This window comes from Giraffa tippelskirchi, chromosome 11 (genome assembly GCF_054371585.1).
Source record: "Giraffa tippelskirchi isolate mGirTip1 chromosome 11, T2T-mGirTip1v1.2.pri, whole genome shotgun sequence".
Lineage (NCBI taxonomy): Eukaryota > Metazoa > Chordata > Mammalia > Artiodactyla > Giraffidae > Giraffa > Giraffa tippelskirchi.
Window position 1 is genome coordinate 62,553,636 of NC_137285.1, and position 288,358 is coordinate 62,841,993.

At 42.4% G+C, this 288,358-nt stretch overlaps 3 protein-coding genes and 1 long non-coding RNA gene across 26 annotated transcripts; 2 read left to right on the forward strand and 2 right to left on the reverse strand.

The window, feature by feature from the left end:
* Positions 1 to 25,331: 25,331 nt before the first annotated feature.
* TIGD4 (tigger transposable element derived 4) lies at positions 25,332 to 40,191 on the reverse strand. Of its 14 annotated transcripts, none has more exons than XM_081543652.1 (5): positions 37,951 to 38,217; positions 29,993 to 30,083; positions 28,408 to 29,766; positions 27,569 to 27,620; positions 25,332 to 25,484 (listed from the first exon to the last, which is right to left on the reverse strand). In XM_081543652.1, exons 3-4 carry the CDS (start codon positions 29,290 to 29,292, stop codon positions 27,585 to 27,587), a joined length of 921 nt encoding a protein of 306 aa, XP_081399778.1. In that variant the 5' UTR covers positions 29,293 to 29,766; positions 29,993 to 30,083; positions 37,951 to 38,217; the 3' UTR covers positions 25,332 to 25,484; positions 27,569 to 27,584. The 14 variants fall into 14 exon arrangements, 10 of the variants coding, with proteins under 10 accessions (XP_081399778.1, XP_081399776.1, XP_081399779.1 ...); XM_081543650.1 differs by having other exon boundaries at positions 27,871 to 29,766; XM_081543653.1 differs by having other exon boundaries at positions 28,408 to 29,825.
* On the forward strand, positions 38,419 to 174,220 carry ARFIP1 (ARF interacting protein 1). Of its 10 annotated transcripts, XM_081543660.1 has the most exons (12): positions 38,419 to 38,675; positions 58,773 to 58,852; positions 70,028 to 70,132; positions 71,515 to 71,592; positions 71,940 to 72,116; positions 89,414 to 89,515; positions 110,387 to 110,495; positions 120,243 to 120,355; positions 125,954 to 126,175; positions 132,607 to 132,764; positions 144,472 to 144,646; positions 172,352 to 174,220. In XM_081543660.1, exons 6-12 carry the CDS (start codon positions 89,423 to 89,425, stop codon positions 172,505 to 172,507), a joined length of 1,026 nt encoding a protein of 341 aa, XP_081399786.1. In that variant the 5' UTR covers positions 38,419 to 38,675; positions 58,773 to 58,852; positions 70,028 to 70,132; positions 71,515 to 71,592; positions 71,940 to 72,116; positions 89,414 to 89,422; the 3' UTR covers positions 172,508 to 174,220. The 10 variants fall into 10 exon arrangements, with proteins under 10 accessions (XP_081399786.1, XP_081399780.1, XP_081399784.1 ...); XM_081543654.1 differs by lacking the exons at positions 70,028 to 70,132; positions 71,515 to 71,592; positions 71,940 to 72,116 and adding an exon at positions 117,852 to 117,947; XM_081543658.1 differs by lacking the exons at positions 70,028 to 70,132; positions 71,515 to 71,592; positions 71,940 to 72,116.
* Positions 174,221 to 192,237: 18,017 nt separating this feature from the next.
* FHDC1 (FH2 domain containing 1) lies at positions 192,238 to 229,920 on the forward strand. Its single transcript, XM_081543665.1, has 12 exons — positions 192,238 to 192,324; positions 198,019 to 198,631; positions 208,345 to 208,406; positions 209,065 to 209,167; positions 215,080 to 215,165; positions 215,253 to 215,353; positions 217,645 to 217,715; positions 217,821 to 217,928; positions 219,663 to 219,733; positions 221,786 to 221,903; positions 225,360 to 225,524; positions 227,524 to 229,920. Exons 2-12 carry the CDS (start codon positions 198,155 to 198,157, stop codon positions 229,564 to 229,566), a joined length of 3,405 nt encoding a protein of 1,134 aa, XP_081399791.1. The 5' UTR covers positions 192,238 to 192,324; positions 198,019 to 198,154; the 3' UTR covers positions 229,567 to 229,920.
* Positions 223,501 to 228,806, reverse strand: LOC145526888 (uncharacterized). Its single transcript, XR_014069278.1, has 4 exons — positions 228,594 to 228,806; positions 227,518 to 227,652; positions 225,328 to 226,845; positions 223,501 to 224,399 (listed from the first exon to the last, which is right to left on the reverse strand). It is a non-coding gene; the product is annotated as an uncharacterized LOC145526888 (long non-coding RNA).
* Positions 229,921 to 288,358: the final 58,438 nt, after the last annotated feature.

A 288,358-nucleotide genomic window follows, 5' to 3' on the forward strand; every position in this document is an offset into this window, starting at 1 on the left:
TAAATGTGAGGAAGAGAAACAATAGCTTCCTAATTTCCAAATACTGTGTCCCATGGGGAAGAAGAGTTTATATTAAGGGAATAGTAGGTCGAAGTAGCATTATTTCCTGGTCATAGTAGGGTGAGACCCAGAACTTTTGAGAGATTTAAACTTAAACCCTGAGCCTTCAACTGGCTAGGGTAAGCCTCAGTTTTATCATCTGTAATAATGGCACCAACACATTCCCTGTCTAGGATTATCATGAGGATGCCCTCTGTTTGTTTCACTGTTGTGTCCTGATGCCTAGAACAGTACCTGGCACATGGTAGGTGTTCAATAAATAGTGGTTAAATGAATGAAATGAAACGACAACTATGAAACTTTCTATATAACAGCATTTGACTCTTTGAAGATGCATTACTTTTTTCCTGGAAAGATGAATCAACTGAATGGAGACAGAGAATGTTTTTGGAGAGGAAGTAGAATGAGACAATAATAACAGGTAACCCTTACATACTGATACACCAGATACTATTCTACAAGTTCATGTGCCTGCATGCTAAGTCGCTTCAGTCGTGTCCAACTCTGTGCATCCTATAGACTGTAGCCTGCAGGGCTCCTCTGTCCATGGGATTGCCATGCCCTCCTCCAGAGGATCTTCCTGACCCAGGGATCAAACCTGCATCTCTTGCATCTCTTACATTGGAAGGCAGATTCTTTACCATTAGTACCACCTGGGAAGCCCTTATCTGTTCACACATATTATTAAATAATACTGTGCTCTTAGGAATGCCTTGGTTTTTCCAACTCTAAAGCGGAAATAGTAAAAGCACTGACCTCTTATGACCTCATAGCCTTGCCGTGAGAGCAAAGTCAGTTAACCCATATACAGTTCTTAGAACAATTCCTCATACACAGTAAGTCCTCAATATATTTTAACTCTGGTTAGGTTATAAAATCATTACTCCATGTCTTACCAACGTGCTGTTTTGAGATAGGGTCAAAGTAGGCAGTGGGAGCATTTACCAGAGGACATAAGATATAAGCTGGGCCTTTACTCAGAAAGGGTGGGCAGAGTGGGGTGGGACGGGTGTTCCAGGAGGAAGCAGGATATAGGGGACAGAGTTAGTCATCTTTTAAAATGTCTGCCTCCCAGCCTGACCATTTACTAGTTTTTCCATATGTAACAGCAGGACACTGTCTGCCTCACAGGTTTATTGCTGTTCAGATGTCATACGGGATACTGCTACTGCTACTGCTAAGTCGCTTCAGTCATGTCCGACCCTGTGCGACCCCATAGACGGCAGCCCACCAGGCTCCGCCGTCCCTGGGATTTTCCAGGCAAGAGTACTGGAGTGGGGTGCCATTGCCTTCTCCCATACGGGATAAGGAACATAAAATTCTGAGCACAGTGTCAGCACATTGGAAGCCTCCAACATAGGTAGCTTGTGTTACTACTGCTGGGCAGAAACAGAAGTTTGTGAGACCATGAGGAAGCTCGCCACTTCCATCTAGGAACTGATCTAGCACTGGCTCCCTAGATCCTATCATTAACTTGGTGATTTTTTTTCACCTACATAAGACCTGTTATTAGCACAAACCTGGTTTAAGTAGAGCCTTAAATTTTAATGGTTTGGAACTGGGGGGTGGAGAGTGGAATCTGATTTTGACTAGACTACTTAGAACAACTTTCATTCTTAAATTGGTTAAGGTTAAAGTTACTGAGAAACTGAATCACTAGCAAGTAAACCCAACAGTAACTGAAGTGGGGCAGGCAGTGGCGAGGGGAGGCGGGGGTTGCTCTTTCATCCCCGCCTTGTATGCAGGCAGCCTCATGCTCCCTGTAAGTCACTTTGCTGCTGGGGCAGGAAGGAGTAACACGAGCCAGATGCCTTTCCAGCCACTCCTTAACATACTTGATATGAACTTCAAGCTCCCAAAATAATTTACCGACCTCAGCATTCTTCTGGACTCGGGTTTTCCTTACTTGATCTTTCAGCCAACCTTACCCTCAGATTTATTATAGAAGCACAAGCTTAGGTCCCCTCTAACTTTTTCTTTCATATCTAGGGCAGGAATTGCTGTTTTGATCATTGTTTGGTTTCCTTGTGAAGATTCCATGCACATATGGAATGGAAGGGCATTTTCTTCTTGGAGCTTTATTGCACCCAAGGGTAGCTTCTTGTAGATTTATCCACAACCTGTACAAAGTCCCAGTGGCTTCATGGACCTGTCTTCTACAGTCTACATTTGGAGATACTGTAAATGTACACTCTTTCTTTCTTATATATAGCACGTGCGTGCATGCATGCTAAGTCACTTCAGTCGTGTCCAACTCTGTGCGACCCTATGGACTGTAGCCCACCAGGCTCCTTTGTCCATGGGATTCTCCAGGCAAGACTGAAGTGGGTTGCCATGCCCTCCTCCAAGGGATCTTCCGGACCCAAGGATCAAACTCGCGTCTCTTATGTCTCCTGCATTGGCAAGTGGGTTCTTTATCACTAATGCCACCTGGGAAGCCCTATATACAGCACAGAAAATATCAAATTAAAAATCTCTGCATTCTTCCAGCCTGGCTTTAATGCCCTGTATTTCACCTGTCTAGGCCTAGGACCCTCTGCAGGAAAGCTTCCTGCCTAAAGCAGCTCACACCAAGCTCTTCTCTGTACTTCAGGAATTCTTGTGCTGTGTTGACTTGAAACTGAGCATACAACGGCTTTTATTATCCAGTATGTTTATTCTGTCTCCTCAACCAGATGGCAAAATCCAAGGTAGGGATGAGGTCTTCAACGACTCTTTATCCCCTCTCACTACCTAACGCAATGCTTTGGCAGAATAGGCTCTAGAAATATCTTACTCCAATGTGACAGTCCTCCTTTCAGTTCAGAAATAACTCAACTTATAATGATTCTATGATTGAATCGTTATTTTCTCTGCTCTGAAAAGAGAAAATATGTCATTCTGAAGAAGTTAGCTTGGGGTCTTAGGGTTCAATTTTTAAACCTTATGTTTTGGATGCTTCACCAGATGATAATATCACCATGTGTCAAAATGAGCACTTCCTGGAGACAGAGATTCAGCCAGGGACTAATTCTGGACTCTGTGTTCAGCTGCTAGAGAGCCACGGCCTCAGACAGTCCTATTTATTAGTTGGATTTGGCAAGGGGAGTTAATTCCTTTTTAAAATACACAAGTAAGCTATTAAAAATAACATCCAAAGAAGAAAATTAAAAATAATGTTCAAAAGACCAAATTGCTTAACTCAAATACAAGTTTAGAAAAACAATTCTACTAAAATTTCTTTAAGTATTTAGTAACATTGCAGTGTTTGACAAAGAAAAGTCAGAGGTGGGATGTTGTCTCAGCCTCCTCAGAGACAGAGGGTTTGTTTTTTTCTTTTTTTAACATGCTGCGTAGCTTTGAATAACAAAAACTTTATATATGGTACTGAAACCTGAAGCAAATTTTATATGCACGCCCTTTTGCTGGAGAAAATCCAAAGCTTTATTTGGATTCTTAGAAGACACTATTAATTAGAAGAGATTTAAAAACTACAGGTAACCTTCCTACATATTACTCTGAGTTTAATAGGAGAGGTGTAGACACTTCCAAATTACCTTTATTCCAAGTACATTTCAAATGTCAATGCATTTTTTACTTTTTTTAAAGTAAACCAAAAAGAAAACAAAGCCCAAAATTCTATAGATTTACAATCTTAAAATTAAAAAGAAAAAAAAAAGAAAGCCCCAGAGGTAGTATTTATCCAAAGTCTAAGCTTTTATAAGGATCCCCTGGGCCTATGGAACTTGACTAGGATTTCTAGAGTTCCTCTCCAGAGCTTTGAACATCTGCATTCCTCATAGCAGTTGGCCACTTAGTCATTAAAAAGTGTTAGCTTTTTAGTTTGCCTGATTAAAAATGTAGCATCATCTCCCTCAGGTCCCACAAAACCCACTAGAAGTACTTAACAGGTTTCCCACACAGTGAAACCATTCTCTGGGCAGTTAATTAGGAGCTGGGCCTTTCCTAGACTCAGATGCTTTTGAAAAAAGTGAGTGAAAGTCGCTCAGTCGTGTCCGACTCTTTGCGACCCCATGGGCTATACAGCCCATGGAATTCTCCAGGCCAGAATACTGGAAGGGGGAGCCATTCCCTTCTCCAGGAGATCTTCCCGACTCAGGGATCAAATCTGGTCTCCCGAATTGCAGGCAGATTCTTTACCAGCTGAGCCACCAGGGAAGCTTTCAATGCAGGAGACTTGGGTTTGATCCCTGGATTGGGAAGATCCCCTGGAGGAGGCATGGCAACTCACTTCAGGATTCTTGCCTAGAGAATCCCCATGGTCGGAGGAGCCTGGTGGGCTCCACTCCCTGGGGTTGCAAAGAGTCGGCCACAACTGAGCGACTAAGCACAACACAGCACAGATGTTTTTGAGCTGATCAGCAAAGTGTGTCTTTCCCACACATTATTGAAAGTTAAAAAAAAAAAAAAAGGTTGCCTGAGCTTGTGGAGAAGATCCTTAAAGATATAAATCAAAAGAGTCATCTTCTAACCAGGGGCGTTAAGTAAGATAGTTTTTAAGAAATCTGGCTTCTAGATAATGAAACAGGGTCGAGGTGGAGCACTATGAGAAGAAAAACTTATTTTCAGTGAATAATTTTAAAGATGCCTGCTCTTGTCAATGTGCTCGTCACAAAGCAGTGAGTGACACTCCAGCTGGGAAGTGTGGACACACAAGTGACAACAGAATTTGTTGGCAGCAATTTGTTGCCAACAGAGAATGGCAAATAGTCCTAAAAATATATATTCTGTCTTTTATGTTAAGGATATCTGCAGAATATGATTAAAACACCAAAGACTCAAGATAAAAAAATTAGAGAATAAATCCTATCTGTTGTGTTTTCCATGTCCTAAAATATACTTTTATTCTGCACCTTCTTGAGCCCCAGTCTGTGATACAGACAAACACCCCTTGTTACTATGTGTGTGTGTGTGTTAGTCGCTCAATCACGTCCTACTCTTTGTGACCCCATGGGGTGTAGCCCACCAGGCTCCTCTGTCCATGTGATTTTTCAGGCAAGAGTATCGGAGTGCCTTGCCATTTCCTTCTCCAGGGGATCTTCCTCACCCAGGGATTGAACCTGGGTCTCCTGCATTGCAGGCAGACTCTTTACCATCTGAGCCACCAGGGAAGTTATACTAGATAAGGAAAAAAGAGAGAGAGAGAAATCATTTATTAGACGCTTATTTGTTTTTAAACATTTATTTTGCCTTTTGTCATGTTTTTTCCCTCCTCAAGTGTTTTCAAATCCTCCTTTTGAGGCTTAAACTTTAAAAAACATGGCTTTCAGATGGACTATCTACTTCTTTTCCAATAGTATTGAGGATGTTTTATTCCAAGGAGAATGTTTATTCCCAATAAGAGCATTGGCCTAACATAATTCAAGCTGTCTCTGAAAATCACATCTTGAAACAGAAAATTAGGAGAACCCTGGTTATTATTCTACCTGTGCTTCCTAATTACACACAGTAGTCATAATATTTACAGAGAAGTGGCAGGAAGGGAATCAAGAATGTTAATAGGAGGCTGATGAAATCTATTTTGCTTTGTAAAGATGTATGTCTTGCAGCATGACCTTATCTATTTGCTCCATAGACATGCTTTTTTCTTCCAGGTTTATCTTAGTATAAAGGAAATGATTTCACCACCCTGGGAGGGTGCGTTGGGAGGAGAGGGGACAGTTTACAGGGATCTTAAATGAGCTCTGTTTAGGTCCTATTTCAGGAAAGGGAAGAGCTCTCTTCCTCACCCGCTGCTATCTCAGAAGTGTCCAAGGTTCATCCACCCTTCTCTTGGGCAGTTGAAAGTGAGGCTGCTCGCGTGGGAAAGTGGGTAACATCTGCCAAGGTCTTGGGGCTGAGACTGGATCATGTTTTCAAGGTGGTGTCAACTGAAAAAATATTCACAACTTAAAAGTTGAGAATAATGTTTTATTCAGTGGAAATTTTGGACACTTCAAGCCCAAGAGACAGCATCTCAAGTGACTCTGAGAGAACTGCTCCAAGGAGGTGAGGGGAGGAGCCAGGTTGTATAGAAGGTTTGCAACAAAGGGCGGGGAGTCTGAACATCTGAACAATAATAACAATATTATTGCTAATTAAAGAAAACCAGGTAACCCAAGTTAAGGAATTTAGCACTTTCCTATGTATGGGAAGATGCAGGAGTGGGGGTTCATTGAAATCGTTCCTTTCTTATGCACCTCAGCTATAAGCCAGTATCTTGTGTTTTTACATCCTGAGCTTTCTCTCCTCAGGGCTCACCATAGGGAGTGGCTGTAGTCTGATGGCTACTAGATGGCAGGTATTTTTCTCCCTCCTGAGTTCCAGTAGGGCTCACTGGCTCACATAAGAGGGCTGCAATCCGTAATGACTGTGACATCCTTGTTTACTGATTCGGCAGGAAATATTCCATTTATCAGTTTCCTGTCTTGGCCCAAAATTCAGCCAATATTTGGGAGACATATCATGACCAATTTTTGTCCCACAGTGTTGGGAGGCTCATCTCAGAGCAAGCAAAATTTCATATTGATGTGCCATTCCAGGTGCTAATTTTTGGATTAGGACCAATGATAGATAATAAAAGATTCTATGAACCCCGTCTTACTATTCAAGAAATGTTTTCCCTTGTTGCATCTTCCCACATCTAGAGTTGCACTATTACAATCACTGATTGCATACAGAACTATATATCTGATCAACTGCTTCAAGTCATCTAGTCATCATTATTGTTGTTGGAGGCCTAAACAATCTTATAAAATAGACAAGATATAAGTAATATAGCTAGTAACATTGACAAAGTCATAGTGTAGCAGAAACACAAAGCATAAACAATTTGGAAACAAAGAACAAATTAAAACAATGATTAGTACAACTAGTTGTAATCCAATTGCAATAAACCATCAAGTCCACAGGAGAGCCAGTTAGAGAAGCCAAATTCTGGCAGGATCAGGTAGAGAGAAAAAGATAAATGCTTTATCTTGGTTTACAAAGGTATACTTTACCAATTTGTGTTCACAGTATAAGAGAAAAGTTTTATTGGAAAACAAAGATCCAATCTAGTATATTTTCCAAAGTCATAAAGTTGTAAATTATATTCATCAGTTCATTCAGTCTCATGTAATTGACTCCTATGTCTACATGAAGTAATCAGATTTTTTAAAACTAATTTTGTCATTTGTCACCCAGTTCAGTGGTATTATCTACAGGCTATCAGAAACTTATACTTGTTTCAAAAGTTCTTTCTATGAGTTTTCTTGAAAATCTTCATTTTGTAAAAGCAATGTAAAACTATGATTGTCTATAAAGGACAGAACTTAAAATAGCATGGGTGATGATGTAATTAGCAAGAAACTTGCAAACAACATTTTAGGATTATAACTAGAATTACGACTAATAACATTATATCAGGACATATCAGATGTTAGAGATTCCATTTACATTTTCGAATATTTATATTAATGACATTTATCCATGCATTACAACCTAAAGTTCACCTCCATTTGATAATATTTCTGAATTTAAAATCCCAAATAAATGTAGGTTAGCATTCCTCTCTGAGATGTCTCAGAGATGTTTCTTTGAAGCATCCAGAGTCAGCTGGAGGCTAAAAAAGTTTTACTTAGATTTTGTTTAAAAAAATCAATAAGTTTTAAAATGCAAGAGGATCATAAGTCAGTGAAACAATACTTTTTCATTTAACCAAAGTGACAAAACGATTAAAAGAAAACAAACAGAGATCACCTGAGGACACAGAAACTCACACCATCTGTTATCAAAAAGGGGCACTTCTAACAGAGAGTGAAATCAACTTTCTGTCTTGCATTATTAGCTTACTTAACAAAATTTATTTAGTTCACTTCAATCTAAATTTAATTATGTGATTGTGGTTTTCATTCTGTCTGCCCTCTGATGGAGAAGGATAAGAGGCTTATGGAAGCTTCCTGATGGGAGAGACTGACTGAAGGGGAAACTGGGTCTTGTTCTGATGGGTGGGCCATACTCAGTAAATCTTTAATACAATTTTCTGTTGATGGGTGGAGCTGTGTTCCCTCCCCGCTATTTCAGTTCAGTCGCTCAGTCATGTCCAACTCTGCAACCCCATCGACCGCAGCACGCCAGGTCTCCCTGTCCATCAACAACTTCTGGAGTTTACCCAAATTCATGTCCATTGAGTCGGTGATGCCATCCAATCATCTTATCCTCTGTCTTCCCCTTCTCCTCTCGCCCTCTACCCTTCCAGCATCAAGGTCTTTTCATATGAGTCAGTTCTTCACATCAGGTGGCCAAAGTATTGGAGTTTCAGCTTCAACATCAGTCCTTCCAATGAACACCCAGGACTAATCTCCTGTAGGATGGACTGGTTGGATCTCCTCGCAGTCCAAGGGACTTTCAAGAGTCTTCTCCAACACCACAGTTCAAAAGCATCAATTCTTTGGCGCTCAGCTTTCTTTATAGTCCAACTCTCACATCCCTACATGACTACTGAAAAAACCATAGCCTTGACTAGACGGACCTTCGTTGGCAAAGTAACATCTCTGCTTTTTAATATGCTGTCAACTTTCCTTCCAAGATGCAAACATCTTTTAATTTCATGGCTTCAGTCACCATCTGCAGTGATTTTGGAGCCCCCCAAAATAACATCTGCCACTGTTTCCCCATCTATTTGCCATGAAGTGATGGGAGTGGATGCCATCTTAGTTTTCCTGATGTTGAGCTTTAAGCCAACTTTTTCACTCTCCTCTTTCACTCTGGGGTCAAACTATGGTGGAGGTAATGAAGATAATGGCGACCTCCTTCAAAAGATCCCATGCACGTACTGCTACACTCAGTGCCCCCAATCCTGCAGCAGGCCACCACCAACCCACGCCTCCGCTGGAAACTCCTGGACACTCCCGGGCAAGTCTGGGTCAGTCTCTTTCTCCTTTCTCCTGGGTCCTGGTGCACACAAGGTTCTGTTTGTGTCCTCCAAGAGTCTATTCCCCAGTCCTGTGTAAGTTCTGGCAGCTCAATGGTGGGGTTAATGGTGACCTCCTCCAAGAGGTCTTATGCTATACCCAGGTCTGCTGCACTCAGAGCCCCTGTCCCTGTGGTAGTCCACTGCTGACCCGTACCACCACAGGAGATTCTCAAACACAGTTCTGTCTCAGTCTCTGTGGGGTCCCTGGGTCCTGGTGCATGTATGGTTTGTTTGAGCCCTCTGAGTGTCTCTGGCAGGAATGGGGTTTGATTCTAAATGCGAATTCGCCCCTCCTACTGTCTTGCTGGGGCTACTCCTTTGCCTTTGGCCATGGGGTATCTTCTCACAGCCACTCCAGCACCACGCAACTGCCGCTCCAGCACTTACATTTTGCTGGGGTTTCTCTGACCTTGGACGTGGGGTAGCTCCTCATGGCCTCTCCAGTGAAACGCCCCACTGCTCCTGACCACAGCCTGGACCACAGCCTTGTCTAACTCAGTGAAACTATGAGACATGCCATGTATAGCCACCCAAGATGGACAGGTCATGGTGGAGAGTTCTGACAAACTGTGGTCCATTGGAGAAGGGACTGGCAAACCGCTTCAGTATTCTTGCTTTGAGAGCTCCATGAACAGTATGAAAAGGCAAAAAGATAGGACACTGAAAGATGAACTCCCCAGGTCGGTAGGTGCCCAATATGCTACTGGAGATCAGTGGAGAAATAACTCCAGAAAGAATGATGGGATGGAGCCAAAGCAAAAACAATACCCAGCTGTGGATATGACTGGTGACAGATGCAAAGTCTGATGCTGTAAAGAGCAACACTGCATAGGAACTTGAAATGTAAGGTCCATGAATCAAGGCAAATTAGAAGTGGTCAAACAGGAGATGGCAAGAGTGAACGTCGACATTTTAGGAATCAACAAACTAAAATGGACTGGAATGGGTGAATTTAACTCAGATGACCATCATATCTCCTACTGTGAGCAAGAATTGCTTAGAAGAAATGGAGTAGCCATCATAGCCAACAAAAGTCTGAAATGCAGTACTTGGATGCAATCTCAAAAACGACAGAATGATCTCGGTTCGTTTCCAAGGCAAACCATTCAATATCATGGTAATCCAAGTCTATACCCTGACCAGCAATGATGAAGAAGCTGAAGTTGAATGGTTCTATGAAGACCTACAAGACCTGCTAGAACTAACACCCCAAAAAGATGTCCTTTTCATTATAGGGGACTGGAATGCAAAAGTAGGAAGTCAAGAAACACCTGGAGTAACAGGCAAATTTGGCCTTGGAGTACAGAATGAAGTAGGGCAAAGGCTAATAGAATTTTGCCAAGAGAACTCACTGGTCATAGAAAACATCCTCTTCCAACAACACAAGAGAAGACTCTACACATGGACATCACCAGATGGTCAATCCTGAAATCAGATTGATTATATTTTTTGCAGACAAAGATGGAGAAGCTCTACAGAGTCAGCAAAAACAAGACCGGGAGCTGACAGTGGCTCAGATCATGAACTCCTTCTTGCCAAATTCAGACTTAAACTGAAGAAAGTAGGGAAAACCACTAGACCATTCATGTATGACCTAAATCAAACCCCTTACGATCATACAGTGGAAGTGAGAAATAAATTGAAGGGATTCGATCTGATAGACAGAGTGCCTGAAGAACTATGGTCAGAGGTTTATGACATTGTAAAGAAGACAGGGATCAAGGTCATCCCCAAGAAAAAGAAATGCAAAAAGGCAAAATGGTTGTCTGAGGAGGCCTTACAAATAGCTATGAAAAGACAAGAAGCAAAAAACAAAGCAGGAAAGGAAAGATATACCCATTTGAATGCAGAATTCCAAAGAAAAGCAAGGAGTGATAAGAAAGCCTTTCTCAGTGATCAATGCAAAGAAATAGAGGAAAACAATAGAATAGGAGAGACTAGAGATCTCTTCAAGAAAATTAGACATACCAAGGGAACATTTCATGCAAATATGGGCACAATAAAGGACAGAAATGGTATGGACCTAACAGAAGCAGAAGATGTTAAGAAGAGGTAGCAAGAATACACAGAAGAACTATTCAAAAAGGATCTTCATGACCCAGATAATCAGGATGGTGTGATCACTCACCTAGAGCCAGACATCCTGAAATACGAAGTCAAGTGGGCCTTAGGAAGCATCACTACGAACAAAGCTAGAGGAGGTGAAGGAATTCCAGTTGAGCTATTTCAAATCCTAAAAGATGATGCTATGAAAGTGCTGCACTCAATATGCCAGCAAATCTGGAAAACTCAGCAGTGGCCACAGGACTGGAAAAGGTCAGTTTTCATTCTAATCCCAAAGAAAGGCAATGCCAAAGAATGTTCAAACTACCACACAATTGCACTTATCTCACACGGTAGCAAAGTAATGCTCAAAATTCTTCAAGCCAGGCTTCAACAGTACATGAACCGTGAACTTCCAGATGTTCAAGCTAGATTTAGAAAAGTCAGAGGAACCAGAGATCAAATTGCCAACATCCGTTGGATTATCAAAAAAGAAAGAGAGTTCCAGAAAAACATCCATTTCTGCTTTATTGACTATGCCAAAGCCTTTGACTGTGTGGATCACCACAAACTGTGGAAAAGTCTTAAAGAGATGGGAATACCAGACCACCTGATCAGCCTCTTGAGAAACCTGTATGTAGGTCAGGAAGCGACAGTTAGAACTGGACATGGAACAATGGACTGATTCCAAATCGAGAAAGGATTACGTCAAGGCTGTATATTGTCACCCTGCTTATTTAACTTATATGCAGAGTACATCATGAGAAACACTGGGCTGGAGGAAGCATAAGCTGGAATCAAGATTGCCGGGAGAAATATCAATACCCTCAGATATGCAGATGACACCACCTTTATGGCAGAAATTGAAGACTAAAGAGCCTCTTGATGAAAGTGAAAGAGGAGAGTGAAAAAGTTGGCTTAAAGCTCAACATTCAGAAAACTAAGGTAATGGCATCTGGTCCCATCACTTCATGGCAAATAGATGGGGAAACAGCAGAAACAGTGGCAGATCTTATTTTTGGGGGCTCCAAAATCACTGCAGATGGTGACTGCAGCCATGAAATTAAAAGACGCTTACTCCTTGGAAGAAAAGTTATAACCAACCTAGACAGCATATTAAAAAGCAGAGACATTACTTTGCCAATGAAGGTCCGTCTAGTCAAGGCTATGGTTTTTCTAGTAATCATGTATGGATGTGAGAGTTGGACTATAAAGAAAGTGAGCATGGAAGAATTGATGCTTTTGAATTGTGGTGTTGGAGAAGCCTCCTGAGAGTCCCTTGGACTGCAAGGAGATCCAACCAGTCCATCCTAAAGGAGAACAGTCTTGAGTGTTCATTGGAAGGACTGATGCTGAAGCTGAAACTCCCATTCTTTGCCCACCTGATGCAAAGAACTGACTCATTGGAAAAAACCCTGATGCTGGGAAAGATTGAAGGCAGGAGGAGAAGGGGACGACAGAGGATGAGATGGTTGGATGGCATCACGGACTCAAAGGACATGAGTTTGAGTAAACTCTGGGAGTTGGTGATGGACAGGGAGGCCTGGTATGTTGCCATTCATGGGGTCCCAAAGAGTCAGACACGACTGAGTGACTTACTGAACTGACTGAAATTTAATTAATCCTAACTATGCAGAAAACTTTTTTGTTTCCCAGAAGGTTACTTTTCACAATCTCTCATCACTTTCTGTATCTAGTCTGTCTCTCACTTTCCATCCAAATAAAAGCAACAAGTTCAAAATATAATTTCCTTTCTTTTATCTTCCTTACTGAAAACACACATTCTACTTTCTTACTATACACTGAAATGTTACTGTATTATTCCTAGTAGCTTTAATTACATGTTTAAATTATTAATAGAATCCTCTACTCTTAAAAACCTTAATTTCTAGTGAAAGCTAAGAAGTAAGCAGTTATGAACTATCTTTTACATTGACATTTTATAGACTGGTGAGCATAAATACCAGTGATAATTTCTAAAAATATCTGTTTTCTTATAGTGAACATCTCAGGGTGACACCAAATATTTTACTAGCAATTCTATATACCTTCAGTTTCTCTGTTTAGTAATTGATGTCACACTGTCTTGTTTTATTGGAACTTATCTAGCGAGTTAATAAACTTTCATCACTTAAATTAGCACAACTCTAGAACTCTGTTATCAAGTATCTGTAGAGATCCCTTTTAAATAAACATTTCTAAAACATATTTTTAAAACAACCCAAAGCTCTTATTTCATCTACATTTACTTTCAGGTTTCATCATATCAAGTTATTTTCCTTGCAAAAGATATAATAAGGTGTTATTTATTAAATGTAGTTTACAATAAAGTATTATACTTAATCCTGATGACTCTTAACGACATGTCTGAGATGGCTGGATGGCATCACTGACTTGATGGACATGAGTTTGGTTAAGCTCCGGGAGTTGGGTGTGCTGCGATTCATGAGGTCACAAAGAGTCGGACACAACTGAGCGGCTGAGCTGAACTGAATGACATGTCTAGGCCTTCCCTCATGGCTCAGTTGGTAAAGAATCTGCCTGCAATGCAGGAGACCTGGGTTCAATCCCTGGATCGGGAAGATCCCCTGGAGAAAGAAATGGCAACCCACTCCAGTATTCTTGCCTGGAGAATTCTATGGGCAGAGGAGCCTAGCGGACTACAGTCTACGGGGTCGCAAGAGTTGGACACGACTTAGTGACTAAACCAACAGCACCAATGACATGTCTATATTAATTAGATCAACAAACTTAAATATTAATATCAGATATCAACTTAGTATGACTATTTCCCAGTTCACATGAACCTGAAAGTCATTTTGGTCACTTTCTTTAAATGCAGCACTTTTTGCTAAAATTAAATAGAGCTTTTCATAAATTCAATTTTGATAGTACTCTTTAGAGGTAGGGATATCTCATATGTATAATGTATACATAGACATAAACAGGAAACTAAAGATCTCATGGTTTCACCTGAAAGCTTAGAACCAAGTATTACAATATAAGATTGTGTTAGTTGCTCGGTCGTGTCTGACTCTTTGCAACCCCATGGACTATAGTCCACCAGGCTCCTCTGTCCATGGAATTCTCCTGAGAAGAATACTGGGGTGGGTAGCCATTCCTTCTCCAGGGGATCTTCCTCACCCAGGGATCAAAGCTGAGTCTCCTGAATACCCAGCAGATTCTTTACGACAAGAGCCACTAGGGAATCCCCACAATATAAGATTACTAGTTTACAAAGAACAGTTGAAATACATTTGCTTTGCTTGCTCAGATGACTAACACTATTTATAAGGTTTGGCTGAGGGATCATTCCCAGCAGTTTGAATTCTAAAACCGCCACTTGCCCCCCATTCCTTGGTTTCAGGTCCTGCCTGATTGAGCTAATTATGCTCAGTCTTCCTTGTAGCCTGTATTTACATTTCTGGTTTTTAGAGATTTGCCAGAGAAAGATAGTTGTTTTAGTTCTCCGAAGAACAGATCTGTCACCTAAAGGATCCTAAAAGATTTGATCAGTGACAAGATTTCTAACTATTTTATGAGTTAAATGTTCTAGAATTTGAGAGTTTAATATATCATGCCTTCAAAGGTTTATTCAAGGCATTCAGCAAAGACCTTCTCTCTGAGTCTGCAAATTAAACCCAAGGCAAAATCAACTATTTTTCCTTTTATTAACCCGATTCAAGGGCTAATGCTGAATTGGTTCCTAATTTCTACCTACTTGTATGGCTCAGGCAACCCTCTGAATTGCCTTCAGTACACTCAGTTAATATTTCCTGAGGCACAGATCTATATGTGTTTTATAAAGGCATGCAGGGGAAGCATGCCTTAGTGAAACATGCTTGTCTCACAATATAATTGAACAGAAGAGATACAGCCATCTTATAAAGCCCATTTAAATATACCAATTTTATATATTTTCATCTCAAGTCGTGTCTGACTGTCTGTGACCCCAAGGACTATACAGTCCATGGAATTCTCCAGGCCAGAATACTGGAGTGGGTAGGCTTTGCCTTCTCCAGGGGGTCTTCCCAACCCAGGAATCGAACCGGAATCTCCCGCATTGCAGGCGTATTCTTTACCAGCTGAACCACAAGGGAATCCCAAGAATACTGGAATGGGTAGCCTATCCCTTCTTCAGTGGATCTTCCTGACCCAGGAATTGAATCAGAATCTCTTGCATTGCATGTGGATTCTTTACCAACTGCGCTATCAGGGAGGCCCAATTTTATATACTTTCACCTCAATTCTGTCAACTTTATACCTTTAGAGTTTTCATTAGGATTTAATCCACAAGCTTTGATATTACAGGAGGATGTGTGGGGCTTTTTGTTTGTTTGTTTTTTCATTTCCTGTCCATTTTATCTATTTGTATTTAAAAGGCTCTGGGATCCACAGAATGAGGTTGAGAGGAGGAAGTCAAGCACATTGGCCTAACTGTTGCCCAAATAATTGCTGATTAGGTTATCTCTAATTTTTCTAGTCTCTTAAATATAACTTAAAACTGGAGTAAATATAACAGATTGGTTTGATTTTTAATGTTGGGGACCAGTTGGGGGTCAGTTTAGGCACATTTAACTTGAGCTACAGTCCATGGGGTCACTAAGAGTCGGACATGACTGAGCGACTTCCCTTTCACTTTTCACTTTCATGCACTGGAGAAGGAAATGGCAACCCACTCCAATGTGCTTGCCTGGAGAATCCCCGGGACGGTGGAGCCTGATGGGCTGCCGTCTATGGGGTCACACAGAGTCGGACACGACTGAAGTGACTTAGCAGTAGCAGCAGCAGCAACTTGAGCTAGTATGGTAATATCAAATCTTGTTTGAATGAATAAATGTCCATTTGGTTTATCCCATTTTAAATAAACATCTGGCTTCTTTGCATTGATCACTGAGGAAGTCTTTCTCATCTCTCCTTGCTATTCTTTGGAACTCTGAATTCAAATGGGTATATCTTTCCTTTTCTCCTTTGCCTTTCACTTCTCTTCTTTCCACAGCCATTTGTAAGGTCTCCTCAGACAACGATTTTGCCTTTTTGCATTTCTTTTTCTTGGGGATGGTCTTGATCACTGCCTCCTGTACAATGTCAGGAACCTCTGACCATAGTTCTTCAGGCACTCTATCAGATCTAATCCCTTGAATCTATTTATCCCTTCTACTGTATAATTGTAAAGGATTTGATTTAGGTCATACCTGAATGGTCTAGTGGTTTTCCCTACTTTCTTCAATTTAAGTCTGAATTTGGCAATAAGGAGTTCATGATCTGAGCCACAGTCAGCTCTTGGTCTTGTTTTTGCTGACTATATAGAGCTCCTCCATCTTTGGCTGCCAAGAATATAATCAATCTGATTTCAGTGTTGACCATCTGGTGATGTCCATGTGTAGAGTCTTCTCTTGTGTTGTTGGAAGAGGGTGTTTTCTATGATCAGTGAGTTCTCTTGGCAAAACTCTATTAGCTTTTGCCCTACTTCATTTTGTACTCCAAGGCCAAATTTTCCTGTTACTCCAGGTATCTCTTGACTTCCTACTTTTGTACTCCAGGCCGTATGATGAAAAGGACATCTTTTTTGGGTGTTAATTCTAGAAGGTCTTGTAGGTCATCATAGAACTGTTCAACTTCAGCTTCTTCAGCATTACTGGTTGGGGCATAGAATTGGATTACTGCGATATCGAATCTTTTGCCTTGGAAACAGAGATCATTCTGTCATTTTTGAGATTGCACCCAAGTACTGCATTTCGGACACTTCTGTTGACTCAGAGGCATAGAGAAATGCAAGTTTCCCTCTAGAAGGCCTTTGTTTAAAGTTTTACCACGCCAGCTTGTTTTTTTAACCTTAATTTAACTTAACTGTGTACACAATAGAAGAGCCCCCTCATTTTTCAGGCTTGATTTCTTTTAACTTCCAATTAAGCAAATACTTGTAATTTTTGTACATATATTTACCCAGTTGGGGTATTAGCTGTGCTGTGCTTAGTCACTCAGTCATGCCCGACTCTATGTGACCCCATGGGCTGTAGACTGCCCAGACTCCTCTGTCCATGGGGTGGGTTGCCATGCCCTCCTCCAGGGGATCTTCCCAACCCAGGGATCAAACCCAGGTCTCCCACGTTGCAATCAGATTCTTTACCATCTGAGCCACCAGGGAAGCCCTGTGGTGTTAGCTGGAGGCTGGCAATCTGTTGTTCTTTTTTCTTTTATTTTCAAACCTTTATTTCCCACTGTGAAGTCAGTTTGTCAAAATAATATTGCTAGTGACAATTGTGTGCAGTGGGCCCAGTGTGGGGCCTGAGAGTTTAACTTCTCTGGTTTTGCCCCAGAGTTGTGTCAGCCTCCTCTTACGTGTCTCAGGCGATTCCAGTGCTGTTACGACTTCCACAGGTGCTCATGTCGCAGAATGGCTGATTATTATGTGAGCCCCTGGCTGAGCCGGCTGATTAAGTGAATGAGTTTCCTTACAGGGATAACTGCAAAGCGTGAGGTCTTTCCTCCACCACTCCTGCCTATTTTCCAGTCATCTGAGAAAGACGTTGCCAGCCAGGAGGAGAGACTCCCTTGTCCAGAGCTCAGAGGCTCTCATAAGATTTCAGTTTTATTACTCTATTAAGGTAACCAAGTCTAGGAAAAATGACAGCCAATCATCCCCAAGAACTCAGTTTCACCTTACTCAGTGTTTGAGCCGAGTCTTCCCAGTCTGTAAACTGAGGATAACCCCTCAATATCCAAACTGAGTCTTCCCAGTGCCTTTTTCACTGAGAAAACCTGCTAGAGCAAAGTCTTCCCAATGCCTTTCACTGAGTTTAACCTGCTCAGCCACCTATACCGAGCAAAATCTTCCCAGTCCTTCAACTGAGGATAATCCAGTTCCTTCTGCTTGAAATCAAGTTTCAAGGATAATTTCTTCCCCACTGAATAAAACTTAGGATCTTCAACCAATACGGGAGATCCTAGAACCAGGAGACACTCATTCAAATTCATCTGGACTCCCTGAGGGGGCCTCTGCTGGTATCAAGACTCTGGATCCTTGTAGAGTTCAGGCAGAGGAGAGGAATACGCTCTGGTCCCTTTGTGGTTGCCCTAACTGTTTACTTAAAAAATATCCACAACCTAAAAGTTGAGAGTTATGTTTTATTCAGTGGGAATTTTTATCACTTCAAGCCCAGGAGACAGCATCTCAAGTGACCCTGAGAGAACCGTTCCAAAGAGGTGAGGGGAGGAGCCAGTTTATTTAGAAATTTTGCAACTAATAGCAGAGAGTCTGAACATCAAGAGATTATTGTTAAAGAAAACCAGATAACGCAGGTTAAGGAATTTAGTGCTTACGGGAAGATGTGAGAGTGTGGGTTCACTGAAATCATTCCTTTCATATGCACCTCAGCTAGCTGGGGCCAGTATTCTGTGTTTTCACATCCTCAGAGCTCACCACAGAGAGTGTCTATGGTCTGATGGCTACTAGCTGGCAGGTATTCTCCCTCCTGATTTCCCTTAGGGCTCACTGGCTCACATAAGAGGGCTGTGATTGGTAATGACTGTGACATCCTTGCTTCCTACATTAATGGTAGGGAATATTCCATTTCTCAGCGGTCACCAGAAAAGTACTGGCTGCTGTCAAAAGAAGATTCCGCAGGAAGCCATGGGGGAGGGGGGTGCTGATGCCCCTCCCTGGCTGGGGCAATAGACACTGCCCACCCCTGGGGCGCTGGGCCACCTGCAGAGCCAACTCAGCAGAGTTCCTTGACCTTCAAATAACGTCGCTCTCAATGACCTCGGCTATAATTTCCCTCATTCCTGTGTGGCTCTCCGGGCCTTTGTTTTCTCCCCACACCTGGAGGAAACCTTTTTTCATCTTGAGAGGAAACTTCACTTTCCTCAAACTCTCTCTTCTCTTACATGGTTCGGGCTTTGGAAAACAAAGATGAGACAACTTCTCCATTTACTCTTTTTTTTTTTAATAAGAGAGTGAATGCTTACCCAGGCCTGACTGGCAGGCTTGGCCTCTACCTGCCTCATGCCACTTTTCCTCACCTGAGATGCTTTCTTCTGGTTCTTTAACCTACTCAGGCTCCTTCCCTCCCAGAGCCCGTGCCCAGAACATCTCCTTTCATCTCCTTTGCCTCACCGACATTTATTTATTAGTCAAACCTCAGGTCTCAGCTGACACTTCCTTCTTGACCTTGAGATTAGGTCAGTTTCCCATATTATATGATTTTATAGAAGCAGGTACTACTCCTGCAGAGTTTTTAGCATGGTTGTAATTTTATATTTTGTGTGTCATTATTGACTACAGTCTGCTAGTTCCATAATGGCAAGGATATTTTTCACTCTCACCATTACATCCTCAGGGCCTCACATAAAGAGTGTGACAGATTCTTGTGGAATAAACAGCTGTTTTTTTTCTTTGGGAGTCACTAGGCTTGAATTGAGTCTATTTGGAAAACTCTCTGAGAAACAAAATAAATTAGGCAATATCAATCTGGACTTCCTAGGATTTTGCATAATTTCTCTAACAGAATAATTGAACATGGCGGATAATGATCAAATGTCGGGGGAAAAAAATGACAAAGTCTAAGTCCAAGTGGCTGTTGTGAAAGGTTATTAGCCTTGTAATAGACTTAAACTGTACAACTACAATTCAGGAACGCAAAAACATACTTTTTTTTACAAAATTAAACTTTTCTTGTCCACAAGCCCTCATTCTCATTAAGTAGCAGAAAAACAACAATCTTTCCCGTTAAATATTAACTTTCTTCTAGTTTAAAATTTAATTTAATTTTAAAATTACTCAGACATTGTAGGGTTTAAACTGTTCGGCATGACCTCTCAATGAGGGTACAAGAATTTATTATAAATAGAAAAAGCATTACAAAAGAGTAAACTAGTCAGCAGAGGGTAATAACTCGCCCTTTAAGAAAGTTAGATTAGACCCTTGCCTCTCCTACACACAGGATAAATCCAAATATGAAAACAAAGCTTGTAAGCTACTAGAAAAAAATCCAGAGGACTATTTCATGGTCTTAAAGTAGGGACGAGAAAAATAAAATACGTAGTATAAATTTTAAAAAACACAAGAAATTGTGATTTCAATTTTAATAATAAAATGATCTGACTAGAAAACATACTTGAATTAATAAGAAATCTTGATGATGTGTCTGGTATAGTCAAAAATCATTCATGAGTCTCTATACTAGCAGTAAAGCTTCCCTGGTGGCTCAGGGGTAAAGAATCTGCCTGCCAATGCAGAAGAAGTGGGTTCAATCTCTGGGTCAAGAAGATCCCCGGGAGAAGGAAATGGCAACATACTCCAGTACTCTTGCCTGAGAAATCCCATGGACCGTGGAGCCTGGTGGACTATAGTCCATGGGATTGCAAAGAGTTGGACAGGACTTAGTGACCAAACAATAACACAATAGCAGTAATCAGAAAATTAAAAAGGAAACTATTACGTTCATAGTAGCAATCAAACTATAAAATATTTAGGAATAAATTAAGAAAATAAAGGATATATATGGTAATCTGAAGCCAACAGTATATTATATAAATTGGTAGATATTTATATATACTTCCCTATACTTTTAAATTAAAAATTAGAGTATATCAAATTAGTGATTACTCTCTTGTGATATTGCATATGACTCTTCTTTTACCAAGCTTATTGTTGGCTGACTTTATAACAATTAAAATAGTTGCAGTGCATAGGTCTGAGTCTTTTTTGTTATTATTTGCTTTATTTTGCTTTCTTAATTTTTGGTAACTAATTTGCTTGATTTAATTTAACTTGGTAATTGACTGTTCATTGCACAAACAGTATGAGATTCTCCTAGATATTTAGAGTGTAGGGGTGGGGCAAATATCTCTCTGCAAACCACTCCAAGTGTTAAGAGATGTGATTCTGAATCTTTTTTTGGAAGTGGTTGCTCAGTGGGGCAGGTAGTAACATGAAAATGACTTTTATCTCCATGCTGAGTTATCTATTTTGCAATATGGAAAATAAGGTGTGGCATCAGCCAGCAACACTGGTGTGACTTTGCATTAACAACGGGGGAGTTTAGTGGCATTCGAAGAGGAAGTTAGAGGAAAACAAAACAAAACCTGGTCTTTATGCCTAACACAGGAAACAAAACGATCTGTAACATCACTGAGTTACCCAACTGAGCAAGTATTAATCATAACAACAACCTGCTTATATTTAATAGGTACTCTTGGAAAGATATAATGAGATTAAACAGTAGTCCTTTAAAAAGCAAAACATGATCTTGTTGGGATTTGATGACTCAGAAAAAAATAAGTAAAAGTGGAATGAAATAGGGCTCTTATTCTTTTGATTTTTCTCCCTGACACATTGGCCAAGAGTTCTCCGATCAAGGAAGCTGATTTCTTTGGACTTATATTGGGCTGATGTTCAAAGATGAACATGTATTATAATTTATAGTACATTAAACCAGTAAGTCTAGTTTTTCACCAATTCAATACTATGTATAGTTTCTGTTTTACTTGGCAAGGAATTTCCTAGCCTTGTGGTGACAGTAAGATGCTCAACAAGAAGAATCGGAAGATTTTAGTTCCAGAATTTGCAATTTAGAAAATATTCACTTCAGTTCATGCAAGCAAATTTGCAAATACACACAGTAAAAGAAATTTTTTAAAAGTTTAGATGTTGATATTTCATCAATGTAAACATATTTAATCAATTCTCTTAAAAACATTCAGATAGCTTTCAGTCGTTTGCTTTAAGTTATTATAGGACTGCAATCTGCTATCTGCATTCTGAAACATGAAAAGCTCTGAAAACCTTTTTGTAGCCTTGTGATGGTAAAAACTGACTGACATGAACTTATTTGGCAATAAAAACTATGAAGCTACTAAGCTATTTATAATCTTTACACATCTGACTTGAAGTGACTATGTTTCATTGCAAAATTATTAATGTTTGGTTGTGGGATGCCACCCTAGCATTCCCAGGGGTGTTGCATAATATGAAGTATATGCATCTACTGTCTTTTTCAAACCTGAGAAATTCTGAAACATCTTTGCCTCCACGGCTTTGGACATGGGACTAGGGCCCCGTATGGCAAGTGTGCTCAGTCGCTCAGTTGTGTCCAGCTCTTTGTGAACCATGGACGGTAGCCCACAAAGCTCTGCTGTCCATGGAATTTTCCAGCTAAGAATACTGGAGCGGGTTGCCATTCCCTTCTTCAGGGGATCTTCCTGACCCAAGGATCGAACCCACGGCTCCTGCATCTCCTGCAATGGCAGGCGAATTCTTTACCATTGAGCCACCTGGGAAGCCCATGCCCCTATATAAACACTGCAACAAATATTCTTGTTTTCTCTGTTTTGTTAGGATAAATTTTTTATCATGTACAACATATTTCTAAGTCAGGTTTTCTATGTTTAAATCTTCATTTTGTTATTTGTTAGCTGTTGTTGTTTAGTCACTAAGTAGTGTATGACTCTTTTGCGACCCCATGGACTGTAGCCTACCAGGCTCCTTAGTCCATGGGATTTCCTGTAACTGTATCTATACTTAAATTTTCTCATTGGTAAAATGGGAATGATAAAAATTGGAATTATTCTGAGGATTGAGTGAGGTAACTTACGTGAAACACTGAGAACAGTTTGGTAATTAGTAAGCATTTAATACATGTCAGCTATAATTATAGTAACAGTGTATCAATTTTTATTTCCGACAGCAGTGCATCCATTTTTCTATGCTGTCTCTATTTAGTATTATCATTCTTCATAATCTTTCTAACGTACTAAACCTTCCCCACAAAGCTATCTCATTTTGCTTGTATTTCTTTGATTTCTAGTGATGTTGAAAATATTTTCATACCCAAGTGTTTTCTTGAGTGTCATATTTTTGAAAAGATCTTCTCTATTAAAAGATTTACCTTTTCCCCCCTAGTGTTTACAAGTTTCTGTCCTTTCTCTCCATTTTTTTCTGTGTCCTTTCTTTTTCCTTTCCTCTTACCCTTCCTTTCTTCCCTTTTTTGCTTTCCTTCCAAGTCTTTAATCCTTCTAGGATTCATTTTGAATATGACTTTAAAAAATCCTATTCTCTTAGCCAGTTGCCTCAATATCAGTTACTGAATAACCCATCTTTTTCACCACTGAATAAAAACCATTTTTATCATATGCAAATTCTTTGTTTTTTTCTAGATATCATATGTCATTCTTTTGATTGACCTATCAACTCTCTTGCCAACATCATATCGCTTAAACTTCTGGTATACATCAAATACTACCTATTTCTATTTTTCAAGAATTTCTTAGATATTGAAACATTTTTATTTTCCCAAATACAAATCAGAATTTTTTTTCAAAATTTTCAAACAATATTTTGCAAAATTTTCAACAAACCTGCAATGGGATTTTGTTTGAAATTAACTTGGAGGAAATAGGCATATTTCAATATTGAGTCTTCCCATTTGTTCAAGGACATGAAATACGTCCCCATCTCTTCTTAAAGTTTCATAAGCTTTAAAGTCTTTGCTAATAGCTACTGCTAATTAATAAGTTCTGAAATATGCATATCCTTTCAGTTTATAGCAAATCGAAAACAAAGCTGATTAATATGTGAAAAGTTAACCCTTGAACAATGTGGGGGTTGGGGCACTGACCCTCCAGGATATTGAGAACATGTGTATAACTACAGTGTGCCCTTTGTATACACACATTCAACCAACAGAGGATCAGTGTAGTACATATTTAGCAAAAGGAATCCGCATCTAAGTGGACCCTTGCCATTCAAACCTGTGTTTTTCAAGGGTCAACTGTACTTTCGTCAGTATGGGGTAGCTGGATGACTGAGAATTCATATGTTAAAGCCCTAACTCTCCAGTGTGATGGTACTTGGAGATGGGGCTTTGAGAACATAATCAGGGTTAGCTGAGGTCATGAAGATGGGCTCCTCACCGTGGCCCAGTGCTCTTCCAAGGAGAGACGCCAGAGGGCTAGCACTTTCTCTCTCTCCCTGTACTGACAAAGCAGAGGTCACAGGAGCACCAGGAACAGGATGCCTGTCTGCAGCCCAGGACGAAATTCCTCACCATAAACTGAGCAGCTGGCACCCTGATTTCAAGGCTTCTGGCCTCTAGAACCGTGAGAAAATAAATTTCTGTTGTTTAAGCCACCCAGTCAGTGGTATTTTGTTATGGCAGATTACAATAGTAGTGTGTTTATTAGTCTTTCCCCAGACTCTGGGTTATCCTCAGATACACAGTCCAAGGAAACAGTACAATACAATCAGCTAATGTGGTGATACAACAGGCTAGTTAGAAAGCTACTTCGCAAGGAGTGCTTATTTTATTGAATTGCTTTCCATGAGGATCAATTTTTTAAAAAAATGAAGCTTTCTAAGTCACCTTATTCCCTCACTCAAAACAGAAATAATTTTTTTATTTCTACAGATAAATGGCATATTTCTAGAAATGGTGATTGTCCTATTTCACTGCACAGAAGAAATTTCAATGAGAAAATTCTCATCGGTGTTTAGCGCCCACGATATTAATACTTGGGCATATCTGGGGGCAGTAACCTGGAAGCACCTTTCAGTCATTCGCTGTGGTTGTGGAACACTTTCAAGTTTGCTGAAAGCATTCACATGCAAATTTTCCTTTCATCTACAAAATAAATTCAAATGAAGTTTCACTCTCATTTTATGAATGTAGGAAACTGAGATTCAGAGAAATGAAACGTCTTTTGCAAGACAGCGTAGGACTATGACTAGATTTAATATATCGGGTGACTGAAATGTTTTCTGAGAACTTAATTGTATGTGTGGCCCCCAGCCTAGGCCTTTCTCTCAAGAGATCTCCTGGCAACTAGGGTAACTGCCTGCACTCAGCCTGCAAAATCTTTAGTGCTGACAAAGATGCAACCCACCGCTGGACTCTGAAACTCTGAGCAGAAGTGTGGTGCTATCTTCCTTGGGGGCAAACTTCTGTCTGCCAGTTTCTAAGGGGCCCCTGCTGGAAGAGGGACTGAAAAGGCTTCTTTTAAAATCTGAGGCATCTCTGTTGCATTTCCTCTGACTCTTCCTCTCCTACTTTACTTCCCCTTCCAATTATTCTGCTTTGTATACGTGAAAAGGGAGGTTTAACATTTGATCTTAGGTCCAAATAAGAAGCCAGGCAAGTAGCATAAAACCCAACAGGCCTTGATTTACTCATTGTCCTTTTTTATCCTGAACCAAACCCCTCATTGATGGAGTGAAACAGTGTCCCAAATTCAACGTAAGATTTGTTGCTTGATGAAGCAGAAACAGGCAAAAACACTGCTGAAACAACAGGAATTTGTAAGGAAGAATAACGTCACATTTAATTGAAAAACCAATGAATTGTAAATCAAGTTCTTCTTTGAAAAGACAAGTGACATTTAGTCCCAACTCTGTACTGACTGTTTCTGTGTGTGTGTTGGTCGTTCAGTTGTGTCCGACTCTTTGCAACTGTACATAGGGAAGAGAGATCAGGAGTGAGGCAGGCAGTAGTGACTGTCTTGGGCAAAGTGACTTTTTTGTTTTGTTCTGAAAATGATCTAAATCTACTTATCTTGTAATACATGGAACTGTGTACACCATCAACAATTTTAAGTTTATCTTTGAATTTAAATCTCAGGCACCTTTTCCTTAGTCTTCATAGGAGCCTTGTCTTATTTTATCACCTTGAGATTTATTATGCCCAGAAGTAAAAAATGGATGATGTCATATAGAGGAAATGAGTAGGTTCTTTCAACACTTTGGGAATATTAAAGCTGTTTTTAAATATTTTCATTAGAACTCCATCGAACCTCTGTGTTAAAATGGTACAGAGTACCAAATCAGAAAGTCCTGGTATTTCATTAGCAACAATGTTCTTAGGAGAGAGGTATGAATACAGCTACTGCAAAGACTCAGGTTATTCTCTGAAATACTTTTGACCTCAGAACCCTCAGTTCAAGGGGAAAAAAACATAGAATTTTGTTTTATAGAGTACAGCAAAGAAATATTGTGGCATATAGTTAGCAGAACACAGGACTAGGTGATGGAGAACTATTGCACTTTAGTTTTCGTCCTGAGATTTTAACCAAATCACCGTTCCAGGTTTTAATTTCCTCATCTGTAAAACTGGAAATAATAATTCTTATGTGATAAAATATCTGGAATGATTAAATAAAATATTTGATATCCAAATGGTATGAAGTGGAGAAAAAAGTTATTGAGGGCTCAGTATTGACCGGGTACGTTACTTACAAGTTGGGGCTCTTAAGAGAGGTCAAGGTCCACGATTTAGGTCCATGATTCCATCACATTAAAATTTTAAATCAAGTCATTAATAAAAATGTTTTTAATTAAACATAAACAATCTATGTTTTACTCTAAAAGAAACTTTAATATTAATACATTTTTCAGGCTTAACAACTACTAAATCTCAAATGCAAAGTAAGTCAACAGTGGAAAATAAAAATACTTTCTATAAATAGTCACTTCCAAATGTGTCTTGTGTTGGCAGACTAATAATTCAAAATAAAAATCATCTATATAATGTTTTTACTTTTTTCAAAATACTTTTCAAAGGGAACACTAAATTAGATGTAATAACTTAAATGTATTTAAAATTTAACAACAAAAAATTCAGATACATTGTTATATTTTTCTACTGGTTAAAAACTATTTTATGGAATATAAGTAATTTCATACAATATTTTAAAACATTCTGAATACAAAACTTTCTCAAACAGAAAGTTAATCCAAAATGTTACCCACTGAAGTTGAAACAAAACAAAACAAAACATCAAAATACACTGACAGAACAATCAGTTTGTCCTGAAAATAAAATTCAGTAAAATAAAAAAATCCAATATTATAGATAAAAAGTTTCAGCTCTTAAAATCAGAAAACTAAGAATTACATATTTTCTTTTTTAGTAACTGCATATGTTTCTTCATGTTTTTAAGAGTAATCTTATTAAAATATAAAAAGAGTTTAATACATATTTTAATGTACTTTTCTGTTAAACACACACACATATACATACAAATATTTAGGAAGAATCCATTTCATCTTCTGGTTATAGATGATTTAAGAAAACCTGATAAGGTCATAGTCTTTCATTTGACCTTATACAGAAATAATTTGAAAGTTAGATGCATATTTTTAATCATTTGGGTATATAATTGGGTCAGATTTTTTTCAGTAATTTTTCATAATTTTTATTAGCATGATTAGCTAGTCATGAGAAAAATAATTTAAAATTAGCACTTGATACTTCAGAGTCTAGTTAGTATATGTTTATAAAAATAAATATCTAACCAACAGATACATGTTTTGGTTCTTAGACGAGGTAGAAAAATTAAAATATCTTACAACATGATCTGAACTTGAAAAAAATAGAAAATAGCAATCACCAGTTCAACCTGTGTGAATCAAATAGTTGTGGAGTTCTTTTTGTTTTTGACATATATGCCATATATTTCAAATATAAGGCCTGTGAAATTTATTTTCTGCTCCCCCAAATCTTACTAAATTGAAATTCATGTTTTTCATTTACTTACTCATCATTTAATCTACCTAGGGAACTGTACTCTGCAGACAGACCAAAGACATCTGCAATTAAACCAAAAATTATGTTAGGCATTTTTTAGGTTTAAGAGGTATTTTCCCTTTACATACCTTAAATATTAATAGTAAAATACATTATAAAAAGCTCTATTATCTTCAGATGTTGTACAATAATTAATTACTTAGATGATAAAGAGTTAATAAAAATTTCAAGGTCTGCTAAAGAATTATGAAGCTTATCATTCATATCTTGACTTCTAAGAAAAGTTTTCAGAGTATCTAAAGCAGTTATTGCCTCATTTTTTGATGGTAAAGGGAGTTCGCTTTCCAAGGATCCACCATCCTCCTCCTCGTCAGAAGTATAAACTCCAGTTTCACCTGATTCACTTTCTTTGGGGCATACAGCATCAGAGCTTGCTGCCACCTCACAAGTCTCTAAGTCATCATCCAGGGCAGCATATTCTTCTACAGATAAGCCTTCAGGAAATTCCACTCCTGCTGCCTGGGCGTCGGCAACCAAATCAAGACCAGTGTCTATCTCTGCATTTGCCTCCTCACTTTCTCCCCTTTGAGATTTGAATCCTGCCTCTTCATAGCTCTTAACAATAGTCTCTGGGGTGACAGCCCTCCAACAGAGATGCAGTGTATCAACTGCATCTAGAAGGGAAAAGGTAAATTCTTTGCTGCCTTCAACAGAGCTCAGAAATTTCTTAATAAGACAGTGTCGATATTTGATTTTAAGGCTTCTAATAACACCTTGTTTCATAGCTATAAATTTGGAAGATAAACATGATGGAAAGAATGCTAATTCAATGGACTTCAGGTTTTTTACCTCTGGGTGTGCAGGAGAAGATTCAATAAAAATCACCACTCTTCTTTGCTGAGCTTGAAATCTCTCATCCAGCTTCTGCATCCACTGTTCAAATACATCGGCCGTCATCCATGCCATTTTGTTAGCTTCATAATACACAGGCAATGATTTTATGCCTTTGAAGCAATGCGGATTTCTGTTTTTTCCAATGAGAAGCAGAGGAAGTTTCTCTGAGCCGTCCATGTTTGTCCCAACCACCAGAGTTATTCTGTCTTTGCATAACTTGCCAATTGAACAGGTTTCTCCTTTAAATGCAAAGGTATTTGTAGGCAACATTCGATAAAGCAGCCCAGTCTCTTTTACATTAAAAACATTTTTAGGATGATAATCATTTAAATAATAAGGAAGTATGTTTTGGTGCCAGACAGCCGAAGGGTCTACTGGTACACCTGTAGCTTCTACAGGTTGAGCCCTGAATACTAGCCCATACCTGGATTTAAAACGATCCAGCCAACCATTGCTGCACTTAAAATCATTATGTCCCAGTTTCTGGGCAAAATCATTAGCTTTTAGCCTCAGCATTGGACCATTGACCGGCACGTTCAGACACTGAGCGATCCGATACCACCTCATTAGTGCCTCTTCCAGGTCTGTGTAAAAAGCAGTTCTCAGTCTTTTTCTCTTTGGATCAAATCTCAGTGATTCAAAGGCTTCCAGAACTTTGTCTTTATTCTTCATAATAGAAGACAACGAATTTTTCTTTATTCCATATTCAGCTGCAATCTCTGCTTTTTTCTTACCGCTTTCTACTGCATTGATGATGTCGATCTTTTCTTCAATGGATAGACTTTTCTTTTTCTTCACAGTTACAGGCAGGGTTGAGGCATCCACAGGAGCTTCTGCCATCTCACCCTGTGCTTATGTAGAGATGTCGTCTCTCTCTGGGTCTGTTTCTTTAGGAAAATTTACTTTCCAGTATGATACAAATTGCTTTCTATGCCAGTGAATATATTAAAAGTTGGTCAGTGTCTCATAGTCTTATTTCTGCGGAAATGGATGAATAAATACATTTCTTCAAAGGATCTGAATAAGAAAAATATTATCTGCAGCTAGACTATTTTAGAGGAGAAACCTTCTCCCCAGGACCTTGTGCAGTTCAGTTTATTCGGAGTTCCAGAAGTCAAGCTAAAATAGAAATCTCATTATGTCAAACCTGTCCAGTCCTGCTGATGTATTTTTGGAACTTCAATCCTTTAAGATGATCCATTTTATCCATGCGCGCATTCAACCTCCTCTTAATTCTCCACAGAAGGCCTCAGAGATAAGAAGAAAAGCATTCAGAAATTTCATGCAAAACGTCAGTCGCTAATTTCCAAGTCTCTGTAGGGTGGAGGAGAAAATGGTAGAACCCTTCTAAGACTCGACAATATCCTCTGTCACTTGAAACGTTTTTTAAAAAAAAAAAAAAAAGAGGAATTTTAACGATGACATGTCAACTTAACATCAAAAAAATTATACTAATTTATTATGCTTTTAATAATAATGAAAAGAATGGGAACATGTTTCTAAAAATACAGTAACTGAAGCTTCCAGAAGAAATGCTTACCTCCCAAATGGTGTCTCTGTGGAAAGCTCTCGAGCTCCACTCTGACCCCTTGAGTTCTTACTTGCCTTTGAATGCTTTGTAATATATACTTCTGGAATAAATCAGACAAATTTAATCTGTTTTAAAAATGTGGGCTTACCAAAATTAAAGAACTAAAAATGATGCTGGGTAGATCTTTGGCGGCTATTTTTCCCATGAAGTCACAGGCTGCCCCTCTGGCTCCTCTAAAAGAAAAACATAGTCAGACAGTGGTCACAAGGTCCAACTTTTAATAGCACATGGGAGACAGTGTCTCCTTTATAGGAGTCTGGTAGAAAATGTTCCACTAAAAATCCAATCAACTGATTCTATTACAAATTTTAAAAACTGAAATCTTATTCTAGTTGCTTAAAAATCTAGTAACTTTTTGTCACTTTGACACATTGGCCGGATGCACAGAGGCCAGAAATACTTGACAAAACACATGGGAATAAACAAATTACTGAGAAGATATAATGCAGAAAAAAACAAAAGGAGAGAGATCATGGTCTTAATCTCTCAGGACCTCTACTTGTTTATCTGTAAAATAAAGGGCTTATCACAGTGTGAGGAGATGGGCCTTGCTGCCAGACACACCTGAATTGGCAAGTGACTCTGCCATTTAGTACTTAAGGCGATCCTGGGTAGTTCACTTAAGCATTTGAAGCCTTGGCCCCCTTTTTTGTAAAATAAACTACAGCATGTACCTCATGGAGTAATGGCACATTCAGTGAGATCCAGTGAGAGCATGTAAAGCACTTAGCACAGTATTTAGCACCTTACAAAGTATTCAATAAATATTTGATGACTTCATCATCATTTTGTGGCTCAGCCGGTAAAGAATCCACCTGCAGTGCGGGAGACCTGGGTTCAATCCCTGGGTTAGGAAGATCCACTAGAGAAGGAATAGGCTACCCACTCTAGTATTCTGGCCCGGAGAATTCCATGGACTGTATAATCCATGGGGTTGCAAAGAGTTGGACACGACTGAGTGACTTTCACTTTCATCCTCATTATCTTCCCTCTACTGTGTCTATCTGCTGTGTCAATCTATAAAATTCTGAGATTTCATGAAATCCTACTTCAAATGATAGCAAGAATCCCACCTTAAATATATACTGAGAGTAGAACTCTTCTTAAGCCAAATAGTGCAGTGAGAATGGTCACCCTACATGGGCTGGCCCCTGCCTTCCGGGTAGCATCTCCCCCACTAGAATCCACAGGCTTTGGGCCTCCTGCAGGCCAAGGAAACAAGCTAATCTGATGAACGGGTGGGGGTGGAGGGGTTACTTCCTTCCATGTGAGAGGGTAGATACTGCATTCCTCTAGTTTTTCTCTCTGTCCTTGGAGGTTTCAAGATAACACATGCATTTTTTTTTTTTTTGCACAAAACTTTATCAAAATTCCTCTGCCTTTGTTGTCCAAATCAAAGAAATAATTTTTACTATAGGAAACAAAACCAGTGAAAGAATCTTTTTTGTTGTTGGCTGTTATTGCAAAAAAGAACTTAATAATAATTATGAGAGCCTAGGGTGTTAATTTCCAAACTGCTTTACTTCCTGTATTCCAAACAACTCAGGGGAAAGATAAAACTGGATTTCAAAGCTCATACAGTTATAACATGGTTGAATGCAGTTCAGAATCCAGGCTTTCCAAGGTCAAATCCACCATTCTTTTTACACATGGCATGGCTCTTCTAACAGTTACACGTTCTATGCCCTAAGCATCAAGCTAACATAGAATTTCCAATGCCTTTCCAAACCTATCCCCCTCCACATACACCCCAAAAGGCAGTATAAGGTTTCCACAGGAGAACAGCCATTATGAATTCTGGGGACATAAACAGAAACCATACCCCATATTCAATTTTAGGATGAGCTGATCTTTTAAGTAAATAAGATTTGACCATTCAACTGAAAAAATTCTTATATATGGAACCTACCTGCCTATTTTTCTATGATATCCTAAAAATATACCATTATTTCAGAATAAAAAATTAAAAGTGTCTTCCTCTTATTAGGAAGGATACCAACCTTCAGAAATTTACGTAGCAAGAACCAATTTTTTAAGAAAAGTCAAAATCAAGCAAAACTACTCTCTAAGAGTAAAAGGGAATCTCTTCCTTCTGTTTGGTTGTTTTTCTTTTCTTTCTTTCTTCCTCTTCTTTCCTTCCATTTTATTTCATTTGTCAGGTATAAACTCTATCATCTCAAACAATAAGGACTACAGAAAAAGTGACTTGAATTTTCTCCCATACCCCATCCCAAATAAAGCAATATAATACACACAATCAGAGATGATTATCTTGATCAAATTGAAAATAGTGATACTTTTTTTAGGAAGATAGTAGGATTTTTTCCTGAGAGTTAACAGTATATATTTCCTTCTAAAACAGTTATCAAAGTTACAGTTTTCCATGGTAAGATGCAATACATCTTTATTCCTGAAACAACCAAATTTCCAACGCCAAATCAGACGAGCTAGGCTTTTTCCCTAGCAAAGTTAGGCAATACTGCCTAATCAATGAAGCTGAATTCATTGAGAATGGGAATTTTCTATTTTCCCACAGTACGGCGCTGGGTTTTTTGTTTTTTGCAGGGAATGATGGAAGCAGCTAATATTTCTTAGAAGTAATCATTCTCTCAATCATGTTACTCCTTGAAGATGGGCATGAATTTGAGCAAACTCCGGGAGACAGTGGAGGAAAGAGGAATTTGGTGTCCTGTAGCCCATGGTGTCTCGAAGTGTCAGACACTACTTAGCGACTGAACAAAACAACAACCCCTTGAAGATATTACAGTAGAGAAATGCTGTACTACTTATTAGTAGTTAGGAACTACTTTCTCTGTAACAACAGTAAAGCTAACTAAAGACCAAGACTAGGCAACTCACTAAAATAGACTTACCAACTGAACTCCAAATAAAGGAAACAATTGTCCATTCTACTAGTAGTAAGAGAAATGTAAATCTTCCTTCAAAACAGGAGCTACCTTTTTGTTTTTGCTTACCAAAGCAGCAGTATCTAGGGTTTGCCAGGATGCAGTAACATACATTGCTAGGAGGCACATAAATTGGTACAAAGCTTACTTGAGGGCAAATTAGTAATATAATATGAAAACTTTAAAAATGTGCATAACTTTTTATCCAGCAAGTCCATACCCACCATTTTATTCCCCCATCTCCCTCAAAATTACAGATGTAAAAATAATCTATCTTACAAATATATTCATTTTCTATTGCTGTGTAACAAACTAACAGACATTTAGTGGCTTAAAACAATATCCATTTATTATCTCACAGAACTAGCCAGAAGTCCAGGTGGGCTTAACTGAGTCCTCTGCTTAGTGTCTTAGAGGGCTGAAATCAAGATGCCAGTCAGGCTGGTCTCTATCTAGAAGCTGGGGGAGAATTTGCTTCCAAGTTCATTCAGGTTATTTGTGGGCTTTCCTGATAGCTCAGTTGGTAAAGGATCTGCCTGCAATGCAGGAGACCTTGGTTTGATTCCTGGGTCGGGAAGATCTGCTGGAGAAGGGATAGGCTACCCACTCTAGTATTCTTGGGCTTCCCTTGTGGCTCAGCTGTAAAAGAATTTAGACTTCTGTGGTTGTAGGACGGAGGTCCCTGGTTTTTTGTTGACTGTGAGCAGGGATTACCCTTAGCTCTTGGAGGCCCCTCTCAGGTACTGGCCTAGGGTCCTCTTTATTTCAGCAACAGAGAACCTTTCTCATGTCAAATCTCTCTCAAGCTTCAAATCTCTCTAATTTCCTCTGCTGCCACCAGCTAGAAAAAACTCTATGCTTTTAAAAGGTTCATGTAACCCAACTAAACTTAAAGGCTTTGGGACTGCAAAGGAAAACATCGACAAAATGAAAAGACAGCTTACTTGTAAATGATATGACCAAGAAGGGGGTAATATTCAAACTATATAAATAGCCTATACAACTCAATATCAAAAACCAAACAACCCAATTAAAAATAGGCAGAAGATCTGATTAGACATTTTTCCAAAGAAGATACATAGATAGCCAACAGGCATATGAAATGATGCTCAACATCATAATCTTGAGGAAAATGCAAATCAAAACCACAACAGGATATCACCTCCTACCTGTCAGAAAGGCTATCATCAAAAACAATAACAAATGTTGGCAACAATGTGGAGACAAGGAAACCTTTGTACACTGTCGGCAGAAGTGTAAATTGGTGCAACAATATGGAAAACAGTATGGAGGTTCTTCAAAAAACTAGAAAGAAACTACCATATGATCCAGCAATTCAGTGCTGTATATATATATATATATATATATATGAAGAAAACAAAAACATTAATTTGAAAAGATACACACATCCCACTGTTAATAACAGCATCACTTACAATAGCCAGGATATGGAAGCAACCTAAGTCTCTATCAACAGGTGAATGGATAAAGATGTCGTATAAATACATAATAGAATATTGCTCAGCCACAAAAAAGAATGACATTTTGCCATTTGCAAAACTGTAGATGGACCTAGAGGGTATTATGCTTTGTGAAATAAGTCAGGGAAAGACAAACACTCTGTTATCACTTTCATGTAGAATCTAAAACAAAGGAACGTATATAACAAAGCAGAGACTGACTCACAGATACAGAGAACAAACTAGCGATTACCAGTGAGGAGAAGGGAAGGAGGAGGGCAAGACAGGTGTGTGGGATTAAGAGATACAAACTACTATGTATAAAATGAATAAGCAACAAGGATATATGGTATAGCACAGGAAAATGTAGCTATTATTTTGTAATAACTTTAAATGGAGTATAATCTATAGAAATACTGAATCACTATTTTGTGCATTTGAAACTAATATAATATTGCAAATCAACAATACTTCAATAAAATAAATAAAATATAAGACTCATGCTGTCGGTTTAGGACTAGCCAGATTAACTTCCTTTTGAGTAGCTCAAAGTCAATGAGTAGTTACTTCAATTACATCTGCAAAATTCCTCTTGCATATAATACAACATAATCATAGAATGATATCTTATCATGTTTGCAGAGGAAGGAATTATACAAGGTGAAAGTCATTGGAATTCATCTTAGAATTATACCACACAAGACTATTTCCTACATGGTTGTTTTATAATTATAGAGAAAACTTAAAGTAATCCAAACCTGTAACAAAAAGGATTAGATAAATAACTTAAGGAATATCTATATTTTAAAATACTATTGAGCCCCTGAAGGAGAATATTTAATGATATGAGGGAAATTTCATAATATATCAATATTAAGTGGGAAAAGCAAAATACAAAATTGCATGCCAACAAATACAACCTATACTGCAAGTTCCATGAGGACAGAGGCTCATGGCTATTCCTACAGTGCTTAGTGCCCAGCTACCTGTAGGTTCCCAATTACAATTTGTTAAATAAATGAAGAAAAAATATTTGCATAAGATATTGACCAAAATGTTGATGCTAACTGTAGACAATGGAATTATAAGTTTTTTCCTTTGTAATTAAAACAATTTCTACTTTATGTTCTACCCATTCTACTTTTCATGGGCTTATTTAAATATTGCATTAATCAGCGCCCGTTAATAAAGGGTTTCCTTTCAGAGCACTACACTGTGCAATCAGGAACTAAATACATCTTCAGGAAAAGGAAGCTGTTGATAAAGAGGGATGAAATGACTGTGAGCGACACTGTCAGAATTCCTCCAGAAAAGACCTGAGGTTGCACCTTCTTCTCTCTTTTGAGGAAATAACATTGATGAGCGGAATATAGCACTCAACATCTAAAGCAAAGAGAAAAGATTATGCCCATTGAATTCACTTGTAAAGGGAAAACAACAGTATCCTTGAACCCATTGCCTGCTTTTCTTCCTGGTCAATAAAAAAAAAATAGGCTGCTATGGTTCCCCTATAAGCCAAGCGAATAAATGGTACCTGATTTTTCTAAAGCTGAATAATAGCCAATAGCAGTGCAAAGGTAAGTGACTAGATAAGCCCCCTGTCATAAGCATATATGGCAGACAGCTATTCCCTTCTTGTTATACTTCTCCAAACACAATGCCAATTAAAAGAAAAATAGTAATCTTCTATTCTTCCCAAGGAGAATGGGCAGGAAGAATTCCCCGAGCTGTAGGGGAACAGGGAGAGAGAAAGAGAGGGAGAGGGAGGGAGGGAAGCAAAGAGTGAGAGAGAATCTCCATCTAAGCAGGATTAGGTTTAAAATAGTCTTTTGAGTCAGCATGAAAAAATTTCCCCAAACCCAGGAATAATAGCTACTACTTCCTTTTTTCCCAAGGAAAGTGCATAGACTTTCACTGTTTTCCATCACCAGCTGAAGTAATTTCCATTGTATCCTTCAGGCCTTCCTACTTTCTCATTTCCCTGAGGGTAGCAAAAATCATAGGAGGATTAATCCTGTGTATAGCCTTGCACAGCATAACACTATGTATTAATATAAGGACTAACTGCACACTACCAGGATCACACTGGACCAGAGAGTACCTAAAATGATTCACAGCACCCTCACCAAGTAGAAGTTAGCATTAGTTCCAACCACATCCAGCAGCTGCCAAGAAAACGATCCAGCTAAGGACAAATAACTAAACCAGGTGTCTACCTTTTTAATATCAGAAATACTTTTGAGCCTAACGGTCTAATAGATAACTTGAGTTAAATGTCCTCAAACTTAAGAGACAGCTAGCAGGAATCCTTACAGCCCCAGCCAGCCCAAACAGTTAAGTACATATCCTTCTAGCACCACTGAGCACTGTCACCCACCTCTTCCTAGACATCCTTCTGAAACTCTAATCCTTGTACTTGCTACTAAGTTCCATTCTGTTCTTATGTAATAAAAGCAGTAATTATTCTAGATGGGGATCCTTCTCTTATAATTGAGAAGAGTAACAGGAATGCTTTGAAGCAGAAAATCCACAGTAAGCTGTAGAACTAAAGCTAAATGAACGAATATAATATTCATCCATTTCCCCTGGAGGAGGGCACGACAACCCACTCCAGTATTCTTGAATGGAGAATCCCCCTGGAGGAGGAACCTGGCGGGCTACAGTCCATAGGATAGTAAAGGGTCGGACACGACTGAAGCGATTCAACATGCAACCACAGATTTATGTTTTGGGATTTCATTACGGCTTTTGTCAGAGAAGGCGTCCTGGAAATCTCAGACAATAAATATTGGTATTTACTTTTGAAACATTTGTGGTGTATGGGATAGGTATTTGCACAGGGATGTATGGTTCACTATGCTGAAACTCCCTACAAATCCGGAGAGGCAGAATTCTGCCTTCGGGCACTTAGCCATTAAAAATGTCTTGTCAGCTAATGTGCCAAGGCAGGTGAGAAGTATGGTCTAGAGGGGTAGATTCCACGGAGTGCGCTGTTACTTTCGGCATTTCTGCAAGTGACAGGGCTGTCAAAGTAAAAGCAGTCTAGAACCTGGAAGGGAGGCTAGCGCGGCTGGATCACCGGTACGTACTGTAGGCAAATGAGCTTCAGGTGTCTAGAACCACTGCCGAGCGGTACAGAGCGGGGACGGGGAGAAGAGCCGAAGTGCAGGTTGGGGCCTTCACTTAGGAAACTACCACGGGATCCGAGAGGACTGTTCGGGGGTTTCTGTAGACAGGGCAGTGATCTATTCAGTAATGGGGCAAGCAAAGAAAGCAGAAATCGGCCATCTGAGTAAAGAGGAGCCGGAGAGAAAAGTACCACGGATCCACTCTCTGCGAGCAAGCAGGGCAGAAAGTGACCACCAAGACAGAGCAAGTCATAACTCAGGGATGCCGGACAGAGCAGCCTGGTCTTCCAGAAGTGGGTGGGCGTGAGTGGACAGCGCAGGGCATTGGGGAAGAGGTGAGGCACCCGCATCCCGTCTGCTCCCTAAACCTCGCATTCCCTCCACCCTCTCAACGCCCGCGGGGTTGGAATAACCTTCTGCGCGCTCTCCGGCAGCTGAGAAAGAAGCTTTGGCTCTCCTGGGATTGAGAGGCGCCCTCCCGCCACCGGCTCACCATCTGTTGGGGGAAAGCCTAACGCGTGAGGCTGGGCTGTGTGAGTGAGAAAGTTATGCTAAGGGCTCCTGGACCTCCGACCACTCAAGACCAGGCCCGCGCGCCCGGGGGCAAGCTCGAGCAGGGGCATCTGGACCCGGGCTCACGCCCCTCTAGCATCTGGCCGCAGCCAGAAAATTACCCGGGCAACGGCGCCGGCGGAGTCCCGGATGTGGTTGCTAGGGCCGCAGTGGGCGGGGCGGGGGGCGGGGCCCGCCCCCTGGAGAGGGGACCTCGCGGGAGGTGCGCTGGCACCATCGAGACGTGGCTGGGCTGGCCAGATTGAGGGAGAGAGAGGCCGTCCAGGGCCGCGGACAACGCTACTTCCGGTCCCCTCACTTCCGGCTCCGCTGCTCCGGGTGCAGGAGCTGTAGGCCGCCGGTGGAGAGGCTGCCGGTCCGAGTGTCCTCGGACGTTGGTCAGTGTGCGGCTGTGACAGTTGCAGTTGCTCCCCGCCCCGGAGAAGCCTAGGTGCCTGGCGGAAGGGGAAGAAGGAAAAGGCCCAGGCCGCGTTTCCGCTCACTTCTGGCCAGGGCTGAGGCGACTTCAGGGAGCAGAGGCAGGGATAATCCTCGACGTGAGCGCTGCCGGCTTCGCTGCAGACAGGTGAGGGCGGAGCTGGCGGGCCGGGAAAGAGGCGGGGGAGGGCGGCTTGGAGGTGGTTGCCCGGCCGGACACGTTGCCTCTGGGGTTCGCTGTTCCGTACTTTCACAGGGCACTTCTGTCCTTAGACTGTGTGTGCCATCTCTCTCTACCCAGGTACTCGGCCTTGGATTTCTACCCCTTCGTCCCTCTTGTCACCCTGAGTGTGCCCCCGAAACAGCCGGGCGAAGAGGTAGGGCCGGCCCTCCCAGGGCGGCACCCTCCCGGTTGTGAATGCATTGAGTGGGGAAAGGGATTGCAGGATCCGGGTCTTTCCGACCGAGTCTCCGAGTGGGCCACCCTCAGGTTTGGTGTCCAGCCTGTATTGCTGATCTTCTTTCCCTGCATCCGCCACTTCCTCTCTCCCGCAGTGATAGTCCCTACTAGAGGTTCCTCAGGCTGTGGTGCAGGGAGGAGCCTTGCCTAGGAAATGTCCCAAGCCTGGCTGTGCTGGCGAGGACGTGCGAGGAATGCTGGAGTTTGGGAAGGAAGTTGTGCTGTCGTCTCGTCCGTTCCTCTTTGCCAAGTTACTACTGTTTACGTGTCTAGAAAAAGAAAAGAGGTTTTTCTGTTGTTGTTGTTCGTTTTGTTTTTTTAAGAACAGTTTCTAGACGCTTTTCCCTTTTACTTTACTTTATTGTTACTTCCTTTGTGTTCTTCTTATCCGCCCTCTTGAGCCCTTTGATCTCAAAAAGTTTGTAGTTTCCACTTCCTGCGCATCCTTTTAACCACCCTCCTTTTAGGATTTCTGTCCCCCTCCCTTCCTTTTCTCCTATATTAAAGCATGTCATTTCTCTAAGTCGGTTCTTAAGGAGGAAAAAGATGGAAGATCTGAAGGACTTTTGTTAAACTTGTGCTTTCACCTGCAAATGTGACAGGTGTGTGTGTGTTCCCATTTGCTGTTTAATTAACCTCACTGGTGTGGGAATGTGGACGAGAATTGGTTATGTTAAATCCTTCCTGCTAAGGCTGCAGGGGTTGGCTGTTGCTGCTCTTTCGATTTGAAGACAACAGATTTACACGTCAGTACGCTATTAATCCCACTTTTGTTTTTCCTGGTTCAACCCTCCCTCCCAGCCACCAGGTCTAACACTCATTAGCTGAGAAATCAGAAAATATTTCTAATCTTATTTTATTTTTTGGATTAAAATCTCTGCCTCAGTTACTTTCCTTCTTTTTCAAATTGATAAATTAGTTTGCCTAAATCCTGGGGTCATGCCTTAGGGAGTCCGTGGTCTGTGACTTTCAGGGGACTTCCTCATCCCCACCCCTGAAATTATGGGCAAACTTTTTGTTTCAGTGCATTTTCTCCCCTCTGAAGAAAATTCTTAAATGAGATATATAACCTCCAGTAGATGAAAAACCACTCCTTAGGCAGTGTCTTCTTGAAGTTAATGAAAACCTTTTTTTTTTTTTTGTGGAGCTTTTTTTTTCTTTTCAAACTCTACATAGCTAGTTTGGGCACCGTGGAGAGTAGAATGCAGAGATTCTAGCTTTATAGTGATGAAATCTCTAGGTACTTCAGAATTTCAGTGTTTCTAAATTCCTTCCTAGACCTAGAGAAGGAAGTAAGGCTGCCTACTTATTTAGTTCCTGATTTGTGGTTTTGAGGTTTGTTTTTAGGGATAGCTCTTTGTGGCCAATGTTGTAGAGATCCAGTGGATTTATAAATTGATATGTTAATGATTATTGAATACATATTAAATATCACCAACCCACTGGGTACAGCTCAGAGTAAAAGTTTAAACTTTTACTGTACTTTGTTTTCATTTTCATACTTTTCACTTAAGGTATCTGCTTTGGGCTTCGGCCTATTTAGAAAGGACAAAGCACGTTTCAGTGGTGTGGTCCCTAAGTCTTTGGCATGCTGCTGCTCATCTTGACATCTCCTTTCTCTCCATATTACCTCTAATTAAGAATTTAATGATAGTTCTCTTTTGTGAATAAGTTCGTATCCTTCCCAACTTAATGTAAGTTTAGAGTGCATATTGAAATTTGCTGATTTGATGAAGTGTTTGTTGATCGAGGGTTGACGTTCTAAAATGACACCTATTTTATAGAATGTTTGAACTTGAAGAGAACTATACAGCTCATCATAGTCCATACAGAATGACCAGTGTGTTCTGCTCAAAAGTTAATTTTCCCTCTATCTAGCATCCTTACTTTGAGGGCGACAGAAAACATAACTTTATGAAAAAATCAATCATGCTAAATTCGTTTCCTTCTAAGGTAATGAGGAAGCCAGAACATTGATATCTGACACCATTTGTTTGCTTACTGTGTGCCAGGCATTATGCTAAGTACTTTATGTGATTATCTCATCTCATCTCATCCTCACAGCAACCTTATAACTTGGCTAAAATTTTCATTTTTGTAGATTAAGAGGGGCTTCTCAAGTGGTGCAGTGGTAAATAATACACCCGCCAGTGCAGGAGATGCAATAGACACAGGTTCAATCCTGAGGTTGAGAAGATACCCTGGAAGAGCGCATGACAACCCACACCAGTATTTCTGCCTGGAGAATTACATGGATAGAGGAGCCTGGCGGGCTACAGTCCACGGGGTTGCAAAGAGTCAGACACGACTGAGTGAGCAGGCACACACAGATAAAGAAATTGGAACTAAATGATTAACTGAAGCTAATCTCAGAATTACACTGGTGGAGCCAGGATTGAACCTGGGTTATCTGAATCCAGACAATGAGCTGCTGAATCCAGACAACTACTACTCCAGATTGCTTCTACCATATTTTCTTTACATCTTTTTTGGTACGAGTTGGAGGTATCTCACCTGATTTTCTCTCAGACATTAAGTAAAGAAGGTCTCTTCCTTTATTAATTTTCATATCACCTGTTTTCATATCATATCAAAAAGTATGACAAAAAGAAATGAATTTGGAGGAGGCCTATGGAGTGTTATTTGATAGTTTTCTTACGGGGTAGATATAAATCTGTGTGTGTGTGTGAGATGACAAAGAGGAGTGGAAAATGTGAAAATAAAGGCTTTAAGTAATAGACTTAGCATTGTAAGAGTCTGGAGGTATAAATATATTCCAGAATGGTGAATTTGGGATGGCATAGAATAAATTCAGGATGGAGTAAGTAAATTTAATAGGGAATTTAAGAGGATATGGTTATGGATGAAAAACGAATGATATATGTGCAGACCAGAAAGAGTAGTTCCACAAAATATGGATGATGATGACTTAGGGACTATAGCGGTCTAAAAGTCAGATATTCACCAGCATTAGTTCTAGAAAGTATGAAAAAAAAAGACTATAAAACAAAGGAACTTGGAAATAATCTTGTTCTCTTTAGTGTCTCCTAACTTTAGCCAGTCATGGAAGCCACTAAATAGCTCTTACAAATCCTCAGCTGTCCTTTACAAAAGTACACATTTTCGTTTTCTCTTTCCTTCGTGACTTTATCTTTCATCTTTCCTCCATTACTTCTAAACTTTTGCCTTAAAATAGTTATAGGCAGATATTACTGGAAATTACTCAAATGTTTTGTGAAAATTTGGTAGCATCTTTGCCATATTGTCACCTGAGAGTTTTTGTTTCATATTTTGTGTATCTGTGTGGCATTGGACTCGCAGCTCCTTGATGTTCAGGCTTGATTCTTTTGATCCTTTGGGAGAACTGTGACACTGCTGTCTTTGAAGCAGAATCGTGAGAATGACAGAGTTGGTGATGAGACCTAAATCATCTAGAGGAAGGAAGCTGCCAGCTCCAACCTTCTGCCAACATGAGATAGTGTGTTAGAGCAAGGTTTCCAAACTTTTCTGCATCATGGCACACATAAAATGATTATTTGTATGGCTGGCTCCCTGGCTCCCTAAAAGCTGAGGGGGCCAGGGAGTTGGGGGGTCAATATTTCAGCACATCCATAATCATTCTTGGCACATTGGTTGGAAAAGCTTTGTCCAAGAGAAGGGGAATATGGTATTCTGATAAAGTACTTTGCAAAGTACCTAATAAGGGATGGGTCAGGAATTCACATCCCAGGTAGAAAGAGTCCCTGGGGGTTAAGCCGGGGGAATGTAACCTCTAGGATGGCTCGGTTTTGTTTCAGAGCTCTACATTAAGTGTTTAGGATGGCACCAGGATATAGGAGGCCATAATAGAGGTCATTCATTGAGTGCTGCTCTGGCTAGGCGTTATGCTTTATAGATGCTTTATATGGTCTAGGTATTCTTATTTTCTGTTAAATAAAGGAACAGGTGTAGAAACCAGCAGAAGTAATTAGTCCGACTAATTAAAGGAGACTCACCAAGTTACTTAAAAGCTTGTACTCTTTCACTGTAGTGACTAAATGATTTTGTGACATTGTGGTTTCTAGTTTAAGTGTGAGACATTGGTGGCAGAGGGTGATGGTGGTGAAAGGGAGATAAGCAAGAGGACTATTAAAGTGTTTATTTTTGGCAGCCTTGAAGTGGAGTTCTAGAGATGATGGCTTTTTCATAGGATTTCCAAAGTGTTGGGGATGGGGATGGGGTTGGAGAAGAGAAATGTGATAAAACTCAGAGAGAGTAACTTGAGCCATTGGTGCTCCTTTTAACAAAAGGGCCAAAAATGTAGATCCTCTTCATATTTGACTAAATGTAAATTGTAGATTATTTCTTAAAGGTACGTTTATAGATTATTTTGTTTTTCTGTATTTCCTCATTTTTCTGTACAGTGTAGTATTTACTTGTAAAGTTAAGCATATTTTCAGCATTACAACTAAGATATATTCTTGAAATTAAAATAATAAGCAAATGGAATGAAAGCTTCTACTTCTTTAATCCCTCTATCCCTCACACCTGCTGTCAGTTAATTCACAAAGTAGATGATGGGGATTAGATGAAATTCATGAGAAAGCTCTAAACTGCCGCTGTCTGACAGAGTAGCCACCTGCCACATGTGGCTGTTTAAATCAGTTAAAATTAGTTAAATTAGATAAAATAGGATGGGTAGTGGCCACTTTATTGCCCAACACAGGTGTTGAATATTTCCAAAGACGTTGGCCAGCCCTGCTAAAACTTTAAAATACTGTATGGTTGGTGACATAATAAATATACCATTGAAATAAGATTTTTTTAAATCTCTGTTTCACATGCTGTGTAGTTTTTGTTTTAGCTGATGAAATATTACTGCCATGTTTTTTCTCAGCTTTTTGTTTTAACTAAATCCAGATGGTCAGAGTCTAATATTTTCCTTGGATGTTTGGGGATTACAGTTAGCTGCTTTTCTAGGATAAAGATGTCAGCTTTCCTAAGGATGTGAGTGTTTTCTATCTCCTCTGAGCTCTAGATCTGTATATCTTACTTTAAGTTGGCATCTCTCTGGAATATATTAAAGATCTCTCATATACAAGGTCTGAAACTAAACGGATCTCTCCCTCACTCCCAACCCCCCGCCCCAGTATGTTTTTTCCGCTTTGTTTTTTATTTTAGTGAATGACTCCATTATCTTTCCAGTTGGAAAGATAAAAATGAAGATAAAAATCCAGGAAAGTAGGAGTGATCCTTATTCACTCCCTCTCCCTGATATGTCCAGTCTGTCAACACGTTTTTATTAGTGTTACTTTCTAAATATCTCTTAAATCGGTCTAGTGTTTACCATTTCCACTACCACCACTTTACTTTGTTACCGTAATCTTGCCTGAAATTTCTACAGTAGCCTTCTTGTTTACCCACTTCTCTTTCAGATCATCTCTAATCCATTATCCATCCTAAAGGCACAGTGATTTATTTTGAAACACACATCTGAATGTCAACTCCTCCGTCCTCCCTCCCAATATTTTTATAGCTTCACATTGCTTTTTGGATAAAAACAAAACTCCTTAACAGGGCTTAGCCCTCCAGCCCTAACCCTTCGGTGCACCCGTGCTGGCCATCATCGGCCCTTTGCACTCGTCTTGCTCCTTGCATGACATGGCTTTGGCACACTCTTTTCTCCCTAACTAGACCACTCTTTCTTTACTTTCGTTTTACTTGTTGGTGTCTAAATATCCTTCACATCTCAACTGAAGTTTTACTTCTTTAGGACATAATCTAACCTCCCCGATGACACAGTAACCGTACATTGACCACAGTTGCAGTTTACATTTATATGTGTGATCATATGGTTGCCTTTCTTTTCCACTCTCTCCCATTTCCATGCAGACAGGGACCACATCTCATTTTTTTTGGCTCATTGACTCCCACGGACCTATCTCAGTTCCTGACACCTAAATATTGACTGAATTTCCAAGTTGATAGTATGAAAGGTTTCAGTTCATAGAGTTTTGCAATATAGGATTTTAAATATAAATATTTATAAATATAACAGTTAAATTGCCAGTTATATTGTTTTTCCCAAGTGCATGAAAATAAATTATTTTAATAGCATAAGTTTGTATTAATATTAACGAAACAATACGTATTCGATAATAAGAATACTATAGCACAATATTCTTTGATTATTTTATAATAAACTCTTATTTTAGAACAACAGTTATTGTAGAAATAGTGTACAGATTCCTGTGTACACTATTCCCAGTTTCCCACATGATTAACATATTACATTAGTATGGCACATTTGTCGCAGTTCATGCACCAGTACTTATACATTATTAGCTAGCGTATGGGGAGATTGCCTCAGTTTCCCCCAACGTACTTTTCCTGTCCCAGGATTCCATCCTGGGGTAAATCTACAGCTTGGTTGTCGTGTGTCCTCTGTTAACAGTCTCTTGCGAGGACTCTCACTTGACGACAGGTTGATGGTTCTGAGGATATCAGGTCAGCTGATTGTGTGCTGTGTGCGAGCTTAGTCGCGTCCATCGTGTCCGACGCTGCGACCCCGTGGACCATGGCCTGCCAGCCTCCACTGTCCATGGGATTCCCCAGGCAGGAATACAGGAGCAGGTGATTGTAGATTGTCCCTCAACTGGGGTTTGTGTGATTCTTTTCTCATTATTCAACTGGGTAATGTGTCTTGGGGAGGAAGACCACTGAGGTAAAATGCAGTTCTTGTATCAAGAGTAGATACTCTCAATCTGCCTTACCATTGTGGATGTTAACTTTGATCACCTGGCTTTTGACAGTGTCAAGTCTGTACATTGTAAAGTTACCCCCCGCTTAGTATATTGTACTTTTTAGAAGAAAGTCACTGAAACGCACTCTTAATGTGTGGGGTATTATGCTCTACCTCCTTAACAGTGGTATGTACATAAATTTGGGGGGATTTTTCTGCAAAGAAGATTTGCCTCTCTTCTCATGTTTATTTATTCAGTCATTTATTTACACCAGTATTGATTGACTCTTGAGTATTTTATACTTTGCATAAAATCCAGTATTACTTTATATGGTAATATAGTATATAATCCAGTATTTATTAATTTTGTTGCTCATATTGTTCCCACTTTGGCCTTTGGAAGCATTTTCAGTTGGTTCTTATATTCTTTTGAGATTTTTGTTGTTGTTCTGTTCTGGTGGGGTTTTTTAAAAAAGCACTTTCTTACTTTCTAGCAGTGCAGGATGCTCCAGGCTCGTGTATATATCCTGCCCCAGTCCTAGAATCAGCCATTTCTCCAAGGAGCTCCAGTGCCCTTTATTGGAGAATAGTATTAGAAACCAAGATCTGGGCACTATGTATGGTCACTGTTGCTAGGGTTGCTTCTAAGAAATACACACTAACTCATGTAAATACACATACCAATAAATATCTATTTCTATATAGCTATCTGTATCTGTGTTACTAAGCTGTATTCTTAGATTATTTACTCTGAGCTTTGAAAAAATTACCTGTTAATATTGAAGGGTTTATTTTATATGGTTTTGGAAATTAATAACAGAACTAAAGGAACTCTCCAATTCTCTTGGTTCACTTCACTGCTAATGTTCTGGACCTTAGCTAGCCATCTGTGAAGAATGAGGCCACAATACATTGAATAATTTAGAGTTTATTTACAACTAGTTTTCTTTTCAGGGAGTAATTTAACTTTGAGAGTCTTATCGTTTGACTTCTCATTAGTTTCTCAGTAACACAATCTGAATGGGGCAAATAAAAAGACTTCTCCAACTTGGTTAGAAGTTGGTGATGATGAGGATGAAAATAGTTGAATATCTGTTATGTTGATTTTTAAATTGTTTCTCATTACTATGTATATATTGAGAATTAACTATATTTTGTCAAGAGTTTTCTACTATTGAATTATCTAGACTGATGTGTTTATCTTAATGAGCAACATGAACTGAATTTATTACTACCTAAAAGGACTAAGAATGTCTAACAATATAGCTTTTACAGATACCAGATAGTTGTTGACATAAAGACAGCAGTATAACGTAAATGATTTTTTTTATCTTATTTGATTATTCTACTTATGAAAGAAAGTGTAATATACTTTGAACATATTGTATGGTAAACCACTTTCAGTTCAACATCATTTGCATTGACTATTGGGAAAAGGATTTTCCCCCTAGGTTAAGGAAGCTATCGTCATAAAAAAAAAAATTATACACTATTTTAGATCGTTTTGACTAAGAAAACTAATTTTTTAGCTTTATAATTTTTTTATTGTAAACCAGTCAGTGCAACTTGAAGATTAATATTGAATTATGAAATAAAAACAAATCTTAACCATTCTCTTCTTATTTATCCACGAACAAGAAAAGATAGACATATTTCAATAGATTCTATCTAGAGCAAAAGAAATAGAGGCACTGTCTTTTAATCAGTAGCCAGTCTCTGAAATCAGTGATATACTCTGTCTAGAGAAGTTAAAGGAAGTTCAGACCAAAGCAAGCCCAGGTTTTGCTACTTATTGCGAAGAGTCAGACACGACCAAGCGACTTCACTTTCACTTTTCACTTTCATGCACTGGAGAAGGAAATGGCAACCCACTCCAATATGCTTGCCTGGAGAACCCCAGAGACGAAGGAGCCTGGTGGGCTGCCATCTATGGGGTCGCACAGAGTCGGACACGACTGAAGCGACTTAGCAGCAGCAGCAGCAGCCCTCAATTTTCTGTTATCTACCTCACTAGCATTGTCCTTGAGTTCCAGCAGCACTCCTTCATAATTATGCATAGTACTTCTGCAGCTTTTTTACTAATGTACCCTAGGAAGAATAACTCTTCAGATAGTTCTTTGGAGACTCATATTTCATCATAAAAATTCAAGAAGTTTCTTAGATGGCTTGTATGTGTTTTATTCAAGTGAATTTTGTTTTAGATTCTATAATAGCATACTTATTCTCATTCCAAAAATGTAAATTCTCATTCCACTATGCTGTTCTATGTCTATCCTGTTTATGTCTGCCGTGTTTATATTTGCTTTCCTGTGTCTTGAGCATACCTTTTCAGATGCCCTGTGATATGTGAGTACCTTAATTTGAAATGTTCATGTTGTAATTTCTGGTCAACTTTCTTTCCTTAGTATTATGCTTCTGAATCTTTAACTCCTCAGCATCATGGCGGTTGTAAATGCAGTTTTTTCTTTTCTGGGATCCATGGAGTCTTGTGTATCTTTTATCCTCCAGGGTGCTGGCAAATCTCTGACTTCCTGCCCCCTCTTTCCTGGGTCCTGAGAAAGATCCTGAATGCACTTAACAGTTGTAGGATATTGAATTCTCCCTCATTAAACTCTCCTGAATTGGGACAGGTCCTTTACCCCTGAGCCATCAGGAAAGCCCAGATATAGAATAGACCTGGTCTATTCGGTTTGTAGAAAACAAAATGTGATTGTGATAATAAATTAAAAGCAACTCCAAACAGTGGGATGAAGTATAAACTTTATGTAACATTTATTGTAACATTAATTATGCATTTTTACAGATGCTAATTAGTAATTCACTTTATAAGTCATTGGTTCTTACACTCATTAGTTAATGAATACTTCTGGCCGATTTATAGAAGTAGAGCCCCAGAGATGACAAGATATTTTTGGCCTCCAGTATAAACCAGGCTGTGAAGCTTCAATGTTGATGGTAGTTTTGAAATAATGATTTATCATTTTATTTTGAAAATCACTGTTAAAGATAACTTTAAGTTCATGTAAAGATCAGAAAACATATATCTTAAATAGCACATATTGCAAGTCACTTCCCCCCCATGATCGTAAGTTTTATTTTTTTTTCCAACTTTTTTGAGATATGATTGACATAAAGCACTGTTTAAGCTTAAGGTATACAGCATAATGATTTGATTTACACGCATCGTGAAGTGATTGTCACAGTAACCTTAGTGAATGTCATTATTTTTAAATCTTGTCATTCCCAGTGTTGCTAGTTATTAAAGTTATGAACAAATGAATTTCTAAAAAATGTGAAGGTTGGAACATTTAAATCATATAAATGAAACACAGACTTAGTACCTGTTTCTGTAATTCTCAGAAATTTGATTCCCCCTTTCCCTATCTGCCAGGAGTTATTTTTTTTTTTATACTTAGCAGTTTACTATATCTTAATAATAAAGGATATGCTAAAGGACACAGATAGACAGCCAGATGAAGTGATACATTGGACAAGCTCTGGAATGATTCTGAGAATAGGAGCTTCTGTCCCTGTGAGTTAGGGTGTTCCATGATTCCAGGACATAGATGTGCTCACCACAATATTTCTCCAAACCGCATAGTTCAGGGATTTTTGTGGAGACTTCCTCACCAAGCTGTTTTCAGTTAGTAACTCGGTCTCTATCTCCTCTCGCCTCTGAAAGTTCCACACTTCTAACCGTGGCATGGTCGTTCTGGTAACCGGCCCCCATTCTGAAGCTATCATGTGGCCTTCGAGCTGGGTAATGATGATACATTTTCCTATTTGGTGCTCCTGGTTAATACACGGGAGCAGATGGTAACTCGTGAAAGGAGCAGACAGCAAAAATGAACTCCCCTAACTTTCTTCTGTTTTCCATTCCATGCGTCACTATTTCTGTGGGTTCCTTCCTTTCACTCTTCCCTCTGTGGAAGAGATTTCCTCCTTCTCTCTGAGGGTAATTCCTCTAACTTTGCTCAGACTTCTTTACTGTTCTTAAAAGACTTTTATTTTGATCTGATTTTAGACTTGCAAAAATAGTAGTTTCCTTATACTTCTTACCTCCTTCCCCTAATGCTCACATAACCATAACATAATTATCAAGAATAGGAAACTAACATTGGTATATTATTATTAACTAAACTACAGACGTTGTTAGAATTTCACCAAATTTTCAACTGACTGTCCTTTTTCTGTTTCAGGATCCTGACTAGGAACCCACACTGAAATTAGTCATTTCTCCGAAGTCTCTTTCAATGTGCACATTTCTCACACTTCCCTAGTCTTTCATGACCCTGTCAGTTTTGAAAAGTACTGGTCAAGTATCTTCTAGAGTGTTCCTCAGTTTGATTTGTCCAACGTTTTCTCATCATTAGACTGAACTTACGCATTTTGGGGACGAATACGGCAAAAATGAAGTCCTTCTCAGTGCAGCATCTTAGGGTTACGCTGTTGGTGTGTCTCACTGCTGGTGATTACCTAATCACTCGGTTACGAGAGATCTGCTGAGTTTCTTCACTGTGAACTCTGAGTTCCTGCATTTACTGTCATTCTTTTTTCAGTTGAGTATGTTATGGGAGATACTTGCAGATTATGTAAATTCTGTTTCTCCTCAGACTTTTGCCCTTGTATTTTAACATCCGTCTGCAACACTTACTACTGTGATGTTTGCCTGGTGGGGTTTCTGGTTTTCTCTTTGCTATGCTTGTTAATTGAAATTCTCGTTGAGGAATTGTCACTTTACCCCATTTATATTTGATAATTTTTTTATATCAGTGTGGACTCATTAATATTTGTTTTATTATGGGAGTTCAAATCTAGTACTATCATCATTTGCTTTGTTGCTCAAGATGTCCCAGCGGTGGCCATTAGGAACTCCTTCAGGTTGGGTCCTGTCTTCTTTTGGCAAGTCCCCTTCTTTCATTGAATTTTTTCTTATTTTTGACACCAGAAAATGTCCCAGGCTCATCTTGTATTTTCCTTACCCCAGTGTTAGAATCGTCCGCTTTTGCTTAAGAATGGCAGTTCCTTTTATTGGAAAACAGTGTTTAGGGACGAAGATTTGAGTACCAGATATCCTCATTATTACTGGGTATCACTGCTTCTAGGTCCTCTCAGGGGACAAAGTTAGGAGACCAGTACATACATGCATATGTGTGTGTATAACATACATACACACATACATATACGTATGTTAAAAACAATACTGGTAACTATTTCCAGTCCAATACAACAGTGCTTATTTAGCATTTCTCCTTTCCTTTTAATTTTTTCTCCAACAGTGAGAAACTTAAGTTTTTAGTACCTACATTCTAGACATATTTGTTCTGTTCTGTTACACACATAAAGTAGTTTAAGAATTATTAACCTATACCCCTGTGAGAAATACTGTATCAATAGGATTTGTATTTAATCCTCTTTGTCTCTAGCCTCATAGTGTCCAGTCAGGATATGCTTTTCTCCTGCCTTTCCTTTCTCTCCACCCCTATTCTTCCCCTCCCCTTGCTTCGCTTTCTTCTCCTCCTCCTCCCTTTGCCCATCCTCATTTCCCCTTTCTGTTTCCTGGGTTATTCTTTTTTAATACAGGTAGTTTCATTTGTTATGATTTTATGCCATTTGAATTCCTCTCAAAATTACTATGGTTCTAAGAGTCAGAATGATTTAAAACTAAGTATTCAAAGAAGTGTCCCTGGATCCTTGTTCCTGCTGCCTTGCTCCCATTCCCTAGTTTTTCCCACTCCTTTCCCACCTATTCCCTGTAGGTAACCTACCTCCTTCCTTTCTGGTTTATTGTATTTTTGTTCCAGTGAACAGAAGCATGTATTTTCATGTATCCTTTCTGTTCTTACATTGAGACAGCATATCTGTAGGTACTTTTGAACTTTGCTTTTTTGACTTAGCACTGTGTCTTGGAAATTACTGCATATCACAGAGATCTTCATGTTTTTCAACAGTTGTACAGTATTCCGTTGTCTGGATGTGTCATAGTTTAGTCAATCACTTTCCTATATGTAGACATTTAGGTACCTTTTCCCCAATACTTTACGTTTATGAAGAATGTGGCAGTGTGTATGTAGTTTTATATTGCTGGTGTTGTATTCCCAGGATGTATTCCTAGAAATGGATTGCTGGGTTCAAAAGTGCGTGTGTGATTTTGTTGCTGCTGCTGCTGCTAAGTCGCTTCAGTCATGTCCGACTCTGTGTGACCCCATAGACAGTAGCCCGCCAGGCTCCCCCATCCCTGGAATTCTCCAGGCAAGAACACTGGAGTGGGGTGCCATTTCCTTCTCCAATGCATGAAAGTGAAAAGTGAAAGTGAAGTCGCTCAGTCATGTTTGACTCTTCGCGACCCCATGGACTGCAGCCTACCAGGCTCCTCTGTCCATGGGGTTTTCCAGGCAAGAGTACTGGAGTGGGTTGCCATTGCCTTCTCCAGTGATTTTGTTAGGCATTACCAAAGTTCCCTCCAGAATGAATGTACAAATTTGCATTTCCATCAGCAGTGTATATGACTGCCTGTTTCCTTACATCCTCAGTAACATAATGTTTTGTTATTTAAAAAATTTTGCCTATCTAATAGATGAGAAATGGTATTTCAGTGTTGCTTTAACCTGAATTTCTCTAACATGAGTGAATTTGATCATTTTTTATATTTTAGAGGCTGTTTTAATCTTTTTCTGTGAATTGTCTGTTCACGTTTTTTTCCTGCTTTCTGGTTTTTTGTTTTCTTCCTCTTTGTTTTTAAGAGTTCTTTATGTTAGGACTGTTAACCTGTTGTAGCATATGTTATAAGTATTTCCCTAGTTTTTCAGTTGTCTTTTGTCTTTTTAACGCTTATGTTATTCAGTTTTAAAATTTTTATTTAGTCAAATTTATCAATTTTTAAAATTGTCTCTAGATTCTTAGAATTAGAAATTTTACAGCTCATGTATGTTTTCTTTTAGCAATTTGAGTTTTCATTTTTTATATCTAGATTCCTAATTCATTTGGAGTTTATTCTTGTGTGTGGTGTGAGATATGGATCTAATTTTATATTTTTCCAAATGGCTACCTAATTTCCTTGTATTATTTATTGGGAAGTCCATTTGTAATTAAGTGATTTAAGATGTCACCTTTATTATATATTAAATTTTTGTTATATATGGTCTTACTTGGCTTTTTATTCTGGTCTCTTTGTTTATTCTTGTGCTCCTGCCATACTGCTTTAATTATAGATGCTTTATGGTATATTTTAATGTCTGACAAAATTAGTCCTCTTGTGATTTTCCTTTTTCATTGTTTTCCTGGCTATTATTGCATGTTTGATTTTTCCATATCAACTGTAGTGTAATTTGTCTAACTGTATAATTTAACTTGTTATATGTTTTTCTTGTATTGCATTGAATTTGTAAATTAAGTAAGGAAGAAATGACTTCTTTTAATATCATCATGGGCTTCCCTGGTAGCTCAGTGATAAAGAATCTGCCTGCAATGCTGGAGATGTGGGATCAATCCCTGGGTCAGGAAGATTCCCTGGAGAAGGACATGGCAACCCACTCCAGTATTCTTGCTGGGAAAATCCCGTGGACAGAGGAGCCTGGAGGGCTGCAGTCCATGGGGTCACAAAAACTTGGACACAGCTGAAGCGACCTAGCATGCATGCACATATAACAGCATCGTAGCTAAGAATACGATATGTCTTTCTGTTTGCTCAGTCTGTAGGGTCTTATCAGTTATGTATAAACATTTATTGCATATAAACTTTATACATTGTTTAATTTATTCCTAAGTTATTTAATCTTCTTTGTTGTTATTGTAAATAGGATTTTTCCCTGCCATTATGTCCTCTGATTATTACTTTTCAATATTATTTCAAAAATTGTTATCTGTTTTATATATAGTAGTGTGTATATGTTAACCCCAAACTCCTTTTGTATGTTAATTTTATATCCTACTTTTTCACTAAATTCTTCTATTTTTTACTTAGTTTTAGCATTGATTTTTTTGGAGTTTTTCGGGTATACTATATGATCTGCAAACAGAAATGTTTACTTCTTTACCTATTATTCTTATAATTGATTTTTCTTATCTCCTTGAGTTGGCTAATACCTGTAGTTCATTGTTGAATAGTAGCAGAGATAGTGGGTTTTTGCATTGTTCCTATTCTTAATGGAAATGCCTCTGTTATTTATTAAATAAGGCAGTGGTTGTACAATTAAAGCCTGTATTGTGTTGAAGATGTCTCCCTTAATTCCTTCTTCCTTGATTATTGAGTTGTGAATGGGTGTTGAATTCTGTTAGTAGATTTCTCATCTGTGTAGAAAACCATGTTTTTCAGCTTAGATTAATGAATATATTATATATTAAAAGATTTCTCGTAATTGAACAGTCTTGCATTCCTGGGATAAATCCCACTTGTTCGTGTTGTATTATTTTCTTAATGTGGTACTGTATTCCATTGGCAAGCAGTAAAATTGTTTAGAGAAGGAAATGGCAACCCACTCTGGTATTCTTGCCTGGGCAATCCCGTGGACAGAGGAGACTGGAGGGCTACAGTCCAGGGGTCACAAAGAGTGACTGAGCATGCACCAAAATTGGTCCCTCCATTGGATCCCATGAGTTTTTTGTTTCCCTGTTTCTCTGCATTGTAGCACCTGAAGTAGTGTTCTGGGCTTGTCTGTCTGTCTCCTTGATTAGATTCAGAGTATATTCACCCTTGGTATCTGTGGGGCATTGGTTCTTTTACACTCTCAGATAAGAAGGCCCTTGTATAAAGTGGTATAGTATTTGCATCTAACTTATACACATACTCCCATATACATTAAATGATCTCTAAATTACCTATAATATGTTGTTATTATTCAGTTGCTAAGTCATGTCTGACTCTTTGTGACCCCATGAACTGTAGAATGCCAGGCTTCTAATATGTATATAATATGTACACGTTTGTAGTATATCATTTTAGTTCAGTTCAGTCACTCAGTCATGTCCAACTCTTTGTGACCCCATGAACCACAGCACGCCAGGCCTCCCTGTCCATCACCAGCTCCCGGAGTCCACCCAAACCCATGTCCATTGAGTCAGTGATGCCATCCAACCATCTTCTCCACTGTTGTCCCCTTCTCTTCCTGCCCTCAATCTTTCCCAGCATCAGGGTCTTTTCCAATGGGTCAGCTCTTCGCATGAGGTGGCCAAAGTATTGGAGTTTCAGCTTCAACATCAGTCCTTCCAGTGAACACCCAGGACTGATCTTTAGGATGGACTGGTTGGATCTCCTTGCAGTCCAAAGGACTCTCAAGAGTCTTCTCCAACACCACAGTTCAAAACCATCAATTCTTTGGCGCTCAGCTTTCTTTATAGTCCAACTCTCACATCCGTACATGACCACTGGAAAAACCATAGCCTTGACTAGACGGACCTTTGTTGACAAAGTATTCTTGCCTTGAGAACCCCATGAACAGTATGAAAAGGCAAAAAGATAAGACAGTGAAAGATGAACTCCCCAGGTCGGTAGGTGCCCCATATGCTATTGGAGATCAGTAGAGAAATAACTCCAGAAAGAATGAAGGGATGGAGCCAAAGCAAAAACAACACCCAGTTGTGGATGGAACTGGTGATAGAACCAAGGTGCGATGCTGTAAAGAGCAATATTGCATAGGAACCTGGAATGTTAGGTCCATGAATCAAGGCAAATTGGAAGTGGTCAAACAGGAGATGACAAGAGTGAACATCGACATTCTAGAAATCAGCGAGCTAAGATGGACTAGAATGGGTGAATTTAACTCAGATGACCATTATATCTACTACTGTGGGCAGGAATCCCTTAGAAGAAATGGAGTAGCCATCATGGTCAACAAAAGAGTCCGAAATGCAGTACTTGGATGCAATCTCAAAAACGACAGAATGATCTCTGTTCGTTTCCAAGGCAAACCATTCAATATCACAGTAATCCACGTCTATGCCCCGACCAGTTGAAGAGGCTGAAGTTGAACAGTTCTGTGAAGACCTACAAGACCTTCTAGAATTAACACCCAAAAAAGATGTCCTTTTCATTATAGGGGACTGGAATGCGAAAGTAGGAAGTCAAGAAACACCTGTAGTAACAGGCACATTTGGCCTTGGGAGTACAGAATGAAGCAGGGCAAAGGCTAATAGAGCTCTGCCAAGAGAACACACTGGTCATAGCAAACACCCTCTTCCAACGACACAAGAGAAGAATCAACACATGGACATCACCAGATGGTTGACACCAAAATCAGATTGTAGTATATAATGTAATGCAAATGTAAATGCTATATAAATAGTTGCTCAGTTCAGTCGCTCAGTCGTGTCCGACTCTTTGTGACCCAATGAATTGCAGCACGCCAGTCCTCTCTGTCCATCACCAACTCCCGGAGTCCACCCAAACCCATGTCCATCGAGTCGGTGATGCCATCCAACCATCTCATCCTCTGTCGTCCCCTTCTCCTCCCGCCCCCAATCCTACCCAGCATTAGGATCTTTTCCAATGAGTCAACCCTTCGCATGAGGTGGCCAAAGTATTGGAGTTTCAGCTTCAACATCAGACCTTCCAATGAACACCCAGGATTGATCTCTTTTAGGATGGATTGATTGGATCTCCTTGCAGTCCAAGGGACTCTCAAGAGTCTTCTCCAACACCACAGTTCAAAAGCATCAATTCTTCGGTGCTCAGCTTTCTTCACCGTCCAACTCTCACATCCATACATGACCACTGGAAAAACCATAGCCTTGACTAGACGGACTTTTGTTGGCAAAGTAATGTCTCTGCTTTTAAATATGCTATCTAGGTTGGCCATAACCTTCCTTCCAAGGAGTAAGCATCTTTGAATTTCATGGCTGCAGTCACCATCAGCAGTGATTTTGGAGCCCCCCAAAAATAAAGTCTGACACTGTTTCCACTGTTTTCCCATCTATTTCCCATGAAGTGATGGGACCAGATGCCATGATCTTAGTTTTCTGAATGTTGAGCTTGGCAAATTCAGGTTTCGCTTTTTGGAAATTTCCGAAGAGTTTTTTTTTTCTTTTTTTTAATATTTTCAATCTTTGAACCTGCAGATATAGAGGACTGACTACTCTTTTAGCTTGAATTAGATTTTACTTTTCTATCTCCTTATTGTTGTTGTTCAGTAACTAGGTCGTATCCGACTGTTTGAGACTCCATGAACTGCAGCACATCAGGCTTCCATGTCCTTCACTATCTCCTGAAGTTTGTTCAAAGTCATGTCCATTGAGTCAGTGATGCCATCCATCCATCTTGTCCTCTGTTGCCCCCTTCTTCTCTTGCCCTCCATCTTTCCCAGCATCAGGGTCTTTTCCAGTGAGTCAGCTCTTCACGTCAGGTGGCCAAAGTCTTGGAGCTTCAGCATCAGTCCTTCCAATGAATATTCACAACTGATTTCCTTTAGGATTGACTGGTTTGATCTCCTTGCTGTCCAGGGGACTCTCAAGAGTCTTCTCCAGCACTACGGTTTGAAAGCATTAATTCTTCAGTGCTCAGACTTCTTTATGGTCCAGCTCTTATATCCATATATGACTACTGGAAAAACCATAGCCTTGACTATGTGGACCTTTGTCAGCAAAGTGGTGTCTCTGCTTTTTAATATGCTGTCTAACTTTGTCATGGCTTTTCTTCCAGGGAGCAAGCATCTTTTAATTTCATGGCTGCAGTTACCATCTGCAGTGATTTTGGAGCCCAAGAAGATAAAGTCTATCACTGTTTCCATTGTTTCCCCATCTATTTGCCATGAAGTGATGGGACCGGATGCCATGATCTTTAGTTGAGTTTTAAGCTGGCTTTTTCACTCTCCTCTTTCACCTTCATCAAGAGGTTTTTTAGTTCCTCTTTACTTTCTGCCATGAGTGGTGTCCTCTGCATAGCTGAGGTTATTGATATTTCTCCCAGCAATCCTGATTCCAACTTGTGCTTCATCCAGCCCAGTATTTCACAGGATGTACTCTGCATATAAGTTAAATAAGCAGGGTGACCATATATAGCCTTGTACTCCTTTCCCAATTTTGAACTAGTCCATTGTTCCATGTCCAGTTTTGACTGTTACTTCTTGACCTGCAGACAGGTTTCTCAGGAGACAGATGAGGTGGTCTGGTATTCCCATCTCTTTAAGAATTTTCCACAGTTTGTTGTGATCCACACAGTCAAAGGCTTTAGTGTAGTCAATGAGGCAGAAGTAGATGTTTTCTCTGGAATTCTCTTGCTTTCTCTCACTAACTGGTGTTGGAAATTGATCTCTGGTTCCTCTGCCTTTTCTAAATCCACCTTGTACATCTGGAATTTCTCAGTTCACATACTCCTGAAGCCTAGCTTGAAGGATTTTGAGCATAATCTTGCTAGCATATGAAATGAGGGTGATTGTATGGTAGTTTGAACATTCTTTGGCATTGCCTTTTTTTGAGATTGGAATTAAAAGTGATTTTTTTCTAGGCCTGTGGCCACTGCTGAATTTTAATTCTTTATTTGTAGTTGGCATTCTCTAATGTTGTTGAATAAGTTAGAAGTAGAAATAGCCTCTTGAAGTTGTTTTGAATGAAATCTGATTTTATTTTATTTTATTTTTTTTGAAATCTGATTTTAGTGTTTGATTTTGACAATGAGCAGTTACATTTGTTACAGAATTAAAGAGCACTGGCCAGGGAACTGGAACATGTCTGAGTTCTAATCTGAAACTTTGATTTTATGTAGGCCATAAGTAAATAATATTTTGGCTTCATCTTTGGATATCTTGACATCTTTGGATGTCAGTTTTTTCATCTGTCAAATCAAGTGGACACTCTGATCTTTTGACTTGTTTTATATCTAAAAGGATTAAATGAAAGTCATTGAAGTATGTATTTTTATGTTTTGCATAAAAACTTTTCCTCAATTTTTGTTTTTAGAATCACTTACCTGTTACAATCAATAGATACTCATATGATTGTAGATAGTTTTGCAAAACAAATTCTGACTGCAAATAAATAATTTATGTTGTGGAATGTTTGTAAGAATATCGGTGAAGTGATACAGCTCTTTTAACTAAATTATTTAATGTGTGCTTAACACATTTTACTTTTAGGTATGTCTGACTGCAGCAATGATACTTCAACTCTTGGTACATGTAAACCAGCCACAGAAGAAGTCAAGTCTAGTTCTGAGGTGATTGGGTGATATTTATATTGTTTTTTAAAGTCAGCCCATATCAATCAAATTTAGACTGTCCAAACTGAGTTAGTTTATCTAACCATGTGCCATTCTTAATAAACTCTTCTACACATATAGACACAGGAAAGGCATGGGAAGAAAGAGAGCCATTTCTTCATAATTGTAAGTCAATTATCATTTGCCTCTGGGCATATGAAATTTTACAATATACCTGTCCCATAAAAATGAAATGAGTCAAGTCAAACTATAGTTTTAAATTTAAATATGCAGCGAAGTTTCTGTTGAAGTAATAGTAAGTAATTGGTTCACATTTGTGCTCATCTGATCCTGTATTGTCTCTAGTTAATTATCCATCAGAATCTCAGTGTAATGTTTAAAAAAATACTGCGTCTGGACTTTACCTCATACTCACTAAATCTGAGTCTGTAGTGCTAGATACTGGGCTATGTGTATGTTTTTGTGTGTTTTTTTTTTTTTTTTTGAAATTCTACACATGATTTTATTATATGTCACCTCAAAACCACTGTTCTAGCTCATTAGAATACAGAGATATTAAGAAATTAATCTTATGTGGAATTCACGTAATCAGATACTTCTTTGAACATCTAATCCTAGTAACAGCTGTCAAATTTATAGTGATTAAAGATTTACAGAATAGCACTTTCATATTTTTCCACCTTGCCCCTTTGACTGATTTGATATAATCCAGTTAGGTAAGAAGAACAGCCATTATTTCCCTCATTTATTTGTTGAACATATTTTAACTTTCAGAGAGGCAGTAGCTGACTTCAGATAACGGGCAAGTCTGGAGCATAACATGGGTTCTTCCGACTCCAGTTGCAGTGTTAAAAAATCAGTTTGCTGTCTGTGTAGGTGGCAGTGCTAGGCATAATGTTTTGTCATCATCCCAAGACATTGAGTCTGTGTGACAAGCTTTAATGTAGGATTTAGAGGTAGATAATTTACTTTTAGCCCAAAAGTCAAAGATGAGCTCTGGTTGGCAGAATATGTATTATCTGTGAGGGATTCGGAATTCTTTGTGATTTAAAATAGTTTGGCTGTTTACCATTTGTCAAAGCAGTGTTGTAGTTATATTTAGTTCTGCTAACCTAGAGAATTATGTATACCGTATTTGTCTTAATTCGTGTTTTTTATTTTTTACGATCATATCTCTGAATCTGTACTGTTGAGGGATAATCAGAAGTTTGACACCTGTGAACTACAGGAAGGATCGGCAGCCCAGCCAATGATGGGGCTTATAATTGTAAATGAAACTATTCTTTTTGTGGTTTACCACTGTGAGTTTCAACTACTTGAATGTCACCCGGATAGATACTAAACCAGAAATTTCCTGCTTAGTAGAGAATTAAACCTGGATGACAGTGATCTGAAGGAATCCACTGCCAAGTAATTGTTCAAATTTGTGTGTAAATTCATATTAGGCATTCTCTGTATTTTTAGCCATACCCAGGGAATATTGTACTTAAAGAACAAAAAAGAAAAACCAGGTGTGTGAGTATAATCTGAATTTATACCCAAATTTAAAAGGTTTGTATGAGTTTATTGCAGTTAACCAAAATTGTATTTAGGAATATTTTGTGACTTTGAAATTGCTCATTTATTAGAATTCTACTAACTTAAATATTCTTTTTTCAATATCCTTGATGAAAACATTTTAGGGCACAAATTTGCTTATAAGAATTCTTCTTTTAATGTATTATAACTCTATATGTATTTTGGCCATTAACTCTTAAATGTTCTATGCGTCAGACTTTTCAGTAATTCAGAATAATCATAGCAGAGCTTGGCACATAAACTGCTGGTCAGTTTGATGAATGAATTAATCCTCACTCTACTAGTAAACGATACATGGATACTAGTTTCTTAGAAATAGAAGATGATGACCGGAATTATAGTTTTCATTTCTTTAAAAGCAAAACAAAACAGCAAAAACTCTCAACGTTTTGAACTGAGCCAAACTCATCAACCCTGAATAATAAGAGACTTCAGGTCCATTTAGGTTCTGTATGACATCACTGTGTGGATCACAACAAACCGGAAAACAAACTGGCGACCAAGACCTGGAAGTCTTAACATCGATGATTAGGAAAGTGCTGTGATTTGAACATAAAGAAATGAGTAAATTTAAGAAACCTAATAGGGAAAAATTATATGAAGACAGAAGCAAGGAAGTTGGGAAAACAGGTGTATTTTTGCCATCAACAAAAAAAGAAAGCGAAATAGTTGTATTAGGTATTTATTAGTATATTTTAGGATTTTTGCATGACTTCTTTTCTGTCTACCCTTTGATATAGTAACAGTAATGCATATACTTAATTCTAATACCCAAAAAATATATATACAAATATTTTCATTCCTTCTTTATGTAAGTAACTCAGAGGTCTAAAAGTGAATTTGTTCAGATCCTGCACACAAGCTGCATGTTATTAGGGGAAATTTTAAAATAAATAAGTAAAATAAAGTGTAGAATAATAGTGCCTTTGGAGTGGTTCACATGAAGAATTCGGAGAAGGCAATGGCATCCCACTCCAGTACTCTTGCCTGGAAAATCCCATGGACAGAGGAGCCTGGTAGGCTACAGTCCATGGGGTCGCTAATCGGATACGACTGAGTGACTTCACTTTCACTTTTCCCTTTCATGCACTGGAGAAGGAAATGGCAACCCACTCCAGTATTCTTGCCTGGAGAATCCCAGGGACAGTGGAGCCTGGTGGGCTGCCGTCTATGGGGTCGCACAGAGTCAGACACGACTGAAGCGACTTAGCAGCAGCAGTTGGAGAAGACTCTTCAGAGTCCCTTGGACTTCAAGAAGATCCAACCAGTCCATCCTAAAGGAAATCAGTCCTGAATATTCATTGGAAGGACTGATGCTGAAGCTGAAACTTTGGCCACCTGATGTGAAGAGCTGACTCACTGGAAAAGACCTTGATGCTGGGAAAGACTGAAGGCAGAAGGATAAGGGGACGACAGAGGATGAGATGGTTGGATGACATCACTGACTCAATGGACATGAGTTCAAGCAAGCTCCAGAAGTTGGTGAAGGACAGGGAATTCTGGTATGCTGCAGTCCACAGGGTCGCAAAGAGTCAGACACGACTGAGCAACTGGACTGAACTGAAATTATGATGTAAAGTAATCTTTACTGCTATAAAGCAGGATAAGAGGCTAAAGAATGATGAGTGCTAATTTACATGAGTTGGTCAGGAAAGGCCCTTTCTGGGTGAGCAAATAGCTCAGTGAGTTGAGGGAGGGGCATGTGAAAATCTGGGAGTAAGAACCTTCCATAAAGAGGAAACAGCAAGAGCAAAAATAAGATTGGTATGTTTGAGGAATAGTGGTGAGGACTCTGGCTGGAACTGAGGGTCAGTGAGAAGAGTGGAAGGAAATGCAGTAGCTAGCTGCTAAGATTTGCTTGGCCCAAAAATGAGAATGACTGACAGAAGATTAGAAGCTTGGGAGATCTGAAATGCAGGATTCAAGTAGCAAGTGATTGGAAAATATAAGACAAATAGGTGTTGATACTAGTAGGTTAAAACATTTGTTAAGAAAAATTTGCAGCATATGAAATAAAAGTGAAGTAGTAAGTGAACTCCCATAGACTCATCATCCAGATTCAATCATTATTTCGACTTCACCACAGTTGCTTTATCCATTCTTATCTAGGATCATCTCCCTTTTAAAAACCATGAAATTGACAATGACAAGATAGAATAAAGGAAAAAAGAAAGAACTTGGCCAAGACAATAACATTTGTAACCTTATTTCAACTCTGTCTTGATACTGGTCTATTTTAGAGAAATGTAGTCAGGGTACCGCTAGTGACAAAGTTAGGAGTAGCTGGGCTGGTAAATGCTGGTGTTGATGGAACAGCTCCAGGATTTGTCCTGTTGGTCCTTAGCTAAAATCAGTGCGCTAGAATTACAGCATCTTTATATAATGTTTTTAATTTTCTAAGCTATTTCACATTTGATTCTTTTAATAGCTGTATGAACTACAGGTGAGGTTAAGAATCTTGTTTTATAAAAGAGGAAATTGAGACCTAGGGAAGTACAAGTGACTTCTGTACAGTTATGAAAAGAGGCAGAGCCAGTCCTTAAATCTGTGTCTCCTGATATGTTGATTAGTTCTCTTGAGATATCATGGGTGGGCTTATTCAGCTAATGCTCTTGAACCATGTTAAATTAACTTTGCCATAAATACACTAACCATGTTTTAAAGGTCATATTTTTACTGATTCACATGGAAATTTCAAAGACTGTTTGAATTATGATTTTAATAGAATTGCTTTCTCTTTTTGTAGGCAAAAAAAGAATCGAATTTCATCTGACACAGAAGGCATTTGTGCTTTTTGGTTTTAGAACAGAATATGGTCTCTGTTGACATGCATAATTAGTTCACTAAGCACTTCGACCTTCTTTGTCTGAAGCCATAACTAGAACAATTGGAGTTGAATATTTGTGACTTCTTTTTCTTTTTTTCCACACTGCTTACTTTATTCATTGCTGTTTTGTTTAGGTTTGACTGAGATTAAGAAGTTAGTCTTTTAAATTAGAAGAAAATGTAACTACTCGATAGCAGAACAAAATACCTACAGATCATTAGAAATATTTCGCACTGCTGTTATAATGAATTTTCAAATAACACTTAAAAATGGTAGATATAAGAAACAGTTGAAAAGCTTGAAACTTATTATTGTACTTTATTTTTACCTGCTCAGTGGCAAGTTAGATTAAACAACAATGTTAAATATATGTATTTTAGAAGAAGTAATGTCTTATATTGTTCCAGAAGCCTGACTAAGGCTAAGACAAGTTCTTTTATATCCTTTCTAGAAAGTTTCTCTCTTGTTTCTAATAAGCATTTTAGAAATTAGATTTTACTCTTCTTAATGTTTAACATCAAGAAACTTATTTCCAGTATGCCTTCTGTTACACTATTAAGATAGACTTTTAGTCTTTGGGTGAATTTTTGTTCTTGTTGCATCTCTGATTTTTCTGTGAAGTTTTCCATCATCATAAATTGTTGTTGTTTAGTTGCTAAGTTGTGTCCAGCTCTTTTCAACCCTATGAACTGTAGCTCCCCGAAGCTCCTCTGTCCTTGGGACTTCCTAGGCAAGAATACCATAGTGGGTTGCCATTTCCTTCTCCAGGGATCCCGGTGTAGGAATCAAACCCACGTGTCCCGCTTGTCAGGCAGATTCTTGACCACTGAGCCACCTGGGAAGCCGTTTGTTACAGTTTTTGCTCCCCTGTTTTTCCATCATGTTTGTGTGGTTATTTTGTTTGCTTTGCCTTATTCCTCACTTGGCGCTCTCCTTTGGTCTTGTTTTGTGTTTTAGTTTTGTTTCTAATTGGTTGATACCGTTTTTGGTTTTCTTTGCTCCGTGAGTCAGTCTCTTGTACTTGGTTTTCTTTGGTCTGTTTTGCTTTCACTTGTGTGTGTGTGTGTTCCTTTGTTTTTGTTTTCTATTTGTCTGATTTGGCTTTTAACATTTGTCTGCATTTAATTTTTTGTTTCTTGATTGCTGGTGTGGTATTTTTGGAGGTTTTTTGTTGTTGTTTTGGGGGAGCTTTTTTCGTGTGTATGTTTTTGTTTGTTAGCTTGCTTGTTTTAATCCCCTTATTGCCATAACAAATGGCTTGTGGAATCTTGGTTCCCTGACCAGAAGTTGGGCCTGAGTTGCTGTAGTGGGAGTACTGAATCCAGGACACTAGGCCTCCAGAGAACTCCTGCCCCCAGGGAGTATCAATCAGTGAGCACTCCTACGAAGACCGCCACCTGAATCCAAGACCCAGCACCACCCAACTGCCTGCAGCACCCAGCGCTGAACGCCTCACCCAAACAACAAGCAAAATAAGAATATAAACCCAGTCATCAGCGGGCAGGCTGCCCACAGACACCCCAGAGCATATCACCTCACACAGCCTTGCCCATCAGAGGGAGAAAACTCACCTCCTCCTCAATAGTCATAAATGCTGATTGTCAAAGTGTAAGGCCTTTTACAATGTTGATCTCAAGGCATATTTTCAGGAATAGAAAACGTAAATCGTGTAAGCAAAAATTACATGAGCTTTTTCTTTTGGTTTTGGTCTTCGGCAGCTCCAGAAAAGACTATATAGCCTGGGTGTTGAATTTATAGGAAGAAGAGTTATTGCACCAACCACGTGGGTACAGATGAAGTGAGCAGGCAGGCGTTCAGTTGGCCAGGGTGGAGACGGCTGGGGGAGAATGGAGTCTGAGAGGTGCCTGGCAGTGGGTGGGGGTCAGACTCGGGCGGTTTTTGTTTGTGTTGTTTTAATGTATTGATCTCTGGCTGTGCTGGGTCTTGGTTGCTGTGAGGGCTTCTTCTGGCTGTGGGGAGCAGGGGCTGCTAGCTCTCTCGCTGTGATGCATGGACTCCTCACTGCGCTGGCTTCTCTTGTCGCGGAGCACGGGCTCCAGGGCGCATGGGTGCTGCCAGCTGAGGCTGGCGGGCTCGGTGATTGTGGCTCTCGGGCTCTAGAGCTTGGCCTCGGGAGTTGGGATGTGCAGGCTCAGTGGTTTCACAGCATTGGAGTCTTCCCAGATCAGGGGCAGAGCCCAGGTCTCCTGCACTGGCGGATTCTTAACCAAGTGCGCTACTAGGGAAGCCCCATCAGCAGTTTTTGAGCCATGTTATAACTAGTGTGGTGTTGAGAAAGTTTGCTGCAGTGATGGATAGTGTTAAGGGGTTCACCAAAGGAGGGCATGGGGGAGTTATTCTCCCCTAGTGCGGTTGGACTTATGCTATGAAATGCATTACCTTTATGACATTAAAGTTGTATTTTTTTAAATTATAGTATAGTTGATTCACAATGCTGTGTTAGTTTCTGGTGTGCAGCAAAATGATTCAGTTATATGTATACACACACACACTCTTTTTCATATTTTTTTCCAAAATGGCTTATTGGTGGTAGTGGTTTAGTCGCTAAGTCGTATCCAACTCTTGAGATCCCATGGACTGTAGCCTGCCAGGCTCCTCCATCCCTGGGATTCTCCAGGTGAGACTACTGGAGAGGGTTGCCTTTATTATGTGATACTAAATACTGTTCCCTGTACAGTTGTCCTATACAGTAGGACTTTGTTGTTTATTTGATATATAGTAGTTTGTATCTGATAATTACAAACTGCGGATTTACCCCTCTCCCATCCCCTTTCCCCTTTGATAACCATAAGTTTGTTTTCTGTGTCTGTGTACACAGCAGTATCCCACTGTATGTACACACACACACACACACACACACACACACACGTTGTCTTTATCCATTCATCTGTTGTACACACACACACACACACACGTTGTCTTTATCCATTCATCTGTTGATGGACATTTAGGTTGCTTCCATGTCTTGGCTGTTGTAAGTAGTGCTGCTGTGAGCATTTGGGATGCATGTATCTTTTTGAATTATAGTTTTCTCCAGATATGTGCCCAGGAGTGGGGTTGCTGGATCATATGGCAATTCTGTTTCTAGTTTTTGAAGTAATCTGTTGCTGGTGATAAAGAACCCGCCTGCCAGTGCAGGGTCGGAGAAGGCGATGGCACCCCACTCTAGTACTCTTGCCTGGAAAGTCCCATGGATGGAGGAGCCTGGTAGGCTGCAGTCCATGGGGTCGTGAAGAGTCGGACACGACTGAGCGACTTCACTTTCACTTTTCACTTTTATGCATTGGAGAAGGAAATGGCAACCCACTCTGGTGTTCTTGCCTGGAGAATCCCAGGGGCGGGGGAGCCTGGTGGGCTGCCGTCTCTGGGGTTGCACAGAGTCGGACACTACTGAAGCGACTTAGCAGCAGCAGCAGCCAGTGCAGGAGACGTAAGAGACAGAGACGCAGGTTTGATCCTTGGGTTAGGAAGATCCCCTGGAGGAGGGCGTGACAGAGGAGCCTGACAGGTTACAATCCGTAGGGCCGCAGAGTCAAGACGTGACTGAAGCAACTTAGCATACACACACTCATACTGTTTTCCATAGTGGATGCACCAACTTACAGTCCCACCAGCAGTATAGGAGGGTTCTCTTTTCTCCATACCCTCTCTGGCACTTGTTTGTATACTTTTTGGTGGTGGCCATTCTGACTGGTGTGAGATGGTACCTTGTAGTTTTGATGTGCATTTCTCTAGTAATTAACAATGTTTAGCATCTTTTCATGTGCCTGTTAGCCATCGGTATGTCTTCTTTGGAAAAATGTCTATTTAAGTGTCTCCCCATTTTTCGATTGGATTGTTTGTTTGGTTATTGAGTGGTATGAGCAGTTTGTATAGTTTGGAGATTAAGCCCTTATCAGTCACATCATTTGCCAATATTTTCTCCCAGTTCATAGGTTGTCTTTTCCTTTTGTTTATGGTTTCTCTTGCTGTGTGAAAGCTTATTTCGATTAGGTCCCATTTGTTTATTTTTGCTTTTGTTTCTTTTGCCTTGGGAGACTGACCTAAAAAATCGTCTGTACAATTTATGGCAGAAGATGTTTTGCCTGTGTTTTCTTCTAGGAGTTTCATGGTGTCATGTTTTATATTTTAAGTCTTTAAGCCAGGGGTCCCAGCTTCTGGACTGCAGACCAGTACCTCTTGTCAGATCAGTGTCATTAGATTAGAAATAAAGTGCACAGTAAATTGGAGAAGGCAATGGCACCCCACTCCAGTACTCTTGCCAGGACAATCCCATGGATGGAGGAGCCTGGTAGGCTGCAGTCCATGGGGTCTCTAAGAGTCGGACACGACTGAAGCGACTTAGCAGCAGCAGCACAATAAATATAATGCACTTGAATCATCCTCAAACCATCCTCCTCACGCCTGGTCCATGGAAAAATTGTCTTCCATGAAGTTAGTCCCTGGTGCCAAAAAGGTTGGGGACCACTGCTTTAAGCCGTTTTGAGTTTATTTTTGTGTATGGTGTGAGGATGTGTTTTAACTTCATTGATTTACATGAGGCTGTCCAGCTTTCCCAGGAACATTTGCTGAAGAGACTGTCTTTTCCCCGTTGTGTATTTTTGCCTCATTTGTTAGAGATTAATTGACTGTAGGTGTATGGGTTTGTTTCTGGGCTCTTTGTTCTGTTCCATTGATCCATATATCTGTTTTTTCCCCCCAATACCACACTGTTTCGATTACTGTGACTTTGTAGTATTGTCTGAAGTCTGGAAAGGTTATGCCTCCAGCTTTGTTTATTTCCTTAGTATTGCTCTGGCAATTCTGGTTCAATATAATTTTAGGATTATTTGTTCTACTTCTGTGAAAGATGTCATGGGTAATTTGATAAAGTGAGTATGTATTAGACCAATAAGTTCTGCTATTATAAGCAGTATGTAGCATCAGGCTATATACAGGGTTTTTCAGCCTTAGCAATAGGACATATTTGGCTATAAGGTTTTTTTATTGTGGGACATTATCCTGTACATCGTAGGACCTCTAGCAACATTCCTACCCTGTATCTTCAAGATGCCAGTAGCAAAAATGTCTCTGGCGGTGGTGGTGATGGGTGCTAAAATTGACCCCAGTTAATAACTATGGAGTTACCAGGATCAGTAATAACATCCATATTTTCTGGCAGCTGATGCTATTTGCAATAGCAGGCTTAGTCCGTATCTTGAAGCTCCTGATTCCCAGATATCCTAGTTTAATTCTGCAGCCTCCCACAACTAGGAGTAGGAAGTCCTAGATGCAGCTATCTCTGGGGCTCTGGTATTAGCAAAAGGCAGCACTAATGATATAGTTGGAAGCTGATGCTTCAGTCTTCAGTTGTTGAAAGAGAAGGGTCAGATTAAGACAAATGCTACTCTAACTGTGTAAGATGATACGGAAATAGAGAAAACAGCAGTACAAGTGGTCAACAATACGTTGAAAACAGTACGTTTGACTCATAAATATCTGAAAGTATATATATTGGCTGGCATGACCCATTGATGTGTTTCAGTTGCCTTTGAGAGACTATATAATGTTGAGGTTAAAAATAAGGCCTCTTGAAGCCAGTGTGCCAGATTTGAATTCCGTTTCATCACTTGGTAGCTGCATGTCATTGAGCAGATTTCTTAATCTGTTTTCTTACCTGTAAAACAGCTATAATGATGGTACCTAAGTTTGAGAGTTTTGTGGGTTTTGAAGGAGATAATGCACATCAAGTAATTAGAATTAAATCAGTTGATATGTGAAAAAACACATAGAACAGTACCTGACACATAGTAAGTACTCATTGTTTTTATTGTAGGGCTCCATATGCAAGAGGATACATTATTTAAATTATTTAAATCCTTTAACCATCCCAGTCCTCAGTTTCCTTATCTGTTAAATTGGGAAAATCTTATCTCCCTCACGGGCTTCCCTTGTGGCTCAGACAGTTAAGAATCCACCTGCAATGCAGGAGACCTGGGTTCAATCCCTGGGTCAGGAAGACCTCCTGGAGAAGGAAATGGCTACTGACTGACCCCATTATTCTTGCCTGGAGAATCCCATGAACAGAGGCCTAGAGGACTACAGTCCATGGGGTCGCAAAGAGTCGGTCACGACTGAGTGACTAGCATTAAACTTCACAGGGCAGTTGTAAACGTTAAAGGAAATATTTCAGGTAATATGCTTATTAGCATGGCACCTGGCATAGATTGAATAAAGGTCAGCATTCAGTTATTACTGGCAAATTAGGGAACCATGAAACTATCAAACAGGTTTCATAGGTAATTCATTCACTAACATTCTGAAAGGTTTCTAGAGCATTTCATAGTTATCACTGATATTCAGAAGCACTCACAGAGATATCATAAGACTTTTTCCCGTTTATCCACTTCTTGTAGTTCAGCTGTCAGTGTCTTACGTTACAAGCAGATGAAACCAATTCCAGGTCACTTACATAGAAAAGACATTTACTAAGAGGATGTGAGGTAACTTAAAAGAAAGTTGGAAAACCAGAATCCAGGTTCCATATCTGGGAGTACGCCTCAAATCCCGATTCAGCAGTTTCAGTGCGGGCGCTGTGCGGCCATGGCTTAGCCCCAGGCTTAGCAGCGGGCACTGCCAGGACTCTGGGCACCAGCTATGGTAGCTGGGCCGCCCCCACGCTGTGGCAGTTTGGTCTCCCCGCAGTTACTGCTGCCCCACAGTGAGTCTTTATCATTCCTCTTGTTCTCACTAGTTTCTGATTTCAGGTCTGGGGCTGCTGCTGCTGCTGCTAAGTCGCTTTAGTCGTGTCCGACTCTGTGCGACCCCATAGACGACAGCCCACAGGCTCCTTCGTCCCTGGGATTCTCCAGGCAAGAATATTGGAGTGGGTTGCCATTTCCTTCTCCAGTGCCTGAAAGTGAAAAGTGAAAGTGAAGTCGCTCAGTCGTGTCTGACTCTTCCCGACCCCATGGGCTGTGGCAAGTGCCTTCATAGAAACCAGGTCACATGGCGGTTCCCCCAGAGCTTGGGAAACAAATGATAACAGTGTAACTTATAGAACTTATTATATGCCAGATGCTTTTCTCAGGACTTTAGATATATTTCATTGTATCCTTACAACAACTAAGGTAGGTACTAGTATCATTTTACTGATGAGGAAAGAGAATTTTAGGAACTTTGGGACTTTTAAGAAGTTTACATACTATGTGGAGGAGCAGGGATTGAATGCAAGTAATCTGGCTGCAGATATTTGCTTGCTTCTCAGGTATTTTGAGCTTTTGTATAAGAAGAAGCAGGTTCTGCCTTTCCCCAGCCTTGTGTGGAGGCCTTCCCCAACGTTGGAAGGGGACTGTGGCTGGGGAGCCTGAAGAATGAGATAGAGACTCGATACTTGGCTGAAGTCTGACTTGGCAAACCAGTCATTGCCTCTGTTGCTGTTTTACTCCAGGATGAGGCACACTGAATCTGAGCATCAGAGGGATTTTTTTTTTTTTTTTTTAGTGCTCTGCCATTTTTTTATTCACTTAGAGGAGAATACTTGTGGGATTTCAGACTCTGGATCAAATAGGGAATATGTGTCTATAAATAACACTTAGGATTCTGCGACATTTTTATAGTGAGAGGGTATTGGCCTAGTCTATTTTTGTCAGGAAGACCAGTTTTGGAAAATTGGTAAACTTTATTTGCTGCTGGGTTGTAGAGCCGCAAGTCAGTCCTTCCTTGTAGGTGGGCACTATGTTCAGGACCATATGCCTGCCGCCACCAGACTGGTGTCTCCCTAGGGGTGGATTTGGGGCTTTCAAGGAAAGCAGGTCCTCTGCCATTAGAGATGGTAGAATGGAGTTTCACCCTTAAAAAAGCTGACTTGATTGAGGTAAATTTTGCATGTGATAAAATGTTCATTTAAAATGTACAGTTCAATGAGTTTTGACAAGTATATAAATTTGGGAAACCCTCACCCCAGTCAAGATACAGACAAAGTTCTAGTGGCCTATGCAGTCAGCCCTCCTGTGTCCGCCCTTCTCCCCGGGCACGGGGCACGGGCTGGTCTGTCAGGAAAAACTCGCTCCATCTGCTCAGTGCTTCAGCCGTGTCCCACTCTCGGTGACACTATGCACTGGAGCCCTCCAGGCTCCGCCGTCCATGGGAGTTTCCAGGCAGAAACACTGGAGTGCGTTGCCTTTTTCTTCTCCAGGGGATCTTCCCAGCCCCAAGATTGAACCCCCATCTCTTGTATCTCCTACGCTGGCAGGTGGATTCTTTACCACTGGGCCACCTGGGAAGCCCTTCTTCATCTACAAAAAGGAGAATTTTGTGTTCTATAGTTCTGGTATGTATTCTTCTTATGTCTGGATTTTTGGCTCAGAATATTGAGATTAAACAACAGCTATAGTATACATCAGTAATTCACTTCTTTTTATTGCTAAGGAACATTCCATTAGAAGTATAAACTATAATTTGTTTATCCATTAACCTGTTGATGGACATTTTTTTCTTCTCATGTTGGGCTCTTATAAGTAAGCCTGCTGTGAATATGCATATACAAGTCTCTTTGGGACGTTTGTTTTTATTTTTCTGGTAAATGCTTAGGTGTAGAATGACCGAGTTATATGATCAAGTGTATGTTTAATTTCATAAGAAATTGCTAAGTGAAGTGGTTTTTTACATTTCCTCCAGCAGTGTATTGGAGAAGGAAATGGCAACCCACTCCAGTATTCTTGCCTGGAGAATCCCATGGACAGAGGAGCCTGGCAGACCACAGTCCGTGGGGTTGCAAGGAGTCGAACACAACTTAGCAACTAAACCACCAGCGGTGTATGCAAGTTCCAGTTACTACTCTTTAACCAATACTTGGTACTGTCAGCCTTTCTGAACTTCAGCTGTTGTATTGGGTGTATGCTTGTGTCTTCATGTGGCTTTAAATTGCATTTCATAGATGATTAGTGATGTTAAACATCTTACTGTTTATTTCTTTAGTGAGGTGCCTGTTAAAGTTTTGTCCTTATTTTATTTGGGTTGTTTGTCTTCTTATTGAATTTTATTTATTTAAATAAGACTTATTTATATATTTTAAATGGGGCTTCCCTTATGGCTCAGTGGTAGAGAATCTGCCTGCCAATGCAGGAGACTCAGGTTCAATCCCTGGGTTGGGAAGATCTCCTGAAGAAGGAAATGGCAACCCACTCCAGTATTCTTGCCTGGGAAATCCTGTGAACGGAGGAGCCTGGTGGGCTACAGTCCATGGGGTTGCAAAAGAATCCAACATGACTGAGTGACTAAACTACAGTTTATTTTGAATACTAGTCGTTTGTCAGATACATATCTTACATCTGTTTTCTCCCTATCTGTAGCTCGTCTTTCCATCTTTTAAATGGTGTCATTTTGAAAAGAAGTTTTTAATTTTGATGAAGTCCAGATTATCAGTGTTTCTCTTATTGATTATGTTTTCCGTTTCGTAAGAAAATATTTGCCTACTCCAAAAGTCATTGTGAGGTCTACTAGTAAACCCATCAAAGGCATTCTTCATTTCTGTTATAAGTGATTTTTATCTCTAGCATTTCTTTTTGGTTCTTTCTTAGTATTTATACATCTCTATTTATATTGTCCAGCTCTTCACGCATGCTGTCTACTGTATCCATTAAGCCATCTGAGCCACCAGGGAAGCCCATATTACTCATAGTTGTTTTAAATTCCTGGTCTGGTAATTCCAGCATCTGTGCCATTCCTGATTGTGATGTTTGCTTTGTGACTTCAGATTGTGTTTTTTGCCTTTTGTAGACCTTGTAATTCTTACTTGATGTATTAGGTAAAAGGACCTGCTGTAAATGTGGGCATAAAGTGTAGGAGGAGGGGAGCATTATGTATCCTGTGATTAGGTGTCAGTCCTTTGGTGAGCCTGTGCCTCTGGATTGTGAAATTCTCCAGTGTGTCTCAGTCTTTCTCTCCTCTCCTTAGCTGGCTCGGGATAGCGAGAATGTGCTGGGTGCGGCTCTTTCCCTCTCAGCTGTTAGGTGCTGGTCATACCCGAGCAGGCTGGGTTCTGGTTTCTCCAGAGGGTAAGCCTTGTTAAGAATAGAGTACTTAGGGACCTCCCTGGTGGTGCAGTGGATGAGAATTCTCCTGCCAGTGCACGTTGCACAGGTTCAGTCCCCGGTCTGGGAAGGTTCCACATGCTGTGTGGAGCAGCTAAGCCTGTGTGCCACAACTGCTGAAGCCTGCTTGCCCTAGAGCCCGTGCTCCAGAAAAGAGAAGCCACTGCAGTGAGAAGCCTGCACACCACACGAAGAGTAGCCCCCACTTTCTGCAGCCAGAGAGAGCCCTCAGGTACCAACGAAGACCCAGCACAGCCAAAAAAAAAGAATGGACTGCTGAGTGTATTTCATAGTGGTTACAGTTCCCACCACTTGCTGGAAGGATGAGGAAGTTTTTCTGTGATATTTACTGGGGTAACCTGGTCCCGCTCTTGAAAGCAACAGTGAATATTGTGGGGCCCTGCTTATGACTGGGTTCCTCTGGAGTCTTTAACTCTCAAGAGTTCTCCACTCTGAGCCTCCGGCAACTCATTGATTACAGTTCAGATTTTCCTACCACACCACTGGTTACTGAGCTGGTTCCCACTGGTTTTTGCTTTAGTAAGCCATGACTCTTCGGATTTGCCTCTCTCCAGTTTGGAGAGTCCTCCCCTCTTTTATGAATCCAAGAAGACTTGTTGATTTTTTAGTGTGTTCAGCGTACTTCTTAGAATGAGACGGTGATTTCCAAGCTCATTACATGCAGAAACAAAAGCAGAAGTCCCCACCCCAAGATAACTACTGTTCTGCCTACCATCATCATACCTTATTGGTTTTCTTTTTGAATTGAATCATATAGTAGATACTCTATATCTGCTAGCCACCAGGCTTCGGTGGCTCAACAGAGTCTGTAACAATTTTTTCTGTTTTTAATAGCAGTAGTTCTATTTTATTGCTGTGTAGTGTAGTGTTCCATTGTTTGATTATGCTACAGTTTCTTTATCTGTTCTACTGATGGACATTTGAGTTGTTTCCAGTTTTAAGCTATATTATGGCTAAAGCTGCTGTGAATAGTCTTGTACTTGTTTTATGATGGACAGATGCACTATGTTTCCCGGGTATGTTTCCTAGGAGTAGAATTTCTGGGTTCTAGAATAGACATATGTTTAATAGTATTGCCAGAAAGTTTTCAAAGTGATCTTACCAAATTTTACTTGCACCAGCAATGCATGAGAATCTACATACTTGCTAACGCTTAATTGTGTCACTCTTTCTAAATTTGGCCATTCTAATGGGTGTTAGTAGTATCTGATCTGTGGTTTTAATCTGCATGACAAATTAAACTGAGTGACAGGGCTTCTTCAAGAGAAGACTCTACACATGGACATCACCGGATGGCCAACACCAAAATCAGATTGATTATATTCTTTGCAGACAAAGATGGAGAAGCTCTATATAGTCAGCAAAAACTAAGACCGGGAGCTGACTGTGGCTCAGATCATGAACTCCTTATTGCCAAATTCAGACTTAGATTGAAGAAAGTAGGGAAAACCACTAAGCCATTCAGATATGACCTAAATCAATTCCTTATGATTATACAGTAGAAGTGAGAAATAGATTTAAGGGACTAGATCTGATAGAGTGCCTGATGAACTATGGACGGAGGTTCATGACATTGTACAGGAGACAGGGATCAAGACCATCCCCAAGAAAAAGAAATGCAAAAAAGCAAAATGGCTGTCTGAGGAGGCCTTACAAATAGCTGTGAAAAGAGAAGTGAAAAGCAAAGGAGAAAAGGAAAGATACACCAGTTTGAATGCAGAGTTCCAAAGAATAGCAAGGAGAGATAAGAAAGCCTTCCTCAGCGATGAATGCAAAGAAATAGAGGAAAACAACAGAATGGGAAAGACTAGAGATCTCTTCAAGAAAGTTAGAGATACCAAGGGAACATTTCATGCAAAGATGAGCTCAATAAAGAACAGATATGGTATGGACCTGACAGAAGCAGAAGATATTAAGAAGAGGTGGCAAGAATACACAGAAGAACTGTACGAAAAAGATCTTCATGACCCAGTTAATCATGATGGTGTGATCACTCACCTAGAGCCAGACATCCTGGAATGTGAAGTCAAGTGGGCCTTAGAAAGCATCACTACAAACAAAGCTAGTGGAGGTGATGGAATTCCAGTTGACCTATTTCAAATCCTAAAAGATGATGCTGGGAAAGTGCTGCACTCAATATGTCAGCAAATTTGGAAAACTCAGTAGTGGCCACAGAACTGGAAAAGGTCTTCCAATCCCAAAGAAAGGAAATGCCAAAGAATGCTCAAACTACCGCACAGTTGCACTCATCTCACACGCTAGTAAAGTAATGCTCAAAATTCTCCAAGCCAGGCTTCAGCAATACGTGAACCGTGAGCTTCCAGATGTTCAAGCTGGTTTTAGAAAAGGCAGAGGAACCAGAGATCACATTGTCAACATCTGCTGGATCATCGAAAAAGCAAGAGAATTTCAGAAAAATATCTTTTTCTGCTTATTGACTATGCCAAAGCCTTTGACTGTGTGGATCACAATAAACTGGAAAATTCTTAGAGATGGGAATACCAGACCACCTGACCTGCTTCTTGAGAAACCTGTATCCAGGTCAGGAAGCAACAGTTAGAACTGGACATGGAACAACAGACTGGTTCCAAATAGGAAAAGAAGTACATCAAGGCTGTATATTGTCACCCTGCTTATTTAACTTATATGCAGAGTACATCATGAGAAACACTGGGCTGGCAGAAGCACAAGCTGGAATCAAGATTGCTGGGAGAAATATCAGTAACCTCAGATATGCAGATGATACCACCCTTATGGCAGAAAGTGAAGAAGAACTAAAGAGCCTCTTGATGAAAGGGAAAGAAGAGAGTGAAAAAGTTGGCTTAAAGCTCAGCATTCAGAAAACTAAGATCATGGCATCTGGTCCCATCACTTCATGGGAAATAGATGGGTAAACAGTGTAAACAGTGGCAGACTTTATTTTTCTGGGCTCCAAAATCACAGCTGATGGTGATTGCAGCCATGAAATTAAAAGACGCTTACTCTTTGGAAGGAAAGTTATGGCCAACCTAGACAGCATATTAAAAAACAGAGACATTACTTTGCTGACAAAGGTCCATCTAGTCAAGGCTATGGTTTTTCCAGTAGTCATGTATGGATGTGAGAGTTGGACTATAAAGAAAGCTGAGCACCGAAAAATTGATGCTTTTGAACTGTGGTGTTGGAGAAGACTCTTGAGAGTCCCTTGGACTGCAAGGAGATCGAACCAGTCCATCCTAAAGGAGATCAGTCCTGGGTGTTCATTGGAAGGACTGATGTTGAAGCTGAAACTCCAATACTTTGACCACCTGATGCGAAGAGCTGACTCTTTGGAAAAGACCTTGTTGCTGGGAAATATTGAAGGCAGGAGGAGAAGGGGACGACAGAGGATGAAATGGTTGGATGGCATCACCGACTCAATGGACATGAGTTTTGGTGCGCTCCGGGAGTTGTTGATGGACAGGGAGGCCTGGCGTGCTGCAGCTCATGAGGTTGCAGAGTTGGACGTGATTGAGTGACTGAACCGAACTGACAGGGCTGTCCCGGTGACTCAGATGGTAAAGAATCGGCCTGAAATGCGGAAGACCCGGGTTCTTTTCCTGGTTCAGAAACATCTACTGGAGAAAGGAATTGCTACCCACTCCACTATTCTTGCATGGAGAGTTCCGTGGACAGAGGGGCCTGGTGGGCTACAGTCCACGGGGTCACAAAAAGTCAGACACAAATGCCTTGTAGATCTTTCCTAATACTGAGGTTTTATGTTTGCTTAAAGAGTCTAGTACATGCTTATAGCAGTAGTTCTCATTAGCTACACTTTGGAATCACCTGGTGAACCTTTAAAACTTAAAGTTCCCCAGGTAATTCTAGGATACAGAGAGGGTTGAAAATCATTGGCATTTATGAATGAAACATTCTGTGCCTCTCAGGACTTTGCTGTACCGTTTGGTGAGTGACATGTTCGTCTTTCTCATTGCCCAAGCCAAAAATTGGGTAGGGAGCAGGGAGAAGGCCTGGGTTACCCTACATTTCTCCCCTACTCTGATCCCCCACAATCTAGTCACTCTGTAAGGCTCTTACTTGACCTACTAAAGAATTCTCAAAAAAGAATTCACCTTTTTCTATTCCCACAGCCTTACTGTAGATCTTTATTATTTCTTACTCACACTGAAAAATGCTTCCTAAATGGTTTTTCTGCTTCTATTCTTTCCTTCTTTCCCTTCAGTCTAACTTCCTATCAGGCTGTTCTCTAAAATAAATTGATCAGAATTTTCTAATTCTTTCTCCGTACTTCTTTTAGGAGAAGTTCACAGTTCTTGGTCTGGCATTTATAAAGTCCATCATGATAGTCTCCTACGTACTTTTCTAGCCTCCTTGTCATTTTTATTTTTAAAACCTAATTTTGATAAAATTTTATACAGAAAAATTAAACTCTTTACCCAGATTCACCATTGTTTTGTCCCGTTTACTTCAACATTTTCTCTTTAAATACAGTTTATTCTCTTTTGAATCATTTGAGAGTGGTTTGCAGACATTATGTCTATTTGTTCCTAAGAACAAGGACTTTCTCTTATATAATATTAGTACTTTTATCAAAATTAGAAAATTATTAAGGAAATTGATACAGTACTATTATTTAATCCACAGTTGTTCCAATAATATCCTTTACAGCTATTTTTTTCCTGTTTTGTGATCCAGTCTATAATATATATTGTATTTAGCTGTCTTTTCTCTTGTCTGCTTTTATCTGCAACAGTTCATCTACTTTTGTTTTTCATGAGCTTAAGCTTTATCAAGTATAGGAGCCAGGTTTTCTACTATCTACCATCTATTTCCATGACTTTTGGTCTTTATTATTTCCTTCCTCCATCTTACTTATAGTTTTGTTTGCTCGTTTTCTACTTCTTAAGGTGCAATCTTAGATTGTTGGTTTAAGATCTTCTACTCAGATGTAAGCATTTAAAGCTATAAATTTCTCTCAGCATTGCTTCTTTAGGTGCATCCCACAAATACTGCTGTGTTGCGTTTTCATTTTCTTTCTTTTTTTGTTCCTCCCCCTCCCGTGCATTTTCATTTTCATTCAGTTAAAAAATATTTTCTTTCTCTTGTGATTTCTTCTTTTTCACATTAATGTTTTAGATATGTTGTTTAGTTTCCAAATTTGGGGGAGGCCCCTGCATATATTGTGTGAGTTGATTGTAATTAAATTCCTCTATGGTCATAGAACATTCGTTATGATTTCAGTCTTTTAAAATTTATTGAGTTGTGTTTTATGGCCTGAAATATCTGTTTTGCTGAACACAGCATGTTCATGTGAAAATAATATATATTCTGCCATTATTATTTCCTATTCTATAAGTATCAGAGTGGTTGATGGTGTTCAGATCTTCTGTGTTTATGCTGGTTTTCTTTGTCTAGTTCTGTCAGTTGCTATAAGAGTGATGGTAAAGTCTCCAAAGTTATGACCAACCTAGACAGCATATTAAAAAGCAGAGACATTACTTTGCCTAAAAAGGTCCGTCTAGTCAAGGCCATGGTTTTTCCAGTGGTCATGTATGGATGTGAGACTTGGACTATAAAGAAAGCTGAGTGCCGAAGAATTGATGCTTTTGAACTGTGGTGTTGGAGAAGACTCTTGAGATTCCCTTGGACTGCAAGGAGATCGAACCAGTCCATCCTAAAGGAGATCAGTCCTGAGTGTTCATTGGAAGGACTGATGTTGAAGCTGAAACTCCAATATTTTGGCTGCCTGATGCGAAGAGCTGACTCATTTGAAAAGACCCTGATGCTGGGAAAGCTTGAGGGCAGGAGGAGGGGACGACAGAGGATGAGATGGCTGGATGGCATCACTGACACAATGCACATGAGTTTGGGTAAACTCCGGGAGTTGGTGATGGACAGGGAGGCCTGGCGTGCTGCGGTTCATGGGGTTGCAAAGAGTCGGACACGACTGAGCGCCTGAACTGAACTGAACTGAAGGTCTCCAACTATGATTGTGGAGTTCTGTTTCTCCTTTTAATTCTGTCAATGTTTGTTTCATTTATTTTGAAGCTCTGTTATTGGAACCAACGAAAACACTTGTGATTGTTTTGTATTCCTAATGAATTGATCATTTTATCATTGTGAAATATCAGAGTGATACTACCCTCTTTATCTCTGGTAATACTTTTTAAAAAAACTATTTTATCAGATATTATTAATAATAAAACTGTGCCAACTTTCTTATGCCTACTGTTTGTATGGTGTATCTTTGTACATCTATTTATTTTCAATCTATACTATTTATACCTTTGTCTTTAAAGTGCATCTCTTGTAGATAGAATATAGTAGGATCATTAAAAATATGTGTGTGTATACCTGTGTTCGGGGAATCCCTGGTGGTCCAGCGACTAGAGCTCTGTGCTTTCACGGCCAGCAGTCTGGGTTCAGTGTCGGTCAGGGAACTAAGATCCTGCAAGCCACATGACAGGACTTGTGGTAACGATTATAGTAGCTATATTAAACTTTTCATATTTCACTTACAATTAGTTATGTACTGCTTTTCTATTAAAACAGAAATTTCATAACCTTTTAGGTCTGTATTTCCCTTTTGTTGTTCAGTCGTTGAGTCACGCGACTCCATGGACTGCAGCACGCCAGGCTTCCCTGTCCCTCAGCATCTCCCAAAGTTTGCCCAAGTTCATTTCCATTGAATCGATGATGCCATCCAACCATCTTATCCTCTGTCGCCCTCTTCTCCTTCTGCCTTCAGTCTTTCCCAGCATCATGGTCTTTTCCAATGAGTCAGTATTTCCCTTACCTCCCCTCTTGTTCTTTGATATACTTGTTTTATATATGTTACATCTGGATACATTGTAAACCACAGAAATGATGTTATCAACATTTGCTTTAAGCAGTTATATGGTTTATAGAGAAATTGAGATGAATAGGTAAAAACAAAATGGTTTTTGCATTTACCCAGGTAATTACCATTTCATTTCCTTCTCATTCTTTTCTGAACGTTCATTTTTTTCTGTCTGGTTTTATTTCTCCTCAGCAGGAGAATTTCCTTTAGCATTTTGTATAGTTCAGGTCTGCTGGTGATGAATTTGCTTAGTTTTATTTGAAAATACCCTTAGCACCCTCTGTAATTCCTAGTATTCTCCATGGATGTGGAGCTCTAGGTGGGCTGTGGAGCTCTAGGTGGGCAGCAGTCTTTTTACCAGGGCTCTGCTCTCTTCTGCCGTTTACAGCGTTTGATGAGAAACCACCCATTTGTTGGATTTTTGTTTCTGATAGTAATATTTTTTTTTCTCTTGCTACTTTTGAGGTTACCTCTTTATCTTTAAATGGTTTGACTGTGATGTACTTTGTGTTTACTCTGCATGTTGTTCATTAAATATCTTGCATCTGTAAATTTTTGCCTTTCATCAGATTTGGAAAAAATTGGGCCATTAGTTCTCCAAATACTCTTTCTGTACCCTTTTCTTCTAGCATTTTACCTACACATAAGTTGGAATATTTAACATTGTCTTATGGTTCCATGAAGCTTTCCTTTCAGTCTTTGTTTTTGCTCTACTCTCTACCTGGGCTAGGTCCATCTAGTGATTTTTTCTTTGAAAAATTGTGGTTTTCAATTCTATAATAGAATCTATTTGCTTCATTTTTACTGTGCTGAGAGAATTCCTATTTTTTTCACTGAGATTTATGATTCACTGGAAATGTTTCACTTATTTGCAGGTACTGTAGCTTCGTTTAAATCCATATCAGTTCCAATCTCTGCTTCATATCAGAGCCAGACTAAATTATTTTTCTTTTCTCCTGGGAATCCCATGTCATTTTCTTGGTTCATTATATATCTGGTAATTTTGGGTTGTATCCTGAACATTTTGAACATTGAGATGCGAAGATTGGAGATTCTCTTCTTTTCCAGTGAGTATTACGTCCTTTGTTTTGGTTGCTAATTTTCTTGGCTGGATTTGGATTACAAACTCAGTTTCTTGTCTGTGCAGGTACATTGAGGGGTTAGAGATGTGAGTGGACTGTTTGGGAATCCCTTCTCTGGACCTTTCCTTTTCAGTATTACCCCCTTTCTTTTACTTTTGTCAGCTTAACTTTTCCCCAACTGAAAAGGACTGGTTTTCCACTGGATGCCCTGGCAGCTACTGGGTGCACGGCATGGATAGGATTTAGTTTTTGTCTACAAGCCAAAAAGATGGAAACTTCCTCGCATAGCTCCCTGTCTCCCCTTCTCCAAGCAAGCATGTACTCTCCACTAGAGTGCTTCTCTTTGCTCCCCACAGCCTTCAAATAGTGGCTTTTTAAATTGTGCTCAGCTTTTGCAGTTGTTTCCTGTGCAGGGCTGGGGAGGTTTAGTATAGTTCCAGAAACAAAAACTGCCTTCTTTTTCACCTGTCCTTGGAAGCTGCCTGTTGTGGTTTTTTCTCCTACCCCGCTTGCCATCTCTTGTAAGTTTCCTTTGCTAGTTCCTCCCATGTCCAGATATTGACGTGTCCGAGAACTCAGTCTGCAAAGCTCCCTCTTCTATCTGCACTGACTTTCTAGATCAAAACTCAAGCCAAATCCGTGCATGTGTGCTCACTCACTCAGTCGTCTGACTCTTCGTGACCATACGGACTGTAGCCCGCCCAGTTCCTCTGTCCGTGGGATTCCCCAGGCAAGAACACTGGAGTGGGTGGCCATTTCCTCCTTCAAGGGATCTTCCCAACCCAGGGATCAAACCCGCGTCTCCTGTGGCTCCTGCATTGGCAGGCAGATTCTCTACCACTGAGCCACGTGGGAGGCCCAAATCCATGCCTAGTCATTTACGTATTTTCTTTGGCTGCTTTGGTCCACAACGTCAGAGTTGACAGCAGAGTTGAGTAGTTTGTAGGCTCACAAAAGCCTATAGTATTTGTCATTTGACCCTATAGAAAATTCTCACTGACCCCTGATCTAGGTAATCTTATGCAGTCCAAGAATTTAAATGCCAGGTATAACACCAGTGACTTATAAATTTCTTATCCCCAGCTTCAAGCTTTCTTCTGGACTTCAAGCTCATATACCCAAAAGCCTAGTACCCTTATCTATACAAACCCTAATATATCCTAATCTGAATTCTAGCTGTTTTTTCTACCTTGTGCTCCAGCCTGAGTCTTGCCTAGTTCTGTTAACAGCAATTCACTTTAACAGCTGCTCAGGCCAGAAACCTTTGTAGCTGTCCTTGACCTCTCTTTTCCCATCTCTCACATCTGTCTGTAAGGAATTCCAGGTTGTTCTACCTTCAGAATATGTCTAGAATCTAACCACTTCTTACCTCCTCAGCCACTGTCACCCTACTCCAAGCTGCCATTATCTCTTGCCTAGATTATTCCATAAAATTATTCTCCCTGCTTCTGCCTTTTGCTCACGTATAGTTTAGTGCACCGCAGCAGGAAAAGAGTGATCCTTAAATGTAAGTCAGATCATTTCACTCTTAAGTTCAAAACCCTTCAGTGGTTTCTCATTTCACTAAGAATAAAATCCAGAATTCTTGCTATTGTCTTTGAAGCTTCGCGTGTTCTTGCTGCCCTTTGGACATTTTTGTGTTCTCCCCTGGCCCTCAAACTGTTTCCTGTTTCTCGAGAAGCTGAGCCTGTTCCCACCTCCTTCTCTTTGTGTTTCCTATTTCCTCTGCTGGGATTCTGTACTTCAGGTATCTTAATGACTCACTCCCTCACTTTACTCATGTCTTACAAAAATATGATGCCTCTTTTAAGTTTTTCCCTGACCACCTTATTTAAAACAGCACATTCACAAACAAATGTGCTTATACATGTGCCCATTGGCATTTAGGACTGCACAATGCGTGTATTTCTTTGTTTGTTTTCCCCAACTAGGCTGTAAGCTCTTTGAGGGTAGGAGTTTGCTCTGTGTGGTTCACCACTGTCCTAAGTATCTGACCTCCCGCCCAGCACTTTAGAGAGCTCAGGAAATCGGTTGGGTCAATGACTGTATGAATGAACCATCACCATTCTAGCTAAATTGCTTTACTTGGAATAGATTAGATTCTGTTCTGCTCCTATCATTCTTTCTATTTAGACTCTCTCCTTTACTGTGTCCCCATCTGTCATCCTACAAGATTCAGCTGAAGTATCCACCTCTGATTAAGTTTTCCCTCTGAGTGCTTACTGTATTAAGTGTTTCCCTCAGGTGCTCACAACACTGTATTGTAATTACTTTTTGGCAGTACTTCTAGTTCTTAGAACCTAAGGTCTGATTTCTGTTTCTGTTTTATCCCATGTATATTGCATAGAAGATAGCAAGTACCTGTTGAATCACCAGCTGTTATTAGGAGGGAGAAAGTAAGAGCATATCTTATAATTTTTGGAAGAGTGATAATTATTTAGATAACAAAATCTTAGTCTTTCTGGTTGGATTAGAGATCAAGTATCTAGTTAGTGTCTGTGGTGGTTTAGTCACTCAGTCGTATCTGACTCTTACAACCCTATGGACTGTAGTCCACCAGGCTCCTCTGTCCATGGGATTCTCTAGGCAAGAATACTGGAGTGGGTTGCCACTTCCTTCTCCAGGGGATCTTCCCAACCCAGGGATCAAACCCAGGTCTCCTGCATTGCAGGCAGATTCTTTACCAACTGAGCTATGAGGTTAGTATCTGTGTATCTCTTATTTGCAAGAAGTAGAAACTTAACTCCAGTAGCCTCAGATAATCTGGATATATTGTAAGGATGCAGTGGCAGTGCGGAGAAGGCAATGGCACCCCACTCCAGTACTCTTGCCTGGGAAACCCCATGGACAGAGGAGCCTGGTAGGCTGCAGCCCATGGGGTCGCGGAGAGTCGGACACGACTGAGCGACTTCACTTTCACTTTTCACTGTCATGCACTGGAGGAGGAAATGGCAACCCACTCCAGTATTCTTGCCTGGAGAATCCCAGGGACGAGGGAGCCTGGAGGGCTGCCGTCTATGGGGTCGCACAGAGTCGGACACGACTGACGCGACTAAGCAGCAGCAGCAGCAGCAGCAGTGGCAGTGAAGAAAATAGGGATCTCAAAAGTATCCAAGATGCTGAGACCCCTCAGTGGAAAAGGGAAAGGTCTCTTTAACAAATGGTGCTGGGAAAACTGAATATCAACGTGCAAGCTGGACCCTGTCTTACACCATACACAAAATCAGCCCCCAAATGTATCAGAGACCTAAGTGTAAGACCTGTAACTGTAAAACTGAGAAGAAAAGCTTATGATAGTCGATTTGGCAAACATTTCCTGAACACGACACCAAAAGCACTGGCAAAAAAAAGAAAAATAGACAAATTGAACTACATCGAAACTAAAACCTTCTTATACATCAAATAATTTTTATACATCAAAATGTATAAAAAATCAACAGAGTAAAAAGGTAGCCTACAGAATTGAGAGAAAATATTTACAAATTATACATCTTTTGAGGTTAATATCCAGAACATGTAAAAAAACTCCTAGAAGTCAACAAGTAAAACACAAATAACCCAATTAAAATATGGACTAAAGACTTGAATAGACATTTCTTCAAAGATGATACATAAACCACCAACAAACATATGAAAAAGTGTTCAACATCACTAATCAGTAGGGAAATGCAAATCAGAACCACAATGAGATGCCTCTTCACACTTGTTAGGATGGTTACTATTTTAAAAATGTAAATAACAATTATTGGTGAGGATGTGAAGAAATTGGAGCCTTTGTGCACTGTTGTTAGGAATATAAAATGGTGAAAACGTTATGGAAAATAGTATAGTGTTTCCTAAAAAAATTAAAAATAAACTTGTTACCAGAAGAGTTTGGTCTGGCTGCTTGCGATTGAAAAGCCAATAAACAGGCTAGGTTGGTGAAACGGGAAGTTTGCTTTCATTCAGATGCTGGCAACTGGCTGGGGGGAAAGAAATCTGTCCAAAGGCTGACCGCCCCCTGCTGGCAGTCAGTGGGGCAGGAGCTCTTACAGACAGAAGTGAGGGGAGGGGGACTACATGCAGAAACAACACAGTCATCCCTGACGCTCACCTTCAGATTGGTCATCAGTGGTCTGACCAGTGTCATCTTGATTGTTTGAGGTACAGTTAGTCTTCAGTTCCAAGGTCCATTTGCTCTCATTTCTTTGAGGCCAGTTCTCAGAATTGTGGCAGCTTATGTCGTGAGTACAGTCTGGTCATCATATAGCTAGCTTCTTTCACCTGGGATTTCAGTATCTATAAGACAGCTCACACGATATGGCTCAGGATATCATCTGTAGTCCTTGAGAAGGAACTAAGAGTCCTTGACTATGCTTAATGACTACATTATTATTATTTTTCTCCTTTGACTGTTTTCCTTTGTTTCTGCATTTCTTGTTTCTCTGATTAAGCTTATTCTTCAACTAAAGTTTTCCACAGACAAAAGGCAGGCAAAGGACATGGGACAGAGGGGCAAGGACCATAGGGTCTTGCTGTTTCTGAATTACCATGTGGTCTAGCAGTTCTACTTTGGGGTATGTTTCCAAAAGAATGGAAAGCAAGATCTTGAAGAGATACATCCACACCCATGTTCATAGCAGCAATAGCAGCACTATTCATAATAGCCAAGAAATGGAAGCAACCTAAATGTCCCATCAGTGAACTGAATAAATGTGGTATATACATGCAGTGGACATCAACTTGAGCAAACTCTGGGAGATAGATGGTGGAGGACAGGGAAGCCTGGCGTGCTGCAGTCCACGGGGCTGCAAAGAGTCAAACATGACTTAGCAACTTAACAGTATATGCAGCAGATTATTATTCAACCTTAAAAAGAAAGGAAATTTTGACAGATGTCCAATATGGATGAATTTTGAGGACATCATGTAAAGAAGTAAGCCAGTCACAAAAAGTCAAATACTATATGACTGCATTGATAGGAGGTATCTAGAGCAATCAAGCTTATAGACACAGAAAGGAGAATGACGCTTACCAGGAGCGGGAGGGGAGTTGGAGGAGGATAGAAATAGAGTCATTGTTTAATGGGTATAAAGTTTCAGTTCTGCAACGTGAAAAAATTCTGGAGACTGATGACACAGCAGTGTAAATATATGTAACCCTACTGAACTATACATTTAGAAATGGTTAAAAGGGTAAATTTTATGTTATGTGTTTTTTACCACAATAAAAAAGAATATAAAAGCAAGGTTTATTGTGATTATAAGATCATAATTTAGAAACAGAAGATCTAGACACAGATAAGACTTTGTCAGCAAACTTTGACAAGTTTGCTAACAGTTGTCAAGTAGAGTTTGTGAATTTTTAAGCTGTGACTTTTCATCAGTATAATTCTACTCTTTGCTCTTACTGAGCTTTCATTTGTCTTTCCAGTACCCTAGTTGGTTGATTCACTCAGTATCCTCAGTTCAGACCTTCAGAAAGAGTTTGATTGGCTCAGGAAATTCCTCTTTTCTGTATTGGCAGTAATTTTCTAACCAGGCCCTATTGTCATACCTGTGAATTGCAAGGCCTCGTGTCCAGGATTCTTCTTTGGCTCAATCGGTGGCCACCTCTTAATTGGGGACTGTGAAAGAGGCAGTTTCTCTTAGTGGAGATCAGTGAACGTCCGTAAATACATGCATTCAGTTCAGTTCAGTCGCTCCATAGTGCCCGACTCTTTGTGACCCCATGGACTGCAGCACGCCAGGCTTCATACATGCATAAAGGTAGCCAGATATAATTTAAATAAGACATTTCAAATTCTTTTAAAGTAGATACAACTTTAGAATAATAATAAGGAAGGTACAATGGATGCTATGATGAGGGACTCAGTTACCTGCTTTAGGACCAGGGCCCTCCTTCTAGGAGAGGTGCCTGCTGAGGGCTCATGCTGAATATCTCCAGCAATTGCCTCTGTGAAAGAGAGCTGCATTGTCCACAGTTACACCCCTATCTAGCGGATAGCTTGCATCTAATAATCGGGTATGGATGTGGGGGCTCAAAGGCCTGGTCCCTTTGCCTTAATCTGAAGCACCCTGAAGAGCCTCAGCTTCAGTGCTCTGTGGAGGACGGGCCCCGCCCTGTAACGTGACAGCGCTGTGGCTCTGCCGAGTGGTGCTGCCCTCGCTCACGTCAGTGGAGGACTCGACAGCAGCATCCTGCATTCGGAGACGTCCCCAGAATCCAGTCTAAAGCAGAGGAATGTTTTGTTTTCCCGCCTTCAACTTTTTGAAATCTTCTCTCTGGAATTTCTTTTTTTCAGTTTTCAAGGCTTACATGAGATGTTCAGTTTATTAATTCTATCACTAGTTTTGAGCATGTGGTATGATAGACTCTGAAATATGGCGTTTTTTAAGCCAGTATTTTTTATAAGATACTTTAAGAATGCAAGGAAATAACTTAAGTTTTCTGAGAAATGTTTTAAGTGATATTAATAAGATTTGACATTATTATAAAAGTTCTTTTTTCATTGGCTTAACCAATTAGGATTTCAGTATGACATTTTAGTCTTTTATTAAAACTGTCACCAAGTAATTAAAGTACACTGATTTTTAGGTACTTGATAATTCACTTTTTTTTTGGTTTTGCTACTTCAGACGTTTCCCGTTAGTTTGTCTTCCTGCAGTGATATTCATAAGAAGTAACAAACATATGGCTCCATGCTCCATGGGTGGGACAAAGAAGTGAGTGTGGAGTTTAAGTGTATAATGATCATTCTAACATCTTCATAACTGTGAGTCAGACTTCTGATGTAACTCATATCCTTTTTATTCAGTAAACATCTGTTAAGAATCTCTTGCTTGTCAGACCCTGGGCCAATCTGATGATACAGCAATGGCTCTGACTATCTCTGTCCTCAGGCACCTGACTGTACTAAAAGGGAATATATCAGTTTGCTTAGATATGTATTATGTTGCCCTGGGAGTACAAATATATAGAGATAGCCTATTCAGTTTTGTGTCAGACATTAGAAACATTATTATGTATTAATATAAAATTTGTCATGGTAAAGAAAGAGGTTTATATAAGGAGTAGAAGTGAAGTGTAATTAATCTAAAAGAGGATCTGTTGAAAGGAGAACATTTCTAGAGCTGCCAAGAAATAGAAATCTGGCCTAGGAAGACCCTAGGATTTGTGTAATCTATACCTATTCCAAGAGTTTTGAGGATCCTCAAGAAAAAGGGACAGATACTTAACTGTCCTAGATGTTTCCTGAAGAGTCCAGTCAGTCTCCCACACTAAATCAGTGGTTCTTTTCCCTAGAGCAGTGACTGCCTTACTTGTTTTCTATATTCCGTAGAATCTAGTAGAGTGCCTTGCACATAACAAGTTTCCCCAAGTGTTGGTTAAATTTCTCTGTCTGTGCTAGTGTACTAAGTCGCTTCAGTTGTGTCTGACTCTTTGTGACCCTATGGGCGGTAGCCCACCAGGCTCCTCTGTCGATGGGATTCTCCAGACAAGAATACTGGAGTGGGTTGCCATCCCCTTCTCCAGGGGATCTTCCCGACCCAGGGATCGAACCGTGTCTTACCTTTAGCGCCACCTGGGAAGCCCTTTTAAAATTTGTCTATACCAGTGTTTTTCAAAGTGTGGTCTGTAGATCCAAGAATCTTTCAGGGAGTCTGTAAGGTTAAAACTATTTTCAGTAATGTGTGTTAGTCACTCAGTCATGTCTGACACTTTGCAACCCCGTGGACAATAGTCTGGCAGGCTCCTCTGTCCATGGAATTCTCTAGGCAATAATAGAAGGATCTACTCCAGGGGATCATCCTGAGCCAGGGATCGAATTCAGGTGTCCCACACTGCAAGCACACTCTTTACCCTCTGAGCTTCCAGGGAAGCCCATTTTCAGTAATACTATGACATTATTTTCATTTAAAAAAATTTTTGTGTCATTTGCCCCCAGGCACCTACAAGAAGATCAAGAAATCTAAGTTGAATGCAGTTTTAAAAGCCAGATGTGTTTTTATTATATTGGTATCATATTTATTATATAAGGATTAGGTAGGCTATAATGGTGGCTTTTATGTGCTATAAACATGAATATAGTCTTTTGAATATTTGCCTTTTATGATTTGGTGTTACCTATGACTATTTCTTTCCTCACTTTTTTAGGAGTCTACCATGGCTCAAGAATCTCCAAAAAATTCGGCAGCAGAAATTCCAGTGACTAGTAATGGGGAAGTTGATGACTCTCATGAGCATGGCTTTAATAGGGTAAGAACACTTCTGTCTCTCAATACAGAGAATCATGATAAGCCCTTAAGTGCTGAGATGAAAGTAACTGAGTTTATTCATAGTATAGGAATATGTTCTTAGATTGACTATATTCTGGAATCTGATGTTATTATAGAGGGATGACTAGGTGGGTCATGTTAGTAATTTGTCCAGAACAAGCTTCTGGCCAGTAAAGCATTTAGGCTTTGATGTTACTATCTGTAATTTTATTGTATAATCAGAGCAAGAGTGTATGTAATGATTTTGGCATATAACTTTATTAAAAAACTACTTCATTCTACTTGTGATAAGAAAAAATATTAACTATAGATTATCTTTTAAAACGTTGGTCTCTTTTCTTAGTATATAATTCCTATGTAGGTGCCTCTTCATTTTGCTGTTTACTTTCTAGAGTGACATATTTGACTCAGTGGAAAATGAAACTTGAGATCTGTTTAATGTTGATCTGCCTCTCATTTGAAATCGAAATTTATGCATTTAAATGGAAACACCATGGGTTTAGAGATAATGTGGGTTCAAATTTCAGCTATGCCTTTCCTAGCAATGTAACCTTGGGCAGATATTTACTTATTCTAATCTCTCTAAATGAGAATTTTATTTTTATGGTGATGTTAATATTAAATGAGATTAAGATAAGTAATATGCCTAATATAGTCCTAGAAATGATAGTGATGTTAGTTATTTCTGGAGATATTTCCATTAAACATTCCTTTTTGACACGTGTGTGTCAAACACTTGACACATGTGTACAATGTTACATAACTTTAAAAATACAGTTTTCATATTCTTGAAAAAGTAATGGTTGAAAGATACTTGAATTATTTTACAGCTTAAATTGGACTCTTTTACTTCATATGTTTGAGAATAAAGTATTTTAGTTTAACAGAAGATAATATTTTTAATTTTTAAAAATATTTATTTTTGGCTGCATTGGGTCTCCACTGCAGCACGTGGGCTTCCCTCTGTTGTGATGCGTGGGCTCAGTAGTTGTGGCGTGGGGCTCAGTAGTTGCAGCACACAGGCTCTCTAGTTGGGGTACAAGGTCACAGTTGCCCCATAGCATGATGGGTCTTAGTTCCCCAACCAGGAATTGAACTCACGTCTCCTGCATCGGAAGACAGATTCTTAACCACTGGGCCACCAGGGGAAGCCCCAGAAGGTGGTATTTCAGATCATAATTTCTCTTTCCCAGCATTATTAACATTTGGGGCCAGAAAGATTCCTTTGCAGAGGGTTGGCCTGTGCGTGGCTAGCAGCATCCCTGAGCTCTTCCTCGTGGGTGCCAGGAGCGCCTCTGGTAGTTGACAAGCACAGATGTACCCAGACACTGCAAGCATCAGGGGTAGGGGGAAACTTGCCTCTAGTTGAGAACCACTTTTTAGGCAGATCATTTTAATGGACCTTTGGAAAATTCCATTCTATTTCACTTATTTTTGGCTCAAGTCATTTAGAAGAAACAGATGTGTCTTCAAGCTTGGGATGTGTTTTTAATTGCAAGTGTTTTAACTTGGTTTATAAGGACCCATGGGCCAATGCAGAGTGACTGACAGAATTTGTATGCCTGAGACACCTGAAACTCACACAGCGTTGTAAATCAGCTGTGTGTGCGCCCAGTCACTCAGTTGTGTCCGACTCTTCGCAACCCCATGGTTGCCAGGCTTCTCTGTCTGTAGTATTTCCTAGGCAAGAACACTGGAATGGGCATTTCCAGGGGATCTTCCCGACCCAGCGATCAAACCGTCATCTTTTGTGTATCCTGCCTTGGCAGGTGGAAATTCTGAACACTCAGAGGAAATTTTCACTTCAGATTCTACTCTTTCTGGTATTTGAAAACACTGAGGTATACTTGCATATTAAGGAAACTCAAGTTACCATCATTAGACACTCTACCAATAGCTTTATAAACTTCTGTTAATTTAAATAACTCATTATACCAGGATTTTAGTTAATGATTGCTTTGTCTTATATTTGGTAACAGCTCCTTTTTGCGAATTTATTCTGCAGATATTTATTAAGTGTATGTTGTATACCAGGTGCTAGGGATGACAGTGCCTGGTTCACAACAAAATAACAGAAATGCCTGCCACCAGAGTTGATATTCTTACACACAGTCTAATGAAACTTTTTATCTAAGAAAAATGTGATACATACAAAACGCTGCGTTGTTTTGAAGATTCACCTGCCATCTTTAGCTTGGGGTGTTTTGTTTTGTTTGTTTTTTTAGCTATGGCTTTTAGATAGTAAAAAGCCCAGATGTTGAGTGTACAGCTCAGCGGAACCACCACCCACATCAAGATGTAGAGCATCCCCAGGGCTTTTCCCAGCCCCCTTGCCCTCTTCTAGGCGGTGCATCCCCCCTTAGAGTAACCCCTGCTGTCATCATTCTGTGCTCTTGCTTGTGACTCCCGAACTGCATGTAAGTGGATTGGACTATGTGAACTCTTTTCTGACTGGCTTTCACCCAGCATTATATCTGTAATATTGTAGCTGTTGCTTTGGCAATGTTTAATTCTTCTTTTTCCCGGGAGAAGGAAGTGGCAACCCCCTCCAGTACCCTTGCCTGGAAAGTCCCATGGACAGAGGAGTCTGGCGGGCCATGGTCCACGGTTTGCAAGAGTGGGACACAACGGCGACTAAACCGCCACCAATTCTTTTTCATTGTAATACGGTTTCTCATTGTGTTAATACACCAGTGTGTGTTAATAGGCCATAATTTGTTTATCCATTCAGTTTGTTTGTTTGTTTTGTTTTTAAAATTTATTTTTTGCTTTTTCTTTTATTTATTTTTGTCTCTGGGTTTTTTTGTTTGTTTTTTTAAAACTGTATTTATTTTTTAATTGAAGGATAATTGCTTTACAGTTTGTTGTTCGTTCTGCCAAACATGAGCGTGAATCAGCCATAGGAGACGCCTAGGTTGTCTCCAGTCTGCCCCGATGACGAATAAAGGAGCTGTGGCCATTCTTGTATAGGTCTTTGGTGTAATGATCACCTGTTTCTGTTGGGTATTTACCCTGGAGTGGAATTGCAGGTCACGGGTACGTGACGTTTGGTTTTGGTAGATTTTGTCAACTAGTTTGCCGAATGATCAAATTAGTTGACAATCCTGCCAGCGGTGAATAAGTGTTCTAGTTGTTCCACATCATTACCAGTTGAGCATATTTTCAGATTCTTATTGACCATTTGAATATTATCTTTTATGAAGTACCTTTTCAAGTCCTTTGCTCATTTTTCGGTTAAGTGTATGCCTTTTTCTAATTCATTTGTAGCAGTTCTTTATATGTGCTGGGTATAGTCATTTGTTTGTGTGTATTGCAGATGTTTATCTCCAGTCTGTAACTAGCTTTTGTACTATATTAATGGTATCTTTAGATGACCAAAGGCTAATTTTAATGAAGTCCAGTTTATTAGTGTTTCTCTCTCTTTAGTGGTTTTTGTGACCCTTGTATCTTTGCCTATCCCCATATCATGAAGACACTCTATCTTCTAAAAGTTTTTCTGTTTTACTTCTTACACATAGGTCTATGATCTGTCTTGAATTATGTGTATGGCATGATGTAGAAGTCAAGGTTCATTTTTTTCCCATGTGCATATCATGTGATATGCATCGTTTATTGAAAAAAAATTATTTCTCCACACAGGGGCCTTTGCTGTTAATCAAGTGATCATATATGTGTAGCTATATTACTTGGCTAACTGTGTTATTTCTTGGTCTTTTTGTCTATCCTTACAGTAATACCACACTGTCTTACCCACTTATTAGAGTAATTAAGTCTGAAATAAATAGTAGCTTCAACCTTGGTACCTGGTAATTCCTCTAGCTTCATTCTTCTTTAGGGTTACTTTGTACCTTAAACTATTCATGAGTCTTTAGTTAAGTACCTTAATTTGCCTTTGATTACACTGAAAAGTTTTTTTTAATCCTTTCAGATTTTAACTTTAGAGTCTTTTTAGAGTGAAGTGAATTAACTCATATATCTGTGTAAGTTCTTTGCTTACATAGTCAAAGCCAGTTAACTTGCTGCTTTTATAAGTTAACTTCTTACTTAATGTCTAATTCTCTTTTTAGAGATTCCCCTATAATGTTATTTCATTTTCTATTGAGGGATAGAGAAGGAAAAAAAGGAAATGTTGTCCTAGAAGTCTCCTTTTAATAGATATGAACTTTTACCAGTAGGCAAAGTTCTTCCCTCATAGCTCAGTTGGTAAAGAATCCACCTGCAGTGCAGGAGACCCCAGTTCGACTCCTGGGTCAGGAAGATCCACTGGAGAAGGGAAAGGCTACCCACTCCAGTATTCTGGCCTGGAGAATTCCATGGACTGCATAGTCCATGGGATCGTAAAGAGTCGGATGCGACTGAGCGACTTTCACTTTCACTTCACTTACCAGTAGGCAAGATTCCTTGGAAGCAATAATTAAGTCAACCAGTACACCCCACTTTATCTCTGTAAAGAAGTTCAACATCATAAAGCTTGTTTCTCTTTGTACCTGCTCTTATGAAAGAAAAAATATATCATGAGAGTTTCTTACATATTTAATATTTTAAAATAAAAATTACCTCTGATCACTTTTACTATGAGTGAAAACAGTATTTCAATAGCATCTTTTGACTCTTTTAAATAAATTACACTCAAGATCTGTTAGGCATATATTTACTGACATTTTGGCACACTCCCTTATTTTCCTGAGCAATAAAAGGGAAATTGTATCAATATTTAACGTCAAATTCGTGTTTCTGTTTTCCAATAGATAAAAGTTCATAGAGAAAGTAAGTATGTATAACATATTAAATATTGCTTAGCATTATATAGACTAGAAAAGAGATTGTATGAAAAACTACCTCATAACTAGAGTTTTCTAGTTTTAAAAGCATGTTTTACTAATATACATCTTTTATACATACTTGATGTCTAAAATTACATAACTCACAACATTGTAAATAAACTATCCTTCAATTTTAAAAATTGATAAAAATGAAATAAATCATATAATGGCTTTTATTTAATGCATATTACACTTTAAAAAGTGTAAAGTCTTATAAAAAATTATGTATATATATATGATATGAATGTGTTAGTTGCTCAGTTGTGTCCGACTCCATGACCCCGTGGGCTGTAGCCTGCCAGGCTCCTCTGTCCATGGAATTCTCCAGGCAAGAGTGGGTAGCCATTCCCTCCTCCGGGGCTTTTCCCGACCCAGGGATCGAATCTGGGTCTTCTGAATTGCAGGCAGATTCTTTACCATCTGAGCCAAAAATTAAGATGATGGTTTATTAAGTTGTCATAACTTGGCTGGCCAGTTGGTGTCACTGTGACCCAGGCAGTGAGAGTGTAAATGCTTCTGTTCTTTCTGTGTCTTATTGCCACTGTTTCATTTTTCATTTGATTTCCCTTCTTAGTCTCCTACTATGAGAGGCCCTGGTGGACTTTACCTCAACATTCACGTTGAAATAGAGGATATAATGGGAGAATTTGCCCTAGAAATTCCCTGGTAGCAGCTTAACATTTGTTAATGTTTCGAGGTTTCTTACTTGTCTTAGAGGGGCAACAGCTATGTGAAGAGAGAATAGGATAATAATCTTAGTATTATTGCAGTTCTTTACAGCAAAACTATTTTTGCTTCTAAATAAAAAGCAGCTGGTATTTTTTAAAGAGTAGTGTAAAGTTTAATCTCTGAAGAATACAAATTATTCTTTTACTTAAAAGCTACATGTTATTTATAATTTATTCTGTTATATTGTTGTTGTTCAGTCACCCAGTCGTGTCCGACTCTTTGTGACCCCATGGACTGCAGCACACCAGGCCTCCCTCTCCCTCACCATCTCCTGAAGTTTGCCCAAGTTCATGTCCATTGCATCGGTGATGCCATCCAGCCATCTCATCCTCTGACGCCCTCTTCTCCTTCTGCCCTCCATCTTTCCCAGCATCAGGGACTTTTCCAATGAGTCAGCTGTTTGTATCAGATGACCAAAATACTGGAGCTTCAGCTTCAGCATCAGTCCTATGCTGGTCAAAATATTAGGTTAGAAATGTGCAATTTGTACCATGAGTTTAAAGAAGCAAATATTAGCTCCTTGTGAGTTAAATTGAAACTTCTTGTGAATTAAGTTATATTTGGCAGATTTAGAAAAATTACCTTAGCTAAAATAAAAGTTTTCCTCTGGTAGGCCCAAAACTAAAATTCCTAATTTAGCTTTTTACACCTATGGACCTTGTCTCTAGAAAAACGCACATATATACAAAACTGCCAAATCTTGTGTTCAATTTCAAGGAGTTTAGGATCACTTGAATTCTGCCTATGGATCATTGGGTTCCCTAGGTCTTAAATATTCCTGGTCTACAAGTTTTGAGTTAAATCACAGAATGTTAATTCAGTAGAAGTACCTCGAAGATCCCTGGATCTCACTGCTTTAGTTTACAACTGAGGAAAAGGGGCCCTGGGGTTATGATGGAGTTGCCTGCATTGACTAGCTATACCGAAAACTTACGTGATTGGCTGTAAGTACAGTGTCACCGGGAATGTTCACTCATTACCTTGTCTCCAGGGCCTGGCAGCAGTGCTGCATGTAATTGAGAATCGGGCCTTCATTAGATGTTTGGTGAATGAATGAACAAATATTAGAATGAGAAGTAGAAACACAGTTCCAGGAGACCGTGGAACAACAGGAAGGAGTATACTTTCAGACTGGACTCACCCTGCGTCCTTAAGTTTCCAGCATGCATCATGGTCATTGTTGTTGCTGCTGCTGGAAATTTTATTGTTTTGAAAGTTTTTATTGTTATTTTTCTTTTACTCTTTTTGTTGTTGTTGTTTTGTTAAGTTGTTTCTCCATTCCCCTGTACGTATCAGTTTGGATAATATACTTTAGCAGTGTAAAGACTTGAGAAACAATAGAAAAATAGGAATTATAAGAGCCTGTTTTGAACATATTTCCTCCCCTCACCTTAATAATGTAACTGTCCATTTATGTATCTGCTTTTCCCAAGAGCTTGCAATTACATTTAGGACAGAGATAGTATATGCACACTGTACAGCTTATGGATCACAGTAATTTTTCAGTAAAAGATTGAATTTTAGTTTGACTTAAATTTAACATATTTTCTACCTCAGTCATCCTACCCTGGAGTTTGAATAGCATGTGATGAATGTTTCTGCATTATCTGAAAAATTTAGTAGCTCAGTCACATTAGATAAGGGCTTTTCCCTAAGGCCGATTTTTACCAGATGTATATCTTGGACACTTTTAAAGGTATGACAAATGTTTTTCAAGGATTGTTTAATCCTTGCAAATACAGATTCATTTTAATATTTGCTTTTTAAAGTATAGAATATATTCTTAGTACTGTTACCACAAATTAAATTTTAAAATGTGTTTATTATATATACATCTATTAAATTAACTCTGGATTTGTATTCCTGTTTGGGAAATAGAAAATTGTGAATAAACATAATTTTTAATGAAAGGCTGAAGCCCTGTGTATCTTAATTATAATTTTTAGATTGTGCCTTTATAAACAAATGCTATCATGGACAACTTTCACTATCTAGGAGAAATAGTTTTGAATGTAGTTACATGAAAATATTTCCACAGTAATAGTTTTTGAATGAATTTGGAATTTTCTTGATGCAAATTGGTACATGATTTCATTCTTATCAAACTTCAGTACTACTTAGAATCAAGACCATAGTCTGGATGCAGGGGTTCAGGTGGGACCAATAGAATAGACAGTAAACTGTCAGAAGATAGTGATGCTTAAGTTCTTGTTAAAAGTTTGTTGAGTGACTGAGAGGAAGGTGGGGGAAGGAGAGAGAAGTGAGATTGAGATTGTGTGTGCATATATGTGTGTGTGTGTGTTGATAAAATGGGGCAAGCAGGCAAGCCAGGAGATTTGCTGTCTGGATCACATGGAATAACAGATATGGGAGGAGACTATGGTCATAAAATAAGTTGTTAGGTTTAAAATTCCAAAAGTGTTGCTTCCTGAGCAATGACAAGTTTCAAAGAGTGGCCCCGGGAGTTCCAGTTGCATAAGTAGAACTGGGCGTGAAAGATGAAAGGCATTGTATCTGAGACTTAAGTGTGGGTTTGGGTGTATTGTATTAGTTGAGTATATTTTTTTATCTGCCACTACACTTTTTTTGGCCCCTTGTCTAACCACAAATCACCAAATCTGAATCAAACTACCTACCTTAGGCTTCCTACAAGCATACTGAGGGGAAAAAAATTATACATCTTTACAGACTGTTATTACTACAGCCCATCATTCTACATCAATGTGGGTAGACGGGCTCATGCAGTAGACTATTTCAAGTATTTCACAATTTATATTTTAAAAAAAAGCAACATACTACATGCTGTACCATTAGTAGAATGTTTTTGATGAGCTATGAAAACTCAGCTTAGACGCCGTATATATCTCTTTGGAAGGAATTGCAGACTGAACATAGAATCATTCCCTGAAAGTGTGCCCAATATAGCATGCAAAACATTGGGAACACCTAGGGTAATAGTAGGAGCTGTGGACAGAACAGAAAACCTGAGTGTGTCAGCGCCCTGGACTGGCTGGAAAGAAGATAAGTGACGGAGTGGAGGGGTTTGGGCCACCACAGGGCAGTGAGGGCTGGAGTCAGCTGCACGAGGACAGCAAGCGGTGCCCTGTAGCCGAGTCCCTCGGAACGCAGACAGAGGGTTCCCCGCAGCAGAGCCAGCTGGCTTACTTGTTTGAAATCCTGACTCCTGGGCTCCACACCCCAACTTAACAAGAATTACAGCAGGCAGCTAAGAAGAACTGCGTTTTTAGTAGTTTTCTCAGATGATTCTTACCCAAGCTAAAGTTTGAGAACTGGTAGTTGACAGTGGAGAGCTGAGAAAATGCTGACCCTCCCTCTGCCCGCTTGATGAACAGAATGTTGGAGAATAATCCGCTTTGACCCAGTGTAATTGTCAGAGAGGACACCGTGAGGAGGTTAAGGACGTTGTAGTATGTTTGCAGCCGAATTGGCAATGTGGACGTGTGTTGAACAACAGTTTGCTTCTGGAAGATACTCCTTATAACTAGCTGTTAAAACAACAAAAGGGGATTTTAAATTACCAGAGCTCATAGAATATTTAACACAAAATTTTCAATCTGTTTCTTTTGAAATTATATAAATGCTATGGAAGGTTTTATCCATTTTGGAGAATGAGATAAGGTGTGTAAATTGAGAAAATTAAATGAAGTATTTGTGTTATGTATCTGCTAAATGCTATTAATGCCAAAAAGGAATAAGATAGATGGTCTTAGGGAGCTTGCTGTCTTCAGGAAGAGAGAATATAGGCAAATAATGTTGATGCCGTGCGAGAGGTGATGTTCTTAGCCTGGTATAGCATGGTGTGCGAGAAAGGGGTATGAATGACTAAGGAATTGCTCTCCAAGCCAAATCTAAAGGATGAACTAACCAGACGAAGAAGGATAAAGAATAGTCTATCAGTAGGAGTCCCATCAGTAGGACACCGTAGAATTGAAAATTCACTATTGTTGGAGTAGGGAATATGGGGGCAGAGGTGTGAGAAATGCAGCTGAAGAGGTAAGTAGGGATAAGGTTCTGTAAAACCTCAGAATGACGTGGAGGTTCTGGCTTTACCTAAAAGTGCAGGAGTTCAGACTTTACCTAAAATGATGTAAAAACTTGAAGGGCCTCGTGGCATTTGCATTTTAGAAAGTTGTTTCTGTCTCCCGTTCAGGGAATCAGTTTCAAGGCTGACAAGAATAGAGATGAGGGGGACGTTTCAGTTGGGTCACCACGGGAAGAAGGGAGGTGAGACTTTGGCCTTGCCTCTCGGTAGAGAAAGTAGAGCCGTAGAGCTGGTAAAGGACACCAGGCCATTTTAAAGATGCAGATAAGAGGAAGACTGGGAAAAGAGAGCGTGGGGAGACTAGGGAGAAGAGAGTCTGCAGCTTGTAGACTACTGGGAGACTCTGTGAAGGTGGTTTTTTTTTTGGTACAATTCTTCTGTGTATTCTTGCCACCTCTTCTTAATATCTTCTGCTCCTGTTAGCTCCATACCATTTCTGTCCTTGATCAAGCCCATCTTTGCATGAAATGTTCCCTTGGTATCTCTAATTTTCTTGAAGAGATCTCTAGTCTTTCCTATTCTGTTGTTTCCCTCTATATCTTTGCATTGATCGCAGAGGAAGGCTTTCTTATCTCTCCTTGCTATTCTTTGGAACTCTGCATTCACATGGGAATATCTTTCCTTTTCTCCTTTGCTTTTTGCTTCTCTTCTTTTCTCAGCTATTTGTAAGGCCTCCTCAGACAGCCATTTTGCTTTTTTGCATTTCTTTTCCATGGGGATGGTCTTGATCCCTGTCTCCTGTACAATGTCATGAACCTCTGTCCATAGTTCATCAGGCACTCTTGTCTATCAGATCTAGTCCCTTAAATCTATTTGTCACTTCCACTGTATAATCATAAGGGATTTGATTTAGGTCATGCCTGAATGGTCTAGTGGTTTTCCCTACTTTCTTCAATTTCAGTCTGAATTTGGCAATAAGGAGTTCCTGATCCGAGCCACAGTCAGTTCCTGGTCTTGCTTTTCCTGACTGTATAGAGCTTCTCCATCTGTGGCTGCAAAGAATATAATCAATCTGATTTCGGTGTTGACATCTGGTGATATCCATGTGTAGAGTCTTCCCTTGTGTTGTTGGAAGAGGGTGTTTGCTATGACCAGTGCGTTCTCTTGGCAAAACTCTTATTAGCCTTTGCCCTGCTTCATTCTGTACTCCAAGGCCAAATTTGCCTGTTACGCCAGGTGTTTCCTGACTTCCTACTTTTGCGTTCCAGTCCCCTATAATGAAAAGGACATCTTTTTTGAGTGTTAGTTCTAAAAGGTCTTGTAGGTCTTCATAGAACCATTCAAGTTCAGCCTCTTCAGCGTTACTGATCGGGGCATAGACTTGGATTACCGTGATATTGAATGGTTTGCCTTGGAAACGAACAGAGATCATTCTATCATTTTTGAGATTGCATCCAAGTACTGCATTTCAAACTCTTTTGTTGACCATGATGGCTACTCCATTTCTTCTAAGGGATTCTTGCCCACAGTAGTAGATATAATGGTCATCTGAGTTAAATTCACCCATTCCAGTCCATCTTAGTTCGCTGATTCCTAGAATGTCGACGTTCACTCTTGCCATCTCCTGTTTGACCACTTGCAATTTGCCTTGATTCATGGACCTAACATTCCAGGTTCCTATGCAATATTGCTCTTTACAGCATTGGACTTTGCTTCTATCACCAGTCACCTCCACAGCTGGGTATTGTTTTTGCTTTGGCTCCATCCCATCATTCTTTCTGGAGTTATTTCTCCACTGATCTCCAGTAGCATATTGGTCACCTACTGACCTGGGGAGTTCATCTTTCAGTGTCCTATCTTTTTGCCTTTTCATACTGTTCATGGGGTTCTCAAGGCAAGAATACTGAAGAGGTTTGCCATGCCCTTCTCCAGTGGACCACATCCTGGAATGTGAAGTCAAGTGGGCCTTAGAAAGCATTACTACGAACAAAGCTAGTGGAGGTGATGGAATTCCAGTTGAGCTATTTCAAATCCTCAAAAATGATGCTGTGAAAATGCTGCACTCGATATGCCAGCAAATCTGGAAAACTCAGCAGTGGCCACAGGACTGGAAAAGGTCAGTTTTCATTCCAATCCCAAAGAAAGGCAATGCCAAAGAATGCTCAAACTACCGCACAATTGCACTCATCTCACACGCTAGACAAGTAATGCTCAAAATTCTCCAAGCCAGGCTTCAGCAATATGTGAACCGTGAACTTCCAGATGTTCAAGCTGGTTTTAGAAAAGGTAGAGGAACCAGAGATCAATTGCCAACATCTGCTGGATCATCAAAAAAGCAAGAGAGTTCCAGAAAAACATCTATTTCTGCTTTATTGACTATGCCAAAGCCTTTGACTGTGTGGATCACAATAAACTGTGGAAAATTCTGAAAGAGATGGGAATACCAGACCATCTGACCTGTCTCTTGAGAAACCTGTATGCAGGTCAGGAAGCAACAGTTAGAACTGGACATGGAACAACAGACTGGTTCCAAATAGGAAAAGGAGTATGTCAAGGCTGTATATTGTCACCCTGCTTATATGCAGAGTACATCATGAGAAATGCTAGGCTGGAAGAAACACAGGGTGGAATCAAGATAGCCAGGAGAAATATCAGTAACCTCAGATATGTGGGTGACACCACCCTTATGGCAGAAAGTGAACTAAAGAGCCTCTTGATGAAAGTGAAAGAGGAGAGTGAAAAAGTTGGCTTAAAGCTCAACGTTCAGAAAACTAAGATCATGGCATCTGGTCCCATCACTTCATGGAAATAGATGGCGAAACAGTGGAAACAGTGTCAGACTTTATTTTTTTGGGCTCCAAAATCACTGCAGATGGTGATTGCAGCCATGAAATTAAAAGACTCTTACTCCTTGGAAGGAAGGTTATGACCAACCTAGATAGCATATTAAAAAGCAGAGACATTACTTTGCCAACAAAGGTCTGTCTAGTCAAGGCTATGGTTTTTCCAGTAGTCATGTATGGATGTGAGAGTTGAACGGTGAAGAAAGCTGAGCGCAGAATTGGTGCTTTTGAACTGTGGTGCTGGAGAAGACTCTTGAGAGTCCCCTGGACTGCAAGGAGATCCAACCAGTCCATCCTAAAGGAGATCAGTCCTGGGTGTTCATTGGAAGGACTGATGTTGAAGCTGAAACTCCAATACTTTGGCCACCTCATGTGACGAGTTGACTCATTGGAAAAGACCCTAATGCTGGGAAGGATTGGGGGCAGGAGGAGAAGGGGACGACAGAGGATGAGATGGTTGGATGATATCACCAACTCGATGGACATGGGTTTGAGTAAACTCCAGGAGTTGGTGATGGACACGGAGGCCTGGCGTGCTGCGATTCATTGGGTCGCCAAGAGTCAGACACGACTGAGCAACTGAACTGAACTGAACTGGGGAATCTGTACAGATTGGTGGTGGTTACAGTGCATGCCAGCAATTTCCTCCCTTTTAAGCTTTTTCCTCCTCTCTCTGAGTAAAAAGGGAATTCTCATTAATAAATCCCTAGTTCTGCTTCATTGTAGTGTTGTGCATCTTATTAAGGATGTGTATTTTAAAGCAAATTTGCTGAACATTTGGTTTTTTAATTGTTAATTTTGCACCAGCTTTAGTTCAAAAATATATTACTATGCTAAATTATAAGGTTGCATTTTTAACCTCATACTTATTCTTACCTCTGTTAAAATATGCAAATGGCAGCAAGTCATTTTGGTTGAAAATGAGCCACCCCTTCACAGCTTTATGGAAGCTGTAACTGCAAGTATTAACTTAGGTCCTTTGAAAAGAAACTATACGTGAAACTTTTTTTGACAAAAACATTATATTTTAATTGTTTGAAGATTTAATTTTAAAAATGATTAAATACTCCAGTATTATAGTATTATCCTAGTAGCTTGAATAGAAAGTTAACTTCAAGTTTATACTGTTTTATTGTACAGTTGTTAAGCACGACTTTGCAAAGTCTTAAACCTTGAATTGAATGTGAGTGATACAAAAATGCAAAGTAGAGATTTTACATTGTTGGTTGGAAATGGGCTCATTGTCTCCCAAATATATTCTGGAAACTGTAGAAAGAAATGCTGCTGCTGCTAAGTCGCTTCAGTCTTGTCCGACTCTGTGCAACCCCGTAGACGGCAGCCCACCAGGCTCCTCCGTCCCTGGGATTCTCCAGGCAAGAACACTGTAGTGGGTTGCCATTTCCTTCTCCAATGCATGAAAGTGAAAAGTGAAAGTGAAGTCGCTCAGTCATGTCCGACTCTTTAGCGACCCCATGGACTGCAGCCTACCAGGCTCCTCTGTCCATGGGATTTTACAGGCAAGAGTACTGGAGTGGGTTGCCATTGCCTTCTCCAAGAAAGAAATGCCATAGCAGGTATTTTAAAAGTTACTAAGGTAGTCATAACCCTACCACCGAGACGTTTTAAAAATTTAAGGGTTATGTAAAAACACATTTTAAAGTTCTTGTGAACTATGGGGCTAAATTATATTACTTAGAGAATGTGTGTTTTACAGAGAGCATTCAACAAGCTCGTAAAATACTGAGTGTTTTCTCACAAGTCATGGATTCCTCTCTCATAGAGCATATAGTTGTGTTGGAGCAACTTAACAGTCAGACAGCTATGAAAATAATAATTCTGTTCATAATCTGAATGGACCAATTTGTACCACTTTTGGTTAGGCTCCTTCTGTTAGTAACAATTTAAGCAAAGGAGCCTTAGTACTTTTCAGATTTTACAGCTGTTTTACATAAAGGACAGGAGGCTTTTTTTCTGGAAGAACTTTTTGTTTGTTGAGTAAAGGACCCTTGGGAGACCATTGGGAGGGGTTTGAGTGAAATGTAATATCCTCAGACAGCTAGAAGTTGTTTCTTCCAGAAACTATGCATGACAAAATGGAAGCATCCCTTAACTTCCTGAAAACTTAAGGGGTGAGAGGTATACATCAAATTTACTATTGAACCTGTTACTGTCTCCTCTCTTCCGGGCTACTACTGTATCTCTTTTTTGGGAATTTACACACTAGTTTGTGACGGGACAGATGAATCAAATGAGTCGAGTTCTTTCAGTTAAGTTCTAAGAATACGGTAAACACAACTCTCTTGGACCTCTCTTCCCCTTTGTATGTTGTTTATGCTTTTTTATCCCTCATATTTTGAGAGATGTCTTCAATACTTTTTTACTTACGGAGAGCTGAAAAGCTGTCAAGAATTGGAGCAAAGCAATATCTAGGGAAACCACTCTATAAATAATTGACCTTAATAACCAAACTCACAAAGTTTAAGAAATATCTTGGTGCTTTGACATTATTTATTTTGTAAGTGATGATTATCTGGTTTTTAATATGTGGTTTTAATGTAAATACAAATAAAAGGATCACTAATATTTAAAACTAGAAACCATTAATTTAGTACACTAGCATATTAAAAAATAAACTGGGACGGTAAAGATGATTTATTCAGCAAAATGAACAGACTCAGAGATTTGGTTTTAAAATAGGAAGTAAGTAAAAGTGAGGGTAAAGAGTGTTTTTAATTCGAAATGCTCCTCCAAAACACTACACAGATGAAAAAGATGTCCTGTGACAAGAGATTTTAAGTGACACTAGAAAATAAGTGAAATGGAATGACAGTTGTCTATTTTGTACCAGTAGGAAATTACAAGTGGAGAATGTATTTGCATTAGTATGTTTAAACTTGAGCAGATTCTGAAATAATGATTTTTAAAAGATATTTCTTAACTAAATTGTTTAAAGAAAACGTACTAGGTAAAATAAATTCCGACTCTCTACTAAATTGCTTGTAGCTATTTACATTTATGATACATTAATTAATATTTTTTTTGATGCTTAGTCCTATTTCTGTGTGGCCTTTTTCCCATTTGTAAAATAGTAATGATAATACTACTAAATGAGGTTATTTTAGGCAGTTCTTCCTTTTATAGTTTCAAATGCATTACTTTTGGTTGCTGTGGTTTAATTAAATAATGCCTGCCCCCAGCACCACAGCTCAGATTGCTGTCACCACATTGTATTAAGCGTAATTGTATAAAGTACAAACTTAGCCTATAGATGGCCATGTGAATACCAACGCATATCATGATTATTATGTAATCATGTCACTTTCAAAGTCTTCATGTGATATTTTACAGAAGTGGATAAGCAAAAGAGGATGGGTGAACAAAGATAGAAGTGCAGCAAAGAAGTAAAAAATGGTAACAGTGGAAGGAGTGAAATTCAAATCAGACCTAAACGAGTTGTAGGGGAAATACTGACCCACCGGTCTGTTGGCACTGCCAGACTGTTTGAGGAGCTCTAGATTTGAGCCAGAGGAGCTTAGTGAAAGCTCACTTAAAAACATAAGCAAGGAAAGAATTTTTAAACTTTTGAGATGAGTTTTTGAAGTTCATGGAATGATCAGTGTTTCCCGTTAACCACTTTGCATGTTTTGACCTGTTTGTTTATTTTTACTATCTTTATCTTGCCCTGTCATGCAGAGTGAGGACTGACTGTATGTAAAGTGCTTAGAACAATCCCTGGCACATAGTAAGTTCTAGAGAAATGTTTGCTACTGTGATTATTAGTGATAGCACTGATTAGTTGTAAAGATGATTTTAATAGAGGAGAGTGATGGCTAACTTTAACTGAGTGCCTAAAAATCTGTACTCGGTATCTTGCGCATATGATCTTATCTTTTTTTAAATTTTGTTTTTTTTCTTTGTGACTGCTGCTGGGTCTGGGTTCCTGGGCGTTGGCTTTCTCTGGCTGCGAGGAGTGGGGCTCCTCTCTCCGGTGGCAGCACATGGGGCTTCTCGTGGTGCTAGCCTCTTCTCGAGCTCTGGAGAAGCGTGGGCTCTCAGGCAAGCGGGCCACGATGCCCTGTGGCCTGTGGGGTCTTCCTAAAAACTATAGAACATCGTGGAAGGAAGTTAAAAAAGATCTAAATAAATGGAAGGACATCTCATGTTCATGGATCAGATGAGAATCTCCCCAAATTGATCAGATTCAGCACAATCTCTTATCAGAATTGCAGCTGGCTTTTTTTTGTAGAAATTGACAAACTGATCAGACGTAAACACAAGGGTTGCAGAATGCCCAGAAATTGAAAAAGAAGAAGAGTTGTAGGACTCATTACTTCTGATTTAGAAACTTACTACCACAAAGCTACAGTAATCAGAACAATATGGTAGTGACTTAAGGATGACATACAGATCAGAACGGAATTGAGAGTAGAGAAATAGACCCTACATTTATGGTCAGTTGAGTTTCAGCAAGGGTGCCAAGACAGTTTTCAGTGTGGAAAGAATGCATGTATGCTAAGTCACTTCAGTTGTGTCTGACTCTTTGTGACCCTATGGACTGTAGTTCTTCAGGCTCCTCTGTCCATGAGATCCTCCAGGCAGGAGCAGTAGAGTGGATTGCCATACCCTCCTCCAGGGGATCTTCCTGACCCAGGGATTGAACCAGCATCTCTTACATCTCCTGAATTAGCAGGTGGGTTCCTTACCACTAGCAGCACCTGGGAAGCTCATGGAAAGAATAGTCTTCAACAAATGTTTCTGGGACAACTGGATATCCACATGCAAAAAATGAAGTTGAATGCAGACCTCACACCATAGCCCTCACCATAGTTAGAAATGAACTGAAAATGGATCTAAGACTTAACTGTAAGAGCTTAAACTATAAAACTCTTAGAAGAAAAACTTAGTGGTGAATCTTTATAACCTTGGATTAGGCACTTTAGTTTCTTAAATATGATGCCAAAATCATAAGCAACAAAAGAATGAATAGATAAATCAGACTTTATCAAAATTTAAAATTTTTGTGCTTCAAAGAACACCGTGAAGAAAGTGAACAGCCAAGAAAATGGGGAAAAAATATAAGTCATGTGACTGATAAGTGATTTTTGTCTGTATCAGTGAAATGATAGATGCCCCAATTAAAAATGGGGCAATAGATTTGACTAGACATTTCTCCGGGGGAGATACTCAAATGCAAATAAGCGCATGTAAAGATGCTCAACATCATTAGTCATCAGGGAAATGTAAATCATCACTTCAGTAAGATACTACTTCACACCTGCCTGGTTGACTATAATCAGAAAGACAGATAATAACAAGTATTAATGAAAATGAGAAATTAGAACCTTCATACATTGCTTTTGGGAATGTGAAATGCTACAACCCTTTCAGAAGATAGTTCTGACAGTTCCTTGAAAAGTTAAACATAGAGTTACTATCTGACCTAGCCAGCAACATAGAATAATGTCCAAAACTGGCTTGAAACTCAGCATTCAAAAAACGAAGATCATGGCATCCAGTCCCATCACTTCATGGCAAATAGATGGGGAAACAGTGACAGACTTTATTTTCTTGGGCTACAAAATCACTGCAGGTGGTGACTGCAGCCATGAAATTAAAAGACACTTGCTCCTTGGAAGAAAAGCTATGACAAACCTAGACGGCCTATTAAAAAGCAGAGACATCACGTTGCCCACAAAGGTCTGTATGGTCAAAGCTATGGTTTTTCCAGTAGTAATGTATGGATGTGCAAGATGGACTGTAAAGAAGGCTGAGCACTGAAGAATTGATGCTTTCAAATTGTGGTACTGGAGAAGACTCTTGAGAGTCTCTTGGACAGCAAGAACATCAAACCACTCATTCCTAAAGAAATCAACCCTGAATATTCATTGGAAGAACTGATGCTGCAGCTCCAATACTTTGGCCACCTGATGCGAAGAACTGACTCATTGGAAAAGACCCTGATGCTGGGAAAGATTGAAGGCAGGAGAAGGGGACGACAGAGGATGAGATGGTTAGATGGCATCACCAACTCAATGGATGTGAGTTTGAGTAAGCTCCGGGAGTTGGTGATGGACAGGGAAACCTCGTGTGCTGCAGCCCACGGGGTCACAAAGAATTGGACATGACTGAACAACATCAATAACAACCAGAGTAAGCAATGCACAGAAAGTGGATTAGTGTTGGTGAGGGGCTGGGGAAAGGTGGTAATGGGAAGAGACCTCTAATGGGTACGGTTTCTTTTTGGGGTGATGAAGATGATTAGATAATAATGATGTCTGCACAACCTGTAAATATACAAAACCCACAGAATTACATACTCTAAAAGGGCAAACTTGATAACAGTGAAGTGAATTCACAGTACAGTGGATACTGTGTGTCTATCATTCAATCGAGAAATAGAGCATCATTATGAACTTTTAAATCACTGCTCTTTCCTCACATGAACCACATGGCTCAATCCCTCATTTTGTTCAGAATTCTGCACACATTTTACCTTTTCAGATAGACCTTCCCTGAATATCCCATCTAAAATAGCACCCTTTGCTTATCACTCTGTATCCCTCTTACCCTGCCTTAAAAAATTAAACTTACTACTTATTACAGTTTATGCTTGAACAATGGGTTGGGTGTCTACCCTACCTACAGTCAAATTTTTGTATAACTTTTCCTTTGGTTCTTTGTATCCACAGTTCAGCCTCTGAGGAGTCAACCACCTTGGATCTTGTAGTACCGCAGTACAAGCGTATTTATTGAAAAAAATATGCATATAAGGGGACACAGTTTAAACCTGTGTTTTTACAGTACTGCACTGTACCTGAGATACATTTACTTGCTATCAGTCTCCTCCTTCCTTCACACCTCAAGTAAGCCTGATGGACAGAGGCTGTCTGTCTCCTGCAGTGCTCCATGTATAGTGTCTAGAGCAGTGGCTGTCGTGGACTTGGTGCTCATTAGATGTTGATTCAATGAATCAATAAATCCTCTATATTTCAGAGTTCAAGAAGTACTTTCTCTTATTTGGTTCTCCTGGACTTAGTCCCTATTCTGAATTCCTCTGATACTGTCTTTACTTTGGCACCAAGTTCAACTTAATATTAATGTTTGTATATCTTGTCTCTCCCTTATGTTATCTTTTTCTTTGCCCAGCGAGTCTTACGTAGTAAGGAAAAGCAGATACTCAATAAATTTTAAAGTGAACCTATTGCTATAGCAACTCTGTCTGTTTATTTGGGACATGCTGTGTCTTTGTTGCTGCGTGGGCTTTTATCCGGCTGTGGTGCAGGGACCTCTCGTTGGGGTGGCTTCTCTTGTTGTGCAGCACGGGCTCCAGGGCCTGCAGGCTTCAGTAGTGTGGCTCCCAGGCTTTAGCGCACAGGCCCAACAGTTGTGGCACATGGCCTTAGTTCCTCTGCAGCATGTGGGATCTTCAAATCAGCAGTCAAACCTGTGTCTTCTGTGTTGACAGGTGGATTCCTTACGTTGAGCCACCAGGGAAGTCCACAACTTCTTAATCTGTATGGTGGTGTCATAAGTCCTTTAGTTTATTTAACAAATTCACTTGTTTATTTGTCCAACAAATATTTATTGAATTTGTCAGTGATAATTACTGTGAGAAAAATAAAACGGGATAATCAGAAAAGAAGTTCCTGTGTGAAGGTTGCTGGGGTTTCAGATTATAACTACATTATATGTGGTGGAATAGGGCCTTAAGGAAGAATTTCAAAGACATCTTTTAGTGTATCACTAACTTATCGTTGTTATGAAAAACCAGTAGGGTCCAGTCATAGACTGATTATGAAAATTGGGTAATTCCTCATATCCAAACCAGAGGCAAGAAAGAACTTTTAGTTGGAAATCTGTGTTTCATGGCTTTTTCTCTTTTCTTTTACTGTAAGACTGAATGTCAAATATTGTATTTATTACAGTTACAAGCTAAATTTCAGTTAGGTTGGCAAATATCAGTAGTTTAAATCACAAGAAATTTTCTTTCCCTCATTGATTGAAGCCCTGTTTACCTAGCTAACCTGCAAATCAAAGGGAAACTTAATATTGCAAATGAATGATTTGTTTATGATAAACATCACCCAAGGCTCATCAAGGTGATATTAGACATCAGTGAGCTTTTAATATTAGACATGACTTTTTAGTCATCTTAATTCTGTTCTTAAAATTTTAGATTTTCCTTATGTATCAGAAGATTCGAAATTTGAAATTGAATTTTAATATCTGATGCTTAAGTCTATATTTGGTATACACTATATCTCTTAATAGCAAACCTTGCTTAGTTTGCTGCAGATATATATCATCTTGGACCGCCATGACAGCTTAAGGGAATACTACATAGTCAAGAGAAAAATAGTTCACCGTGTGACTAAAAGGACATAATTATGCTGAACTGCTGTGTGATGTGAGATGTTTTACAAGATTTTCTCTTTTATTCAAATGTTGCTAAGGATTTGAAGCGTTCATTACCAGCTGGACTTGGTCTCTCAGAAACGCAAATCACATCTCATGGCTTTGACAGTACCAAAGAGGGGGTTTTTGAAGCAGGAGCATTTCAAGGTAAGGAACCCATTATTTTTAAAGATGAGCAGGGTAGAAGATGGGAGAAGGTCACCAAATGCTACATTTATTAGAGTTGAGAACTTTAATTTCATGATAAAACACTGATTATAAACATAATCCTTTTTCTCTTCAATTTAATTTAGGAATTGTTTTAATAGTTGTCTTTATATAAACAGATCAATCTACATAATTTCACTGATTACTACTTGAAAATGGTTTTAAAATACTGAAATAAACTGGAAAATTATATCAAGAATGCAGATTTAAATTATTTTAATGGTAACAAAATTTGTGTCAATATTGATTTGTATAAATACATATTTCTTATTTCAAAGCAATTAGAAAATGAAACTTTTATTTTTCTTCCTATATATGCTGTGTCGGAGGTCTCCCAAGAGCACCCTCCAATTCAGTAATTTTCAAAGAGGACTAACAGGACTCATGGTATAGTCATAATTCAGACTATGATTACAGCAAAAGTATACCGAGCACAGTTGGCAAAGGCAGAGGATACCTGAGGTAAAGATTGGGGAAAACCAAGCATCACCTTGCAAGAGTCCTTTCCCAGTCCAGTCATGCAGGACATGCTTAATTCTCCCAGCAGAGCTGTGACAACAAATGTGAAATGTTGCTAACCAAGGAAGATAAATTAGTGCCTAGGGTTTTTATTGGAGATGGTTCACATAGGCACCCTCGCCTAGCATGTGCCCAGATTCCAGACTCCCAGAAGGAAAGCATAAACCACACTGTTTGTATAAACAGTTAAGGCATAATGAGCAAGTCTTAGAATTCCGGGAATGGCGAGAATCACTCCAAAATTGAAGTTCTCAGATGCCAGCTGAGAGCCAATCTTTTGTAAACTGGTCTTTTCAAGGGTAAATGGTTAGACCTAGTATGTTAGCTCTTTTCTGCATACATCCCATGTATATGTTTTTTTTCTTATCTAGTATAAAGGAAAATACTTCCTTTTTAAATACTCTTGCCTATAATAACCTTTTTAGGTATTTTTTCATTTTTACATAAGTGAAAAAAAGTAAAATCATGTGGATGCAAAAACGGATTGTTTTCTTGACAGAGCTCTAGTTAAAGTAGCAATAGTTGGATGTTCAATGAAGTATTTTAATTTTAATACTGCATTCAGTTCAGTTCAGTCGCTCAGTCATGTCCGACTTTGCTACCCCATGGACTGCAGCATGCCCGGCCTCCCTGTCCATCACCAACTTCTGGGGCTTGCTCAGACTCAGGTCCATCGAATCGGTGATGCCATCCAACCATCTCATCCTCTGTCGTCCCCTTCTCCTCCTGCCTTCAATCTTTTCCAGCATCAGGGTCTTTTCCATTGAGTCAGCTCTTCGCATCAGGTGGCCAAAGTATTGGATCTCCAGCTTCAGCATCAGTCCTTCCAATGAATATTCAGGGTTGATTTCCTTTAGGATTGACTGGTTTGATCTCCATGCTGTTCAAGGGACTCTCAAGAGTCTTCTCCAACGCTTCTCCAGTTCAAAAGCATCAATTCTTCGGTGCTCAGCCTCCTTTATAGTCCAACTCTCACATCCATACACGACTACTGGAAAAACCGTAGCTTTGACTATATGGACCTTTGTCAGTAAAGTAATGGCTCTGCTTTTTAATATGCTGTCTAGGTTTGGTCATAGCTTTTCTTCCAAGGATCTTTCTTCCAAGCATTTTTAATACTATATTATAATTTCACAAATTGAAAAAAATATCTCCATGCCTTTGTATTCCTTAGCCCTTTTGCAGTATTCTGTATTTTATTATACTAATGGCCACTATTTTAGTGAGAAACAACTTATATTTTAAAATATATTCCTTGCTAAATGGATCCTAGAAATAGGCATTTAGGATAACCCAGTATAATATCTTCTACTCTAGGCTGTAAAATGAGTGGGCTCTCTACTGACATCTTTTTTTTTTTTACCCTTTTCATTCTTGTGTTCACAAAAATAAAGATATAGAAAGGAAGCATACATATCATTATCTCAGTAGTCATTGCATAGCATTGTGGTGGTGTTCTCTAGGGCATAAGTTTGAATTTGAAAAGCTTGACCGATTGCCTAAGATTATGAATGTTTGAAGACACAAGGCACACTTTCCATGACGGGACAGCACTTTCCGACCGGTCTGCTGCTGCTGCTGCTGCTAAGTTGCTTCAGTCGTGTCCGACTCTGTGCGACCCCATAGACGGCAGCCCACCAGGCTCTGCCGTCCCTGGAATTCTCCAGGCAAGAATACTGGAGTGGATTGCCATTTCCTTCTCCAGTGCATGAAAGGGAAAAGTGAAAGTGAAGTCACTCAGTCGTGTCCAACTCTTAGCGATCCCATGGACTGTAGCCTACCAGGCTCCTCCGTCCATGGGATTTTCCAGGCAAGAGTACTGGAGTGGGGTGCCATTGCCTTCTCCGTTCCGACCGGTCACCAATTTCCAAATTTAAATGTCAACATAGAATTAAAAAAAAAGACTTTTACAATTAAGATGTTTGAAGATTTTCAGTGAAATTATTTAGCTGACATTTGGTTTTATCCTTTCCCCCTTAAACAGAATAGTATATACAATAATCAAAGTCAGCTGGCATTGTAACCTGTTGTGCATGAACATGAAAGTACCAGTCTGTTTCACTTGCTTATAGTTCCATCGTAGTTCCTCAAATTGGAATAAAAAATATGTTTTGTGATAATTGCAATAATTTATGTCTCTTTGAATTGACTTTATAAAACACTTTTTAAAACAAGCTACATAGTTAATCATTATGTTAAAGAGATAATCATTCTGTCATACTCGGATTCGTTAAGCTTTTACTGGAAAGTTGTAGTCAGGTGTCCTTGTTTTGAGGCATGTATACATAAATTGGAACGAATATGATTTCTCATGTTTAAAATTTAGAATATGTTCTTACTGTTGTTCAGTTGCTAAGTTGTGTCCAGCTCTTTGCAACCCCCATAAACTGCAGCATGCCAGCCTTCCCTGTCCTCCACTACCTCCTGGAGTTTGCTCAAACTCATGTCCATTGAGTCAGTGATGCCATCCAACCATCTCATCCTCTGTTGCCCCTTCTCTTGCTGCCCTCAATCTTTCCCAGCATCAGGGTCTTTCCCACTGAGTTGGCTCTTCGCATCAGGTGGCCAAAGTATTGGAGCTTCAGTTTCAGCATCAGCCCTTCCAATGAATATTCAGGGTTGATTTTCTTTAGGATTGCCTGGTTTGATCTTTCAGTCCAAGGGATTTTCAAGAGTCTTTTCTGGCATAATTCAAAAGCAACAATTCTTCAGCGCTCGGCCTTCTTTATGGTCCAACTCTCACATCCATACACAACTACTGGAAAAACCATAGCTTTGACTATATGGACCTTTGCTAGCAAAGTGATGTGTCTGCTTTTTTGAATTTTGAGTTTTAAGCCTGGTTTTTCACTCTCCTCTTTTACCCTCATCAAGAGGCTGTTTAGTTCCTCTTCACTTTCTGTCATTAGAGTGGTATCATCTGCATATCTGAGGTTGTTGATATTTCTCCTCACATTCTTGATTCCAGCTTGTGATTCATTCCAGTCTGGCGTTTCACATAATGTACTCTGCATATAAGTTAAATAAGCAGCATGACAGTATACAGCCTTGTCATACTTCTTGCCCAATTTTAAACCAGTTCATTTTTCCATGTAAGGTTCTAACTGTTGCTTCTTGTCCTGCATGCAGGTTTCTCAGGAGACAGGTAAGGTGGTCTGGTATTCCCATCTGTTTAAGAATTTTCCACCATTTGTTGTGATCCACACTGTCAAAGACTTCTAGCATAGTCAATGAAACAGAAATAGCTGTTTTTCTGAAATTCCCTTGCTTTCTCTATGATCTAGTGGATGTTGATAATTTGGCCTCCGGTTCCTCTGCCTTTTCTAAATCTAGCTTTTACATACAGAAGTTCCAATTCACATACTGTTGAAGCCTAGCTTGAAGGATTTTGAGCATTACCTTGCTAGCGTGTGAAATGAGTGCAATTGTGTGGTAGTTTGAACATTCTTTTGTATTGCACTTCTTTGGGATTGGAATGAAAACTGACCTTTTCCAGTCCTGTGGCCACTGCTGACTTTTCCAAATTTGCACATATTGAGTGCAGCACTTTAACAGCATCATCTTTTAGGACTTGAAATAGCTCAACTGGAATTCCATCACCTCCACTAGCTTTGTTCATAGTAATGTTTCCTAAGGCCCAGTTGACTTCACACATCAAGATGTCCAGCTCTAGGTGAGTGTCCACACAATCATGATTGTTCGGGATATGATCATTCTGTGTATTCTTGCCACCTCTTAATCTCTTTTGCTTCTGTTAGGTCCATACCATTTCTGTCCTTTATTGAGCCCATCTTTGCATGAAATGTTCCCTTGGTATCTCTAATTTTCTTGAAGAGATCTCTAGTCTTTCCCATTCTATTGTTTTCCTCTATTTCTTTGCATTGATCACTGAGGAAGGCTTTCTCATGTCTCCTTGCTATTCTCTGGAACTCTGCATTCAGTTGGGTATCCCCAAGAAAACAAAATGCAAGCAGATAAAAGTGGTTGTCTGAGAAAGCCTTACAAATAGCTTAGAAAAGAAGAGAAGTGAAAGGCAGAAGAGAAAGGGAAATATATACCCAACCGAGTGCAGAGTTCCAGAGAATAGCAAGAAGAGATAAGAAAGCCTTTTTAAGTGAACAAAATTTAGGATATATATCTCATGGAAAAATGTTAGGAGTTGGGACTCTGTTAGCTCTCTGGGAAAATGACTGAATGATAACTTTATAAGGACTCTATTACCATTTATTTTTCCATCTCTGGAGCAAATTTAGAAGAAATTGCTTAAATTCACTGTAACAATAAATATTGAAATCTACCCAAGAAATACATGGTAGAATCAATAACAGTGGAAACCATGAATAAATCAAAACTCTTAAGAGTGAGTTGTTCTTGGTATCTGAGTTTTGTTTTAGTGGGGTTTTGATCATTGCATACACATTATTCATATTCTAGACTTCTGCTGTTGAGAGAAAACTGAGCTAATTCTCCAAATTTCATCAATTAGCAAAAGCCTAGAGTTTTAAGAATTATTTTTGTTGGAATGATTTACTTATTATTTGGAATGATTTTAGTAACCAGATTAGTCTGACTTAAAGATTTGAAGATACAGAGAACAATTAACCCTTGAAAGTAAAGCAAATAGTTGAAGTTATCTACTTACCTCAGCACCACATCTTTTTGCTACTTTAGTTTGGAAAGTTCTGTATCATTTGTGTCATATACGTTACACATATCTCATGTTAAATCATGGGATTATTTCTTATGCAAGATTAATAAACAATAATAGCGAGAACAACAGAGCTCTGTTCCTGAGATTAGCACGAAATGGAATGATAGTAGTCATCGTTTATTGAACTCTTCTTTATGTAATAGTAGAGTTTTTGTTTAAAATAGTGATTACATTGGATTATCCATTAAATGCCTTCCAGCAAGGCATTTACTTCCTTTAACAAATAATTTATGGATTGATGTTTTTTGGATTGAATTTAATAATGGAGATATTATGGTGTGGATTCAGAACATCTGAGAATTGAATGAGAAGCTGTTTAAACCTCTCTGAGCCTCTTTTTTCCTGTAGTTTAGAGTCAGACTAGTTGATTTCTGTTGTCCCTTCCAGTTTTAAATTTTTGTGGTTCAACAGAATTTTTTTTGAAAGACAGGTATCTCTCATTTTGAAAGGTAATGCCATTCTGTTTAGATACATTGCATGTTTTGGATTTTAATGTTAGATTCAGTCCAGATTAAGTTTTCCATATTATTAAAACTGGTGACTGTTCCTGATCAGAACGTAGTATATCTGGGATATGAGAAAGTTGACATTGATTCTTATTAGAATATTTTAATTATAAATTTGATATATGTTTTCTAGAAAACTAGAAAAGAGTGTAGTTGTAATGAAATTAGCTTAGAAACATAAAAATATATTCAGCTAAATGTGAAGGATGTTACTAATTTTTTCAGTTTCTTTTCAGTGATCACTTCCCTAAAGGCATACAACCTTTAGAAGTTAAAATAATCAATTGAAGCTGTAGTTTTATGCTGGACATTAGCAACAATGTTGGGTACTCAGTTTTTCTTACTTTTTAAAAAAACTAAGGCTCAGAGATGTTGATTAATTTGCCAGGGTGTTCCTGATACTATTTGATAAATAAAGCCAGAATTTCAAACCCAGAGTTAGAATTTTAAAACTCAATGTGTTTCATTCCAGAATTGTGTTCTTTCCTCAGGTTCTCAAATTTAGTTGTGTTTGAAAATAAGTAGCTTTTAAAAAAACTACTGTTGCCTAATGAGCAGCATGGTGACTATAGTTAATAATAACGTATACTTGAAATTTGCTAATAGATCTCAAGTTTTCTCACCACACACACAAAGAAGGTAACTATGTGAGGTGATGGATGTAATCATTTCACAGTGTATACATATATCAAAAAATCACTTTTTACACCTTAAATATATGCTATTTTTATTTATCTAATAAATAAAACCAGAAAATCAATCTAATAAAAAAGCTTTAAAGATAACCTGTTTCAGTGATAATCAGTAGATCTTGTGGAATGTCTCAGATATGTTTTAAAAGCTTCAGAAGTCTTATGATTAATCAGAATAACACTTTGTATTATCACTTCTCAGGCTTCAAAACACATACAGATCACCTGAAGATCTTGTGAAAATGCAGATTCTAGTTAAGTAGGTCTGTATTTCTGATGTGCTCCAAGATGACATAATTGATGGAAACCCCTTGCATCCATACTATAAGTAGCAGTAATCTGTCTAGGTGATACTTGATTTATGATTTGAAATCTTTGGCTATAATTTCTGTGAAGGCTGATTCATTCACATTTCTGTGAATGATAATGATAAATCTGATGCAAGTGTTACATGCCTTTGGATTTCTACTTGAGGAGCTTCCCTCCCTATGTTAGAGTAGCAAGTTATAAAATGTTGAGTTAAGCTTTAAGACCATCCAGCTGTGTCCTTTAATCACATACTTTTAATTGATTTGAAAATAGCAAAGTCCAGGTAAAGTCCTGCTTAAACATGATCTTACCACATTTCTTCTTACAGTTCTGTGTTTTGTTTGGTTTTAATAGTTGTATGAAAAGTTTATATAAGAGTTCATCCTAGAAGCATCCATTTGTTACTCATCCATTTCTGCATGAAAGCAAGCATATTAGTTCCCAGTTTTTAATCCTCTTTTTGAATATTTTAAAGGAAATGTCAGTACAGCTATATTCAAAATGTATATTATATGGAGGAAGAGAAGCATTTTCACAGTGAAATGTCTGGCCTTTTCAGGTTCCCCAGCACCGCCTCTGCCATCTGTTATGTCTCCTAGCAGGGTGGCAGCTGGTCGACTGGCTCAACAAGGAAGTGATTTAATTGTTCCCGCAGGTACTCACTGCACTGGTTGGATAAAGCCCTTCTTGCTACTGCTGAAGCTAAACTAACTCACTCAGTTTCATATTGCTTGCTTTATATTCTTAGGTGTGTGTTATTCTGGCTTTTTTGGTGGCTGCTTTTTTTTTTTTTTTTAACAATAAGGAAAGTAATCTCTCTAGCCATAGCTTATCTTTCTGGCTTTTCAAAGTTTATTAGGCGCAATCTCAAACATGAAATTTAATTAACTTTACAAGAAAAAAACACTATAAAGTTTGATTCATTTTTAATCTACCTTTCTTTTCTTCGCTCTGGAAACTGTTGCTTTACTTATTTGATCCTAAACTCTCGGCTTTGCAGCTCTGCCATCTGTTTTCAGTTAAATAAAAAAGGACTTTCAACAGTTGGGTTGTTCATTATTTGGAATGAATCAAGTGGAAAAGGTTGTGTCTTCCTGTTTTCAACTTGGACTTAACAACTAGTTGTCAAATTGCATCAAAATACTATGTAATTTTCCAGTTATGCCCAGTGAAAAGTACTGGGAAAAACCTATTTCTTTGCATTGGATTTGCTTTTCACTTTAATATTGCTGGACTATAAAAACAGGGCAAAAAGTAAACTCTGTGTTTCTTCTTACATGAAATGTTAATATTTTATATTTTGTTTATGTGAGAATTTTGTAAATTCTTAGATGCATTTGATTTTATATACTGTTCTCCTTCTTAGATTGTGGTAAAACTGTGGTAAAGCCTGGCCTGGCTATAGGGGTGAGAGAAGAAATTTTTGCCAACTCTAACCTTTTAAAACAATTTTATAAAATGTTGTGTTTTTCTGAAATTGTTATTTTAAAATTGTGATGTTTCTATCCCAAGTTATTAGTATCATAACTGTTACTAAGCATGTTCTTCTGTGGAAACTATTTTACTGTGAGGAACTGTGTAGTTGTGGGGTTGTTGTTCTGTCATAATTTCTTAGTTGTTGGAGTAATGCATTATCAGGGCTTTATACTGCCTGTATTAATTATGGCTTTGGGGGAAGTGCTGGGTTTCTTGAGAAAAAATTGAGGCACAATGAAGGTCTTGTTTTAACAAAACCTCTTATACTACAGTAAGATATTTTTAATGAGTATCTAAAGTTATAGTATTTTTAAACCCTCCAAAATTTTGGTAACATTCTGTTGTTGGTCTCTTCTATGTAGTACAATGAAAGGAGATCACTGTGAAGACTGTGAGCCTTTCAGATTTTTAATGACAATTTTTTAAGAATCATTAGGTTATAAGATAAATTGTGGAAATTTTATTTTCCTTGAAGTAAATAGCAGTTTAGAGAAGAAGGCCTATTGCAGCATTTTTTTTTTTTTTTTAAGAAGATGGACAAACCTTTATGGCAGAAAGTGAAGAAGAACTAAAGAGCCTCTTGATGAAAGTGAAAGAGGAGAGTGAAAAAGTTGGCTTAAAGCTCAACATTTAGAAAACGAAGATCATGGCATCCGGTTCCATCACTTCATGGCAAACAGATGGGGAAACAGTGGAAACAGTGGCAGACTTTTATTTTTCTGGGCTCCAAAATCACCACAGATGGTGATTGCAGCCATGAAATTAAAAGATGCTTACTCCTTGGAAGGAAAGTTATGACCAACCTAGTCAGCATATTAAAAAGCAGAGACATTACTTTGCCGACAAAGGTCCATCTAGTCAAGGCTATGGTTTTTACAGCGGTCATGTATGGATGTGAGAGTTGGACGGTGAAGAAAGCTGAGTGCTGAAGAATTGATGGTTTTGAACTGTGGTGTTGGAGAAGACTCTTGAGAGTCCCTTGGACTGCAAGGAGATCAGTCCTGGGTGTTCATTGGAAGGACTGATGTTGAAGCTGAAACTCCAGTACTTTGGCCACCTGATGGGAAGAGCTGACTCATTCGAAAAGACCTTGACGCTGGGAAAGATTGAGGGCAGGAGAAGAAGGGGACGACAGAGGATGAGATGGTTGGGTGGCATCACTGACTCAATGGACATGGGTTTGGGTGGACTCCGGGAGTTGGTGATGGACAGGGAGGCCTGGCGTGCTGTGGTTCATGGGGTTGCAAAGAGTCGGACACAACGGAACTGAACTTGACAAACCATTTTTTTTTGTTTTTACATTATCAGGAAATCGTCCTTAAAATAATTCTAAGAAGTTCTAGTCCTTTACTTTGTGGGAACCTTCTTATTTCTTTAAAGGCATAAGTAGTTTAATTTGAACTGCATCAGTGTTTTGTTTTCTTTCTACTTGTCTGTGTGGTTTGCATTTTTATCTTTTGTTCTGGTGTTACAGGTGGCCAGAGAACACAGACAAAAAGTGGGCCAGTTATTCTAGCAGATGAAACTAAAAATCCTGCAATGGAAAAGTTAGAACTTGTTAGAAAATGGAGTCTAAATACCTACAAGGTTTGTAATTTTTTTTAATGTTTCCACCCCAAGTAGCTCTAAGAATTTCATTTGAATGTTACTCAAATTATTATTTTGCAGTTATATAAATGTATAGGAGAGAGTAATGCTCTTTAAACATAAATATACAATTAAAAATATTTTGTCTTACTGATCTTTGCATAAATGTAGTTTAAAAAATCAGTAGGGTGAATTCTAAAAAGAGCTACTAAAGTTCTTATTAATTGACAGATGACACATAATTGAAGAAGAGATACGTTGTCTGGGAGTACATTTAGCTGTCCAACTGCCATAGATATGTTTGTCAGAACCTCCATCTTTTTGATACTTTATAGCAGCGGAATGTCAGGAGAGGTATATTAGTTTTTCCAAAGTTTGGAATTCTCTGGTCTTATTGTAATAACTAAGCACTAAACTGTACACACAGTAAATGATTGGATTTCAAAGGTTTATTGTTGTTAAGTGTATTGCTTCAGAGTAAGTATTGATTATTTTTCTTACATTCTCCTAAAGTAAATAAGCAAAATTTACTCTGAAGCAATACAGCTATATTTGATGTGTTACAAATAGATAGCTCAAACCCCAAATTCACTTAGTACCTTTGAATCTTAACAGGGATGAGACAGTAGAATTCGTAGAATAGTTAAGTGGATGAAAACTCTAACTGTTCTGTTTAGAGCATCAGCGTTAACACTCACTCTGTTTGTGAATTGGTAGTGGGCCTGGTGGTTTGTAAATCAGGAATTGTCTATATTTTTATACAGGAGTCTCTTACGTATCTTCTAAAGAGTAATACAGAAGTACATTTATTTTTTCAGTTAGTATTTTTAAAGTATGATCTGCAATTTTCCACAAAACTACAGTTTTTCTTATGATGATAAAAGTGCCCTGAAACTGCTGCATGAAACTTTCCAAAAATTATTTAGCTCATGTCAGTGTAGAACTGAGAAATGCCAGTGGTAGCCATCAAAACTTGATGCCTGCTCAACTGTTCTCATCCAGGATATTCTGTTTGCCCATTGTCCCTTTCATTCTCAAGGATGTAGATTCTCTCATTCCATGAATACTGTTTTTCCTTTTGTACTCCTTCATATCACAGCAGTTCATCCAAATATTCAGATGTCTGCTTCATCTTCTCACTGATTCCACATACCCAGTTAATTATTAAATGGACTCTGCCTCCTTAATATTATTTGACTTTATCCTTGTCTCCATCTCAGCTTTCACAGTCATGTGATTACTCTCTTACATTACTGTAGTAGCTTCTCAACAAATTATCTCATCCTACATATCCTGCTCTGCCTGACATGGTTCATTTTCCTTAAATCCTTCACTCGATCCCCATCTACCTTTCCATTTTTATCCTGCTGCTCCTCTCTTCCACCCGCAGATCTCGTGATCCACACCAGCTTATCCAGAGATTTCCTAAACAAGCTGTGCTTTCTCACACCTCTACAGCTTTGTTCACGGGGCTGTATTTGCCCACTGCCTGAAATTCCCCTTCATACTCCCTTTCGTTTCACTTGTTTATCTTTCATACCAGACTGAGTCTCACTTATTTATTAAATTCGTTTATTCAGCCATTGCTTTGTTCATTTATTCCTGAAATTTAGCCACACATTTTGAGCCTAAAGAATACAGGTCTTATTTTTGAACCAAATCCTAATAATCCTAATTTTACAAATTATTGTTTAATTTTTTGTCATTTTGGCCTTCCTCTCTTGTGTCAATTGTGTTTTCCTTGTTGCTTATCTTTTTTTTCCTGTATGTGTGTGTTTATCAACTGCTCTTTTCTTCTTTTACTTCTACAGTAATCAGAGTTGAATCATTATTAGTTTATAGTTTTCTCTACGTTAACATGGGGCTTCCCAGGTTGCTCAGATGGTAAAGAATCCTTCTGCAAGGCAGGAGACCCAGGTTTGGTCCCTAGGTCGGAAAGATCCACTGAAGAAGGGAATGGCTACCCACTCCAGTATTCTTGCCTGGAGAATTCATGGACAAAGGAGCCTATGGTCCATAGGAGTCCATAGGGTTGCAAGGAATCAGACACGACTGAGCAACTAGCACTTTCACTCTTTTTCTACGTTAACATACCACATTCAGATTTTCTGTTATTGAAAATAACCAGACTTCATAATGTATACACATGGCATAGTACTATGTGTAGGAGTTATCATTCTTTCAGAGTGATCATTGTATTTTTAACTGAAAAATTTTTTTCATCAGAATAATTTGTGTCTCAATCTTAGTCAAAAGAGAGAAAGTCCTAGCTTACATGATTTTATGGAGTTTGTGGCTCAGTGTGTCTGGACTGACATTCAACTCTGTTCTTCTGTCTTTTTGACCTTTTTAGTCCAAATTATGAGCCGACATGGGACATTCATTGTCATTAAGATAATCGTTTAAGTGTTGATTCTGATTTGTGCTTATTATCCATCTTACTCTGAGGAATTTGATTCTGGCTGTGACTTTGATCCTCTTTCATGGACTTCAGCTTCCTCATGATTTTTGTTTTTAATTTCTTCTGTTTCCGTTCTCTGGCAGACACTTTAAAGCTTTTACTCAAAGAGAATATTAGCACTTCTTTATTGGTGTTTAATAAAGGAAGTGCTAATATTGGCTCCATGATAGTCTGGTGATTAAAACCAAATATGTAATAGAAGTGATTTTAAGTTTAGGCCTTGAACCTATTTTCTTAAATATTATTTTAATGTACCTGATTTTATTTATACAGTTTGAATCCAAGATTTATTTATTTTCTTATTTTTTCTCATCTGCAGGAATCAATGTGAATAATAAACTCTGGTTTATCATTTTTGTTCATTTTTGTATTTTGCAAATATAGAATAGGGTACTTGTAGAAGTCATATCTTATTTTTTAAAGAACAATCTCAGTTTTAGCATTCAGACCTATTTAATATCTCTTCCAAACATTAAATTATTTTTAAAAATGTTTTAAGAACTTGCCACCAGTATTCATACCTTTAGCAAATTAATATTTGTTGGCTTAAAGCCAGTATCTTTTAAACTTTCATTCCTGGCTTTCTTACCGTATTGTCTTATTTATTTACTGGTTTATCTGTTTCCACTGTTCAGGTTCTGATACTTACTTTTATGCTCCCTTTGTCCCTATCCTTCAGTCTTAACAACGTTCTTAATATAGTATCAGTCTTTTGCTGCCATTAGCTTATTCTTTTCCTTGTACCTAATTGTTTTATTCTAAGCTCTTGATGCTATTTAAATACTAGAGTATCCAGTGATTATCTTGTAAATTCATGGCCTGTGCTGTGGTGATTCATGGTATTTTATACACTATTTATCATTATTTTATCCTCTCCCAAGTAGGAAATCTCTGTAGACCAATAATTTACTTTTGCTTTTTCCTGCCTGTTTAACTTTGCTTCATTTGTCCTTTAATCCTCAAAATAAATTCTTAATTCATATGGAAAGCTGGACAGGACCACAGATCATGGTAAGTCATCTGCATTTGCAGGGACTTTGGAGAAGGGTAAAGAACCGAGAATTTTTAATTGTCTTCTGTTTTAAACTTGCTTTATAATATATACCTTCGATTTTGCATTTCAATTTCAGTATTTACTAGGAAGCAACTTAAATAAAATTCTGTTTTTCAGCGATCCTATGAGAAACTTGCTCTGGGACCCTGATGAGTGGGGAAATGCCTCGCAACTTTATGTTTTCTCATTGCAGCTTTCTTTACAAAGCCCCACATAGGCTGTCTGTAGCCTTCTCACCTCCAGATTACTTAGATTTTCCTTGAGAGTGGTTAGATATCTGTATTGGAATATAAGCTCTGTAAGTTCAGTTTCAAAACTTGTTTAAGGTGTCCAGATTTGATGCCTTATACTCTTGCCTCACTTTTCCCATTGCCATAGCTTCCTGGAAACAAAAAAAATTTCCTCCTTAAACCTTTGACCTTACTGTCTGCTTATCACCATTATTTCTGTAAAAAAAATGACCACTCAGACAAAAGTAGACATTTCTTTCATTTTGCCCAGTCTGCCAAGTTCCTTCAATGAATTCTGGCTTCTTGATTTTCAACAGACTGTTATATCTGGGTTGCTATGGAAGGTACCACATGCTTTGGCTTAAGAATAGGTAAATGCCTCTGATAATATTCTATTGCATAGGGAAAATTCTTGTGTGGAAGAAAAGTGGAAATGAGTGGTATATCTTGATCTTGTTACCATTTCAAATATTACTTGCTGATGTTTCTCTCATTAAAATCACAAAGTCTGCAGTTAAATGTTCTCTATATGTTTTTCATCTCCAAAGAGTGTTTGTATGTTTTCCATAGAAATAGTTTTATCCCTTCTGTGAGTTTGGCCTTTCATCTTCCTATCACTTTCTATAGAGTTAATTTCTCTACTTTTTTTTTTTTTAAAGAACTCCTTTGTTAAAAAAAGTTTATTTGTAAAGATCCTTAATTGATGATAATAGAGAGTGTCAGGGAATTCAATTTTAAATGGAAAAATGTAAGTAACATATATGCTAACATTAAAAGGATAAATAATAGATTTATATGTGTTGACAAGGAAAAGTTTCAAGATATTTGTTCTTAGAAGAATGCTCTGGATATTATGTATAGCATAGCATAGTCTCATGTTTACTTTAAAAATATTATATATGTGATTATATAGGTTTAAAGGAGAGTCTTATTAATAGTTTTCTACTATCTAGTTGAATTAAAGGAAGAGGACATTCATTTTTATTTCATTCATTATTTTCACTTCTACAACAGATACTACTTCTGTAACCAAAACTTTAAAAGATATGATAAAATAACAGATTTGTAAATTTTAAAAATTGCAATGCTTATTTACTACTTTTTAGAATATTTTTGTTAACTTTAAATGATAATGATTATATTAATTGCCCTATATGGTTGCTCTTATGATGTATTGTTGAGTAGTGAATTGAAAACTGTAAGCTCTTGTATCATTGCTGGGACAGAAATAGAATACCGTAGAATAGAATAACATAGTGTAATACGATTTTATCTATGCAAAAGTAGAAGAAGAACTCAGAAATCTCTAATCTCTACCTCCTTCTCTGTCCTTCCCCCTTCCCTCCTCTCCATCCCTTCTTTCTCCTTCCTTTCTTGCCTTCATTCCTCCTGCTCACACACACATACACAGCTATTTAAGGGAAAGCTAGAAGGGAAAAAAGCATTTGAAACTAATAAGAGAGTAGAGTTTTGGTATTCTTATTTTTCCTATATTAATAGTCCAGTATTCTTAAATCAATGCTAAGTATGTCAGTTGTTTTAAATCATCTACCAAAATGCACAAAGTTTGAAATATGATTACATGAGAGAACTCATCTGGCAGTATATAAATTAGCTAGATAAGTTTTAAAAATTTCTCTGATTAGTAATAGCTAATAAGCATGATTGGTAAATTTACTTTCTGAGTCCTGATGAACGTCTAAAGGGGACTGAAAGTTTGCAGTTTGTTAGGCTGGCTTGTTTGAAGCCAAAAATGGTGTATACCCTTTGCTTCATCATTTGCACTTTGGATTACTGCTTTTATCTTTTGTTCTTATTTTTTTCCTAAACAAAATACATCTTTCTACTTTTAGTGCACCCGACAAATTATCTCTGAGAAGCTGGGCCGTGGATCAAGAACTGTGGACCTTGAACTTGAAGCTCAGATTGATATATTAAGAGATAACAAGAAAAAATACGAAAATATTCTAAAACTGGCTCAGACCCTGTCGACCCAGCTTTTCCAGATGGTGCATACCCAAAGGCAACTTGGAGATGCGTTTGCCGACCTGAGTTTAAAATCACTAGAACTCCATGTAAGATTATTTGAAATAACTGTTGGAGGGGAGAGGGGTGAAAATGGCAATAGGAGTGTCCTAAGAGGCAATTTGTTACATTTCTGATGTGTTGAACTCTTTAATAAAATTGGAATCTTGTATTCTTTTAAGATATTTCATGTAATTTTCAAGAAGGCCCAGCGGACTTTTGCCAAAATACTGATCCAAAGAAAATGTCAGCTGGAGGTTTCAGGGAAAGGGAACTTGGTTAGAGGAAAGGAAAAAGAGTCCTCAGCCTGCTTGAGCCTAGAAAGAATCATATATAATCATGAAATAACTGTGTGTGGGTAAACAGTAAATTTCAGGCACCTGTTGAAAATATTGGGGCTTCCCAGGTGGCGTTAGTGGTAAAGAACTTGCCTGCCAGTGCAGAAGACACAGGTTCGATCCCTGGGTCAGGAAGATCCCCTGGAGGAGAAAGTGGCAACTGTCTCCAGTATTCTTGCCTGGGAAATCCCCTGGACAGAGGAGCATGGCAGGCTGTGGTCCATAGGTTTGCAAAGAGTCGGGCACAACTGAAGCAACTTTAGCATAGCATGTTTAAAATCTCTTACCTAGTCTCTGAATGTCCAAACAAATAACTTACTTGACTTCGTTTGTGATACACTTTTACTGAAATCATTAGTGTAAATTATGAATTTTAGAGTGGAATTATTTTTGTGTGTATATCTATATAAGTATGCAGCAGAAAGCGTTATTAACCATTTCTTACGGTGTCTTTTCTGGCTGGCTCTCTGTTGCTGCGTGTGGGTTTTCTCTAGTTGCAGCAGGCAGGGCCTGCCCTGTAGTTGTGGTGTGCTGGCTTCTTACGGCAGTGGCATCTCTTCTTGGGAGTATGGGCCCTGGAGTGCACAGGCTTCAGTAGTTGCAGCCTCTGGGTTCACTAGTTGTGGCAGACGGGCTTAGTTGCTCTGCCACATGTGAGATCTTCCTGGACCAGGGATAGAACCTATGTCCTCTGAATTGCAAGATGGACTCATAATCACTGGACCACCAGGGAAGTCCCATCTAATGATACCTTAAATTACTCCTTATACATCTTTTTTTCCTCACCTGGAATCAAAAGATGTAGAAATCCCTTTTCTACGAAAATCCCCTACAGACTAATAACTTGAGAAGTTAGATAATTTAGAGCATTAAATTATTTGTTAATAATCTAGAATCTTGGACAAAGAAAGTTTGGCTAGACATGACAATATTGAGATAAATATTGAGATTCACTTCTAACTGAATCACTAGACAAAAAGAAGAATGAAACTAATATTTAGGAAGCTGAGTTATAGCAGCTGTTACTACTGAGTATCCACAATTTCAGTGTGATGGGCCAGGTGCTTTTTAGCCATTATACCATGTAATTTCTCTAATAACACTGGAAGAAATGTTATCCCGATTTTATAGATGAGGAAATGGAGGCCAGGATGGTTAGGTAGTTTTTATAAAATCATGAAAAACAAAAGATGGAAGTGGAATTTATATTCAGGCCTTTCTGTCTCTTCCTGTCTCTTTAAGTGAAATCTTTAGAAGGTGTGACCCAGAGAAAAATCCCCACAGTATGGAAAGAGATGATCAGAGTATAGGATCTGGGGAAGTACAGCAGTGTTATCAGTTTTGCTACATTGAATAGAGTCTATTAATTATATTACTTAACACCAACTGGGGACTTACTAGACATCAGATACAGCTCTAAGTTCCTTACATGTGTGTTAGCTCATCTGATGCTCAGTCCTAGTTAGTAGTACTTTTACTACCTTTATTTTACAGATATGAAAGAAAGTGAAAGTGAAGTCACTCAGTCGTGTCCGACTCTTTGCGACCCCATGGGCTGTAGCCTACCAGGCTCCTCAGTCCATGGGATTTTCCAGGCAAGAGTACTGGAGTGGGTTTGCCATTTCCTTCTCCAGGGGATCTTCCTGACCCAGGGGTCGAACCCCGGTCTCCCGCATTGTAGGCAGACGCTTTACTGTCTGAGAAGTCCTTTAAAAAAAACAAAAAAAAAAACTGAGAGGTTACTCCTCAGTATTCAAGTCCCTTGTTGTTATTGTTCAGTCTCTAAGTCATGTCCAACTCTTTGTGACCCCATGGGCTATAGTGCACCAGGCTCCTCTCTCCTCCCCCGTCTCCCAGAACTTGCTCTAATCATGTCCATTGAGTCAGTGATGCCGTCTGACTGTCTCATCCTCTGCCACCCCCTTCTCCTCTTGCCTTCAATCTTTCCCAACATCAGGGTCTTTTGTAGTGAGTTGGCTCTTCCCATCAGGTGACCAAAGGATTGGAGCTTCAGCATAGTCCTTCCAATGAATATTCAGGTTTGATTTCCTTTAGAATTAACTGGTTTGCTCTCCTTGCAGTCCAAGGAACTCTCAAGAGTCTTCTCCAGCACCGCAATTCGAAAGCATCAGTTCTTCGGCACTCAGCCTCCTTTATAGTCCAACTCTCACATACATACATTACTACTGGAAAAACCATAGCTTTGACTATATAGACCTTTGTTGCCCAAGTGATGACTCTGCTTTTTAATACACTGTCTAGGTTTGTCATAGCTTTCCTTCCAAGAAGCAAACATCTTTTAATCTCTTAGCTGCAGTCACCACCCATAGTGATTTTGTTGTCCAAGAAAATCAAGTCTATCACTGTTTTCACTTATTCTCCTTCTGTTTGCCATGAAGTGACGGGACTGGATGCCATGATCTTAGGTTTTTGAATGTTGAGTTTCAAGCCAACTTTTTCACTCTACTCTTTCACCTTCATTAAGAGTCTCTTTAGTTCCTCTTCACTTTGTACCATTTGAATGATATCATATGCATATCTGAAGTTGTTGATATTTCTCCTGGCAGTCTTTATTCCAACTTGTGATTCATCCAGTCTGGCATTTCACATGATGTACTCTGCATCGAAGTTAAATAAATAAGGTGATAATATACAGCCTTACTCTTTTCCCAGTTCTGAATCAGGCCACTGTTCCATGTCCAGTTCTAACTACTGCTTTTTGAACCACATACAGGTTTCTCTGGAGACAGGTAAGGTGGTCTGGTATTCCCATCACTTAAGAATTTTCCACAGCTTGTTGTGATCCCCATAGTCAGAGGGTTAAGTGTAGTCAGTGAAGCAGAAGTAGATGTTTTTCTGGAGCTCCTTTGCTTTCTCTGCAATCCAATGAATGTTGGCAGTTTTATCTCTGGTTCCTCTGCCTTTTCTAAACCCAGCTTGTACATCTGGAATTTTTCTCAGTTCATATACTGCTGAAGCCTAGCTTGAAGTAATTTGAGCATAAACTAGCTAGCATGTGAAATGAGTGCAATTGTGTGGTAGTTTGAACATTCTTTCACATTGCCCTTCTTTGGGATTGGAATGAAAACTGACCTTTTCCAGTCCTGTGGCCACTGCTGGGTTTTCCAAGTTTGCTGGCATATTGAGTGCAACACTTTAACAGCATCATCTTTTAGGATTTGAAATAGCTCTCCTGGAATTCCATCTTCACTAGCTTTGTTCATAGTAATGTTTCCTAAGGCCCACTTGGCTTCACACTTACGGATATCCAGCTCTAGGTGAGTGACCACACCATCATGGTTATCTAGGTCATTAAGACTTTTCTTGTATAGTTCTTCTGTGTATTCTTGCCACCTCTTCTTAATTTCTTCTACTTCTGTTAGGCATGATAAAGGACAAAATGGTAAGGATCTGTCCTTGTATGAAATGTTCCCTTGATATCTCCAGTTTTCTTGAAGAGATTTCTGGTCTTTTCCATTTTATTGTTTTCCTGTTATTTCTTTGGATTGTTCATTTAAGAAGTCCTTCTCATCTCTCCTTGCTGTTCTCTGGAACTCTGCATTCGTTTGGGTATATCTTTCCCTTTCTCCCTTATCTTTCGATTCTCTTTCTTTCCTCAGCTGTTTGTAAACTCTCCTCAGACAACCACTTTGCCTTCTTGTTTCTTTTTCTTTGGGATGGTTTTGGTCACTGTCTCCTGTACAGTATTACAAACCTCAGTCCATAGTTCTTCAGGCACTCTATCAGATCTAATCCTTTGAATCTTTGTCACCTCCACTGTATAATCATAAGGGATTTGATTTAGGTCATACCTAATCTTCGCCATCAGTGCTTGGGGGATAGACATGCCTACTGTGATGTAGTGAATGGTTGAATGGTTGAATGGTTTCCTTGGAAACGAACCATGATCATTTTGTCATTTTTGAGATTGCACCCAAGTACTGTATTTCAGACTCTTGTTGACTATGAGGGCTACTCCATTTCTTATAAGGAATTCTCGTCCACAGTAGTAGATATAATGTCCATTTGAATTAAATTCTGCTATTCCCATCCATTTTAGTTCACTGATGCCCAAGATGTTGATGTTCAGACTTTACATCTCCTGCTTGTCCACATCCAGTTTACCTTGATTCATGGACCTAACATTCCATGTTCGTATCCAGTATTGTTCTTTACAGCGTCAGGCTTTACTTTCACCACCAGACACACCCACAGCTGAGCATCATTCCGGCTTTGGCCTCGGTGCTTCATTCCCACCAGAGCTGTTAGGAATTGTCCTCCGCTCTCCCCAGTAGTGTATTGGACACCTTCCGACTTAGGGAGCTCATCTTCCAGCATCCTGTCTTTTAGCCTATTCATGGGGTTCTCCAGGCAGGAATACTGGAGTAGTTTGCCATTTCCTTGTCCAGTGGACCACAGTTTGTGAGAACTCTTCACTATGACTTGTCTGTCTTGGATGGCCCGTGTGGACAGCATGGCTCATAATTTCATTGAGTTACACAAGCCCCTTCTCTGTGACAAGGCTGTGATCCATGAAGGGGATTCAAGTCTGTTGGACTCAGTTTTATTTTTTAATAACTTAATTTTTTTCTGTTTTTTTCTTTATTTTATTTATGTATTTGTGTTTTTATTTTTGGCTGTGCTGGCTCTTCATTGCTGCGTAGGCTTTTGGTGGCTTCTCTTGCTTTAGAGCACGGGCTCCAGAGTCCTCAGGCTTCAGGAGTTGCCGCACGTGGGCTCAATAGTTATGGCTCCTGGGCTCTAGAGCGCAGGTTCAATAGTTGTGACACACAGGTTTGATTGCTCTGCAGCATGTGGGATCTTCCTGGACCAGAGGTTGAACCCGCGTCTCCTGCACTGGCCGATGGGTTCTTTACCACTGGCCACCAGGAAAGTTAGAGGACTGAGTTTTAATTTTTGAGTTTCTTATTTGAGCATTTCTCTTCGTAAGGATTGCTATTTTATGACTTTTATTCTTTCTTAGAGATCTTCCAATGATAAATTTACTAAATTTTTTTAAATAGAATAAAATGTTTTATCTTGCAACTACCATATGAGTCCATTGGAGATCAAATACACAGTATGGGATCTTAATGATCTTATTTTCCTGTATCTTAAGACACTTTGCTGTTTCATCATCTTAGGAATTATTTCATTATGACTCATCAGTTTTTCCTACCATGTTAAAAATGAGTAAGATAATACAACAAAAGAGTGACAGCATTGCCTAGGAGAGTTATGTAATAGTGAGATAAGCACGTTTGGTTTGTTTGCATTACCACAAGGAAATCTGGAGAAGCTATTTACATAGTCTTTTATTTTTTTTTTCACTTGAAATTTAAAAGTATTTTTAACAAAGTCAGAATTCTCAAATGATATACCTCATATATTCAGTTCTAAAATTGATATGATCAAAGTTTTTGTTTGGTCAGATATGTTCCTGATAATCAGTTAATTAGTCAGACTTAGACTGGAAAGCTTTCCCTGCTGGAAATTTAGTTAGTCCTTGCTGTCCATATGTTAAGGAGTCGTGTGTAATGTTTGCTAAGCCAAGACTCAGTTTATTCAGAGAGAATGAGCTAAAACTGGTGTTGAGTGATCCTTCCTCAGCTGTTTGTCCAGATAGACCTGAGCTTGAGAGTCAGTTGGTCACTAGGTTTACAAAGAAATGTGTATTGTTAATATTTATACTTTGAGGAGATTCAGTCAAAACACAGAAATTGTAGTCTATTTTATGTCTGAAAGTTTTAGCCAATTGTTACCTAATTTGGTTGTGAAAGTTAAAGCCTCTCTGATTAATAATCTGCTATATTTTTCTTCTTAACAGCTGTGCTTACAGTATAATAGAAACAAAACGTGGAAATGAAAATATTCTTTCTAGTACAAAGTAGTTTAACTTTAAAATTATTTGATTTTAGCTGTACATCTAAGCTAATGACAGTTTGGTTTACTAGACTTTTTCTGTAATTGTATAGCTAGTTGTGATTTACATTCCTATTTATTTAAACATTGAAAAAAAAAACTTCTATAGCTAGATTTCTAAATCAAATATTTTCCCAATAGTGATGTGTTTGAGACTTTCTTTAGTCACATTTACTGATTTACAGCTGGATAAATTAAGGTGACTTTTTTTGTTGTTTTAGGAAGAATTTGGCTATAATGCAGATACCCAGAAGCTGCTAGCTAAAAATGGAGAGACTCTTCTAGGAGCCATTAATTTTTTCATTGCCAGTGTAAACACTTTGGTGAATAAGACAATTGAAGATACATTAATGACTGTGAAACAGTATGAAAGTGCCAGGTAAATATAGATTTTCATTATATTGTTTGTTTTACAGATAATACGTAATTCAGGTAAGATTTGGAGTTGCCAACAAGAGAAACCAACTCTGGACAATATGAACAGAAAAAGAATATATTATTAGAGTACTGTAGGAGAGCCCACAGAGCTAATAAAAAGGCAGGAGAACAGTTCTAGAAATGCGCAAGAGCCAAAGCCAAAATAATGCCTCAGAAGAATCTCATTAGGGTTCTGACGCCTGGGTACCTCTGGCACTTGATGCTGCTACAGCTCACATTAATAAAAACTCCAAAGGCTCCTGAATACTTTGCTTCATTGCCTTGAGAGTATCCAGTTGAGCCTGGTCATGTGCCCAAACTCGGCCTGTCTGGATTAGGAAGGTAGGGGAGCTCGCCGCTGCAGCTTTCTTGGCAGAGGACAGGGCCTTGTTTTCCACCAGGTCGATAGCAGACGCCCTCTCCACTCTGGCCTGAGCCTGCCTGTTCAGCCGTCCTACCGCTGCTCCCCTGGAGGCAGTACAGTGCTTCTGCAACAGCCAGATGCGCAGCTTCAGTTTCCTTTGGATATAGAAGCTCATTTCTGCCTCCATAATTTTGTTAGTTATTCAGATTATAACCAGTCTTCAGACTCTTCCAGATTTTATTTTTTACATAAATTATTTGCCTTGTATTTCCATGGTGGTTTATAATACAGTATTTTCATACTTTTTTTACACACTTCCACACACATGATTTCTCTGTCTCATAACCATCCTGTTAGGTAAACAAAATACATATTAATAGATGCTTAGAAACGTCTAAAATGCAGCAGATCTATGATAGCATTTTTCAACTTCTGATTCCAGACCCAGTTTTTTTCCCCCCACTCATTTTTGTCCCCTGAAAGTTTTTTTCCTCTGAACACTTGATTTCTTTATTTTCTGTTATACTTTTTATAGCATAGCCAAAGATAGTAGATACTTTACCTTTTTGGTGTATAACTTTACTTTTTGGCCTCTTGGTTTAGTTTAGTGATATAAGAAGTGCCTGTGAAAGTGCTAAATGTATCTAGTCTTTTTGCAGTTGAGTGCTTATTCTTAAGTATATATGTCCTTATGCTTTACATGACTAAAAGCCTAAACCACATGGAAAGTTAACTGTTTTTTTTTTAATTGATAGTAGTTGCTCAAAACATTTTTGTACCTTATAAACACTTACATAGTTTCAGTTGAAGCTTTAAAAAGTTATTACCATGTTCTTTAAATAGCTTGCCTTTTTACACACACCCTCTTTCCTGAAATCTTCTTTATATTGACGTGTAGTTGGTTTATAGTATTGTGTTAATTTCAGGTGCACAGCAAAGCAATTCAGTATACACACATACACACATGTTCTTCTTCATATTCTTTTCTATTATAGGTTATTATAAGATATGGAATATAGTTCCCTGAGCTATGCAGTGAGTCCTTGTTGTTTATGTACTTTATATATATATACATATATACATACTGATGTGTATCTGTTAATTCCCCATACTCCCAGTTTTTCTTTCTCCCCAGCTTTTCCCTTTGGTGACCATAAACTTGCTTTCAAAATCTGTGAGTCTCTCTTTGTTTTGTAAGTAAGTTCAATTGTATCATTTTTTAGATTTCACAAATAAGTGATGCTATTTGTCAAGTAAGTGATATGTGATATTTGTCTTTCTCTGACTTCACCTAGTGTGGTAATCTCTGGATCCATCTATGTTGCTGCAAATGGCAGTACTTCATTATTGTTTATGGTTGAGTAATTTTAATTTTTTAAGGAACTTCCATAGTTTTCCATAGTGGCTGTACCAGTTTCCATTCCCACTAACGGTGTAGGAGGGTTCCCTTTTCTGCACACTCTCTCTAGCATTTATTATTTGTAGAATTATTTTTTTTGGTAGACTTTTTGATAATGGCCGTTCTCACTGGTATGAAGTGATACCTCATTGTAGGTTTGATTTACATTTCTCTAATAAATAGAGATGTTGAGCATCTTTGCATGTTGAGCAGATGTTGAGCATCTGTTGACTATCTGGATGTTTTTGGAGAAATGTCTATGTAGATCTTCTCCCCATTTTTTGATTGGGTCGTTTGTTTTTTTGTTATTGAGTTGTATGAGCTGTTTGAATATTTTGGAAATTAAGCCCTTGTCAGTCACGTTGGTCACCAGTATTTTCTCCCAGTCTGTAGGTTGTCTTTTCATTTTGTTTATGGTTTCCTTTGCTGTGCAAAAGCTTATAACTTTGATTAGGTCTCATTTGTTTATTTTTGCTTTTATTTCTTTTGCCTTTGGACACTGACCTAGAAGACATTGCTACAATTTATGTCAGAATGTTTTACTTATGTTCTCTTCTGAAGTTTTATTGTGTCATGTCTTGTATTTAAGCCATTTTGAGTTTATTTTGTGTATGGTATGAGGGTGTGTTCTAACTTCACTGATTTACATGAGGCCTTCTAGTTTTCCCCACACCAGCTTGCTGAAGAGACTCTCTGTTCTCCATTGTATATTCTTGCCTCCCTTGTCAAGGATTAATTGACCATAGGCGTGTGCGTTTATTTCTGGGCTCTCTATTCTGTTCCATTGATCCATGTGTCTGTTTTTATGCTAATACTGTGCTATTTTGATTACTGTAGCTTTGTAGTAGTATCTGAAGCCTGGGAAAGTTATGCTTCCTGCTTTGTTCTTTTTCCTTTGGATTGCTGTGGCAATTCTGAGTCTTCTGGAGTTCCATATAAATTTTAGGATTGTTTGTTCTGGTTCTGTGAAAAAGGTCATGGATAATTTTAATAGCAATCACATTAAATCTGTAGATTGCTTTGGGTAGAATGGCCATGTTAGCAATTCCAGTTCTTACAAACCAAGAGTATGGTATAGCTTTCCATTTCTTTGAATCATCTTTAGTTTCTTTATCAGTATTTTATAGTTCTCAGCATATAGGTCTTTCACCTCCTTGGTTAGGGTTATTTCAACTCTGTTTTTCATTTTTTTGTTTGTTTGTTATTTTTGACAATTTTGAATGGGATTTTTTTTTTTTTTACTCATTTATTTTTGGCTGTGCTAGGTCTTTGTTGCTATGTGTGGGACTCCTCTGGTTGTGGCAAGCAGGGGGTACTCTGGTTGCTGTGCATGGGCTCATTGTGGTGGCTTCCCTTGTTGCAGAGCACGGGCCCTAGGGAGTGCAGGCTGCAGCAGTTGCTGCTCCTGGGCTCTAGAGTGCACGCTCAGTAGTTGTGTATGGGCTTAGTTGCCCCGTGGCGTGTGGGATCTTTCTAGACCAGGGATGGAACCCATCCCCTGCGTTGGCAGGTGGATTCCCAACCACTGGACCACCTGGGAAGTGAAAGATTTTTTTTTTTTTGGTAAGTTTACTTTTGATCTTTGCATAAGAAGAGATACTTCTATCCTATGCTGTGTTTGTAGCTCTCATTTTAGTATCAACATTTCATTCTCAGTGACTTGGAAAGGAAGGTCAAGACAAGTACTTGGGGTTGTCTGTTGGGAGAAGGGCACAAATGGATCTCTGTGCCTTATTTAAATTTTGGACTTGGTTTTTTTTTTTTTTTTTTGCTTTCCTTTATTGTTTGAAGAATTTAGTAATATAGTATTAAAATCAGAAGACAGGAAAAAATGAAGAAATCTATCAGTGTGATTTTGCTCGGTAACATTGAAGGGATGTCCCAATAGAATATCCTTCAGTAATACTCCCAGTAGCTGGTTTTCCAATCTCTGTTTAAATCCTTTCATGAATATTGCCTGTATGTTTCAAAAGATATATGTTTATTATGTATATTTTCATTTCTGTAAGCTGTTTCTTCTCCAAATCTGTCTATTCATTTTCATAGTATCCTAATTTGTTCATAATGAATACTTTTCCTTTTATCTCATAATCATTTTAAACATTCTTATTTTCTAACCTAAAAAAGACTGTTCTAATATCTGTAGTTTTGAAGTTGAAATTTCTTTTGTTCTGAAAGTATCCCAGTTTAGAGACTATGTGAATCTAGTTTCTGTCTCTGTACTTTGTAATTGTCCACCTATCCTGATTTTTAAATATAAAGTATATTTTATTTGAAGCATGTAATATCTTCCTCTTCAGCATTTATTTCTAACATGTTTCTAAAAATATTAACCCATATTAGAGAAAAAGACATTAGATGTCACTTACCATACACAAAACATTTTATATTTAATTTGCAAAGGAGAAAAATAAGCCTCTAGAGGTTAAGTGGGTTATTTACTTGGAACCGATTTCAAAGTCAAGTGAAATTTCGTGAGCTCCTGCCTTCTGTTTTTGATCATCAGGCCTCAAACTTGAATTGGACTAATCTCAAATTTTCACATCTAATTTTAAAAAGTAGCTTTCACATCTTATGATGAGGAATCTGACTTAATGTATAATGTGATATAAAAATCTCAATTTATCCAATAATATAGATTTGTTTGAAACTTTTGAACAAAATTATCAATCAAGTTATATATACTAGATAGCTGGTTATCAGGAAACCTTTACACAACCTCTGTATCTACTTTAAAAATCAGCAACAATAATGACCTTACCCATCATTGATTCTCATATTGAAATTTCAGTATATGATTTTATTCAGTAAGCTTAGCTTGGTGGTTCACTTTTCTGTGCCGTTTCTGGAGTAGCTGAGGCGTTGACTAGTGTAACACTAAAACATTGCCTGCCGAGGGATAACACTGAGAAAGAACCCCAGACTGAAAGTGTCTCAGTCGTTGAATTTTCTTCTCTGTCAAAACCAGAATGTATTGACTTTTAGGGTAAGGGTCAGCTATTTGATCAGCACAGAAAGTGGCAGTTTAGGCAGATGTCTGGGTGGCCTTTTAACGCTCCCTATTATGCACTGTACAAGTATTTCCTAGCTGTCGGGGCTTCATGCATAGAAAATCTTATAACAGCCTATTCAAGACTTCTCCAGAGCAGCACCAACAAGGGAGCCAGTTGTGGTCAGAACTTTTCAGATGTGGACACCTGTTTCCTATAAGTTTTACATAAGACATAAAGTAGCTAACTATCAGTAACATTATTGGTATGGACTCAGTTCAGACTGGCAACCTTGAAGTGAAGAGTTGCATTTTGAAAACTTAGTATATTTCTCTTCCTGGTGGTAGTGAGCACTTTTAGCTCTTAGGGAAAGCTCTTAGGGAAAGTTTTACTTTGACACCATCTGCAAACTGGATGTAAAAATTAATGTCAGTATTATAACTTTGACTGTGTTTAAATTAATTGCTGTTATTTAAAGTTATACCCCATGGCAATGAAGAATATTTATCTTCACATTAAATCACCACACATTACTGTTTATTTTTGTTCTACTTATTTCCCTCTTACTTCTGACTGATGTTAGTATGTTTGCTTCAGTCCATCCCTCTTCTAATTTGGCTGAAATGATAAGCACTCTAAAGATATTAGTTATTAGCAGGTGTCCTAACTACTTTGTATATATGGGTTTTGGTGGGGAAAAAAAATATGTTTTTAGATTATTATTCCCATTTCTGAAGCAGAAAATGAGAGCAAGAGGGAGAAAAAAAAAAAAGCTTAAGACATTGGAGCCAGTGAAGGACAGAGTAGTCATGCAGTTTGACCATTGAGCCCATGAAATTTAACTAGCTATTACCATGTCAGGTGTGCCTCCTAAATTTTTAGTAACTCTCCGCCTCTGTAGCTTTCCTATCAATGGCCATCGTCTTCCGAATTCAGTGACTCATTTCTCTTTTGCCCATAGTCTTCTAACTGGTTTCCTTCTGATTTCTTAACCTACTCTAGTCCATCCTCCATGCATGACTTTACCACTATAGTCATCTTTCTGTCCTGAGCAAGTAGAACATGACACTTTCCAACTCAAAGTTTTTCCAGGGCTTATTATCACTTGTCCCTGGACTCAGTCTGATCTCTGTAGTACTGGCCTGTATTGTTGTTGTTCAGTCACTCAGTCGTGTCTGACTCTGCATTCCCATGGACTGCAGCACGCCAGGCTCCCCTGTCCTTCACCATCTCCGGGAGCTTGCTCAAACTCACGTCCATTGAGTCAGTGATGCCATCCAGCCATCTCATCCTCTGTTGTCCCCTTCTCTTCCTGCCTTCAGTCTTTCCCAGAATCAGGAACATTTCCAGTGAGTCAGCTCTTTGCCTCAGGTGGCCAAAGCATCAGCTTCAGCATCAGTCCTTCCAATGAGTGTTCAGGGTTGATTTCCTTTAGGATTGACTGCTTTGATCTCCTTCCTGTCCGTGGGACGCTCAGGAGTCTTCTCCAACACCACACTTCGAAAGCATCAATTTCAGTGCCCAGTCTTCTTTATGGCCCAACTCTCACATCCGTACATGACTACTGGAAAAACCAAAGCTTTGAATATATGGACCTTTGTCGGCAAAGTAATGTCTCTGCTTTTTAACATGCTGTCTAGGTTGGTCGTAGCTCTTCTTCCAAGGAGCAAGCATCTTTTAATTTTATGGCTGGAGTCACCATCTGCAGTGATTTTGGAGCCCCCCCCCCAAATAAAGTCTGCCACTGTTTCCATTTTTTCCTCATCTATATGCCATGAAGTGATGGGTAGGTATACCATGATATTAGCTTTTTGAATGTTGAGTTTCAAGCCAGCTTTTTCACTCTCTTCTTTCACCTTCATCAAGAGGCTCTTTAGTTCCTCTTTGCTTTCTGCCATAAGAATGGTGTCATCTGCATATCTGAGGTTAATGATATTTCTCCTGGCAATCTTGATTTCAGCTTGTGATTCATCCACCTGGGCATTTTGCATGATGTACTCTGAATATAAGTTAAATAAAGCAGGGTGACAATATATAGCCTTGACTCACTCCTTTCCCAATTTTGAACCAGTCTGTTGTTCCATATTTGTTTGTTACAGTATGGCCTGTAAGATCCTGCTTAATCTCAATTCCGCCTTCCTGCCTGATAACTAATTCCTTTTGTGATCTTATTCCGACTTCAGGTTGTAAGTTACTGAATTACTTGCCCAATGTGTCATGGTACCTTACAAATCTATGCCTTTATGCATAGTGTTCTCTTCCTGAAATGCTCAATCAATTTCCCAGCCCCAACCCACCTCAAAAACTCTTAACCATCCTTTAAAACTTGTTTTAATTTTCTCCTGAGATGCTTTTTAAGATACCTGATTAAGTAATTCTTCATCTTGATTTCCATCTTCCTTTCCCCATGGCAGTATCCCTTATCACATTTTGTTGTAGTTGTTTAAGAGCTTCTCTCTGTCTAGACTGTTAACGTCTTAAAGATAAGCTATGAAGATGGTAGATAAAATCTGTTTCTAGCATAGTGCCTGAAACTATAAAGTTAGCACTTAGTATTTGTTGAATGAATTGTATCATGAATGAACCAGTGATACTCTTTTGACCTTGAAAGGTGAAATTTATTAAATTCAATATGAGTCGAGAATAAATTGGGCTTGTTGTGAGGGACTCATGTTGTTTCTCAAGTCATGTATACATTATAGAGTATGTTTAATTCCCAAAATAAATACAAATTATACTATAGATAGTTTAATAAAGAGCTTTAGTTTTAGGGCATAAGTTTGTGGTGCTGATTTTGACTGAATTCTAGATCACTGAATGTTGATGTCTGGTTGCTCAGTCATGTCTGACTCTTTGCCACCCCTTGGACTGCAACATGCCAGGCTTCCCTGTCCCTCACCAACTCCTGGAACTTGCTCAAACTCATGTCCATCCAGTCGGTGATGCCATCCAACCATCTCATCTTCTGTTGTCCCTTTCTCCTACCTTCAGTCTTTCCCAGCATCAGGGTCTTTTCAGAAGAGTCAGTTCTTCCCATCAGATGGCCAAAGTATTGGAGCTTCAGCTTCAGCATCAGTCCTTCCAGTGAATATTCAGAACTGATCTCCTTTAGGATTGACCAGTTGGATCTCCTTGCAGTCCAAGGGACTCTCAAGAGTCTTCTCCAACACCACAGTTCAAAAGCATCAATTCTTCAGTGCTCAGCTTTCTTTATGGTCCAACTCGCACATCCATACATGACTATTGGAAAACCATAGCTTTGACTAGATTGGAATTTTGTTGGCAAAGTAATGTCTCTGCTTATTAATATGTGGTCTGGGTTTGTCATACCTTTTCTTCCAAGGAGCAAGCATCTTTTAATTTCACGGCTGGAGTCACCATTCACAGTGATTTTGGAGCCTAAGAAAATAAAGTCTGTCACTGTTTCCATTGTTTTCCCTTCTATTTGCCATGAAGTGATGGGACCGGATGCCATGATCTTAGTGTTCTGAATGTTCAATTTTAAGCCAACTTTTTCACTCTCCTCTTTCACTTTCATCAAGAGACTCTTGATTGCTCTTCGCTTTCTGCGATAATGGTGGTGTCATTTGTGTATCTGAAGTTACTAATGTTTCTCCTGGCAGTCTTGATTCCAGCTTGTGCTTCATCCAGCCTAGCATTTTGCATGATGTACTCTGCATATAAGTTAAATAAGCAGGATGACAATATACACCCTTGAGATACTCCTTTCCAAATTTGGAACCAGTCCATTGTTCCATGTCCAGTTCTAACTATTGCTTCTTGACCTGCATACAGATTTCTCAGGACGCAGGTAAGGTGGTCTGGTATTCCCATCTCTTGAAGAATTTTCCACAGTTTGTTATGATCCACACAGGCAAAGGCTTCAGCGTAACCATTGAAGTAGAAATAGATGTTTTTCTGGAATTCTCTTGCTTTTTCTGTGATCTGGTGGATGTTGGCAATTTGATCTCTGGTTCCTCTGACTTTCTAAATCCAGCTTGAACATCTGGAAGTTCATGGTTCATGTACTGTTGAAGCCTGGCTTGGAGAATTTTGAGCATTACTTTTCTAGCATGTGAGATGAGTGCAATTGTGCGGTAGTTTGAACATTCTTTGTCATTGCCTTTCTTTGGGATTGGAATGAAAACTGACCTTTTCCAGTCCTGTGGCCACTGCTGAGTTTTCCAAATTTGCTGGCATATTGAGTGCAGCACTTTCACAGCATCATCTTTTAGGATATGAAATACCTTAACTGGAATTGCATCACCTGTACTAGTTGTGTTTGTAGTGATGCTTCCTAAGGCCCACTTGACTTCACATACCAGGATGTCTGGCTCTAGGTGAGTGATCAAACCATCATGATTATCTGGGTTGTGAAGATCTTTTTTGTACAGTTCTTCTGTGTATTCTTGCCACCTCTTCTTAATATCTTCTGCTTCTGTTAGGTCCATACCATTTCTGTCCTTTATCGAGCCCATCTTTGCATGAAATGTTCCCTTGGTATCTCTAATTTTCTTGAAAAGATCTCTAGTCTTTCCCATTCTATTGTTTTCCTCTATTTTTTTGCATTGATCGCTGAGAAAGGCTTTCTTACCTCTCCCTGCTATTCTTTGGAACTCTGCATTCAGATGCATGCATCTTTCCTTTTCTCCTTTGCCTTTAGCTTCTCTTCTTTTCATAGCTATTTGTAAGGCCTCCTCAGACACCTGTTTTTCCTTTTGGCATTTCTTTTTCTTAGGGATGGTCTTGCTTACTGCCTCCTGTACAGTGTCATGAACCTCTGTCCGTAGTTCTTCAGGCACTCTGTCTATCAGATCTAATCCCTTGAATCTATTTGTCACTTCTACTGTATAATTGTAAAGGATTTGATTTAGGTCATACCTGAATGGTCTAGTGGTTTTCCCTACTTTCTTCACTTTAAGTCTGAATTTGGCAATAAGGAGTTCATAATCTGAGCCACAGTCAGCTCCCGGTCTTGTTTTTGCTGACTGTATAGAGCTTCTCCATGTTTAGCTGCAAAGAATATAATCAGTCTGATTTCAGTATTGATCATCTGGTAATGTCCATGGATAGAGTTGTCTCTTGTGTTGCTGGAAGAGAGTGTTTGTTATGACCAGTGTGTTCTCTTTGCGTAACTCTGTTAGCCTTTGCCCTGCTTCATTTTGTACTCTAAGGCCAAATTTGCCAGTTACCGCACGTATGTCTTGACTTCCTACTTTTGCATTTCAGTCCCCTGTGATGAAAAGGACATCTTTTTTGGGTGTTAGTTCTAGAAGGTCTTGTAGGTCATCATAGAACCATTCCACTTGAGCTGCTTCGGCATTGGTGGTTGGGGCATAAACTTGGATTACTGTGATATTGAATGACTTGCCTTGGAAACAAACAGAGATCATTCTGTCGTTCTTGAGATTGCTCCCCAAAACTGCATCTTGGACTCTCTTGTTTCCTATGAGGGCCAATCCATTTCCTTCTAAGGGATCTTGCCCACAGTAGTAGTAGATATAATGGTCATCTGAATTAAATTCACCTATTCTGGTCCGTTCCTAAAATGTTGATGTTCACTTTTGTCATCTCCTGTTTGACCACTTCCAATTTACCTTGATTCATGGATCTAACATTCCAGGTTCCTATGCAATATGGTTCTTTACAGCATTGGACTTTACTTCCATCACCAGTCACATCCACAACTGGGTATTGTTTTTGCTTTGGCTCCATCTCTTCATTCTTTCTGGAGTTGTTTCTCCATTTACCTACTGAGCTGGGGAGTTCATCTTTCAATGTCATATCTTTTCCATACTGTTCATGGAGCTCTCAAGGCAAGAATACTGAAGCAGTTTGCCATTCCCTTCTCCAGTGGACCACATTTTGTCAGAAATTTCCACCATGACCCATCTGTCTTGGGTGGCCCTACACAGCATGGCTCATAGTTTCACTGAGTTAGACAAGGCTGTGATCCATGTGATCAGTTTAGTTAGTTTTCTGTGATTGTATTTCCTAAGTACTGAACAATTGACACTATTGCATAAGTCACTGTTTAATAAGCAAAGTAATGGTGTACCTACTTGGGTGCTATGACAGAGGTGTTGTGAGGACTGGGATCATGCAGTGACAGTGTTGGGGTAACTATTTCAGCTTTAATGGTTAGAGAGTACTAGGGGAAGGCATCTCAGGGAGCATGAGGTGATAAAGTGCTCCATGGTAGATACCGTAGTCACATGCTGAATACTAATGTTACGGAAATCCACCTAGAGTTGTGTTGTGCATACGGTAGCCACTCAGCACAGGTGTCTATGGAGCATATGAAGTGTACTAGCTTGAACTGAGATGTGATGGAGACTTAAACAGTGGATTTCAGAGACTCAGTCTCCCACCCCCCAAAAGTGCAGTAGCTCATTAACCGATTTTTTACACTGATTATGTATTACAGTGATAATATTTTGGATATATTGGGTAAAATAAAACATACTGTTAAAGAGATGAAGTTAACTTTTTTTTTTGGCTATGCCTTTGTGGCACATGAAATCTTAGTTCCCTGATGGGGGATCAAACCTATGCCCGCTGCATAGGAAGCAAGAATTCTTAACCACTGGACCACCAGGGAAGTCCCTAACCTGGTTTTTAAATTGTGGAAATTTTACTTGTCAGTTGATACTGCGCTTGAAAAGGAATAGTTAATAAGATTAAGAAGCAGTCCCCTCCCCCCTCCCTCTAAAAAAAGCAGCTCCCCCACCACCACGCTTATATTAATAGCTCTTTGTAATAAGATACTTGTTTTTAAAAGCATAAAGTATCAAATATGTATGAGGATTATTATGTATTAATGTATAATATGGGACTGTTGTGTAGTTCCACTTCACCTCCTGAACTTACTTCACACTGTCTTTGTAGCATACTTCACTTATTCTCCTCTTTCCAGAATTGAATATGATGCATATCGTACTGATCTGGAAGAACTGAATCTTGGACCACGTGATGCAAACACTCTGCCAAAGATTGAGCAATCACAGCATCTGTTCCAAGCACATAAGGAGAAGTACGACAAAATGCGCAATGATGTTTCTATCAAGTTAAAATTTCTAGAAGAAAATAAGGTAAATGTATTCTTTACCTTCTGAGGTTTTTTTGTCTCTGTTAACTCTTTCATTATAGAATTGACGCTTGAACCACCTGGGGATTGGGGGCACTGATCCTCCAATGCAGTTGAAAGTCCACGTGTAACATACAGTTGGTTCCCTGAATCCAGGGTTCCCCTGTGTCTGCAGCTCCACATTTGCAGATTCAGCCCACCATGGATCATGCAGTGCTGTAGTATTTACTGTTGAAGAAACCTCACCTGTATGTGGACCTACACAGTTCAAACCCATATTGTTTAAGGGTCAACTTTGGAATTGTTGGAAATGAAATTCCATTTATAATCAGTGTTTTCATTTTTATAAGTACATAAAGTATATTTACCTTTACCTTTCTGTCATTAAAGTCATTATCAGCTGTACTGTTCCAGTCTTTCACATGTAACAATTGGCAAAAAATACTTGATGTTGATCTTCAGACTGGTGTTGGTATCAAGTGCTTTAGAAAGTTACATAATGGTAGATTCTGTTCTGAATATTTTGAAAACTTTTTATTAATGGTAGGTACAGATTTCAGGAAGGAAACAGCATTCTTCTCCGTACCTAATAAATGAGGAATAACTGAAAGGTTCTGATTAGGGTTGCAGTTAGCATAACCTAAAAGAAACAAGCTAAGAAATCAATTTTCCAGATTATTTTCATGTAACATGAACACATCCAAAAACTAGAGCAGTGAGAGGTGATATGGACCTACTGTAGCTTTTGTTGGATGTAGAGTCATGTAATAACAGGCTAGGGGCTCCGGTTTGAGTGAAGAATAGGTTCTGGTGTTTAACATCACAGGCATGCTTGGACTGGGGAGAAGGACTGCAGTTCTCCTCCCGACTGGGAGAGCCAGTCGGAAGCTCAGTACAGAAGAGGTGTAGCGTCCTGTGGAGACAGGGTCTCACACTGCACACTGGTGGTCCCTTTCCTGTGCTTTCCATGTCCTCTGACGTCATAATAGAACTTCAGCTCTGCTTTCTCCCAGGTACCTTCTTAGTATTTTTCAGTTCTGTCTCTTGATATCTTCTTGTCTTCTTTAATCTTTCCTTAGAAACTCTTCTGGCTACTGTAAGAGCTGCTTAGATTTCCTTGAGACCAGGACTGTCTCTTACTTTTTTTTTTCTTTTAGCCACAGTGCATGAAAAGTACTGATTTTCCATTACATTGAAACCATTATGTTGTCAGTAAAGGAAATCTCGGCAGAGGCATCAGACAGGTTGCTCAGCACTATTCAGACAAGAGCACAGTGAGCCTTTTAGTTTCATTAGCTGAGCACATGCTGTGGCACTCATTTTGGTCATTTGGTTTAATATTTTGAAGGATAAGAATATGTCAATACTTAGATATAGACATATATTTTAAATATAAAAATATTTTTTACATTCTTCCCTAGAATCAGTGCTACATAAAGTATGCTAGCATTTTATGGGTTCTACTTAAAGCTGATTTGAATGGAAAAAAAGGAATTCATCTAATTTGAGGGTCCAAGACCTCTGCTAATAGAGGAAATGATTTGAGGAAATGTTTAAAATCGTAATTGTGTTCTTTTGGAGCCTAATGGTATTTGTTGTGTGCTATTCTCTGAATAGTGAGGTATGGATATTTTTTGTATTTTGTATTTTTCTGTATTTTAAACATTTTCTATGAAAGGTTATGTTGCCTTTAGAAAAAGAGAGATAAGCTTATTTTGAAATAATTAATGTCCCTAAACCACCCATGCTTATTTGGTTCTTGCCAGCAAATTATACAGGGATGAATAATGGCTATGTAACTGTAACTCTCTTACTGTATAGCTCTTTCTGAGGCTTGGCAGTAGATCTCCAGATTTAGACATGAACCAGGGAAGTCACTTATTTGTTATTTACTAGGCATTTTACATGTATTCTCTCACTCATTCATCAAAACAGTCTTCAGACTCGGGAGACACGCTGAGCAGGGAGGAACGTTGGGAATAATAGAAACTTGTGACGTAAACACTCTTGAGGCGCCCTTGTCAAAGCCCGCACTGGGATCACTCCATCAGCAGAGAAGGGAGAGAGAGTGCTTTCAAGGCTGCATGACAGGGACTGGGACATTGACGGAGGAAGCTAGTGTGGCCTGAAGGTTATGCGGGATGGAGGTTGGGAACTTGTTCTGCCTACTCAGTGGTTAGTTTGAAATGACGACAAGATCCTCACATGGAAACAACTGGTAGGAAGTTTATGGTGTGGGTTTGCAATTTGGATGAACAGGGTCAGCGTTCCAGAGATTAAAGTTTAGAAGTCATTACTTTGAGAATAGTGTTGTCATTGTCTCATTTTCTCTTCTTTAGACCTTTCTTACTATAAACTAAAAAAAAAAAGTTGCATTTATTCTCAAGGATTTTATTTATATTTATAGAGAGCCTAGAAATACTCTGTTTGGGGTTTTCCACAATTGTCATCAAGCTTCAGTTTCAACTCAGTAATCAGTCAGCTTTGTCTAAAATAAAATCTGTAAAGAAACTTAACATTTTTATCTTTGGTATTCTTTAAAACTGTAAAGAGATAATGTTCCTGGTCTCAGTTATTTGGAGCAGTAGACAGCTATGATTTGGCTAAAGACTTCGACTCATAAGAAGGATTTTTTTTGTTTTCTTGCTTTTGTTGGAGCAGCTTCTCCCCTTTTTTCCTTAATAGCTCTAACAAGGGGAGGGTAAAGCAGATCTTGAGGCCTAGGAACTGCCTGTCATCCCTGTTTGCCTTCTCAACAGTTTGAAATGCCTCAAATCCGGGGGTTTTCTTCTTTTGTGAACTACAGCTGAATTTGTACCTTAGTATTTCTTTTATACACAGTTGTCAGGTAATCTGCTCAGTGCTTGAATATTAACAAAATATAAGCTTTCTATTTTGTAAATATCATATGTTGAATTTTTTTTAAAACATAAGTCATCTGAAACATTGGTGAGTGCTAATTTGTAATTTGATGATGTCCTAAAGGCTACTGTTTTTTCTAAAGCTGTTTTTGCACCTCCTTTTGCTGGGACATTTTGGGGAGGGGGAGGTCCTTTTGGTTACCCTGGCTTTTGGAGTATCCTCCCATAGCGACACTCGTATAAAATGTGAGGCCAGATAATCAAACAGCTAGAATAGTGCAAAATTGAAAGCAAATAGTCATTGAGTAAAGGACTAAAGATCGTCTTGTGACTATTGTAATAAGTTTTAATGGCCAAACATTGCGAGAATATTTTTGTTTATTTTGTTTTCAGAACTTAAGGAAAAAAATTGAGAGTGATTGGGAGGTAGATTCTTTGCTATTAGAAAATTGAGGTGTTTATATGTACTTAGTCTAGTCTTTTTTCTCTCTGGCAAAACAAAAGGAATAGGTATGTATTAAAAATACCCGTGTCCCCTTTCCTGTGTGTGTGTGTGCGTGCATCAATGCTGAGAGTGGTGTACGTGTGTCCATGCTTGTCACTTACCCTTAATGGTAAGAATATTCTTTGAATTCTTCTACTGGTTACAGTCTATACTCTGTCCACCCCTTGCCCTATCCCCACACCCCGATATATTGTGTTTACCTTTAACCTAAACAAACCTCTGAATTCTCTTTATTTACTAAACAAGATTGAGTTGCATAACAATAAGAGCACAATTAATTAGGCTCTTATAATGTGTCTGTTTTCATCAATATTTCTATTTTCCTAGACTTCTAAATAATGTAACGAGCTATTTTCTGACTTAAGGCAGTTTGTTTACCGTTTGTTTCATCTCAAGGTTCAAAACAAAACATAGACTAAAAAATACAGTCAAGGTAAAGAAAATAGTCATTTCTGTTGCTTTGTAGACTTTGTCAGAATAGGTACCATGCCTTCTTTTACAGCCTCATGATGCCTAGCAATGGTGTTAAATGTGTAGTAGTCATTTAGCAAATACATGTTTGCATTTCTTCCCAAAATTTGAGGCATGCTGCAGGGAAGGGAGGAGATGGAGGTGAGTAAGAGACAACTAGGACAGAGTAGCTGCTTACCACGCTCTTTGATTTAGTGAGGCATAGCATGCCTCTGTTGTCTGCAATGTACTGTTTTCACGGAAATAAAGCAAAAAATTAGAGGAAAATAAACACATCAATGTGAGCAGCCCATGTTTACTTTCTTTCAAAACTTTTTATGGCTTGGAGCCATGCAGAATGTGAACAAAGTGAGATGATTAACATTTCCCCTGAGATAATTACAATTTAAGAGTACAAGTAAATATCTTTTCAGGTCTACTAATATATTGTGGGGAGGACCCTGAATGTATCAGAGATTCGACAGTAGTTTAGGGGAGAAATAAAGACTAAGAATCCCATTAATTTTGTTATATTCTTACTTTAAGAAGGATGGAGTATACTCTTACTTTAAGGTAATGTCAGTTAATTAGCTGTAACCATTAATTGCATAGTTTTTTCTGTTATAGTCAGTAACTCAAAGGATGACAAGGGAGTTGGGGGTTGGGAGGCTGAGAGAAAAAAGATGAACCAGACTTGGGATCTATTCTAGACACATGTTTGATTAATATACTTAATTTTAAAAAATATTTCATAAAAATTTAGTCATTCTTAACACTTGGTTGATGAAAAGAACTTCACTCGCACCATGTTTCATATAGAATTATAATACAGTGATAATCCTGTATGTTAGGATTTTCTGATACATTACAGATTTATTTCATATGTGTGTTATTATGAATTTAACTTATCAGAGACAAGTCCAATAAACAAAAGTGATGAGACAGAGAAAGAGGGGAATACACAGAGAATAAAAACAAGACACATTGTAAATCAACTTTACTTCAATTTTAAAAAAACACAAAACAAAGTGAACACAGATGATGTGAGACAGCTACGTATGTAGTTTTGGTGACCCAGTGACCATATACAAATATGTTCTGTTATAGGAAATACTCAAAAGCCTACTACATTTTTATAAAAATGTGCTGTAAATGCTGGGAAAGGCTTGGAGAGCAAACATTTTCTTCTCTTTGAGAAGATATGAGCCTCTGAGTTTAAAAAATGGATATCTGTTGCCAAATTTTAAGAAGCATGTTAATCATTACTTAATATGTACAAGCAGATACATTCTTGAAATCTTTTTCCCCATTCTCAAAAGAACTCTCATTTTTTACTCTTGATATTTTTAAAAGATTCGTGTCAGTGATTTACTGTCATCTTTATTTCTGTAACTGTAGGTATAAACAATATTCTTGGTATTTCCTCCTAAATCATGTGAAGTTATATTCTGTAGGTAAAAGAACCTGGTTCTAAATAAAACATAAGCCTTTATGGATTGAAAGATATAAGTATAGGAAGCAACCACAACACTGTGCCAAATATGGTTACCTCCATTTGGATCCTGTGAAACAGTCACTTAACTTGTGCAGCTTTATTTCCAAACCTAATTCCTGAGTGGATTCAGTAATGTAATTTCATGTTGTTACTGTTTTTTTATTTATTTAGCAAGCATTTATCAAGTATTACATACTGTGTACCAGGAGGTGTTCTGGACTTTGTTCTGGACCCAGTGAGCAAAAGTGAAAAAAATTCTACCCTCAGAGTTTATAGCCTAGTAAAAAGAACAGGGAAGCGTGGCATGCTGCAGTTCATGGGTCCCAAAGAGCCAGACCCAGCTTAGCAGCTGAGTAGCAACGCAAGAAGCGACACTGATCAAATGACACCACAATTCATGCATGTATGTATATATGAGTGTGGCTGGGACCAGTGAGTGGCCAGGGCAGACTTCTGTTGGAATGTGGTGTTGAAAGGTCACCAGGTAAAGTGAGCAGCAAAGAGTATTCTGGGTAATTGGAACAGTCTGTCAGAGGCAAACAGGGACCAAACCATGCGGGCCTTATAGGCCACCTTAGGGGAGAGCTTATTTGAATATTGGTGGGAATCCATTGAAGGAATTCTTGGCAAATGCCAAGTCTTAAAACAGTGCAGAGGCTGTGGTAGAACGTAAGAGTGAGTATAGGAGCTGAAACAGGGTGAGGGGAGTGGAGGGAGCCGAAGGTTCAAGAGACACTGAGAAGGCAAGACAGAAATATGTGTAAAATATGAAGAATAGATTGATATATAATTAGCACCTTTGACTTTTTTTATTCCTTTATTCAGCAAATATTCAATACTTGTTTTTCCTGTCAGTCACTGAGTCAAGTAGTAGAAATGTAATGGCCTTGCTGTCATAGAGCTTATAGTCAAGTAGGAGAAATAGACATTAACCAGCTAATTACAGAAATACAAGCTGTGATTGGTGCTGTGAAGGGAAAATAGAGGGGTCTTATGAACATACAAAGGGAACATGTCCTGACATGAGAAAGTAACCCTGGAGCTGAGACCCAAAGGGATGGAGAGGAGGTAACCAGAGGTGTATAGGGAAAGGAATGATGGGTACGTGCTCAGTCACGGCCAGGCTCCGCTGTCCATGGAATTTTCCAGGCAAGAATACTGGAGTGGGTTGAAGATCTCCCTCCTCCAAGGGATCTTCCCAGCCTAGATTGGGATCGAACCCAGATGCGGGATCGAACCCAGATGCGGGATCGAACCCAGATGTGGGATCAAACCCGCATCTCCTGTGTCTCCTGCATTGCAGATGGATTTTTTACCTCTGAGCCATAGAGGAAAGGAATAGAATATGCAAAAGCAGGTCAAAGGTCAGTGAGTCCAGAGCATGTGGAGAACCAGGGAGAGTAGCTCTGAATGAAGCTGAACAGATAAATCCGGCCAACACAAGGATGAAATGACCTACATACAAGGTTATTCATCCCAGTATCACTGGTAATATCAAAAGATGAGGAACAATTGAAACAGTTCAGCAGTAAAGAACAAGTTGAATAAACTATGGGTCATTTATACAATGGAATACTTTTCAGCCATTAAAAAAAAAAGACTAAGGATGTGATTAATAGAAAGATCCTCAGAGCATACTATTAGTAATAAATGAAAAGACCAAGGTGCACAGCAGTGTATGTGGGACAAAACCTTTTGTGTAAGAAAGGAAAGACTTAAGAATGTATAATCTTATTTTCCTGTATTTGCATAAAGAAAACCCAAAGAAATTAACTAATTAACCTTTCTTTTACCTGTAAGGGGAATAGACTAGTTGGAGACAGGACTGAAAATCTTGTTGTATACTTTTTCTATCCTTTCAATTTTGATCCTACCTATTCAAAGCATGATTTTGATTTAAAAGAAAAGAAAACATATATAGATAGAAAATATTTGTTTTTAAATAGGATACCTTCTGTTTTCAAAAAGACTCAACCAGATTTCTATTTTTTAAACATAATTTTATTACCTATAATCTATAATTTTGCTCATAGCTTAAAATCAAATGATTGATTCTATGTTGGAAAGACTAGAAAGACAGTTCCATCTTAAGTGTGCGCTTAGAAATGATATGATAGTTCCTTCCATATGCATCAGAAAATATTTTCTTGTATACTGCCATGTTTGCTGTGTTTAGTGGTTTGACTTCTAGGTCCCTTTAAAACTTTTTAAATATACATGAAACAGGAAAAATTTGCCTGTGATTTGCGTTGCCTCCTTTCCCTTTTTATAAAAGAGATGGAAGTTAACTGTCTTTATATCAATCATGCAACTAAAAAGAATTGAGAGTTGTGGATTGATTTTGAAATTAACAGCATCCAAGCCATACCTGTCCAGAGTTGCTTGGTAATTTGCAGGCCTCAGCTGGGGAATGGAGAGCGCACGCCTGGCCAACCAGTTCGTGCATTCTCCCTGTTGGGTGTGCTGCGGTTTCCAGCAGGCAGTGTGAAGGAAAGATATTTTGTACAGTAGTTTAAAAGCCTTCCAAAGGGATAGCGCATGAATTGCTGTTTTTATGTTATTTGACTTCGTGTGTGTGTGTGTGTGTGTGTTTTGCAATTATGTTTTCTGTTGTTTATCTTAGAGGGGAGGAGATTGTTCAGTGCTTCTACTTTGAGTGTATAGGATTCACTTATTAAAATTTAATTTTTGACCATCACTGCTGCATTGTCTCTGTTCTATTAAATGGTCGTACTTGTGTATGCCTCAGATCCACATTTCACTTACTTTGCCAGCCTTGATCATCACCCAAGTCAGTTTGCCAGTTTGTCAGTTTGTGATAAAGGTGAGTTTTTAAGTCTGCAACCAATGTGATATTTGAACAGATCACTGGTACCTGCATTGGTTTTAGTGACAGTAGCATTACTGCACTTTTTTTTTTTTTTTTTGGTTCTTAGTAGTTACCGTCTTGAGATATACTTAAAAATAGACCCTTTAATTAATATCTCTGAGTAAAACCTCAGACTGTACCAGCAGTGTTGAAGAACTTGACTTTGCATTGTTCTTTTTGACCTTTCCTTGAAGTCCTCTCAGCAATGACTCAGTGCTTTCCTGTTGACCATATGTATATTTCTTCCATGACTCATCTACACTTTGCCTTCTTAGATTTGAAATAATCACTTTATAACTAGATTTTTTTCTTTATTCCTCTTAAATCTTGCAACATTCTGGTTTCTTATTCATATGTCTTTAAGCTTTCAAAAGATCCCTTATGAAAATTATTCAATACATTTTTAAGGTGCTTACTTTGGGCTATTATAATGACTAAATCTAAAGAAATATTGTATAATTCTATTATGACAAACTCTCTGCTAGCAAGCAACTTACAGTCTAATGGAGAACATTTCTGTTTTATACAAAATGGTGAGTGAAGCATGAGGAAGAAGGAACCTAGAATTTGACAAAGAAAACCTTAATGAGGGCTAGAAGTGGCAGCACGGCCAGACCACACAGAATGAGGAACGTGAGCGCCGGCAGAAAGAGGTCAAAAAAAGCCTCCAAGAAATCCTGCATCATATGTTTCAATTATTTGTAAACTTTTGTTATATTTTCTGTTCTCTTCTTAAAGCAAAACATAGTATTGCTGCTTATGGATTTTTTTTTTTTTTTTTTAAGAAAACTAACGGTTTTATTAAAGCAAATTTTGGTAAAGATTTTTTAAGTTTAAGCCGTTGTTAGGTGCCTGGGATGAGAATTTTGCAAGCTGTTTAAGAGGAAAAAAGTTAGCTTTCCAAGATAAAATACAAAACCACACTATGAGGGAAAACTATCTTGTGAATGTAAAGATAAGTTTGAATGTGCCATCAGTTTACATGTAAGTTCCTGTTGCCCAGTGTCCAAAGGCCAGTGAGAACAGGATCACCTGTTTAATGAAAAGAAATACCCACTGCCTTAACTACGCTCATGGCCCTAAATTTTAAGCTAGGAGTTGAAATGTAACTGGAAAGATTTATGCTATAAAACGTGTCCTCGAGCAACTTGGAAGTTTCCTTCTTCTGTGTATCATCATAGTGTCCAGGGCTTTCTCCAGTCAAAGCACGAATCATACTGTGCGGTGAAGGCCTGTTAGTCTGTTTCTTCTCCTAGGAAGGAGAAGGAATATGGGTACATATTTAGGGCATTCCCTTCCCATAGTAAGTGAACTGAGGGACACTGATCTTTGAGTAATCTGCACGTAAAGGAAGTCTATCATTTTCTCAGCCAGCCAGCTTTCCAATTAAAGTTGTATTCCTTGCCTCAAAAAAAAAAAAAAAAACCAACCAGCAGAGGGAAAAGATTGGAGATAACCTTGGAAAACAGAAGCCATATTGGTCACATCTAAACCTGGAACCTTTGGAGGGAAGGATGAGGACTGGGAGTTAGCTAGCTTAGGCATGTTTGCTAATGGGGAGAAAACTTGTGCGAATCTGTTACTGAAGTTTACAGGTTGCGTTTCATCAGTTATCTTCTTTTCAAAACAGGACTGCCCTTTTTTACCTCATGGCGTTGGGCTCCACTCAGTCATGTCCAATTCTGCAGCCCCATGGACTGTACCCCTCCAGGCCGCTCAGGCCATGGGGTACTCCAGGCAAGGAGACGGGAGTGGGTGCCATTTCCTTCTCCAGGGACTCTTCCCGACCCAGGGATCAAACCCAGGTCTTCTGCACTGCAAGCAGGGGCCACGAGGGAAGCCGCTTTTTACCTCATAGGATCCTTTTTTTTTTTTTTTAACCTAATTGTCAGTGATTTGTTGAAACCCATCCCAGTGAGTCAGAAAAATGAAATCTGTTCTTCCACTTCCATATTTGTCTTTCCTTCTCTCCCTCCCTCCCCAAGGCTCACACCCATATTTCTGATAGTGCTTTTCTTTTTCAGCTGGTAGTTGCTTTTATGACAAGCCATTTCCAAAGCTCTTACAAATAAAATTATACTTTGCAAGCCTAATAAAAGGCCAAGACAGGTATATTTTCCTGCTATTACTCTTCTGGTTTCTTACTTACTGGAAAAAGATCAAGGATGCACAGAAAAAGTACATCATTATACATTTTTAAATAGTTGGGAGAAAAGAAAGGAGTTAATACCTTACATATTAGTGGTTGGAGACTTCTTACTAAACAGTGATTTTGTTTCAGCTTTTCCTTTCATGTTTAAGCCAAGCTGCTGCCCCAAAATTACTGTACACTTAATATGAAACCCTATTTTATAGAATTACTATAAAGGAGAGCCAAGTGAGTTTGAAGAACTTAACAATTGTAAATAAAATTGTAAACTAATAACATTTTAACTAGAAATTACCTTATTTAAAAAAATTACCTCAGTGTCTCTGATAAGAAGGTATGTAACCTAAATTTCATTTGGAAGAAAGTTCATTTGGTAGAAATAAAGTACTTTTTTTTATCGTTTGATGTCTGTGAAGTAATACTTTAAGTTTTGTAGTCAGTAACTTTGTAAATGGTATTTATCTTCTATTGATACATGCTGTGTAAGCAAGAGAAAGTTTTTAGTGTTATCCACTTGGTATCATGTATCGGTCCTGCTCTTAAATTTCTCTTACCCAATTTCTGTTTAAAACCCCAGCTTGTCTCTGTGTTAGCACTCAGTGTTGAAGTTTGTTTTGCCCTTTAACGATTACAGTATCGTGTGGTATATTTTAGGTCATTCACCAGATGTTGCCATAGTGGTTTTCCTTTTGTCTGGTCTGGGTTGCTCTTTGGCAGATCTTTATGAAAGTTCTTTGTGATTGACTTCACAATGATTTAGTACATTTCTAAATTACTGTAACTGTTTCTGATGTTAGGTTTTGAAAATTGGTCAAATCTTTCATCATCCCACAGGGAGGAAATGTCGCTTCTGTCTTCTGCTTCTATTTTAAATCTGCTTTTCTGTTGTGTTTTATTTAGCCTTGTAACCACTTTAAGTTAGGAGATAACATACATAAATAGATCAATATAGATTTTATTTTCCTGCTCTGTAATTGTGGAAATATTATATGAAAGTTTTTTATTACATGAATATTTAATATTGCATTATTCTTCGTAAATTTAGAAAGAATTAAATTTTAGCTGTTCCAGCCTCTGTGTTAGTTCCTTGTCCTGAGGCTGTTTGCATGCAACTTGAGGACCAGAGACAAAACAGAAAGAAGGTTAAAGTATCGTTTCTACATTGCTACCCTTCCTTTAGTTGATCTGTTAAACCTTCCTTTATTTCAAACTTTGTTTAAAAGCTTTCTAAAATGCTTATTGCCTTATGAGTAGAGGCAGGTTAGAATAGGGGAAGAAGCCAGTCTTGGAATAGACATTCCTAAGTTCCCCAAATCCTATCTGCTTCCACGATGTCTAAAACTTGGGTGAATTACTTAACTTTTCTGAGTCTTTTTTTTTTTTAATGATAACATGGAGAGAATAGAAGATTGCAAAGAGCAGATGTAAGGGTAACATATTTATCTGTTGAGCAGAAAGTGCTTCGCAAAAGTTAGTGTCACCTACTGTAACAAAGAATAGTCTACCAAAAATTCTTGGCTGTTTCTTTGATACTGGGTGCTCATAACTTCTCATGATTTCATAGCACAAATGTAGAAGTAAACTGAAAAAGTGTAACGACCCTAAAATATTTCCTTCAGCATTATGGCTTTTTGACCCTTCTTCTAAAAGTAGGGTTTGATCTTTTCCCCTCATTTTACTTTCTTCACATCTCTCCACAAGTCAGTTCTAATTGAGAAGCCAGAATCTTGCCCAGACTGACTGTTATAAAGTGAACCTGATGAAAAAACCAAATACTTAAAATAATGCTTTTGAGTCGTGTTAAAATTGCTTATATACAGTGACAACAGCATAATATTCATTACCATGGTTGCAAAAATTATCTTTAAAATTGTACTGCAGCTGCTTTTCTAATAGTTCTTAATTTTTCCCTCTATTGGTAATGATTTATATTTATTTAATAACCAGAACATCCTGAAGACTCTTTGTAGCTATTATAGCTTCATTGAATACATTGTATGAGTCTATATCCTAGTGCAAATTAAAATTAGTCAAAAATAAATAGAGAAAGAATAGAAAAAAGAATTTTACAAGAAAAAAATGTAGTAAAAGCAAAATATTCTGTTTTTAATTCATTTAATTTAGAAGGTATATTCCTATGATAATTGATTTATTAGTTTACTTTTATTTTTGAGTTAGTAAAGGTTGGATTTAAGAGTCAACTTACTATTCTTATTTAAATTTGCATCTGATTTGAAGACATAGTACCAGAATCAAAACTTGTACTAGGATAACCCAGAGTCAGTGCTAATAGAAAAGTGAGATAAGTTATCCATTTTGGTATAAAACAGCTTCTGAGGTTAAAGTGACGTGAAATTTTATACTCTGTTTCCATAATTATAATTGAAAAGTTGTGAATCCCCAGAGGCTCTCTTTATACCAGAAACTTTTCTGAAGTGTGAATACTTTAAAATGCTTTGACACATCAATCTTCTCACAGTTACCAAAAGAATGTTTTTGTGAAAATGGATATTGTTTCATTTTGTTGTGAAAACTAGAATTCAGTCCTAAAAAGCATCCTCTTTTCTCTGTAGATTAGGGTTCACCAGGAGTGGGGAGCCATTTTGAATACAGCTACGTCCCTGCTTTGAGGCTCGGTTAGGGTGTCTGTCTGTTAGGCTGGGTGACTGTCAGAGGCTGGGGACTCTTGTCGACATCAGTAGGGCTAACTAAAAATTGTCTGGTGCCCTTCCCACTTTCTTTTTGACTGTCTTCTAACTTTCTAGGTTGTTGTAAGAGCTCTCCGCAGTTTAGTATGTGAATCAAATCCTGTGCCCCTTTATTGTCTTCTCCAATTCTAAAACATTGACAATTAAAATTCAAACCCAAAATTTTTTGTGGCCCAAAAAACAATAATTAGCTAGACCCTATTTCTAAAAATTAGAATTTCACACTAAAAATACAGAAGCCTTTTAGTTTCTCTGTAATTCCAGGAGCCAAGGGTCATCTGAAATTGGAAAACAAGAAAAGCGAAATAATACTAGTAGCTAAGTCACTTCAGTCGTGTCCGACTCTGTGCAACCCCATAGACAGCAGCCCACCAGGCTCCCCCGTCCCTGGGATTCTGCAGGCAAGAACACTGGAGTGGGTTGCCATTTCCTTCTCCAGTGCATGAAAGGGAAAAGTGAAAGTGTTTCCGACTCTTAGCGACCCCATGGGCTGTAGCCTACCAGGCTCCTCTGTCCACGGGATTTTCCAGGCAAGAGTACTCGAGTGGGGTGCCGTTGCCTTCTCCTAATACTAGTAGAGCAAGATAGAAATATTACTTTGTGACTCAAGTAGGTTACTAGTGTGTAAACAAACAACTCAAAATAGGGAAGAGTGTTCATAAACATGTACATAAACTTTCAGCTGAATTTAATACTTCTCTAATCAAAGTGCCAGTTTCTGTCCTTAAAAATAGAAATAATGTTTTTCTACTGAAAGAAAGCCTTTCAACAGAAAGGTTTTCCAGAGCCATTTGAGTTTCCAAATATATGTATACTTCTATTTAGAAAGCAGCTTTATCAGAAAGTTTTAGTAGAAAGGAACCATAAAAATTACCTGATCTCGGTTACTTCATTATCCACGTGAAAGAGACTTCACATGGTAGACTTGGGGCAGAAGCGGGAAGTGAGCCCAGTTTTCTTGGATCTGTTGTTTCTCATCCCACTATATCACCCTCCTTCTGCAGTTAGCAAGAGTCTGCGGGCAAAGAAAAAGACTATCTACTTCATGGACAGAGAAAATAGAACATTAATAAGTGATTTATTTGTAGTAGATTTGCTTTGTTCCTAAGGTGATAAGTGGCATTTTTAGTGAAGGAAATTTTACGTGTGTGCTTTTGCAAAAATTCGAAACTCCTCACATAGCAGTTTGTAAGGATTGCAACATGATGTTTTAGGGACAGAAGTTTTCCTTGAATTCTCTGAGGTGTGTTACTTTAGACTCTACAAGCAAAGGTGAATGTCTTGATTATAAACAGAATTGATTTATGGCTTTAGAGAGAATTAGAAACTAGAAAGATTATTTAAAGCGTTCTAATTTAGTTTCATTTTTAAATCTATTGATTTATAGTCTTTATTTTTTATACTATAATTGAGTCATGAAGCTTCATTATTGTCCTGTTTTTTCCTTTGCTTTTTTATTTAATCCGGTATACGTGTCTGCGTGCTTGTTATTCAGTCATGTCCAACTCTTTGTGACCCCGCGGACTGCAGTCCGCCACCAGGCTCCTCTGTCCTTGGAATTTTCCAGGCAAGAATACTGAAGTAGGTTACCATTTCCTCCTCCAGAGGATTTTTCCCTACCCAGCAGGGATCGAACCCATGTCTCTCTCCTGTGTCTCCTGCATTGGCAGGCAGATTCTTTGCCACTGAGCTACCTGGGAAGTCCCAATTGGGCTACACACTTTTTTTTATTTTTTATTTTTTAAATTGGTATGCACACAAAATACATACACTTGGGCTTCCCAGGTGACTCAGTGGTAAAGAATCCGCCTGCCAAGCAGGAGACGCGGGTTCAACCCCTGGGTCTGGAAGTTCCCCTGGAGAAGGAAATGGCAACTCAGTCCAGTATTTTTGTCTGGGAAGTCCCATGGGCAGAGGAGCCTGGTGGGCTACAGTCATGAGGCTGTAAAGAGTCGGACACAGCTTAGCGATCACACGACAGCAGCGGCGCATCCCCCTTAGGTCAGTACCTAGCTGTGGAACAGCTGGGCTGTGTGTGCACAGAACATGGGACTAGTAGGTGCACGTTTAACGTTTTGAGAAATGGGCAGACTTTTCCTAGATGGTTGTACCATTTGACATTTCCACCAATAATATATGAGAGGTCAATTTGTTCCACGTCCTCACTGGTTTAAGTCAGAATTTCCCTAATAATTAAAGACATTGGTCATGTTTTCATGGACTTATTTCCCATCTGTTTTTTGTTTTGTTTTTTAGTGAAATGCCTGTTCAGACTTTCCCCTCTTTTTTGCTTAGGTTGTTTGTCATTTTCTTATTCATTTGTAAGAATATTTTGTATATGTTTTGTGTATATCAGTTCTTTGTCTGATGGGTTTTGCAATTATTGTCTCCCAATATATGGCTTTCCTATTCCTTTTTATAACAGTGTCTTTTAATTAATTTGGGGGGGGCGGTTGACGGGCTGGGTCTTCGTTGTTGCACGGGCCTTTCTGTAGTTGCAGTAAGTGGGAGCTACTCTCTAGTTGCAGTTCGAAGGCTTCTTATTGCATTGGCTTCTCTTGTTGCAAGAGCATGGGCTCTAGGGCACGTGGACTTCAGTAGCTGCAGCTCTAGAGCACAGGCTCTATAACTGTGGCACACGGGCTCAGATGTTTCGTGGCCTGTGGGATCTTCCCAGATCAGGGATCACACCCATGTCTCCTACATTGGCAGGTGGATTCTTTACCACTGAGGCACCAGGGAAGCCCATAACAGTGTGTTTAGAAGAGAAAAACATTTTAATTTTGATGAAGTCCAGTTGATTGTCTTCTTTTTATAGTTTATTCTTTGTGTGAACTGTTTTAAAATTTTTGCCAAACCTCTTAAGTTTGAGATTTTTCTCCTGTGTTTTCTTCTAGAAGGTTTATAGTTTTTAGCTCCTACATTCAGGCCTGTGTTCCATTTTGAGCTGAATTCTGTATATGTTGTAAAGTATAAGGGTCAGGATTCATCTTCCATGACTCGTTCCTTGGGTGTCTTTTCTGTCTCTCCACTCTCTGGCTTTGAATATCATCTGAATATTGTTGTATGCTGACTCTTAATTTACGTTTCCAGCCTAGACTGCCATACCAAACTCTCTCCAGTCTCACAATTGTTGTTGTTCAGTTGCTCAGTCGTGTCTGACTCCTCATGACCCCATGGACTGCAGCACACCAGGCTTCCCTCTCTTTCACTATCTCCCAGAGTTTGCTCAAACTCATGTCCATTGAGTTGATGATGCCATCCAACCATCTCATTCTCTGTCACCACCTTCTCCTCCTGCCCTCAATCTTTCCCGGCATCAGGGTCTTTAGTCCATTGAGTCAGCTCTTCACATCAAGTAGCCAAAGTATTGCAGCTTCAGTGTCAGCATCAGTCCTTCTAATGAATATTCAGAGTTGATTTCCTTTAAGATTGACTGATTTTATCTCCTTGCTATCCAGTGGACTCTCGAGTCTTCTCCAGCACCACAATTGGAAAGCATCAGCCTTCATATGGTCCAACTCTCCCATCCATCCATGACTACTGGAAAAGTCATAGCTATTACTATACAGACTTTGTTGGCAAAGTGATGTCTCTATTTTTTAATACGCTATCTAGATTTGTCATAGCTTTTCTTCAGGGAGCAAGCGTCTTTTAATTTCATGGCTACAGTCACCATCCCCAGTGATTTTGGAGCGCAAGAAAATAAAGTCTGTCACAGACTTTAATAATATTAAAGTCTTTAAATAATATTAATAATTAAATATAAATATTTAATAATGTTTCCATTATTTCCCCATCTATTTGCCATGAAGTGATGGGACCATATGCCATGATGTTAGTTTTTCGAATGTTGAGTTTTAAGCCAGCTTTTTCACTCTCCTCTTTCACCTTCATCATCAGGCTCTTTAGTTCCTCTTTGTTCTCTACCATTAGTGTGGTGGTGGTCTCAAAATTACAGTTGCCTATTGAACATTTCATTTCATGTTTATTTGAAAAGCATCTCGAATTTGTCCAAAACTGAGCTCCTAATATCCCCTTTCCCGTCCTCCATAATCTTGCCACGTAACTGTATGTCAGCTTCAGTCATTCAGGGCAAAATCTTAATACCGTCTTGGTTCTCTTTCTCTTGCACCCCACCTCTCGCTCTTTCTGCTGGCCCCACCCACACACTGAGAAGCCCACCTCTTCTCACGGCTTGCCTTGTCACCACTTGGGTCCGGGCCTCGGTCACCTCACCTGAGTTGCTGCTGAAGCATTCCAGCAGGTCTTCCTAGTTCTACCCGTGCGTGTGTGTTATCTGAGTTAGGTATTGCAGTTTTCTGTTCAGCATCTTTTAGTGCCTTAGCATCTCACTGAGAAAAGTAGCTAGAGTCTTTCTAATGACATCTGAGCTCTCACACCGTCTAACCCCTCATTACCTGTTTGACCTCATCTCCCACCAGACTCCCTCAACTCCAGTCACACTGGCCTTGTTAGCGTTTCTCAAACACACCCCCCCCCGCCCAGCACAGGACCTTTGCACTTGCCATTTCCTCTCTCTGAGGTGTTCTTCTAAGCATTTTAAATTTGGCTCATTTTCTTACTTCCTGTGGCTTCCCTGAGAGCTCAGTTGGTAAAGAATCTGCCTTCAGTGCAGGAGACCCAGTTCGATTCCTGGGTCGGGAAGATCTGCTGGAGAAAGGATAGGCTACGTACTCCAGTATTCTTGGGCTTCCCTTGTGGCTCAGCTGGTAAAGAATCTGCCCGCAATATGAGAGACCTGGGTTGATCCTTGGGTTGGGATCCTTGATCCCCTGGAGAAGGGAAAAGCTACCTACTCTAGTATTCTGGCCTAGAGAATGCCATGGACTGTTTAGTTGCTGGGGTCACAAAGAGTCAGACACAACTGAACAACTTTCACTTCAGTTCAGTTCAGTCACTCTTTGCAACCCCATGGACTGCAGCACGCCAGGCTTCCCTGTCCATCACCAACTCCCGGAGCTTGCTCAAACTCATGTCCATTGAGTCAGTGATACCATCCAACCATCTCATCCTCTGTTGTCCCCTTTTCCTCCTGCTTTCAATCTTTCCCAGCATCAGGGTCTTTTCTAATGAGTCAGTTCTTTACATCAGGTGGCCAAAGTATTAGAGTTTCAGCTTCAGCATCAGTCCTTCCAGTGAATATTCAGGACTGACCTCCTTTAAGATTGACCGGTTGGATCTCCTTGCTGTCCAAGGGACTCTCAAGAGTCTTCTCCAACACCACAGTTCAAAAGCATCAATTCTTCGGCACTCAGCTTCCTTTATAATCCAACTCTCACATCCATACATGACTTTTGGAAAAACCATAACTTTGACTAGACGGACCTTTGTTGGCAAAGTAATGTCTCTGCTTTTTAATGTGCTGTGAAGATTGGTCATAGCTTTTCATCCAAGGAGCAAGCATCTTTTCATTTCATGGCTGCAGTCACCATCTGCAGTGATTTTGGAGCCCAAGAAAATAAAGTCTGTCACTGTTTCCCCATCTGTTTGCCATGAAGTGATGGGACCAGAGGCCATGATCTTAGTTTTCTGAATGTGGAGTTTTAAGTCAGCTTTTTCACTCTCCTCTTCTCCTTTTTCCTCTCCTTTCACTTTAGGTCTTTATTCAAATGTCACCGTAGTGAGACCTCTTCTGGCCTTCATTTTTTTTAAATTTATGTTGTTGTTAGTTTCAGGTGTACAGAAGATGACTCAGTCATACATATACATATACTCATCTTTTTTGGATTCTTTTCCCACATAGGTTACTACGGATTATTGAGTAGAGTTTCCTGTGCTGTGCAGTAGATCCTTGTCAGTTCCCTAGATATTCTGTGTATAGTAGTGTGTGTATGTTAATCCTGAACTCCCGATTTATCCTTCCCTCCCATGTGTCCCCTTTGGTAACCATGTTTGTTTTCAAAATCTGTGAGTATATTTCTGTTTTGGAAATGAATTTGTATCCTTTGTGTTGTTTTTTGAAAAACAGATTCCGCCTGAGTTATAGAGTATTACATTTATCTTTGTCTGACTTCACATAGGATGATAATCTCTAGGTCCGTCCGTGTTACTGCAGGTGGCTCTCTCGTTCTTTTTTATAGCTGAATAATAGTAACATTCCGTTGTGTTTGTGTACCACACCTTCTTTACCCATTCCTGTGCTGATGGACGTATAGGTTGATTCCAGGTGTTGGCTGTTGTGAACAGTGCTGTAATGGTCACTGCATGTATCTTTTCATACTATTAGCCCTCCTCTTCACATTGCCACACCTCTCTGGTACACACATCTCATACTCTCCTTTGCTGCTTTGTTTTCCTTTGTAACAAGTGTCATCATCTGACCTACTGTGAACTCTACAGATTGTATTTCTCTTTATTCCCTCAATAGAACGTAAGCTTTTTGAGAATTGTCTGTTTTGTTGCTTGCTTGCATTCCAGCCCTTAGAGTAATGCCTAACACCAGACCCTGGTAATATTTACTGAGTGAATGAATGTAAGTAACATTTTAGGTGCAATTATTTTTTTTCCTCTGAATATAAAGTGGAGACATTATCTTTTTTAACCTTTCCTTTATTTTAATAATTAAAAATGTTAAACACATTCAAAAGAATGTTTTAACATACAGGCAAGGTATAAATAGTAACAACAACAAATAGCAGCCACTGTCCTGCCACCCAGGTTAAGGAACAAAACTGTCAGTGCGTCTGAAGCCTCCTTGGTGCTTTCCCTTATCTCATTTTCCCTCATCTGCTCCCTCTATAACCCTTGTTCTGAGTTTTTCTTATTGTTGTTGTTGGTTTTCTGTGTGATTTTACTACATGTGAATGTCTCATTCAGTTACATGTGTTTTTGAACTTTATATAAATGGAATCCTGCTGTGAGTATTCTGTTTTGTTCTTTCTGATCTGAGAGCCATCTATGTTGATGCATGGAGCTCTAGTTCATTTATTTTCACACCTGTATATTAATAGTATCCCCATTCCTTAAGGAAACTGTAGTTTATCGATTTTCTTGTAAATACAAATTTGGGGTTGTTTTCTTGTATTTTTATGCTAAAAACAGTGTTGTTGTGAACATATTTGTGCCTGTCTCATGTAAAAGTGTTAGTCGTTCAGTCATGTCCAACTCTTTACAACACTATGGACTGTAGCTCGCCAGGCTTCTCTGTCCATGGAATTCTTTAGGCAAGATATGGGAGTGGATTGCCATGCCCTCCTCCAGAGGATCTTCCCAACCCAGGGATTGAACCCAGGTCTCCTGCATTGCAGGCGGATTCTTTGCCATCTGAGCCGTCAGTAAAGCCCCGTGTCTCGTGGAACACGTGTAAGTTTTTCTAGGGCATGTTTTTATGAGTTAAATTGCTGTTCCATAGGGTATATGCATCTTTAATTTTACTTGTTAATGCCAAACTGTTTTCAAAAGTAGCTGTACAAATTTATACACCAATTGGCAGTGTACAAGAATTGCTATGAAGTTTTCCTAAGGTAGAAGATAAAAAATAACATATCAGTCTTAATGTGCATTTTCCTATTTTCTTGTGAGGCTGATGTCATTTCAGATTTAATTGGCCACTTCTATTTCCTCTTCTGTAAAATGCACATCCATGTTATCTGCTTTTTTTGACTGGGTTGTTGGTGTGTGGGAGCCCTTCACGTTTTCTGCATACGTACCCTTTGTCAGAGCCTGTAATGCAGACCCCTTTCCCCACTTTGTAGCTTGTATTTTCACTGTCTTTGGGTGAAGAGGATTCTAGATTTTAAAGTAATTGAATTTAACAGTCTCTTCTTCATAACTTATGCTTGTTTATCTTTAAGAAGTTCTTTGATACCTAAGGTCATCTGGAAACTTTCCCACCCTTCTGTCCAAGTATACTGCCCTCGCAGAGAAGGCAATGGCACCCCACTCCAGTACTCTTGCCTGGAAAATCCCATGGACGGAGGAGCCTGGTAGGCTACAGTCCATGGGGTCGCTAAGAGTCGGACGCGACTGAAGTGACTTAGCAGCAGCAGCAGCAGCATATACTGCCCTCAGAGCTCTCCTCTGACCAGTCCTTGACCGTCTGTTCTCCAGAAGAGATCTGAAACTCAGTCACACTGGCAGAGGTGACTGAGAACAGGTCAGTTTTGGAAAACAGTCTTACGTAAATAGGAATCAGATGAGAGCTAGCCTGTAATGTTTCATTTTACTTCTTTTTTCTAGCTGTGATTTTCATTGTGGCATTCCTGGTGACTCAGCCTGCCAGTGTGGGTGATGCAGGTCCGATCCCTGGGTCGGGAAGATCCCCTGGAGAAGGAAATGGCAACCCACTCCAGTACTGTTGCCTGGGAGATCCCAGGGACAGAGGAGCCTGGCAGGCTGAGTCCATGGGGTTGCAAAAGAGTTGGACATGACTTAGTGACAAAACAACAACAGTTTTCATTGACTGTAGTGGCTTACAGGAAAAAGATGTGATCCTGAAATCAAACTCCACTCATGTGAGGTAAACCCAGGTTATAACTTTAATAGTTTGACCTTATCTTAGTAGATACTTAGACAAATCAGTTTTCATTTTAAAGCTTGTTTTAAAAGTGGTTGCCATGCAAAACTTTTCTGTCTAGACATAGAAAAGGAGATCAATATGGATTAATTAAAGTCTGTATTAAGGATGTTTAAACAAATTTTTAATGTAATACTGTTAACTTGAATGTTGTTAACCAAAGGATAGTTAGGAAGAAATTAAATGTCTTCTTGGCGCTTGAAACATGTGTTCATTTCAGAAGTGCAGAATCATGGGGTTATAGAGGGACCCTTAGAGGTTCTTCTGAGGTGATCCATCAGGCAGAGGAACTCCTTCTGCAGCATCTCTGCTCTTCGACTGAAGGCCTTGTCGAGGCAGGCAGTGTGGATGAACCGACTGCGTCCATGCACTCTCGTCAGCAACGTTTATCCGCTTAGTGCACGCCTTTTCTCATTGTGCTCGGGCAGACGTCACATCACTTGCTGTCTTGGAAAAGTAAAACTCTGATTCTTGTTTCACTTACAACACTTTTCTAACATCAGTTGTATGTGGGTATTTTTCTTCCACTCAGACCAGTTCTCTGACTTTCTGGACACTCGCTGGGTGTCCTGAAATTCAGTTGACTTCTGACCCTGCGGCCCTGCCCTCAGCACCCCCTGCACACACAGAGGAAACTCTGAGGCATCACCTGTGCTTCTGACCGGTCACTGTAAAGTGGTTCCCACAGCTCCTCAGGAAGCTCAGCCATTTGTTAGCGCAGCTCACAGAGCTCAGGAAGCAGTTTACTTATTACATTACCGGTTCATTACAGAAGTATTAAAGATGAAGATGTCCATTGGGCAAGGTCTGGAAGGGCTCTGAACACAAGCTCTTGTGCACGTGGGGTTTGGATGCACCATCCTCCTTGTTTGTGGATGCATCAGCCAGCTGAGACACTGTCCAGACCGGGTACTGTAGGGACTTTTACACAGGCTTCGTTGTGTGGACACGGCTGATTAAATAATTGTCCAGAGGTTGCGGGGTGAGGGTGAAAATTCCCATCTAATCACAATTTAGTTCCCCTGGCAACCAGTCTCAAGCTATGGTTATTTAGGGGCTTTCCAGGAATCTTACTAACATAAAGGCTGGTGTGGTTGAAAAGTGCTTGTTGTGAATAACAAAAGACACTCCTTTCACCTTTAACAGCTCTGGGACTATTACAGGAACAGAACCAGAGACCAAATATTGCAACTAAAGATACCTCCTTGGCTCTTATCACTTAGGATATTAACAGGTTTTAGGAGCTCTGTGCCTAGAATGTGACCAAAACAAAGTATGTATTTCTTATTATAAATCACAGGATCACACTCCTACTTCTTTCAAGTTCCAAATCGATGGGTTCTAAATAAAGGAAATTTTATCTCACTAAAAAAAGTCAATGTCGTTTGGAGGTTTAAACCGTCAAATAGGTAAATTTAGATTCCACTGAAATCGAATGATGTCAGTGTCAGACAGTGTACTAGGTAGTATCTCATTTCATTTAACCTTTCAGCAGCTCTACACACTCAGTTCTCGGTCATGGCAGCCCTAATGGACAGATAAAGACCTTGGCCAGTGAAGTGAGAAGGGCCCTGTGCCTGGTACCACGGGAAAGTGATACAGCCAGGCCTGGCACCTATGCTTCCTGATTCCAGAGCTCCTTCTGGTAATTTCTATGAAAGAGCGGTACTAGTAATAGGGATATTTTACTAATGATCTAGATGAATAACAAATACGAATCTGGGGAGGTGGGGGCTGTGCCCAGTATCAGCTGAAGCTAATGCAAGTATGGTCAGAGAATTAGAAATAAAATTTCTCAACGAATCCATATTCCATTTACTCATAAACTGCACTTAGGTCTTGAGGCTGGTTAGTAGCAGTTTTGAAACCATGTGACTCAGATTGGGACTTGAACCCATGTGCTTTTAGAATCACTCACCTGGTGACTGGACTTACTGAGGCCCAGGTTCTTTGTGTCTCAGCGCAGAAGGAATTCAGCGAGAGGCACAGTGATAGGCAAGAAGCAGATGTATTGATATAGGATGCTTGTGAGAGATGCGGTCGGGCAGTCAGGAGGCCTGTGCCCCAGGATTAAGCAGCTGCATTTTTATAATCTAAGGAGAGTGGGGGTGAGGAAAAGACTGCCTTCTTCATTAGACCTCAGGCTTACATCCCTAGCCCCCAACAATATCCTGCAGGAGCGTGTCTGACCCTACGAGGTCAAACTGTGATCATAGCACTTATTCACAGCAGCAGAAGGATGGTAGCATTTTTTCTTTCACTTAATGACCTGGGGCATATCTCGTGCTTTTATGGTTAAGCAGGCTGCTCTGTTCCACGATGTTCTGATAGCTTTCTTGAACGATCATTAACTTACAGCCGTCTCCCAAAGTTCCCTAGGTTTCCCTCTCTACTTATAATCCTCTATTGGGGCTTCTCCAGCTACCTGTGTGACTACCCTGTTCTATCCATGTCAGTTTTGCCTTCCTTGCTTGCTTATCTGTTCCACAGCTGCTTTCTCTCTCAATTTCTCTCATGTATCGCAACCACTCTGCTTATTAGCTTTTCCTCCTTCCAGGCCTATCGTTCTGCCTCTGATTTTTCCTCCTTTTCACTGTGTTTTCTAAACCCTTATTAATTCCCAGGAAAGCACATTCTTAACCTTTTTCATGGCTGCACCTCTTTTGCTGTCCAACAAAAACCCCCAGAACTTAGTAACCTAGAGCACTGTTATTTCCCACAGTTGCCTGGTGTCTTTCAGCTGGAAGGCCCACTGGGCTCTGGGAGCAGCTGGAACCATTGGACCTCCATCCCTGTGGGCTTCCATCCGGAAGGGAGGCTAGACGGGGCTTCCTCACACTGCAGCAGCAGTAATCCCACATGGCCGGCACTTGTTTATTAGGCCTCACTTTCCAAATTTTGCAGGCTAAGCTCATTGTCACTGTAGCAGCCTCCCCAAGGGTGTGGAGTGAGAGGGGTGATTGGTGCCACTGTTGAAAGTTATCATAATGGTTTACTTTGCTCACCTCCTCATTGCCTTCTCTCTGCTTAGGCGCTCAGTCGTGTCTACTCTTTGTGACCTCATGGACTGAAGCCCTCCAGGTCACTCTGTCCATGGGGATTCTCCAGGCAAGAGTACTAGAGTGGGTACCCTATCCCTTCTACAGGGGATTTTCCTAACCCAGGAATCGAACCGGAGTCTCCTGCATTGCCAGTGGCTTCTTTACCGTCTGAGCCACCAGGGAAGCCCAGTTGCCTTCTAGGAACCTGCACTTCCTGTGATCATACTGTCTCCTGAGTGGAGGTCCGTCAACATCCCCCTTATCTCAGAACCAGAGGGCCAGGGGAGTTAGAGTTCTGCCATCCCAATGTTCCTATTCAACCTATCTTGAAAAAAACCCTCTTCTCCCCACAAGTGCCTTTTTTTTTTTTTTTTTAAGTTAACAAGATGTACTTTTACTGCCCGTTTATCATATTAGTCATCATTTTCCATGCCCTCTGCTTCAGTCAGCCTTGTGTTCTTGTATCCCTAGTCCGGTGCCTGGTACATAGTGTTAAAGGTGTTGTGTTGTCCTTATACCTGGTACCAAAGCCTTTCATTTAGGCCTTAAATTTGCAAGGCCTTAAATTTGCAGGCCTTAAATTTCTGACCAGATGAATTCAAGGTATTCTTTTAGTTGTCGTCATTTCATGCTATCTGGCCCTGTTAAACTATCTCCTTGCCAGAAATCTTATCTTTGTCAGAGAAAAAGGAAAAAAATTCCTTTTATTTTTTTAAACAACTTCAGTTGAATCACCAGCTTCAGATGCCCTGAATGTTAACCCCTCTTCTCAAGGCTTGAGCTATTCATACCCCAGGGTCAGTACTTACTTTGTTTCTTACCTGCCTCCTACCTTCCCAGTCCCTTAAGAATGTAAGCTTGGAAGAAGGCGTTTGAGTCAGTCCTAATGAGGTGGATGAACTTGGAACCTGTTATACAGAGTGAAGTAAGTCAGAAAGAGAAACACCAATACAGTATACTAACGCATATATATGGAATTTAGAAAGGTGGTAACAATGACCCTATATATGAGACAGCAAAAGAGACACAGATGTAAAGAACAGACTTTTGGATTCAGTGAGAGAAGGTGAGGGTGAGATGATTTGAGAGAATAGCATTGAAACATGTATATTATCATATGTGAAATAGATCGCCAGTCCAGGTTCGATGCATGAGACAGGGTGCTCAGGGCTGGTGCACTGGGATGACCCAGAGGGATGGGGTGGGGAAGGAGGTGGGAGGGGGGTTCAGGATGGGGAACACAGGTAAACCCACGGCTGATTCATATCAGTGTATGGCAAAAACCACTACAATATTGTAAAGTAATTAGCCTCTAATTCAAATTAATTAATTAAAAAAAAGAATGTAAGCTTGGGAGGGAAGGAATGTTTTTCTGTATCTCCTAGAACAGTACCTGGCATTTAGAAGGTACTTAATCTCTGTTGAATGAATAAGTGAATGAAATAAAAAGTTTTCTAAGATACTTTAAGTAAAAATCTGTTAGTGAAAGTGTGTGTAGAAAGTGAAAGTGTTAATCAGTCGTGTCCAGCTCTTTGCAACCCCGTGGACTATAGCCCACCAGACTCCTCTATCCATGGATTTTCCAGGCAAGAATACTTGGGTGGGTAGCCATTCTCTTCGCCAGGGATCTTCCCCACCCAGGGATCAAACCTGTGTCTCCTGCATCACAGGCAGATTCTTTACCTTCTAAGCCACAAGGGAAGCCCTAAGTGTGCATAATACAGTCCATTTATGTTTTTAAATATTGTATGTAACCCTAGAAAATTTCTCAACGGATACACAATAAAATGCTAACAGTGATTCTCTTGGGTGGGAAGGAGAGGAATAAATGCAGAGTGGAGACTTTACTTTAAAATTTTGAGCATATGCCATTTTTACAATATTTTAATCTTAAAAATAAAGGCTTTACAAATCAAAATATCCAATATAAATGTATTAAGTGTTTTCCTTTATAGAGGTACATAGACAAAGAAATGGCTAGAGACCATGCATGTGTGTTAATAGTGAATACAGATGTCTTATCATATACGTTATATTTATTTTTTCACTTACTATCATATATCAGATAAAAATTATTAAAATTGCTGTTTTAGTGAATACTGCATTGGATGGGTAAATTTTATACTTTATTGTTGAACAGTTTGCACTCATAAATAAGACTTAAGGAAACACTTCATTCATAGTATCTTAGTAATATTTTGCTGGTATCTTTAAATAGAAGAGTCCTAGAAATAGTGTCAGAGAAGGCAGTGGCACCCCACTCCAGTCCTCTTGCCTGGAAAATCCCATGGATGGAGGAGCCTGGTAGGCTACAGTCCACGGGGTCGCTAAGAGTCGGACACGACTGAGCGACTTCACTTTCACTTTTCCCTTTCATGCAGTGGAGAAGGAAATGGCAACCCACTCCAGTATTCTTGCCTGGAGAATCCTAGGGACGGCGGAGCCTGGTGAGCTGCTGTCCATGGGGTCACACACAGTCGGACACAACTGAAGCGACTTAGCAGCAGCAGCAGCAGAAATAGTGTTACCTGGTTAAAACATACTCATATCATTCGAAGTAATAAACAGTTGAAAATAACTGAGGGGCATATGAGCTTTAAGTAAATTGCCTTTCTGGGCGACTCTTGCCACCACTTCTCCAATCTTTGCAGAGAACAGCAGTATTTAAAAGTATCCAGTCTTTTAAATACTCAGTTTTCACTTAAAGTGTAGCCTTAATGATGTCCATACTTGGCACTGATCATATATCATCTAGTAGTTATTTATATATAATTTTGCTTCTTTGACTTTGAACATACTTAGTTTAAAGAGGAGCCTACTGATATTTTTAAATTAAGGTATGCTCACTAATGTTTGAATATGGTTAGCATCTTATTAAACTGATCTATTCCCTTCAGGGAAGTTAAAAAGCTATGAAAGGGTCAGTGACTTTGCAGAGCTGTATACAATTGGTATGTGTGAAATACTTTGTCAAAACAACTTTTCCTCAGGAGAGATATGCTCTTTTATTAAGACATGTAACAAATCACCTTATATTTTATTGTCATTGGTGTTAATTAATGCTCGGCCTTATAACTCTCCTCTGTTCACAGGTTAAAGTATTACACAATCAGCTGGTCCTTTTTCACAATGCCATTGCCGCTTACTTTGCTGGGAATCAGAAGCAGCTTGAACAGACACTTAAACAGTTCCATATCAAATTGAAAACCCCTGGAGTTGATGCCCCGTCTTGGCTTGAAGAACAGTAAAATCACACCTGGAAACAAAGAGAAAGTCACATTGTTATATTTCTAAACAAACCTAGTAAGAATTAAGCAGAGTTGGGGGAGGAGGGAAGGGGCGACAGCCATTGTAGTGATTCTTGCACAAACAGCTTTAATTTTTCCCTTTTTCATACTTTAACAATTGAGCTGTTAAATTTGATGGGAAGGTGGGTGGTTTTAATGTAAACATAATTTCTATAACCTGAACACAATAATCTTCCTTTTTGAGAAATCCTTTTGTATTGTGAGGGTTGATGGCTATTTCTGTAGTTTGAAAACACCTAATATAGATTTGCACTGAAAAGATAAAAATTCAAGGTTTTGGGTCCTGCAAATGAGGACCAGTTGTAACTTTTCCAAAGGAAGGTTTACATGATTTGTATCAACATCAGATATTTTATATAAGAATATATTAAACATCTTTAAGAGAGTCATTTTCATGTATTGTCTTAAAGAGAAAAAGAGACTATTTTGCAGAGTAATATTATACGGTGTTCCTGCAGCACCCACACAGAGGCGGCAGCTCTGATGATTGACTGACTGGCTTGTGGAGTTGTGGCAGATACCTTTTTAAAAATGAATCTGTACCATTGTAATTTTGTTTAAACTTTTTCTTCAAGACGCAGGAATCACACTGTCATTTCTTTGAGGCTTTTGAACTTAAGAATTTGTATCACCCAAAGTCATGGAGCAGTTCTGTTAGCAATTTCTTTTGATTCATAATGAAACCTGCTTGAGAGAATTTTTTTGACAGATGGATCTGGGAGTAGAAATTCTCAATGGTTACTAGAGTAGAAATCTGTGCTTGTTAGAAAGCTAGTTTTTGGGTAAATTCCATTTTGACAGAAGTGAATTCCTAGACAGCTTTCATTGACTTCCATATGTAACAATACCGGTTAAGCCTTAATCACAGATGTGTGCCTTCTCAGATACAGTAATTCTCATTCAACCGATGTACATAAACCCATAAAGAAGCCCCTTTCAGATAATGTTTGATGTGTCTGTTCCTTCCTTGGAAAGGAGCACTGTGTATAAATGTTGAATTTCTTTATATTCATGAAGCCACATTTAAGGTTTATGGAGAAATCAACTTTTGAATTTGCCATTTGGATTTTCTTTGTTCCTTTTGCAAGAGGGGAAGACGGAGGACCTGTTTGCCTTTGAGTAAAGGAAAAGTACCGTGGGTCAGTGTGGTGACAGCAAGAAGGAAGGGGCTGGAAAGGCCAGTACAGTGTCAGCTGCTCAGCACTGTTGGTTTTGTTTTATGGCCTTCTGCGTGATTTTATCAGTAATGTAACCCTTTTTCAGTATAAGTTCTCTTGATTTTTGTCATAGACATAAATTAATATCTTGAGATGCATCTCTTCACCTGTTCATTTCTTTTGTGTTGAAATGAAGTACTTAAAATTACTGTTATACCAGAACTTCATGGACTGTAAGATTTGTTATATATGTTCAAATGCCATTTAGCTGGCTTTTTAATTAATATCCTTGTTTTCAATGTTTAACACAGTGTAATGTGACTGTAAATCATAAACCTATTTTAAATCATTCCCTCCTGTATATTTGTACTCTGAGAGAGCCTTATTTTATTCTTCCAGCAGAATTACTACTTGTGATAGTTCATTTACATTCCCCAGAATGTGCCTCTGGTGTGAATTTTGTATTCTTATTAAACGTGTTTGCTGCAGTACCTCATATCTCTGCCTCTTCATAATTCAAAATAAGAAACAACTATTTGGAAAAAGAGAGGACGTGTGATTTGCCTTTGAAAACAGTGACAATGACCATAAAAACGGTGCTTCTGTCCCTTAGAGTTGTGTTATTTCAGTAAGTTACTCTTGTCCCTCAGTGGGACTCTGCTGGGAGAAGAACATGTCCACTCTTACATACTTCAGTAACAGCTGTAGCTCAGTAATTAAATCATTTCACGGATTGATGATTTTCAGAAGAAACTAAAATTTTCAGTAATGTTAAGTAGTGAGTACATGTGCCAAAGAAATAAGGAAATCAACAAGTTGTTTAGTCGCTCAGTTGTATCCAACTCTTGTGACCCCATGGACTGTAGCCCGCCAAGCTCCTCTGTCCATGGTATTTCCCAGGCAAGAATACTGGAGTGAGCTGCCATTTCCTTCTCCAGGGGATCTTCCTGACCCAGGGATCGAACCCTCATCTTCTGCATTGGCAGGCAGATTCTTTACCATTGACATACCAGGGTAGCCAAATTAACATATTAGCCAGTGGTTTATTTACTTTGTTAGGAAAGCAACTCATATTCATTGTATTAAGTAGAAAAAAATTAGAAGAAAAATCTCAAAAATTGAGGATAACTTCGCAAATCATTACGTACTGCATGGGACCCCTCAACTCCCCCTGATGGTAGATACTTTAGTTACCAGTTGTTTGTATTATAAGCTCTAGTTTGAATATCCTTTCACACACACACAAACCAGGTTATTACCTTAGGTTAGATTCGTAAAGTGAATATGAGCCCTCACAAAGTGTATGAATTTATTATGCATTGCCAGTTGCCTTTCAAGAAAGATTTTGCCAATTTATACACATGTGCCTGTTTAGCATATTTTTTAAAGCCAGTACACATAAAAGGACACCATTATACAGAGTGAAGTAAGCCAGAAAGAAAAACAACAATACAGTATACTAATGCATATATATGGAATTTGAAAGATGGTAACGATAACCCTATATGCGAGACAGAATAAGAGACACAGATGCATGGAACAATTTTATGGTCTCTGAGGGAGAAGGTGAGGGTGGGACGTTCTGGGAGAATAGCATTGAAACATGTATATTATCATATGTGAAACAGAACACCAAAAAAATAAATAAATAAAAATAAAAAATAAAAAAGGGAAAAAAAAAAAAAGGACACCATGCATATAATCAGCAGAACATCATTTTATAAATATTTAAGTGGAAAGGGAAAAATTGTCAAGAAGGTAAGGGCTGAACCATCAGGATTTGGAGAATTGTGGGGTGTGAGGCAAGGGATGGATAGAAATGTCTAACTTTTCTCTCATTGGAATAGAAATTATTCAAGAAAGAAAATGCACTGAAGAGCAAGTCTGTGAAATTGAATTCTTCATCCTGTTAAAACATAAACTGAGGCATATTAAAAATTGTAGGGGTTTATATTTAAAGTTGATGTGACTCGAGCAGCACCAATCCAGGAACTGGTTAGCCCTCCACCAGCAGGAACTGGGGTCGAGGGAGACCTTGAGAGAGAAGGGTTAGGTCCAAAGGAGGAGACGTATTTGACTGGCTGTAGCTTGCGGGTTGCTTATTTGGGAAAGCCTAGTTGACTGTGACTGGTTATCCTGAGCTTTGATTTTTTTTTCTTTATCGGTTGGCATTGGGATCTCAGTTCCCAAACCAGGTACCCAGCGGTGCACTCCCTGCCCTGGAAGCATAGAGTCTTAACCACCAGGGAAGTCCCTTCATCACAAGTTTGAGGCACTTCTGACTTAGGTGTTGGTTTGCTTACATAGATTTAACAAGTTGTTAAAGCCACCTCAGTCTAAAGGCCTCCTTGTCTGTTTAATTAAACAATCCCAAAGCTTCCAAAATGTTAGGGCCCTGGAAGGACCTGGACTTAACAGAAGTAGTTTAGCTGAAATGTAGACTTTAAGAAGCATCTTTTCAATATTCAAAGCATATTGATAATATTACGAAAGTGTATCCCATAGAGTGAAACTAGGAGTTTCCTTAGACCTGGTTAAGGCCCCCCTTTTTTTTCACAAAGGCCCCAAAACATCAAACTGACTTAGCCAGCTCCCATCTCCAAATGTAATGCCAGGTGAGTATTTGCAACTAAATGTATGCATTCCTCTTTAAATCCTTCCAATTTCAACTGCAACTATATAATTAAATCAGTGTGTCAGAAGTGTCCTTTCTTCTGTGCTTAGCCCTCAGTCGTGTCCAACTCTTTGCGACTCCATGGACTTAACCCGCCAGGCTCCTCTGTCCTTGGGGAATTCTCCAGGCAAGAATTCTGGAGTGGGTTGCCATGCCCTCCAGGGGAACTTCCCGACCCAAGAATTGAACCAGAGTCTTCTGCATTGCAGGCAGATTCTTAACCAGCTGAGCTACCCAAGAAGTCTGAGTTAGCAGGGAAGCCTGTCATTTCTTCTACCAAAGCACTATATGGATAAATGTCTTCTCAGTTGAAAAAAATAATGCACCCCCAAACAGATTCGTATTAGATATATTTCAAACTGTATACAATTGACTGATCTCTAACTTATTCTGAAATACTGTGAACCCAAAAAGGATTAATAATATTAAGTAAAACTATACATATTGTAAAAGCTAAAAATAAATCTTTTAATCATGGGACTGTTAATTTGAAGAATAATGTAATACCTCATGTGCCCAGTCTCCTTTACCCTTCACTTGAGATGACTGTAAGATGTGAAAAATAAAAGTGTATTATCTAAACTGCTAATTCGGTGTAGCATTTGTAGTTAATCCGTACTGTTGTGAAGCAGTAAGAATGCCTGGATTTTGTAGTCATATTCCTTAATATATTTTGCCAGTAGCTCTTGAACCTTTCTGGGAGGGTTGAGACTGTCTGAGATCCTTTATTGTAACCAAGTTTAGGCCTTTAAAAAAAAGGTATCTGCCTGTAAGACTGCAAGGTTTTATCCTGGCTAAGATTGACTGTCCAGTTGTGAATAGGCTATTTTGTGACCAAAAGGCCAATCATATTCGCATTAGTCCTTAACTAGCTTTACAACAGAGCAAGACCTGTTAAAATAGAAGGACAGTGCAAACAACTTACCACCTTTAAGGACTCGCATTAAATTCTCTTCTGTGTTCCCACTTGAAGGTTTCCTGCTCAACAGGTTTCCTGACATAAATGGCTCTTTATAATAAATTGCCAAGTCGTTCTCCTAATGTACAGAAAACTATGAAGTTCAGCTTTGTTTTTTGTGAAATTAAAGGCTAACTCTTGGCAGTTTCTGTATATGAAGTGAGAGCTGTTGATTATTCTGGTCATAACTCTGCTATGGGAAGAGCGTGTGTGTGTTAGTCACTTAGTCCTGTCCGACTCTTTGCAACTCTTTGTAGCCCACCAGGCTTCTCTGTCCGTGTGATTCTCCAGGCAAGAGTACTGGAGTGGGTTGCCATGCCCTCATCCAGGGTCAGGGAATCTTCCTGACCCAGGGATCCAACATAGGTTTCTGGCATTACAGGCAGATTCTTTACCATTTGAGCTACGCTCCATGTGAGGGAGAGAAATTGGGCCCAGTCTGACAGCCATAACTCTGTTCCTGAGTAGTTAATTATGTTAGTTGATATGCTAGCAGATCTGGGAATGTCAATGACATTTTTAAAAATGAAACTTCCATTTAAAAAATAGCATTGATATAGTTACACTTGTGTCTAAAATAGACACCTAGTGGGAATCTGTTGTATGTCACAAGGAGCTCAGCTCCATGCTCTGTGATGACCTACAGGGGTGGGGGAGGCTCAAGAGAGAGGAGATGTTTGTATACACATGGCTGATTCACCTTGTTGTACAACAGAAACTAGCATGACATTGTAAAGCGATTATACTCCAATCAAAAGTAATAAATAAAACCACAGTTTGGTCTGTGTCCAAGCTAGGTTTTGCCAGAAGTGTCCTCTGTCAAAGACTGAGCTTTCTGCAACTGTGGTTCATTGTGAGTTGTTGATTCATAAGAAAAAGGATAGAACCAGATACTACCTTGTTGGCCTTAGACACAAAAATTGCTTTCTATAATAGCCTTTCCTGTTGCTTTGCTTTTGGTACAGGTATGTGTTTGTATAAATATCTTAGGAGTAAAAGGTACATCAAGTTGGCATGGGGCACATAGGGAAGAAAAATGTGAACCTACTGGTCTCCATTATATGTTGGAGCTTTGATTATTGAAGTTCTACAGAAAAAGCAAAATCTCACTTTAAAAAAAGAGTGGAGGGTATTATGGGGTAAGGAGAGGGAGGGTAACTTTAATCCTGTTGGCCTTGCTGAGAAGTTTTTAAATTACAAATTTTTTAGAATAGTGAATTAGGTGCTATATATATATATATATATATAGAGAGAGAGAGAGAGAGGTATATATATATATATATATACAACTTGGCTTTGATCCTCCCCCTAAGTGATTCTAGGGGCTTCCCTGATAGCTCAGTTGGTAAAGAATCCACCTGCAATGCAGGAGACCCTGGTTCGATACCTGGGCCGGGGAGATATGCTGCAGAAGGGATAGACTACCCACTCCAGTATTCTTGGGCTTCCCTTGTGGCTCAGCTGGTAAAGAATCTGCCTGCAATGTGGGAGACCTGGGTTTGATCCCTGGGTTGGGAAGATCCCCTGGAAAAGCGAAAGGCTACCCACTCCAGTATTCTGGCCTGGAGAATTTCATGGACTAATGCATGGGGTCTCAAAGAGTCGGACACGATTGAGCAGACTTTCACTTCACAAGTGATTTCTAAATCTGTGTTAGGAAGCTTTTTATGAAAAGCTACCTAAAGTTTTAGGCAGATAATTGTACTTCTTTCCTTTGAGGAATATATGTGTACTTATGGCTAGGCTCTAAGCTCTTGAGAAAAGCAGAGGGTATTGCTTTTTATTCACCGTGCATCCCCAGCTCCTTGGATAGATTTTAGCTCAAAGGAGCCATGTAGTAAAAATGTGTCTGCTTTTTGATACAAAATTCTAATATAGAAAAACATTTGGAGGTTGCACTGCCATTTCACTTGAATGAATTATAAATAAGCTGGTACATTTATATCAATAACTTATTCTGAATCAACATCAGGGTGTTAACTAAGGTACTAGGATGTTTACAGATGAATGGCCATTTTTTTTAAATAAAAATATAGAGATACTGGCAGACTTAGAAAAATTACCATTTTACAGCCCCTACTGAAGTATTGTTTCACACAGGGATCACCAGTGGCATGTAAAATCAGAGATGGAAAGAAAACAGATTACGTCCAAAATACAAAGCACTGCTTCACATATTACTCAATGTGAACAGGGGAAAAGGTGCCATTCCTAAGAGTTTTGTGCTTAGCATCTACCTCGAGAGATCAAAGTTAACATCGCTAATAACCAGATAACCAGGTGCCTCCAGGTGTGATGAAGTGTACGTTATGCAACATCACTTGTGAGATGAGATAGTCCTGCTGGGATTGTTTGGCCCACGTCTCATCAGGACTTTTACCTTAAATTCCAGTGAACAGAAAATACAAGGGGATAAAGAGTAAGGTAAATGATACCATGAGGAATTAATTGGACAAACCCAGAATCTGGGTCTTCCTACAAGACAATTGGTGTAGTTTCTTCCAAAAGTCAATCAGGAAAGAAAAAATATTTTAGAAATTTGTTAGAAGATAAAAGAGACTTTAGATTACAGTTCAAAAAATAGCTGTTGGCAGACTTAGAAAAATCACTCGAAACACCTGGGGAACAACTGAGCAATTTGAATTTGTATTCAGTGCAACAAGGGACTTTTCCTTAAGTTTTTGAGGTGTGCCCTTGTGGTAAGGTAAGGGAATAGCCTTACAGGAGATGCAGGCAAAAACGTACTGAAAAGTGAAGTGGCCTGGTGTCTGAAATATACCTCAAGTGGTTCAGCAGAAGTATACACATCTCTACATACATGTTTGCAGAAAGCTGGAGGAAAGAGAAAAGAAGAAAAAAAATGTCTCTAAATATGACCCCTGCTCAATCTTACGTGTCCCCCTGGATGGAGGAGAGGCTGGGGGAGAATGGACACGTGTATGCCTGAGTCCCTCTGCTGTGCCCCTGAACCGTCACAACACTGTGAATCGGCTATACTCCAATGTGAAACCAAAAGTTTTTAAAAATAAATACGGCCCAATGTAATGGGTGGTGCATGTGTGGATTTCATTGTACTAGTCTTTTAACTTTTCCTTCTTTGAACTTTTTCATAATAAAAATTAGCAAGAAAATATCTAGGGTATTTGGTCCAGAAATGCAAGTAGGCTTCTATTAAGTCTTCCCTCTTGCACCGGGGTGGTCGTCAGGGGCTTCCTTTGGTTCCACCCAATGACAGCACTTGGTTCACTCCTGCAGCTATCAGAACCCCTTCACCAGCATGTAAAAGAAATTGGTTTGTATTTGGAAGCACAGAAATTCAAAAAAGTGTAAAGTTGAACAGTTTTCTATTTGTCGGTAAAGGTTACAGAAACTTAGGACAATTGAAGAAGTAGAAATAATTTAACATATGAGGCTAGTTAGCAAAAAAGTCATGTGAGAAAACATGCATTCACTAAACTACACGTTTTTCTCCTCATCATCTTTCTAAATGGCTGTGTGAAACTATAGGAAACCATGCATGCATGCCAAGTCACTTCAGTCGTGTTCCGCTCTTTGAGACCCCGTGCACTGTAGCCCTCCAGGCTCCTCTGTCCAGGGGATTCTCCGGCAAGAATACTGGAGTGAGTTGCCACGCCCTTCTCCGTGGTACCTTCCCGACCCAAGGATTGAACACCACGTCTCCTACGTTGCCGGAAGATTCTTTACTGCTGAGCCACTAAGCTTAACTTCTTATACTTTCACTTACTATAACAACTTAGATTGCTTACTTTAAGGTAAATTATATTTATACATTGGTATAACTTATTTTCAATCTGAAAGATACCTAAATAGTTGGACAAATTGTCCTTAATTCACACTTGTTAAATTAATAAAATAGCTTAAATCTTTAAAGAACTCCCCAAATAAATAATGGATGTTTACATTGATCTCAAATTCTCTCTTTCTCGTTCCCTCACCCCTACCTTAGGTTGAACAAGGAAAGTCCTGTGGATTAAAAATTTCTAACTAGAAATAGAAGCAGTAGAAAAGCCCAGAGGATGTTTTGAGAATCTGAGTTTTTACCATGGCAATGGTTACTATATAATCACTGGTATGATCAAGTGAGTAAGAAGGAAAAATCTGGGTAGGTTTAAACGGTCATGAGTATTTGCTGAACAAACCGGTCGGCCCGTCCATGTTGCCTTTCATCACCTGATCCCACTAACACCTTCAAAAGGGTCAGAGAGTCCCTGAAGTGGCTCGGGCAATTTCTTCTTGGACTGGTGTGGGCTACCGGAGAAGGCCGGGCCTTTAGTTAGTCAGTTAGATTCACTTAGATTTCCCATGGTATGGACTTTAAAAGAAAACACCTGTCTTCATATTCTCTAAACATTTTTTATTACAAAACCTCACTACATTTTTTTCTTTTTAAAAACAATGTATGTATTTATCTATAAGTCCTGGGTCTTCCTTGCTGCACGGGCTTTTCTCTAGTTGGGATTGAGCGGGTGCTCCTCTGTTGCAGTGGGGGCTTCTCATTGTGGGGGCTTCTCATTGTGGGGGCTTCTCATTGTGGGGGCTTCTCTTCTTGCAGAGCAGGGGCTCTAGGGCTTGGGGGCATCAGTAGTTGTGGTTCCGGGCTCTAGAGCACAGGCTCAATAATTGTGGTGCATGGACTTTAGTTGCTCCAAGGCATGTGGGATCCTCCCATATTGGGGATTAAATGGGTGTCTCCTGCATTGGTAGGTGGATTCTTCACCACTGAGCCACCAGGGAAGCCCCACTCACTACATTTTCTTTGTGAAGCTCAGCATTTTCCTCCAATTAAGGCAGTCATAAAATAAGATAGTTAGGAACTGCAAATGAAGAGCTCTAAGTCTAATGATAAAACTTTCGTGTATATATGTGTATATATATATATATATATATGGGCTTCCCTGGTGGCTCAATGGTAAAGAATCCACCTGCAATGCAAGAACTGCAGGAGACGCAGTTCAATCCCTGGGTCAGGAAGATGCCCTGGAGGAGGACATGACAACACACTCCAGTATTCTTGCCTGGAGAACCCTATGGATAGAGGGGCTTGGCAGGCTCAGTCCATAGAGTCAAAAAGAGTCAGACACGACTGAAGCGACTTAGAACACACGCACGTGTATATATATATATATACGGCCTGTCTAAACTCACAAGGGGAGAGAAAGTATTACTCTTCATAGGAGGCTCTAGTCCTAACTTGCCTCTTTGTCCTTTAAAAAAAAAAAAAAACAGTGACATCATAAGAGGTGGTTGTGCTGTCTCCGGGTTTTCAAGCTCTGGAGTCGCTATTTGTGCTCATGACTAAAGCAATGAAAACAAGTCTTTTTTCCCCAAGACACAGTAGCTTCAGTCCAAGCCACTCCAGACTTCCTTGCCAGTGACCTCGACACTGACCTTGACCTATCCCAGGAAGAACTCCGTCTGTTTAGTTCTTTTAGCTCATTTTTATGTGAATTTCTGTTCACTAGAAGGGAACTGGATCACCCAATTAATTCAGAAAAACTTCGTTCATGAATCACTTAATTTCTTGTGTGCTGGCTCTTCATCATTATAACCTCTCATTTCCTCACAGTGGCCTCTTTGGGACCTTGTACACCTGGCCTACAAAACGAGTTTCCATAAGCAGTGGCAGAACCAGAAGGCTGTCTTTCCAAGGGCCAGCTTGGCTCTCTTCCTTTGAAATCAGAAATTCCCATCTCTTTTTGATTCTTAAGCCTCTGTATCAAGTTTCAGAAGAGAGAAAATTCCCATTGGCTATCTATTTTACATATGGTAATGTATGTTTCCATGTTACTCTCTCTATACATCCTACCCGCTCCTTCCTTCCCTCCACTCTGTATCCATAAGTCTGTTCTCTATGTCTTCATCTCCATTGCTGCCCTGCAAATAGGTTCAACAGTACTGTGTTTCTAGATTCTATTTATATGAGTTAGTATACAATATTTGTTTTTTCTCTTTCTGACTTACTTCACTCGGTATAATAGGCTCTAGGTTCATCCACCTCATTAGGACTGACTCAAATGTGTTCCTTTTTATGGCTGAGTAATATTCCATTGTATTTATGTACCACAGCTTCTTTATCCATTCACCTGTCGATGGACATCTCGGTTGCTTCCATGTCCTAGCTATTGTGAATAATGCTGCAATGAACATTGGGGTAAAGCAATTATCCTTCAATTAAAAATAAATAAATTTCATTTAGAAAAATTTCAGAAGAGAGAACTCAATCCCAATCACTCTTCTCCCCAAACCATGTCAAAGCTAGAGGTGTTGTTTGGTCCAGGGTTGGGACACACTGCTATGCAATGGTCATCAGCATGTCCTCAGACATGTTTCATGTGACTGACCTGTACGTGCCTACATTTCTGCAGTTCACCGTGGAATGCTACAATATCTGGTTATTCTCTTCATGTGCTGCTCATCCTGCTCCAAAGAGCTTGAGTCTCATCTGGTGGCTTCCTTTCTGGATTCTAGAAGCCTCTTGACAGCAGAGCTGTTTTGAATGTGTGTGTAGCCCTCTCTGTGCCTTACACATAAAAAGCTTTCAGTTCTGTCCATAATGATGATGCTCATTGCTGGAGCTTCCAGTTTGAAAGGACGGCGGTCCATTGGCACCATTTGCCTGCGATGAGGACCGAGTTTAGTTGGCAGACAAAATGACAATCAGCGATTCATTGTCAGAGCCCTTGGAGCAGATACAATTAACACTGAGACATGAAGATGAGTAAGGTGGCCCTGCCCTCATACTTTGTGGTTTAACAGGGATAAAGTCCATGCAAATCCTGGGAATTCATGGTGTGGGGAATACATGCTATTTATTAGTGGTTGAGTGGGGAAGCAGCTCCAAACTGGACTGTTTGTGCGAGCATATGCGTTGGGTGCAGAGGGCTGCGTTTTACCCTCCGCAGCTCTGTTGGTGGAAATGGTCCTATCGATGCTGTCAAACTAAGCCTTACATAAGTCAAATCTTAAATATAATACAATGTTATTTATTTGTAGGCTTTGAATCTTAACAGTGTCCTCCTCTGCTACCAGTCAGTCAAAAAAATGCTTGATTCCTGTCTTTCTAATATCAATAGCACTAGAGTGTATTTAGACAAAAAGGCAGAACTTGCCTATGGCTTCTAGGTCATCAGGGCAGCCTTGCTGGTTAGAATATGTGACTTAGTTTCCATCTGGAAGTCAACTGGAATGCTCCCATTTTTCCCTCTTTTTCAGTACTCCCATTTTTGAGAGAGAAAAGAAATTGATAACTAGTCCCCTAGCTGCTCAAATGTGTGAATTATAACTAGACACACAAAGACCAGGGTGCATGTCTGTTTCAGGGTTTCCCAGGAAAGCCCTAGAATCTGCAAAAATAATCTTCTGGAATTTGAAAACAATTCTGGTAAAAGTCCTCTATTGTGATATCAATGATTGCAGTCTAATGTGGAAGAAATCAGCTTACTTTGACAGGGGAGATATTCACATCCAAAAGATGTCATCCGTAGTTTTACTCCAGAGTTTTGGCCCAAGTAGAATCACACGTGACTGTTAACAGTCTGATGCTGATAAGGATTTGGGGGTGAGTCATCTTCTCTATGACTCCCCCTTCTCCCGTTATGCCTGCTCCAGTCTCCTGAATCAGCCTTTCTGATTTCTTTATGGTGCCTCAGCCCTGCCTGTCACCCAGGACAAAGGTCTTTGAACATCAAGTGACCCTTGTAGACTCTGTACCATGCGCATGGGATCACAGGGCCCCCCTTTTTATGAGTTCCTGTGTGGTAGAGCTGCTGGCTAGAATTCCTTCCTTTTGCACCCCCCCTCAGGAGACAAGGTTTAGCCTGACTCGGCTCGGCAGGCAAGCAGGGCTCTTGGAAATTAGTCTCATTACTGCGATCAACTGTGAAGAGGGCATGCATGTAAAGGAAAGTCTTCGAAGCTAGGAAATATGTTCAAATCTCTGATAATAAGAAATATGCAGAGCGGAACAAGTTGTGTGAACAACTAGCATTTTCTCTGCTTTTCCTTATTTATCCTCCCCTTAAAATTGCAAGTGGGACTGGTCTTTGTGACCCCAAATTTGAAATAAATACCAATCCAGAGGGAAAGGGTATTCAATTTTCCTGGGAAGAGAAACTCCCTCTTTTGTGTGTGTGTGTGTGAAGCCATTTCCAAATTTTAAAAATTCCCTTGCATAGTGTAAAGTCAAGTCCTGTGTGTAACCGTGAGCTTGCTGAGCATCCCCTCCCTTCATCGTAAACCAGACGCTTGGAGCGACGCTGCTCATTCATCATCCACAGGAAATCCAACAACTCGAAACTCAAAAATTCAGAAATTCATTCACCTGCATCCTCAACAAAAGGATGTGGTAGGCAGCGAGTCTAGGGTTTTACTTAGAAAACCAGCGACATTTCAAGAAAAATTCAAGTCATTTGCTCTGTTCTCTAGCTTAGTTCTGAAACAGCATCACCGATAGAAAAATATTTTGTATTGGTATGTTTTACTTTTTTTTATAACTTAATATACAATTTACACAAAAGCTGAGCGCCGAAGAATTGATGCTTTTGAACTGTGGTGTTGGAGAAGACTCTTGAGAGTCCCCTGGACTGCAAGGAGATCCAATCAGTCCATCCTAAAAGAGATCAATCCTGGGTGTTCATTGGAAGGTCTGATGTTGAAGCTGAAACTCCAATACTTTGGCCACCTCATGCGAAGGGTTGACTCATTGGAAAAGACCCTAATGCTGGGTAGGATTGGGGGCAGGAGGAAAAGGGGACGACAGAGGATGAGATGGTTGGATGGCATCACCGACTCGATGGACATGGGTTTGGGTGGACTCCAGGAGTTGGTGATGGACAGAGAGGCCTGGCGTGCTGCAATTCATGGGGTCGCAAAGAGTCGGACACGACTGAGCGACTGAACTGAACTGAACTGAACTGATCATATGCACAAGAACGCTACATAAAAGGAACTTAGAATGTGAGGGGAAGTTTTTTCGTCCATTTTAAACTACAAATGCCTGAACATGTAATACGCCTCCCTCTCTGAGTTAGATTAAATACAGGCGCCTCTTTTTCAGGAGGGAGCCGGCAAGCTCTCTAACAGGAGTAAAGACGACAGGTCCTAGCTTTCGCGCCAGGCACCCCTGCCAGTTGTAGGCTGGTCAGCCCGCAGAGGGATGGCACCGTGAGGGAGCTGTGGTGCTGCCTGTTTGGGCAGGGATCCTCTTTGGGCAAAGGCCAGTCGAGACTTGAATAATGGTGTTTCCAACAAAAAGCTCACCCTCTTCACTCTCTCCAGAGTGGTGCATTTTCAGATTTCCCTGGCGGTCCCGTGGCTGGGAATCTGCCTGCCAGTGCAGAGGACACGGGTTTGATCCCTGATCCGGGAGGACTCCACATGCCAAGAAGCCACCGAGCCAGGGCAGCGTGGCTACTGAGCCTGGGTCAGAGCCTCTGCTCCACAGGAGAGGCCTCCGCAGGGAGGAGCCTGCGCACCACAGAGAGGGGCAGCCTCACTAGAGAAAGCCTGCCAGGCAACGAAGCCCACCACAGCCACAGATGCAGAGGGCATTTGCCAAGTGGCCCATTTTCATTACCTTTATAAATCTGGCTCGAGAAATATTAAGATGCTAATTGCTATTGGCTAGTTTTGTTGTTTGCTATCATACCCAGAGTATTTACCTTCTTATTATGGAGTTAGTGAAAAAGTTCATTTGGGTTTTTTCCATAAGATCTAACAGAAAAACCCAATGAACTTTTTGGCCGACCTAATAAAACGGCAGCTTAGTGCAATGGGATTGTTCATAAACTAAATACAAACTCAATTTCCCAGGGCAGTAAAAAAAAACCTTTCCAAACTGCTAAGCCATCACAAGGCTTTTCTCCCACCTTCATATACTCTACAAAGTCCTGTATGGCCCATACACAACACAGACACACACACACACCATCGCCTCCCGACACCGTTGGTTCACTGGGTTTCTGTTTGGGGACTGCCTATATTGTGTGTGTTATGGTTTCAAATTACTGTTTGCTCTTCTAACTTCTTGGAGGGTAAACAACTTGAAAACAGAACCGGTAGCCAAAGAAATTGGCATCTGACACCCTCTTTACCTTAATTCCTCTTACGGAGACGCACGCTTGTTTTTGATGATGGGTAGTGGAAAGAAGTGGTATATTTTCATGTCTTATTTTAAAGCTATTTTTTCCTCATAATTTGAATGTTATAACAGCTAGACATACATTTGTAATTAAAATCAACCAGTTTTCTAAGCACTGTACCAAATGTAAGCTAAAAAAAAGTCTAGCTGAAGGTTTTCTGGGTGAAAACTCAGTGACGCCTGCAGCTTTTCTCTTATGTCTCCTTTTTCTACCCTGTCTCCAAACTCATACACACACGTCTTAAAAAAGAGAAGATGGACACTTTGCTCCAAGGAAACATGGACAGGTAGGGACAAGGGGCGTCTGATTACATCAGTCGTACGTTGGATAAGGGCTGTCCATAATCTCTCTTACCCCGAAACAAACAAGGCACTGCTGTTGACAAAGTACCTGTATTTACCTCTAGCAAAGGAAATGCCGTTAATGCTGCCATGGATATCAATACCACGTGTGGAAACATTTTCTATTTACAACTTTCACAAATCACTACTTAGCATCCAGAAACAAAGTTTCTCCCTCTTAAGGATCAAAGCCTAGACATTATTTCCAACCTTTATAAAAGGCAACTTGCTATTCAAATTTCTTAGCCTACAAAAACAAAGCCTCATTTCGTCAGTTCCAAGTTGTTTGGAAAATTATAATAGTGTAGTGTCTGCAATTTGCCAATAAGGTATTGGATGCAAAACTGCATTCATAGTGACGTTATAAATTCTGCTCATTTTATTCATTTTACACTTTCGTTCTCTGAAGGAAACAAGGTCTAGCAATTTCTCTTAGAAATGGCTGTTGCTAGAAGGGCTGGTGAGGCTTTGCCTTTGTCTCCAAGTCTGTTTAACTACAGAGTTGGTAAGGTTTTTTTTCTTTTTGCAGTTTCCAATTGTTAAGAGCAAAGATACAGCCTATAATCTACTGAACAACTGATTTCATCAAATATATGTTTTAAGAGCAAAGATTAAGTAAACCTCAGTCTATATTAGAGAGAAAGGGAGAGGGAGAGAAAGATTTAAAAATCAATTTGAGGCCTCACTACTAAGCCAGAGGGGGGTTGGTGTGTCACTTGGGTACCCAGAGGACCACACTCCTTGAACAAACAAGCCCGTCTCAGAACTGTGAGGGCTTCTTTAGATTGCATCCTGACATTTGCCTCATTTCGGTTTGAAAGTTTTCTTTCATGGCTTCCCAGATGGCTCAGACAATAAAGAACCTGCCTGCAATGAAGGAGACTTGGGTTCGATCCCTGGGTCAGGAAGATCCCCTTGAGAAGGGAATGGCAACCCACTCCAGTATTCTTGCCTGGAGAATCCCGTGGACAGAGGAGCCTGGTGGGCTACTGTCCATGGGGTCACACTGAGCTGGACATGACTGAGCGACTCAGCACCCACACAATGAGAGATCCAAATCCAAAATGCTTCAAGCAGGAGAAACTTAGAGCCTCTCAGGGCTGAGGAGGTGAGGCTGAAAGAAATAAAATGAATTGGGCAAAGGAAATGAAGCCATCAGGGAAGGACGGCCTGGGGAGAGGGAGGGGAGAGCTGCAAACAGACTTCTTCAGTAGGGCTTGCAGCTGGCACCTAGGAGGCCACTCTGAGCCCCTGCCATGCTCCCAGGAGGCCCAGCTGGCCTGGCGAGGTGCGGGCTGGCCACAGCCCAGGAGCCCAAGAAGTAGCAGCAGCAGCCACCTCCTGGCCACAAACTTCAGGGGCTGTGCTGACTTTGGGCAGCGTGGCTTCAGGAGTCTTTCCGGCCTCCTCGCTGAGTGGCTGGCACGTTGCTGGGCAACAGATGAACTGCAGATCTTCACTCCTGAGCTCAGTCTTAGGTGAGACGAAGGTGTGGCTCACAATAAATGAAGGATAAATTGTCCTCTGGATTTGCAGCCTCAGACCCAAGCCACTGGGATGTTAGAGTGAGAATTGTGTTCTGCTCTGTCCAAGGGCTTTTCGGCCGCCTCATATGCACAACACAGAAAAGAAGACTGAAAATGAACGTGTCTCTTTCAGGATCAGCACGTGGTGCTGCTCAGTGAAACGGGAGGGAATCAAGGTGGCGGAGCACAAGGACGTGGGATTCACCTCCTCCTGCAAATACATCAAAAATACACCTCTATACAAACTGAGTGAAATGGGATGCTTCACACTGTAGGAGATGAAGGAAGGGTGCTGCCAGAGTGTCAGACTGAAGATGGCCATCTCCTCCCTGGAGGCATCTGTGTAAACCTACAGAAGGTTTCAAACAGGTGGGTAATGTGATGAAATCAGTCTTTTAAAAGCACTGACCTGATAGCAGAGTCAGGAGAAGAGAGGAGAGGCAGAAAGACTGCTGAAGCAGTGGATGCAGGAGTCCAGTTTCAACTGTCAAAGCTGGAAAACATAAAAAGTAGGATTTCTAGGACAGTTGTGAGAATCAAGCGTGATGCCTGAGACACAGCTAAGAGCAAAGAAACATCACCTCCTCCTTCCTGTCACTGGGGATGGTATAGGGGCGGCGGATATAAAGTACAGATGGAGTAGATATTACTTGGTAAAGAGCAACAAATTTCGCAAATACTTGGATATAAAAAATGTAAAAGAGAAAAAGAACCCAGAGGAAAACTGGAATTTTCAATTTTAAAAATCTGGTCTTGGGATTTCCCTGGAGGTCCAGTTGTGACTGACTTGATCTTCCAATGCAGGGGACGCAGGTTCGATCCTTTGTTGGGGCACTAAGATTCCACATGCCTTGTGGCCAAAAAACCAAGACATAAAACGGAAGCAATATTGTGACACATTCAATAAAGACTTTAAAAAAATGGTCCACAACAAAAAATCTTCTTTAAAAAATCAGGTCTTAAATAAGGGGTGCAGACAGGAAGAGTACCAGTATCGAGAGACAGATGAGTTGACTTTTGGACAAGGAATCTGAACTTGAACCATTAGAGGGATGCAAGACTCCCTGATAGAGAGGTGAAGTCAGAAGTGAATTTATCTCACAGCTCACGTTTTCATGCCTCTCACTTTCCCCAGGCACTTCCTAGGACACCTAGCTGGTGTTGTGTTTTTAAGTCTTGACTGTTTTTCTTTAAAAGCTCCCTGGTGAGTTGTATATCCGAGCTTCAGGCCCTACACATTCTGGACCCCTGTGGGTTGAAGTCAGAAGGCAGTACCCATGGGATAAGGGGAAATAAAGAGCTAGAAGAATCCAGTTACTGTCCTCAGAGGACAAGAAGGGTCAATAGAGGAGGCCGGAGAGACAGAGAGGGGGCCTGCAGGTCAGGATGCTGCAGGGACATCAAAGGGCTGAAGGACTGAGGATGGGTCACTGGACTTGACCCTTCAAAAAAAAGCAACTGATTTTAGAATGCACACTCAGTGCATTGTGAGGAAGGGGGCTTGCTGAGCAAGAAGTGTCTGTAGATGCCTCATCTGTCAAGGTTTACATAAAAGAAAAGAAGAGGATGCCATTAGTGCCTCACTTTGATATTCTGTAATTTAGCTTTTGCCTCTGCTGTCAGTATTCCTTTGAGGCCTTCTCTTTTGTAACAGACACTCTGCACCCCTTGAGATTTTCCGTGGTCTTCCTTGGATCTGCTTTTCTTGATGGTAGTGTAAGCCTGCTGGGCAGGATTTTGTTTGGGGGTGGGGGGTTGTTTGTTCTCCGTTTTGCCCTAATAGCTTCTCTTTTTCTATCCACGTGGAGGCCGGGAATTCTGCCCTGGGAATTCAGGGGCTGTGGACCAGGGCACAAAGACGGAAGTCCTCAGGCACCAGAAGCTGGATAAGCCCTGGTCTGTTATCTGCGAGCACAGAGCCAAAGGTAGCAATGACTTCATCCTCGCAGAGGGCACCTCCCCACCCCTGCAGCTGATTTCCCATCAGCCGCTTCGCTCGGGATGGGTTTTCTTTGATTACTCCTTTCTCACTGCCTGGCGTCGCAAGTCACTTTGAAAAAAGATGCGATTAAAGCGTTCCTGGGTTTCCTCCTGTGAGGGGCCTTTCCCAGACAGCGTCTGTTTATCCAATCAGTCCTGGGGTGGACTTTTTCTTTTATATATAACTCTTACCCCTATCGTTGAGGAAATTAAAAAAAAAAAGAAACTTCCCGGATGGCAGGGGCCAGGGAGAAGCTGACCTTTGGGAAGCTACGGCCCGGCTGGGACTCGGCCACGCGGGCTGGGACAGCTCACCCGGGTGCTGACTCTTGCTCCTGGGAGAAACGAGTGTGTTGGGCAGAGGGTGGCCTGGCGCGCGTTTGTGTGTGCGCGCGGGGTTTGAGCGTGCATGAATGTGCTAATATGCGTGTGCGCACGCGTGTGCGTAGGCAATGGTGCTGGGGAGGCTGTCGCCGAGGGTCCTTTGTGGAGCCACTTGCGGGTTCAGAACCAGCTTGGCGCCTCCCTTTGCTGGTTCCAGGAGGACACCTGGTTCTTCTGCAGAGTCCGTACCTCTCTGTCCCCTGCCGCCCCCCGACTTGCCTCGGAGGCCGCTCTGCGCCAGCCTTCGGGCGCTGGCAACCTCGCGCCGAGTGGCGGCTCCCCCGGCCCCGGAGCCCCGCGCAGGTGAAGGGGAACGCGGCAGCCCCGGCGTGGGCGCTCGCGGAGGGAGGGAGGAAGGGCCGAGCAGGAAAGGGCGCGCTGCCCTTTGCAGCTGGCGCTGGGAGCAGCCGGGTCTGCAGCATTGTTACCTGAGGCAGCGGCCGCGCCCCGCCCCGCGCCGCCCTGCCCCCTCGCGGTCCCGAGCTGACGCGGCTGCAGTAGCCGGGAGGAGGCGGCGGCGCTGGGCGGCCGCGGACGGCGAGCAGAGGGGAGCGCGCGCGGGGAGCACCGACCGCGGGTAAGTGAGTCGTGCGGCCCCGGCGGAGCACCCGGGGACGGAGTCTCCTCGACTCCGGAGGAGCGGATCAGCCTGGACCCGGTGCTGGGGCGCCGAGTCTCGGCTGTCTTCGAGCTTCACCGGGAAGGCTGGGGAGGTTTGCGCTCCCCCGACTTGGTGGCTGCAGTCGCCGGGCCGCAGAGGACCGCGATCGACCCCTTGAGGGGAAGACGCTCCGGTCTGGACCCGCGTACGGAGAACCAGATAGGTCCCCGGCGGCCTCCGGGTTAGAGCTCGGCTGGCTGCCTGAGCTTTAGCTGCGAGGACTCGGATAAACTGCGCTCCCGCTGGATCCCCGCCCATCCAAGAGCGCTCAGCGAGGGGCGCCGCGCCGGGTCCCTGGCCAGCGGGGAGCCACGACTCGCCCCTCCTGCCAGTGGGTGCGGGGCTGGCCAGAGCGGCGTCCGGGTGATGCGGACCGACAACAAGGCGGCACTCGCACCGGCACGTCCGCTCGGCCCGTGCGAAGTTCAGGTTGGAAGTTGAACCCTGCGCTCGTGGAAGTTGAGGGAGGAAGGGGTGGGCTGGCGGGTCACCTCCAGCCGCCGCGGTGCCCCAGCTCGGGGACCCAGGGCTCCCGGTTTAATCCCCTGACCAGACACCAGGCGTCTCCCGTCTGTTCTCCTCGCCGGCTCTGCCCCGCTCCCTTTGGCCGCTCCGCACTGCGGCCGCGAGACTGTCTCCCCTGCGCTCGGGACCCAGACCCCGGACCCGGGAAAGTGTCTCCGCGGAGATTCGAGGAGCGGGCGGAACCCGCAAACCGGGAGACCCACTCCTTAAGCTTCAAGCCCAGTGACACCTTCCCTAGTGAGCGAGCCTCCCACTCCGCTTGGGGGAAACAGGCTCGGCGGCAGGGCGGGGCCCAGGGGATCGGCGGGGGTCCCGGGGGCCAGGGGCAGGGTCTCCGACCCCAGCGAGGCCAGGGAGGGGCGCGGCGGTGCGGCTGCTGCTTCGGGACCTTCTGCCGGAGGACTCTCGCTCGGCGTTCCCGGGAGGCGCAGGGTCCTGCAGGGCCCAGGCGTCGGCCCGACGGGCCCGCGTGTCCCTGCGTCCAGGGCGGCCGGGCCTCCCCGGCGCGCGCCCCGGGCCCGCCGCAGAGCCTGCGCGGCGCGTGTGGCCGTCTATCTGGGCCGCGCACCGGCGCCCTCTCCCTCACCCCTCCCGCCGCCGCCCAGATAAGGACGCGCAGGCGCCGGCGACCCAACCAGTACTGGCCAAACGGGGTCCCCGGGGACTCGGGCGGAGGCAGCGCCCTCGGAGCTTTTCGTGCGGCCGGGCCGGTGGCGCTTCGGTGAGTGTCTGGGGCGGGACGCGAGCCGGGGTTGGGGATGGAAAGGCGCGGTGGACCGCTCGCCAGTGCAGAGACCTGGGGAACTGCTGGGCCTCCAGAAAGAAATCGGGTCCCGGTGTCCTCCACGCCGACTCCTCGAGAGTCCATTTTCGAACAGCTGTTTGCACAGAAACTGCCCCTGGGGTTTGACTGTCTGTGACCCCCTCTCTCCTAACCCACGGTTGTCTTCCTGGAATGAATCGCGAGCGCTTTTTTCTCTTTAGAGCATCCTTTGGCGCCCGTGTGCTTTTTTTTTTTTCCCTCTTGGTCTGGAGACATTGAGAGAAGCTGAAAATGTACATTCAAAACACAGGCGTTTTTCCCTCTGCTCCCAGGGTGTTGCACTCAAGGGTGTCTGTGGATTGTTGTGCGACAGCTGATTAACCGCGGGGACTGGAAGCATCTTGGGTTCTTCACTGCTGGTGAAAGTGCCAAGGTGAAGAACTGGTTGGGTGTTGCCAGCTCTGGTTCCACTGTGTGGTTGACGTTTGGTGTTCAATAATCAAGAAAGGTTTTGAAAGATAGGTGGTGGGGAAGGCGTTTTCCCAGTAAGTTGGTGGAAGCAAACATTCCGTGTTTTAGAATTGACTGTTCCTTCCCCACCCTCTCCTCTCCCCCCAAATAAAACAGAGCTGTGGGTTCCTCTGCCTCTTCTCCCCACACCAGGCTTGCTCTGCCCCCGTTTGGTCATCAGAAGGGTGTGGACCAGCCTTTCCTGCTCCCACCTCATCTGTGACACAAGTCGGGAATCAAGGGGAAAGGTTTTTCTGGTAGGTTTTCCCTGGCGTTTACTTTTGCTTATTGTTGACCTAGGGGCTGAGCAACAGGGCCCTACTAACCCTCTTTCAGGAAAGCTCTGAGCCCTGACCAAGCTTTCAGGAACATGTTTTCCTCCTAAATACACTGTGAAATGAAATATATTTATTCTTTTCTTCCCTGCCACCCATTCCCTTCAAGAGCTTCAACACTGTTTCTGACACCTAGAGCAAAGATAAGAGAGTTGGGGCTCCTTTGAAGACCCTTATAAAACATTCTCATTCTAAGACTTTTTGCTTACTGATCAGCTCAAATGTCCCCTTATTAAAAACCCATAGTTGGGAGATGCTCAGCTAAGAGACAAACTCCCCGGGAGGGACCTTCACTCGGATTTACCCCCAGTGGGTCCTAATCAGGGGACTTGAAGAGAAGTTCTCATCTTCAGAGACTGATTGTGACAGCTCTATGATTTACTCAGGGCTGGGCATTTGTCAACCTTAGCAGCCGTCCCCCCTGCTGCTGAGGTCCCCAACCTGTAGGTGAGATGTTAAATACAAGCCTGTCTCTCTTTGCCCTGGGGGAGATTGATGAGACACTTGACATTTTCCAGATAGAGCCCAAAGCTAATTCCATTGTCTGGAAGGCGCTGCCCACTGTGTGAAACAGTCTGCTTTGGAGCTGCTGCATCATCTATGTTCTAGCAGGCTTGGAGAGTGCACCTTTACATCTTTACTTTGGATAAGCTTTAATCTGGCACTTTGTGTATCCTCTGTTTTAATATCTCATGGGACTGTGGAAAGGTTTAGAATGTCTGTCTGCACTTTCTTTTTCCTGCCATCTCTTTGACATTGGAAATCCTGGCCCAAGGGGGAAGCCCTGTCAAAGCCCCATTGAGGCTCCTAGTAAAAGCATTAGCATCTTAGCTAATCATTGCTGGAGAACTCATTCATTAGAAGCTGTTGGGGGCCTAGTATCCTTGTATGTTACCCTGGGAAAAAATTAGCCAGACAACATACCAGGAACAATGTTGTAAATTTTCTTTTGTTCCTTTAACTTTCTAAAATAGCATTCTTTTTCAAGACAGAATAGTGGTTAGAATCCTGCCCATGCAAAACTAACTCGTGTCACTTGTTACTTTGACAAGCTTTAAGCTTGTACTTCCTCTGCAGAAAAGGCTATACTCAAAAGAACCTATGTGCTTTGGGGCTTTGGTATTAGGAGAGAGTGTTGTTGCATGACCTTTGAGGGCATAGTCTTTCTCACTCTTTATTAGTATCTTCACATTTGCTATGGGAGGTTTAATGGCACAGCTGTGCATATACTAACACAGCACCAAATGAGTTACTGCTTTCTAGGATGGGGACTTTTTTTAGCTCATCACCATTCTTAACAGGGATAATCTATAAACAAGTCAGCATATCTGGAATTGGAGGTGAATTGGAGGATTAGCAATTCTTCTATATATGAGATATTTCGTGTACAGAAGTATTTTAAAGTATGTAAGGATAAACTGCCAAGATTACCTGTACAGTCTTGAGAGAAGAAGAGTTCAAATATAACTATAAACTGTAATTGACAATGAGTCATTTGCTTTAGGGGTGCCAACTATGAAAACAGCCTAGTTATGCCCTGAATGATAATTATGAAAATTCCTTTTAAAAGCTGGTTGCATCTCTAGTGAGTTGTAAGTTGGCTTGGATAAATATTTTCAGTTTTACTTTCTAAAAAATTATCCCATGATAACACTTTACACAACAATGTGAATGTACTTAATGCCACTGATGTGCACTTAAAAGTGTTTAAAATGCTAAAAAAAATTTATCCAATTAATAGTCGGAAATGCTATTTTCTACCTATATATAATTTTTAGAACTTAACTATTTAAATGTTTCATGAAAACATTTGTGCTTGTAATGTGTAGAAATGTAATATACAATCACTGAGTATTGAAAAAGGACAAAGGTCACAAACCTAGTGACTTAGAAAGCAGAGATTGGAAATATTAAAGGTATGTTTCTAGTAACCAAGGGCAACTTAGCATTTTACTTATAAACCCAATACGTATTTTAAAGCAAATGTAGTACTTGTGAAAATAAAGAGAAATCGTATATACATCTGATACCAGTTGTTAGTAATAGCTAACTATGTACCAGGCATCTTAGTAAGGGTGTACATGTATGAGCTCATTTATCTCATACAAACCAATGGAACGGTGTATGCTTATGGTGTGGAGTACCAAGGAGGATGCTGAAATATAAATTAAATAATCTACTTCACCCCAAGTTGCACCCCCAAAGAAGTAGCAGACCTGGGGTCTGAGGAAGAGACTCTGTTTTTGGAGTCTCCCCTCATACTCCCAAGGCAATCCTGCCTTTTGTATATGATTCTGTGTAAAACATTTAATAACATTTACCCCTGTAGACTTCTGCTGTGTTTGATGAAGATGTGTAAGTGAATGCTGTATAAGGATGGCTCCTCTCAGAAGTCCAGGCTAAAAAGCCCCTCCATGTGACCCTTTATCACCTGGGCAAAACAGCCCCATTTTTGCATGCCCACAGCCTGCACAGGGCCCATGTTCTGCATCTCCACTCACCCGTCCTCACAGCTGAAGAAATGTAGCTATTTTGACCCCTATTTTCACACCAGGTTCTGCAACAGCTCAACAGCAAAAACAAACATTTAAAGGTCAATAAAGACACAAGCCACTGAGATAAGTCCCTGACTGAGTGAATGAGGGGTAGACACGTGACAGGCGTGGTTCGGGCACATCCCCTTTTGTGCTGGTGTCTCCTCTGCTAATAGTGTCAGACGGAGCACAAGAGGCGGAGAAATGTTCTGATGGCGTAGAGAGTGTCAACACGAGCCCAAAACCACTGCTTCGGAAGCGATGGTGGAGGTCAATCCTGACCTCCTTAATTTACGCATGAGAAAGCCCAAGTCTAGTGCGGCGAAGTGGCCCTTCTAAAATTGTAAGCAAGAAAGCTTGGTTTAGAGCTGGAACCTTTCTTCTTCATGCCTGGCATTCTTTCCTCTGCGGGGAAGCAGCATCACCAAGTATAGGTGGAAGATGGTGGCCCTGATTCTGGGAGAAGGTTTGGCCATTAGTTTATCATATGTGCAAGGTGGAGGATGCCCTTTGACCCGCTGACCCGGGGACATGTCCCTGCTGGAGAAAGGCAGAGTCACTAAGGCTGCAGCCATCTGGGTAATTTCCGCGGGGATGGGGGATCCACTGCCCCCAAGGAAACGAGCCTGTTAGTGAACAAGTAGCTTATTCAGAAAATGAGCTGAACCCATCGAGGGTTCTTGGTAAATATGTGTTTTATTGGCCAGTGGAAGGTTTCCAGGTGGGGTTTACCACTGCTGCTTTGGCAGCATTTCCAGGTAGTAAAATTTGGTTCACATTTAGAAGACTATTAGTCCCTTTCCGTGCTCTTCTGGACGTGTGGCCCCTCATTGATTTTAATATCCAGCTACTCTGGGAGGACTGGCCATGGCCTCGGAAGGGAGTCGCCATGTGGAAGGGAGTGTTTTCCTGAACTGAATTTAAAGTTGTTTTACCTTTGCAGGTTTGGAGGAGGACATACACCCCAGTTGCCTATTCTCTGGCGGCCTACCAGCAGATGGAAAAGCATGGCACAAGTTTGATGGCTGTGTCTGCTTCCCGAAGGTCAAGAAATTACCTCCTTAGAAGGCGACGGTACTATGCATGTTATGAATTGTGTCTCCTTGGTCAGCGATAAAGGAAATGGGAATACCGCCATGGCAGCCAGCTTCATGACTGGGCAGACCCCACCCCCGCCCCCTCCACCCCCTCCGCCTCCACTATGTCCATACTCAGGGGAGAGGTTTCCTCCCTCCCCGCCCCCTCCCCCTCCACTGCCCGGGGGGCCTCTGGTGCCCCCACCTCCTCCGGGACTACCCCCAAACTCTCACCTGAACGGCTACAGCCAGCTTGGTAAGAAAAAGCGGATGAGAAGCTTTTATTGGAAAACCATTCCAGAAGAGCAAGTTCGGGGCAAAACCAACATCTGGACCTTGGCAGCCAGCCAGCAGCATCACTACCAGATCGATACCAAGACCGTGGAAGAGCTGTTTGGGCAGCAGGAAGATCCCACCAAGTCTTCCCCTTCCAGGAGGGGAGGGTCTTTAAATCCGTCCTCCAGGGAGGCCAGAGAAGAGGTAAGAGCGGCCCATGGCGGTGGGGCGGGGTTTTGTGTTTGGGTATGTGCCTACGTTCCGAAACCTGCTAGAAGCACTGGGAAATGAGATAACACGAGTGAACAAGCTCTGAAAAGGGGAGGAGGGGCCCTATATGATGAGCTTGAGCTGAGTAGCAAGAAAGTGTAAGAGGCCTTCGAGCCGGATCCTCCCAGACATCCCAGAGGAGCATGACCTCATGCGGAGAACATGCTGTCTGGGGCCTCGCTGCTTGCCTGCCTCCCAGCCCAGCCCTGCCTCCAGCACATCTGCCATGTCCCCCGCCCGCCCCCTCCGCACCCCGGCTGGAACAGCTCCGCTGAAGTCCGGTGTTGTTAGTCTCCACTGAGACAAAACCCTGAGCGTCTGAACTCAGTTATTTGACATTAACTGGAGCTCTCTGAGACAAAATGCCTTTTATTAAATAACACCATTAAATCATGTACATCCTTAGACTTTTATCTCGGTTTTTCCCTCTAGTTTTCTTTCCACAAGTGTTTTGAGGGGGTCTTTATTCCTCTGACCTCCTAATTAAATTTTGGCCATTGTGGAACAGAGATTTCTCACAGCCAAAGCATAGCGCTATTTTTAGATAGACTTTCTACAGAACATGTTCCCGGTGAACACAAACTGTGTTACTTTGAGAAAAATATAAAGCTAGCAAGTTCTGAGAAGTTAAGTGAAAGCGTGGCCTCAGAGAAACAGGTCACCATGTCTTATAGAAACTGAGGCAAAACGACGTTTGTAAGTATTCTCTGTCTGGAAACATGAAGGTGAATTAAGACAACTCTACTTGCTAGAAGAAGTAATTAGGAAACCAAGAGGTAAAGGAATATTGACACCCCCCCAAAATAAGGGCAATAGAAATGCATTATTTTTTAGTCTGTTGTAAAGGAGCAAGGTTAGAGAGAGCTGACTAGATAAGAGAATGGGCAGGGCTCTGGAATGAAGCAGTAGCTCTCCGCGTTACTGAATTCTTGAGCTGGCAGTATTGACCTCTTTTCTCTGTCTGGGGGCCCTAGAAACCGGCTGTATGGTCCCCTGTTGGAATAGCCAAGAGTCTATTCCTTATAAAATGCGGAGAACCCTAGGAGTAGAATTAGGTGTGAGCTGTGAGACAATGCTCCGTGCAGAGCCTGGCTTTCCCTGTCTTTGCTTTATGCAAAGACCTTTTCTTTCTGAGCCCATCGTTTCAGTATCAGAAGGAGCAGGAGAGCATTTCTTCAGTACCCTGGCCTGTGACCTCACTTCCAGCAGAGGCCCCTGCTGGACAGTGGGCCCTCCTCACCACTGTTTCCAGCTCTGCTTTCTGGCCTTTGAAGGAGAGAGTGGCTGGGGGCCCGGAGTCCGAGCGCGAGTCTCAGGAAGGCCCCCCACAGACAGAAAGGGGGTCTGGCCGATCAGGCCCCCAGGGAGGCCGCCAGCCAGGTGTTCAAGAGGCTGTAGGGAACTTGCTGCTTGATGTTTGTGACTTCAAGAGGGATGAAGACCCACTGACGAGAGGAACAGGAGGGGCTTGTAACATCTTTTCCAAACTAAGGCAGAAGCAGAAATGTCTATTTCTTAGGCCAGATCTAAAACTCAGGTCTAAGAGTCTTTCTCTTCACCTCCCTTTACTCTAGGTACATCTTTACTTTTCTTTTTTTTTTACTTTAACTTAAAAAAAAAACAAACCTGAAACTGAATAATTATATTTTAAATTGTGGTGATATGTACATAGCATAACATTCACCCTCTTAACAATTTTTTAAAACTATTTATTTATTTGGCTGTGCCAGGTCTTAGTTGCAGCATGTGGGATCTACTTTCCTGACCAAAGATTGAACCTGGGCCCCCTGCATTGGAAGCACAGAGTCTTAGCCATCGGACCATGAGCGAAGGCTCTCTGAACAGTTTTTAAGTGTATTTTAAGTGTTCACATTGTTGAATGGCCACCATCACCATCCACCACAGAAGTCCTTGCATCTTGCAAAATTAAAACTTTTCCCACTGTCCTCTCCCCCCAGCCCCCGGCAGCCACCCTTCTCCTTTCTGGCTCTATGAATCTAACTCCCTAGGTACCTCACACAGTATTTGTCTTTTTGTGACTGGACTGTTTCACTTAGCACAGTGTTTTTAAGGTTAATCCATGTTGTAACATGTGCCAGAATTTTCATGCTAATATTCCAATGCATGTATATATCACAGGGTTTCCCAGGTGGCTCAGTGGTAAAAGATTCCGCCTGCGAAGGCAGGAGTTATAGGAGACTCAGTTTTGATCTCCGGGTCAAGAAGATCCCCTGGAGTAGGAAATGGCAACCCACTCCAGTATTCTTGCCTGGAGAATCCCATGGACAGAGGAGCCTGATGGGCTACAATCCAAAGGGTCACCAAGAGTCGGACACGACTGAAGTGACTGCTCATGCAGGCATATATTTATCACGTTTTGTTTATCTAGTCAGCTTTGATGGACACTTGGGTCGCTTCCACCTTTTGGTGTTTGTGAATAATGCTGCTATGAATGGTGGGTGTGCAGATATCCTTTAACACATGCAGGTCCTCATCTGAGAGACAGCCGTCTAGAAAGAAAAATTAAATCACCATGACTGTATTATAAGGTGATCTAACTCTTCAACTCTTCAGTACTCAGGATAAGTAGTGAAGGTAGATGGATTTAAGGGAAGATTAGGTAATATTGTCACATCATAGAGGGTCCAGACTTCATTTCCAGTTTTCATGCTATCTCCAACATGGCTCAAAGTAAGAAGTATCACATATACTACATATACTTCTTCTTCTTCTTCTTTTTTTTTTTTTTTGGCAAAAGAATACAGTACATGCTGTTTTATTTCCTCATTAGATTTTCTTCTAGAGAAGTTACAGCCCAGCAGAATGGTAGTCTAACACAGACCAGTGATACACCTTCCAATTCCCTCCATAGTAAGTGGAGCCCTGGGTTGAAACTGTGTAAACTGAAGCAGCCACGTGGAGCGTGTACAGCCAAGGATGTCCATCCTGAGCCTGGAGAGTGGCTTCCCAATCTGCCGCCCCATAGCTCATCATTCTGGAGACTTAGACATACCACGGATCCGATTATGTCCCCTTGAAATGTAACAACCTCCTACAGAAATGACCTGCCATTATGCGGTTGGCTTTGGCTTTAAAGAGCTTATAAAGCTTTACAAATAAGTTCCATTATACTCTGAGGGAAGAAGTTACTGGGAGACAGGGAAGAACTGAATTTGAGAATGGCTAAATTTAGGAAGAGCAACATCTAAAATAGTAAATTAGAACATTTAGTAAGGGGGAAAGTTAGGAGGTACTGTCTGTGTATCTTTGTTAGCTAAAAATTAACTTGAAGAGGCTACAGATGCTACAATAATAATTTGTAATAAAGTAACTAGAAATAACAAACAATATTATTGGGGATAGTAATAAAGAGATTCAACTCAAACTCCATCTTCCTTTCGGAGTTTAGTGGTCTCAGGTCTGAGAAGCCCCTGTCCATCTGTTAGTGTTGCTCTTCAGCCCCCCAGAGCTGGTTAATTAGGGCTGCATTTGTCTCCCTATGGAATCTGAAATGCTCTGAAGGGGAAGACAGTCCTAGCCATCTGGTATCCTCCAAAGAAAGTAAACTGAACTGCCAGAACTGAGCCAAAGGAGCAAAGGGACTATCTTATAAGACATCAATATGATGGGTCAAAATAGGTGTTCACAGAGAAAACTGTAAGATGAATAGGGTCTGAGGACATAATGTGGAACCTGGCGATTGTTGCTAACACTGTATTCTATAATTGAAATTTGCTAAGAGAGTAGAACTTCACTCTACACACACACGCACACACACAAGAGAAATATGTTAGGTGATGGATGTTATTTAACTAGATGAAGGAAATGTATATCAGCATACAATGTGTATATATATTTATCAAATCACCACGTATACCTTAAATTTCTTACCATTTTATTTCTCAATTACACGTCCATAAAACTGAAATTTGAAAAAAAATGTAAACGTTGAAACGCTCGAGGTCATTCACTGTGGTGTCTGTAGTAATATTACAATTACTGTTCATTAATCATACCACGTAAGAAAGAATTAAAATTGCTTATTAGAAAAAGGAAGGATGGGAAAGAGAGAGGGAGGAAGGAAGGAAGATGGGCTTTTCTAAATCTGTGAAAAGTAATGTTATTTTCCCACATAGTAATTCAGGTATCAGTCATTCTTTGTCAACTTCTATTCTAGTCCCAGAATGTTCTGAAGTCTGAAACAAGTAGGAGGTGGCGGCTCGGGGTGGGGAGGGGAAGTTAGTGTGTAATGGAGACAGAGTCTCAGTCTGCAAGATAAAGGGTTCTGGAGATGTTTATACAACAGTGTGGGTGTACCTATTGCTGAACTGTACACTTAAAAAATGGTTAACTCTTATGGTAAAATGGTAACTGTTATGTGTACTTTGGGGCTTCCTGGGTAGCTCAACTGGTAAAGGATCCTCCTGCAATGCAGGAGACCTGGGTTCGATACCTGGGTTGGGAAGATCCCCTGGAGGAGGGCATGGCAACCCACTCCAGTATTCTTGCCTGGAGAACCCCATGGACAGAGGAGCCTGGCGGGCTGCAGTCCATGGGGTCACAAAGAGTCAGACACGACTGAGGGACTAAACACAGCACAGCACGTGTGTATTTTACCACAAGTTAAAAAGAAAGGTTTCTTCTTCCTGTAATGAATATGAGAGGCAGAGTTTGGAGCAGATGGATGAGAGGATAAGAATGGTAGAAGAAAGGAGAAGAGCTTAGTTGGAGGTTTTACCAGGAAGGCGGTGGGAGGCAGCGTTTCACCAGCTTCCCTGAGCACGGAGATGAGCGCTGCTGTTTCAGGGCTTCAGAGGGGCCCGAGCCCTGACGCTGGCAGCCTGCGGGGAGGCTCTTCTAGAGCTGCCGGCTCCTCCTCGGTGAGCTGGGCTCGTGCCCTCGCATCTCGGCTCCCCTATGCGCTCAGGGTAGTGTAAGTCGCAGGCAGCCCTTCGTGGAAACCGTCACGAGCTCTGTGCACGCCGAGGGCACACCCTTGGCAGGCTGTGGTGTCCCGAGGAGTGGACTCGGATTGACTGACCTGGTGGGGAGGGAGGGGCCGGGTCGGTCACCCCGTTCTTGGGCCGCTGGAGTGCCCTCCTGGGAGTGACTCAGCACCAGCACCTCCAGCCCTACACTGTTGGGGATCTGAACCGCTGGCCAGCCTTTGGGGAAGTGAGATAAGCTAATTTACACGTGTCCTGATAACCCTCTTCAAAGGACTGTGTGATAACACCGCTTTGGAAAACTCACGGGGCGATGCCCTCTGAGAGGAGGCTGCCCGCACTGGGCAGAGCGGAGGAGGCCCGCAGAGAAGGGCGCCGTCCGCACAGGGCTCTCAGCTATCTCATTCTCCCGTGGTTTGCAGGAGGCCCTGGGTACTGGTTTCCCTTTAAGGGGCTCTGTGCTGGCCAGCCCAGGCTTTCCCCGAGCAGCCCCTCTAATGATGGACCAGGTTCTGAAGCTTCAGTTCAGGCTGCGGAGGCCGCTGCTGCCCCAGGCGTGGCCCCTGCCCCGCACCCCCTGGCTCAGAGCTCCGCTCCTGGAACCCGGGTGCTGTCCTCTGTCCCACGCGTACAGCCCTGGGGTCACCGGGGCTTGGGCCAGGCCTGTGGACCACTCTCTGCAGATCTGCCCCCATTCCTGGAAAAGCATCTCAGTGTGAATACTGGGCTGGTGGAGACCTTCACTACTTCTCTGTATTCCTGTATCCTCAGCAGAAGGGAACGTCATAAGAACCAGGCGAATAGGAACCACAGAGAGCCTGTTGCTTCGGGAAGGTATAAAATGACATCCCTAAGGCTCAGTTTCCTTATCTGTGAAATAGGAACAATGACAGTGATTTCTCCACCACTTTTCCAGCAGCAGTAGCAATGGGTCTAGACTGAGCACAGAGTCCTGGAGGGTTGATGGGTGAAGAGGCTGAGGGTGGGGCTGGGCGAGGGTGCTGCCGTCAAGGTTAGATATAGCAGGAGGTGGTAGTTTAATGAAAAAATACAAAAGAAGGTTTGTCCCCATTCTGGGTAGATATGAATGCAGAAAAAGCTCTTCAGATACATAAACAGCCAAATCAGTGTGTGTGCGCTTACTTCTTAGTTGTGAATTCTAATAAGCACGTCGCTTTCTGTCTGAAATCCAGATCCCTCTTTTTGGTGTAAGCTCTCCTCTTAGAGGATGTGAAGGGTGACAGCTTTTATTCTCACCTTTTCTCTCCCGTCTCCTCTCCCCTCCCTTCACACTGAACTTGAACTGTAATCCCTGGGTAGGATTCCAATAAGGAGTCTGTCCTTTTTGCTTGGGAGTTTATTTTATGGCTGGCAGGTGATTGTGTTAAGATGAAATAAACCCCTCAGATAGTAAATAATGTGATTGTTTAAGATTAGTCTTGAAAAGCAGGCAACCATACTCTTGTAAAAATTTAACCTTCTAGCCAGGAAGTCTCATCAACTTTGGCCAACAGTCTTGCTGCCTCTTACAAACTTAGAAGCAGGCCCAGAGATCAGGAATTTAATCTGAACCTGATTCTTTTCTGTTCACGATGAATCACATACATTTTGAAAGAAAGAGCATTATAGCAACATTCCTATTTAGCTAGTCTCCCTCTTCCAAAAAACAAATGGGGAAAATGGAAGAATTTTAAGGTTATCTTTCCTCCAGGTATTCTGGCTGGATATTTGCTTCCAAAGAAATGACTTCTGTGTTTAAGAATACCCACCCCCGAAAAAGGGGCTTCTCTGATGGCTCAGACAGTAAAGAATCTGCCTGCAATGCAGAAGACACAGGTTTGATCCCTGGGTAGGGAAGATCCCCTGGAGGAGGGCATGGCAACCCACTCCAGTATTCTCGCCTGGAGAATCCCATGAACAGAGGAGCCTGGCACGCTACAGTCCATGGGGTGGCAGAGAGTTGGACACGACTGAGTGAGTAACACTGCTCCTTCTATAAAAGGTTCTAATTTTCAGTCTGATAAACCCTCTCCAATTATTACAGTAGTTCTCCCTTATCTGCAGGGAATCCTTTCCAAGACCCCCAGTGGACGCCTGAAATCATGAATAGTACCAAACTCTATATATACAGATGGTCCCATGATGTTTTTGACTTAAGATTTTTCAACCTGACGATGGTATGGAAGCAATAGGCATTCAGTAGAAGCCGTGGGTTGCCAAAACTTGGAATTTTGAGTTTTGATCTTTCCCCACTGGCCATCTGTGATACAGTCCCATCTTTCGATACTGGGCAGTGGTGGTGTGGCCGCTCCCGTCAGCCATGCCATCTCAAGAGGAAGAAGCCAACACACTGACAAACATTGTTCTCCACTTTCAGTATAGTATTCCGTCAGTTACAGGAGGTGTTCAACACTTTATTATCAAATAGTGTTTGTGTTGGATGATTTTGCTCAACTGTAGGCTAATGTAAAGGTTCTGAACACATTTAAAGTAGGTTGCGCTAAGCTGTGATGTCGGTTGTTTAGGTGTATTAACTGCACTTTCAGTATTTTCAACTTATGATGGGTTCATCAAGACATAAGCTGAGGAAGATCTGTACTGTGTTTTTTTTCCTGTACATACATAACTGATAAATTTTAATTTATCAGTGAGGCACAGTAAGAGCTTAACCACAATAAGGAATAGTAAAATAGAACAGTTACGATGTTGCTGAACAAAATTTATCTAAAAAAAACAGAAAGTTTTATTTGAGCCAAAGTGAGGACTATAACCCGGGAACAGCCTCTCAGAAAGCTCTGAGAACTGCTCCTCTCATTAGACATAAAAGCCCAGTTGTATCAGTTTTTGAGACCGAGGGCTGTACATTCTACACAATCCAGATGTAACCATACAAAGCAAACAGTGGGTGATGGGTCATGGTGGCCTCTTACAAGATTAAGAAGGAAGGTTATCTCCTAAGGAGTTATCTCACTGTTGCCAAGAGAATGTTGCCTTTTATGGGTGAGTAGGTATTTCTGCCGATGGGGAGTTTTGGTTGATGCATAAGACAGATACACAATACACACTAGAGGAGAAAGACGAGGCCAAAGAGCAGAGAAAAACATTTATGTTTATATTTCCCTTGATTTGCCTTAGAATATGAATTTTTATTTCATGAATAATAATGTGCTGTAATAAAAGTTATGTGAATGTGGTCTCTCTCAAAATATGTGGTACAAATTTAATGCCTTTTCCAGCATAGCAAAGCACTTATGCACTGTGGCTGTAACTTCTGCAATTTAAGGTGCAACAGCAAAGCTAGGAGGAATTTCTTTTTCCTTCTTCACAGTTTCATGGGTGGAAGATTCTTTCTGACCATAGATCTTAGCAACCTTAGCATATGAGTTTTTTGTTTCCTTATTAAGTTGAGAACTTTCACCTTTTCACTTAAAGGAAGCTCTTTACAGCCTCTCTTTGGCATATCTGAGTTGCCAGTGTAACGACTCTTGTGCTTTGGGGCCATCACCAAGTAAAATAAGCAAGCATTGTGAACGCAAGCACTGTGGCACCATGCCAGTAACCCCACAACCCATAGCTACTAAGTCACTAACAGGCAGGACACGCTGGACAGAGGGTTGACTCACGTCTCGTGTGGGATGGAGCGGGATGGTGCAAAGATTCCAGAAATGTTCACATGCCAAAAAAAAAAAAAGCATCTTAGACTGGGTAAAATACAGCTAGGTGTTTTCCCTTATAAATTCCCTTTTAAATTCTGAAAAAAGTGTAGAACACTTTCTTACCTCTTCCTAAAAGGGCTACTGGATATATATAGTCTCTTTGAATGAAAATAAAAATTTTGTTTAGAAAAATATTAAAAATTTTATTGCGTTTCTGAAAATAACAGTGTTGGTCCTTTAACAAACATCCCTAAATCAGGGTTGGAGCTCATGCTGCAATATCTTCAGAGTTCAACTCTCATATGATTCTTGCTATGCTAAGACATCTATTTCCAAATTGGGGCTTTTAAATGTGAGCTGTATTGTTCTAAGAGGAAATTGCAAAATTTAGAAAATGTTGATATAGTTTATGTAAGATTATACAATATTAAAATAGATCTGTATGGGAATTCCTGGCGGTGCAGTGGTTAGCTCTCTGCTCTCAGTGCTTTGGGCCCAGATTCAATACCTGGTCAAGAAACTAAGGTCCCCAAGCCCTGCAGCTTGGTCAAAATATATATATATATTTATATGATTGTTATATATAAATATATATATGTATATGATTGTTACCATTAGGGAAATATTGCAGAAAGCCTGGGGAGCTATATTAGGTATCAATCTGCAGAGTTACATACTGGAAATTATTCTCTTACTTTAATACATTAAAATTATTCTCTTATATTAATACATTATGTTGTATTTTGATAGGTCTTCATTCTCTTCTCCAACTCTTTTTGAAAAAACCGTTTTATTTGTCTAGGCTGTGCTGGCTCTTAGCTCCGGTTGCAGCGCACGGGGCCCCTCTCCAGTTGTGGCGTGCAGGCTTCTCCTTGCGGGCGCCTCTCTAGCTGCGGGGCACGGGCTCCAGGGCGCTCGGGCTTCAGCAGCTGCAGCACGTGGGCTCAGTACATGTGGCTCCCAGGCTCTAGATCGCAGGCTGAGTAGTCCCCAGCGCTGCTCCTTCATACTTGAACAATCTTATGTGTCTTATGTTTTTTTCCAGATTACTCTCTTGGATGCAAAACGGAGCATGAACATTGGGATATTTCTTAAGCAATTTAAGAAGTAAGATTTTTGCACACATTTGAAACTTTAGTCACACCCTTGCTGTCAGCATCAGAGTTGGTGGGTGTGAGCTGAAACTCAGATTCTAATGAGGGAAAGTCATCCCTCATCCCTTCAAATTGTTTTTAGGCACATGGCTTGAAGATCCCCAAGTGTGTGTCACTCTCTGCTGTTTTCCTCCACAAAAGCACAATCTAGTCGCTTGGGGTTCAGGGAGAATTGCCTTGGGGCATCTATTCAAGCCCGACATGTCAGGGAATTTATAAATTCACCTGAGGTGCTGCCCCATCAGTGGAGGATGGACAACTAAGTCAAAGAGTGGTTCCGTTCAAGTGTGCATGGAAAGGAGAGGGCTCTGGCTCCAGGAGGCTGACCGAACTGCTTCTCTCCCAAAGAAGACGCCCGGGAGCTGTTGCCACTTTTAGCCTCTCTGGGATGCCCGTGGGTGGTCTTCTATGGAAGGGACCCCTGGTATGTCAGGACCCCCTTCTTCCCCTGGCAGGGGCGCTGTTACCATCACTGACACAAACCCACCTGTCAGGCAGGGAGGGAGGCGGGATGAAGAGGAGGGCGGAGGTGACTTGTTTTCACTTGGTGGCTTGTGTTTCTTAGGCACTCCAGCAAATGTGAAATGGAATCTGATTGTTGTCTTTTCCAGGTCTCCTCCGTCCATCGTGGAAGATATTCATCAAGGGAAGAGTGAGCACTATGGATCGGAGACATTGCGAGAATTTCTTAAGCTTTTGCCCGAGTCAGAGGAGGTAAGGAATTTGGGGCGGGAGTTTTTGATGTTAAAAGCGATAATAAAAGCGTCATATTTTTTAGGAATGTCAGAACTCACATGGAATGGGTGCTCTTTTACCCAGAGCCCGAGTTTTCTCTTGGAACAGTAAAAAGTTACCCAGTAGAAAGAGTACACGTTACACAGTTAAAGAACCTAGGTTTAAATGGACATTCCTTCCCTTAATTGAGAAAGTGGGCAAGTTTCTTAAGTCCTGTGGACTTCAGTTTCCTCACCTGTAAAATAAAGGTAATGAGGCTTACCTCATTGAATTGTCGAGATGATTAAGCCCTCGTTATGCATCTAACATGGTACTTGGCACAGAGGAGCTCAATAAATGTTAGTTCCCTTTTCTGTCAACTAAGGTGATCTTTGCCTAGTGTGTACCTGGGGTTGTTTGAGAATGCATATTTTTTTTTAAAAAAAGGAAAGACCGACCACTTTTGAATAAAGATGCTCTAAAAACTAAGAGGTAGGTAAATTGTTAATAGATGTTGTATATATTAACTGACTAAAGATGGAGATGGCTATGGTGACAATATAGTACCACAGTATAAATAAAGATACTGATTTTGGAGGGACTGAATAAACTGAATCTTTGCATGATCAGGAGCCTGATGGGATAAAAAAAGAGAAAAGCAGTTTTGTAAAACCTTCCAAAATTGTGGTACTATTTCTGAATAAGTGACCCTTGAAAAAAATTCAGTAAAAGGCTAAATAAATGCGTGTCATTTGAATAATACAGTCTCATAAAGTAAAAAAGTGTAAGGTACCCTTTTCCATACGCGGCTGGTTCCTCCCTCCCCAATCTCTTCCTTTTCCCAGACATAATTTATGGAACTTGATTTTAGTGCCATTAATAACCCCAAAAAATATATTTATGCTTTTTTCTTTTCTGTCAGCGGTAACTTCACGATGCCAGCCTGAGGGTCTTGGGGTGACTGGATATTTAGGCATTCTGAGCCGTTCTCTTCACCTCGGGTTCCCGTTCGCAAATTAATTGTAATTTTTCAAAGCCGGGATTAGTTAATGGCATTTGTTACTGTTAGTAAAGGGTCTTACAGAGTTGAGGGTAAAGTACATTAGATCACAGTTTACCCTGGATCCTACCTACTGAACACTCCTTAATCTTTTTGGTAGAGAATGGCATTCCAAAATCTTCTTTTTGTAATGGAACTATAGTTGATTTACAGTATTGTGTTAGTTTCTGGTGTACTCAAGATCTTTTATTAGGATGGATAGTTTTAACGAATTGAGTTTTTAAGAAGATTCAGTTGCTCTGGAAATCTTATTCCTGCTTGGGCATTTCTCATGCCTCCTCCTGAGCACTGCTCTGGTACCTTCCTAACAGAGCTCTGAATTTCCAACTCAGTGGGAGTTAAGTGTCGGGGGAGGCTGCCAGCTTTATGCCACTGAAGAGGGAGGAGGTTAAATATGATTTCCTTAATATCTTCCTTCCTAATTTAAAAATCAGAGGCAACTGAAAATTAAATTTGAAAAATCTTTAAATACAAAGGCTGTAGAAGACTTAGGTATCTTCCAGAGAAGCAACTTAGCTGTCCAGCCTCTCGTTTTCAAGAACCCTGTTTTTTGAGTTGTGTGTGGGAATAATTCAGAGGGAAGAGGCGGTTAAGGATGAGGTGACCAAAACCCACCCCAGCGCTGCCCTGAAGATCCCCAGGCACTCTCACCCACAGACGATCAGCTGACCCCAGAGACAAGACGGGGTCCCGCTGAGGCCTTGGGGTCCTGCAGGGCCTTCCCAGTCCTAGGACCAGACGTCCCTCCCCCTGCTGGGTCCCCCTCGGTCTGTATATCTGACAAGTTCAGTCACACTCTGCTCGTTTACATTCCCAACTCCTGGCCTTGGACTGGGCACACCCTCCTCCGGGAGCTGAGCTTCCTGCGGCAGGAACACCCTGACAGTCCCCAAGGCTGCTTGGCACCCCTCCATCTGCCCCTCCCTGGGGGCTGTGTGCCTCCCCGGGGAGGAGCCACCTCCTGACGCTGCCCCTGCAGGGACGGGCTCGCTTTGCCTCGAGTGCTGGGCGGCTCTGCCCCCACCCCCGGGCCCCGACGCGCTGGGGGAGACCCTAGAGCCCCGGGTGGAGGGCGGAGGCTGGAGAAGAGGCCAAGGAGGAGGCAGGGCCCCGTGAAAGAGGCTGAGGAATATGGCAAAATGTGCTAGCAGATGCATCCGCAGACGCACACCTGCGCCTTGCTCAGCCGTGGGGTACGTCCTGTGCTGTTTTTAGCACAAGGAGGGGCTGTGCGCTGACCGAGTGCCCCGAGTTCCAGGCAGCAGCTGGGGCCACAGGGAGCGAGTGCTCAGCCCAGCGCCTGGCGCACAGAAAGTCGGTAAATCACCCCCGTGGTGGCTGGGTGTGTTTTTTTCATTTAATCCGCACGGTGACATTGTAAGCGGGGTACGGGTAACAGATGAGACACGGAGGTCGGTGGGCTTGGCCTGACTCACCGGAGCCTGGGCCACTCCCAGGCCACCCTGGCCACCTGCCTCTGAGGACGGAAGGACAAGGGTTCCCCCCTCCCCCGCTGCTGCTCCAGGACAGCCCCCCAGGCCTGCGTCCCCTCTGCTCTCGCAGGGCACCGAGGCAGCAGTCTGAGTGTCAGCAGGGTAACACAGGCAGCAGCAGCTGAGCTGGGGAACGGATCGGCCCGGCTGCCAGCCCACCCCATTCATTCGGTTCCTGGCGTCCTCTGCCCTTCACCACAAAGCTTTTTATCTGGCACGTTTTGTTCGTCTTGCCTCAAACTCCTGTTTAAAACTTGTAGAGGGAAATGGTGGTGGTTTAATTGCTAAGTCGTGTCCAATTCCTAGCGACCCCGCCAGGCTCCTCTGTCCATGGGATTTCACAGGCAAGACTGGAGTGGGTTGCCATTCCCTTCTCCAGGGGATCTTCCTGACCCAGGGAGCGAACCTGGGTCTCCTGCATTGCAGGTGGATTCTTTACCAACGGAGCCACCAGGGAAGAGGGAGATGGTAGACCCAGAAATAACAGCACGTTCCCTGCCTTGGCCCTGAGAGGGGCCTTGACGAGAAGCCGTGGGCCGTGGGAGGGGCCCTGCCCACTGTGGGTGCTGGTACCCTTCCTCCGGCATCAGGGACTTGGGGCTGGAGGTGGTGCTTCTGTCTGTAGCAGTGAGCTGACTTGCGTCTCCTGATGCTTTTATCACCTCATTCTTACCTCGTTTGTTTACTCTGCTGCTGGGAGAGGACAGAGCCCTGGGGTCTTCTGTTGGGTGGGCCTGCTGTTTGGTGGGAAACCCTGCTGTTTCAAGGCCACATGGGCGGACTTAGCCGGGATGAAGGAGGCCTGCTCTATGGAATGCGTGAGCCCCAAGGAGCAGGCTGTCTGCTGTCTGGGCAGAAACCGGGCACAGCCGGGGCATAATGAGAGTCCCTTGGATCAGCCAAGAAAACGATGCCTAACAACGTTTGATAAATGCTTTTTGATGGTGATGAGAATACATAATAATTACAGGGTTTGTCCACCTCTCTTTTTTACCTCCCTCACTGTGAAGGCACAGTAATCCCTCTTAATGAACATAAATCTCATTTTGAAATGGAATTAAGAACTGTGTACATGGCATTTAAATCAAATACTATCTTTAGTATCACTGTTCTCTTGAACTCCATAAACATTTTTCACTCATTATATAAGAGAAGGCAGTTAATCACTGTTCATTTACAGTTCCGCACATGTTTAATGGAAACATCTACCGAGTGTACTTAGCGTGACCTGTTCTTGTGCGTCAGACAGGAAGCCGTGCTGTGATTCTCAGAAGTTTTGCCCATGCTACATATGTGGTCTTATAGAAGACACAGACAACCCCACTCTGCCCCTGCCCATATATGGTGAATCGCTAGACTCTAGTTCAGGAGGGATCGGAATTCATCCCGTGGCTTTTTCAGTTCAGAAACTAGGCACTAGTTTGGGTTTAACTAATGCAGAAGTCCATCTCTCCTTAAACTTAGTAAAGCTGAAAACGGAAAATTCACTTTGAGGCCCTTAAAGGTAGGGGAAATAATGCAATTCTATAAATGGCTGTTTTCTGCCCATTAGGAAGAAAATGTAGTCTTAAGACCCAGACTTAATACTAGAGAGTCTGGGGTGTGCATCTGCACTGCTACATTTTGTATTTCAGAAAAAGTTGATGCATGTTTCAGTTTGGGGATCTTTGCAAATACTCCCTCCTCCCTGTTTTTGAACTGTTAATTCTTATTTTTCAAGAGGTTTAAAAATTAGGTTATTATTATGGGCACCAGTGGTATCCCACTCCAGTACTCTTGCCTGGAAAATCCCATGGACGGAGGAGCCTGGTAGGCTGCAGCCCATGGGGTCGCTAAGAGTCGGATACGACTGAGCAACTTCCCTTTCACTTTTCCCTTTCCTGCACTGGAGAAGGAAATGGCAACCCACTCCAGTGTTCTTGCCTGGAGAATCCCAGGGACGGCAGAGCCTGGTGGGCTGCCGTCTATGGGGTCGCAGAGAGTCGGACACGACTGAAGCAACTTAGCAGCAGCAGCAGCAGCAAGACAATCCACGGGTAGGAAAGAGAAAGCTTTATAAAGTGCTAACTGCTTACTGGGAGCAGTTAGCTACAAGGATAGACTATCAGCTTTACTCTAGCAGTCTGTTTGTTTTTAATTAAAGTCTAGTTGGTTTGCACTTTTGTGTTAGTTTCAGGTGTACAGCAAAGTGATTCAGTTATACATATACATACATCTATTCTTTTTCAGACTCTTTTCCCATATAGGTTATTACAAAACTCGAGCAGTCTTTAGGTGCTACTGACCATAAAGACTTTTTGCTGGAAAACTCCATCACAGTGGACAGAAATGTGTTTGGGGGTGGGTCCTGTTTTCTGTGTGGGGAAGGCAGTTTGAGAACTTTCTGTGTCTCCATCCCTACTTCCTAGCTGTTACATTCCTGTGTCAGAACTCTTTTATTTTTTTCCTGTACCACAGTTGAAGGAATATTTGTGTATTTAATAACTTTTAGTTTAGTTTAACTTTTACAGGACTAGTACATGTTTATTGTGGACATTTTGGGAAATAAAAATGAGCAGCAGATGCAAGCGATGCTAACTATGATTCCATCACCTCGTGTAGATGCCCGGTTCATCTTGTTCTTGGGTTAGTAGTATGTGCCTGGAGGGCCGGGGCATAGACGCTTCTTGTCCTAATTTATAGGAGTGGGATTCTACTGGTCCTTACCTGAGTCTTTTTCAGAGGGGAAGATCTTGACATCTTTCAATTGTTTGAGACATTTTCCTCTCTAGCTTCCTGCGGGAAAGCCAGTGCGTACTCACCTCCACATCCAGTGGTTCCTTCCTATAAAGCTGCTGAACGTGAAGGGGAACTTGACCTCGGAAGGAAGATCTGTTAGGCCCCCCAGTCTAAGTATCTTATATCTGAAATACTCAAAAGAATAAGACATTTCATTTGTGACGTAGGCTCTGCTATAGTGACTATATATCGAGTCTCTTCTTTTTTTTCCAGACAGGGATCTCCCCTCCGGCTTATGACTTACTCAACATTTTCATCCTGGCCTGACCCTCTTTCTGTCTCCCTTAGTAACCCCCAGAGGACTCACTCCAGTGGCTCTGGCTCTCTGGTTTGTGTGGGGCTCTTTATACCCACACGAGTGACGCAGCTCTCCTCTCCCTAACTTGCTTGTTTGGGTTTTTCCTTTGAAACAACAAATTAGTTAATGGCTTTGTCTTTTCTTAGGTCTACATTTTTATTAATTTGAATTTAGCACCGAAATCCTTATTTTCTGAAAGGAATTCTAAGGTGGAATTTAAAATAATGTTGTATTTCAGTCATTGGTCCTTTTTCCTTGACCCCCTTTTCCATTTGTCTTTTAGATAAAGAAACTAAAGGCGTTCAGTGGCGACGTGGCCAAGCTGTCCCTGGCAGACTCCTTTCTGCACCGCTTAATCCAGGTGCCAAAGTAAGGACCACTCATCACTGCTCTTGGCAGCGCACGGTTCTTAGGTCAACAGCATCACACGCTACAGTTCTGCTTTTTGTTTTTCAGCTATTCCCTGCGAATTGAAGCCATGGTGCTAAAGAAGGAATTTTTGCCTTCTTGTTCTTCTCTCTACACAGATATGACGATTCTAAGAAACGCTACAAAAGGTGAGTAAATACATGATGCTTTGTGTAATTTGTTTTTATTAATGTTGGTAGCAGCCTATTTTTAAAAAACTGTTCAATTGAAAAGTTGTAGATATGGGAAGTTCCATTTCTGATACACTCTAAAAAGGGAAATGGCGTGTTACCAAGGATGGTATTTAAGGTTTAGCTCCATTTACTGCCCCCTGTTAATTAATTTAATTCATTGACCAATCAATTAATTAGCATATTATCCTCCAATAAAAGAAAGTATTTCATCTCAGAAAATGAAAGTGTTACCCGCTCAGTTGTCTCCGACACTTTTGCGAGCCCATGGACCGTAGTCTGCCAGGCTCCTCTGTCCATGGAATTCTCCAGGCAAAAATATTGGAGTGGGTAGCCATTCCCTTCTCCTGGAGATCTTCCCGACCCAGGGATTGCAACCAGGTCTCCTGCATTGCAGGCAGATTCTTGACCGTCTGAGCCACCAGGGAAGCCCGTCTTTCATCTCAAGTTTAGGAATAAGCCTGTTGGTTGCAGCGTGTTCCTCTCCTAGATTAGCTTTCTCTCTGTGTGTGTATGTGGTATATATTTTGTGTGTGGTGTGTGTAGTTGTGTGTGTGCTGTATGTTGTGCATGGTGTGTTTAGTGTGTGTGGTGTCTGTGTAGAGTATGTGTATGCTGCGTGATTTCTGTGTGCTGTGTGTGTATCCTGTGTATATTGTGCACGCTTTGTGTATGTCATATGTGCGTATGATGGCGCGTGCTCACCACCTGGGCCCCGGCCGGCCGCCCGTCTCCCCCCACGCTCTGGCCTCTGTTGGTGGCTCTGGCCCTGCGACCCTGCTCTCCGGGAAGCAGGGCTCCTTCCCTCCTGACCCCTCCCCAGCGGTGGCTCCCGCACCCCCAGCCCAGTTCCCCTCCAGACTCGAACATCTGAGAGGAGCGAGTCAGCCCTTCTGCTCCTGTGAACGATGTGCTGACTTGCGCTTGCCCCGTGGCACGCCTCCCGCACGGAGCTGGGAGCGCCCTCCCGCAGGTGGGCCAGTGGGAATGCTGGCCCACGCCCGCCTCCTCCCACCTCTGAGGCAGAGTCTCTGGGTTCCCTGGACTCGTGTTGTCCTGCGTTTGTTACCTGGGATCACTGGCCTGGTCTCCCCCTGGTCACTTTCTGGATTGCTCGTTATTGTGGGACAGTGCTTATTCCTGTTTGTTTTCCCTGCTTCGTGACTCTGACTTGTGCTGACATTAAGTCGTATTTTCTTCAGCTCATTATATTTTCTTCATTTAGAGAAGAGACTAAGAATGAAGGGCATTTTCTTCTTTCAATATGGAGGCCTTTTAAAATTTCTTCCTATACTAAGGCTAAAGCAGCAGCTTTGAAAGAATTGTTTCCTCTGTTCAAATAGAGATGGAAGAATGTGTTTTCATATTAAGCAATGCAAATTTGTGGACACCGTGGAAATGCTTTTATCTGGTTACCCTTTAAAACCTGGCCTTCTTAGATAACACAGTACAGGCAGTGATCCAAGTGTAACTTTTTGAAAGTAATACCAGACATAATGGAGAATATTAACAATATCATAGATGACATTTTATTACCTATATATACTGTAATTTTAGTAATTAAATTATCTCTATCTTTTCAAATACATTAACAAATTTTAATATTGTTTATTTGTCTTGGTGGATAATACAAAAGATTTATGTTTAAAGTATGGGTTTACCAATATGACAACGATTGAGTTCCTTTTGAAACCTTTAAGCCAATCCAAATAAAATGTTTAGTTTTGAATAAAATGGAAAGATTCTCTGGGTACCTGCCTCTAAGAGTTGGAGCTTTGCAAGTTATTTACATATCAATCCAGCCTGTTTATTTTGTATCTCCTCACAGCTCATCAGCTAAGCAAAATGCTGCTTATTATTCATTTTCATAGTCCATAAACACAATCTCAAAGGATATAAAGGAAAAAATAAAGAAATAACTGTTGAGGAGATTATTCCTATAACACAGTATGGTGCTTTTCCTGAGATTTTTGTATTTTCCACTCCTTGAAAACTTTCATCGTTGAAGTGTATGGGACACTTAAGTGTCATACATATTTGATTCCCAGTTTACACCAGGATAGGCATCACGAGCGGCTGGCGGTACATTAGATGTACCATGCAGGGCGCTGCTTTGTTTGTCTTAGTCTTTTATACAGTTTAGGGTCCGAGTTTGCTTCAGACACACCTAACCTTGGGTGTGGTAGCTGTCTTACGTGTGTTTGGGCTGCAGGCTTCTCTAAGGTACCGTGGTGTGTTCTTTCTGACAGAGCTGATGTCGTGCGAGGAATTACATTCCATATTACACCTGGTGCTACAAGCAGGGAATATCATGAATGCAGTAAGTAAACTTCAAAAAAATTTTTTTAAATGTTGCGTTTCCAACTTTATTTGTCTGTCTAAAAGTGTGTATATATATTTTTTTCTTTTGATTTGTCTTCTTTAGGGTGGGTACGCTGGCAATGCAGTAGGATTTAAACTGTCTTCTTTGCTCAAATTGGCAGACACCAAAGCAAACAAACCTGGGATGAATCTCCTGCACTTTGTTGCACAGGTGTGTGGAAGTGATTTATGGAGTGTTCATGCACCCCTGCCGGAGGCAGTGAAGTTTTTCAGAGGTGTAAGGTGGCATCACACAGTCAGAAAAGGGCATGGTAGATGCCAAGAGGGTTCTGGTGCAGATTCCTGAGTTGAGCTGCACCTGGAGTTACAGGGCTGGAGGGAAGTGGAGGGGTCAGGCTGGGCACAGAAGTTGGTGAGGCCAGGTGATGAAGGATTCACACCCACAGCTGGGGAATTTGGGTTTCACGCATTAGCACTGGGGAGGCAGCAGTGGCTTGTACACATCGTCATGGCATGACCAGGGATGTTTTGTTTCTAGGAAAATGAGGCAGTATGGGGGATGGGTTAGAGTGGAGAGAGAAGAAAAATAGGGGTGCCTCTTGGAGGAAGCTGGTGTTCATTGTTTGGGAGAGTTGAGAATCCGAGTAATGGCTGTGGGGTAGAGAGCAGAGGCCTGGGTGTTGAAACATTTCTTTCTAATGTTGAGTTGACTGGAGTTTGACCAGCTGTGTGTAAAGAGTGAGGGGGTCAGAGCAATGAGAGGCTGGGTCACTTCTTTCTCTTGGTGAACTGGGGGTGACGGAGCCTTGCCATCACACAGAGTTTGGGGTCTGAACCCTGTCCACCACTTGGACACATGGACTGGGTCTATGTGACCCCCAGGTAACCAGTTACAAAGTCAAAGATCCACCAAGGACAGTTCTCTCTTTGTTGTTAAGTTAACTCAAATAACGAATTGTGCTGGCTTGTTTTTCCTGCAGAATCTCCTTGTTGTTTTGACAGCAATCATGTAGACATAGCTTAACCTGGGAGGAAAGCTGTGTTGCAGGCTTAAGTGTGAGCTTCTAAACAGGACAGAAGGGAGATTTTTGACTTGTCCTTATTAGCTGTACTTCCTCAGACAAGTTATGTAAGCCTTAAGTTCCTTAATTTCTTCATCTAATGATGAGGGGCGGGTAGTGATAACCTCAAAACTAGGTAATTGAGAAGGTGGAGGAAGATAATTCCAAAGTGTGCTTATTAACTCAGTGTTCTGAATATAATCAACTCTCCATAAATAATACACCCTATCATTACTATATTCTTCAGAAGACAGAGCGCATGTTGAACTTGGTACTAACTGAAGAGTCCATTTTCAGGACATTAAGACCAGAAAATGTGTTCCCCAACCCTGTTAGATCCCCATATCCAGGTGCTCTGCGTAGCTTGGTCCCTGCCCCTTGTGGGGCAAATTGCCCCCTTCATACTTGCCTTCCTTGTACCCTCTGAACAGGTGAAGGATCCCAACTCCTCTGTGGCCTGTGCAGCATCTGATTAAGCTCAGCTTGCAGCCTGGTCTAACAGCTGCTGGGGGCTGGCTCACATGGAGGTGTCCTCATAGGTGTGGTGGTTTTCAGCAGGACAGATCGGATTCCCTAAGGAGCGATGGGCCCTACGAAGCTGCCACTTCCTCCCACTGAGTTTTCACACGCATGTGTTGTGTTTCATGTCAGGATCGGTTGCTCTGGGAAGTTAAAAGTTTCCTGAGAGTAGAAGATTTCTGGTCAGTCTTACTGAGACTGTCAGACTGCGTTTGTGTCTCTGTGAATTACTTTGACTGTATCAAGCCTTAAAGGGGGACAGTGATTTTACGGTTCCTAGAAGCCCTGAGAAAAATTTCTCCATATAGTGGATAAAATTCCTGTTTTGTCCCCATAGAGTGAGAGAAATTCTGTTTTTGTTCCAGGAAGCCCAAAAGAAAGATGCTGTGCTTCTAAATTTTTCTGAAAAATTGCTTCATGTTCAGGAGGCTGCCAGGTAAGCAAGGAAGAGTACTGTGAGACAAACATGGTTGGTTGTTTTTTTCTTAACTACCTTCTTATGAAAACTGATGAATATTTTACAACTTCTGGATTCAGGTTTGAACTTTCGAAAGTTTTGTCTAGTTGAACTTCAGACCTTCCTTTCATTTGGTTACAGAGGTGTGTGTGCACCTTTGGAATTAGGGGGGTTTTGAAAAATTAATCTTTATTTTTAATCTAAAAAAAACCCCAATTGCAGTTTATTCTAATGAATATCATCAGTGTAAAAATGTATGTGTATGGATTAAGAACTTCAAATACCTCCACACCCAAAAGATAGGGCTCAAAGAACACAGCACTCGGAGTTGGTATACATCAGTCAAGCTCTCGGGGCCCTAGCTCACTGATTCCTTTAGAATCTAACATGGTACATTTACTTTCTATTGCATTAAAAGAAGTTGGAACCATGTCAAGGGCTGTGAAAGGATTTTGTTTTAAATTAGTCACTCAACTTTACAGAGAAAGTATCTAACAAACATAAAGCTCTATTTACATCACTTTTCTTTGCTTCTGATCCTCATATAGATGTGTATTTTAATGTAGCTATAATCTGTGTATACATTCTGAGCCCTGTGCTTTTAAATTTACAATACATACCCACACATGTAAATGTTAAATGGTGGTAATGTCCAATAGCCAGCTCTTTAAAGAAAAAGGTCCTGATTTGTAGCTACTGCTGATTTCCATGGTATAAACACTGCAGCCATGGCTGACCTCAGGTTCCCAAGTGGCACTGTCGATTATGGAGCTGTGGAAAGATACCCACAGCCACAGCCGTGTCCCATGAGCAGACACCAGCAGCCACCTCACGTATCAACCCAGCGCATGTCATCTGCCTGTTATCTGAGGGACTCTATCCAGTTGGGACAGCTGTGAGCCAGATGCATAAACACCCCAACCAGAGCTTTTCAAGCCCCGCCCACCCCTGGCCGCATCTCAGGGTTACTGACTGAGCACATCTAAGCATGGATGACATCTTTCCCAAAGTGTGAACAGGTGATATAGTTCATATTTACAGATCACCAGAACATTCCTCCCACAGAATGGGCATCTGCTAAGATGCAAACTATTTTCACTTTTGAATTACGAAAAGAAATTTGCGTGGAAATATTTTTTCCTCCTTCTAGTACAGAAATGTTTCTAAGAGATACACATAGAAATAACGGTTCCATTTCTGGTCAGAGTTAGATGGGGAAGGCTAGCTAGATAGTGTCTTAGGAAAAACTTACTAGGATTTATTTGAACTGGAAAGTGAAGTACACATAGCACATAGGTGGGTGCCAGTGAAGGGGGAAAACGACTGTGTAAGGAAAAATTAGAATTGACGATGGAAGCTTGAAAGCATCTTGATCTATGAATGTGCTAACTGAATTCCTCTTGGACTGAGGTTTCACCTGTTGACTTTACCAGGTGACGTGAACATCATTCGTGCTCTATTAATCTCGGTGTGACATTTATAACAAAAGCCTTGCCAGCAACCCCACCGTTTCTCTGCAGAGCTCTCAGCTGTGTGTCCCTTCTCTCTAAGACCCAGAGGACAGACTCTGGTTGCGTGTGGCAGGCAACATGCAGTCTGCGCAGTGTCTCTGCGTCCCCGTTAACGTCCTGGTTATCAGCATGTGCCGCCACCTTGCTTTTCATGGGTTAGGGCCTTTGTATTTGCATTTCTGTGGCCAGAGGAAAGTATGAGTATGTGAGGCCTGCTGGACGCTAATGCTGATGGCATAAAGATGTTGAGACCTAGTTTATGAAAAGTTTTGCAAGTCCCATGCTTTTGGTTATCTCTCGAGCAAGAACAAAATTACAGCCCACTCTCTTTGAAGCACTATGTGTCTTTAGGAAGGAATCACCTCTTAGAAAAACATAGGAGGAAACTATAAACGTAGAGGGTGGTAAAGGTAATTGCGGCAGCCCTCCGCTCTATTTCCGGGGTCTCGTTTGATGTCCCTGGGGTGACCGCCCCCTCAACCCCAGTGCCAGCTGCCCACTCTCTCCTTCTTTCATTCAGATTATCCCTGGATAACACGGAGGTGGAGCTGCGCTCGCTCTTTGTCAGGACGAAGTCTCTCAAGGAGAACATCCAGCGAGACCGAGAGCTGTGTCAGCAGATGGAAGATTTCCTTCAGGTGTGTGATTCCGGTCGGTCCCTCTGATCTCCTCCTCAGTGGCCCTGTGAGGCCAGTTACGTTTGCAGGGCTGTGTTTGTGGAAGCAGCAGGTTCCCATTCATGTTTCCCCCCTAAGCCAGTCAGAGGAACTTTATATTTCAGTGCCCAGTCTTTATGGGGGCGTCCCTGGTGGCTCAGCAGTAAGGCATCTGCCTGCAATACAGGAGATGCAGGAGACCCGGGTTCGATCTCTGGGTCAGGAAGATGCCCTGGAGAAGGACATGGCAACCCACTCCAGTATTCTTGCCTGGAAAATTCCATGGACAGAGGAGCCCGGCGGGCTACAGTCCATGGGGTCGCAAAGAGTTGGACACGACTGAGCAGCTGAGCATGCCTTCTTTGCTGGATTGGTTTTTTGGCGGAGGATACGGAATATGTCCGACCCTGAGCCCTTGGTTAGAGGTGGGGTCTCTGTTTACTTCTGCTCTGTCTGCATGGTGGCACCCAATCCCACGTGGACTGGGGTCACTTATGCTTACGCTTGGCAGCTGCTGCCTGGTGACTCAGGTTTTGGTTCTAAAGCTCAGTTCCGGAGTTCCTGCCTCCCAGTTAAACTTCTGGATGCCAGAATGGGGTTCTCGTTAAAGACACCTGAGCACTTGGGCTGTTGTTCCGTCAGTTGTTTTTGTGGAAGAAACAAGCTCCATTTTGGCATGTTTTACAGGGAGGCAAGAGAGCACGCTGGAGCCAGTGCCTCCTACCACCCCCGATCCACTGGCCCCACAGGGTGTGGTGGGAGCTGCCCCGAACAATATCAGCAGAACCCCGCAGAGTGGACCTGTTCGTGACAGCTCATCGTGACTCACTAATCACATAGTCTGACATATTTCTTTTATCTTCCTTATTAAAAAAAAAAAAAAGGCACCTTTTCATGGTTTCAGTCTCTAGGAAACAGCGTGCTACTCAATCTGCCTTCGCCAAACACATCTGAAACCTCAGTGTCAGGGCTTTGAGGCTTGTAAGCCGGGATACATGAGGCAGGGCTGCCTGGGAGGTGGGAAAGGGACCATGTGCTGGAAGATCAGACCAAGGTTAGCCTCAGCCTCCCCTGGTTTCCTTGCAATGAAGCTGCATCAGATGCTGTGAGCTGCAGCTCCCATCAGCAAGCGCCTGATTTTGTTTGGCTCTGTCGGGAGCTTGTTTTTATTATTAAACACGTGTTCTGTATTTTCTTTCAAACATCACTGACCTTTAATTTTCTCTTAAAAGTGCACAGATTTTCTTCTCTGAGACAACTAAGTAGGCATCGCCACAGAATCACATAAACAGGAGCTAGGAAAACACTCAGTGATAAATAAGCCTGTTCAGACAAATGGAGCAATCCAGGAATGTGAGGAGAAGCCCTGTCACACATTGAGAGGAGCATTCTGGAGGCCTGTTTCTCAGTTCTTATATTAGATGTTAATTTCTTCTGTTACATAGCGGCACAGGAATGCTTACGATGCAAAGTTGCACACCCAGCCGGCTGCCGAGACGCAGCCTTGTTTTCACTCTAAACTCATCTTCCTGGTACCCATTTTTATCTATGTAAGTAAAATATTCCATACAGCTACTTATTTTTCTCAAGTTTACTTTCTTTTTAAATAGAGGAAATACAATTTTTAATGTAGGTTAGGGTCAGGCCACAGAAGGCCCTGAATGCCAGTCTGAAAACTTTGCTCTCTGAGCCAGGTGGGGAACAATTGAAGGGTTTTTTAAAAAATAATTTATTTATTTATTTGTTTTGATTGTGCTGGGTCTTCATTGCTGCTCTGGCTTTTTCTCTAGTTGCGATGTGTGGGCTTTTCACTGCTTGGCTTCTCTGTTGCATAGCATGGGCTCTAGGACAGGCGGGCTCCAGTGCTTATGGCCCCCAGGCTCTGGAGCACAGGCGAATAGTTGTGGCAGATGGGCTTAGTTGCTCCACAGCATATGGGATCTTCCCGGGTCAGGGATCGAACCCGTGTCTCCTGCATTGGCAGGCAGACTCTTTACTACTGAGCCACCAGGGAAGCCCCACTGAAGGTTTTTGAGCAGAAAAATGACAGGAAAAGAGTCTTGCATATCTGTTTCACGTTTTGACCCTTTGGGTGAGAAATATCAAGTGCACTGGGGTGGACCTGATACTCCATAGCAGACAAGTTTGAGTTGAAAAGTTGAATTCGCTGCCACAACTACCGATCTGTCATTCACACTTTGCCAGCGTTGCTTTGAACTTTTTCATCTGTGGCCCCACCCATGAGGGAAGAGTTCAGAAACTCACTCTTGGCCAGTGACTCCAAGCACGGGGGCTTCTCAGGCTCTGTTCAGAATGTGTCACTCTCCAAGTCCCGGGGGCCTGCAGGCGTCCAGGCACTCTGCCATCCCCACAGGATCTGATGAGATATCCCAGGTAGAGTAAACGCCCATGAAGGTTCTTGTCAAAGTCTTGTTTTTCTGCAGTTGAGCTGTTCTTGGCTAGGATCCATCTTTCCCCCTGTGCAAGAAAGACAGGCACAGATTTATCCTTCCATTAATACCCTTCCCTCCACGAAGAAAAATACAGCATGAACGCACACACCGCCTCAGGCTACTGACTCAGATGGTTACTTTCTCTGGTATTTGGTTTCCTAAATAGTTTTGGTTTCCTACTACCTCTCGAAGGCATTTGGTGTAAGAAAAGGGCTTTGAAAGGGGATGGTACGTGGAGTGGATAGGAGGGAGCTCGTCTTCTTAACCTTTCGCTTCCTCTTGAGATTCTCTTTTGTGTTCTAGAAGCGGGCCCAGCAGCCAGGGGGGCAGCCCACAACTTCACCATTACCCAGGCCTGGCCCCTTACCCATGAAGAAGTTTCTCAAATGTCAGTTTGGCCAAAAAGTTTGTTCAGGGAAAAATTAATAGAAAAACCTGAACAAACTTTTTGGCCAACCCAATTAAAGTGTGGTTTCATAAAGGAATATACCCCAAGCATGCCTTCTTCATAAAATCCTTGTTTCCCAGTGAAAAAGAAAGCACATGAGGCTTCAGTGTGAGCCTAATAGCGCTCATTTGCGGTTAAGTTTAAACCCGTCGCAACTGTGAATAAGACAACTGGTCAACACAAGAGACTTCTGGGACCCTGAAGGGACCCATGACCAGCATGTGACTCAGTCACGAGCGCAGGAAGAACAGGGGCAGACAGGGTTTTCCTTAATGACACTGACTGTATGCCAGTGGCATGTGTCCAGTGACATTACAGGGGAACACTGGGTTGGCGACAGCTTCCTGGTTAAAGCTCCTCAGCCTCCTCTGGCTCCCCTCACACAGGGGTCCACCTTGCTTCCCGAAGCTCTGTTTGGGGTGACTTACTCCCCTGTCGGCTCTGGGGGTCCTACAGTGAGATCTGAGACTGAGCCCCGGGCCCCAGGCAGCCACCGAGTGCTCACCTCCGCGTCTGCCGTCTGTCCCTCCCCCGCAGTTTGCCCTGGAAAAGCTGGCAGAGCTGGAGCGATGGAAACGAGAGCTCCAGGACGAGGCCCACACCCTCATCGACTTCTTCTGCGAAGACAAAGACACCGTGAAACTGGATGAGTGCCTTCAGATATTCAGAGACTTCTGCGTCAGATTCAACAAAGCGGTGAAGGTACAGCTCGTGGCATCTCCGTGTTTTCTGAGTTGTCTGGATTTTTGTTCTCCTCTTCTCAGCCTGGCCCCTGCCTGTGGCGGAAAGGTGCCTCAGTGGCTTCACAGCATCGGGAAGGTCTGGCCCAGGTGGCGCTGCCTGGCCCTCCCTCAGGATTCCAGGGAGGCTCTGCCATCTCAGCCCTGAGCCTTCCCCTGTTGGCAAGTCTAACGTTTGCTGCTCATTCCAGTGCTCACGCTGATGCTCTAAAAGCGTTTTGTTAGTCAGGTTTGTTTAGGATGGCAGTCACGATATTAAGGCATCTCTTTGAAATCCGTCTCTCTTCCCAGGAGACACTTTCCTCCTTCAGGGGGACCTTTATCGCAGTGGGGTGATCGGAAGGCCCCCTTGCCCCTCTTTTGGGCTCTGTAGGCATTTCCAGGGGTCGGCATCTGGGGAACCAGGCTGTCCTTGGCCAGAGCGGGCTTCAGAATGCCCAGAGACTGAGGGAGCGTGCTGCTGTCTGAGCATAACTGCTGCATTCTTGCCCGTCAGCCTCCAGGTCATAATCTCTGAGTTCATGCAGAACCCAGAAAACTCTTTGGGTTTCTTGACTTTGCACGTAAAATTTTCATCTACCAACTAAAAACAGAATAACAGCCCATCATTTCAGGTGTTGATAAGGAACCAAATACTCATGTGCACCTCTTTCCCTCAATTTTAAGTGCACATTTGTCCATAGCTGAATTTCTTTGAGGGGCTGCTCAATGTCTCTGCAGCCCTAAATGAGTAGCTCAGAGTGACTGGAGTTCTCAAACCGCCTTTCTCTGTCCACTGAAAAGGAGGCTGAGCCTGTGGCCACGTTTCCTCTCCTCTGTCCAAGCAGTGAGGTCAGCAGGGGAGGTGCTGGTGGGTGGTAGTGGCCAAATTGGCTCTGAGGCCCTCACTCCCAGTCAGAATTCTCCATGCTTGTGAGGCCACCTGTGTGATGCTCTCAGCCCAGTTGTCCTGAGAGCCAGGAGCTGGCCCTGTGCCCTCCACAGGCAGCCTTGAAAGAAGACCTGGGGACGCTGGGGAGGCCGAGGCCATAGCTGCAGGAGGGGCCCAGAGTCCCCGGTGGTTGGAGCCAGAGGCTCACAGAAACTTGGAAGGGAAAATGCACCACTTGGAAGGGAAAGTCCACTGTTTGCGGAAGTTGATTTTCCAGTAAAAAGCACTAATGATACCAGATTTGCGTTGTGGGATCCTCACGTCTACATGGCACGAGTATATTTAAGGTGCAGGCAGGAAACTGTGGTGTGTGCATTTGTCTGTTCGGTTTTGTTGGGGGAGGGCTGGCTCCCTAGAGCAGGATGAGAGGCAGAAAGGTTGATAAAGCAGATCCTCTTCTCTGATTGTGGGAAGTGTGTAGGGCACAAGGGACAGACCCTCTGTGGCATTTCTGGTGTTTACCAGGGAGCATTCAGAGAACACAGGCATCTCTTAATATCCTGAGTCTGCATTTATGCATCCATATCCCTGAGTAGAATGTGTACACATGAGTGTGTGTATGTATGTATGCAACACTGATTCAGACTCCTTTTAATACCCTTAGTATTTTTCTCTCTGTGCCTAAATAGCACTCCTGGAAGTCCCTTCTGTCTCGCCCTACTTGGAAACCAAGTTGCATTTCCTGGGAGTTGAGGTCACGGGCACGGGCGCAGTCACAGCCCACACTGAGGGCACAGTGCCTCGACTGGAAGTTGGGCCCCGGGTTCTGATGACCACCTGAGGCAGATGGTTGGGGTCAGGCCTAGTGTGTCCTGGTCATGCCCACGCAGCTTGAGGAGAACAGAGGCCTCCCACCCTCCTGGCACGTGCACGGGCAAACACAGGCCGTCTCCCTCAGTGAGTGAAGCCCGTGACTCAGGGCTCTCCTCCAGCCAGTGTCTCTCGGTGGGGTGTTTGGATAGCTAGCTCTGGAACTGCACTCGGGTCCCCGCCTCTCATGCATCTTCCCGCCTCTCCACCCCACCTTCAGGACAACCAGGAACGCCAGGTGCAGGAGCTGAGGCAGCGGCAGCGGCTCAAGGAGCTGGAGCAGAAGCGGCGATCCTGGACGGCCGGGGAGTTTGGATTCGGCCGGAGCAGCAGTGAGAACGACGTGGAGCTGCTGACCAAGAGGGGCGCGGAGGACCTGCCCCCTTTTCTCTGCGGCAGGCCCATGAGCCCCTCCTACCGGCCCCCCACCACCCGCCGCTCCCGCCTCTCCCTGGACACCATGGCCGACCGGGAGCTGCTGAGCTTCCTAGGGAGCTCCACGGGCAGCCCCGAGGAACTCAAGCCCAGCAACTCATCCCGGAGCTGCCTCTGGCAGGTCCCGCCTGACGGAGCCTGCAGGGAGCCTGGAGAACCGAGGGACCAGGACTCCAGCCTAGCGCACAGACCTCGGGCCTTGGAGGGCCAGGAGGAAGCCCCCCACCCCACCACGGCTTGGGCGAGCTGGCTCCCTGCAGCCCACCCGGAGGATCCCGCCTGCGCTTTGCGCCGCCCTCGGCGCAGTGGGGTCAGCACCCTCCGAAAGAGGAACAGCGCGCCGGTGGGCCTGGATCCCGTGCGGTCCTCGCCCCCACTCTCACCGTTGGCTCTAGGGATTAGGGAGCATGAGCTGGTGACCGGGCTGGCCCAGTTCGACCTCCAGGCTCCCAAGGGCCCGGAGGAGCCGGCCCGGCTGACCAGGAATGACTGCAGCCCAATGGAGCTGGTGTCCATGGGGGATGCGAGCCCACAGTCCCTGGGCGCCCCCAACAGCAGCCCGACGCCCGTGGGCAGAGGGGGTCCCAGCCCTGTCCCCGAGGATGGCGGGGCTGCCCCTTATGAGCCCAGAAGCGCAGCTCCGCTCTCTGCGGGGAGCAGCGACCCTGACAGCAAAGATCCTGGGCCTCTGTTCTGCATCTCGGACACCACCGACTGCTCGCTGACCCTGGACTGCTCTGAGGGAGCCAACTCCGGGGCCTTAGAGGGGACCTCGGGCGAGGCGGGCGACGGGGAGGGCTCCGTGTCCCCCGGGGCCTGGGAGACGGGCGGCAGTCAGGTCCCCTCCAGCCCCACCTGCAGCCCGACTGCGGAGGTTTCCGCTGCTGCCTCCACCCGCGCCTCCGGCTCCGTCTCAGGGAAGAGGGAGCCTGAGAGCTGCAAGGGCGGCCCGCCGCCCAGGGACAGGCCGGCCAGAGGGAGGGAGGCGACGGCCCTCAAGAGGAGCTCCCCCAGAGAGGCTCCGCCGTTGGCGGGGCCGTCCCGGGCCGGGGCTGCCCGACGGAGCGCGGGGCCGGTGGGTCCCGTGCGGCCGGTGAGGACTCTGACCGGCTGCGAGAACGAGAGCATGCGCAGGGTCGTGCCCATCTCGCGCGCTGGCCGCGCGCCCCCGACAGCCAAGGGTGGCCCCCGCGAGGCCCCCAGCGGGGCCGACCCGCCCCCGGCCCTGGCGCCCCGCAGCTCGATGCGGGGAACCTCGGACGCGACGCCGGCGAGCCCCGCGACGGCGCTGGCGGCCCGGCCCGGGAGGGAGCCCCCCTCTGTGCTCCGGAGCTCCTTCAGGAAGCCCAGCGCCAAGCCCCTGCGCAACGTGCCGCGGCCGAAGCCCGAGGAGGACAAGGCGTGCCGCTCCGGCGCCCAGGGCCCCGACGGCCCCGGAGAGCCGCCCCGCGCCCCGCCGGCCGCCAGCGTGCCCCGGGGCCCGGCCCCGGTCCCCAGCTTCGCTCGCAACACGGTCGCCTCCTCGTCTCGAAGCCAGAGGATCGACTCTCCCGCTCTGGCCAGAGCCCCCGGCCTCACCCGGACCATGTCTCAGCGGCAGCTGAGAGTGAAGGGGGGCCCCGAGGACGCCGCCCCCAAGGACAGTGGCGCCCTCCGGCGGGCCGGCAGCGCCCGCACCCTGCGGAAGGGGTCCGAGTCCGCTGAGGGCCCCAGGGCCGGCGCAGAGACCCCGCCAAAGGGCCGCGGGGCCGGGGAAAGGGCCTCCCTCCGGCTGAAGGAGGCCAACCGGGCGGCGCTGGGGAAGGGGCTTCATTCCTTACGTAAGTGAGGGGCGTGCGCCCTCCCCGCTTGCCCTTTCGGGTTCGGATGGTGAGGACTGACTGGTGCGAAAGGCCGACCCTGAATGTCTGTTCCACATAAAGCCCCCCGCTGGGGCCGCCTGCCAGCGCTCCTGAAGATGTAGCCTCCTGGATCCACATCCCCGCTGGCCCGATTGGCCCCGGAGGCGGACCTGGTGAGCCCCGTCCTCCAGAGACCGGTGAACGACTCAGACAAGGTCGTTGTCTGACAGCATCATCTGATGTTCTCATGTGACGAGTAACAAGATTTGGGGGCCAGTTTTTAAATATCAGTGACATTTTTTACTATTATAAAAATTAAACGTTGTTTTAGTTGGTTCCTTTCACAGAGTGAAATGCCTCCCGGGGAAAAATGATGAAGGTATTTTTTATCTTCTAGTTCCCTGGCCTCAGGGCTCCACCTGCCCATGCTGTGCTTTGCTGGCAACTGGACTTCTGCGGCAAAGCCTTTGGGTGTCCTGTGGCTGGCACCGTCTTCCTGAAGACTCTTCCTTGCTCATCTCCACCTGCTACCTTTGGTGAAGTGAACAGGACGAAAAGTGAAACTGGTGGACAGAAATTTGGTGCTCCCCGTGTATTGGGGCTGTGGGGCAAGCCTCCCCTGTAGATGGGTGGCGGCCCCTGGGAGAATGCTGGAGCTTCCAGAATTTAGAGGTGCCATATTTTGATGGAAGGTCATCAGGGACTGTTCAGCTGAGCACATCTTTCCCATTCTCTGTTTCCTCATTTGAGTGTTTGTTGTAAAACTGAGTGAAGGCTGCTATGACTTGTGTCCACTCTAGTTCCTCTAGGGAGGAATAAACCCAGACTTTCTCCTTTGCTAATGTGACCTGGAGCCTGGAGAGAAAGATTCACTTTCTCTCTCCATGATATTTTTAAATGTTGATGTCTATCCTTTGGTACAGTGGTTTTAAATCCTGAGAGAAACCAGGTCAAGTTTTTAAAACCAGACCAAAATTGAAATTGCTTTAAGAAGACTTTATATTATCAGGAAAATTTTGAAGAAGAAAACAGTAAGGCTTCATTCAAAAGAGGAAAACATATTACTCAGTTCCAATTTCACTGTTTCCATCCCAACTAGCTAATTGGGAAGTGGGGGAATTCTTGAAACATTTTTGTTGTTTAAAAACTGCCCCTCCTCCCACTTTTTCACTTTTGATCACTTATTAGTGAAACTTTTAGATCTGACAGCGGGAGGTGGATTTCGGCAAATATAGTAATGTATTCCTGGTGAATCCATACGGTTGATGTTAGTCTCCCTTCTGTAGAATGTTGCCTTCCATCCAAATTAATTGGGAACTCTGAGCTTCCATAAGTCAGCTAAATGGAAAACGAAAACAAGGCACCTGACCACAAAACCTCTTGTAAAAATAGCCCTGAGTGGTATTTCCAGGGCTCCACAAAGATGGTTGTGAGAATCCTGAGCCATTTTTCGTCATCTGAAAAAGCCTTAAAAAAAAATCATGTATTTAACCATGCAGACAAACCTGTTTGAAACCTAGGGTCTGTGAAAGAGGTCAAAAGTTTGTGGGTTTGTGGGTAGTGTCAGGGTTGTGGCCCCTTGGGGAACCCTAGAAACCAGGGTCCAAATCCTTGTTCCCTCGCTGATGCTGTGAGGCTTTGGCAAGTCACTCCCTCTCCTTAAGCCTCTGTTTCCCAGTCTGCATAAGTGCGGGCATGGCCTCTGCTGTGGTCTTCAAGGGTCCTGCTGACTCCCAGAGTCCAAATCACCGTGAACAGCCAAGAACCCATCTCTGCCCTGGGATCAGCTTCCAGAACTAAACTCCAGCATTTCCACAGTGGAGGTCTCACATAAAGGCTTGCTCGGAAGAAAGCACCTTCAGAATGCGTTGTTGCTTTGAAATGGAACAAGCTGAGTTTCCTGAGAAGTGGTGTTTTGCTTAGCCCTGTGGACCACTTGTATGCATCTGTGTGAGCAGATGATCATTCTATTACCTTTTATTGGTAGTAAGCTTGGAAAAATAATTTAAATATATACTGCAGAAATGTAAATAAGTTTATATATAAATTTTAAGATGAACTGAATGTATTTAAAGGTCCATTTATATGTTTGTTCTTTTATGTAATGTGTAGTTTAATAAAGTTCATGTTTATGAGATCTGTGGTTTCTCCTCAACTGCTTCTGTGGACGTGGGCATGTGACCCCCGTAAGAGAGTGCATCATTTCCTGTACAGAGAGAAGGGTGGAGATGGGGTGGACAGGAGGTGTCAGAAGGTTGGGATAGAGCAGCCCTTGCTTCAAAAGTCTCAAGAGCCAAAATCAGCTGTTGATGTGTGTCTTCTTAATAGCATAGAACCTGCATTTAACTGCGCGGGCCCTGGGAGGGGCCTTGCGACATACCTAGGATGCAGGCATGCATCTGATATGCGGGCCATCCATGGAATGTTCAGCGCCTCGTGCACACTTGCATTATTGCATGTTGTGGGCCAACCTTTGTGCAATCTCCATGGGGCTGGCAAGTCTGGATCTGCTCCTGTGTGCTCTCATGTGTTTTGGCTCAGGATGCTGTTGGGAAATCTCAGCTCACCTCTGTGGCAGCCTCAGGAATGAGTAGAGAGGGAGGGAGGCAGCTTTTATTTGAAATGCAGTATTGGTTTGAAAAGAAAGGGGGATTGTGGGTAAGATGAGACTCATACCTTGGGATTGCCTATCAAGCTTTAGCCGTAGCTGCTCTCCCAATTTAGCTGACGGGTTAGAGGAAGATCCTGGGGTCAGACAGCAATGGATGAGAGAGCAGATGCCATCCTTGTCCTGCTTGCAAGTTGCTGCCCCGTAGACATTTAGAGCCTGGTTTTGCCTGGGTTGTAAGTGGTTTGGAACGTTGGACCCCTCGTCTACCATCATCCCTGTGGTAACAGGGCTTACTGACACAAACCAAAGTGAGGCCTTTAATTTCCATAGTGGGTCTCAAGTAGTTCTCTCAACCCTTTTATTTTGTGAGTTTCTCAAGGAACCTGTATGCTAGTCTTTTTCTAAAGATTCTCGTTGAAACCCAGGGACCACAGTTTCCTAATGGTTCATTCAACAGTCTGCATGTTTATATATTATGGTGAGAGGCTCTGGAATGGTTTGACAGAACTACTGATTCAGGTTTCTGAGGGGAACAAATTTACCACCTCCTGCCTCTAAGGGCACACTCTCTTTCCTCTGTCTCCTCCCATCTAGCAATGATGACATTTTGCGGTTTCACAGAATTTTCTATTGAAACTTAAACTTTGTTCTCAATTCTTCATTATACTTTCGCTTCATGCTTCAGTCCGGCCATAAAAATAGAAGAGGTTTTTTTTTTTGTTTTTTTTTTTTGTTTTCTGGTATGTGTTCCTGAGCACATATAAGCATACACATTTAAGCCAAATTTGACTAAGAGACATTGCAGTTGACCAACTAAGTACTTCTTAAAATTATTTGGGTTGTGAGCACAGACAAAATGGGTGACATTGGGTCTGTAGAGTCACCCTACTCAGCTTCTGTGGAGCCACGGTGCACAGCTCGGAATGAATTCGGGACAGGCTTGAAAACATAACCCAGCGCAACCTCTCCCCGGGGGTATTTTCATCTGCAAATATCTTCCAGTGAAATGCCCTGTGGCTCACTGGGAGTGTCTCAGTGAAGACAAAGCTAATGTTCTTGTGGTTGAAGAAAGTGGCTTTTCTGTCTTCTAGGCCAGAGAGCCCTGCAGCTCACTGCCTCAGCTTTCCTTCCTGGTTGGTAGGTGGGACAACTGGACCCACTGCCGGGGGGGATCACGGCCCGAGCAGCACCCACGGTCTCCTTCATGGGCCCTTGGCCAAAGGCCCACCTGGAGCCTGGCGCGACCTGACCGTCCGCCTGTCAATGCTTGAGGTCCTCTTAGGCACTTTTGTACCAGACCTCTAGAGTCAGGCTTTGTCCCCAGCCTCCTCAGAAACACTCAAACGCTGAGTCACAGAGGCAGTCCCTAACTTGCCAGCAAATGATGTTCCCCAAGTTTGCTCAAAATTAGATTTGAGAAATTCAGAATGCACATTCCCCGAGCAATCATGTCATGGTTATAGGTAGGCTTCCAAGGCAGCCCATCAGAAACTCCCTTAACCCGTCCATGGGTGGACTGCGGCCCTGAAGCTTTGTAGGCGAGAACCTCACTTTTCCTCCTAGAGGAAAACACAGGGGAGCCGCGGACGTGTCCCCCCTATTTAATGCCACTGCGTAGAGGTGAGGGTACAGTTATGTTCACTCTCCACTGCTGGGCGAGGAAAAACTCTCCGCTCTGAGGTCAGCCACAGGAGCCCCTGTCTCCTCGGCTGTTTCCTGGGGGAGACTGCCTTCTGTCCGTCCTTCCTGAAAGCACACTGCGCAGCAGAGAGGTACGTGCCTTGTGCTTTCAACCCTCCAGGACTGGACTCAACCACACTCCCTCAGCCTCCTGCAAGCCAGCGGCAGGCGGCTGTGGGGAGGCCAGCTGTGTGGCCAGGGCGCGCCTCGTGAGCCAGAGGCAGCTGGCTGCGGGGCCGCTGGGCCACTTCAGTGAGAGCTGGGTGTTTGACGAGGGCGGTGAGCCCTCCATGGGGACCCCTGACAGTGTCAGAGCACCAAGAGGTGCCCACTTTCCTCTGGGGGAGGGCTCTAGTGTGCGACAGGACCCCTGGGGGTGGTGGGCGATTCCTGGTCCCACCCCAGACCTGCACCAACTCAGCATCCTTCGGTGGGGCCCCAGATTTGCATTGAACATCTCCCCAGCAGCTTCATTTTTCACCCTGCTCTTGAGAACCCGTGGACCAGAGAGAGGCCAGGGGCTGGCTTCTCTGGCCTGGCCCTCTCCGTGGGCCTCTGCCGGGCCGAGCAGGTTCTTTTCCACTGGGCAGAGGACACAGCTCCCTCCGGACTCAGCGCCCGGATGGGAGGAGAGCTGCCCCCAGGAGCCTGAGGAAGTGGTCTAATTTGGATCTTGCAGCAGAAGCACCTCCCCTGGGTGGCTTGGCCACTCCTTTGAGTCTGGAGCTCTCAGGGGCACAGCACCAGAGAGCCCAGGACAGTGGCTCCAGGGCAACATAGGAAGTGATGTGATGACCGCCTTTTGGGAAGATTATCATTCTGTGTCGGTGAAGCAACTTGGTAATAAGTGCTGAGCAACGCCACACCCACCTGACTGCCCACGGTGAGATTTTGTCAGCAAAGTTGCTCTTTGGAACCCTGCTCCCTAGGCCTCTTGGGTTCTGGAGTTTTCACAGCCTTCATGAGAGTCACTGCAACTCTGTTCTTCGGAGCTTTTCCTGGTGGCCGCGGCTCCTTCTCCCGCTGCGAGCTGGGGCCAGGCGGGCGCATCTGCGCTGACCTCACCGCTTAGGAAGGGGGTGGGGCAGCTCTCCAGGGTGCTGACTCAGGGCGGCCGCGCGGCGCCCACACGCGAGACCGCAGCGGCGGGAGCTCAGCCCCTTCTGTCCTGCTTTAGGGGGTAGAAGCCCTCGCTGGAAGGAGGCCTGGCCCCTGGTTCTTTCCAAAGCTGTCAGCACAGAATAATTCACCTTTCACCGCTTCGTGCTGTAAACAGCTCCCCATCAGACCGGGAAAGTTGCTGAAGTCGGGACAGTCTGGCCACTTCCAGGGACAACTGTTTTGCCAGTTCCCAGAGGGCAGCAGAGGCGATTTAGCTATATTTGGGTTGAAACGATGGTTCAGCCTTGGACGGTGCCCCAGCAGGAAGAACAGTGCCTCCATTCAGCTGTGGAGACGGCAGCCTGGCTGTTCAGCTGTATTTCTCTTTCCCAAGGCACCAGCAGTTCCCACAAGCTGATTCATCCCCAGGGAGGAGAGGGAAGAGGTGGGCTGCCTGCAGGGCAGGCTTCTTGCCCCAGCTGAGACAGCGGAACTACCTCCCCACCCCCACAAGGCCTCCTACTCCCGAGTCCAGGTTTGCCTTTTATACAATAGAAATGAGAGTCATCAGATCAGCACCTGGGTAAGGTGCCTGCTGCTCCCAGCCCTTCCCCAGCCCCTGTGGCTCTCAGCCAGCTCATAATGGGCTGGACTCCGGCTAGTGCTTCCCTCTCAAGAAGTTATGGCTTTCCAGACAGGTGCTCATCATACACCCACCGTTCTAGTGACCTAGTGGGAGGTGAAATTTGCCATTCCCATATTTCAGTGGAGGAGTTCCTTCTGGGAGAGGTGGAAGGGAAGCGGGTGAACCAGTGATGCTGCGTGGCTACCCAAGGCACTGTCTGTGGCCACATCTGTGGGGGTGATAATATCCAGCATGAGGTCCTCAGCCCTGGGCCACCTTTCAGGAGGAAGTGTGATGAGCTGGATCATGGTGGAAGGAATGAAGAGAACCCCAAGGGTCTGGTCGTCATGTTTGAGGATGAGCCCACTAAGTGTTCAAACTGAAAAAAGGTGATAAGAACATGGTGGTGAGATTAACCATATTCTGTGTTGCTCCAAAGCAAAACAGAGCTAAATCTTCAGGTACAAGAAGAGCTCACGCCAAAGCTGGGTGTCCACCTCCCTGGGCCAGAGGCTCCCAACTCCCTTCCACTTGGAAGACTCTGAGCCTATGAGATGGCTGCCTCAGACTCAGTTGCTGAGTTGACCCAGTAGCCTCTGAAGGCCACTTTTTCCTTGAAGGGGTCACCTCCTGGGAGGCCTAGCTGCACCTTAATATGTTAGAAGAAGCAGCTTCATGACAGCCATGCTTGTCACTATGCCAAGAGCCCCTCACGCAGGGTCTCCTGGGCGATGGGCCTCCTGTTGTCATGAAGCGCCTGCTCATTCCTCTGGATCTGACTGCATGGCAGGAAGGCGAGGACAGTCACTTTGTGACAGGCTCTCAGTAGGAGTTCAAGGCAAGCTTGTGATCCTGAAAAGCTCTGAGTCTTGCAGGGATTCTAAAACGAGGTGCCCAGGCCTTGCCATCCAGTGGCTCCTCATAAGCGCAGCCATCTCCAAGTCCAGATCAAACAGTTCTTTCCTCCTCTGTCCTTTTGCTCTGGAAATCGATCTTTCCCTCCACTGAACTCACGGAGTGCTTGGGATTAAAGCACCGATCCCCACCTGCCTTGTAAGGATGGTTGGTTGTATCTGACTCCTGGACTAGGGGTATGTGTGTGTTGGGTGGGGATGGGAGTGCCTCTCCATCTGTGGAGGCCTCTAGGTCCCAGCAAGGGCTGCCGCTAAGTGGGTGCCACCCACACACGAATGGGCAGATGGAGTCCAATGAGTGAGGCCAAGGTTCAGGGACCTGTGTGCTAGCGGAACACGTGGTCGAAGACCACTGCCTGTGTCTGGACTTGGTCTAGGTAGATAAAGGTAGGGTGCACATGACTCCCAGCAGAAGGCCCCGAGGAGGGAGCAAAGGGCTTCTGGGAGAGGAGGATTCTGAGAAGCATGAGAAGGGACAAGAACAAAGATAAAGACAGTACTGGGCACCCAGGTGCTTGATCTGCACTTCACACGGAAAATCATGGGAGCCTCGTGGCCAACCTTCAGGCCTGTTGGAAGGCAGCTGGGCACTGAGAGCAGAACGAAGCAGCCACGGGGCATATCAAACGTGACTCTGCATTCTTGATTTGCATAGGGTAGTGACACAGCTCTGGGGATGTGGGGGAGATGGAGGTAGCTAGGTCCCTGCCCCCTGCTGACAGCCAGGCTCCTGCCCACTCTGCCATTTTATAAGCTGTGTGTGACTCTGGGAATTGCTTAATGCCTCAGCTTGGAAATCATATCCCTGTGTAACTTCAGAGCAGTGGAGAGGTTTGATGATTAAATACGTTAGTATGTTTGCCATCGTCACTGTCCTAGGTCAGAGCCCACAGCTGGCAGCTTCTCAGGGGTCCAGTGATGGGGGCTGGCTCGCAAGGAGGCCGACAGACCCAGGTGTGTCAGGCAGGGGGCCCAGCAGGGTCCGAAGCAGCCTGCCGACTCAGGGACCCGTGTCCTCATGGGACTCTTTCCCCATCCATCTGGGTGACCTGGTCTCTGAACACAGTTTACCTTTATTTCTGTTTCCTCCTCGAGCTGAGTAAGCAAGGCAGAGGCCCATGACACCTGCCAGTGTATAACCAGGCGGGTTGTGTCTAATTTATTGGATCTATAAAATGCAGCTGCTCCCAAGACCCATGATCTCACTCTCAAGGCCAAAGTCTTCAGGGGATTCCCTCTCACCTGGGACTCCTGATGTCCTTTCCCTGGAGAAATATTTGTCCACCAGGTGTCTTGGGGGAGGTGCTCTCGACAGCAGCAGGTGTGGTGTTGGTTCTGGAAAAGGAGCCTCCCTCAAGGTCAGCGAAGCCCAGCAGGACCACGAGGAACAGGGATCCAGCACCTCCTGCCTTCCTGGCTCCACCAGGGCACCACCTGCTGCCTTGGTCACCGAGGGAGTGTGTCCTCTGCTCACTTAAAACCTGCCACTCCAGATGCAAGGAAGGCCAGACAGACAGACAAAGGAGGCCGTCCAATTTGGGGGAAGCACAGGGGCCTGGAATTCCTGAGCTCTTCTGGTCTGCCCTGGGTCACCCTGGTCAGTTACACGTCCACTCAAAACATCTGTGTCCTCAACCTCCAAGGAGGGTGGGGTGCTATGTCCTCCCAGTTCCCATCAGGGCTGATGTTCTTTGGAGGTCTGTTTCTTGGCGAGAGTGTGAGTGATGTTGGGGCCACACCAGAGCCCACCCCTTCTGCCTCATCACTCACATCTTATACCAGTAGTCTCACTCCTCTCCCAAGAAGGAACTCAAAGAGCCCACCCATCTCTTGTTTTGTGGTTGCCCCAAAGGGCCTTTCTGAGGACCCTTGAGGGCGTGGGCTGTGGAGAAGGACAGACTTGATTCAGATCTCAGCTCTGCTAACTGTATTACTGTGAGGAAATCACTTACTATTAAGTCTCAGTTTTTCATCTGTAAAATGGTAAAAATCAGGCCCACTTTCGGGGGTTGCTATTAAAATGGGAGATATATCCTGGTGCATAGAAGGTACTCACTAAATGATAACTGGGATGATTACTAAAGTTTGTTTCATGAATGTTTCCCATTTGCTTAGTGACAGTTGGCTGGGGCTCTAGTTTCTGATGAGCCCCCATGGGAGAAAAATGGTGGGTGGTCCAACAGGATTATAGTCTTTCATTGCAAACAAGATATAACCTCAACATAAAATAAAAAAGACTAATCATCTGGCTCCATTTTGCCGATAGAGGTCCATCTAGTCAAAGCTATGGTTTTTCCAGGAGTCATGTACAGATGTGAGGGCTGGACCATAAAGAAGGTTGAGCACTGAAGAACTTCAGTTTTTGAACTATGGTGCTGGAGAAGACTCTTGAGAATTCCTTGGACTGCAAGGAGGTCAAACCAGTCAATCTTAAAGGAAATCAACTCTGAATATTCATTGGAAGGACTGATGATGAAGCTGAAGCACCAATGCTTTGCCCACCTGAAGAACTGACTCATTAGAAAAGACCCTGACGCTGGGAATGATTGAAGGCAGGAGGAGAAGGGGACAACAGAGGACGAGATGGTTGGATGGCATCACCGACTCAATGGACGTGAGTTCGAGCAAACTTCGGGAGATAGAAAAGGACAAGGGAATCGGGTGTGCTGCAGTCCATGGGGCTGCAGAGTCAGACGTGACTTAGTGACGAACGATAAGAATCTGGCTCTGAAGGAATTTGTAAGAGAGAAATTCTGAGTGATTTGAGCATACCAGGCCACTGTTTCTCACTTGTGGCTACAGTATTTGATTGTTGCCCACAGTTTAATACATCTTTAAGCTTGAGGTTTGTCGCCATTGGAGCCTCTTAAAGGAGAGTGCTGACAACTTATCCAGGTACCTATATCACATGCCAAACCTGTGCGCTCCCAGCAGAGCTCAGGTGGCTCAGCAAAGAGCTACTACCCATTGCTTGATGCCCAAGGATGTCAGAAGGTGCAGGGCAAGCCAGGAGTCCACCCACTGGTGGACTGCTTGAGTGGCACGTTCTGCTGACTCCCCATAGGGCTCTAAGGCGAAGCAGTCCCTTAGTTCTCTTGGTTCCTCAGCACTCCCAAGGATGGGGACATTGCCTGTCACCTGCCTATCTCACTAGAGAACAGTAGGGGCAAAGGCATTACTATTTTAAAGGGCCTTTAGTCAACTAGCCCAGGGTTTCTTGTCTGCTGACACCCTGACCTTGATGCTGACAAAGTTAAAATGCGAGACACACACTCATCTGTGTCATTAGAAGTCAGCCTATTTAGTGACACCCCTGGCGAGTGGGCAAGGACCCCAAAGGGACACGTGGGGCTTCTGCGGTCTGGGACTATTCTGAAATGTGATCAGGATATTGATTATATGGGGAGGTAGAATTTGTGAACATTCATTCTTTTTCTTCTTCTTTTTTTGTGTGTTTTTATTTTTGAACATTCATACTTACAATATACACTCTTTTCCCTGTGTAAGCATATTGTGCTTTAATCGTGAAAGGATTGGGGGGCGTTGATGATCCAAGCCTGCCTCGAGGGCTGCTCCTTAGAGAGGTGCCCCAATATTCACTGTTCATCTCCTTCTCCCAGGAAAGTTGGCCATAAGTCTCCACCAACTACCTACGTTAATGCCCAGTCCAATTTTCTTGTCAGCAGTCTAATGGATCTGTGGGTTCTAGCAAATCTGTTGGCATCAACACCCTGTGCGGAGCTTCTGGACGTGCCGTGGGCAGGGCGCACGCTGAATGGGCTGTGGGAAAGATGGGTCCTTTAAGGGCTGGCTCCTCCCACCCTCAGCACCACAATGATGTCATTTCCTTCCACAGGACTCACTCCCGTTAAAGCCCTGTCCAAGTTCTGCGCTTCCCTGCCCAGGTGAGTCGATGAGCTCATCTGAGCTCTGAGGCAGTTGTCCTGGAAGGAGGGAAAACACTCAACAACAGAGATAAAGGAGTCCCTGAGCCTCCCAGATCCCTAGGAGCTTCTCACCTGAACTCTACGCAGGAAGGGCCAGGTGATGCCAATGCATTACCTCAGCCTGGGTGTTCATGTGCTAAGACAAACACAGCCCAGCCCTTTAAACAAACACTCTCAGGAGGCTGGGCTGAGCGGTCAGAAAATGGAAATGGAGAGAATAGAACCCAAGGGCCAGCCATGTATCAGGTCTTCCCTTTGCCCTCCAAAGTGTTGGGCAGCTGGCCAACTCATATGCCCTCTCTGGGCCCTGGGCTCCTCAACCCTCAGAGTGGGGACCTGGGTTGGAATAATTCCTATAGCCCCTGAAAAAAATGGAGTGCAGTCATTGTGCCCAGTTAAAGCAAGGTCAGGGTTCTTACTAGCTAGCTGGTTGGTTTTAAACTGTCATACTCTGTGCTGGATCACGGGAGCACAGGGTAAAGCTGCCCAGACTCAGTCTTGGAGCAGAGCTCTCGCCGATCTGTGCAAAGCCCCTTCATGCTGGACACTGTTTTATGCCTCCACCTGTAATCTCCCTCCCCTTGGGAGCCCACCATAAGATATTTGATGTCTGTTCTTAGATTTGTGTGTGTCTGCGTGTGTTCAGTCACTCAGTCGTGTCTGACTCTTTGCCACCCTTTGGACTGTAGCCCACCAAGCTCCTCTGTCCACGAGATTTTTCAGGCAGAACACTGGAATGGGTTGCTATTTCCTTCTCCAGGGGCTCTTAGTGAAGCAGGGATCGAACCAGCATCTCCTGTGTCTCCTGCATTGCGGGCGGATTCTTTACCTGCTGAGCCATTGGGGAAGTCCATGTGTGTCTATATGTCTATGTATAAATATATCCCATTGCTTTGCATGTGTATTTTTAATTTACACAGTGATGGCGTGCTATGAATCTTGTCCTGTTTCTTCACTCTACACTGTTCCTATGATCCTTCCATATTTCTGTGTTTCGTCTAGCTTATTCATTCTCACTGATGCACCGAAGTCCTGAGTGTACGGCCACTACATTGTTCCTGCCCGTCCGCTACTGATGGACCCCTGTGGCACTCACACACTGTCACCAGACACGGCACCACGGCTGACATTTCCACACACACCCCCTTAAGGACCCCAGAGTTTCTTGGGACTGCCCTGCACAGTTTGTGTGCAGTCACTGTCCTTGATCCTGGCAGACTGTTCTGGACGGGACGGGAGGCAGCCGCCTAGGGTTGGCGAGGCTGGGCCTGGATAAGGGCCTGTGAGCCTGGGCAGCCTGGGGCTGAGTTGGCGCGCGCTGGTGCTGGATTCCCTTCTCTGGGGAGGGCACAGCTTTTGCTGATTGGCTCCAATTTTGAGGCCAGTGCCCCCTTCCTGTATAACTCACATATGTGTGTGTGTGTGTGCATGCACGCACGTGTGTGTGTTAGTCACTCAGTCGTGTCCAACTCTTTGCAACTCCATGGACTGTAACCCGATAGGCTCCTCTGTTCACTGGGATTCTCCAGGCAAGAATACTGGAGTGGGTTGCCATTCCCTTCTCCAGGGGATCTTCCCAACCCAGGGATCAAACCTGTGTCTCCCACACTACAGGTAGATTATTTACCATCTGAGCCACCAAGGAAGCCCATGACAGTGAGCTGTAATTAAAAGTGATTTGATTGACATTTGATTGTCTCCTCACCTCCTAGACTGCAGAATCTGCAAGGGCAGGGCTCTTTGCCCCTGTCGTCAGATTGGGCCCCACACCTAAGTCTGAGCTGGCCCCGCAGACTGCAGGCAAGCAGACGCTGGGGTTGTGTCAGTGGTGAACTCGGGATGTGAGGAATGCGCGAAGCCTGGGCCGGGCCAGCCCCAGACGGAGGGAAGAGGGGCTCCTGGGAGCAGAAATCAAGCAGACCCGCCCTCAGGTGCTGCCTACCTGCGTGCCCCTGAGACTGGGGTCCCCCTGTCTCGGCCTAGACCCCGCTCTGATTGCAGGTACTTCTGCTGTAGAAAAGCTCTGACCTCAGGTTAGCATCCAGCCAGCTCCCTCCCTCTCTCTTCGCCCCGGCCCTCCTCCCCCTTCCATGGACCTTCACTGTGGGCTCGACCCTGTGCTAGGACCTGGCAGGGTCAATGTCCCCAGGAGAATAACCATTATGATGCATGGACGTGAGTTTTTTTTAAAAAAACAGAATGAGTCATCGCCCAGGACGTTGGAGGCAGGGACGAGTGGGTAGTCACCTCCGACAGCATGGAGGGGGCGATGGCTTTGGGTGGAATTTTGTCAAGAGGTGGTGGATGGAGGGTGTCTGAGCCGGGGCACTGGGTCAGAACCACATGTGTGGTCAGGGCTGGGGTGGATCTGTTCCCGGAGCCCGAGGTCCAAGGCAGAGGCAGGGTTCTGGGTCTGGCGAGCCGTGGGGGCCAGGCTGCAGGGGCAGGAGATGTGGGGGTGGGAGAGGGAGGGTAAAAGTGGGGTGCTGTTCAGAGGGGCCACTCAGGCGGTATCCTGAGGGCAACAATTTATGGAAGAATTGTAAGCTGGGCATGGCAGGAACAAGCGTGCCCTTTAGAAGGTCACACATTTGTGTAAAAGTGTGTAAAGTCATTGCTGGGTGTCCAGAGGAGAATTGAGGCATCTGGGGAGCCAGTGGGTAGGGTCTCACTGGGGTCAAAAGAAAGGGAGCCCCTCTGAGTCAGAGATGCCTCCCCAGCTTTGTGACCCAAACAACCATCAACAACGTTGTTTTCCAGAAGTGAGAAAGGCCCCCCGCAAACTGTCATGTTGCTTGGAAGAAGTAGGACCTCTACCCCAACCTGGACCCTAGAGGGGCCATGCAAGCCCCGGGCTGGCTGTCCCCACTCTCAGGACGGGGTTGGGGGGTGGGGGTCGACTCCCCACCCAGCGAGGAGCTTTTCGCTCCACCTGCACTTTCCGCCCCGTGAAGGCGACTTTCTGTTTCCTCTCCTAAAACTGAAGCCTCGGAAGTGGCCTTGGGAGTGAGTGGGACCCTCCTGCAGGGCCAGGCTGAGAAGCCTCGAGAAGCCACGATCTCTGCGCTCGCCTCACCCGTCGTGCTGGGGAGAAGCCCTCTCCACTGTTCACCAGACTGGACTTTCAGGCAGGGCTGCTCTCTCCTGCTCACCCCACCCCACCCCAACACTCTACCATCTCCTTCCTGTCTTATCACTTCTGACCCTCCCTGGGCTGTGGGCGGGCATACAAGTGTCAGCAGAGTACAAATCCCCGAGAAAATTCCCCAGGGGGTTTCAGTCCAATCCACTGGTCTGGCGAGTGCCGCCCCATCCCATTTGTGCACTGTTTGCACTAGGAGAGTGCTGGGTCGTTAAGATGCTAAATCCAGGGAGTGAAGGCCTGGGAAGGCAGGTAGAGAAAGAGAGGTGGTTGCTTGGGGTTCAGGCAATTTGTGTCCATGGAACCCGGCAAGCTATTTGGCCTGTTGGTCAATGAAACCTCTGACCTCAGTCCCCAGCGGTTTCCACGTTTGAAGCCTTGCCTTTCTCTTGTGTGTCTGAATTCGACTCTTTGCTATGGCATAGCTAGTTCATAGGCCAAGTCTCTGAATTCCTGTGTCTGCCTGCAGCCCAGGTAGAAGAGGAAAACAGAAGGAGGGGGGAGAGCACAGCTATCTGGGATCCTCCGGAAGAATTTATTTAGGTTTAATTATTGATTCGGAGAAGGCAATAGCACCCCACTCCAGTACTCTTGCCTGGAAACTCCCGTGGATGGAGGAGCCTGGTAGACTACAGTCCATGGGGTCTCGAAGAGTCGGACACGCCTGAGTGACTTCACTTTCACTTTTCACTTTCATGCATTGGAGAAGGAAATGGCAACCCACTCCAGTGTTCTTGTCTGGAGAATCCCAGGGACGGGGGAGCCTGGTGGGCTGCCATCTATGGGGTCGCACAGAGTCGGACACGACTGAGTGACTGAACTGAACTGATTGATAGTAGCTCTTTATTTCAATGCTTGTGCTCTACAGATGTATATGGTACAAGGTGATAGTTGATCCCCCACCCCAAGCCAACCCTGCTGACGGCGCTCTCGGAACCCATCTGTCTCCCTGGCCTCCTCCCTGAACTTGCGCGCACGCTGCACACCCAGGGCTGCGCCACGTACTTGCTCAGCCCAGCCTCATGCCCATCCGGGAGAGCCTGAAGCTGGTGCCAAGCTCCCTGGCAGGGGAGTCACCAGCAGTCCACCCTGCCTGGCAGAGGGTGAGGTCACCTCTCCGGTCCCAAAGCGGGGGTGAAGAGTGACTCACAGCTGTTCTCATGTGCCCAGTCTGTGACCAGCTCTGTGCACTGAATGAAGGAGAACAAGCCATTTTTTTTTTTTTTTTGACAAGCTGTTTTATTCACTTGAGTGGGCCCCAGCTTTATGATCTCTTCTTTTTTTAAATTTTATTTATCCCATGCAGCATGCCAGATGTTAGTTCAGGGATCAAACCCATGCCTCCTGCAGTGGAAGCTGGGTGTCTTCCAGCTGTTGCTGGACCACCAAGCAAGGCCCTAAGGTTTCTTCCTAAATCCCCGGTTCGTAGGTGGATCGGAGGGCAGATCATCGGTGTAGAAAGGGCGCTGGACTAGGAGCCCACCAGCCAGTCAATAGCTATTTACTGATGTCCAACTATGTGTCACTGGTCAGGCACAGGGGTGTAGGAAGGACAAGAGAAACCAAGTCCCAAGGAACTTACCTACTGGTGGAGCCTATGTTGGACACAGGAAATAGTCATGGAAATATGAAGGCATTTTGATGCTGGTCACCGCCATGCAACTGAAGTTAAAATGAAATTAAAATTTAATTTTAATTTCAATTAAATGAAATTAAAAGATGCTTGCTCCTTGGAAGAAAAGCTATGACAAACTTAGACAGCATATTAAAAAGCAGAGACATTACTTTACCGACAAAGGTCCTTGTAGTCAATCAAAGCTATGGTTTTTCCAGTAGTCATGTATGGATGTGAGAGTTGGACCATAAAGAAGGCTGAGGGCCAAAGAATTGATGCTTTTGAACTGTGGTGCTGGAGAAGACTCCTGAGAGTCTCTTGTATTGCAAGGAGATCAGACCAGTTAATCCTAAAGGAAATCAACCCTGAATATTCATTGGAAAGACTGATGCTGAAGCTGAAGCTCCAGTACTTTGGCCACCTGATGTGAAGAGCCGACTCAATGGAAAAGACCCGGATACTCGGAAAGATTGAGGGCAGTAGGAGAAGGGGGCTACAGAGGACGAGATGGTTGAATGGCATCACTGACTCAATGGACATGAGTTTGAACAAACTCTGGGAGATGGTGAAGGACAGGGAAACCTGGCGTGCTGCAGTCCATGGGGTTGCAAAGAGTCAGACATGACTGAGTGAAAAACAACACTGCCATGCCGAAGTGCGGAAGGATGAGCTGATGGGGGGCTGAGAATCAGCAGACATGGGCGGCTCCAGTTCAGCCAAGAAGCCCCTATGTGATACAGACAAGGCGTGGATCCCACTCTCCTCTACCCCACGGTGACGATGCTGGCCTAGCTCACCTCATGTCTCCTGTCCACAGAGGGAGCGCACAGCTCTCAGCACAGTGTTCGCTGGTTCTCCCCGGAGTCTGTTTTCATTGGTTGCGGCCTCCAGGAACGGTGATCTTTGTTAACATTCTTTATCTAACAATGGCCAAAGCCCTAGAGGACACGGAACAGAAGCGAGAGGAGCCCAGCCTCAAAACCAACACATCCTTACAAGTTCAAAGTGGTTCTGTGCCCTCTGGGCCTTTGTCAGAAGCACAGGTGGGAGGAAGGCAAGGGACTCCCTGGAAGTGACAGCACCGGGCCTCTGGGCTCCTGCAGTCAGAGACCTCGAGGGCAAGGCAGAGCTCAACACCTGCGGAGGGAGGGGGGCAGGTGGCTCTGAAACAGGCTGGCAGAAGCTTCACGGGCCCTGGGGCCCAGCGCCCTCAGCCGCCACATACCTGTTGGCTGGGGAGGCTCCCAGCCCACTGTCACACGCCAGCTCCACCAGTAAGTCCCCCTTGGCATGGCTCTGCTGCAAACAGGGCCAGCAGATCGGGTTTGCTGGGTGCTCCCAGGACCAGCCCAAAAGCGGACCTGGGTGCAGGCACCACCAAGAAAATCCTGCTTTGCAGAGAGGACCAGTTTGGCCCTTGAGAACCAGAGTGGGGAGGAACAGTGAACAGGCTCGCTCCCTTTCTCTCCCTCAAAGCGCAATGACTCATACGATTTCTCCCATTTTTAAACAATTTTTTAAAAGATTTTTTTTGATGTGGACCATTTTAAAGTCCTTACTGAATCTGTTGCAATCTTGCTTCTGTCTTTTGTTTTGGTTTTTTGGCCATGAGGCTCTCTAACCAGGGATCTACCCTGTACCCCCTGCATTGGAAGATGGAGTCTTAACCACTGGCCCACCAGAAACGCCCCTTCTCTCTCTCTCTTTTTAAAATGTACAGGTTCACGTGTCACTTAGTAAATGGGGAACAGTGCCTGGGGTTCTAGGACCGGCCTTGGGCTCTTTGGACTCTAGTGGGTAGTTTGGCAAACTTCAACCCATGCTGAGGTTTTCCCGTCTCAGCCTGACAGGCATGATGCACACCTGAAAAGACCGTGCTTCTACTTTAGGGGAAAGAAGAGAACTCTCTGGAAATGTCTTCTCTCTTCTGATTCATGCTCATTCATAACGCAACAGGCTTAGAGACTGTGAATGACATATATTAGTGCAAGAAAGCAAGCCAGTCAAACAGACTCATATATCACTGCTCCCGTGACACACATTTATTCACTCTTGAGGCTGGTAACTTCACGGGGACCCAGGAGAGCCAGTACCCGAGGCAGCTTGGGGGTGGGCTGAAACGAAGGCAAAGTTGAAAGCTCCAAACTACACCACCTTCAGTCTCTTTGAACCTCGGACTTGTCACTAGAGGAACATTCCAGATCAGATGGGTCTGCCTACAAAGACCAGAGCCCCTGCTCAGCAGCCGGGCGTGGAGCTTCCCTGTTTTGTGGGAAAAGTGGGAAGGGACAGGAGGGCAGATAAGTTCTCCTGCCAAGCCAGGAATCTGGGGAATTTGCCTGACCCACCAATGGCAGAACTCTGACTTCTCAGCTGGACCTGCCAGCATGGAGGCTGACCCACAGTTCTTTGCCTCTTCAATTCTGCCAGAGCTTTTCTCCTTCCCGTGGAGCATTCAGTGGTGCTGGGGGTGGTGGTACCCACAGATGCACCGTGTTCTCTGAGAGCTGGACTGAGGCAGGGAGTTGAGCCTCTTCCCACCGCCCCTTCTGCTGGCCGGCCACTCACCCGCCCACTTACTGTGTGTAGGTCAGTGGCCGGTGCTGTTCAGGCCCGGGGGTCCCAGTGACACATCCCAACTGTCTGCAGACTCATACCGACCACAGGTTACCTCAGAGGGGTGGAAGGGAGCCAGGGATGCCCAGGACTCCCAGTCCGCCTGGACTGAGTGCTGCTGCTGCTGCTGCTAAGTCGCTTCAGTCGTGTCCGACTCTGTGCGACCCCATAGACGGCAGCCCACCAGGCTCCGCCGTCCCTGGGATTCTCCAGGCAAACATACTGGAGTGGGTTGCCATTTCCTTCTCCATTGCATGAAGGTGAAAAGTGAAAGTGAAGTCGCTCAGTCGTATCCGACTCTTAGCGACCCCATGGGCTGCAGCCTGCCAGGCTCCTCCGTCCATGGGATTCTCCAGGCAAGAGTACGGGAGTGGGATGCCATGCAGAGCCTCAGATTTGATCCTGCCAGATTCCACACTAAACTCTGCCCTCTGCCCCATCCGTGCAGTCAAGCCACCCTGAGACTTCCGCAAGTCCCCTTCCTGACGCTGGGAAGGGAGAGACCCGTGCCAGGGAAAAAAATCACTGGGGGCGGGGGCGGGGGTGGGGGTGAGGAGGCTGGGGGTGGGGCACGAAGTTACCGTCTGCAAGTACGCCCCGCCCCACGAACCCGGGCTGCTCGCCAACCTAGCCGCCCTCCCTGCTCCTCCCAGCTGCTTGCAGATCTTCGTCACCATTTGGGATTTGGTTCAAGAGTCACTGGCTCTGGGAAACCTGCGCTGACCTAGCACTGAAGCAGAGGTGACTCCGCCCCCTTTTGTGTTGCCCCACCCAGCCCGGAGCACACCTCCGGGCTCCTTGTCACTCAGAGATCACCTGGGTGCCCTGCTGGTGTCCTGAACTTATTTATGCCCCTGGCACTTAGCTCGAAGGGCACCTGAGATGTGCTTATTACGTGAGGAAATTGGCTCAGTTGTGAAGACAAGTCCTGGGGAAGGAGCAAGAGCTTACAGCCCGGGCAGGGTGACAATCTGCAGGGTCACTTGCTGGTTGTGTGACCCTGGGAGAGTCAAGGAATCTATGGGAGCCTCACCTGTTAAGTGGAGAGATGCCCATCTCGGGGTTATGATGAAAGTTCAGTGAAAGAATGCTCAGGACAATAATAAACCAGTATGATTGTGTGCCAGCCATGTGACAGGCACTGTGATCAGCCCGAGGAATTAAGTAGCAAATTAACTAGGAGACTGGCAGGGACAGACCTTGGGGACACATTGCGTGGGAAGGCCCCTGGCAGGTGCTTGGTGTTCAGTAAATGCAAGTTAACAACCGGGGGAGGGGGTGGGGGTGGTGAGAGGCCAAAATAGACCCCAGGAACCAATGGGAACTAATGGCTGATGAGGGTTCTGTCTGGGTGAGGGGGTGGAGGGTGGGAGGGGGGCAATGTTCTAAGACAACTGCAAACCAGCAAGAGATCCCACCTCCTTCCCACCCCGCCCCCTGCTCCTAGTAGTCCAAGGAACCATTTCCTTGGAATTATAGAAAAAACTAGAGACTTCTCCATTTTATGAAGAAAAAGAAATAAAACAGTGTTACAGAAATACTTCCCGGGATTTCTAGAAAGGACTAGACATGTATTTATTTTGCGCCTCATAGAGATTAGGGGCATAGCCTTGGGAAATTTTGACCTGAGGTCCTGAACCATCTAGCAATGCCCTCAGTTTGTGTGTGCCTGCGTGCTGAGTCCTTCAGTCGCATCTGACTCTGTGCGACCCCATGGACTGTAGCCCACCAGGCCCCTCTGTCCATGGGATTCTCCAGGCAAGAACACTGGAGTGGGTTGCCATGCCCTCCTCCAGGGGATCTTCCCAACCCAGGGATCAAACCCACATCTCTTTTGTCTCCTGCATTAGCAGGTGGGTTCTTCACCACTAGGTCTACCTGGGAAACCCACATACCTTCTAAGTTCCTGTAAACATTTCTGTGTCAGCCAAGCATTGTCCATTCACAAAGAGAATGAGAAAAACAGTACTTGGTTGGGGACACTAAGTCTTTTACTCTGACTTTCAAGGGCTCGTGGGGATTCCTTACAGGCCTTGGACTTGGACTACTTTCAAGGATGACCCCTTACAGCTGCGCTCAAAGAAAAGCCAGACTGCACAGCATCCTGCTCCTGAAAAGGTTACAGACAACTGTCCTTGAAATAGGTCACCTTCCCCGCTTGACCCCTCCTACCAAGGAGGTACGTGAAATGAGGGGTCATGACCCTACGGGAGTTGGAGGAATGTTCCTGGGATTTCTAGATCTCCAAGTTCAAATGCATTCACAAAAGCTCCAGTGACCCTTTCCCACCGAAGAGCCAGGCCTTCCCCAGGGGTCCAGGGCGATGGAGGTGGGGATGTGTCAACGCCAGGAGAGCTTTTCAGCAATGTACATGCCACTGCTGCCCCCATTCTGATTCTCTAAGTGGGGAGGGGAGCACTTTGAAAAAAGTCCCCAGGAGTTCTGGCTCCCCGTTTCTCAGGCCTGACTCTCCAACTGTCCAATGGCTTGCCACACCACCACTCCAAACCCCACATGATCTCTTTTTATTTCTTGTTTTTCAGAGAACGGGCTCTCTAAGAGTTTGCCAGAGCTGGGTTTTCATCTAGATCCACCCCTTACTTGTGGCTCGTTTTTCTCATTTTTTTCCCCTTTGCAGTCTGGGCAGGAGGATCATGTGAGAGCATATGTGTCTGATATGTAACAGCCTGTTGACTTAAAAAATATTCACAACCTAAAAGTTGAGAGTTACGTTTTATTTGGTGGGAATTTTTAGGACTTCAAGCTCAGGAGACAGCATCTCAAGTGACCCTGAGAGAACTGCTCTGAGGAGGCGAGGGGAGGAGCCAGGTTACACAGAAGTTTTGCAACAAAGGGCAGGGAGTCTGAACATCAAAAGACTATTCTTAATTAAAGAAAACCAGATATCCCAAGTTAATGAATTTAATGCTTTTTTATGTATGGGAAAAGGTAAGAGTCTGGGTTCACGAAATAATTCCTTTCTTATGCACCTCAGTTATCTCAGGCCACTATCTTGTGTTTTGACATCCTGAGCTTCCTTTCCTCAGGACTCGCTGTAGGGAGTGGCTGCAGTCTGCTGGTTGCTAACTAGCAGGTATTCATCTCCTTCCTGTGTTCCTTTAGGGCTCCCAGGCTCACACTGGAGGGCTGCAATCACTGATAACTGTGACATCCTTGTTTACTGATACGGCAGGAAATATTCCATTCCTCAAGCCCCTGCTGAAAGTGCCTGGCCAGGATGCCCTGGACTGACTAGCTGCCAAGGAAGTTGTGGCCCCTACCCCTGGGAACCCTCCACTGGGGGAGCCCCAGGTCCCCTAGGAAGCCTCTGTAGCAGCTGGGGGAGACCTCGGTCCCCCAGGAACCCTCTGCAGCAGTGGGGGTGCCCCAGATCCCCTAGCAGTTCTCTGTAGTTCTTGGGCGCTCCGGGTCCCCCAGCATCTCTCTGCAGTGATGAAGGAATTCTGGGCAAGGCCCCAGAGGTGAATCCAGTGTGAGAAGCTGGGACCCCTGCGGGTCTAAGGAGCCCCTAGAAAAACCACAAAGCTAGTCTGGCCCCCAGGAACCTGCAGGCTGACCAGGGACTGAGGAGGTTCCTGGCACATGGGATTTTTGGTCCCCAAAGCAAGACAATCCCAGGCAAACTGGACAATTTGATGCCCTGGCAGCTTTCATCTTACTTTCATCCCCATCTTACTGGGGAACTCGGTTTCAAGGTGGGGAAGGGGGCACTCTCCTAGGATGGAGAACGTGGTTCACTGGGACATTTAAAACAGCAGATGGGATGCCCTTGGCACCAGGACCTCAGCCGGGGGGGTGCGGCAGGCAGCTCTGCCGGCTGCTGGGGAGGGGGTTGCTGGGGAGCAGGAAACGGGGCAGGTGGCTGCTTGGGGCTCTGTTTTTCTTTTTCGCAGCCCTCTTTGTCTTCAAATCACCATCTTGGAAGGAGAGTGCCTTCAGAGGAGTGTCTCCTGGGAAAGGTAAAGACAGCGTAGAACTTCCCTGATGCCTCCTTTACCCAGAGAGCAGAGGACTGGGGACCCCACATTTTTGGAGGCTCCATAAATAGCCCTCCTCCAGGCAGAATCACAGAAAGTCCTGCTAGCCCTCCCTTTCCAGCCAAGCCAGGATGTGTCTCCAGCCTGTGGAAGGGGGTGCAGCCTGGCACCGAGGCTCCTCCCTCCCAGCCTGGCCCTCACCTGCCCTCTCAGCCCTGTCCTGGCCTCTCCAACTCCTGAAAATTCAGCCCCTTTCGCTTTGGCACTTCACCCCACTTTGATTTCTTTCTCTTTAGGCCTTTTGCAACCATCCTTCCCTGTGTTCAGATGGATAAAGTAAGGTCTTGGCCAGTCCCTTGCCCCAAGCCTCCTTCCTGCCTTGGAAATTCTTTAAAGGTCTAAGAGAAAGAGGCTAAGACTTTCTCACAGGAAGGGGTAACTTTGATTGCTAGGCTGGGAATCCCAGGAGGTAGAGCTCAGTCTTCCTCCTGTCCCACTCTCTCAAGGAGCTGGGCCTGTAAATTTGCAATCAAAGAATACACAAACAAAGAAGACAGCTTTTATCAAGGTTGGCATTCGGTGAGCAGGGAGGTTGAGAGAGGAGACATTCACACTTTTAATTTATTTACAAGTTCCTTCTCTTTAAAATTTGGGTTTAGTTGGCCCCTTTGATCTCCCGGAACCATAGCCTCAGGCCATAGTGCCATAGTCCAGGCCTCCTAGTGAGATGGCAGTTGTGAGCACTGGGCCAGCCGGCCTCCCTCCAGCTCTGAAAGTAAAGCTAAAGTAAACTCTTTGTGATCCCAAGGACTGTAGCCTGCCAGGCTCCTCTGTCCATGGGATTCTCCAGGCAAGGATAATGGAGTGGGTTGCCATGCCCTTCTCCAGGGGATCGTCCTGACCCAGGGGTAGAACCCAGGTCTCCTGCATTGCAGGCAGATTCTCCACTGTCTGAGCCACTGAGGAAGCCCTAAGGAAATCACTTGATACAGGGAGCACCAAAGTAGGATGAGACCCAATTTAAAGGAACTTTATCCATCTAGGCAGAATCTGGGCTTTGTCTGTGCTGCCTCAGGAAAAGCTACTTTCTACTCTAGAATCCTGAGGAGCAGGAGTAGATGGGAGCGTGTTTAATTGAGCATCTACTATGTGCCAAGCCTTTTATATAAATTACCTCACTGATCCATAAACATCCAGTTTGATGATATTAGACAGAATGAAAACACAGTAATTAGACATAATGAAATACAATAAGTCACCTAAGTTCAACCCCCCATGAGAAGTAAAACCAGGAATATCTCATCTGGTCCTTAAGCCCGTGACCCTCTTTCTATTATACTATGCTATGCAGTTCCTGGTAGAAAGAAGATAAAGGAGTCAAAGTAGAAGAGGGAAAGGCACTCTTAAAAATAGAGCTGTGTTTGTAAATATTATGGATTTTCGCTGGGCTTTGGGCTCAAAGCTGACTCGTGAGATTTTGAGTAGTTCCCATTGAACATTTTGAATTCCAGCTACCCCTCCCATGTCTAAATGTATATTCCATGATGGAGTCTGTTGATTTAAACTCTTTAAACCTACTTGTAATATAGCATCAGCCTGTGTTATATCTTTTATTGTTAACCACCTGCTCTAACAGTAGTACTTGCTTTTATTTGTCCTACAACTGCTTTTTTCTATGTTTCAAAGGAAACGTTTGTTTGTTCAAGTATTTCAGAATATTCTCTTTCTCTGAGAGGTTCATGATCTCTTAAATTTCAAACTTATTCTCTCTTCCGCTTTCATCTTCCAAACTGGAGGTTCCTTCCTTTCTGTCTGGCCGAGCTGATTCTCTGGACTCATCTAAATGTTCCCCTTCCAGTCCTCTTCAATGTGACTTTTTGTGTCGATAATATCTCAGGACAGTTTCCCCACAGTGGTATTCTGAGTGAACCTCTGGTCAAAAAGATGCTCGTGTCAGCTGTGGTGATTTGTTGAGGCCAGCTGGGCATGTGGTTTTAATAAAAAGCCTACTATTTCCTTTTTGTTAATCAGAGGATAATGAGAAGAGAGAGTGCCAACAGGGCCATTCTTCCCCCAGAAGCCTGGGTCACTTCCCCAAAGTGAGTGGGGCAGAGGGTGGATGGCCCTCAGCTGGGCCTGCTCACTGCTCTGGGATTTCCAAGTCAGCCCTACCACGTGGTGCCACATTCGAGTCCCAGACAAGTGACAACTTTCCACCTATCTCAGAACTTCAGTTCTTCTTAAATACTGGAAACTATGAATGGGTTTCCCTGAGAGCTCAGTTGGTAAAGAATTCGCCTGCGATGCAGGGGAACCAAGTTCCATTCCTGGGTCTGGAAGATCCACTGGAAAAGGGATAGGCTACTCACGTCAGCATTCTTGGGCTTCCCTTGTGGCTCAGCTGGAAAAGAATCCACCTGCAATGCAGGAGACCTGGGTTCGATCCCTGGATTGTGAAGATCCCCTGGAGAAGTATTCTGGCCTAGAAAATTCCATGGACTGTTTAGTCCATGGGGTCACAAAGAGGTGGACACAACTGAGCGAATTTCACTTTCATGAATGGCCAGGGGCTGCTGAATGTCAAGGGAGAATGGATCTTTCCTCAGTCTGGAGGGCAGTTACTGTGGCTCAGTGCCTCCTGCTGATACCCCGACAGCCCGTGCTGGGGTGCGGAACAAGCAAGTCTGAATAATTCTGTCTCCTCCAGGCTGGGGGGTGGGCTTCCCTCACTGAGCCCTCAGAGCCTCCTCTCATCCAAGCCGAAACCCGCGGCCTGAGGTTTAGAGCGAGTATCTCAAGGAGGTGGATTCTCTAGTGGTTTGGGGACGTTTCAGTGGTAGGGTCTGGTCTTTCCACCTGCAAGTGTGTGTTCTGGTTTCCCTGAGCTACCATCAGCCTCTTTCCAGAACCAAGGAGCCCAAACTAGACAAGGGGAAACCCTGGTATTGTGAGTTGAATTGTGTTCCCTGCCCCAAATGTATGTGTTGAAGTCCTTACCCTCGGGACCTCAGAATGAACTTCTATAGGAAAATAGGGTTGATGCAGAGGTAGTTAAGGAAGATCATGCTGGAGTAAGGTGGGCCCCTAACCCACACACACACACAGAACATCACGTGAAGATGAAGGCAGAGACTGGCGTGATGCTTCTACAAGCCAAGGAATGCCAAACCTCACCAATAAACCGCCAGAAGCTAGGAGAGCAGCTGGGAACAGAGCCTCCCTCATGGCCCTTCCGAAGGAAGCAGCCCTTCTGATTCCAATTCTGGCCTCCAGGGCTGGGAAACAATGGATTTCTATTGTTTAAGCCACCCAATTTTTGGTGCTTTGTTACTCCCATCCCAGTAAACTAGCATACTTGCATTAGACCATTTTCTTGACTTCAAAATTTCTCAGAGCCTTTAACATAAATTAGATTTGTGTGCAGTGATTTCCAAATTTCACCTTAGGACACTTTTGGTCCCCTGGACATCTAGGAAGGCTAGTGTGAACAGGCACACACACACTCTGGAATCCACTCCTTATGTGAGTTGTCTACGTTCCTCGAGTCTACCCAATAGAAAGAAGAAGATGCTGTTTCAAAGCCCCCTGGTGTCTTGGGTCTTGGTGCCTCAGTCACTTAGCTTCTCTGTGGCGCTGTTCCCACCTTCATGCAGCCAGAATAGTAGCCTGCTTGGAGCCTGACCGCAGCAGAGGCGCTCTGCATATCGGGGCACCACCTCTAGTGCTGCTTTCAGAAATAGCCCGGTAACAGCTGTGGGGTGGGAGACGGGATGGAGCTGGGTCTCCCGACAGTTCTGCTCTGGAGCCTGGAGTGCCCGGCAGCTGTGGGTGGGGAGAAGCAGCACTTGGGTCTGGCTTGAATCCAGTAACAGCAGGGACAGCCAGGCCCCTTTCTGAGAGGCCCCAGGGGAGCTTTCAGAAGGTAGATTCCCATGGTCCTGAGGGCTGGCCGGTGGACGTCAGCCTCCACCACTGCCCCTCTGCTTGCCAGCATCCAAAATGGCTCGCTCTTCACCCAGGGCCCTCCATTATCAGAAACGTCCAAGCTTCCAGACAGAACCCTGGGCCAGGGAACTATTGGAAGGGGCCAGGGCAGGCGGCCTGGAAAACAGCCGTGGTGAGCTGAAAATACCACTCACACACACAGCCAGGGAGTGTCACTTCCTGACTCCTGCCTCAGGATGGATGTGGCAGATAAGTGGGAGGAGCAGGAGATGTGAGGGCAGAGGGTTGAGGGACACTAATTGTTATGCTACAAATTCCCCGTCTCCAAAAGCACCCAATTGCTCCCAGGGCCCCTGAGTTCAACTCATAATAGTTGTGAAGCCAACTTACACCAGTTCACACCCAGCACAGGAAAGAGGGCGGGGTGGGTGGGTGGGGGAAGGCTTGGCAGCAACTATGCCCATAAATGCAGGGACTTCAAGCTGATAATCTCCTCCCACCCTAAAGCCCCCCAAAGACGCTCAGGCAGCAGAGGAAGAAGAGGGTGTGTGAGGAGACTGAGAAAAATGCGGTTGGGAAGGCAGGTGAGGCCAGACGGTTGGGGTCTTCCAAGTCCTGACTTGTTTATTTGTAAAGGATTTCAGGCTCTCCCTAGGGCCATGGGAAGTTATGTTCTTTGCACAAATAAGTGACCTATCAGAGCAAGGCTTCTGATGGCTCCGAGGGGCCGGGTTTGGAGATGGAGACCCTGTAAGTGACCGAGGGTGGGAAGCCCCCGGGCGCGTCACTGGGATGTGGGAAGAGGGCCACAGAGACCCCTGCACAGCTGAGCAGTGGAGGCTGCAGACGGAAGGAAACAGCGCGTGTCCCTCCTCACACCTTCTAGAAGAGCTGGACTTAGAAGGACTGATGATCCTAATGCTGGCGAGATCACAGAGCCATAGAATGCTCATCTCTGCTGGCGGGAAGAGGGCTGGCCCTCTCCTGGTTCCTTCTGAAAGATGCAAACTCAAAACTTTGACCAAGGGGTTTCTAAGAAACCACCACACCCTGTTTCAAAGTAGTTGTAAAACTGCTTTGGAAAACTATCTGACAGTTTCTTACAAAACGTGACATATACCTATCCTATCATTCTAGGTATTTACCAGGAAAAATATATTAAATAAATAAAAATTCTAAAAAAAAGAAGTCTCAGGAAGACTTATCCAAAAATGTTCACAGTAGCTTTATTCACAAGAGTCAAGGTCTCTATCAACAAGAGAATGAATAAACAAATCGGGTACAGTTCTACAATGAAACACTACTTAGAAATAAAAAGCAACCAGCTACTGACGTGCACAACTTAAGGAATGTCACAGACGTGTGAAGAAGGCCGGATGTAAGTGAGGACTTACTGTATGAACCTATTTATATGAAGTTCAAGTACAGGCAAAATTAATCTAGTGTGACAGAAATCAGAGCAATGATTGTCTCTGAGAGTGGGGGCTAATTGGAAAAGGGCAGGAGGGAGCTCATGGGGGTAATGGAATTTTTCCACATTTTATTTGGGTGATGGTCACACCATAGGACCATAGAGCACTTTTTGTTTTTAACTCGGCATCTGGCAGGAGTGGCATTTGTTGAACCATCCCCTGGGAAACTTTATTCAGACTCTTCTCCCTTATTTTGTGTAGGTTCAACGAACTTATGTACCAGAAGGAGGAGAAAATGCTGTTCTAAAACCACAGCCTGAGCCTCATGTTTTGGGTGTTGGACCTCAAGTCATTTAACTTCTCCCTGCTCCAGTTTTCATTTTTTGCCTATTCCAGTTCAAATAGGCAGTCCACTCAGGGTTAAACAAAAGGCATGATGAATTACACCAACTTTTCTCAATAAAGAAAAATTACTTAAAAATTTAAGATCCAACTTCCAGTTTGCATTCCAGCATGTAGGAAGCTTAGAAATTGCCATTCTGTCCTAACAACAAATAAAAACCTGAACTGAAAAATCAATAACAGTTCTCAGATCCTCAAGAGAAGTGAGGTCACAGATCAAACCGATGCCCTCCAGATTGGAGCGACTGGCAGGCAAATACCAAGAATTACAACTTGCCAGAGTAGAGACCAGTGCTGGGGGAGGGAAGCCCCAGCTGTAATTGGTGAACTGCTGGAGACGCCATGTGGACAACTCTGAGAGTTAAAAATTCACGGGAGTGGAGGGACATACTTTTGTGAGATTTATCTCTTGGAGCCCTATCAGGTTCTGACAGTGATTGTCAGAGGGGGAAGAAAATCCCCTTGTGTTTCCAGCAGAGGGAGGGGGAAAAGAACCATTTTGAAATATGCCAACGCACTCTGCTCTTCTTAACAGGACCTGCCCTCAAAAGAAACTGTTTAACCAGAGCCTAGCCTCCTGGGGTTTTATCAGAGCCTCACCAACTTGGAGGAAGGGAAACACCCACATCCAGCCATCTCTGTACATTCTGTCCCACCTAATGGGATAAAACTGAGAAGCGCGGTCTTGAGGCATAAGCTCACAAAATGACTGAGACCCACCTATAGGACCATAGACATTTCTCCTCCCCCACACCTTGTCATCACATCACTAGAGGCCTATTCACAGTGGTTCCTTTTACCCAGTACATCATTCCCAGCTATCAAGGAAAAAATTACAATACATACTAAAAAACACAGATGGAAGAGACAGAGCAAGCCACAGAACAAGACTCAGACATGACAGTGATGTTGGAACTGCCGAACTGGGAATTTAAAATAGCTGTTCAATATGCTAAGGGCTGTAATGAATAAAGTAGACAGCATGCATGAACAGATGGGCAATATAAACAGAGGTGAAAATCCTAAGACGTGTTAGTCACTCAGTCATGTCCAACTCTTTGTGACCCCACGGACTGTAGCTTTCCAGGCTTCTCTGTCCATAGAGTTCTCAAGGCAAGGATACTAGAGTGGGTTGCCATTTCCTTTTGCAGGGAATCTTCCTCACCCAAGGATTGAACCCAGGTCTCCTGCATTGGAGGTGGATTCTTTACCATCTGAGCCACCAAGGAAAAACCAAAAAGAAATGCTAAAGATCAAGAATGCTGTAACAGAAATGAAGAATACCTGTGATGGGCTTAGTAGGCTGAACGCAGCTGAGGAGGGAGTCCCTGAGCTTGATTATCTCAATAGAGACCTCCCAAACTGAAAAGCAAAGAGAGCAAAGGGTGAAAAAACGCAATACAATCTTCAAGAACTGTGAGACAGCTACAAAAAAGTGTAATAGATAATGGAAATACCAGAGGAGAAGGAAGAGAGAAAGGAAGAGAAGAAACATTTGAAACAATAATTATGAGAATTTCCTGATATTAAACTCAGACGTCAAACCACAGGTCACAGAAGCTCAGAGAACATCAAGCAGGACAAATGACCAAAAAGCTGCACCTGAGAATATTATTTTCAAACTACAGAAAATCAAAGGTAATGAAAGTAGCCAGAGGAAAAGCCACCTGACTCAGAGAAGAACAAGGATAATAATTATATCTGACTTCTCCTCAGAAGCCATGCAAGTGAGAAGAAGGTTGAGTGAGACATTTTAAATGTCGTGAGAAATAAACCCCCCACCTAGAATTCTGTACTCTGGAATTATCCTTCAAAAGGGAAGGAGAAATATAAAGACAGAAGTTGAGAATTTGTTGCCAGTAGACCTGTCTTACAGGAAATGTTTGAAGAAATTCTCTAGAGAGAAAGACAACGATATGGATTAAAAATTCAGATCTACATAATGAAAAGAAGAACTTTGCAGAAGGAATAAGTGAAGGGAAAAGACTGGGTCTTATTATAGTTTTAATCTGTATTCCCTTGACTACTAGTTAGGTTAAACTTCTCTTTTTCCAAATTAAAAAATAAAAATAAATCAAACGAGACTAACTGTGGTTCTCCTGAGCTATTAGCTCCAACATGGTCCTCCATCAGACCTTGATCAGGGCTCAGAGTCCCCACCTTCAGAATGGGGTGGGGGGTGGGTAGCCTCTGCCTTACCTCTCTCCTCCTCCAGCAAAGAGCCTGATCACCTCTCCCTTGCTTCCCAAAGAGCCAAAGGAACAGCCAAAGAGAGAGGATGCGAAAGACGACAACACAAAGGCTCTGTGTTTGCAGGATCTTTTACCTGCTTGATGTCATGTAATCCTTAAAGCAGACACATGTGTTGCAGAATAATCCTATTCTAAAGATGAGTGATTGAAGTGTCAGCTATAGTGTCAGAACCTGGATTTGAATGCTGGTCTCCTGGCTTCTCCTGGCCCCTTCTAGCCAGGAGATTTATAAAACAGCAATGGGAGTGGTTCACCTCAGTTTCTGAAAACAGTGAGTTTCTAGGATGTCTGTCAGAGGCAAAGAGATTATTTGCATGCAGATAAATGCACATGGAGTCCCTGAGAGAGTCAACTGTAGGCAGAGGTCAGTGAACTTCCCTGAGCAGATTCACACTGCAGAAGGAAGGGCTGTGGGTTGACGCCAGTTCATCCTGGCAGGTGTGAAGCTGAGATGGGTGCTCAGGTGTGGCCCTGGCAGCTGGCCAGGCTCTGCATCTATGAAGGCCACTTTTCTCTCTTTCACCCTGTTCTTCCGGGCATCCTCCTGGTGGAGGCAAGCACATTCTAGATTAATCTGGAAATATCTGGAGAAACAGGATGAGAGAGTTCTAGGGTGCAGCCTTTGTCAGAATCAACCCTGTTCAGCAGACAACAGGCTTCTCCTCTCTTTCCTCTTGGCCCCTGGTGCCCCGTGTGGCACAAAATCCACGGAACCAGAGCCCATGAGCATTCACACTCTTGCCTCCTTTCCTGTAACTCACTTTGGGAAGTTTCTTTCTTTCTTTTTTTCCATTTTAATTGTTCACCTGGTGATTGAGGTCTAACTAAAGGTCAGAACTCTATGGCTATTTTAAAAGAGAAATTTTAAGCCCAAGGATCGAAAATATGTTTGAGAATAAAATGAATGCATCCTACAGATAGACTACTGCAGGGGGCACTTGAAAGGGCTGATATTTAAAACACTTAGCAACCAATAAGCACAGACTCTCGTCAACTGTAACAGGGCTCTGAAGCAGCAGATGTTAACCCTTTAGTTGCTGAATCTAGGGGAGATGGTCGGGAAAATAACGGCCAGGGCTTCAGCGGAGGGGAAACCCCTGGGGGCTCAATTTATTCACCAACTGGTACAGAAGTATTTCTGCTGGTTTTTTGTTTGTTTTGTTTTTTGGCTGTGCTGGGTGGCTTGTGGGATCTTAGTTCTCTGGCCAGGGATGGATCGAACCTGCATCCTCGTCAGGAAAAGTACCTAACTATTGGACCACTAGGGAATTCCCAGTATTTCTGTTTCTAACAATCGGTTTGCCCTCCCCTGAGCAGAAGGCTGAATCCCAGCCCTGAAGCTGACCATTTGGGGGTGGAGATGCTAAACCTAAGGGAAGTTAAGAGATCTGGTCAAGGTCATGTAACAATGTCCCAGCTCAGCCTATAACCTTGTCTTTAGATCCTCAACTTCGTACTAGGAAAAGCGTCCCTCTAACATTCTGATGTTTCGTATTTAGTCTATTGACTCATAGACTTTGTCAATGCCATAATATTTTAAATTATTTATAATTGTATAGAAAGCAGGCTAAGATCATGTCAATATATGAAGTATTACCTAGACCAGGGGGTGGCAGACATTTTCTATAAAAGGCCACCCTGCAAATATTTTTTGGTTTGTGGCTCACAAATCTCTGTAGCTCTGCTGCTGTAACATTAAGACAGCCATACAAATGAGTCAATGAATGACTGTGGTTGTATCCCAACACAATTTTATTAATGGGCATAAAAATGTGATTTTTGTATGATTTTCAAGTGTCACAAACTATAGTTATTTTTTTGATGTTTTTAACCATTAGAGATGGAAGAAAAAACATTCATTCACTGAAAAACCTCCTTACCTTCCAAATCATACAAAAACGCAGTGGGCTAGATTTGGCTCATGGGCCACGCTTTGCTAACCCCTGGGTTCAAGGTTCACCATCTCCCCAGTATAGTATTAACACACAACAGGAACCAGTGTGGAGCTGGTCTAACTCACCCTACAGCCTATATACATGAGTAAGCCTGTGAGAACCTTTCAATTCTAGAATTCTCTTTGTGGGTGTCTGGAGGTTGCATGCGAATGCGGAGCTGACCGGCTCTGGGGGCTGCATGTGCAGAACTGCCCTGGAATCAAGAACTGAGGGACCAGGCCCAGGGCTCCCCATACCTGGGGCCCTTATACCTAGTAATCATCCTGCCCTGCTTCTCTCTGTACTTACTTGGAAAGGGGCTCGTCAGGGGTCAGCATTTCGCCTCCCTCCTAATCTTCATCATTGTGTTATTCTGGGAGGTTGTATAACAAGATAATTGAGTACGCGTGCTCTGGTCTGCCTGCTCTGCTCCTGTGGGTGACCTTGGGCGAGTTATTATAGCTATACTCTCTGGGCCGCCTTTTCTCCACTGGTAACGTGATGTAGAGTAACTGAGTTAATATGTAGAAAGGACCTATAATGTGCTCAGTCAAATATAGCTATGAACATCCCTGTTCTGTTTCTCTCCTGTCTCTCACCTGAATCCACCCGTTGGACTGGATTATGAAGCATCAGGCTGGGTTCTGGGGACGTGGCTGCAAAGCCGGGGCAGATTCGGCCCTGGCCCTGGAGTCCTTCAGACTGTTCAAGGGTAGAGTTGCTTCAGTTAGCTATTGCTGTGTAACAAAACACCTCGAAACTTAATGACTGAAAACATCAAGCATGTATTTGTTTACAGTCTTGCAATTGGAGCAGTGCGCAGTATAGATAGATGGTTTGTTTCTGTGTCGCTGAGTCTTAACTGAGTGGCGCCACCGGAGCTGGAGGCTGCATGATAGCTTCACTCACCCTCAGCAGGGGTGGCTGGAACGGCAGGGGGCTGGCTGGGCCGACCCTTCTCTCCGCCAGCGCCTCCCTCCCCTCATGGCCTCTCTCTAGCATGGTGGCAGCGCCTTCCATGAGGACAAAGACGGAAGCAGGAAGGCACTTAAGGTCCCAGCCTAGAAAACATGGTATCATTACCCCACATTCCTTTGTAAAAGCAAGTCACGGGGCCAGCTTGATGCAAGTGGAGGTGACACAGTCTCAGTGTCTTGAGGGAGGGAGCATACGGCGTGGAGGAGCTGCGGGCAGTCAACTTTGTGGGGTATCTACCAAAAGGAGGGAAAGAGATAGCGTGAACAACGTGGGAGCAGCGTTCAGACCAGCTTGACCCTTTACAAACCAGAACCTAGACACTAAAATAAATATTTTAACTTTATTTTTAATTTTTTCCCTTTTCTTCTTCTTCTTCTTCTTTTTTCCAACCATGCAGCTTGTGAGATCTCAGTTCCCCAACCAGGATCGAAACTGGGCTCCTGGCAGTTGAGTCCTAATCAATGAACCTCCAGGGAATTCCCTCTCAAGACATATTTGAAGACATTAAAGAAAGATTTCTTTCTCTGTTGGTATGAAAGAGTTCTCTTCATTTTAAAATTTATTTTTCAAAAGCTTCATTTATCCTACTGACAAAAGCCTAAGATAATGCTAATGAAAAATAAGAATTTTAATCACTGTCTGTAACTCAAAAAAATTTTGCCTGACTCTCTACTTTTGTACATTCCATTTTTATAATGATGAAAGTTATATTATAGAAATGAGAAACAGAAAACTTTTATATAGGCTGTTCACAAACCGTATTCAGTTATTTTTACTTATCACAATATCCAACATTCTTTCCATGTCCCCTACATGGTTTTCATAATTACTTTTTCAATAGCTACTATATTGTTCCATTGTGTTGACCTGTCACATCCCATTAAATCTTTCCCCTCCTGGTCATCTAAGTTGTTCCTGCTGTGAAATATTTTTTCATATTTTGACACAGCCTTCCTGTTTTTTTTTAAATAGCTGAATGATATTTCATTGTGTTTATCTATCATCTTCTATGAACATGTGTTCCTCTCGTGGTGACCATCTTGGCTGTGTGTGCAGACTGGGTCGGAGCGAAGCTGGTCACAGAAACACATGCCGGGACCAGGACAGGCTGCATCTGTCACTCAGAGGCAAAGGCAATGGGGGAGGCTGGGGGACTAGGATTTGAGCAGTTCGGTCACAGAGCAGTTTGATCAGCCCTGCTGGACATTTACCTCTACTCCTGTTTATCCATCAGTCATGCACACCTAAACTTTTTTCCCAGGATGTCTTGAAATGCCTCTCAGCTTCCTATTGTTGTTATTTTTAACATGTTATAAGAAGCCTATAGTATCATAATTCTCTTTTCTTCTTTTGAATGATTTTATTAACATAAATTCCTAGGACTGAATTACGAGGTCAGAGCGCACTGAGTATCTTTTTGGCTCCTGCTATGAATGGCACAATTGCCTTCCAAAGCTGGCACTACATCCGGGTGCTATTGTTGGATATTAGCATTGAAAATCAGCCCTAGTATGAATGGGCGTCTCCAACAGGTGTCCCCACGGTTCTCCTCTATGCGCTCTGATCCTAGCATTTATCACAGTCTTTGGTTGATGGTTCACTTGTCTACCTGTTCACCTAGTTTCCAGATCCCTAAGGAAAATAGGCATCTTGTCCATCTTTAAATGTACAGTCCTAGCACAGTGACTAGTCCTTCAGAGAAGAAGTGAAATGAATACTAATTTAATAAATAAATAAATGATTACCTGCAATGATAATTATTTTCTCAGACTTAGTTTCAAATCCATCTCCCTGAGCAGTGTCCATATTCCTTTGGACTCAGTTTACTCATCTCTAAAATGGGGATAACAGCTACCTTGCTGGATCTGTGTAGGCATTTGAGACAGTGTTTCTGAAAGGTCTAACATAGAGCCTGATGCAATAACAGGCAACCGTTTTTATTAGGATGTCAGGTGCATGTCATGTGCTCAAACATTGAATTTCCCTTTGTAAGAACCATTTATATGTTTCCTCCATTTATATGTTAAGTTCTAATCGTTTTTCTAATAAATTTGAACAAAGTCTTCTTATATTTTAGTTTTTTAGTCCTTTGTCACATCAGTTTAAAATATTTTAATTGTATCATTTTTATTATAGAGGGTTTGCTATTGCTGTTTAGTTGCTAAGTCATGTCTGACTCTTTTGTGATCTCAGGGACTGTAGCCCGCCAGGATCCTCTGTCCCTGGAATTCTCCAGGCAAGAATACTGGAGTCGGTTGCCATTTCCTCCTCCAGAGGATCTTCCCGACCCAGGGGTTGAACCCACTAAGCTGTGTCTCCTGCATTGGCAGGCAGATTCTTTACCACTGCGTCACCTGGGAAGCCCAATATTTGGGTGATCACTGTTAAATCTACTATAAGTACTTAAAAAAAAAAAACCAAAACACCTCATTTCTTATTCTTTGAGAAAAAGAACATTATATTACCAAATGACTTTCAAACAAGGGGGTAAAGTCAGGGTGAGGGTGGGCTCAGGCCAACAGTTGAGGGTGGGCTCTGTTGGGAGGGAAGGGTAGGGAACAGGCAGCCTCTGAGTTCTGATTTAGGCTATCAGTGCCACCTGGAGGGAAATGGCACCCATTTAAAATTCTGTCCCATTGGTGTCAACAGAAGCTCATGCTCTTGGGGTCTGGAGTGGACGTATCTTTTGGCCTCAGTGGAAGAGATGACTAGTTAGCTACCTCGTAGACAGAGCCTCCAGCTAAAGACCCTGCCTCCTTTTCATTTTGTAATGAACATAAGACTAAGCTCTGGTCAGAGATCTGCAAATGAGAATTCGCAGAGTGGAATTTCTAGAAAAGTTTCTGCAAGGTGAGATAGATATCTGGGTAGTGCCCCCATTGCCCCCTTTGCATCCAGGCACTTCCTCCGTGGAGTATAGGTGCAATGATTGGGGCTCCAGCAGCCATGTTGAGCTTAAAGCTCATCTGACCTTAAAGCTAACAAGTCAACCACTAGAAATGATAGTGCCCTGATGAACCACTGTACTAGCCCAGGGATGCATACCTCTGTGCTTATTTTATGAGAAAAAAATAAACCTTTCATTTACTTAAGCCACTTTGGTTAGTTCTTGTTAATAACAGCTAATCTCCATTTCTAATGGGCTTCCCTGGTGGCTCAGGTAAAGAATTTGCCTGCAGGGCAGGCAACTGGATTCGATCCTTGGGTTGGGAAGATCCACTGGAAAAGGAAGTGGCATCCCACTCCAATATTCTTGCCTGGAGAATTCAATGGAGAGAGAAGCCTGGCGGGCTACAGTCCATGGGGTCACAAAGAGTAACATGACAGAGTGACTAACACTGAGTAACTAATCTCCATTTCTGATAGATACATTTCAAAACGTTATATCCTATTCTTTCTTCATTGACATGTGGCTTGGGTTTACTTTACCCACAGCTTTCAGCTCAAACGTCACTTCTTCAGAGCTACCTTCGCTGACCGGCCACTGTATCTGAAGTTGCCACCCTCCACCTTGTCACTATTCTTGCACATTACCTTGGTTGATGGTCCTTATCGTGTCTTTCATACCAGCGATGATCTAATATGTCGATTTCATCATTTGCTTGTCATCCATCCTGCTTCCTTGCATGATCACAGGGACTAGGCCTGTCTTGCTCTCTTCCATCACCAGAAGATTTCTTGGCACATGGCGGGTGCTCAGTAAGGACATGTGGGCTGGGCGAGTCTGTGCAGGCATCAGGACGAGAAGCTAGGAGTAGGAGGGCCTGTTGATAGGCTTCGTTAGAGGAAATCCAAAAAGCTCGCGTGGAAAGCTTGTCGTGCCAGTGGACAGGAGGCCAGGGTACAGAGTGGAAGGGAGAAGCTGACTTTCCCTAACCCCTCTCCTTCAGAGTGTAAAACACAGCCACCCACTCAGGGCCCCTCTGCTTGGGCAGAACGTGAGTTCACACTCATCACCTGCATCTCTATCACACAGCTTCTACGCCTGCACCGCAGGATCTCAAATTCCTAACACATCTGTGTCAGGATATAGCTTTGTCCCACAGGAAAATAATCACCGTGAGCCTCCACAACAATGGTTGTTCACTGACTGAGCCCCCAACATCCCTAGTGGCAGGCTTTTTCTACCTGTAAGATCTTTGACAGAGACGGTTGTGGTTTCTCCCTCTCGTGACTTGATTAAATTCCAGCTCAGTTCCAGCTGCCCGGTACAGGTCTCGTTCCTCCAAGGAGCGTCCCTTGATTGCTCTGGTTCACTGGGTCCTTCCTGTATCCAATGCCGTGACTCTCATTTTGACATATCATTCATTGTTTTATTCATTTGTTCATTCACCTAAAAACTCCTATTTAAGGCCTCCCCTGAGCTGGGTACTATGTTAGTCCCTGGGTTACAATAACCAAAAATAAACACAGTCCATCATGATCACATATTAATTCTTTTCTTTTCTTTTTTCCTTTTTCCTTTTTGGCCATGCCAGACAGCATGTGGGATCTTAGTTCCCCGACCAGGGATTGAACCTGCGCCCCCTGCATTGGAAGTGCCAGGGAAGTCCTGACCAAATATTAGTTCTTGAGATTTTTCCAGTTTTCTCTGCCTCGGTGATCATCAAATTGTATAAATAAAAGCCCTAAAGTTAAGTGACATTCACAAAGCAGATGCAAAGTAGCTTTCAGCCACCACTGCAAGCATTGATCTCATGACCAGCATGGTGATGGCTGCAGAGAAAGGTTTCCTGTAGAGCAGACCTGCATAACTCTTTTGGGGGCAGTAGACTTGCATACACATCTGTGGTCTGCTGTTGTGGGGGGCTTCCTTGGGGGCTGGAGCCAAGAGCAGCCCTGCCAGGAGGTCACTGTGGTACCTTCTGATGGGGATCTGTTAAGCACAATTGTAGGAGAAGGAGAACCTCTGCTAGCCACCAGAAAGTCAAGGTTTAAGTTCTGGGTAACTAAGAGACAGAGGGAAGGAAGTTTGATTCTTTCAGTGAAAACCCAAGAGTCTGCAGCAGAGTGGTCCACAGGAGAGTCAAGGAGTCACAGAAGGGTCTTGATGGCACCAGCAGAGGGGCAGGGGGCTTCCCGTCTCCTGTGGGTGGGAGGGAGCTGAGTCAGCACACATCTTGCCTTTCCTTGTCCAGCGAGATCAAACACGCTCTGAGCACAACCGGTCAGTCCGTGCACTTGTGCCATGCCCTCAAATACAAATGCACTCAGACGTCACTATGACACTGCTTCGTAATCTGGAATCCAAACAACCACAAGCTCACACAGCCAGGCTCTTTTCTACCCTTGACTTGTGTCAGCAGGAAGCAGCTTCTACATTATATCACAGAGCCAGCGAGATGGAGCCGGGGCTTCTCACTCAGAACCTCAGCACTACGTCCATGGATCGTTCACACTCTAAAGGACGCACCTGGGGAATCAACACTGACTCTTAGGAGGCAACTGAGTCAGCATGGATAAGCCACACTGGGTAGCATTTTCATGTCAGGTATATTTCATTGGAACATGACTCCTTGAAAATGGCATGACCTCTTTGGCTTTCGGTTAATTAGAATGTTGAACCAACCAGGCCAGCCCATGGCTGACCTTGCTGGACAGGCCTGAGGTTCACCCATCTTGTGATGACTTGTCTGTTTTTAATCCCAGCCTGGCTTCTTCCTGCCACCCAGAACTGTTTGGCCTGCTCCAACCCCTTACTGTGTGCTCAGCAAACATAAATTCATTTCAGAGATTAAGCAAAACATAATTAAGAGCGCAAATCTCCTAGAGGAAAGAAAATCATACACAGCAACACATCCCAGACCAGATTACCTGCTGCTTTAACCACGAGTGCATCCACCCTTTTCACTTCCCTGGGTGAGCACAGGGAGCTGGCCTCTGTGGCCCTGGGGCTATGGATACACGGCCTGGTGCTTTGTGGGCAAATCTTCGTCTGCCATCTTTCCCTAGGCTGCAAACCTCAGGGATGAGGGGTAGAGTGTCTCGTGTGCCTGCTCCTGGCGTGGGCTCCACCCACACCCATGGAGACTGTAGGACAGTTGTAGCTGGAAACCACAGAGGGTCTCTGGGTCCAGCAAAGAGATAATACAAGTCAGTCAGAGTAATAACACCAAGGTGGAGATGAAGCAGCAGGGCTCAGACTAAAGGGTATCTGGGGGCTCTGTCTTCTGCAGGCAGCCTGGGGAAGGGGTGAGAATGAGTTCCTACCCAGAGAGTTCAGCGGAGCTGCAGCCAGGGAATTTGCCAGCCCTAGAGTTCCAGAAGGCCCCAGCTGCTTCACCCACTGCCTACTGCCCCTCTTCCTCACCATCTATTACAGGTTGAATGGTGTCCCCCAAAAGGTATGTTGAGGCCCCAATCCTCAATACCTCAACTTCTGACCTTATTTGGAAATAGGGTCATTGCAGATGTGATTAGCTGGGATGAGTCAGACTGGAGAAGGGTGGATCTCAAATCCAACATAGCCGGTGTCCTTAGAAGGCCGTGTGAAGACAGAGACACGCAGGGAAAGTGCCATGTGATGGCCAAGGCACGATCGGAGGGACGCAGGTCCAAGCCGAGATCCGCCTGGAGCATCAGAGGCCAGGGAAGGAGCAAGCAAGGATTCCTCGACAGGCTCAGAGACAGTGCGGCCCTGTGACTCCTTGATTCCAGTCTCTCTGGCCAGCGCCTCCTGGACTGTGAGACAATACATTCCTGTTGTTTGAACCCACTCAGTTTGTGGTACTTTGTGAAGGCAGTCCTTGGAGACAAGTCCCCACCCCTCTCGCTTTTGAGATGCTATGCCAGAGGTGAATTTATTGTGATGCCAAGAAAGCATGAAGCTAACAAAACATTGTGACATATGACAAAGGTATACATCATAAGTCCGTCTAGTCAAAGCTATGGCTTTTCCAGTAGTCATGTACAGATGTGAGAGTTGGACCATAAAGAAGGCTGAGCACCAAAGAATTGATGCTTTTGAACTGTGGTGTTGGAAAAGACTCCTGAGAGTCCCTTGGACTGCAAGGAGATCCAACCAGTCCATCCCAAAGGAGATCAGTCCTGAATATTCTATGGAAGGACTGATGCTGAAGCTGAAATTCCAATACTTTGGCCACCTGATGTGAAGAGCTGACTCATTGGAATAGACCCTGATGCTGGGAAAGACTGAGGGCAGGAGGAGAAGGGGATGACAGAGGATGAGTTGGATGGCATCACTGACTTGATGGACGTGAGTTTGAGCAAACTCAGGGAGATGATGGCGGACAGGGAAGCCTGAGGTGCTGCAGTTCATGGGACATGGCTTAGCAACTGAACAGCAACAACAAAAAGCAGGCGATTCAGTCCTTTTCCTGGGTCCTGGAACTCTGTGTGTTTGTAATTTTGAGTTACTTTTCTTAAAGGGTGTCATCCTAATAGCGTATGAATCATCCTCCATGGACCCCAGCTGTGTCCTGGTCCCTCTGTTTTCTCCACCCCCCGGGCACAGCCTTGGCGGGTGGACTGCAGGCCCTTGTGGGGTCCATGGCCACTCCTGATTCCACAGACGGCATGGCCAGCCCAGGAGGCTTTGGAAAGAGAGGCCAGGGTCAGGTTGTCCTGTCTGTGGGGGCAGAAGGCTGAATGAGAGGACTGCTCAGAGTCACTCCTGGATAATGGTGTAGAACCACCTTCCATCAGAACCTCAGCGGGCAAAAGCTCACATTTACAACAGGCAGCCTCCATGGAACAGAGCCGAACACCCTGATGGAACAGTTGAGCCCTGGGAGAGAGAGGCCCGTCACTGCTCTCCTTGCAGGCTGTCCTGCTGCGAGGCCTCCCTGCCTCCCCCATCCCTGTCTTTCTCCTCTACGTCTGCATTAGAGGGGTGGCAGACGTGGCCCCTCAGGCCCTACAGGCACGGGCACACATGACATATCCCCGGGCTCAACACGACTTCTTTCTCATCCTGTCGCCCATGTCCAAGCCAATCCCAATTCAAACCCATATCACCCACATGCCCTTGGCACTTAGTCTGAGCTGAGCAGTGGGGAATCGTGGGTGAATGGCACGTGGGCCCTGGGATTGAGGACTTTGTTTTTTGTTTACTCTCAGCCTCATCCGACTCTTTTGCAACCCCATGGACTGTAGCCCGCTCTCTGTCCATGGGATTTCCCAGGCAGGACTACTGGAGTGGGTTGCCATTTCCTTCTCCAGGGGATCTTCCAACCAGGGATCGGACCTGCATCTCCTGCATTAGTAGGTGGGTTCTCTACCACTGAGCCACCAAGGGAGCCCCGAAAGGAGGAGACAGATCCAAAAATACAGCAAACCTCAGAGGCATAGCGGGTTCCATTCCACACTATGGCAAGAAAGTAAGTCACACAAATGTTTCTGGTTTCCCAGCGTGTATGAAAGATACGCTTAGGACTTCCCTGGTGCTCCAGTAGTTAAGAAGCTACCTGCCAATGCAGGGGAAACGAATTTGATTGCCAGTTCAGGAAGATCCCATATGCCAAGGGGCAACTCAGCCTGTGTGCCACAGATGCTGAGCCCTCACTCTAGAGCCCATGCTCTGCAACAAGAGGAGCCGCAGCAATGACAAGCTTTGGCAGCACAGTTAGAGAGTGGCCCTCACTTGCCACGACTAGACAAAGCCCACACAACAGCAAGGACGCAGTGCAGCCAATAAATAAATAAATAATTAAAAATCAGAAGTCGTGTTTATACTATACCGTCATCTGTTCAGTGTGCAATGGCATTATGTCTACAAAACGATGTACAGACCTTTATTGAAAAATACTTTATTTCTATAATCTATATGGGGAAAGAATAGATATGTGTATATGTATAACTGAGCCACTTTGCTGTACACCTGAAACTGCCAACGTTGTATACTCCAATTTAAAATAAAAAATTTTAAAATAGCTTACTACTATAAAGTGCTAATCATCACCTGACAACCCAGGATCGCTGCACCTTCAATTTGTAAAAAATGAAGGATCTCCAAAGTGTAATAAAACAGGGTATGCTTATAAATGACCATGCAACACAGAAGTAACACTAAAGAATGTGGCAACTGCCCAACAGGCAAGCACTATGCCATCTGGCTTCTCAAGAGGGCAATTAATTTCAATTTGGGTGGGGGTGGGTGAGGGTTTTATGAAGGAGGTGCTGCAAGGTGGTGATTCAAAGTATGAAATAGTCAGAACTAACAACGCTGACCAGCGAGAGAGGAGCAAGTTCCCTGGGGGCCTGGCGAGTATCCTCAGAGGCTTGGTCGTGGGAAAGTCCCTGGACCTCGCAAAATGAGGTGGGGTAGCAGGGACGCGCAGGGCAGGGAGGCCCGCCGGGTACTACTCAGAGCCGGAGCATCTCAATACTCCAACCCCAGGCTCAGCTGTGCCCCAGTGAGTGTACCAACTGCTCGCAGCCCCAGGTGGGGTGAGTGCTTGGCACATCCAGGCACTGGATCGGTCCCTTCCCTCTGGAAACAGATTTCCTTCCATTTCCAGAACAGCCTCTCACAGCTGCACCTCTTCTGCCTGGATGTTGCAACAAAACCACCTGCCCTCCCATGAAAGAGGGCATTGTTTCCACCTGGGGCACCCCCAACAGGGTGGGGAGAGCAGAATCCACTGAGGAGAAGCCCAGTCTGCCGGGTGGGGGCTTCTCAATGCCGGGCCTGAACCAAGCAGCGGGCGTGGCTCCCATAAAAGAAACCACTCCCCGGGCACTGCAAACTCAGACAGAGCGCTGCTGTTTTCCTCAGGGTGTCATTACCGTGGGGAAAACTCTCCTGAGAGCTCACCCACCTTTGGGGCATAAAATGTTTACAAGAGGAAAACACGTAAAGAGATTTCGTTTTGTTTTTCTTTAGACATTTGAGCAACCCACAGTCATAGTTAAATAAAATAAATAAAGCAAAATTCTCTAACCACAGTCCATGCAGAAAGAGCAAAGGCGACTGTCCTGAGTGTGGCCAGTTCAGACCAGGCCCGTGAGGCCAGAGTTGGGGGCACAAACTCCAGCCTGTTTTCACCACCAGCTGCCCTGGGTTGGGGGCGTGACCAAGTCTTTAAGAGGCTGGGTAAGATGTGGATTATTTAGCTGAGTATCTAACCTGAGACCTTCACACAAGAAGGGTACACAAAGTGTGTTAGTTTTGAAGTGAGGGTAGCGTCTGTGTGTCAATGTGTATTTCTGTGCTTGTACGTATGCGTGTTTTCTTGTGTGTCTGTGTATGTGTCTCTGTGCGTCTGTTCATGTGTGCATCTGTGTGTGTGTGTGCCAGTGTGCGTGTTTGCTTATGAGAGAGAGAGGGAAGGGAAGTCGCTCAGTCGTGTCCGACTCTTTGCGACCCTGTGGACTGTAGCCTACCAGGCTCCTCCGTCCATGGGATTCTCCAGGCAAGAATACTGGAGTGGTTTGCCATTTCCTTCTCCGGGGGAACTTCCCGACCCAGGGATCAAACCCAGGTCTCCTGCATTGGAGGCAGACGCTTTAACCTCTGAGCCACCAGGGAATGAGAGAGAGAGAGGAAGCACCAATTAAGGGCTGGTTCATGCAGGGGCTCTGGGGGCCCTGGTGCTCCTCTCAGCCGCACTGACCCACTGTCTCACTTGCTGCCTGCACCCTTCATAGACACATGCATTCTTTGATTACCTCAACACTTCCTGATGGCAGCAAAGGGATGGCAAGTTTTATGTTCCGGGTTGTTTACTTGTGGAAGTTCTGGAAAAGCAAACATGTAGGTGCTGGGTGCACGAAGCATCCTGCCTGAACAGTGGGCACCTCATCAGGGCCCAGGGCTGCTCGCGTGCTGACTGGCTGGCCAGCTGGCTGGTGTGGCCGGGGCAGCACTGGTGGGCAGCCTGTCTCCCCTGTCCCCTCCTCTCCTCATCATCTTCCCTCCTCATCCCCCTTCCTCATTATTGTTCATCCTCCCACTTTCCTCCCCACCCTCTCATGGTGTCTTTCTCAAGAGAGAAGCAAACACCAGAGCTGGCCACTCACAGGAAGATTCTGAATTCTACATATGGTGGGAACAGGTTTTACCTCAAAGCCCCTTAAGAGAGCCACCCCTGGGGTATAGCAGGAGCCTGGGAGGGAGCTGGGGAGCATCCCCGCTGGACCCTCAGCCACCACAGGCCAAGAGGACCCCTTCACCCCATACAAACCCTCACAGGTCTGCCCACCTGCTGGCACTGTCACTTCTCACCTCAGCCCATCTGGCTTTAGAAACCAGGAGCTATCTTTCTATGCCAGGGTCGCCCCACCAAGTCATCTCCATTGGCCAAGAGGATCGATGCAGCTTCTTCTGAAAATGATCCTGTCATCCCAGGAAGCCACGTGGGGGGATTCACGGTGGTATAGACAGAGCCCTGGAGTGTGCATCTGGCCTGGATATGGTCCCAACAGCCTGCCAAGCCAAGTATCCTAAGCTGGTCAGAGTCCAGGGGTTCACTTAGTTCCTCTTTTCCATGAACTCATCAAAGTTTATGTCATGTTGTTGTGGCTAAATATAGCCATTGACCCTAAGAAAGTGTGTGAGAGGTGAGCATGCCCCAATCATACAAGTGTCAAGTGAAAGCTTTTCCTTCATTGTTCGAGGGCATGAGAGTAACACATTTGGAGTCATATACATACATGTTTCGTGGGTGTGTACCTGTGTATGAAACTGTGGGCGGAAAACCAGCATAAGAGAGAGTGGGGACAGTTGTGTGACTGTAACTAGGAATTACCCAATGTGAACAAAAGAGAGAAAATAGAAAAAAAAAATGGACAGATCCCCAGGGACCTATGAGACTATAACATGATTTGACATTCACGTAAAGGAGTTAGTGAAAGGAAAGAAGACTGTGAGGAATAAAAAGTAATTGAAAAACAATAGCTGAAAACGTCCCAAATTTGGTATGAAGTTGAACAAACTTCAAAGACGATAAACCCAAATGAGTCCATGCCAAGACACATAATAATTAAACTTCTGAAAGCAAAAGAAAAATAATCTTAAAATCAGCCAGAGGAAAACAATGTCTTATCTATAGGGGAAAAACAGTTAAATTTCTCATCAGAAACCATGGAAGCCAGAAGGAAGTAGCACAATACTTTTTAGCACTGAAAGAAAAGAACTGTCAACCCAGAGTTTTATCCACAGCAAAAATATCTTTCAGGAATGGCAGGGAAATAAAGACATTGTCAGATAAAGGATAACCAAGAGAATTTGTCATCAACCAATTTACCTAGGAGAAGGGCTAAAGAAAGTTCTCTTTAAAAAAGTTAATGATAAAATCAAGAATTTTGGAACACCAAGAAGGAAAAAAATCACAGTAAAACAAAAATATGGGTAAATGTCATAAGCTTTCCTTCTCCCATTAAAGTTTCTAAATAATGTTTAGTTATTGAAGCAAAAATCTTAACATCCCTTTCTCAACAACTGATAGACCAACTAGACACAAAGTCAACAAGGATATAAAAGAACTCAACAGTGCCATCAATCCATAGAATTTAATCTACATTTATAGAACACTCCACCCAACAACAGCAGACTGCACGTGCTTTTCAAGCTGGTCTATATCTTGGGTCATTAAAAAAAGGAGTTTGAAGGAATTTAAATCATATAAAGTGTATTCTCTTGCCACAATGGAAACAAACTACAAATCAGTAACAAAAAGATACCATGAAAATCTCCAAATCTTTGGAAACTGAGCAACATGTTTCTAAATAATTCATGGGTCAAAGAGGTAACCATAAAATAAATTCTTTAAAACACAAGGAAAAGAATGGAAATGAAGATACAACATATCAAAATTTGTTGTACATAAATAAAATAGTGCTGAGAAGGAAATTTGTAGCACTAAATACATATATCAGAAAAGAGGGAACGAAAGCAATAATTTAAGCTTCCACTTTAAGAACTTAAATAAACCGAAAGCAAGCAAAATAATAAAGTCAGAGCAAAAATTACTAAAATTTAAACAGAGAAACATGTTTCCAAATAAAGAAAATTAATGGGAAAAAAAAGGAAACAGTTGGTTCTCTGAAAAGATAATAAAATCATAAACTTCAAGCAAGACAAAAAGAAGACACAAATTACCAACATCAGGAATGAAAGAGAGTGTATCACTATAGACCCCACAGACCTCAAAAGGAAAATAACAGAATATTGTAAACAACTGTATATCAACTTTGAGAACTTTGATGAAATGAACTACTTCCTCAAAAACCACAAACTATCATAAATCACTCAACATGAAATAAATCATTTGAATAATACTATAACTATTAAGGAAACTGAATTTGTAATTAAAGAACTTGTAAAAAGCTCTAGGCTTAAATTCACCAAATGGAGAATTTCACCATTCATTTGAAAAAGAATTAATACTAATTCTATACAATCTTGTCTAGAAAACAGGAGAGCGAACACCTCAAAATTCATTCCATGAAACTAGTATTACCCTGATCCCAAAACCAGACAAAGAGGTTATAAAAAATTCAGACCAATGCTCCTCGTGAATGTAGATGCAAAAATTCTTTATAAAATATTATCAAATAGAATTTAACAATATGTAAAAAGTATTGCTCACCATAACCAAGTGAGGTTTATTCCAGTGAGGCAAATCTGGTTTGATATTTGAAAATCAATTAATGTAATCCTTCATATTACAAAGAAGCCTCTGATCATATCAATTAATGCAGCAAAAGCATTTGACAAAATACAAAACTCATTCATGGTAAAAACTCTTGAAAAAATAGGAATAGAAGGGGACTTCCTCAACTTGATAAACAGCATCTATGAAAAAGAACCTATAACCAACATCGTACTTACTGATAAAAGATTGAATGCTTCCCTTCCAAGATCAGAAACAAGGCAAGATTGTGTACTCCTATCATGCTCATTAGCATAGTGCTGGACATTCTAGCTAGTCTGACAAGGAAACAAAAGGAAATAAATGGCATACAGGTTGCTCTAAGAAAGACTGCATTAAGAGGATAAAAAGATCAGAATGGGAGAAAATATTTGCAAACTACATATCCAACAAAGAACTATTATTTAGAATATAAAAAAGAACTCTCCAAACTCAACAGTAAAAGAGCAATCTAATTAGCACACAGGCAAAAAATATGAAGAGACATTTCACCAAAAAAGACATAAAGATAGCAAACAGGTGCATCAAAAAATGTTCAACACCATTAACCATTAGGGAAATGCAAACCTAAACCACAATGAGGCATCACTACAAACATATCAGAATGCCTAAATAAAAAGATATAATGACAATAAATGTTGATGGGGAGACAAATCAGAGAAACTGGATCACTCATACATGGCTAGTGGGAATGTAAAATGATCCTGTCTCTATGGAAAACAATTTGGCTGTTTCTTTAGAAACTAAACATATGACTACCACATGACCCAGCAATTATACTCCTGGACATTTGCAATTAATGTAATCCTAGAGAAACGAGACTTAAGTTCACACAAAAACCTGTACAACAATGTGTATGGCTGATTTATTTGTAGTAGACACAAACTGAAAGCAACGCAGGTGTCCCTCAATGAATGAATGAATGGCTAAACAGACTATGGTATAGGAAAAAAAAAAAAGAATGAGCTATTAATACATGTAAAAACCTGAATTAATCTCCAGAGATTATACTGAGTGAAAAAAATTCAATTTTAAAAAGTTATACATGATTCCATTTTTATAACATTCTTGCAGTGATAAAATTGTAGAAATGGGGAAAGACAAGTGGTTACCAGTGGTTAAGGAAGGGGTGGAAGCGGGAGGAAAGCATTGGTGATGGAAATGTTCTGTACCTTAACTATATCAATGTCAACATCCTGGTTGCACTCGAGTTTTGCAGTGTAGTGAGTAAAATGTACCTAATAGCATTTTGTATTACTTCTTACAACTGTATATGAATCTTAAATAAAAAGTTTAATTTAAAAATTATGAAGATGACAAAGAGCTTGCTTATGTTGGTTATATCTACTGATATTTATATTAAAAACAAAAATAGACATTTAAAAATTAATTCATTGAAAATAACATCATACCAATACATATTAATACAAATAGCACATTTTGAGAAATAATTATTTTTTTCAAAACAAGGAAAATTAGAAAGTGGCAAAGTTTTGCATTTTCGGATCTCTGTAGTGTTTGGCTTAATTGAAGACAGCTGGATTCTCATATATGCCTCTGCAATCTATCACCTCCAACATGTTGTTTTAGTTGAAGTATATGAAGACAAGCCAGTCCCACTTTGATATTAAGTTACCAAAGACAAGAATATTTTAATAGCTTTTTCAAGTAATTGTAGATACTCTTTTTTGATATCAATACTACACAAAAAGTTGATAAGTGATAATATTTTTAATTAGCTGTAATACAGAATCTGAGACTATGTCAATGAACTAACTTTTCATTCTCTGTTGCTTCAAAATCCATTTATCCATATTGCACTTGGAAGGAATCCGTGTTTGAATTTTGGCTTTCTGGAGCCCTGAAAGGTGTCCTAGGACCACCAGGGGTTCCTGGAGGACACTTTGAGAACTATTGCCCTAAGGTTCTTATTCTGAGACCTGATACAAGTACCCAATAAATACATCAATTTGATGATGGAATATTGAAACCTTTTAGTTCAAATGACTGCCCAGAGATTGGGCAGATGAAATGATTAGAGGTGAGAGAAATATTCCTCTGGAGAAGTCAGATAGAAAATAAATACATTGTAGAACACATGGTCCTTGCCTCTGGTACTTCCCCAATGCAGACCCCATCTATCTGTGTGCCATGATATTATCATGTGTCTTCAAAGAGAAAGGGCTTTCTGCAGTACACCAGCCTAATAGGTGACGTTTCAAGCACTTTCTGGGTTTCCCAGGCAGTGCTAGGGGTAAAGAACCCACCTGCTAATGCAGGAGATGGAAGACACATGGGCTCAATTCCTGGATCGGGAAGAACCCCTGGAGGAGAAAATGGCAACCCACTCCATGGGAGTGGGAGTCTTGCCTGGAGAATCCCATGGGCAGAGGAGCCCGGCAGGCTACAGTCCACAGGTCTGCAAAAAGTAAGACACAACTGAACTGACTTAGCCCACATGCACGCACAGAAGCACTTTTAAAAAGACTTTCCCTCTCTTTTTATAGTTGAAGATGCTGAGTGATTGAAGTTAATTACACAGGGGATCAAAATGAGGAGCAGGTGCTGCGGCTCATGACCCTCTTCCCCGTCCCCATCCCCAGCAGAGCAATGAATGGCCCCTTCTAGCAGCTGCTGACCGGCTTATACTTGGCTTTTCTCTTAACGGGAGCATAACGGTTCCCCCATGAATCTAAACCAATGAAACAAAGAATTCTTTCCCTTTCCCAGTGAACGGTAACCCAGGAGAACTCCCTGCCACTAGTTATTATTACAGCGAATAACTAAGCAAGGATTAAAAACAAGATCAGACTCATCTGAATAGGGGAAATCATGGCAAGCTTTCAAATCTGCTTTGAAGCAGTAAATAGTCACCAACTCAAATCTGGGGAGACATCTCAGTAAGAGCTGATTAGGTGTGATTTTTGTTTGGTTCTGTGTTTTTAGGAAAGGGTTTGCATCTTATTCATAAGTATTCTGGGAAAGTCTGAGAAGAGATTAGCTGTGAAACACTTGGGATGGTCCTGATAGGTTTTTACTCACAACTATAGGAGCCCGGCGGGCTACAGTCCATGGGGTCATGACACAACCGAGCACACATACTCACACACAGAAAATCAGGACTGCTTTGTACACTCGGTTTGTCCCTGAGGGACGTGCAGCGTATGGGAAGAGGCTGTTCCCTGCTGACTTCTCCCCAGATAGGGCTGTGCCTCAGTCACTACCCGCCATCCCTCCTGCCAGAACCCTAAGTCTTGCAGAATTAGTGCTCAGTGAGTTGTTAATTTAATGAGTCACATGCAGCTGGCTAGACGTTGAGCCATTGTTAGTTAACATAGGGACTTGTCGTTCCAGACTGTTCTAGAGTTTTGTGGAAAATGTCCTGGGATTCCATACAGGGGAAAATTCAGTTGTGCCTGATGTTGCTTTTCTGAATTTCCTAATTTATTTTAGTTACTTTAATTTGTCAAGCAAAAGGACTTCTTGGATCAAAAGCATGTTTGAAAATGCCTTGCCTCTCTCTTCCTTTAGGACCTTACTTTAGCACATGAGTTGGCTAGTGTGCTATAGAGTCGGAAATAATTTAGAAGAACAGTTTTCATCTCTTTGCTTGTTTTACCCATTTTTTTGCCTTACCACCTGGCATGCACAGATCTTAGCTCCCTAACCAGGAATCGAACCTGGGCCCCCTGCAGTGGAAGCACGGTGTCTCAACCACTGGGTCACCACGGAAGTTCCCAGAAGGACAGTTTTTTACAGCAGAAATTGTCTTCTTGGTGTCATGCCAGTCAGAAGCCAAAGGTTCCAGTCCCACAAAGCATCTTAGAAATCACTGCATGCATTGTAGTTCTTTTAATGGAAAAACTTGGATCCAAGAATATTACCCTCTGTATTTTCTTTAAATCCTCATGGGTTTTGTGAGTATACTAATGCTTTAGGAGAGACCCAAGTTAAATTCAATTATAGCACTTATAAGTATGATAATGACAGTAATAACTCTGTATAATAAAGCATTTCCAAACCCCAGCTGGTGGCCTACTTACAACAACAATTATCCAGTTCTCAGGTTTGTTATAATAAGATTTGACTCATGTTTGGGAATCCATGAATATATGAATAGAAGATTTCACTATGATTTGTGGCCATTACCAGGAGGTGTATATGTATCATAGCAACTAGAGTTTTATTGGGTTGGCCAAAAAGCTCATCCTGGTTTTTCCATGACATCTTACGGAAAAACCAAATGAACTTTTGGCCAACCCAATAGCTCAAGTTGACTTCACTCATTTATTCTTTTCACTAATTAAACAGTTAGCTATCATAAAATAGGCTATCAAAGATAATTTTTAAAATAAGAACTGTACATGCCTTACTGTTTGTCAGACACTATTATGGATCCTTTACCAAATTCCATCATTTAATTTCCTAACAACCGTATGCTGCAAGTATTTTTTTATCTCTGCCAAGAGTTTATGGTCTTCTGATGGAGATGAGTACTTAGATAAATAGAGAACAATGTTGTAGATGCAGTGGGAGAGCTGTTCTAAGGATTACGCAGAAACAAGAGAGAAATGCGACTCAATTTTCCCAAAACACAGGGGATGAACAGAAAGTAAAAAATACTTGAGCTAAGTTTTATTTCTTATTTCACGTACAATTAAACTTTTCATGGTTTGAAAACATTCATTAATATTTTATCACAGATAATATATGCCACTACATTCAGTGTATTTCTAAATATTAAATCATTAGGCTCTAACAGTATGTCAGTTTTCTTCTAAAAATGTTTTTAGATCTGACCTCAGCTGTTTTGAGCAATCTGCTGATAAACCTGTATGGAGCCCTGAACTTTATTCCTTGAGAAGTAAGAATACATGTTGATTAGGTGAATTATTAAAAAGCAAATCTGGATAACATAGTGTGACACACCTTGACTAAATTTACAAAATGGTGCTCACAGCCCAAATTTGGAATCCAGAGGGGTTTTTTTTTTGTTTGGCTCTCTAAAATGTTTGCAAAAATGTGTCAATGTTGAGACATTTGGGAAATTTCAAGTAAAAATGGGTAAAATGTTTTCTCAAGAAAACCAAGATTTCTGATTTCTCTTTAGAAAAAATAGAATAGTTGGTAACCTGCGCCACTATTTGGAAGGTTGGCATTAGAGACAGAGGAAGTGGTATAAGAAAAGAAGATGTGTGTGTGTGCATGTGTGTGTGTGTGGTGAACTGCAAGTGGTTCCCTGAGGTAGGAGTGTAAAATTTGAGTCAAAAGGAGTAAAGATGAGGCTGAAGAGGCCCAAATGGGTCAGATTTTGGCAGGCTTTGCATGTGGTGTTAAAGAGTTTGAAATTCATCCTGCAAATGATAAGCAGGGTTTTAAGGAGGTGAGTCATACTGTCTGATTTCTGTTCCAGCCAGATCATCCTAATGGCAAGTGACGGAAGAAGGTGAAGACACCCAGCCTGAAGACTGGAAGATAAGTTGAGAAGCTGTATAATGATTTAAGAAAGATACAGAGTAGCTTGAGTTCTGGTAGTGACTGTGGGGATAGAAAAAATACAGAAAATACTTGGGAGATGTAAGGGAGCATAGAAAAAGTTCAGGGTTTTACATCATATGAAGCAAAAGGATGAAGAAGGAGAGGAGGACACCTCCTAGGACTCTAAGCATGGGGTGTGTGGTGTCTTTAGGATAGGAGATCACAGAAGAAAACAGTGTAGAGGGGAAGATGATGTCCACTCCCAGGCCTGTGAGTCTGGGTGAGTGGACAGCCAAGTAGAGACATGCAACAGGCAGCTGGCTATGGCAGCTGTCTCAGTCTGTTTGGATTGCGACAGCAGGAAAGACCAAGACCAAGGCTCTGGTAGATTCCATCTGGTGAGGGCCCACTTCCTAGTTCATAGTCTTCTTGCTGTGTCCTCACATGGTGGAAGGAGTGAAGGAGCTTTCTGGGGTCTCTTTTATAGGGGCACTAACCCCATTCAGGAGGGCTCCACCCTCATGACCTAATCACCTCCCAAAGATCCCACCCCCAAACACCATCATATTGGGGATTAGGCTTCAACATATGAATTTGGGGGGCACAAAAACATTCATTCTATAGCAGGAGTCTAGCGCTCCATGAGAATGACTTATTTAGAGGTAAAATTTTGGTTGTCATCAGCAAATCAGTCGGAGAAGGCAAAGGCACCCCACTCCAGTGCTCTTGCAGGGACAATCCCATGGACGGAGGAGCCTGGTAGGCTACAGTCTATGGGGTCGCTAAGAGTCGGACACGACTGAGCAACTTCACTTTCACTTTTCCCTTTCATGCATTGGAGAAGGAAATGGCAACCCACTCCAGTGTTATTGCCTGGAGAATCCCAGAGACGGCGGAGCCTGGTGGGCTGCCGTCTATGGGGTTGCACAGAGTCAGACACGACTGAAGCGACTTAGCAGCAGCAGCAAATCAGTGGTTGTCAAACCAAGAGGGTACTTAAATCCGCCAAGGAGAGTATGTAGCCTGGGAAGCGCATCGTGGAGGATGAAACGTGGGGAACACCATCTTCTGACGCAGTGGCATTCAGGCTCTAACTACTCAGTGCGTTTCTGCATCTCAGATAAAGTGTGATTTCTGCCTTTTCACCAGAATGGCTTTCTCCTCTTCATCATTTGCTTTCTCACATTCACTCCTTGGCTGTCCTACTCCTTGTTATCCTTGCTACTTCATCATTTCACTCCCTTAGATTCTTTGTCATAAACTATATCACATATAAAAAGAGGGTATGTAATACATATGCATGATCTAAAGAAGGTCAATAAATTAAACATAGTATCAATTTAAAAAATAGAACATTTCAGTTGTAACCTTCCCCTTGTCCCTCCTCCCAGGGGTGATAACCACTATCATGAATTTTGCAGTTTTCATATAGTTTTATCACATGTGATTATCACTAAATATTTTTCTCTTTGAGGGGGAGTGTTTGTAAAAATGACATGACCGTCTTTTTCTGTAATAGCCTTGTTGGTTGTGCTGTGGTTCATTCTTGCATTTCTGTTTGGTCCATTGCATACCGTAATATCAATTGTCCTGCTAATAGACATTTGGGGGCATTTTTGGAGTTGTGGCTGTAATGAATGGCGTCTTTATAAACATTCTTTTTAAAAAAAACATATTTATTTGGCTGCATAGGGTCGTAGTTGTGGCAGGCAGGCTTCTCTAGCTGTGCACACTGGCTTAGTTGCCTCACAGTATGTGGGATCTTAGTTACCTAACCAGGGATCAAATCTGCATCCCCTGCATTGCAAGACGGGTTCTTAACCATTAGACCACCAGAGAAGTCCCCAAACATTCTTAGCTGTGTGGTGAACATCTGTGCCTCCAGTTACGCCTAACTTTGGAACTGCTAAACTGAACTGTGTGGGCTGCCATACTCTTCCAAAGTGGTTGTAGGATTAATAATCTGACCTGAAGTTACCATGGTTTTTTAAGGCTGAGTGGTTTTTTGTTGTTGTCAAGATACCTATATTCATTAAATAATTTTTAATTGAAAAACAATTTTCACATTTGTCCTAATACTCAGTGACTAAAGCAACAAAAAAAGTTTTTTTCAGTGTTCTTTTTTTGTATTTCAACTTTTCTGTTCCATCGTCTTTTCCCCTTTTTCCCCCCACTTTTCCTTTTTTGATTCATTCTAAAGGCCAGATAACTCGGCTTTATACTTTGTAGGCCCTGGTTTTTTCTTTTTTTTTCTGCTCTTCTTACTCACCCCCACCTCCACCCCCACACACCCCCGACAGGAAATTGAGGAAGGTCCCCAGGGTCCATGAACCTAAATTCCCTGTGGATTCACGGGGCCGGAGCAAAATCCCCACCATCAGAAAAGCAGGAGAGGGCAGGTTGCTGTTGGCCTCTGGAAAATCCCTCCAGCCCCGGGGCTCCCTGTTGGACCGAGTGCAACCTGTTTTGGTTTTTCTTCTTCATATGTGTCATCTGTACAATTAGCCCTTGGGGACTAGCGGATATTGGTCTGTTGAGCTCCCCGTATGTTTCCCGAGCGGAAAGGTAAACAGCACCGGGACCTACTCAGTATCTCCCACGGGTTATTTATGCATGCAGTGTGCCGCTCTGAAAACAGGAACAGCAGCGCTGTGAGGCCTCCAGAGGTGAGTGGGGCAGGCCTCGCGTGCTCCTTGTCAGACAGCCGTGGCCGCCGCAGAAGGGCGGACCAGAGCCCGCCCACCAGGGCCGAGGAAGCAGCCGCTTCCGCTTGTCAGGGGAGTCCGGGAGCCGCGCGAAGGTTGCCCGCCCCCAGGCCCCCAGGAAGGGCCGGGGCCCCTTTGGCGGAAATGCTCTCGTAGACCTCCAGCTGCCTGGCACCGGGGCATCTAGGCTGTGGGCTTGTGATGCACCTCTGTCCTTAGCGTCTGGGGGATCCCTGGCAGTGAGGGTGTTTCTGAGTGTCTTTACCGCAGCAAACTGAGAAGGTGCCCTAGATGGGTTTATCCTTAGCTTCATTCCTCGTGATTCCTCTCCTTGCCCAAACACTGTGTAATCTGGGCAATACCTGGGTCTCACCCTCAGAGATTCTGATGTAACCGGGCCAGCGTGAAGTCTGGACATCAGGATTTTTCAAAGCTTTCCAGATGATTCTAATGTACAGCCGAAGCTGAGAAACACCACCTAGGCTCAAAGCTGAAGGGTTCAGGGATACCAAGGAACCATTTGTTATTCCTGTTTTGCTTTAATAAACTACCATTCCCTGAAGCCCATTCATTAAGTGCTGAGAAGATGCTAAACTCTGAACACATCTTAGCTCACAACCATTTGCCCTGAGTCAACGGTTAGGAAAACAAAGGCTCAGAGAGGTTAAGGGATTTGCCCAAGTTTACACAGCAAAGTTCAGTCTGCCCCAGGTCATCTCTCTTCTGGAGACACATCAAGGAGGGTTTGGGGAATGAGAGATCCCTTTCACTCAACGTAGCATGATTTAAAAGATGAATGAGGGAGAGACAGAGGAATTCAAGGGAGTGAGCAAAGGGGAGGGAGAGTCCTCGGCCACAGTCCGGGGCCCAGCTTGCGGTGGGGAGGCAGGCCTGGGCAGGGCTCAGACTTGGCTCTGATGGCAGAAACAAGTGTCTCATGACTAGACTCCTCGGGCTGGGACCTGTGAGATCAGCTCGGAGGTCACTGGGAACCCTGGGCCACCCTGCAGGGCACGGCCGGGTCGGTCAGGGAGCAGGGCGTGTGGAAGCTAAGGAACTGGGGCTATCTTTAAAATTTTTCTTATTACCCAGTTTCTTGTGTATTCATTTTATGATGAGAAAAATAAGCATTAAAAACACTGTTATGTGAGCACTTATTCCACAATCTGTTGTTCTTGAATTTACAGTCTCTTTCAAGGCTCTTACCATAGACTGAAAATCTATCTAAAAAATCAAAACTGTAGAGCCTGAGGCTGTCTATTAGCATGGAGATCACTTGGTCACCTAATTTCTGTTCCGTTTGGGGGCATATAAAGGGTAGAAATACAGATCTTCTTTTGAGCTCGGAAACTCTACTCCCAGACCCAGTCCCTCAAATGGAGTCTTTTTCTTGGCTTCCCATCACCAGGACTTAAACTAGTCTTGGAGCCAATTCCACAGGCTTCCTCTGCAATGGCAACAGGGCAGCCAAGCTGGTCTCTACAATCATCTCCCTGCAGGGATTCTGTTCTGCCACTTTTTTATCTTGAACCAGAGATTCCCTTTCCTGATTTTCCAAGGCAGGGATGCATCTGCTTCTTTCTTTCCCTTCCTTCTCCCCAAAATGGACCTGGGACATTCTTTTTTTTTTTTAAGTGTTTGTTTGGCTGCACTGGGTCTTAGTTGCAGCATGCAGGATCCTCACGCTTCACTGTGGCATGTTGTATCTTTAGTGGAGGCATGCAAACAGTTGTGGCATGTGGAATCAAGTTCCCCGACCAGGGATCAAACCCAGGCCCCCTGCCTCAGGAGCACGGAGTCTTAGCCACTTGACTACCAGGGAAGTCCCTGGGCCTGGAACATTATCTGAAGGCACCTGCCGGGCACTGCACCCTTTCTGCCAAGGAGGTGGTTTCCTTGTTGTGTTGCCACCTTCCTGTTCTGCCATTGTTACCCCAGACTCCACTGCCACATGTGCCATCACGGTGTCTTAGGCCACTTATGTTGAGAACCAAGACATCCCAAGGAGTTATGTCTCTTGAAGTATATTGAAGGCCTGAAACACCTTTTACGGAAAGTCTTCCTAATGACATTACAAAGGATAGAAGACTTCCTTAATGGCACCCAAAACATGATTTAGTTTGCTGTAATGATTTAAGTACATCAATCATCCAGGTCATTGAAAAGAGGTCTTGAAAAAGAGGGTATCTTATGAAGTGTGACTTAGTCTGTGAGTGCGTATGTGTGCATTTGTGTGTGTGTATCCATGCAGTCACACAGAAGAGTGAAGATGTTTGTGTTGATACTAAAGGAATCAGTAGCCATGGTTACAGGGTCTGACTGAGCTTCCGTTGTGTTGACCAGCAGACATGTTTCTCAGGAGAGCAATTTCCTCCCCTCCCCAGCAATGAAGTGTGCAGACTGGCTGACGGTGGATTCCTGAATCACCCAGCAACTAGGTGGGTGAAAGGGATGAACCCTCATCTCTACCAGCCTCCCCTTCAATGTTCCTCGGTGGACACGCAGTGAGCTAACCCTGGAGGTGGAAGTGAAGTGAAGTGAATTTGCTCGGTCGTGTCCAACTCTTTGCGACCCCATGGACTGTAGCCTACCAGGCTCCTCAGTCCATGGAATTTTTCAGGCAAGTACTGAAGTGGGTTGCCATTTCCTTCTAAGCCTAGAGGTGGAAACCCAGTGTTAATGCAGGAAGAAGTACTTTTTCCTTTGGTTGACTTTCCCCCTGAGAGGCCTAACATTGAGAAATGAAATGCCTGGAGGAGATCAAATTGTTTTTATGACCACAAAGAAGACTCTTAAGCTTGAAGGTGAGACAAGCTTAGCTCTAATCAGGCCCCCATGACTGTGGATGTGGCCATGGCCTGTTTTCACTTCCTTGTGTGGAATTAGATGGGAGCTTTTGTTTTCAGTCTGAGGAAAGGAGGAGGCATGAGAAAGTGCCTGTGCAGTGGAGATGTCAGCATAGGAAGACATCTGACTCTCAGGTGGGAAGGATTCCAGGTGGGATACCCAGACCACGCCCTGCACAGCTCCTACCTCACCTGTCACATGGTCTGTGTCCATGTACGGGCAACTATAACTCCACTGAGTTCACAGTAATCCTCAGTCCCAGTGGCATTTTAAAAATGTGATCCATGGCAGTGTTTTTCAAATTATCGGCCATAGACCCCTGAGAAGTCTGCAAGGACATTTAGGAATCCATACATTCCAGGAGGACTTTGTTTTTGTTATTTTTATTTATTTGTTTATTTTTGGTTGCACTGGGTCTTTGCTGCTGAGCACAGGCTTTCTCCAGTTGCAGTGAGCTGAGTCTACTCTTGTGGTGGTGCGTGGGCTTCTCTTGTGTTGTGGAGCGTGGGCTCTAGAGCCCAGGCTCCGAGGTTGTGGCACATGGGCTTAGATGTTCCGAGACAGGTGGAATCTTCCTGGACCGGGGATCAAACGTGTGTCCCCTCCATTGGCAGGCAGATTCTTACCACTGTACCACCAGGGAAGCCCTCTAGGAGGGCTTTGAAATGTTTGGATTATCTGACAGCCATTTAGAACAGAAATATGATGGGATTGTAGAGCCTGTGTTTGCTTTTGTGTTTATAATCAAAGCTTCACCATATTAACTGATGAGTTAATATGATCACAGTTAACTTTTTAAAAAATCATAATAACATTCATGCAGAGAAGTACACTCTTTCCCAGATCCATCAGAGGCCCTCTGTTCACCCTTCTCTCCCATCTTTCATTGCTGGGTCAGTGGCCTCACCCCAGGGGCAATGACTGAATTTCCGTCCTGGGGAAGCCCCACAAAGGTGGTGGGGAT

Coding starts and splice junctions, on each gene's coding strand:
- ARFIP1 (XM_081543654.1), top strand. CDS start 58,775: ATGTCTGACTGCAGCAATGATACTTCAACTCTTGGTACATGTAAACCA. Junction 110,496..117,851: donor TGAAGCAGGAGCATTTCAAG/GTAAGGAACCCA, acceptor TGGCCTTTTCAG/GTTCCCCAGCACCGCCTCTG. Junction 144,647..172,351: donor AATTTCTAGAAGAAAATAAG/GTAAATGTATTC, acceptor CTCTGTTCACAG/GTTAAAGTATTACACAATCA.
- FHDC1 (XM_081543665.1), top strand. CDS start 198,155: ATGCATGTTATGAATTGTGTCTCCTTGGTCAGCGATAAAGGAAATGGG. Junction 215,354..217,644: donor TCTAAGAAACGCTACAAAAG/GTGAGTAAATAC, acceptor TCTTTCTGACAG/AGCTGATGTCGTGCGAGGAA. Junction 217,716..217,820: donor CAGGGAATATCATGAATGCA/GTAAGTAAACTT, acceptor TGTCTTCTTTAG/GGTGGGTACGCTGGCAATGC.
- TIGD4 (XM_081543645.1), bottom strand. CDS start 29,292: ATGGCAGAAGCTCCTGTGGATGCCTCAACCCTGCCTGTAACTGTGAAG.